The 204,937-nt window shown below is 42.4% G+C and overlaps 3 protein-coding genes across 5 annotated transcripts in view; 2 read left to right on the top strand and 1 right to left on the bottom strand.

The window, feature by feature from the left end:
* Positions 1-4,108: 4,108 nt before the first annotated feature.
* Positions 4,109-126,350, bottom strand: asrgl1 (asparaginase and isoaspartyl peptidase 1). Its single transcript, XM_083988503.1, has 8 exons — positions 126,341-126,350; positions 14,119-14,314; positions 11,995-12,201; positions 10,991-11,133; positions 8,847-9,001; positions 7,309-7,430; positions 5,814-5,924; positions 4,109-5,481 (listed from the first exon to the last, which is right to left on the bottom strand). Exons 3-8 carry the CDS (start codon positions 12,179-12,181, stop codon positions 5,267-5,269), a joined length of 933 nt encoding a protein of 310 aa, XP_083844629.1. The 5' UTR covers positions 12,182-12,201; positions 14,119-14,314; positions 126,341-126,350; the 3' UTR covers positions 4,109-5,266.
* On the top strand, positions 16,944-133,433 carry rims1a (regulating synaptic membrane exocytosis 1a; the record flags this gene model as incomplete). 2 transcript variants are annotated; one of them, XM_083988491.1, is made up of 35 exons in its annotated part: positions 16,944-17,104; positions 21,504-21,578; positions 49,623-49,833; positions 53,079-53,090; positions 74,918-75,189; positions 78,803-79,452; positions 91,267-91,307; positions 92,546-92,659; positions 92,790-92,889; positions 94,300-94,423; positions 95,734-95,751; positions 97,089-97,135; positions 98,670-98,785; positions 98,892-99,022; positions 104,849-105,020; positions 105,900-106,047; positions 108,775-108,940; positions 110,085-110,189; positions 110,764-110,823; positions 113,589-113,666; positions 115,317-115,433; positions 115,818-115,895; positions 117,993-118,076; positions 119,874-119,930; positions 120,229-120,294; positions 122,760-122,869; positions 124,234-124,352; positions 125,159-125,319; positions 126,244-126,458; positions 128,477-128,509; positions 130,269-130,431; positions 131,567-131,679; positions 131,837-131,938; positions 132,150-132,289; positions 133,215-133,433. In XM_083988491.1, the coding sequence occupies 35 exons, from the start codon at positions 16,944-16,946 to the stop codon at positions 133,431-133,433; spliced, it is 4,578 nt and encodes a 1,525-aa protein (XP_083844617.1). The 2 variants fall into 2 exon arrangements, with proteins under 2 accessions (XP_083844617.1, XP_083844618.1); XM_083988492.1 differs by lacking the exons at positions 95,734-95,751; positions 115,317-115,433; positions 119,874-119,930 and adding an exon at positions 106,385-106,441.
* A 57,389-nt stretch (positions 133,434-190,822) lies between these two features.
* Positions 190,823-204,937, top strand: part of bcl11aa (BCL11 transcription factor A a) — a gene marked incomplete at both ends in the record, with an annotated part of 47,485 nt that continues 33,370 nt past the window's right edge. The window contains 2 exons of one of the 2 annotated variants that reach the window (XM_083988805.1): positions 190,823-190,877; positions 194,843-195,304. In XM_083988805.1, coding sequence (XP_083844931.1) covers positions 190,823-190,877; positions 194,843-195,304 — 517 coding nt within the window. Of the gene's footprint in view, positions 190,878-194,839; positions 195,305-204,937 lie in introns of both variants that reach the window. The other variant, XM_083988804.1, reaches the window with a different exon arrangement.

The raw sequence follows: 204,937 nt of genomic DNA, 5'->3' as shown, positions 1-204,937 counted from the left end.
GATGGCAGAGTCAGCACAACCACGGACACAGTGTTAGCACAACTAGCTCCTTATAGCATGGAGATTGTTATAGTGACTGGCTGGACTTCTATTTTTAATCATTTTTAATTGGATGCAAAATCGGGAACACCCTCGAGCACAGCACAGGATGAGTCATTGAACATCTGAAATTGTCTCACAGGAAGAGAAAACATACAGATATTGATGTAAAATACTTAGATATAACCTTTTGACATTGTAAATATCAACGGATAAATTAACAAGTTAAACAGTGATACGTGATTAAATCTGGGAAAATAAATTTTTTATTTCATGTATTATGCCTGTTTTGTTGCCCCTGTTCTTTTTACAATGCTAGTGCCTCCAGGGATGGAATCAGTCAGTAAAACAGTCTGTCAGTCAATTTGAACTCAAACCCAGGGTCTAGACTTGGTCTCAACATTTGAAGGAAGTAGGAACACAACACCCCGTCCAAAAGAACAGGCCTTTTTTTAAATACTGCTGCAACAGTAAAATGTTGATCTGCTGATACATCAGTACAATTTAATAAAGTGAGGTCATTTTAAACCACACACTGATCTGCTCGCACCACCCTCACTGGCAGTAAGCATGATATTTCTACATGACGTGATAATTCCAGCCCTCTAAATCAGTCCAATACCACCCTCTGTGAAACACAGTCTCTGGGATGGCACATTGAAATTATGGAATATATCTTCATACCAAACTCAGTGTTACTACTACTGTAAGCCACTACAAACCACTACCTTTGACATAAGATGTTTGCTCTCAAATGTAGCAGCTGTTAAAGGGATAGCTCAACATTTTGGCAAATTGGCCCATTGCCATAATCCCTATAGTTTTAGCAGTAGGTTTGTTACCTTTAATTGTCGGTACAAGCTATTTTTAGAACGGCAGAGCAGAGCTGCTCAGAGCTACGCTATATAGAGGCTCATGGAATTCCTTGGTTTCCATCATCAAACTCATCAAATACACAATCCAACAACTCCAAAACGCTCTGGTGGACAAGTTGTGACCTGCACATTCACCACGCTATGAGGCACTAATGGAACGTCACGAGACAGAGTTGTTTTCAAAATTCCATTAGCCTCCGTAGCGTAGCTCTGAGCAGCTTGCGGCTCTGCTCCACCGTTCTAAAAATAGCTTGCACCGACAATCAAAGGTAACAAACCTATCTAGACTATAGGGATAACTATAGGGCAAATTTGCCAAAATGTTGAACTATCCCTTTAATGCTGACGTTAGCTTATTCGAGTACCATCTCCATTCAGGAAGAAAATGGTCAACAGTTAGCTTGAGGTAATAGTGGAGAAGAGAACAAGGACCAAGTTGAAAACAGTCCTTCTCTACGATAACCACCCACTCCACAATATATTTAGGGATCTTAAAAGCTGCTTCAGTGAGCGGTTAGTGATGCCTCGGTGTTCTACTGAACGACTCAGACGCTCCTTTGTTCCTGCAGCAGTCAGATATTTTAACCACAAATAGCGGCTGTCTATTGTTGTTGTTGTTGTTGTTGTTGTTGTTGTTGTTGTTTTTTTATCTTCTGGAGGTGTATATTTATTTATTTATCCTTGCCTATATTAATATCAATTTAAATCACTTGCTCTGAGCAGCCTACTCTGTTGTATGAAGTATCCAATCATGTTGATAAGTTTTGTGCAATGGTATGGAAATGTTTGTATTGTTTGTTAAGTGATGTTTGTGTTTTTATTGCGTGGCAAAGCAGTTTCCCCTTGGGGATCAATAAAGTTTTCTAATCTAATCTAATCTAGTGAGAAAATTAAGTGTCAACAAAGTCATGGAACATCTCTATTTCCCCCTTTTCATTGTTCCAGTACAGTCATAGAAAGTGTAAGTATTCTTCCACACACAGATTTCATGAGTAAATCAAGTGGTGTCTAAGTAATACTTACATTACTGAAAGCATCAGTGGGAGCCAAGAGTGGCAGTGCTTGCACTTCTAAGTAAATGTGTGTTGTGTACACATGAAAATGCGAACATGGCAGAGGAGAGACAAAGGAGGGGGAGGAGAGGGTCAGATTTCACTGATGTGTTAGAAGAGGCACAGGAAGCACAGATTTCTATTGATTAGTCTAGAGAAGTGGACGCTGCATGTTCAGTTGTTTCATCCGCCTCCAGAGTGTTTTCTGGATTCCCCAGGTAGATTCAAACACTGAAACTGATGAAATTTCCATTTGAATTGTCTCAGTTCACCCTCTCTCTATACTCACCAGCTGATCATCTGCTTTTGGAAATTAAATTTCCACGATCCAGATACATGTTCTGTCTTTAGACAAGGTGATCAGGGGAGTGGGTTTCACAATGCTTACAGTAGCCTACAGTTATGTTCTAGCAATAGTTCAAAACTCTCAGTGGTGTTGACTGAATCTTCCTCAATGCACATCCTGTATGGTTTGTGTGTGTGTGTCTGTCTGTGTGTGTGTGTGTGTGTGTGTGTGTGTGTGTGTGTGTGTGTGTGTGTGTGTGTGTGTGTGTGTGTGTGTGTGTGTGTGTGTGTGTGTGTGTGTGTGTGTGTGTGTGTGTGTGTGTGTGTGTGTGTGTGTGTGTGTTATCTTTCCCATATGGAAAGATAGAGTCTGGTCCCTGTCTTCTATAAAAACACAGTATCAGCAGCCACAGTAACCGTCATGATATCTCCTCCGATGTCTGTATGTCACACTGCTCCCACCCCCATTGCCAACACAACCACCACTGCATTGCCAGCATCCTGTGACACTAACCATACAGTATGAAACCACTGAAAGCTCTGGAGTTATTAATGTATATTTTATTTAAATTTTTTCTTATCTATATATTTCCATTCACTGTAGGCTATCTGATGATCAAAAGTAAGGAGTCCAAGTATTGTTTACCAGTAGTAAACAGTGTGTAAACAGTGTGCAGAATGATATTTTTTACATCAGAGAATGTGTTAAATGAAAACTTACTCATCCATCTTTAGCTGATATAATCTTAAAGCAGAAGTAAGCGATCCGGTGGTTTTGGCTAACTTCCTGTCAGCAGATGGAGTTAGCAGTCCCCGTCCTCGTCATGGATGTATTGGTCCTCGTCCCTACGTCACCACATTCAGGCGCATCCCTTGGCTGCACACACAGAGAGGACTGCCCCTTTATGCCGTTCTCTCTCCTCATTGGATAAAGGTTGTAGGATACAAGGAAAGTTTTCTCCTCTGCTTACAGCAGAGCAGAGTGACTGACAGACCCGTGTTTCAGACCAAACACTCTATAGAAGTGATTGCTGTCGGAAGATAGAACTATTTAAGACTTATATTAACACAAACATTCCGCTTACTTCTGCTTTAAAGTTTAACGGTCACTGTCTGATGTAACAATAGAAAATACAGTAGACAGTCCTGCTACTTTGACACAGTTCAAGTCAAGTTTACATGTACAGTACTGTCTTGGCTGACAGGTCATTGAACATGTACAAGGCGGAGTGCTGTCAAAACACAGTAGACTGTCACTGTCATCTCCTGCTTCTCCAGCTGAGCATGTGGGTTCAACATACAGGAGCTGGATTTCTACTTTGAAGTCTGAAAAAAAGAAATCAACATCCTAATTTAGCCAAATTTGCATTCTTAACATCATCACAATGTGGCAGGTATCCTTCACACAGAGACAAACAAGCCTGGAGGTGCTGAGACAAGTACATCATTCACTTCAAACCTGAAGTCTCTTGCCAGTCCAGCCCAGCTGTAGGCTCCTCTTCAAGGACAACATCTAAATACAGTAGGAAGGATTCCCTAGCTAGCTCAGCAACAAAAGTGTCTGCATTCAGCAAAGATGAGGACGATCACATCCTATCTGGACACAAGGTTCACAAGTGTAAAATAACAATTAGATTCAGTTGTGTTTCTTTCACCTATTGTAAAGTGTGACTTCAGATATGAAATCAGTGGACATGTGAAATTCATGCAGCGTCTGTTGTTGATTTCTACTGCAACAGCACCATCTAGTGGACATAGCACGCACAGTCAGTGCCTCACACATGAGTGCACCTCCACACAAAGACTTTGTGGGTAAATGAAGCACGAAACACACAATGTTCAAGGATTAAAGGAGTTTATTGCCATCATTGGTGTTTTTCTAAAACAAAGCTTCGGCATTAACAATCATTATCTGATCAGCAGCACTTCACTGACACTGGCTCAGGTTTAAACTGTGTACTTTAACTCTCTAACAACACTACTACTGCAGAAACATCACATGGCTCCTCTGTCACAACACAGAGGATCAGATTGTCCTTCTCTGTGAAATACAAAGCTTATGTGTTTCATTGCACAAATTAAAAAAAAAAAAGGTTATAAAAATGTGTTTATTGATGAGTTAAGTTTGCTGTGCTGTTTAATACTATTTCACAGTAATGTGTGTGTGTTTTTTTTAGAAAGACATAAGTTAAACTGACCGTTCAGTTAAAATACGACAAGCTGAGTGATATACAATGCTGATTTTCTTTTGTGCAAACTGTGAATTCTGTAAGACCAGTGTCTGCCACATATTTAATGATTAGATTTTGATTTCCAGCTTTCAGGAGGCTGGAGCCCATCCCAGCTGTCCTTGGGCGAGGACAGGGCTCAGCTCAGCCTGGACAGGTGTGCATGCCGTGGAACGTGGGAGGAGGCCAGCCAACATGTAAGACCAGGAAGAACATGCAAAGTCTGCCTGGGAATCAAACCCAGAACCTTCTTGCTGAAAGATGATAGTGCGAACCACTGTCCCGCCATGCCATTCTTTCATGTTTTCAATAAAAAAGAAAAATAACATGCAAAATCTCTTTCCAATTATTACATTTGAAAAAAATTATGTTTTAAGACAAAAATGTGAATTTCACTTTCTAACTTTAGATTAGTCAAATGATGGTTTGCATCCATGTCAAGCAGGTTGTTGGATTATGGTGGGACATCCTGCTGCAGGTGTTTAACTTCAGTTGGACGTCTCTTCAGTTTCATCAGCAAGGATCAAATTAAATCATGCTGTGGATAATTTGATAGGACCCAATCGGTAGAGCCCTTCTTCACCAAGTTCTAGCCCCAATCAGTAAAAATTAAGAGTGTTCTCACCTCTCTTCCCTCATGTATCCTATCTGCAGATTGTATTTGTAATCAATAATACTATCAGAGCAACTTAAACTGGATCCCTCCTAATGTCTTTTGATGTTATTTTCATTAGTTTTAATTGGTATTAATGTCCTCAGTTTCCTTCGGTCTCGTGTGTATCCTCCGTCAGTGTGGGGCATCGATCCTCTGTGTGAAGTGTTCCCCGGCATATAGGCCATAGTGCAGGGTGTCTTTCTGGACTGCAGCCCAGGACATCTGGCGGCTGGAGAAGCGGGCTGCCCAGCGGCCCTGAGGGTCCACCGTCACCACCCCACCCAGCCCATCCACTCTAGACTTCATGTAGGCCAAGCCCAAGTCACTGGCTTCCTCTACTGAGTGACCTGAGAACACAAGATGAAATGTTTATCAAGATGTCAGACACTCAGTGTTCTCTTAAAGGGATAGTTCAACATTTTGGCTCCGCTCCGACATTCTAAAAATTGCTTGAACCAACAATTAAAGGTACTCCTAAAACTATAGGGATTATGGCAATGGGAAAATTTGCCAAAATGTTGTACTATCCCTTTAAGTCCGCTGCTCTGTAGAACAGCAGTAGACTGAATTAGTGAAAATCCCAATGGCTGCTACCAAGTCTGGTAGTTGATGCTGAGTTTTTCTTACTGGGACTCTGCATGTTGTAGATACAGACTTGGAACAGATGTGTGTGACTTACCTTGCTCCATGTGGAACAGGATGAGTCTCGCCAGTGTAACTTTCATGATGGCCTCTCCGTGGCCTGTAGTTGATACTGCTCCAACGTTGTTGTCAGCATAACCCCCGCCCCCTAACACACAAAACATCAACACAATCCCACACCCACACAATCAATTAAAACACTCAGTGGCTACAGTAAAACAATTTTTTTAAAAAAGCTCTGCTGAGCTGAGTGGAGCTGCAGAGCCTGGAAATTATTCTCACAACTCTCCACAAGTGACAACATTCACATTCCACACTGGACCCATAGTTAATACAAAAATACTGATTAGTTAGTGCAGCTTTAAGAACTTGCAGCAGCATTTTACTTATGAATACAAATATAATCTGTTACTCTCTGGTTCTTGTTTGCAGGATTCAAGATTCACTAGTGCGGGGATGCGATTACATGTCCATGTAACTAGATGGTAGAGTAATGCTTTGTGTTAATATTCTCTTGACACACAATAAGCATTAACAAAATTAAACAAACGTTTTTTTTTAAATCCCAACCAACACTACCACCCCCTACTGGGTGACCTTTTTTTCCCCTTTCTCATTAATTTTTTACTTACCTTCCTTTTTTTTCATTTTACGAAAAATGACAAATAATCAGGTGTCAGTAACATACAAACCCTCAACACCACAAACATACAGTAAGAGAGGACAGAAAACTAAACAAACAAACACGGACACTTTATTGCACAGATAACAGTTTTATTTCAATGACAGGAAAATAAAAATAAATGTCAATATTAGATCATCTCCAGGCAACTTATGCCTTTAATGAACAGTTTTGGGAAAGACAAATTCACATTATTCTCCAACAAAAAAGTATCTAAAGAGATTCTGTTTAGAAGAGAGGCTGTAAATAAAGATGCAGTTTTGAAGCTCATAGCTGTTCAACCAGCAGCGCCTTAGCAGAAGAGCACATGGAGCTACAACTAACCAGCATGTCAGGCTGTAAACAAGGTTTTGCTGTGACATGTCAACATGACAGTCTTATCAGTCATTACTCCTAGTAACAGATTAGACAAAATCCACTCACTGTTCACTAGACCTGATAGAACTACTAAGACCATTTAGACCCTGTTGAACCAAGACATACTGATCCTCTCAAATTACACGTTGTGCTTCTGGCTATGTTCCTCAGTCACATTAGATTATTAGTAGAAACCAGTCCATGCTGAGGCCCTGACATAATTATGAACTGGTCAGTGTTATACTGCAAGTGTTGAACATTGCAATTTGTGCCAAGACAGTTTGTTGTGAGAAAACTCAGTCAATTATCAACTAAGTGACCTTTGTTTACTGACTAACCACACACATTCCTCCTGGTCACAGGCCAACATACTGGAGGAACTACAAGTCAATCTTTAAGGGACTTTACACTTTTTGGTTGGAGAGGAATTGGTTTTCCCCAAAAACTTTCATGAAAAGGTATAAAATGTCCTGCTGTGTGTGTGAAGACTGACCTATGCAGGGGGTGTCTCCCACCCGTCCCTCCATTTTGTTCAGCATTCCTCCGGTGGAGGTGGCACAGGCGATGTTTCCTTCACCGTCGACCGCCACAGCTCCGACTGTGCCCATCTTCCCCCTACACAACAACACAGCAGAATGAGGTTTGAATTAGAAAAACTGTTTTACACAGAAACCTTGTTATTAAGGTGTATGAAGGAAGAGCAAGAAATCTCTGAAACAGATCTAAAAAAGTTTGTATTTTGCTCTTTTGCTGAGGACACAGCTGTAAACATCTGGGACTCACAGTGGAGACAATGAATTCCAATGATGACCCCAAGACCACAGTAAAAACCTGTCAAAACATTTATACATGCCTCTCAAAATACTCTGTGTGCTTGTTTCCTAAACCTCATCCAAGTTTGTTCTTTTTTAAAAACCAGACAGCAATGCTTCAACGGGAACTGTTCAGTGACTGGTCAGCGATTTCTCTTCTCGATATCTCCTTAAAATGATGCAGGAGAGACTGAGAAGGTGTAAACACATTTCTACCAGCATCATGTTTCTGTGTCACCACTGAGAGAGGCTACAAGGACGTGACTTAGGGGAGTGAGGAGCTGCCTTAGCCAAATGGAAAGCATCCATCCATCCATTAGCTTTTCCAACTTATCCTGAGGGAGGCTAGGAGCTAGGAGGCTAGGAGCTAGGAGCTAGGAGGCTAGGAGGCTGGAGCAGATCCCAGCTGACACTGGGCAGGAGGAGGGGTTCTGGACAGGCTGCCAGTCCATCACAGGGCATGAAAGGAAAACATAATTCCTACCATCTACCATACAGGTCATTTTGGAGCTGCTGGCTGATTTGAAGCCACTCACACAAATGAGTTAAAGTTGTGGCAAAAGTTCTTTCATCTCTGCATTTCCTCCCAACTGGGTCACTCCAGCTGCTGTAGCAGTGTGTTTTATGTGTCTCCCTCAGTGTGCTCCTCTCCTCCCTCTACCTGGGACTGAGACCTCAGCTCTACATTCAGCCCATTGATCCCCTCTGGCCCGTGTGGCCTGAGCCCTCCGGTCCAATGAATGATTCACGTTTCTTCTTTACTGTAGATCAACAAGATGTTTATCAATTTTGCTTCTTTCTATTAATTTAGCGAATTAAAATGTCATTCTGCGTTTGTGGCCATTTAACTCTTCTTCTACACTCTCCATGGCGGATGCGATGACAACGCGCAAAACTGTCATCTGCTGTCATTTAGGCAGTTACTCTACATCACCTGCCACTGAAAGTATAATCAGCCGCAATGAACTACATTTCAGCATTTTAGAATGTCTAGTCATATTTCTGAAGTAATTTTGGTGAAAGTAACTAATAATATGCAGTGTATTATATTTTGGATGTAACTTGCCCAACACTGCTTATCATAGACTATGCATAAACACCAGAGAACTGGATTATGGAGCAGGAGTGGTTTGGGGAGTGTCTAACGGACAGTGTATGTTAGGGTAGGCTTCATTATTGAAACCGATGCTAATAAGCCTGAAATAAATCCATGTCTCACATTTGGGACTCCACAGGGTTGGCATCTGGAGCCAAGTTCTTTTTCCAGCGCATACGAGAGTACTCAGTGATGAGGGACTCCATTGGGACCGTAGGGACACCCATGGCTGAGGCAAACCGATTGGCACCCTCTGCAGTCAGACAGGCATGACTGGTCTGAAACAGAGATGGAAGAGATCACACCTATGACACGGCAAATCTATTACAAGTCTTAAAAGAACAGTATGTAAGAAATCAAAAGCAAATAGTCATAAAATCCTCCTAATATGTCAGGAATAATGTTGTTGATATAACATAATGATCTCACCAACAACAAAGTACAGCCAGAATTTTTTTTGCAGACCGCAAATCATGTTTATGTTTTGAATTTAAGCTACGGCTGGGGGATAAAACGAGATCACAAAAAAAAGAAGAAGATTGTTTTCTATTATCGGTTATTATGATCATATTTCCTTGATATCACATGGTAGAAATAAGCGGCTTGTCGCTCTGCCGTTTGATACACAGCTTGCTGTAGTGAGCATATAGCCTAGTTAGTTTGAGCTGCTGCTAAAGCTAAAGCTAAGGGAAGAATTACAAAGTGAAAGTTAGAAAAAAGGGAGGAAACGTGGCCAAATGAAGCCGATGATAAATGAAGAGATGGTGAACGTGTGGAGCGGTTCATGAGATGAGTCCGGCCCGGTCAGGTCGTCATGGTGAACGTGTGGAGCGGTTCATGAGATGAGTCCGGCCCGGTCAGGTCGCCTGTCTCCGCTCGTCAAGTTTTATGATCCGACGTCAGAAAGTAGAGGAGAACCGGAGCGGCTCGGTCGTTTATTCTGTGGTAAGACGTCTCATATGTTGGCTCATCTACGGCGTGAAGAACACACACTAATGGCACTTTTCCACTAGCGCGGCACGGCACGGCACAGCACGGCCCGCTTTGTTAGCTTTTCCCACTAGCCCTAGTACCTGGTACCAGGTACTACTTTTAGTACCTCCTTGGCCCTGGTTCCAAGCGAGCCGAAGCGATACTAAAACATGACGTCAGCCAACTGCCTTCCACTGATTGGACAGAGCGTCGAACACTGGAAGAGTGTGAGCGCTTCTAACATGATAATCAAACCCGGAAATTTCAAAAACAGAGCGGCAACAGCGCCAGCTGATCTGTATCAAGACTGTTGTTATTCCTTCACCTGAGTTAAATGATGCTGTGTGTAAAACCACTGTGGTCTGTTAACGAGGTGCAGACGAGTGAGTTTGGAGCTGATGAGAGGATTGAAAAAAGAGAGAGAGACAATGCGGCCCCGCGATCGCCCCACTACGACCCCGCCCCCCGAGGAGGAACTAGAAGAACTCAGCTGTAGTGGAAAAGCACCTTTACCGAGCCGAGCCGTGCTGTGCCGTGACTGTGTACTGTAGTGGAAAAGCGCCATAAGGCTCCTATAGATGCTGGGTTACACTGTGTGTGTGTGTCTGTGTGTGTGTGTCAGTGCTGCACACACAGACACACAGCGTCGGAGCGGTGAAATGTAACAATAACTTGCAGATCACCTGAGTGACGTGAACTCCACTCGTAGTTACTGCGAGTCAGAGCAATAACACAGTGAGGTTGTTGATGAATATTCAGCTTTTTACTCTGCTTTGAGACTTTGAGACTGACTGAGTGAAGAGCAGAGGTTAGCGCGTCAGTCTGGTGGGCAGGCGAGGGGAAACAACGCGCTGCTGTGTTTTGAATTTGACTGCAGCAACAATTTTAGCTACATTCTTACATACCGCTCCTTTAAAACCCGCATGTTTCGAGGCCAATGTGCAAACTATAGACTATGCTTCCTCCTCCTTTATTTGTTCAAGATAAATGTTGATGACGATGCATTATTTTTCTTTCTTGGGACAATACAGTATGTCTCATGTTTACTCTGAAACATGCAAACACTGTTGGTATGGGTAAAGTTGTGAAACCACCCTATCGCTTTTGTTACAATCTTTAAATGTTGCAGCTACAGATGGACCGAGTCTAAGTGTGTACTTTTGTCTTGATACTGTCCACACACACACACACACACACACACACACACACACACACACACACACACACACACACACACACACACACACACACACACACACACACACACACACACACACACACACACACAAACACACCTTGTCCATGACCAGTCTTGCTAGCTGAACAGGGTTAGCTATGTTGCGTACAGCAGACACTGCACCACTTCCCAGTGTTTTTCCGTCCATCACAATGGCATCCATCTCCACCTCTCCTTTAACATTCAGCACTGATCCACACCCTGAAGAAAAAAGACAGAATATAACTTGAGTTCTTGACTCTGGAAACAAAAAGAAAAATCTGTGTACAGAAGTGCCGTTTGGTCAAAGTGGTTCTTTTAACATGTGACTTACACTTTTCACAGCAACCTGTGAACTGGTTTTGACAAAAGCTCAATGTTTGGCCTGGCCCAGTCAGTTAACCCTTTAAGGGGCTATTTCTATTCATTAATGGCGCTCTTTTATGTCCCGTTTTGGAGACTGTGAGCTTCTACTTCTTTCCAAGCCACACGTTGCCGTTTGCGTAATTATGTTCTGTGTTAGGATTTGCTTTTGTTTGTGTTTCCCGTTCATCCTCTCTGCTTGTTTGTCAGATTTGTTTTCCTTCCCTGTGGTCCCAGGCTGGGCGGGGCTCCTGCTTCCACCTTCACTCACCTGCAGCTCATTCAGTTCAGTCAGCGCTCCCACCTGCACAGCTCACCCACTCCCCGCCAGCTCATCGTTGACCATCCCGTGGTAACACCTTGGTTCACTATTGCCTCCTGCTCCGCCCAGCCTTGTGTTCCAGCTCCACATCTCCTTGTCAGCCTGTGTCATTAAAATCTTTTACCTGCTATCTGCCTCTGTGTGTGCATTATGGGTCCAGCTTTCTGCCTTTGTGTAACACACTGTGATTTATTCATTGACCCAACCAAACCAAACCAAAAACATAACATGAATCAATGCACATTAAACAAGACTGATGTTTACCAGGTCAAAATGATAACACATTTTCCTCGTGGTCATGTGCACCCCAAACCAAACAGAAATATACCATATACGTAAGATTGGCCCTGTGTATAGATAAAGTAAGGTAATAACATACACCTGTGTTTTCACATTACCTGCATTGAAGGAGGGATTATTCTCCAACTGGGACACAGCCTCTACCACCGCGTCCATGCTGCTGCCCCCTCCCTGGAGGATGGCATACCCTGCTCGGACTGCTGAGCACACCCCTGAAGTGGATTTTTCTGACCGCTCTTTTGGGATGTGCCCTGCCCCCCCATGGACCACCACCACTGGAAACATGTCAATCACCTGAGAAGGAACTGAGGAGAAATACAATGTAAAAACTCATTTTGAATTTGAAGACTTTCAAAAACATTTTTTAGCACCGTGCATTCCTGCTCCATCCTTCATTATGCTTAGGCCTATAGCTGACTTGACTGGTGACGAGCTGCAGGTGGGAACAACAGGTGGATATGATGAGGCGCCCACACAGAAAGAACCTATAGGTTCATGAGGATATATGCGCATATATGAAACCTATATGCAGTTTATCTGTGCATATATGGTGCATATATACGCATATATGCAAGATATATTCAAGATATATACAGTATATATAGCATATACGTATATATGAAAATGGCCAACTTTATGTATGTCACATATTCAAATCTATACTACTATAGGTTCTTTCCGTGTGGGTGTGACCGCAGGGAAATTAGTTCTAGGTTGGATATTCGAATTCCCTCCTGATCAAGAGGATCACCCCCTGCAATCTGATTGGCCACCCTGTGTGACCCCCCCTAATGGTCATTGACTTGTGGCAATCTCAATCACTGTGTAAAGCTCTTCAACACTGCTATGTTCACTGTACAGAGCTACAAGTATTAACTTCTGACTAAGGCTCTTAATCAACTTAGTACAGCAAACATTCCAGTGTTCTGTCTAGTAAATAAAGAAAATTGTGTAAGATTGTTATTGTTCTCAATTTCGCCATTTGAGTAATTCTTGTTCTGGTTATTCTGCATACATTGACTGACTGTTACACAAAACACTGAGATGTTTATTGTACAGAGTTGAGCTCTAACAACTGGCTATTGTAAGAGTAGGAGATATTTCTGTCCACTGTGAGAATTTTTTATGTCACTTATTCTGCTTACGCCGGGTTCACCGGACTCCGTTCCACGGCTATTCGCGGCACTTCGACGTCCAGTGTGAACCAGGCGTTAGACTTCTTATTTACAAGATAGAGTTGATTATTCATTGACTAATTTTAATATGGACAAGTGGAAAATGAAAACAGCAGGCATCTTCCTTACAATGTCAAAGATTCAATGTGGCCAATAAAAGCAATATGAAGACAGGCTACTGTAAACAGTGTGTAACTGTAGAATATAAATATTCAAGACAGTGATCAGTGGCAGCCTTCATTCGTGTTACTTTTGGATGGCCCCCCTCAAATTCACAGTTGTTACCCCCCTGTGCCCTCCACCAGAAAATACTCTAGATCCGCCCCTGCTCCGGATCTAGCGGCGACTTCTGTTCCATCCAGTGCTGGCTGTTAGTTCATGCTCTGCTCAATCTCTCACTCGTCTCACAACTACCGAAATCAAACCATCAACAAATGAACACGTTTAGCCTACTGCAGCCTAACATCCGGCCGGACGCTACAGTATCTAAACATTTGACCTTTAAATTAATGCGTTTCGCTTCACTTGTAGCAAACACCTGATGGTTTAAAAACATTTGCACTTGATAACAAGCCACAAACCATAAACGTCTCGCAGTGGTTTAATGGTGTCTCTATGGTGACGTGATATGATTACTGTCAACTATAGCCAATATCAAGCAGGTTAATGTAGGGTGATGATGTGTATGCTGAAGCTATGTGAGAAAGGACTGAGTTCATGTGAAGTGGAGAATGTAACAGAACGTACCGAGGCGCCCACAGGTTGGTGGTTTAACTCTGATAAAACCCCGAGACCACGTCGTGTTTATTATCTACAAAACCGTTCACTGGTCAGAGTTCTTACTGCACCACCATACTGAATCTGAACGTTGACCTATTTACAAGCAGCTCAGCCGCACGCGCAGACTACATGAGGCTACTCGCTGTAATTGTGTTATAAAGACATCGAGAGCATGAACCAGCAGGTCAGTAAAATTGGAGATGCACAAATGATACTAGTTAGGTATACAGTGAATCAAGCGAGGGGGATATGAGGTGCGTGTCTTACCAAAATATCACCGAGGAGACATGAGGGTCTGAAGGCAATAGCCTACTTCCGGACTTGGACACTGTCAAAATAAATGCAGCCAAACAGCTCGTAATGCGTCTCCTTCATACAATGTCTGAAGATACTGTAAGATATTATAAACCCCGTTCTAAACGCAACAACGCGTTTAATACGCGCGTGACGACGCCTGGTGACGCTCAGAACGGCGCTGGAGAACGTCTGGTGACGTTTAGTCACAGGTCCGCCCTGTGCGAATATAATTGACGTGGGAACAGCCAATCAGAGGACGAGGAGGAAAGACCAGGCTGCTTGATTATGACAAGGAAAAAATAGCCAAAATAAAATCATAATCACAATTATTTTTAATCAATATTGAAGTCACAATTATTTAACACATGTTCTAAAGAGCATTGAGTCTGTGTTACAGCTATTCCCATGATAGTAGGCTACACAATAGGATTAAAGATAGCATGGGATACACTTATGTGTTGAAATAAAAATTATTATAGGATCCCTTTAATTAACTACCAGGGCTATAAACGGCTTAGCCTACTTGAAGTGAGACATACTGTATGTAAAGTTTCCTAAGGAATTGGGGTAAATAGTTAGTTAGATAACTTTATCTCCAGCTGAGTTGGAGTTATACACAAATCAAACACATCTATTTATTTTCTGGTATGGATGGTATGACATGATGATGATCCCATTATAAACTTTCAATATTCTCTGATATGGACTTTTTTTAATTCATACTTTTAACATTCATACACACAAATCAAAACCCCTGACAAATTCTAACAGCAGAGAAAAAGAGAAAAAAAAACACACAACAACAAAACATATAGAGAGGGAGGATATACAGTTCATGCTCTGTATGGATTTCATTGTCAAAAAGGTTCAAAAATGATCCTGTACAAGGCTAGATTAAAATACAAAACAAAAACAAGACCCAAAACATAAAATGTCTGATCTGCTTTAGTCACTCAAAACAATATTTGTGAGCGTTTCTGTTATTCACTCCATACATACGGTAGGAGGTTTATACATTGAATTTGTTTATGACTCAACAAATGATTTTGTCTTATACAGTAGAGTAGGCTATGTTTGTGATTTATAGTTTGCCACTGCCTGTTCAAATGTTGCACATGCTGTAAATGACATCCTACTGTAGCCATACATGTTCATGCATCATGGATGTGTGTAAACATGTGGCTGCCTACAAATTGTGTGTGTGTGTGTGTGTGTGTGCTGGGAACTGTTGGAAGGATGGCTAAAGGACAGGAGGAAGCAATGGAGGGAGAGAGAGGGAGGAAGGACAAAAACGGGGGATGAGCGTCATTCTAACACGCAATGATTGGTGGGAGGGAGGAGAGTATGTACACTCTTACTGTAAAGGGTTTCTTGCAATACTAGAACATGGTCTTTTAGATTTATTTTCTTAATCATCATTTTTTTGGTTCTCTCTAATTCAGTTTTCTTTGTCTTAACACCTTATACTGATGTAGCTCCACTGCTTTTTTAAGAAAATGTAAAGTTACTCCTGCCACACTGCAATAATTGTTGCAGTTGATTCTTTCTGTCTTTTGCTTTGGTCACAAAACACTATGGAGGGAAATACATTAATTCATTAATTCAATATGATTCTATAATTCATTATTCCAATTAAAAACAATGAAGCCATTGTTAATATAGCCTAGTTAATAGCTCATTGCAATTCATAAATGATCATGTAGGCTACCTCTCAATGAGATCTTGATATTATGAGATACATCAATGGCCTTTAATAGACCTTGGGTATATTAAGGGATTTTAATGGTTCAATATATATTTCTTTAGAAGGAAACATATTCTAATTTAAAAGCCATCCCTTAACTTGCACCACCCTTTTCACTTATGAGCAATTTGTTTTTAATTTAGGCTGTTATAGTTGCCTAAATTAATTTGTTTGTAGCCTACCACTGAAACCTTTGAAACCTCGATCTAAACATCCCTGTCACTTGGCTCTGGTCCTACAAGACCCACAATGCATCCCTTGAGAAAACCCATTATTTCCTGTGTGTGCTATAGGCTGGCGTGAGCGCGCATCTTAACGGTGAGTGGAGCCCCCCATTCTCAAATGAGGACTGCGCGCTCCCGCCGCAAGAGAAGTGAGCGCGCTTGAGGGGCTGCGGTCCCATTGACGGTTCCGTCTCCCTGACAGCAGCATCAGCATCAGCATCAGCATCAGCGGCGGCGCTGGAGAAAACAAGAAGTCGCCGCCTCGCCCTGCAGCCACACGGAGCAGCTGACCGGGACGGAGCGGAGACCTGAGCGGAGACCTGGTCCGCCTTCAGGGACCTTCTGTCTGCCCGGCCTCAGGAAAAAAAAGAAGAAAAAAAAGAAAAAAGGAAGCGAGATCCCCCTCCCGCGTAACGGCAACCCGACCGACCGCCGGTGATATGGGCTCCCCGTAAACCGGAGGTGGTGGAGGGGAGAGGTGGGCGGGCGGGCGGTGGGAGGGGGGTGGGGGGAGAAGACAGCGGAGCAGCGAGAGGGACAAGCAGAGGCTGAAAACGGCAACCGGGACCACCATCACCGCTACTTCCAGCACAGCTAGCACCGACACCGCCGCCCTGGCTGCCCCCCCCCGCCGCCATGGGAACTCAGCATCAGTCGCTCCAACCGCCGCTTCGTCCGTGGGCCATGTCGTGATCCGTGGGCTCCGCCAGCGGGTTTTCTATCCGTGATCCCGACCGAGGCGAGGAGGAGGAGGAGGAGGAGGAGGAGGAGGAGGAGGAAGAGGAAGGAGGGAGGAAGGGAAGGTGGTGGTGGTGGTGGTGGGGGAGATGTTCGCCTCGGTGGGCCCTCGGGGCGGCCCGCGCCCACCCGTCGCCCAGGCCATCCCGGAGCCGGACCTCAGCCATCTGACGGAGGACGAGAGGAAGATCATCATGGCTGTGCTGGCTCGGCAGCGGGAGGAGGAGGCGAAGGAGGAGGCCATGTTAAAGTAAGAGAGAGAGAAGTGAAAGATAGTGAGTGAGTGAGTGAGTGTGTGAGTGAGTGTGTTAGGGAGAGAGAGAGAGAGAGAAATAGAGGGAGAGAGGCTGGGCCTGGACTATTTCCGTCCAGAAGACCATCCACCTCCTATGGACGACATGTCTCAGCATCAGGACCGCTCAGCTCCACTGTACCTGACTATGCATGTGTGTGTGTGTGTGTGTGTGTGTGTGTGTGTGTGTGTGTGTGTGTGTACCCATATCCTGCAGGTCCCTCCACACAACTCATTCACTCTCTCACTCACTCATTTGCACATGCAGGAGCCACCAGCTCAGACTGGGTTCATGTCCGGTTTTGCAGATTTCCTCACTGCTCCCAGGAGAGACTCAGGAGAGTGTGTGGTGGTTAGGGTTAACTTTTACTCAGGAAGAGGGAAGAAGAGAATCACGGGAGGGCAAAGGTGTGTCACCGTATACCACCACGTTATCCAGCAGCTCCCATGAAAAACATCAACTACATTTTCTCATCTTGCGCCCCTTTCTTCCTCCTAATATCGTCACAGCCGTTCACACCGATGCCTCAGTCGAGTGCAGAAGAGTGTGTGTGGACTTATACCTGAGATATTTCATTGATAGATGCAGCAGGAAATAGCAGAGGGCTCATTGAAGCCACGGCATCGAGACTAGTAAAAGTAAAACCCTCCCTGTTGGCTTTTATCTGTGCAGCATCCATCTCAACAGCTGCTGTTCTCAGCTCAGGGGTGCGGTTGAGCCTTTTCCCAGCCTTATGCACTGTATGTAGGCCAGTGCTCTTGCAACAGACATCACACAGGCTGTTATAGAACCAGTAGGCCTATAACAGGGGGAGGAAAAGGTGCCTGTGTAGTGTCATTTTCAATCAGGAGTGACCCCTTCACTGTGTGCATCCCATCCACCTCCTCTTCCTCCTCCTCCACATATACATGCATGGAGAAAAGTCTCCTCCAGATTCGTTTGTCACTGCGATCACTGCAGGAATCAACCCACATCCACCCCCTTTCCTCCAGGACCAGAAAATGTATGAAGTGGAAACGATGCCTTTTTTTTTTTCTTCTGCCCGGGTCTGCATGGAGCTGCGTGCATACATTGGCAGCTAGAAAAAGATAGAGAGCGACCCACCTAAGCGAGGCACTCCTCAAGCTTTACGTCCCTGTTCTATTTTAAGCCCTCTGCGCGGACTGATAGCCCAGCACTGGAATGGGAAGATCGATTCATTGCATCTAAAGAAGGAAATGTCCAATATATAACTGGGGCTCTAAGTGGCTATGCATCATTTTCAGTATAGGCTAACGTATTAGGAGCACGGCGGATTCAGTCATGTCATACTGTAGCAGCTGCAAATAAAGCAGGCTGTCAGCACATACATGTCTTAACCTATATTAGCTTCAGCACCGTTTCTCCTCTCATCACCGTTTCAACAGGGAAGCTCTCTCTCTCTATCTATCCCTCTCTATCTCTGTCTTTACGATTGCAATCCTGCACAGAAAAGCTGCACAGGTTGACTAATGCATGCACGGTGAGTGTACTAGCAGTAGGGTCGTGTGGGTTGTAATGCAGAGAGGTAGAAAATACACTCCTCTTCTGAGCCGTTTAAGATATACTCACCATCAGTGTTCTTGCTATTAAAGTGTATAGGATCCGTATGCAGACCTATCTGGAGCTATATAGCCATAGCTGCAATGATTCAATAAATAAATAAAGTAGATAAATAATAACAACCTCTCAGAAATATGTGATAATGAACCTCTACCTCAGTCCTCTGCACCATCTTTAAAAGCTTTAAATCCCACTTACATAACATAAATGTAAAAGTAAAGTATAGGAACATATGTAGTCCCACTCTGCATAACCAGTATAACCAAGTGCCAGTGAGCAGTATGAACCTTGCCTTGCTGGCCAAAGAAGTAACATGTATCTCTGCTAATACCCAAAGCATGTGCATGTAAACAAATTATTATTAGTTTATCCAGCACAATACTCTACTTCATGTACATGTTCATGAAATGCACAGCAGCCGTACTCTCTGAGAGTAGTTTGACCATGTGTATGCTCACATGTGTCACTTGTTTTAATTTCACTGAGACCTGGAGTATGTCACTGCCTTCACCTTAATAAAGACAGGAAACACATAACACATACACACACACACACACACACACACACACACACACACACACACACACACACACACACACACACACACACACACACACACACACACACACACACACACACACACACACACACACACTTCCGCTGTAAAAGATGAAAAATGATCCGTAGGTGTGTGGATGTTTGAACAGTGTGTGTGAGTGTGTGCAGCAATTGTTTTTCAGAGGAGATTTCTTTGCGAGGTGTTGTGTGAGAATTTAAGTGTTTATTTTAGCTGAGCCGATTCTCTGTATGATGATTTCTAGAAAACGGCGAGACATCAGTATGTGAGAAAGCTCCGCAGTGTGACAGTTTTCTTAGAGCTGTGAAATGTCTCGGAAAACGTCAGACTTCTTCTCACATTCAAGAGCGGAATCTCTAAGATAGGGAAAAACAATGTGACCTTAAAGGACCACGAGGGGCCAAACTAAGGTGCTGTATTTTTTGAGTAGAAATTAAAGTTTTTCCACTCAGTAACATGACACAAGCAAACACTACAAATGTAATCATCATCATTATAAACTAACACTAACTAGCACCTTAACTGCAACAGCATGTGATAACAATGTAACACTGCTCACATGATGTTCACTTAAAGTTTAAGTAAGTATTGTAAGTCTGCAGTGTTGACGTTCATATCCACACCCTATACTGTAGAAGTGAATGGAAAGAGGTCTAAAACATGACGACACACATCTGAAAGTTATGCGCAAAAAGTCCAGGTTTTTAGTGGCGGTAAATCTCAAAGGACGTCAGCCATGTGTCTGTCACCACCGCAGAATCACTTATACAGTCAGAACAACAGAAAATTGCTCAGCGTCTTTGAGGAACAAAGAGTTATCGCCATTTATAATGTGCCAAAAGTGTCTTGATAATGAGAGGGGTATCCACAGTATTGACGATAAAAAGATGTGTTCTGTTTTCGACAGCGTGGGTGTTGGCGGGGATTTCTCTCTTCAGAGTTTCCCTCTGTGATCAGACTGATCAGAGCCCGCTGTTCATGTTTATGGATGAGATGGGTTTTGAATCACACTGCGAATGTGTCAGCGGACATATTGAAAGCATGCCATTGTTGTCTGAGGCCTGTCATCGGTGCCAAAAGGTATCCTGAGCGTCTAAATGAGCAGTCTTTATCAGTTTGGTTTGTATTTAAAGCAGTCATTTTTTCTTTTGTTTAGTGTGTAGTGGGTGCAATATTGTTTGAAACAAAATAGCTGCATTCAGACTCAAACAGTCAAGCTTCACTCTGAATACTGGAGTGAATAACCTCAAATCATGAGGTAAATAAGACAAATATCCAGATATGAAAGCTATTATATAGGTATTGGCATGAAATCTGAGCATCACATAATGAAGCCAGGGTAAACCCCAGTCTGGATCCTATGATCCTGACTCACAGAAGAAGAGCTGAAGCTGAAGTGTTGTAGAAGTTAGGCAAGGCAAGGCAAGGCATCTTTATTTATATAGCACATTTCATACCAAGGCAACTTGTGCTTTAAAGACTAAACATTTAAAATGAGAAGCATAAAACAGCATAAAACAAACATTTTTTTAATGAAAAAAAAAAGAGTAAACATTAAACAGAGTTAAAAGCAGGAGCAAAAAAAGAATAAAAAAGTAGAATAAAAGAAAATAGATCAAGTTTAAAGTTCTTAAAGAGAGCTCAGCTATAAGCACTTGAAAAGAGAAATGTTATTAACTTGGATTTAAAAGTTAAAAGTTACGGGAATGACATCAGACCTTTTAAGACTCCTTCGTCCATTATGTTTCACAGGACGATGGGTGAAGTCGCTCCACAAAGACTCTTTAACTTGATGTTTGTTGTTAGCTGTTCATTGTAAAACGGGGATGTTGTTAAACTATATAAATGATGATGCTGACTGGGCCTCTGGCCTGATGACTCCCTCTCTGCTCTGGAGGTGGGAGACAACAGGATGTCTTCTTGTAAACAGTCACACTCGGTGTTTGGTGTGTGGGACTGATCCCTGACCTGCCGGTCACAGGACAGGACTACTCCCTTTGTGTTGTGTGTGTATGTATGTTTGCCGTTGTATGATTGTATTCATGGAATGTACTGTTTATTTTTGTTTTTTTTGGTTTGTTGTTGCTGTTATATTGTATTCGAAAAATAGAAAACAATTATATATACTGTATATATATAAAAAACTATATAAATGAGCCAAATGCATATATATATAATGGTCTACCTTTGTGTCTCAGGGAAGAGAAGCCTATACAAGCAAGAACGGTGAACCTGGTCGGACAGAAGAAACCTCCGCAGCAAAACGACGTCCGGTGAGTGGCCACTTAAAAACCCTCCCCAAAAAAACTAGTGGAGAGTTAGTTGCTAATATTTGCTCTTGCGTCACTTTTACTGTCACTTCTCCCCAGTGGCCCATAACAACCTCACAGAGCTGGCAGTCTGTTGTTTTGCCTCACATTCATGTATTGCTGCGAAGTCTATTTTACACCTTGGATGAGTCACCGGTATAAAAGACAAACTCGTGCACTGGTTACTATGTTTTGCAAGTGTGACTCAAGCCGTCATTATACCATTTGTATGATACTCTAAGTGGGATGGCAGCAGACAGACGCCTCATTTAGAGTTCCAGATTTATATTTTGGAAGTTTGGTGTCACCGAGCCTCACTCCTCTTTACTTCCGGACTGACTTTGAATCCTGTTTAACACACTCTCTCTCTCTGTCTCTCTCTCTCACACACACACACAATTCAATTCAATTGAAAGCTCTTTATTAGCATGACCGTTAAAATACAGTGTTGCCAAAGCAAATAACAGCAATACAGACAAGAACCAAGAAATAAGGCTGCTCCCCTCAACAACAAAAATATACGTAGTATACACACACACACATTCCATTTTCTGTGTCATCTATCAGAGTACATCAGGGTACAGCTTCTGCTGTGAAGATGGACATGATCGGTCTGATAAGTCCAGTCCAGATCCTGTTGAGTCATTAGGGACTAGCTGATGTTGTGGTCCTGTTGGCTTAGGCTGGATTCAGACGCTCAGTGTGTCTCACAGTTCACTCTCCTGCCAAGCTGCTTGTCTGGAGGAATGACTGTGTGTGTGTGTGTGTGTGTGTGTGTGTGTGTGTGTGTGTGTGTGTGTGTGTGTGTGTGTGTGTGTGTGTCTGACATGTTTCACGTAAGCTTCATGATTATACCAGGATGCTCATGAGCCCTGGAAAAATACATGAACTATCTGTAATTCAAGCTAGCGTTATACTGTATACTTTAAGTCAAACATGTGTATCTGTCATTTGAGCCTGTTGTATTTTTGATGTATGTTAAAGGGATACTACACCCAAAATCGACAATTCACCAATTTTCTACTCACCATCATGCTAAGGAAGGGTTTGGAGAACTTTTGGAGTCATCAAAACGCTTTAGGAGTTCCAGGGGGGGTCCGGCTGGTAGCGGGTTTTCATATAATAGCGGTGGATAGAGCTCACTTTGGAATCGTACAAAACACACACTATGAAACATCCAGATACCTCCATACTGCTCGTCTGTACTGACCCAAGTGTCCTGAAGCCGCCACATGAAAAAGTTCGGAATTTATCCTTGTTGTAGCAGCAGCTCCCAGTGGCTCTGTTGATGTTTGTGTGCATGCACGAGATTTGCTGTGAGATGTTCGTTCGTCGTTGTAAACCAATGGATGTATGATGTAAACACGGAAGAACATCTCAGCTACTATGATTCAAAAGTGAACACTATCCGCTGCCATTATATGAAAACTTGTTGCCAGCCCGACCCCCCCTGGAACTCCAAAAGCGTTTTGATGACTCCAAAAGTTCTCCAAACCCTTCCTTGGCATGACGGTGAGTAGAAAATTTGTGAATTATCGATTTTGGGTGAAGTATCCCTTTAAGTTATTTAGCAGTTTATTGAAAGTTCCAGATGATGCACAGTGATACATTAGCAAATGCTGCTTGTGGTGACTCTCAGGGCTTGGTAGCAAACTATTGTGACAGCGCTAACCAGATGATGCTAGACAAGGACATGCTTGTTGCTGTCACACACACAGTGCTGCTTTCCAAGACACATTATTGGAGAGAAGAAGCTATTTGTGCCCACTCCTTGCTTGTGGACAAGTACATACAGAAGGGTCATATAAATGTGAATAGTGCTAATAAACAGTGGGCTAGTAGCTTCCCTTAGCTCGCCCTTCGCTAACAGGTCACCATGGTCACCACAGCTTGCCACAAAGTTCACTAAAGCTTTACTTCACACAAGAAGTTAAGTTGTGAGAGTAAGTCTTCATTCTGGACAGTGCTTTATTTTTGTCTAAGAAGATTGACAAACTGATCCAGACGAAGAACACCTTAAAACTGAGCTAAATATTTTTTTCCCACCTTTTATTCCGCTATTTAATTTTCAGGCCAGTGTTGGTGCAGGGATTGTGCTGGTCACTGTGGGTTGTGAAACTATATGACCCCATATTATGAAAGCTGAAATGATTAGTAGATTGATAGTGGCTGAGGAGATGGAGCAGGTGGTCCACTTCTTGGATGGTCGGTGGTTCGATTCCCATCTCCTTAGGCATTCTTGATGTCCTTGGGCGAAACTGAACTCCAACCTGCCCCTGATGTATCATTACTGTGTGTGTGTGTGTGTGTCTAAAACCCTTTATGAAGCGAAGCAGTGTGTGAACGGGTGAATCTGGTTTCCATTGGAGAGCACTATGATCAATAAGACAAGAAAAGTGCTATATAGCTTTAGGGTATGTACAGTCCATTTACCAATAATTGATTAGTTGATGGACAGAAAAGTAATTTGCTATTTGGGGAAATCTGATTTCAGCCTCTCTAATGTCATACTGCATTTATCAATGAAGTAAAAATATCTTCTGTTTGGATGAGGTTGTAATCAGCTCCATGAAGCTGAGAGAGGAACTTTTTTTGTTTTGACAATGAAAATAATTGCCGGTTGCAGCCCTTGGTACAGTATTCATTCTTTTTTTGATCAGGCAGTGTTCAGGGACAAGCTGTTGGGATTTGTTTTTACAGTTGGACAGGCTCCAGTTGAATCATTAGTTACATTAAAACGGGATTGGTTAAAAGTCAGCGGGACTGTGTGTACAGTCTTTAGTGGAGAGGTCCCAGCAGCAGCAGCAGCAGCAGCAGCAGCACTGCAGGAAGAGCCAGACGTTAGTGTGTGGTGCTTTGTGAGGACGAGGCAGTGTGAATGGATGGGTTTAAGTTGAAGTATTTATTACTATAGATCACCATAAGATATCACTGTCATGATGTCATCAAAGAAATCTCATGTTCCTGCTTTGACTGACACTGAGGTTCCTTTCTTTAAAAAAAAGAAAAAAAGAAAAGGTTTTTAAACTTGTGAATTTACTCCAGACTCAGAGTAATCACTTTCAGCTCTTTATATATTCCCATAAAACCTGCCAGTCATGCAGCACTTCTATCCCTTCTTCACTAACATCGTTCCCATAATGCAGGTGGTTAGAGGTTAGCGTTCACTCAAGTGATGCCTCCCATTTCCAATTAGCAGGGATTGGTAGCTTGATGGGTTGGTCAGGAGCGCTTCTTTATAAAGGCTCAGCTCAGTTGCCGTCTTTTCTTCACTGTGTGTGTGTAAAGTCTAGTTATTTGATTAGCGCTTGTTAATATAGACTCGAATCGCCAACATTACTTGAAACAGACTCTGTCGTTTCCACTCTTTGATGTCATACGAGCATCTCGGTCCCGCTGGCTTATTTGCACGTTGAAATTGTGAATTTTCCGTGCATTTCTGTCGACTCCTCTCGCCCGGAATGTCTTTTTCTCTGCCACACAATGATCAAAGCGTAAGACTTGTTTATGTTCTATCTGCGCTGCCTATATGTGTGTGTTGGAGTGTGTGTAAGTTGGATCAGAGAGCGAGTTGGGATTACAGAGTAAGTCAGCTGGAGCACATCTGATTCTCCAAGGAATCACACAGTATTGGCCCCATTTATAACATACAATCTGTGTGTTTCCAGTCAGTATTCCCCACATTATTCACGAGACATTACAGTCAGCGTTGCCACGGAAGTGGGGCAGAGGTATCTGGAAAAAAAAGCAAAGGCCTGTGTCGGCAGGGGCCTGTGGCTTCAGGTACGATTCAACCATCACAACCCAATGTGTGTTACCATCAGGCAGTGTTTATATGTCTGAACATGGAATAACGACGCTATAAATAAACAATGAATGGCGCTACTTTTTCCAGTAACGAGTAATCAAAAAAGTGACTGTTTCCCCCGTTATAACGCCGTTACAGTTACTGACAATAAATTGGGGCGTTAGTTGACTCAAGAAGCATTTTATAAAAAAGTAACGCAATAGTTACTTTTCCTGGTAATTAGTTACTCTTATAATGTAGTAAGTAAGTAAGTAAGTTTAATTTATATAGCACTTTTCATAGATAAAACCACAAAGTGCTTTACAATAAGGATAAAATGCAATAAAATACAGTACAGAGATCTCAACAAAATATACATAACAGCACAATTACTAACTCAGTAAAAGTAATGTGCCCAACACTGGCCTTAGCACAGTCCCCCAGTATTATCATTCTCCCTCTATAAGTGCATATCACTTTTTGTTATTTACAAGCTTTGGTGCTTTTATTTTGTTGATAACTTAAGCTTGAGTGATTTTTTGGTTTTCAATCGGCTCAGCCGAAAGTAGCCAGGAGATAATTTTAATGTAATACTCACAGGTGGGCTGAAATAACAGCCTTTCAGCACAGAACTAATAGTTTTGTGCCAGTCTGATTTGTTAGTGTCAGTAATACTAATAGCTGGATCAGGGATCATGTTGTTTTTATTTAAATATTGATGAAATGTTGCAAGCTAAGCTACTCGGAAATGGCTAAATTAGTTTACCAGTCTACGTCTTTCTACTTTTTAAATTAATTTAAAAACTGAGGTTATGCCAAGCTATCAGTGATGAATGTAGCTGTCAATCAAACAGAGAAACAGTCAGCTACTTGTTCAATAAAAGAGCTTTGTTCCTACAAAGCCTTTTGATTCAGAAATAAAACAAGAAAGAAAGAAAGAAAGAAAACAGCCTTTTTAGGACCATGATACTGAAAATGTACTGTACTATTACTATTTGTAGTGAGTGATGCTACTGTCCCACACACATGTAGATGAGGGAATCCCTCAATGGCAGACATCAGCTTATCATTGTGTATCAAGGCGTTATGTTTATTTACAGGATGAATATACAACCGTAGCGTTTGCAGGGAATGAAGTGGGCGGGGAAACCTGGCTGCTGATGGTCAGCTGCTGCCAAACGTTCGTCAGGGACAAAACAGACTCCTGGCGAGCGGCTGATTGAGCTGCTGACTGTCTGAACACGCTGGGATGTGAAAATGTTTTAGACTTGACCACACTGTACTTGAGAGTTCATCTCTTGGGGCTTTTGAACTTTTAATAAGCACATTGTGGAAGTTTCTCAGACTGTAAGGGAGCACGTAGTTAATCCTTTCGGCTGTAGTTAATCACCATATGCAAGACTTTCAAATGATAATATCGCAGATTCCTTGTGTTATGAAATGTATTTTAAATTAGCATATTTTTTAAAACTTTTATTTTGTATTTAGGTCTGTTAAAGCCATGTCTGGTTTTCTGGCTGGAAGGTGTAAATATAATTAATTTAAACACACAATAATAATAATAACACAAATAATTCTATGAAACAAAAAATCGCAAATGCTGTCATCACATATCAAAATGCATAATCTTTTGACATATATAGGACATGTCACTCCACCACAGGTCTCTGCAGACAGCGACATGCTTCTGTGCTGCAGCGTAAGATGTTTACACCTTACATCAGTGAATGTGATTGGCCAGGTGTCCCCTGATAGCAGGGTACCATGGCGACGGCCCAGCAGCCCCGTAGTAACCTCAGTGTGCCCTGAGATTGGCGAGGAGTCATTTCCTTCACTTCCTTTAGGGATTGGCTGTTATCCTGGTCTTCCCATGAGTCTCTGCTCCAGCGGGGACAGAGGAGGGACTCGACACACTCTCACTTACATTTCATGTGTTTGAGAGAGTTTCATCCTCACTGGATGAGACACTGGCTTGTTTATGACTGGATGTACCCAATAGAGTAGTCAGTCATTTTATAACTTGATCTAGTGTGACCCACACATGGATTATCACCTTGTCAGTTCAACTTGATGTCATAACATGTCTATTTAAACACTCTAAACAGGTTTATTGGAGCTTGTTTTGTGAAACATAAACATGCGGTTGATCATCAGGATTTAATCAAACCCTCAGATGAAACAGAATTAGGCTGTACACTGAGTCGTCAGTGCTAAAGTGTTCATATCTGAGCTCCACTCAGATCCTGGCTGCGTCCGACTGCTCCCCTGATCTGTCTCTAAGAGCACTCTGTCTTTTGTGTTTCTTTGTAGTCTTGCCGCAATGAATCTCACACTTTTTGGGCAGCCTCTCCTTGAATGCACTTGTGGTGTTGCACTTGGTTGCAGACATGAAAGGTGATGCAACTCGGTTCTGTGGAGAATGAAAAGGGACGGCTGGAGAGAGGAGTTCAAACCCCCTGCTTGGCTTTAACACCTTCACACACCTGGACAGCCACTGTGGGCTGGGCAGGATTCCTGTGTAGTGATGGATTATTAGTAGGGATGCACACGGTTAACCGTTTAACCGTTAACCCATAACAAGAACTTTGACCGATTAATACTATCGGTTATTTATTTATTTTATTAGTTTAATATGTCGTCAACTCGTGCAGACTTCCACGTGCCTTCAGTCGTATTTCACAGCAAAAAAAATACACAGGAGGACTGACAGTATGTGCAGCAGCCCACCTGAAGGAAGGTCAGACAATAAATGTCCCTACACGGACATAGATGCACATCACCTGTAACAACCGCGCTGAAAAAAAAGAAAGAGGATGTGGCTGCTCTCCAGCCTGTTCACCTGCAGCTCTCCTGCTGTCAGAGGAGCTCTGCTGCTCCTTCAGCCTGGTGTTTGGCTGCACTTTGTCTATAAAAATAGTTCTACATTGGATGATCTAACCTCCATATGAGCGCGATCAGCTGCGACAGAGCACAGTGGATGTGGCGTTGATCAGCTGTTGCGGCGCACGTGTGTATTTAACGGCAAAAAAAAAAATTGGAGCGACCTTTTTTTTTGTTTTGCCGTTAAATACACATGTGTGCCATGAGCTATCGGTTAACGGTTAGTAATAATCGGTTAACGGTTAGTAATCGGTTAACGAGCGTGCATCCCTAATTATTAGCTATATTTCAGCTTTGTGGAATAACAGTCTTGTTGTCTGACATGTTTGGCTTGTCCAGTGTGAATACTTAAATATTGCCCTGTACAATGTTTTCATAACCTAAAGCAACAGCGAACAATGTCCAGACAATATGATCCAAGTTATAATAAATTGAAATGGTCTCAATACATTGCAGTGGTTCTGAACCAACCTAGAGGTGTCTCAAGATATGGAGTTCTCTGCATTGTTGTGGACAAGACTGAAACATTTCTACATACTGTACTGCCTAATATCATTTACCAATAGAGCAGATTTATGAGAGTCAAGTATCTGGTGCTTTTGTGCCACAGTTTCCTGCTTAACCAAGCTGGCTCTCACACTCTTAAAAACAATTCCAACTTAAAGGAGAACTATGCAAGTCTGGGCTGCTTTTCCACTGTTTTGCTAACCCTCCTCCCGGCCATGTGCATTTGTTTTTAACAAAGCCGACAAGAAAACAATCAATGGAGCAGCAGTTAATGTTATTTACGATTTGTGTAGTCTTATCTGTCATAAACAACAGATTACGGGTTACAGGGGCGCGTTTTTGTTGCGGTGCCGCCGAAATGAGAGTTGAAACACTGCAAGAGAGAGCCTCCATTCTCCCTGTAACAAGTTACAAGTCATTTATTTAACCATCACAATTACTCTGAAGCTGTTTGATTAATGTAAAAATGTAGCATATAGTTCAGGTTAAAATCTGCATAGTTCCTCTTTAAAAACAAGGTGTCTCATGATGCACCTCAAAGTCCAACAGTGGCCCCACCAAATGAGCCGCAGCCCCCTACACGTTTTGAAAGTGCCGGCCTAATTTTCTGCATTATGAAGCCAAAAATAAAGTGTGAGTGTCCAGTAACTGTATATGACAATGAACGACACAACCGATTCCCAAAGGAGAAGCCAAAATATCTTAACTGCCCCCTGGGAGCTGCAGTAAGCATTGCAAACCCTTGTTAGCTCTTGAAAACAGGGCAAACTAACATGTACACCTCAAATTATTATCACCATTATTCCCAAAGATGGTTTCTGTTATTTTAGCTGGGTTTTTATTATGTGGATGTTTCTTAAAGAGTTTGTTTTCCTGGTTAGTTTGGTTTAAATTAGTTATTTGATGCTGTATAAGACAGGTTGAGTGGGCGAATGGGCCGGACCTACGTACATATCACAGCTGCACAAGTGGAGACATGCCGTCCATCTTTATGTCCAGTCATTGATTCACAGTGTGTTATTTGTTTATGATGTGCAGTTTGCTCATCGACTGTCCCTTCACTTTCCTGTTGATTTCACTGTCTGTGTGATTCCTAAGAGAAAAAAGGAATTAGAGGCCGGATGATTGATTCACAACCATGAACACAAAGAAGACAAAAGAAAAAAAGAACAAACAGTTTCATGTTATGCATTTGTCTTTAGATTCCCTCTGCTCAGCTCTATGGACAGCGCTGCACCTACACATGCTCCCTAATTTAGCCATATACTCATTCCAACTGTTCGGCTGCACAACGCCCACCTGCTCAGCTGTGGGGCTTAGAGTCATTATCTGCCAAAATATTTAGACACCAAAAAGCATTAAAACACTTGCTGGCATACAGTGCACCTACCGGAGTACGTGACAAAGGGGGGGCTTATGACTGGAAAAGGTTAAAGGGATACTTCACCCAAAATTGATAATTCACCAATTCATCGAGTTCATCGAGTCATCAAAATGCTTTTGGAGTTCCTTTTGAATCTTCCAAAAACACACACTATGAAACATCCAGATACCTCCATACTGCTCGTCTGTACTGACCCAAGTGTCCTGAAGACGCCACATGAAAAAGTTGTTCTTCCGTGTTTACATCATACATCCAATAGTTTACAATGCTGAATGAACATCTCACATCAAATCTCGTGGACACTAGTGAACACTATCAGCCGCCATTATATGAAAATCTGTTGCCACTCGGACCCCCCCTGGAACTCCTAAAGTGTTTTGATGACTCTGAAAGTTCTCCAAACCCTTCCTTGGCATGACAGTGAGTAGGAAATTGGTGAATTATCGATTTTGGGTGTAGTATCCCTTTAAGGACCATTGGTGTAATGGATGTGACACACAGTGTGACCCCTCACCCAGCAGAAAGTGTGAGTGATGAAAGTCAAAGCTGAATCAATGGACAACACCTCTCAGAGTTGGATATCTCACCTCCTGTCTTCTTTTAAAGGTCCAGCATTTTACACTTTTTCCAGTGTTTTATTTGAAAAGTTGATCCATAACAGATATATACTGGTAGTTTTACATCTCCTCTGAGGCTGTGGGCAGCTCCTCTGATTTCCTGGCTGTTTTCTGAATGATTGAATAAAACTTCAAGTCCTGCAAAGGGGCGGGGCTTGCGGCATGGCTGAGAGCTGAGACTCAGTGCTTCACCACTTTCACTGTCTGAGAACCAAGCCCTGCTTTATATTCAAATAATACATAGATATCTACCCTACTGCATGGGACTTTAATGATAAAGACAGTTTTTTTTCTTTTTGGGCGCTGTAATGTCCACAGCAGATCTAGGAGAGCTGTGGTCTATGACAGTGTTGTGTTCATGTAGCGCCCCCTGATGGAGAATATAGTTAATCCAGGATGTGGCGAATAGAGGTTACCGTACGTGAACCGGAAGTGTTGGTTGTATACAAATGCTAGCAGTAAAGAGCACAGTCGTAGGCTACATGCAAAAGCAACGTGTCCTTCATTCTTTATTCTAAGACCCAGAGACATTACAGGCGCTTTTGTTTGTAGACAGATACCAAACAAATGTGACCTTGTTTTCTCCACTGATGAGCACTGTTTGGGCGTCTGCAGTATTGGACAAACATGCCAGAGGGAGGCAATCATTCAAAAACATTGAACCGCTTCTTGACACGTCTCCAATTGAAATCGCAAATAGTGCATTAGGACAGATCTGAAAAGAAAAAAAAACAAGCGCTCCTCTTCAGCTACACGTGAACGAGACATTTCTCGTTCACTGGACAGACGAGTGTCACATGTTAAACACCATCGTTTCAGTATGTCAGGATTTGAATGACGTGAATCAGCATCTTCAATTGAAGTCTAAAATCTTGATTTTCTTCTCTCAAAAATTGATTTCCGATTACGATTGCGATTTTTTTGTGTGAACTATTTTGTGTGCTGTTTGTGTCTTTTTAAATGGACCTAGAGTCTAATTAAAAAAAACTCTATCTGTCTATCTGTCTATCTATCTATCTATCTATCTATCTATCTATCTATCTATCTATCTATCTATCTATCTATCTATCTATCTATCTATCTATCTATCTATCTATGTGTGATATGACGGCCGGGCCGAGCCGAGCTGTATGTGTAGTGGAAAAGGGCCGTTGGTCCAAATAATCGCGATTAGGATTTTAAATCGATTAATGGAACAGCCCTATCTTTAATGCAACGACTCTTTGAACCTGTTATGTGTGTTTTTTAAAATAATTTTTTTAAAGGACCACATCCCTTCACTTCCACCTTCAGACTGTATATATGTGTGGGTACACAGCAGTGTGTGAATATGCACAACGTGTGGAGGAGTGTTTGTGCATGTGTATGCATGCTGCGTGTCTGCGTGTATACATGCTGTGTATATGTGTGTTTGTGCGGGCCGGCTGTGTATGGCGTTGCCAGGCCATATGGAGCGCTGTCTGGGGAGCACACTACCCACTTAGCTCTGCTGTTGGCTCTGGTGCTCTCTCCATCTGTCCCTCCTCTCTCTCTCTCTCTCTCTCATCCTATCCTCTCTCGCTCTTCTATCCTTTTTTTCTTTATCTTTCAGTCATTTAGTCTTTATTTCCTGGAACTTGGTGTCTTTGTTTCTTTCCTTTCCTGAATGTGATCCAAAAATAGTCTTCCCTAGGTGTTTGTCTTGTCTTGTCTGTTAGTGTGTGCACTTAAGTAATACAGCGTGAGTGTCTCTTCAAGCACTCTTCTTCTCACACTTTATTTCTATTTTCTACTAAATGCTGTCATCCCACAGCTATTGGCTCTTGAGCTGAGAATGTTGATGAGGTGCAGATCTTGTGAACGCCCCCCTATGGGCCATAGACTGTTGCGAGTCCACGTATCCATAGTCCATGTTGGGATTCCGGATCCAATAATCAATGAAATGACTGCTGAGGGGGGGGGGGGGGGGGGGGGGGGTTGGGCGGTGACGCAGCAGGTGTCCACGGGTCCTGGATAAGTCCTGGAAAAGTTATTCAATTCTACTGAACTGAATGGACTTTTGATTGCATTACCAGAATATAATAACATTATTATAAATATTACACTTCATCTGAGAGAGAGTTTGTAAGGCAACATACATGCAGTAGCACATTGTGTGCTCATTAACATTTACCTGCAGTGCACTGGGATCAATTATAAGGGGATTAGAAGCAGTAAGCCTGTGGTGATGGTGAGCCTCCTACAGTATACTGTACAGCAGATAGAAAGACTGTAGAGCAGGGCTGTCAAATGTGCGGCCCGCGGGTCAGAACTGGCCCGGCAGAGGGTCCAATCCGGCCCTCAGGATGAATTTCCCAAGTGTGAAAAACATTTTAGGTTGTTCATAATATGTTTTGTAAAAGGATAGCTCATTAAAGCAGAAGTAAGCGGAATGTTTGTGTTAATATAAGTCTTAAATAGTTATATCTTCCGACAGCAATCACTTCTATAGAGTGTTTGGTCTGAAACACGGGTCTGTCAGTCACTCTGCTCTGCTGTAAGCCCAGGAGAAAACTTTCCTTGTATCCTACAACCTTTATCCAATGAGGAGAGAGAACGGCATAAAGGGGCGGTCCTCTCTGTGTGTGCAGCCAAGGGATGCACGTGAATGTGGTGACGTAGGGACGAGGGCGGGGACTGCTAACTCCATCGGCTGACAGGAAGTTAGCCAAAACCACCGGATCGCTTACTTCTGCTTTAACTGTAAACATTTTAATGTACAAAAACAAAGGGAAAATTTCAAATGAGTTCAACACCCCTGCTGTAGAGGAAAACACTGCTCTGTGGTCAGTGCATAATGTACGAATGAGACCAACAGAACTTTACTGTTACTGTAGCTCTGTTCCATTTACTAACAAATGGTAAATGGACTTGCACTTACTGTATATAGCACTTTTCTAGTCTCTTGGACCACTCAAAGTGCTTTACACTGTAGGTCACATTCACCCTTTCACACACACATGCAGCGCTAGGCACAGCGCGGGAATCTAACCACATTCGCATGACACTTACAAACAGTGAACTGCTGCTTTGCAAATGACCAAATCTAATTGTGTTTCTAGTATATTCAGACTGAGTGCAAAATAAATGAATGAATGAATGAATAAATAAATAATAATATCTCGAGTCAGTCCAGAAAAAAAAGCATTGTGATGTATTTTTAGCTTTTATTAATCAATAGACCAGTGAGAAAAGGAGATGGGGAGTGATGTGCAGAGTCTGGCCATCAGGAATCAAACAGGAGAGTTCAGGCCCTGACTTCTTGCCTTTGTATTTAGTTTTTTGTGTTATATAAAAAAAAATTGTATGGATGGAAATGTCATGATATTCAGTGTTATAGAATATCAGCGGAAGCATACGTCAATGTGCTAATCAACTACTTTTTTAAATGATTAATTCAAAGTTTGACTGTGGGACAACTTTAAATATTTGATCGGTTCAGATGACCTGTGGCTTTGGACACTGTTTTACATGGAACTTTTATTCTAATCTCTGGTAATGCAGATAGAGAACACAGGGACTCTGTAGTCAAAGGTTGTTTGCAGGCACTGTGCAGTATGGGCCTCAGTTGATATCAGGTCTACAAGGGGGCTGGCTTGATATTTGAAATACATGTAAAACATGAAAGCTTTGACTTCTTCTACTTGCTTTTATTTTTTAAAGTACCAGACATGGTATTAAGAGAATGAAATCAGGTGACGACCCCTGACCATGTGACTGTGAACCAAACCTGTAAACATGGACCGTGGATTAAATCACGATTGGGAACCAGACATGATGTGGTTTCATTTGCCCTTTGGCTGAATGAGGTTGATAGATATGATTATTGATTTGTGCAGATGATTGTAACAGAGAAGTCAACAACCAGTCACTGTATTGTTTTAGTATATGCACATCAATGGGGGGTGTGTGGTGTGTTTTTGTCCACACACTCTTCTGTCAGCTGCTCCTGGCTTCATGTTGCATGTTTCTACTGGAGACAGAGCGGAGGCACTGGTGCTTTTAGCTACAGTATGACAATCATAATAGATTATGTTGAGAGTCTTTTATTGATAGAAGATAAACATCATTTCAAAAGAATATGGAAAACACAAGTGAGTGTTAGAAACAGAAAAACACCAAGGATGAGGAGCGAGTGGGTGGAGAGGCCATCAGGGAAGAATACTGAGAGGAAGAGGATGGGGGGAGAAGAGTCGAGGATGAAATGAGGAGGAAGGAGGAAAATCTGGTTTGATGATTGAAGAAGCTTCACACACACACACACACTCAGCTGTCACTATACTATCAGTTTTGGTGTGAATCATCTTTCTCCTCTGTTGGAATTTCCCAAAACCGTAATATTTTTTTATTATTATTTTACAACCAAATCTTCCAATCCCACATCTGTAAGTGATGATCCAGAGGTTTCCTCCTCTCCATCACAAACAGACCAATCATCTGGCCCGTGTGTTAACGGCACAAATGCTGAATAAAGCAGCTTCACTTTAAAAAATCTGTGATTCACTGATGGTGTTCAGTGACACAGGACGTCACAGAGCAGCTGGGAGCTGAGCTGTCCAACATTTGCTCGGCTTTTTCCTCTGATAATTTAAGATCCAGACGTCTGATGACTAAAATCCTTGATGCAGTTAAAATAAGAACACTGAGCGTTACCATGCTTAAAATAGTATATTTCTCTAGATTACATTTGGATAATGTAACAACACAAGTCAGAAAAAATGCATTACATAGGCTAAGTCATTTTAGACACTTGAATGTTAGTGTAAGGAAAGCAAAAAGCATTAATTATATTATAAATATCATTTATATTATTTTCTGCCCCAAAATGTCTGAATTTGTAGTTTTTCACAGTCTGTCCTGCTCCTGAGGCCAGACCTCTTTTCACTGCTTTAGTTTGTGCGTTGGCATGTGACAAATAAAACTGCTGCTTAGTAGCACCATCACTTACACAGTGATGTAAAATATGATCATGTAATTAATTAAAGATTAACAACTGAAAAATAAAAAAATGCAATATTATTATAGCGTTACCCTGTTCAGTGTACAACATAAAGAGATAAATAAAATTCAGATAAAATATATAAATACGTCTTTGTTGTTCACATCACCTCAAAACTGGAAGTGAGCAAGAGGGAGGGTGTTTTAAGAAAAGGATGGAAGGAGGTGATGGAGGGAGGGAGAAGAGAAGTGAGAGCGAGTGAGCACCAGAGCGGCTCAGCATGGAGAGTTCTCTGACGGAAGTGAGCGAGGGGAAGAGCTGGAGGAGGAACAACAGAGCTTGGCACACACAGAGAAATCTAGAGAGTGAGAGATTCTCCATGTCCCTGCTGCCATATGGTGAGCAGCCAGGCCACAGCACATATAGCTCTGATGGAGGGAGAAACATCACAACAGATCATATTTACTCATCATCATTTAATACTGGTCAATATCATTTGGGCTAAATTAATAAATATATTTTACATACATTAAAATCCATACGTTCCTCTTCTCCTGTGTTTTACATGAAGTGTTGATCCTTAAAAGGACAATGAGGAGTTTTGGAAAGCAAAGTGTTCTCACACTACATTTACCATGAGCCTCCGCGTGAAATTCTTGGACCAGCGCAAGACGGACGTCTTGCCAAGAATGTTTTCATTCATCAAGAATTCAAGTTAGAGGTTGGAAGACGATCAGATACCGTCGTAGTTCCGACCATAAACGGTGATTCGGCGGCGTTATTCTCATGACTCGCTGGACAGCGGCCGCGAAACCAAAAGTAAGGAAACACTGGTCGGCTCGCCCAGCACTTCCACCACCACTAATAATAACAAAATAACGATAGAGACAAAACGATATATTTATCTATATAACGTAGATTCATCCATATTAATATGAGACTTTTTTATTGGTGCAGAATTTTTCGTTCCGCCGATGGAGAAACTCCTCGTTGTCCCTTTAAAGCCCCAGTATGTAACTTATTTGGCTTTTTATTAGCAAAAATAAAATATGTCTTTCATGAATACATATTTCACTGAAGTGGAAACACACCCACATACAAATGAAAGCTTTCTTGTACCTTAGAATGAGTTGTTACAAGTCGTTACAAATATACAAGGGGCGGCACACCGAACCGAGGCGGCCATGTTGCATCGCCATTTTTTAGGTTGAGTGACAGCGTGACCGTAGGTAACCATAGAAACTCAGTGGAGCTGTCGGCTCGGCCTGTTAAAACTGTCACCACTGTGTAGTGTGAGGAAGGACGGAGGCACTGGTGTTGCATTCAGGTGCAGTCAGGCAGACGGCCGTCGGCAAACCAACCGGATGTCATTTTACTCCACCAGAGAAAGGCGGTAAAACAAGACCACATCACCATGACAACATATTGTCAGACCACTTGTTTACATAGACGCTTGTTTATCCTGTTACATGCAGCGTCTGTTGTCTGTCTGATGTCTGCCTGACTTCACCTGAATGCAACATCAAGATACGTTCCGATGTGCAACCGCACAGACCGCTAGATGGGGGGAGTTCCTACATACTGGGGCTTTAAGAAAATTACTTAAGAAGCAAAAACTCATGTAGGTTCACATCTCCTTTCACAGGCTTCTTTAGGTCAAGTAACAACAGATAAGCCTCTCTCCTGATTGGCAGACTGTTTTCTGAGTGATCAAATGAAAACATAGAAAACACAGGAAACAAAATCCTGCAGGGTTGGATTGTGGGACCATATGGGCGGGGCTTGGTGACTGCTTTGTTGTGACATCACAAAGTTACAGGAGGACCTGATGGCCTGGTTTTAAGGCTCAGTTTCTGAACACAGGCTGTGTGCATTTGTCTGTGGACTGAGGCTTTGATACTGTCTAGGGCTGACCCAAAAAAATCGAAGCTTCGGAGCTTTGTTCGTTGCCATGGTAATCGATCATGAAGTCCGTGATCGATTGTTTTTTTGTTTTTCCTTCCAATTGTTACATTAAAATGAGTAGGCTACTTGGCACCTGCCTGATTTTGGAGATATGCAGTGTTTGTTTGCCATTACTTTCATTATTTCCGTAACGACCCCCCCCCCACCCCCGCTACGATCGCGCACCCCCCCGGCCGCCGAAGCTTCGATTTCGATCGAATTTATGTCTGCAAAGCTTCGATTATCAAAATATGATAATGGGGTCAGCCCTAATACTGTTGCAGTATTACTTTACAACTTAGAGCTGCTTTATAATCACATACATCTACCTTTGTATAATATGGGACCTTTAATTTTAGAAAATGTACAAGTTTAGCTTTCAGTGCATTTTACAGTATGAGGTTGTTATTGACTGTAACTGGCTCTGGTACATGTTCATCCTCAGCTTAGCAGAGAAACACTGTCTGAAAAAAAAGAAAGATTGCAACTTAGATAGTTACTGTGGTGATCTTTGCCGACCTGGGCTGCTGAAGCCTCGTATAGAAGCTTTGTTGCACAGACTGAGGAACAAACACAATGTATAGTTTCCAGTTTCATCATCTCCAGATTTCTATCTGCCTATAAATAAATTATTTTCTGCAAATAATAAGGTGTTAAGGTGAGTGTAGGAGGATCTGCTTTGCATGAAGACACACACAAACTCGCACTCTTGCACTTGCACGCACGCACACACACACACACACACACACACCGGAAACCCATTTCTAATTCTGGCATGCATTTTACTTTCCATTCAATTTCACAAATAGCATGAGGAGGAGGAAACTTTTTAATACTCGTCTATTACAGATACTGAATGAGCTCCAATCAATCTTGTAGATGACTCCTGTGCAGAGTGTGTGCATGGGTGTGTGTGTGGACTAGATTAAAGACAGCAGGGAGAGAAAGTTGTGGGGAGGTACAGAGGATGCTGAGAGAGAGAGAGAGAGAGAGAGAGAGAGAGAGAGAGAGAGAGAGAGCTTTAAGAAACAGTTGGACAGAATGAAAACTTTGACTTTGTTGAAGTCAAAGTTTTTGAAGTTGAAGTTGGAGTGAAGTTTTCCACTTGAACGTCTCACAGCAGTGCTGAGTAACAAGGGACTGGAGTTACTTTAAAAATAAGTGTTGGAGCGCAAACGGGAATGAGACAGAGAGAGTTGGAGCTCTTAATTTCTAAATGGCTGCGAGGTGATTTTCTCTGACACTGACTCATTGTTATTTGATTCATGTCTGCCCGCTTTTTGAATATCGATCCAGGAACCGGAGGAGTGACTCATACTGGGCCATAGAGGCCTGAGTCACTACAGGAAGCGCTGGCGCTGGCACCCAATCCCAACCTGATGCCACCCTGCTTTATGAAAGCCCCGGAGTGGAGAGGGCAGTGCCAACGTTTGGCTTCGCAGCAGTAATGACGCTCAAGGACTGAAGGACTCAGCTATTTTATCTGCCTTATTTTTGGACACATACAGTATGTCAAGCGGGGGGAGGGCTTTCACTTCTTTTTTTTTGGACTTGTTTAACTGAAACTTTGAGCTCTTTGATTGAGAATCCTGGCTGCTGCTTCCCAAAAAACATTTTTAGGGAAGCAATTGAGGGAACTGAGAGGAAGCTGTGTCTGCAGAAATAACTGGGAGTTCATTAGCAAGAGTGGGAATGAAGGAACACGCAGTGATAACTTTGGTTATCTTTATCAAATCTGTCATTTCAGAGAATCAGTGAAATGAAAATGTGGACATTTTCAACTGCAGCAACGTATAATTGATGTGACGTTGTGAAGCAGTGTTTTACTTGGAGCCAGAATATCTGCAGATCTTGATTATAAAGTAAAAACACTGAATGAAGAGGTTTCACATTGCAGATACCTCTTTAAATTTGATGGCTGATGAGTTACATATTTAAAACATTCATTTTAAAATAAGTAGGGACGGGCGAGTACTTATACCAGGTATCGGGATGGGACAGATACCAGCCTTAGCGGTATCGAACATCCCTAAAAATAAGCCTTAGATAACTGCAGCTTTACTTTTTTCAGCTGATACAGGTGCAGATTCTCCAGATGAGTCTGAGCTGAAACAAAGTAACCCAAACTCACCAGCACTCAGCACTGCAGGGGCAGATTGTGTTCCAGTTGACCTGGTGGTTACTTAAATGCATGGAGCTCAGGAAGCCCACTTCTTGCCCCGGGGCCTAATAGCGCACTGGTCCGGCCCTGGCTACTGAGCCTTTCAGAGCAGAGTATGTGGAATTAAGACGCAGTAAACTACAAGGTCTGTGCTCATGGAAATAAAGGAACAATGTCATTCAACATGTGCAGCGATGAGATGAGAGTCACCATGTGTTTTTAATCATTCCTGGACAACAGTTTAGCTCTGACACAGAGGAAGAAGACACACAGTCACAGGCTTTGGATTTGTTGAAAGAAAAAAAATCAGATCTTTGAGCATCTTGTCGCATTAATGTGAGGTCAGGTGAGGCTGAGTAAAGCACACACACAGTTATATTGCACTGAGCCCATCTCATGAGCAGGTAAAAAGGTCAGTGACCTACATAAACACCAGGTTTAAACCTCCATCACACTGATCATAAAGGAAGAATTTATGAAAGTTTAATTCTACGTGGGTGCCAACAAGGGGAATTCCTGCTTTAGGTGTGTGTGTGTGCGTGTGGCTGTTTGTCCTTGCCAGATAAACCTCCATGTGTTGTCCAGCTTGTCCGGAGCGGCGGTGCATCGTAGCATCTGTTCCACTGCTGTACAGTCAGTGGTGGAGCTCCTCCACCTTCATGACCTTCTACTGGCCCACCTGCTCCTTCTACTGGCCCACCTGCTCCTTCTACTGGCCCACCTGCTCCTTCTACTGGCCCACCTGCTCATGGCCCACCTGCTCCGCTCACCTCGTCTTTGTGTTGTCTGTGTGTTTACAGTCGGAGGTCTCTTGCTCCTCTGTGCTGTAGAACTCCACAGTTGTCTGAAAAGGATTAAAAACCCAACACCACACGTTTTTGATAGATCATTACGATGATCTTTTCTTCATATGGGCTTACATCATTGTGTTGTGATGATGTCATTGCGTTGACACATTGAGGAGGTGTTGTTATTTTCTTTTACTTATTGTGTGTGGTGGCAGGAGTTTGAATGCAAAGGAACTAGTAGCTCTCATTTTTTGTTGACCATCACCTCACATTTACCGTTATTATCATCATTATTATTCACTGAGACCTACTGTAGTAATATTATTTTTCCTTTTTGCTACTTGTCTTTTTGATTTTTTGATTTTGTTACAATGCACACATTAAACTGATCATGGACCCTTACTGTAGGATTTTTTGGACGCGTCACAGAAGATGAGCTTTAACATTACTTTAGCTTTACGTGGTATTTTTTGGGGAAATTAAATTCATATGTTTAGTTAGAACCAGTGGATTGTATTGTTTTTGGTTTTTATTTTAATTTCATTGACAGAACAGAAAAACACCAGACTTATTCTTTTAACTTTACTTGTTCCATGAAGAGACAATATGATGCTGAGGCCTTGACTCTGATACTGATTCTTAACAAGACCCTTTTGGTACAAGTCTTATTTAATTTGATTTCATTTAATTTCAATGTATTCCATTCATGGTTTACATACTGTACTTCACATGATAGCACATACATGAAAAGGAGCAGGATGAAGAAAAACTTATGGTACCTGCCCTACTGTAACTCTAATCCTTCTATAGTTATAATTGCATTGGCTTAGTATCAACCAATATTATACACTATGGTAACACTTTACAATAAGGGTCCCTTAATTAACGTTAGTTAGTACATTATTAAGCATTAATTAACTGTTTACAGATATATTAACAATCATTTTCATGTATTACTTAGGATTAGTTAACACATTAATTAATGTAGCCTATTAGTAAGCAGTTAATTCATGTTTACTACTCAAAGTTAGTTAATAAATGATTAAATAATTAGTTATCATTATGTATGCATTACTGAGCATTAATTAACACATAGTTTATATATTAATGCTTAATAATGTACTAACTAACGTTAATTAAGGGACCCTTATTGTAAAGTGTTACCTACACTATTTCAAAAAAATGTAAGATGATGAAACATATAATAGTAACAACAAGAAAACAAAAAACCAAAAAAGTAGCAATGGACACAGCTCATCTATCTATCTTTTCTTTTTTGACCCTTCTTTTTCTCTTTCTCCTTATTTTTTCTTTTTTAAACACAAAACACAAAACAGTTATACTGCCATAGTTTTACAACTGCAACCAAAATACACATTTGTTTTAAAGGTCACCTGAACATGTCTGCTGTGTGTTCGGACCATGGCAACACACTCATTCAGTCCACCTTAAACATCAGTCCCCTTTAAACATCAGTCCTCCTTAAACATCAGTCCACCTTAAACATCAGTGCACCTTAAACATCAGTCCACCTTAAACACCAGTCTTCCTTAAACTTACCCTTGCAAATGTCTGTTTAAAATCAAGCTGTAATCTGTTATCCTCTTCCTCCAGCTTGAACATGTTCAAGCTGTTAAATCCATTCATCCAAAAAAACTTGTTTTATCTTTTAATCTGGGTTTGTTCACGCACTCCAGTGTGTTTAGGTGAATAAACAGCCAATCGTCAGGTCTTGGTCCACCCCATGCTAAACACTGCTGAGATTTACTCATTTGAAACTACAGTTCAGTATATCCAGACCTCAACACTGACACATGATACAACTCCTGTTAACAAAACATTAAATTGCTAATTCACCATTGGTTGTATGTTGTAAGACTCCACACTAGAGTGAATCACAAGATTGCATTTAGTTTGCTATTCACGAGTTTCTCTCCACTGCAAACAGTGAAGTACCTAAAGGTCTATACTGTATAAAAGGTCATCTATAAAATCAACACTATTCACATTATTCACATTAATGGGTCAGGTTAACTAACTCAGAAAATAAGTGAAAGAATAACTAATTCATTACTTTAATTACTGCGAGGAAAACATAATGGCTCCATCTCAGTAACAGACTGAATGATGGGCTGTTCTCTCTGCATTATGTATCCAGTGTCATTTACATTCTCATGAACAGAGCTCAGGTTTCTCCGTGTGTAGAGTCAGAGAGCAGAGCCACTTTATATGAATGCTGCTTCCTGCTGTGGGGTCGTGGACCATTTGTTTAAAATATGTATATATGCATCCACACACACACACACACTCACACATACACACAGGCGCGGAGAGAGGGTTTACATTCATGAGTAAAGGCTTTGAATGTTTTGATGGCAAAGTGGTGGAAGTGTGTTTTTATCGCGCTCTTGCAGTGGAAAGTGAAGCTTTTATTCTCACTTTGGTTTAACCTTGTGTCTCACACAACATTTGAACATTTGAATATGGATATTTTGCAGCGTTTTCTTAATGAGCTCGGCTCGCTATCTGTTTCCCACTCTACGTTTCTCTCTGATCTCGTTCGCTCGCTGTCTTTCTGCCTCGTGCCTCTTTCCTGTCTTGTTCTCATAATGATCCCCCCCCCCCCCCCCCCCCACACACACCCTCTCCACATGTTTCCTGACAATGATATTTGATGTGATAAAGATTTTTTTTCCTCACCTGCGAGAGAGAGAGAGAGAGAGAGAAGATGATGACTTGTTGTTGTTGTTGACCGATTGGTGGGGACGTACCTTGATATATTTTCCCGCTGCTGTTCTCATTGTTTACTTCTCCAGTATGTCCTACTTTGCTGGATTCCTTGCAAAACACACACACATAAAACCGCATACAAACAAGGGTGACGCACAACTTTTGTGTGACGCCGTCTGCTGCCTGCGTGGTTGACTTAGGACAGGAGAAAGGACATCAAATGACACACATCTGCAGTCATTGGTACTTATACTCAGTGTTACAAACCATAACTATTTTCACTGGAGAGAAACTAAAGCTGCTTCTGCATGTAGCTACTGACTTACTGTCTTATTGGATTGTAAAGTCTTGAAAGGTGCTGATTTAATGAAGAACTTTGGGCCAGATGTTTGTATGAAAAGTGCTACATCAAACTATTTGAATCTAGTTGTTATAATCCTGCACAATAATTTGCACATTAGTGACATCACAACGTAAGTAGAAAAAGAAGACTCATCAACGTATTATTTCTCAGGATGCTTCAATATGCATCTGAATCTACCTTTACTTTTCCAAGCTTTGATCCAGACTGCTGTCCAGTTAGCATTAGACACAGTCTGGAATATTATGTATACTGTATAGTATACAGAGTCTGTTCTTTGTTTTATCCACTGACATGTGATGCATTGATGGGTTATCATAGGTCCATAAGGATTAAAGGGATAGTTCACCCAAAATTCAAATTTCTCTCATTATCTACTCACCCTCATGTCAACTAAGGGCTGTGAGAATTTTCAGAGTCCTCCGTTCCTTCTCTGAGTTACGGGGGGGTCCGCGCAGCAGTATTTGTCCATATAATGGTTGTCAATGGATACCAACTTTCAAAACATCCAAATACCTCCATACTGCTCGTCTGTAATGTCCCTCTTGTATTGAAGCCCCGACATGAGAAATGGTTCCGAAAAAAATTAAATAAGTCTATATTTTAAGCTTGTTTGTAGCGGAAGCTCCCAGTGTCTCAGTTCACTGCTCTTCCTGTGTCAGTGCAAATCTCGCGTGATTTGCACTGACCGGCGGAACAATTTCTCATGTCGGGGCTTCAATACAAGAGGGACATTACAGATGAGGAGTATGGAGGTATTTGGATGTTTTTTGGTGTGTCTTTTTGGACAAAGAAAGTTGGTATCCATTGACAACCATTATATGGACAAATACTGCTGCGCAGACCCCCCCGTAACTCAGAGAAGGCACGGAGGATTTGAATTTTGGGTGAACTATCCCTTTAAGGTGTTAGCATGCTGCTATGTGGTTTTCAAGACTTAAAACACCAGGACACTGCACACTGGTTTATATTATCACAGTTCTGGACACTTGTGAGGTTAAAGGTGATATGCTGCTCCTCAAGGATGGGTTAAATGCAGAGAAAGAATTTCACTGTACTAGCTGTATATGTGACAAATAAAGTACCTTTAAAAAAAAATATATATATATATTCTGGCGTAAGATTAACCCAGGCCCAGGGATAATGCTCAGAAGCTGCCAGCCGCCAATCAAAAAAAGATGGCGCCCTCCGTGGCAGACGTGTTTGCTCGCTCCGCTCTAGAATTATTCTTTTATTATTATTATTATTGCTGCTCATTGTTGTTGTATTGTACTATTGTTGTTTTGTAATTGCTCTTTTTATTAATTGCTGGCTTCTATGACGAGGACAGCAAAGTAAGAATTTCATTGTCAGGGAAACTCACCTTTCCACTGTGCATATGACAATAAACACTTTGAACTTGAACTTGAAATCCAACAAAAGATGAAGAGTGGGTGACTTCGGTTTTCGTCTCTTTTCATTAGAAACAAGCCATTTGTGGCTATGAGTGGCTTTTTTGATTTGTTTGTGCTGAAGTCGCTACAACTAGAGAAGTTTGCGGGTGGCAAACTTGATCTCTGGAGGAGGTGTTCTACTCGGCCACACAGTGCGCCAGACCATGGGTTCAACTTATGCCCGAATATCCCTTTAACAGTCACGTAGCACAGTGCTAAAGGCTAGATGCTACAAGCAGCTGCCATGCCTGGTTAACGCACCTAATGCACCACTTGTGACTGCTGGATGCAGTGTGTGTGTGGCCTGACAAAGTTGCTTTAAAAGGCAGAAGAGCCACAGAAGGAACAGGAACCAAATCAGGAAGAGGCAGCGGACTCGATGAACCCAGTAAGACAATGACAACAAGGACGGAGGGAATGCACTCAGCCCCTCTGTGCATTTAATACTGAGTCGTTAACATCCAGCCGACATGGATTTATTAAGCCTAATACCAATAGAAGCTATTTTGGATTAAAGCCACCTATCATCAACAATAATGCCTCTGAAATAACACACAGGACACCGATAACCACGGCCTAATAAAAACTAAAAGCAGCTCCCCGCTTTCAAATCCAAAAATCGCCAGATTCAATTCAGCTTCAGAGGCTTCCCATGGACAACCAATGTAGTATTGATCAAGCCCACAATAAACATATAATCAATCACCCTGGCTCCATATATCAAGCTCACACTCCAACTCTATTAGGCTGTGGAGCAGAGCCGGGGGTTTGGGACCAACACAGCCAGAGCCGTGGATCAGGAAGTAAATCCTGCCGTGCTGCAGCAGCAGGTGACCTCTCTGTGACCTTTGGCTATTGCTCTCAGGAAGTGTGTGTGTTTGTGTGCATTTAATGTCATCAACAGTGGATTTGTATGTGTGTGTGTGTGTGTTATTTTGCAAAATGTGTGTATGTTAGCACATTTTTGTGTGTGTAGGGATTACAAGAGAGGAGATAGGGTGAGGTGTGTGTGTGTGTGTGTGTGTGTGTGTGTGTGCATGTGCAGGTGTTAACATTTCCAGGGGCAGGTTGTGTTTCACCCACTGGGTCCTTGGAGGGTTTTCTTCAGCGTGTATTTGCAGGAACAGTTTGTCTTGTTACACTCAGAGGAGCGATGTGGCGTCTATCAGATGACTGGATCTTGGACTTCCTTTCTCTCTGGCCTACACTGCTGGGATTTGTAGTTCTGAGGGGCTGAGCTGATGGGGGAGGAAGCTTTACCGCTGACTCCCAGTCTGTAAGTACTGTACTGCAGCCACAGCAAATTATATTCAGCGCTATAAATATCACAGCAGGTTAAACGCTCTGTACTTTTTTTTTGAGCAGATTGAATGACGGAGTGCGGCTGGATGTGAGAATGTCAGAGCACAGTTCATCTGACTGTGAGGAAAAGTGGTTTATTTGATGTTTAGTGTTTGTCATGTAGCGTTTCTTTGGTTTGTATATTTGTTATTTAGCTTCTCTTATTGTTTCCTATACTTAACTTTACTGAGCTTTGTGATGGAAATATGGCCAAATGCATAACATAGAGAATTTTATCTAACATGAATCAATCTGTTTGCCATATTTTACATTGTGTATTTGTTCTGTTAAACTTGTGGTACACAATTTTTAACTTTGTGACAGATATATAGATTTCCATGTGCCAATCTCCTCTCCTCTCCTCTCCTCTCCTCTCCTCTCCTCTCCTCTCCTCTCCTCTCCTCTCCTCTCCTCTCCTCTCCTCTCCTCTCCTCTCCTCTCCTCTCCTCTCCTCATCCTCTCCTCCTCTCATCCTCCTCTGTACACTAACCGTATACACTAGCACAAAATGATTGAACAAAGTAGAGTGAAGGAGGTGTGGCCAGCAGATACACATTTTAGAGCCAAGAGTTGCTGCTTTCTCCCAAGATGGCAGGAAGTTTAATCTCATTTATGGGAGGATTTCTGGACAGCCTGTCTTCTCTTGGTAGCCAGACTTGTCTGTGTCGACCTGTTTCAGGCTCAGTGTGTACACCATCACTGTTTTCCTCATCTCATCTCAGCTGAGATAGTTAGTGCTGCTTCATTTTGATGGCAGGTAACTTGGTTGGTTGGGTTTTTTGTTCCACTTTGCCGTGATGATTAGTAAAGAGGCCTGATAGTGGATGTAGCTGACTCCTTTACCTATGTTCCTTTTGGATTTTTGGAGTCTAAGGCAGTGATATCATGCAAGTGAGGGTTACTTTTTCTTTACATAATAATAATAATAATAATAATAATAATAATAATTATAATAATAATAATAATAATAATAATAACCACATTTTGTCTCTTTTTACTGTAATAGATGGACAGCAAAGATTTCAATTTGCACACATAATTTATTTATTTATTAGAAATACAGATGAGAAAGACATGAAGCTGGGGGGGAGTGAGGGGATAACATGTAGCTAAAGGACCAAGCCCAAATCAAATGTGTGCTACAAGTTGATCCACCTGGACACATTATATCCTCCATATGTATTGTGCTTTTCTACCCCACACACTCACACACAGATTATACATTAAAGGCAATTTAGAATTCAATATCTCGGCCATACTACAGTATCTGGTCTGGAGGTTCTTATTGAACCACCAACCTCCTGCAGGAGCCTCATAAAGACGACCACAGTGATCTGAACTTGTTTCCTTGATCTGAGGATGGAGGGAAGGGTGGAGAAGGGAGGGCTCTGTGATTTGAACTGATCTTCCTCCTCAAATGAAAGTGAGGATAACTACCCTGACCACACAAGATAAGAAACCCATGTGTCTCCTCTCCTCCTGTGATTCTCAGCCCATCACCTCATTTCCCTCTTTGGTCTGTTTCCCCTCTGTTTGCTCTCTCCTCAATCTCCACTGTGTGAAATCCAGTTAATCAACATACTGTAACGCCTTAGATAAAACCAATACTCTTCCCCTTTATTTCTCATATCGATCCGAAGAGTTTTTATGTCGACAAAGCGGCCTGAAACAACAGCAGACACAACAGAGCTGATTGCACCAAGAAACAGCGCAGGGAACAGTGTTATCGACTGGACGTAATGCAACGATGGTCTCCTTAACTTTCTGGTTTCACTTCACTTCTCCTCCCTTTACTTTATTTATTTATCATTTTCCAATAAAAAAATAATTGGAGCAAAAGAATAGAAAGGAGTTGTGGTTTTGTCTAAGAGATGACCTCATGCAGGAGGAGACATCATTCATTTCAGTTTATCTTTACATTCTTGGACACATAGAAATGGAGTTGGTGGTCAGTCGGTCCTTGTTGGGTCCAGAATGTCTCAACGATGATTAGATGGATGACTGTGACATTTTGGACAAAGTTCATGGTTGGTAGAGCATGAATCCCTATGATGTTGGTGATCACTTCACTTTATGACAGCCAACTTTCTAAGAAAGATTTTGCAGAAGATCCCAAGAGGATGAACTACAATAACTTTCCTGCATCCTGCAGAGTTCTCCTGCTGTCACCGGCTTTATGATTGTTCCACCACTGTGGTCCAGAGTGACCCATAATCTCACCAATATGAACAGACATTCATAGATACTAGCAGGCTCCAGACTTGGGGGCATTTTGCCCCTAGAATTTGAAACAGTGCAAGTAAGATTTTCATTGCGCATTTGCAACCACACTGGTGAAACATGGAAGGGGCGACTCAAAGACTCTGGAATCTGTCATTACAGGTGACAGCTTCTGTGAGGATCACACGCTATGAAATAATAATGTAACATTACCAGACAGAGTTGTTTTCAAAGCAAATGCATAACTACTTTCCAGAAATGGCTCCTGGGTGGAGTGATTTCAAAAGCACAAGTAGTTCTGAGTATTTGCTTCATGTGTGTTTAATGTTACATAATTACAGTATACATGATTATCTCATAGCATGGTGAATGTGCAGATCACAACTTCTCCACAAGAGCGTTTTGGAGTTGTTGGATTGTGTATTTGATGAGTTTGATGAAGGACAGGGGACCTGTACCGTTCACCTCCATTGTTGCTCACGGCTCTGCCCCGCAGATTTAAAAAAAACATGCACCGATAATTAAAGGTAATGAACCTAGTCCTATGATTATAGGGATTATGGCAATAGGAGAATTTGCCAAAATGTTGAACTATTCCTTTAAGTTGAGTCGAGACCGTTTTAAATTGGTTTGTCCTGCTTCATAGTTGTCATGCTGCACTATAAACACATAGAAAGTGACAAGAAATTGATGAAATTCATGAGTGAACAAGTGAGAGCTGGAGAGAGAACTGTAAACCACACTTCTGTTCTCACCTCTGCACTGCTTTGTGCTTGCCAGTTTGCTGATTTCAGAAAACAAAAAAAAAAGTTTAGAAAGTTTGTGAATTTCCACTCTGCATATTTTTAACCAACTTTCCCAAAGTCCTCATGTTTGGACCCTGTTTGATTCTTTCCAGAGGCATCCAGCAGCAGTTGTCCAGCTACAGGGAGACGGTGATCCGGCAGGCCTCGGCGGCGGCGGGTTCTGGCGTTCACCGGGACGACGCGCCAACCTGCGGCATCTGCCACAAGACCAAGTTTGCAGACGGCTGTGGGAACCTGTGCTCGTACTGCCAGACCAAGTTCTGCGCCCGCTGTGGGGGTCGGGTATCTCTACGGTCCAACACGGTAAGACAACTCTCTGGCCTGGCTGCTCTCTCTCATTCATGTTCACACTGTGAAAATCACTGTGGAAAATAAAGGCCATATTTTCTTATCATTCAGAAACAACATACAGTGCTTTACTAACAGCATCCATCATACACATTAATATTTCTGAAATGACTGCCTCTGAAAGTCTCATGTGAACATTATAACCTTCATGAAGATTTATTATAGAGCTGACATAACAGTTAAGGCTTTGTAACAAAATTACTAGAAAATGAGAAAGGCTTTTAACATAAATAATATGTTTTTGTAAATTTGCATGACAGAAAAAAAAATCCAGGAAAAGCTTTATCCGTCCTTTTTAAAAAAAAAATCTATGAATAATCATATTTAATCAATAAAATAATGAATATATTGTAAAAAAAAAAAAAAAAAAAAAACAACAACAAGTGAATCCAAAAATGTACAAAAAAAAAAAAAAAAAAATGTGTTGGTTGGTGGCACTAACGTCCCCAATTAACACAACTTGTTACATTAGTAACCAGAGCTGAATTGATCAAAGTCTGACCAATCAGGTTTTACATTCAGGTTCGTCCCTGAATCGTCCCACCTCATTAACATACAGACACATCATTTATAGAGGCATTTCATACCAAGGCAACTCAATGTGCTTTACATAAAGACAAAACTTTTTTTTTTAAAGAGAAGCATAAAACAGAACAAAAACAAACACTGTTAAAAGCAAGAGCAAATAAAAGTAAAAGAAAAGAAATGAGCTCAGCTATAAGCATGTGAATTCATAGAGATGAATTAATACATGGATGTAGAATTACTGAAATAAATGCAGGATTATGAGGACTATGTACAATAGACTGCAATGTATTGTATGTATTGGATAAACACTGGAATATTTTCTATCAGCATGAATTCATTTAAACACATTTTAAGAGTTGTTTCAAGCAGTGTGAACTGACAGTTGAAATCTCTGTGCACACACGAATGAATTGTTCTTAATGGAAATGACTGACATTGAGTTGTGTTTCCCTCAGCCTTATACCCGTTTACAATGAACATGTTTGTAGGGGCAGATAGTGTTCATTTCTATGGATCAGTCCGAGCTGCAACACACACACATGGCCTTATAGCATGCAGCTGCAGCTGTACAGGACTGCACTGTGTCTCAGGTGTGTAGGTGTGTTTACGTGTCTATATAGTAAGCTGTGGATGTGTACACTGTATATTAGATCTCATGTGTGTTAGTGTGTGTTAATGCGTCCAACCATGTGTGTGAATGTGATCTATGCCCGTGTGTGTGTGTATGTGTGTGTGTGACCCAGGCAGGAGCTGGTAAAGGTTAATTGGGCATTAGACTGAGCTGTGGACTGAGGGGGGGTCTGGGTCTCCCAGGGGTCCGGAGGTGGCCTATACACACGCAGCAGGGTGTAGGTGTAGGTGTGTGTGTGTGTGTGTGTTTGTGTTTGTGTGTATTGGGAGGTGAGTCGTCCTGCCCCCCCCCCTTGTGCTCCCCTACATCACCGGTGTGGCATTTAATGACCTCACAAACGCAACAGCGCATACACACACACAAAAGTACATCCTAATTAGTGAGTGGCTGACATGGGGAGAGTTCAGCTGAGGCTCCGGTGTTGTGTGTGCTGTGTTGTGTGTGTGTTGTGGGCAGCACCTGCAGTCAGTGGGAGAAGGTTGAAAGGTGAATGTACAAATGTGCACACAGGAAAAACATTTTGAAAGGATCATTGGTATGAAACTTTAATTATTGATTAATGGTACCATGTATCTTTGATTATTAGAATATTGGAGATATTCTCATATAGTCTTTAAATGAAGCGGAAGAAAATGGATGGATGGATGGAAAAGTGGCAGCAATGGTTGTGGTGAAAGAAATGAATGTGTGTATTGACTTCCTCTCTGGGATCTTAAATGAAGAGGTTGATGATAGTTTTTTTTACAGTGTTGTGTGATGATGGAGTGATGAGCTGACAAACTATTTCTGTCTAGCTCTTTAGTTTTGTTTAGCCTCCGTTTGAGTCTGAATTGTTAAAGGGATAGTTCAAAATTTTGTCAAATTGGCCCATTGTCATAATCCCTATAGTTTTAGGAGTAGGTTTGTTACCTTTAATTGTCGGTGTAAGCTATTTTTAGAACAGCGGAGCAGAGCCGTGAGCTGCTCAGAGCTACACTACGGAGGCTAATGGGATTTCTTGGTTTCCCTCATCAAACTCATCAAATACACAATCCAACAACTCTGGTGGACAAGTTGTAACCTGCACATTCACCACACTATGAGATAATAACGGAATGTTATAAGACGGAGTTGTTTTCGCGGTAAATTCATGCAAAACCGCCGATGTGCGTCCCGCAGGTTTTTGGCAAGCAGTCTCTGCATTTGCCTCAAAAACAACTCTGTCTCATAACGTTGTGTTATTATCTCATAGCGTGGTGAATGTGCAGGTCACAACTTGTCCACCAGAGCGTTTTTGAGTTGTTGGATTGTGTATTTGATGAGTTTGATGAGGGAAAGCAAGAAATCCCATTAGCCTCCGTAGCGTAGCTCTGAGCAGCTCGCGGCTCTGCTCTGCTGTTCTTAAAATAGTTTTCACCGACAATTAAAGGTGACGAACCTACTCCTAACACTATAGGGATTATGGCAATGGGCCAGTTTGCCAAAATGTTGAACTAACCCTTTAAACAAAACATGTGTTAATCAGCTTTAATGACTGAGGTTAGCATTTTCAATTTTACAGACTGTTATGTGTTTACTCTCACATCTGTGTTTAAAAAGACTAGTCACCACCCAGTTTGAAGTCTGTAAAACACAACATGAGCGCACCATCCATCTCTTCATTCAACTCTCTCACAGCTTTAGTTTTGAAGACAAAGCATTTGTGAATGTGATTTACATTCTGTCTTCTTTCACCATGTTAACATTGCTCTCTGTTAACCATGCATCATTAGTAAGTCATAAACTCACTTCCATTTCATTTTGTCCCTTAAACACACAGACCTGAAGCATTTCACCTTGAATCTGGCATTTCAAAGTTGTACCTTTTTTTTCCTTTTCTGTTCATAACCTGCAATGTTATTCTGAAATATACACATATATACGTCTTCATACAATATATGTGTATTGCAGTGTTTGTTAGTGGTCGGGCTGTGGGATCATTGCCATGCTTTCAGATATCATCTTTGCTCAAATTCTCTCTGTCTCTCTTTTCATTATACATGGATGGCTGACTGGGCTGCAGCAGGACAAAGTGGTGAGTGCTGTGCTTCCTTTTTCTTTTCTGAACCACATAATTCTGCCTGCAACCTTTAAGACAATCCAGCTTAATGGGTTCAGACAGTACGTATGTATGGTTGTATGTGTGAATGTACCTGAACCATATACCATGTGTGAATCAGCCTGTCTGTCTGCCCATGTGTCTGTTACTGTCATATAGGTCTCATATTGTATAAAGGGAGAGGCAGCTGTTGTTACAAGTTTATAAAAGTCTGCAGCAAACGAAGCTGTAGTCTACACACAGTAGGTTGTGCAAGTGCAGTGTGCTTGCTTCAAACAAACAATGGTGGATGGGGAAGTTTAAAATGTAGCTTTCCTCAAATCTGGTTGAACAGGTGTGTGATGATTGCTTTTTTACTCAGAAAGGTTTTAACAGTTGTCTTTTATAGGTTCATTTGGCTCAAGCTCTGCACCTTGAAACCCCTGTGTGACTGCTTGGTGTATGTAAATTAAATATTGTTTCATAAGATGACATACGGGTCAGAACTGGGTCTATGTTCTATATTAACAGTGAAAGTTTGAAAATTCTTAGTCCACAGAGAAATACACACAGGCTGTATTCAGAAACTGAGCCTTCAACCCATCTGTCAGGACTTCTGTAACTTTGTGATGTCACAACAAAGCTGTCATTGCTGTGATCCCAGTAGCCCCGCCCACCTGGAGCCACAATTCAATCAAGCAGGATTTGGTATTTCATATTATATATTTTACATGAAATCTGCTCTATTTTTTATGGGATTACTCAGAAAATATTTAGCCAATCACCAGGGAGAGTCAGAGGCTCATCTCGCCTGATTGGCTGTCTGAACTGTTGTTTCCAGAGCTCCAGAGAGAAGCCTGAGAGAGGAGATTTACAAATTGAAATTGCACAGACATGAACTTCGGTTCTTAAAACCTCAAATATATCTTCTTGTGGATCATCACTTCAAATAAAACACTGGGGGGGGGGGTTAAATATATGCTGCTGATGGGTACAAAATGATCAACCTCACATGACCTCCAATCATTTACTGTAAGGAGATGCAAAAAATAAATATTCTCACAGCTAGATTAAAACAATCTGTGCTGATATTTATGTAGCTTCACACAGGAAACAAGCAGGACCTGAGAGGGAGAGTGTGTAGCCAGACCACAACAGTTTTAGATCTAGCAAGTGAAACCCTACCATGTGGGAAGAGGTGGCAAAAAAAATTCTGCCTTTTTTTTTTTTTTTTTTTTTTTAACACTGATCAATATCTGTGCATTTCTGAAACATTTGTCACAGACACAGCTTTCTCTCACTGACTAAGCTAAGTCCCATAGTATATAGCCAACCTAAAATACAACTCAAATCACTGCATATGATCATACTGTGCAGTAACTGTAGCCAGGCTGTAGAGTGTGTATGTGCAGGTGTAATTGCGCTAACAGAGAATGATCAGAAACTTCAACTCCAGTTTACAAGTCCTGGTTGCTCTAAACTGAGATGAGATTTTCTGAAAACAAGATATGGTTTTTATATTGAGGCATGTTTATACAATGTAATGAACTCTGTTTTGGCTCTAGGATGCAGCTAACAAAACACACCTGACATAACAACAGATGGACAGTGAGCTACTTGGTTGTAAATTGGACAAAGTTACAACTCTGTCTGTATAACTTTATCTAAATATTTCCAGTGATTAAGAGAGAGAGAGAGTGAGAGTGAGAGTGAGAGTGAGAGTGAGAGGGAGAGGGAGAGGTTTGCCCTCGACTGGAAACAGTGAGAGTGTATCATTCACAGAAAACTGTCTCAACCAGAGGTGGTGAGATGAAATGTGTGAGAACTTTTACATCGCAACAAATAGCAAATATATTCTCTTGATTTCTCAATTACTCAGATCTGAACCAATAACACTGAAGCTTAATGATACCATGGTCTTTAACAGTTTTGCTCTGTTCCTATTACAGTTTTTCTCGATTGCTAAGACACATTTTTCGAAAGCTTCTCTCATTTTCTCTAACCTGTGAACACAAACCCCAATTTTCAAGCTACATTCACAAAACCTCAGACTCTTCTTGCAAAACCAAACTTTCACCTCAAAACAGTTCAATCTGTGCCTAAAACTGAACTATGTTGTCAAATCGTGCCCCGAGTCAATCAAAATTAAAAACACTACTGAGCAGTCACTAAACACTACATAGAAAAATAGAAAACACAATGCTCAGCACATGAAGCTGTAGAAATAAATGTTTATTGTTCACTGTAGCTAAATGCATGTTGCAAAACAAAAAACCTGTGCATTTACACTGTAGCACTTCTCTCCTTCCCTTTCTTTCACCCTCCTCCCTCCCTCTCCACATCCATTTCATCCCCTTTTCCTTCCTTCTTCTTTTTTCTTCCCAGTTCATCCCTCCCTCCCTCCCTCATCCTTTCTTCCTTCACCCTGTCGTCTCTCATCTTCTCCTCTTGCAAAACAAAAAACCTGTGCATTTAGCACTTGTACATAGTACAGTAAAAAAAAAAGGGGTGCAGGTGGCGGCTGCCGGCTGGTGCAGAGAGATGGAGCTCCGGTGGATCTGTGGAAACACAGAGAGAGTGCGAGACACCAAGGCCAAACTACAAAGTACAACAGAAATGAACACACATAAGACACACATAATGTAATACAAAACACTTCAAGGTCACAGGTCACGGGTAAACTCAGGTACATTTCCATGTCTCGTCTTGGTTCTATATTGATACTGTTAAAGTATCAAAGGCTCAATCCACAGAGAAATACACACAGACTGTATTTAGAAACTGAGCTTTAAAATCATCTGTCAGGACTTCTGTAACTTTGTGATGTCACAACAAAGCAAGATTTAAAAATATATATTCTTATGGATCAACACTTCAAATAAAACACAAAGAAGTGTAGAATATGGGACATTCAAGAAAGTGAAAGTATAATTTATTTTTTAATTCAATAATGTGTCCTTGCTGCCGCTGCAGCCACAATAAGCATCTCTGCAGAGACGGACAGATGGAGTGGTGTTTGCCTTGGGTTTGTGGCCACTGCTGTGAAGGAGGCTTCCTCATCATCATGTTCCCTGGTTAAACAAAAGTTAAGCACAATCACCTGACATGATGGTGATGCAGAAGCATCCCTGGTGGACATGGATTTAACACCTTCCTCTGCTTGTGTGGTTGTGTCAGGTTTAGAACCCTACTTGGCCTTGGCTGCCTTCCCTCAGGGCAGCTGCCAAACAGCCACTTTGATGATACTTGGCTGGGCCTGAACGCCATGGCCCGTCCAAGAGTGCTTTGGTGTGCTGTACATAGCCGTCTCACTCCCTTGCTGAAGCTTGCTACAACAATCACTGGCTCTAAAGAAGAAAGTTTGGCAGAATGGAGCCCTTATGTAGCACTGACTGTATAGCTGGACAGCAGACCGAGCTTGAATTACTGTTTGACATGGATTCATTTAATTACTTGGGGATTGATTAATCTTGCCTGGCACGGTGGTCCAAAAGTGCAAAGTTACTCCACTCCACTCAAACTAAACACTCAAAGTTAAGTGAAAGTGTTGGCAAAGCTAATTCTGGCCTTCAATGATATGTAGTCTATCAGTGTATTGTATTGTCTACTGCACTTTCTCCTCTGAGGTCACGACCTGCTCATATGTCACACACAGGTCAACTGGAGTTTATCTTCACTTTTATTTCACCTTCAAGAAGTTGGACTTAGATCTTAGACACTTTTCATGCATTCATTGTTAAAATGCTTTACATACGTATACAGAGACATGAAAGACATACTGTACCACCCCCTAACCCCCCAGCCCCTCCCACCCATCCGTCATCCCACAGGGCTTTTGTGACAGGGAGCTGTTAAAACTAGAGCAAACTGAGGAAACGCTATCATCACTTGGTAATGAGGAAACACAGGAGGTTATTTAAAAACAAATAAAAACAAAAATGAAAGCTAAGGAATAAAAGATAATCCATAAAATTAAGTAAAATAAATACAATTATAAAAGGTATAATAAATCTGACAATAAATGAGAGCATAGATATGTCCATAAATATATACAGCTAGTAAAATGGCATACGTTAAACTAATAAAATACAATAGTGAATTAATTAATGAATGCACGCCCCTCACATGAAAATCTGGCAGCAGATACTGTAGTTTGCCTGGTCTTTGGTGAATTGTGGTGATTGCTGTGATGTTTTTGCAGACTTACTTGACAACTTGTCTATAAGTGTAGGTAGCACTGCAGACAGTGTTTAACACAGGGAGAAATTCATTTCAATCTACCTGGTCACCACCTATATTTAAACCACTACAGCTCCTCTCTGACTGGACTGGCTCTTTGATTGTCTTTGTGGCCGTAGTATCAGCAGAGCTGTTAGCAGTTAGCACCGTCACCACCCAGTGTTTAGAAAATGCTGATATTTTGTGCCCGACTCTCAGATGTTGGGGGCTGATTTTAGAGGGATTGATAACACTTTTTGGAAAACTGCTATGCACTTAACCTAACGAGTTGTCAGCCTGTCTCTCCTCTGCTCTACAGTACACGGTGTGTGTGTGTGTGTGTGTGTGTGTGTGTGTGTGTGTGTGGGGGGGGCTAAGACACACACAGAGTGAAACAGGAAGCATAGGATTTCAAAGGAGGTTAAATCGAAAGCAACTGGACTTAGTTATTTGTCTAGGAAGACGTTTCACCTCTCATCCAAGAGGCTTCATCAGTTCATGTACGCAGCTGACCAGGCTGGGACTGGTCCAACTATCTGGTGTGGAGACTCACTATTTAACCTCTTGTGTGGGCGTTTCACAAGGGTGATGATGTCACTGGTTCTCTTTTGTGCTCCAAGTGCCAACGACAGTAGTTGGAGTGACAGTCGTTGGTGGGAAGTTGGTTTCGACTTCGTTAGTGCCCTATTGTGTTCTAACGACAGTCGTTGGAGTCACTTGCCACTTGTGAACAGTAGTTGTTCTTTGAGGCTAGATGGTTGAGTCTCCTGGGAAGGGATGAAAGGGCAGCAACGACGACTAACTCGTAACTGTCGTTAGAACACAATAGGGCAGTAACGAAGTCGAAACCAACTTCCCACCAACGACTGTCACTCCAACTACTGTCGTTGGCACTTGGAGCACAAAAGAGAACCAGTGACATCATCACCCTTGTGAAACGCCCACACAAGAGGTTAAATAGTGAGTCTCCACACCAGATAGTTGGACCAGTCCCAGCCTGGTCAGCTGCGTACATGAACTGATGAAGCCTCTTGGATGAGAGGTGAAACGTCTTCCTAGACAAATAACTAAGTCCAGTTGCTTTCGATTTAACCTCCTTTGAAATACTATGACCTGGACAAATGAGAATATGCACCGGCTCAGGAAGCATAGGAGATAATCAAAAAGGCACCGTGCAAGTTAAATTTTCATACTAACCAGTAAATTTGTCACATTTTATTTAACATGGGTGAAATGTGGAGGGGGTGACTCTTTGCAAGTCAAATTACAGTGTACGCTGCTAAATTTTCAATTTTAGGGCCACTGTGTTCCTATGGATGACCCTGATGAAGGCTATGAGCCGAAACGCGTCGGTCAAATAAAGTTGTCTTCTTTTGTTCCAAGGGTGAATTCCTATTCCTATTTTTCGTAATATTTATATCCCTATTAACAAAGAAAGTACTATTTTGTAGCTCGCTTTCTTTGCAGCTTTCTGCGCCTTCTTTGTTTGGTGAAAATACGCAACGAAAATTCGTCGGAGAATCTCAATATTGAGGATTACAGCCCTTAAAGCCATCCCTCAACTTAACATTCTGAGAATCGGTACAGCACTAGCACTTTGCGGGAGTGCACATTTTTGAGATTGAGGATTAAGATAGGAATTGGAATTCACCCCAAGTGTTGCTGGAGCCTTTTGTTCTTTTCAAGTATCCGGGATTCTCCTTGCACCTTGTTAACTGGTGGAGTTGTACCAGATACCTCTACTCCACTGTGCTACTAGTAAAAAGTTAGTTATTGTACCACAAGGTGGACTGAAAAAGTCTCTGCTACAACAGTATTACAGATCTGATTAGTTTCAAGTGTTGATTCATATTTGTGGTTTAAAGGACCTTAGTGTAGTTTTACATCTCCTCTCTCAGGCCTCTCTGTGCAGCTCTGGTGACCACAGGGTGGTGTCAGCCAATCAGAAGAGAGGAGGCTCTGAGCCTCTCCTCTGATGGCTGACTGCAGAATAAAATGCAGGTGAGAAACAATCTCCTGTATAGTTGGATGGGGTGGGGGCGGGTTTTACAGTACCTGTGTCTTCCAATGTCATCTTTACAGCAGTTGAACTAAACTTTCTATTGTCTTTATTGCATCTTGGATACATTCGCACCATCTGGCACTTCCTGTTCTGATCTAGCTGTGGCTCATTGTTGTAGTTTTCCAAGAACTTAGCACCCTTGAAAACATCCGACACACAGCACTCTTCAAGGTGATGCTCACACACTGGATTTAAATATAAAAGATTCAACAAACACCAACAGTGGAAACTATATGCTGTATGTATTCTCATGTGTCTGGTGTGTTCTTCATGATCTTAATGGATTGTGATGAGTGCGCTGCCATGCTTTTCAAAGAACATTTGTGAAAGTAGATGGTTAGAGATTGATAAATAAAGTTTTAATAGGCTTAGCGATACACAGTGTGTGGTGCTGGTGTGTTGTGCTAATGATATTCAGGGCTCATTATCTGCAGTGATGGCTGAGCTCTAGTGGAGAGATGAGTGTGTGTTGTACCGACGCCAAGTGTTTCTCACAGAAAGGCCATTTTTGAAGTCTTGATTCCTGCTCTCATGGGAGACTAGAGGAGAGTGTTGTGTGTTTCTCTCTCTCTCTCTCACACACACACACATGCTCACGCTCGCTAACACCTCTCTTCTCTCTAATTGTAAAGTCCAGGGCTGTATTTCAGTGTCTTTTATGTGGCTGTAACTCAGACTGCTCGGCACTGGTAGATTGCTGTTTTTAGACCAATTCTGATGCAGAATTACTGGCATGGCTGCCTCTACCGGTGTTTTCAGCCCACTGATGCTGTTAACCACAGATATAATGTTGGTTTTATAAATATACTCTGTTTTAGAGCAGAGCATTTTCCTGTAGAGGATGACGAGAGAGGATTCTGGTCAGGGCTTAATGTAGAGGAGGGAGAGGTTTAGTTCATCATAAGCTTTGAACTAATTATAATTTTCATGATCGATTTCAATGAATTATTTCTGTGTAGTAAAATAACATATTTCATTTTTCTTAGGATCGGGTATAGCCACTTATTTCCTTAATCGACACAATTCCAATGCACAAGGTCTTGATTCAGTTTGATTCCCAATTCAGTGTCATCAATGTTGTGTGGATATGAAGGATATTCTACAATGACTAAATTATTACTATCAATATCTATTATGATATCTATGTTTTGACCTTGATAAGCAGTTTTTATTCAAATTGTATTGTTGCTTTTATAATCGTGAAAATAAACATAAACATAAACTAGTTACTGTAAGGCTTAATACATGAGTAGGATTAAAGGGTAGGCAGGTACAAGCTCAATAGATCCAGCCTACTCATTTTCGCCATATGCCATAATTATGGACTCATAAGTTTGATTGAATATGGTCTGGAAGGAATTGATTGTTGATTTTTCACTATATGTGTATATGACCGAAAAAAAAACTAGCCTCCTACTACCACTAAAGCAGTTACATTCATCCACTTTCAATTTAACATGACCAACAGTTGTGACGCACATCTCAGTGTAGTTTAACAGCTCGGCTTCTCTCTAGCTTTGGTAACGACAAGTTTGGGAGTCAGTCAGGAGAGGCGAGGCTGTGAGCCCTCAAAACCAAATCCTGGACCTGTAGGCTGGACTCTGGGTTGAGGTACGTAGGCAGAACTCAGGGCAGTAACTTTGGGCAGCGGCTGTTTTGTTGAGACTTTACAAAGTTACAGAAGTCCTGATGTCTTGCGTACAGACTGCATTTTGTCAGAGAATTGCACACACTGATACTTTTACTGTCTAGACCTGCCAGCTAGTTTATGATAAGAAAAAAAGCATGGAACTCTCACTTCATATAATATAGGACCTTTAATGTACTTACAGTTTTTCTCAGTCGCTTTGGTGCTTTTCTCAGATCAGAATTAAAATTCTCATAACTATTAGTTCAACCTCCACAACAATTAGTCATGTGTGCACGTCATGGTAGCAACTTCTCATTCCTCTGAACAAATTGCAAATGCTTTTGGACATGTACTGTATCAGTTACTTTTATACAATCCTCTGCTGTTTTATAACATTATCATTTGTTTATGTCATGTCAGTCAAAATAAACTATACTTCTGAACGCTGAATAGTCTTTCCCTATAAAACTAATAGTCCTCATTTCATTGCTTGAGTCATTACATACAAAATTGTTGAACTAGTTGTCAAAATCTGTCAAACTAATTTTAAATGTTGGGAGAATCAATGTAAATTCAATTATTCAAACATTTCGTATGTATAGTATTGGACAGTAATTCAGCGCTAAACAATCTGCATTGCACTACTGTCATTGTGTGGCATTACAGTAAGCTGACAGTGGGACAAGATTTGTGCAGTGGTGATTGCAAACAATGCCACAAGGTTGAAAGAGACATGAAGTGAGGATGACAATATCTCTGAATCTGTTTCCATCGCTACAATTGACAGAGTGATGTAGATACAGTACAATACAGTACTCTATGTTCAGTTACAATGACCAGTAAAAATGTGAAACATACGTACTCAATGTCTTGTACTCAGTTGTCACCACTAAATACAGTAATGTGTAACTTTAGTTTTCAAATGGCTGTACAAGTAGTGTACAGTGTTGTCCTGAGCATTGCAGGTAGTGTCACCACAATGTGTCACCAGTCTCACTTTTTTGCATTGGAAAACACTTACAGAGTAACCTGTCATAATGAAAACATGACAAAGCTATTTGACTATCTTGTTCATAAATGATGGTGTCAGGAGTCAGGACTTCTCATTTTGATGACACTGACAGTTTCATTGACATGAATACTTGCTTTTGAGGGACGAACTATCCATTTTGAGCAAGTGACCCACTTTTGCAGGTTATCCACTAGGTTGTGCAGTTTGTACTGATTGTTTTGAGAAATGCAAATGTAAATAGTGATGTGAGAAATGCACCAAAGCGACTGAGAAAAACTCTAATTACCTGTTCTGTATACTCACCAATCATATACATCCATGTGATACTGTCAGTCATGGAGTACAATCAAAATAGGTGGGGTCCACTTTTGTTGAGAGTTTTACCTGTAGACATGTGATGTTGGGGACTCAGTATGTTCACAGATGATGGAAGCTGTGTTCATATATCTTTCCTCCACGCTCATGTCATAGTTGTGTATGTGAGAGTTTTCCCTGTGGGAGGTGTTAATGAGACACATCTGTGTCATGTTTGTGTAGATTTGCGTCACAGATCCATAGACCTACACTCATTTACTTTTCTGTGGGTCGACATGGCTGACAGAGTTAGCACCTTGAGAGGAATGAACTATCAAATGAAGGCAAAAAATATCTCAGGAATAATCTTACTACGTGCCTGATACTTTTGCAAATGTATGTATCGATCCGAGCCTACAAGGAATTATGGCTTTGTGCCGCTTTGTGTTGGGCGCAGCGCTGTAGAAAAGCCTGAGCGATGTGTCATCTGCCGTTAACGCCACAGCGCCTCATGATTACTATTGATCGCCAGTCTCGCTAGCTGCGTCCCTCTCCACGTCCGTCTCTCATTGACTGGTCTTAAGGGGGCCATCTCTCTCCTGGTTGTTGCTGCGCAATCCGTTATGAAAGCAAGCACGCGCACATACACACACTAACTGCCTTCACGTACAGCTCTGTCACACTCACAAACAAGCAGGGCACATTCACATACAGTACTCCTGCATGTACATACATTGCACAATGTATGTGGTACAACATGAATTTAGTGAGTGAGTGTTCAGCCTGGTTGTAGCCTAAGTGTACAGAAATTTGGTAGTTGGCACCATCAATCAATCATCAATATCACTGCAAAAAATAGAAAACAATACATGTACAGACAGACAGACAGACAGATAGATAGATAGATAGACAGATAGATAGATAGATAGATAGATAGATAGATAGATAGATAGATAGATAGATAGATAGATAGATAGATAGATAGATAGATAGATAGATAGATAGATAGATAGATAGATAGATAGATAGATAGATAGATAGATAGATAGATAGATAGATAGATAGATACTTTATTAATCCCGAAGGAAATTCATCTGTCAGCTGCTCCATACATTCTGAAAAACAATAAACTAAAAAGAAGGGAAGAGAAAAAACAAAACAAACAACACATATTTTTCAGTTTAAGAGGATGTATACAAGCAGAAAGTATAGTATGGAAATTAACATAATGAAAAAGAACAGTTATGGATTTTTGATCTTTTTTTGTTTTAAGAAAGGAGCAGGTATTATAAGTTATCTTCATCATGCTCCAAAGTGTATGGATGAAAAAAAAGGTTGACTGCTAGCGTGTCTATACAGGAGTAGTTTCAGCAGCAGTCATACACAAGTCTGATATAGCAGATATGCTTTTATTTTAGTTAATACACAGTCTGAGCATCAGCTCACGCCTTAATGTAGAAGTGGATTTTTCACTCCAAGTTCATTGTCTTACATTGTCCGTCTGTCACATGGTGCGTCTGTAGCCATTGTAGTGTAGGTTAAGCTCCATCAACGTCCCACACGTCCCATAATGCACCTTTACAGTGTGCTTATACTAAATCCCAACACACCCATTTTTTTCAGTCACAGAATGAGTTATCCTCCACACCATAGTCATGATAAACTGTCAGTTTGAACAGGTTTGGTCTGCACAGCAGGTGTAACAGTGGATGTACCAGGAGCTGCAGCAGGGTTCAAGAGGTCAACTTCAGTTTTTTTTTAAGTATATTCTTTGGGCTTTTCATGCCTTCATTAGATAGTACAGTTGAGAGAGACAGGAATAGGGAGGCAGAGAGAGAGGAATGTGTCTCAATGTAAAGCACTTTGGCTTCCCCTGTGGTTTTTTAAATGTGCTATATAAATAAAGTTGATTGATTGACTGGGGCTGCCCAATGTGGGATTCGAACCGGGGGCCGCCTGCAGCGAGGACTGTAGCCTTTACACATGGGGCGCCTGCTCAACATAACCCTAACTTCAGTTGAAGAATTATGTGGTGATCTCTTTGTTAAAATAATACACCACATAACCCCCCCCCCCTCTCTCACTCAATCACAATCACACACACACACACACACTCTTCAGGTTGTCCCTCGCTCACACTGGACCCTCACGTTAGCAGCTGATGTTTGCTAACAGAGACATGCAGTGGTGAAAAGGGGAATTGCAGCCATGATAACCATGATTCCCCTCCACTACACTACTACCACTCAAAAGACACCATAGAGAGAGAGAGAGAGAGTGTGTGTGTGTGTGTGTGTGTGTGTGTGTGTATGTGTGTGTGCTTGTGTGTGTTTCTGTTGATGATATTGTTTAGATATCTTGTTTCGTTGGCACACACTCCCCATGATCTGTCCTCCCATTGACCTGATGATGATGATGATGCATGTGTGTGTGGGGATGGGAAATTTGTGTAACATCTGGCCTCAGAACAAGAAATTAATGATCATAATATCAAGTTTTTAACACACCCACATGTGTGTGTGTGTGTGCACCCCATAAAGAATAGTGCTCTGTGTGTTTCTGTACAAATACAGTACACCTGGGTTCCTGCAAGTGCACTTATTTGTGTATGCGCCTCCTGTGTGTGTGCATATATGTGTACTGTACATGGATGTGTGCTCGCTAAGTGTGTGAGTGTGTATTCAGCTGTGTGTGCGGGGCTGTGCTGATGTAGTGCCTCATTAGCTGCTGTGGACACAAATCTCCTTTGTGGCAGTGTTTCATCCTTAACACGGGATTTATAGACGCCCTCAGCTTCGGCGCTTGCCTCGCGTGCCGTCGGTGCCATACGTCAAGCTGTCATTGGCTGATGCTACTTCCTGGCCCCGCAACTCCTCCCACCCCCGCCCTCGCCGTCCTGCGGTGAATGTAGGATTTGTCTCAACTGCTAGATGACAGGTGTTTCATGTATGTTTGTGCGTCTCGGCCTGCTCTGTGGTTGGCAGGGTTATCACAGGTTTGCTATATGGAGAAATGACATCCTTGTTGGTAGATAAGGTGGTAAATGCTGATCCATGGTGCTGACTGCTTATTAAGAGGAACTACAGAACATGAAGCAGCGATGAATCTGAGAGCTACAATATAAAATCAGCAGAAGACTGTGCAACATGGGATGTTTTTGTCTGATAATATCACTTTCACTTAAAATAAATACAAATGAAAAAAAACTATTTGCACTTGGAGAAGTTGCATTAGCCTACTGTAGGCTACTTTCAGAAATCGAATGCATCCTTTCTAATCATTACAATAAAACACAGAAATCAAGACACACACACACAAAAAATGTAATTACATAGGTTAAAACATATGGCAACCAATAATAATAAAGAAAATAACAATAATAAAAACATTATTAATTACTGTGGTTAATTGCATGGGAATTGCAGTAATGCAAACTAAACCCTGAATACAGTTAATAAAAGCTTTAATCTGTATTTTAGATATTGTACATAAAGATTTGGAGTGTTGAATTATTGTGTTTTAGATGATACTTCTCCTGAAATGCATTACAGACCTCTCCCTCTGTTTAAAGGGTCAGTTCACCCAAATTACCTTGAAATCACACTGGTGGATACACACACATACACAGTTTTCCTCTTTAAAACCCGTCTCCAGGAATCTGTCTCAACCCCAGTACAGTGGAAGTCAAATTGTGAACGTAAGCACCGGTGAACAACAGTGCGCAATGGGAATTGAACCTCTCTCGGCCTCACACTGCGTTCACACCATTTCACAGTGTGTAGATACACAAGTGGCCCATACTCTCTCCAGGAAACAAACATCTACACAAACGCCAAGATTTCACCACTGGATTATTCATTGTTACACACACTGTAACACACGCACACGCACACACACAAGCGGCCACACACACCATATATACACATGAGCAATGATGCGCATATACAGATACAGACTTGTGCTCCTCGACAGACACAGACGCACACATACACACACACAGATGGACACTCGCAGATGCAGTAGGACGCAAAACAAACACACAGGGGTTTGGTGTCCTAGTTTCCATCTGTGGAGAAGCTATTCTCTCTTTCTGGCTCACTCCTTCACTCACAAACTCATCTCAGGGGGGGTCTTACTGTGGTCATGTGACACTGCTGCTGTTGTTGCAGTTTGTGTGTGTGTATATGGATAAGAGCAGGCGTTTGCATCACCGCTCATTTGATTGTGTGTTTGCAAGTATACAGACTGTTGTATGTACAGTATATATCCATGATGTATTTAGTGTGTGTCAGCTGGCTGTCAGGCTGCTCTCTGCCTGCCTACGGTTCCTCCTCTTCTGCGCCTGTTTCACCATCAGAGTGTGATCTAATACAGGGATTACTATGGGATTAAGTGAGTCAAACACCGGCCGTTTGTTCTGTGGTACCAACAAACTCGAACAACATCTCGCAAAGGTGAAACACAATAACTGTGCTCAGTACAAGGAAACTGACCAGTGAGAAAATCAGGTGTTCAGACCAGTACATTTCTCTCACCAGATTGACTTTTCAGCACATATAGCCTACTAATTGTTTTCTTTACCAGAAGTGATTATTAATATTTGATTTAAACAGAAGACAAACCTTTCACAACTACATCCAGAACAATAAAAGTTTGGTCTTTGATTTGTGTTCATTTTAAGCCGTTGTGCCTTATTTGCAGCAGAACTGGTTCTTTACATCAGTGGTTTTCATTCATAAAACATTTCACATTAAGGCCTCCTGACCTGATATATTAGACAATCAACCCCCATTTAATTGAGTGTTTAAAAAAGAATGACCGAAAATAGCCATATATTTGTCAGTATTACTTGTGGATGGCATAACAGTAGCCTACGTTGCAAATAAATAATTCTCCTTTTTACTTAGTTGGCATCCACAGGAACCCATTCAAAGACCCCAACACCATTGCAATTAATACCTACAATAGAACAACAGCTTTATATAGGAATAGTATATAGAAAGAATGAGGAAAAAACCCTTTTGGCATAATGGCGACTTTCTCTTTCAACAATTAAGTCACATTAAAATTTAAATACTTCAGTTAATAATAGTTAGGACAAGAGACTAACTAGTAGCCTGCAAAACAGAAAACAACTTTAACCTACAGCGGAGTGACCTCACCATTTTTTTTTTTTTTGAGCGATAGATCACCGACACGTTACGCAGCGGCTGAGACCAGACGGACCAGACGCACGTGAGACTTTGCGCGTCGTTTTCACTGGATAGAAAACAAATCTTTAGCTGGACAGAATGTCGCTCAGACGAAGCGGAGGGTCGTTTATTCTGCTGGATAAAATGTGCGAGGCTCCCACCTGGGATGAGTGCTACGCTGTCCGCACCACCGACCTGCTTTTTACACACGACACCGACCATAACAAAGACACCGACGAGCCCGCGGCCAGGCTGCAGCCGGAAGTGGAGCGGTAAGTGTGGTCGCGTTTTACCCATGGGTTTACCGCGTGTTACCGTTAGCTGTGGGCTAGTCACAAGGTTGAAATGACTGACATTACCAGTTACTTCACTGAACAATTAAAATCATAGCGTGTTGCCTGTGGTCACATTTGACCAACAATATATTTTTTTCATGAGCCTCATCAACCCTCTGCTTCAGTTTAATGACAGCATGTCTCTCCGTGGAGAAGCATTGAACTGGTTCACCAGCTGGTTAGCTAGATGTGATGCTGTGTGGGGAAATTGAGCAGAGTGTAGCTGTTCTAGGCTGAAGGCTAATGTTATTTAGCCAACCAATATTAACATAGGCCTATGCTAACAGCATACAAAAGTTATTTGAAATAACATTAAAAACTCAATGCATTGAATATTTAGGCTACTATCTGATATGGGGTAAAGCCAGGACATCACAGACTTGTAATGCTAGGGTTGAAATGGCAGATTTCAAGGAGCATTATTGCAAATACAGCAGTAATAGCATAAAATAAGCTGAAATATGCAAAAGATAGGTCGGGGGGAGCCATAACTAAATTTACAAAGAAAATAGCCAACAGTGTAGTGTTCGTGGGGCAAATGCAGAATTTGTCTTTGTTATGACACAAGCCAGCCCAGCGCCTGCTGTGTTCGATTGCACTCGGAACTCGGAAAGATCCGACCTCCGAATCGGAAAAATGCAATAGTAAATTGTCATGTAGCAGTGTTAGGCTGCTTACAGTCACTGAATCGCTCGGTAGGACACTTTCTCTCCACGTCTCTGTGTCTTTCTTCAGCTGTCCTCTCAGCGTCATTAACGCAAAAATGATTTTAACGGCATTAACGCGTGCCACTCCGTAGCCGCGCCGTCTTATAATGTTACAGAAAACCTGCATGTTTTTTCTCCTCATGTCCTACACTAGAGAACTTGTTCTACTTATCACCAAACGAGGCTGCTCTCTCTGACAGCTGGTTTTTAAATACCATAAACTGCATAACATGTATGGAGGAGAGACGCCCACTTGTTTCTATCTGATATGCTCCACCACTGGCTCCATCTAGTGGCTGCGGATTTGCGTTAATGCTCCTTTCAGAATACCATCATATAGCCTAATATAGTGCAATACAGAAGTTGACTCTTTTAACAAGATACGGTGTCCTAGTCTGCCCCACATAGTTTGAAACCACGTTCAAAACACACACAGCTAGTGTCACAACTAAGCATATAAAGTCTGCTAGCTTAATGCTAACGTATAATGTAAAACCTCATAGACGGGCTAACAGAAATTAGCATCGCTTGTTTGAGTGAAAAGTGAGCAGGACTGCCTCTGGGCTACGTACTGAAATCACCACATTTACGTAAATAAATAAATGTTTTACAATGAACCGATCAGTCTAATAAATGTTATTTTGTTAAGTCAACATGGTTACTGTACATGGCAAAGATTATTACCGCTGTATGACTTAAAATTGGTCTGTATTTCTATGAGAGTCCTATCGCCACTAATCGCTCTGGTCAGCAGTCGTCGGGGCGGTGTGTTTCACTGTTTCCTTTCTCCCGACTGTGGCCGGCGAGAGGCGACAGACCGCCGGCGTCAGGTCGCGTCGGGGCGGTGTGTTCCTGGCTTAAAACAAACTATAGAGATAAAGGTTGATGCCTGATTCACACACTTACAGGTTAATGACAGGTGTGTACTTTCACACGTGGTGGGAAACCTGCACTCATTTCAAAACCCTCTTTAGGCCAGATCTCCAAAATAAATGTCAATACAATAAGATGGTACCTGCTCACTGATATCACATCTGCCTTGACCTTTAATTGGACATGTAGGCTAGATATTCATTTGAGGTGAATGAAAAACACTGACATCATTGAATAGATAAACAGTCACACGCAGGTATTTATTAAGTAACATATTAGAAATCAATCTGTAGTTTAAAGTGCTCACTTTACTTTATTTTCTTCATAGTTTGAGTGGCATAAGCACAAGCTGTTTGTTTTGTCTCATTGTTATAAATAGGGTGAACAGAACAATCAGTCAGTATAATGCAATACAATGAAACACCATCATAAACCATGACATGTCTTTTTAACAGGTTCAACAAAAACTGAACATTAGAGCCTTAATGAAAGCAGAGTTTATCATAATTAATTATTATCATATCAGCTTATATCTATATCATTTGTCAGGTGTGTACACTAACTTTATGAGACTTTTTTAAAATCGCTAGAACAATTAAAGATGTCGGCAGGGATGCAGAAGTGGGCAGACTTTTGATGTAGTACATATTGAGAACTCCTTTTACTCTCCTCCACTGCCAGATACAATGTGATGTGAGCAACATGACTTAAATCTGGCTCTGTGTGTGTGTGTGTGTGTGTGTGTGTGTGTGTGTGTGTGTGTGTGTGTGTGTGTGTGTGTGTGTGTGTGTGTGTGTGTGTGTGTGTGTGTGTGCACAGTTTTAGTCTGGAGGAGAAGGAACGTGTGGATCAAAAGGATGAAGAATGGTGGTGTTCTGCTCCTTCTTCCCCTTTGGCTCGGCTTCCAGCTTCCAATGCGTTGCTCCCGTCCCCTACCGCCTCTCACTCGCCGCATTACAGAGCTCCGAGGTCCAGGACCAGGTCTTTCACTCAACCTCAGTGGAGAGCTGAGAGAGCCGCTGTGTCGCCCCAACGTAGAGCTCAAGGCTCTGATAGATCAAGAGCACCTGATTTCATAGAGCACAGGTCTGGCTGCTGCTCCTGCTGCTGCTGCTATTACAGGCAGAGGAGATGCAGACCAAGATACACGGGAGCTAGATACATGGCAGGGAGGTACATGTCAAGGGGATACATGGCAAGGAGGTACTGGGAGAGAAGATACTACTTACCTAGAGCACCACAATTTGAGCACATTCCTGTGGCTATCCAGACTAGCAGCCATAACCAGGCTGACTGGGGGATGTGGTGCCGCTACTGCAGGGCCAACGGGAGGCACCGCAGGACGTCTTGGATGTGCCGGAGCTGCGAGGTGCCCCTGTGTCTGGTGCCTTACAGAAACTGCTACGATAGATGGCACAGGCTGAGATGCTGAGCTCAGAGAGCGGAAGTGGCCTTTCAGGAGGGAAAGGCAGTTGAGTTCATTCTCCCACGATGGGATGAGTTTCTGTGTCAGTTGCAGCTAAAGTTCTCCTTAAAGCATATCAAGTTTATTTTTCACTTTCAGATGCATAGTTAACATCCACAAAGCTGGATAGTGTAATGCAGAATATTAATTGGTGTGAAAATATATTTTTCCCTTTTATTGAAGAGACCCTTCAACGTTTCATGGTTATATTTTGTGGTGCTTAACTTGTTTGCACCCCACATTTTTCACTTGTATTTTTCCTTTTTTCCATTGTTCTGTACATTTTTACAAACTGTCATGTTTCTGTAAAAGTTCATTCCTAAATAAATTGTAAGTGAAAGATTTGTATGTGGTTGCTTTATTAACATTTTACACTTGAGTCTCTAGTTAAGGATAACTGGACACATTCTCATAGTCCATGTGACATCAAAATACTGCTCTGGTACTTTATATTTGAGCTTTTGTTGTTTAGCATGCAGTAAGTCACGATGAAAATTTAGCTCATCGTCGAATGCAGCGGCTAATTTGACTTGACGCAGGTGTCCACAACATTAACAATGTCTCTGTTCCACTATGCCGATCAAGTCGTGAGTGTGACAGTGAGACAGCAGCAACAACACCAAGACAAGACAAAGAACACAATTCACACATTTTTCAATGATCTTCAAGTGTCACAATCCATTTGAATATTGGGAACTTTGGGAACTTGATGTTTGTGATGGGCAGTTGTCACATTTTAAAGGGGAACCGTGCAACCGTGCTAACCCTCCTCCTGGCCATGTGCATTTGTTTACAATGAAGCTGGCAAGAAAAATCAAATCAATAGAGCGGTACATAATGTTACAACGTGTATATGTGTGTAGTCTTATCTGTCATAAACAGGAGATTACGGTTACGGGGTGCGTTTGTATCGCGGTGCACAGAGACAATAGTTAGGACACCGGGTCGGAGGCTCTGATCTTGCAAAGTCGTTTTTCAGCCAAGAGATGCTCGGTGGAAGGCAGAGAGCCTCCATTCTCTCTCTAACAAGTTATACCTTATTTATTAAACCATCACAATTACTCTGAAGCTGTTTAAGGTAAAAATGTAGCATACCGGTAGTTAAGCCAAAAATCCTGCATAGTTCCTCTTTAATGTACTTAGCAATGAATCAACTATCAAATAAAAAAAACATATAATGTAATGATCAGTAAAGAAATCTATTATAGTTTCATCTCAAGTTATGTTCTGGCATCTGCTCTTTTGTCTTGGAGATTTCTAATAAAATCATAGTGTTTTTAACAGTTTTCCACAAGTGTTAAGATTTGATAAAGAGTATTTTTTGATTATCTTATCATTTTATACAGGACACTCCTTAAAGATGCCCTAATATTTGACTACGTAACAGCAGCCAGACGTCACCGCCTGTCTGTTAACGTATGTACGAGTGGACCAGCTCTGCAGTGTGGATCTGGCAGCCGTCCGCCTTGTTGGTCTGGCTGCAGAAAATCACAGATTGGTGGATGTTCTCACCAAGGCTATAATGTCCCACATGAGGCACTGTGTGTTGCTTTCTTTGCTGTGTGTGTGTGTGTTGTTTGAGCACACACTTTCCCTCTCTCCCTGGTGGTGCTGGGGTGTTTGGCAGGATAAATATAGCTGCGTTGGTGTAAAGCTGTTTTCTCTTCGGCTTTTGTAGCTTTAATCAGAAGCAATCTGGAGGAGGGATAAATGGAAGGGAAGGGGGGAGGAGGAAGAAGAAGAGGGGGGTGGGGGGTATATGGGGAAGAGAGAGATGGCCGATGCCAGAGTGTTTTATTTTAGCCCTCTTTAAAGAGTCATTGGGGAGTGTTCAGGAGTAATGAGAACCCTGGTGGCTGGAGGAGAGGAACCCTCGCTCTCCTCTCCTCCATCCTCTCTGTTTTCTGTTTCCTGCCCAACCTCATTTCCTCCATCATCCCCTCTCTTCCTCATCCTGACTCTCATCACACAACACAGGACTATGACTACGGCTGTGTTCACGCTGCTGCGGACATTCATGCTCCGGTCTGTCTCCGTATCTATTCTCGGATGTGAGCCGCGTCCCTTATCGATATGAACTGACAGCGGTGTTGATGAAGGAAAAAAAACAAAACAATGGAGGCGGTGTAGCTTAGTGACAGTGTCACTGACCACATGAAATAACCCCAAGACAGAAAAACTAAAAAAATGAACCATCGGCAAACTATCTTACCAATAGAAATTAATTTGATCAGCTGTGTCTGCACAGTCCTGCTCAGCCAGTATTGTTTGTGAAGGTGTCAGGGAGAAGAAGGCATACCTGATGAGTAGATTGTGAGATGTGCTAGCTAAAAAGCTAATAAGTCAACCTTGAATGAAAGGTACTGTTACAACAGGTCAACAGGAGGAGGGGTGGTTGATCTGAGGATCTTACTTCGTCATAATGCAGCCTCTATGAGCCTGGTGTGTATGTATGATAAGCACAAGAGTGAATTAATGAATGAGTGAATTTATGAATATTTATTTTTGTGGCACATTTACTGACAAATCAAAAACTAGACAGTCCTTCCTGTTGGTATAACCTGCCACACAAGTGAGTGTGACACATAAATAAACAATTTAAGATTACTTTCATCTGTAGCTCTTCGTCTCATTGCCCAGGCCTTTTCAAGAAATAAAGAAAATGCAAATATTTTCAACTGAAAAAGATGTTTTAGCTTCTCAGCATCAGATGGTGGAGTCAGCTCACAGGACAAGAGACCTGTCTGCAGGTTGGCTGGGTCAAGCTGGTCAGCAGCAACTGAATCTACAAATCAAAAACACTTAGCACTTCAAATAAATAATATCACTATCCAAACGGATACTAAGCTGGAGTCAGTCGCGTGTTTTTAATGTTGAAGTTTATAAAGAAGTGGTTTGGCACAGGTGGTGGAGTGGTGCTGAGAGCAGAATCTCATCCTGGCAGGTTAAATAAGCTTTTAACCTTTTGTTTCGATGTGTGTGTCTCCACACGAGGAAAGGACAAGGGACACGGTTACACCAGGATAGATTATCTAACACCTTGCACACTTCAATACACCATACCATACACTGGTTTAGACCCAGTCCTGCCCATCTGTTTTTGCTCTTTTCTTTATGTATGTTCTAAGTACTCATTTTGTAACTATAAGTAGACCTGTATTGCACTGCTCAGGATGATGGCTTGCTTTCAGAGTTAAATATTATGAAAAGTAATGTATTCATAGTCATACCCAAATGTCTATGGTATCATGTAAATTAAGAAAAGTGTGCAGGTGAGGGAAAAAGGAACTTGTGTGTGACTTTTAAGTAGTCACATAGTAAAATTGGTCAGTCAAATGTAGGCCTACTATCATCTCATAGCTGTGTGATTCATGTGACTCTGCATCTTTTTGATGACAAAAAATGTGAAGAGTGTCATGTGAGAGCAGACACTCCGTCGTAGCGTTTGTGAACGCAGCCAATGTATAGCCGCTGTGCATATGTGTGAGGGGACAAACAAAATGACAGAGGATGAGAGATATTACTTTGGCAGTGAACTGGATATCCTTTTATTATTCATTTGGCTTTGCCTTCTTCATTCGGAGGCCAGAAAAGCAGCCCACGGTAGAAGCCAAGCTGCTCCCTGGTATAACTGCTGTGATGTTGATCTTAAAAGCTTCCATAAAGGCTTTTTTTTTTTTTTTTTTTCTGGACGACTCATTGGCAGCAGTGCGGCTCTTTAGGAAGTGCATTGTTCCATTTCCTGTTTGACAGTCACTAATAGTGAAGCTGGGCCTCAGATTAGTGGCAGGCAAAGTAGTTGGCTGAGATGGTTTTCAGTGACTGCAGTAATGAATAGTTTCTTCCCTTTTAGACACATTATTGTGGTAGGGTGTATGTCAGCTGCATTAAACTCCTCCATAAGGTTATGTGAACGTATCACACAATATCTGATCTGATTATACTGAAATGTTACGATGGTATGCTTTTGATGAAGCTGACTTTTTCACCATCTAGACTGTGAATGTGATCCGTACCTGTTCTCCTTCTCTCCCAGGTGATCTGGGTGTGTAATAACTGCCGGAAGCAGCAGGAGATCCTCACCAAGCCGGGGGAGTGGTTCACCGCTCCGTCTGGAAAGCCCTCTGGCCTGGGATCAGCCATCAGCGAGCCGTCTGTGTGCCAAACGCCCGGGGATAAGAAGCTCCGATCTCGCTCCCAAGCGCCCCCGGGCTCCACCACCGCAATCCAAGACCCCAACCGACCCGGTGCACCAGGGACCACGGCTGGAACCGATGCACGGTCACGTAGCGAACCACCACGAGACACGTAAGATGAAGCAGAGTTTCACACAAACTACAGGCAGCCTAGATCAGAAATATGAGGGAAACCAAGAAATCCCATTAGCCTCCGTAGCGTAGCTTGCGGCTCTGCTCCACTGCTCTAAAAATAGCTTGCACTGACAATTAAAGGTAATGAACCTACTGCTATGACTATAGGGATTATGGTAATGGGCAAATTTGCCAAAATGTTGAGCTATCCCTTTAAGGGGAAACATAGTTCCTCCTCTGTAGCCAAACTCCAATGTCACCCATAATTTGAGTTATGTTTTCATCAGTGACTGGCAGCATTTTCCTTCCATACATACACGTTATTTACGGATTAAAAATAATGTCATGATCAAACTGTAAGAATACCACAAAACAGGTGAGTTGTAATGCAGGTAAGTGGACATGAGATATGTAGGATTACCAAGTGTGCGCTGGTCGTGCTACAGATGTGGGAGGGAAAATGAGATTTGGTGGCAGGATTGATTAACCATGCAAGATGAACAGAGAAAAGTAGAAGCCAGTGTGTGTGTGTTTATGTGTGTGTGTGCTGTGCGCAGTCTGTGACGGAGCCGCTCCATCACAGCCACTTAATGTTCAACTGTCCACAAGCATGGAGAAGATCTTCAGCTACTACCTTTCTTATTTGCTTGTTTACTGTATGAGGAGTTTTGCTGGATATTCATTCATGCAGTTGATCTAAATGAGAGCAGAGGATATTAAAACATTAGGGACAGAGTGCTGCTCTGATCAACTGTTTATAACCTCTGTTGCTGCAGTCTCTGGGGCTCTGGGGTTGACTCAGGGTCGGCACTTCTACCTGGTACATGATAATGATAATACAGACTGATAATAAGAAACATGTGAGGTGCATGCATGTGACCACTCTATCTTTGACCACCGCTTTACTAGTTAGCTGAACTTGCAGGTGGCTGTGAGGTGAAACTGAGTCTTCCTCCACCTCCTCATCTGCATCTGATAGAAAAGCAGAGTGTTGCTGTGAATGGCGATGTGCATTCTATAAATGTTCAGTATTTGTCCCAGTTCCATACTAAATAATAATTCTAGACAGGTTTTGTGTCTGTTGTGTATTCACATTGCACAAGTAACACTAGGTGACCTCAGAAAGTCGGTATTCACACTAAAATCTGCTTGATTTTTCTGTGTGTTTCTCTTCACACTGTTTTCCCACAAGGCTTTGCAGAGAGGAAATTAATGATCTGTTTATAGTTGCAAAAATGAAATTAGGGTTGCCCCAAAGTTAGAGGGCAGAGTGTTGTCATCCACAGTGTATTAGTTGGTCAGGCTCGTGCCTCATGTCTACAGCTTTTTCTTTTCTTTTTTTTAATTATTATTATTTTTTGTAAACTGAATGTTATTACTTAATCAAGAAAAGAAGGAATCTATCATTCACGGCCATATACTTGTGAATGACTGAACAATGTTTTAATGTATTTACTTGAAATTAGATGACCAGGCACAGAAAGTCAACATTGGTGTCTTGGTCGTAGCTCAGTGCCTCTCCTGCCTCGGCTGGACACCATGGCAGGTCAGGAGCTGTGCTGCCCTCTGTTTCCATCAGCTGTCCCTACTTCCATCACAGTTTGTCTTGTGGTTCTGTCATTTTAAGAGAAGACACGGTTCAGTTCATCATCTCTTATTGGATAGTGTCTCCAAACTCTGAGCAAAAAGGAAAAGACTGATGTGATGTCAGAAGTTCCACAATTCAACAACTTAAGTTTGGCTCATTAATATTTTTTCAGGTAATACATGTGATTTTTCACTGCATTAGAGAAGTAATACATTTATATATACATAGAGGTAGACAGAAGAATGAGATGTGCATTCAGTTTAATCACGTCAATTAAAGCAAACAGAATGGACATGACTACAGCTTTGTGTGTGGAAGCAAACAGTCTGAATAGTTTTCTGAATTTTGATCAACTTTTAAAAACTTTTTTACTTTGTCACTATGAGTTTTTGAGTGGTACAGGACATATGAAATTCATCCATTCAACATAAAATGTGTGACAGTGAATGTAGCTGAACATTTTCTGAAATCACTGTATGTTAATCAAGAATCAAGTAATAACCAATGTTCAGGGTTGGAAGTGTAACACATATTCAGTTAAGGTCTTTTTAAAGGACTTTTAAAGGAATAGTATATGATTTAACTTTGTAGACATGTCAAATCAAACAAGCAAAAGTCTGAAAAGTGCTCACGTAAGAACTAACAATCAACTACAATCAACATTTTGGCAAATTCGCCCATTGCCATAATCCATATAGTCATAGGAGTACGTTAATTACCTTGTTGGTTGATGCATGCTGTGTTGAGAGAGAGGCACAGAGACACGGCACACGGAAATTTCGGTTTGACTGAAAGTTCTGTCTGTGTGCCGCGTCTCTGCGCCTCTCTCTCAACACAGCATGCATCTACAAAAAAAGGTAATCTACGCACTCATTATTATGCCAAAATGTTGAACTATCCCTTTAAAGAAGAGAGATAATATAACACTGCTCAAGAAAAAGTGTTTTTTTAGTCCATAACTTTAAACAACAACCAGATCCTACAGATCCCATAATGCAGCGCAATTGTGTCTTTGGCTATCGTTTGCTATCCCTGAAAATGTTTGAATTTCTCAGATGTTTTAAACCCAAATCAGTCTCTGAAGCTGAGACACGATGGCAGTGACATCATCACCGTTATTAGACATAAGAAAAACTCCCTCAGAGCTGCAGACGACATTATTATACAACTGATTGGGAATAACAAAGACCAGTAAAGTGGTTTTGATGTGTGTCGGTTTTAACGTCTCTCAGCCGACAGAGAGAACAGAGCTGGTGTGAAATATGTTAATATTTGTTCTGGTGAGTATTATCTCCCGCGTTCGTCATTTGCTTCTTGTACACAGTGGTGGAGTGTGGCTCTTTAAAAAGCCGTCTGTTGTTGCTTCCTGTGCCACACTGACTCTAATGGAAGAACACAGTCGCTTCCAAAACACTGGACACTAGAATGTGTTTTCACCGGCGACTTTCTATTAGTGGACACTAATGTTAACAGTGAAATGGTAAGAGAGGCAAAATCATAGTGTGTTGTTTGTTATTGGCCTAGTTAATAGGGAAGCAGTAGCTAAAAGCAGTCAAATACAGCGGGGTCTCTCACATAATCGATCACTCAGCTACACCAGCTAAATTATTTAACTCCCATCTGTCTGTCTACCACTAAAGTATTTGTTTGGATGGTCCTTGTTTTTCTCAAGATCATTTTTTTTTTACATTTTATTATTGAAATTGATGCCACATGTGAGATAACAGGGAACAAGAGGAAGAAAGAGCTGAACATTGTGATATGATGATTGTAGGTGTCCATGTGTAGTGTGATTAAAGATCAAGTCTAAGGTCCATGTATATTAATACTGTGAAAGTATCAAAGCCTCAGTCAACAGAGAAATGCACACAGCCTGGATTCACAGCCTGGATTCACAAACTGAGCATTAAAGGCTGGTATAGAGTAATATCCCATTGGTACTTGAAACACAAAACCTTGTTTTTCAACAATTCTCATGCTTTCGTTTCTTTCCTTCTATGTCTCAACATTGATCGTCCTCCAGGAGAAATGGACGGGGAGGCGGAGCCGGTCGGGGAGAGCGGCGGCAGGGCCAGTCCAGGCTGCAGACCCAGGTCTCCATGGACCGGGACCTCCGGGGGGAGTCCAGGGAGCGCAGGGAAAGCCGGCGACTGACAAAGGGACGCTCTCTGGAGCACGACCCTGTGGGAGGAGTACGGCGGACAGAGGAGGGGGGCTACCGCCACATGGACCACAACGGTGCTGTCCCCTGTCCACCAGGGCTGGTCCCCACTGGAGGCCGAGGACACCCTGTGGCCATGCAGGGCGTGGGAGGGGAGCAGAGGACGGTGGGTGGGGTTGGTGGGCCGCATGAGCACACCCTGGCTCAGCAAGTCCCTCCCCCGGAACTCAGAGAGCCTCCTGGTTCGGGACCCGGGACGGTCCCCGGCCAGGGACCCGGAGTGAGGCGGACCAAACGGGAGAAGGCGGAGAGCATGCTGCGCAACGATTCGCTAAGCTCTGACCAATCGGAATCTCTGCGTCCACCGCCGCCGAGGCCCTACAAGTCGAAACGAGGGCTGGGGGCCGGAGGGAAGAGACAGACCAGCGTCAGCAGCTCGGAGGAGGAGGGGGGGACCACGCCCGAGTACAGCAGCTGTGAGGACGCCGAGATTGAAAGTGTCAGCGAGAAAGGTCAGAGACAGGGTCAATCATCACTTCCTGTTGATCATTTCTTCTCACATCCGTCAGTTCATTCGTTTATTGATCCATCTCATGATGTATCTTACCACTGCCCCATGATAATTAGTGATAGTGTTTGGGCCAAGAAGGTACTTTACTACATGTTTGTAGGGCTGCAACTAGCAATTATTTTCATTATCTATTAATCAGTCGATTATGTAAACCATTAATAGATTAGTTGTTTGGTCAATAAAATGTTAAAAAACGTTGAAAAATATCAATCAGTGTTTCCCAAACCACAAGATGAAATGTCTTGTTTTGTCCACAAACCAAAGAAAGACTCAGTTTATTGTCCTTAAGGAACAAAGAAAACTACTCAAACCGATTATTTGATTATCAAAATAGTAGACAATTAATTTATTAATCGATTATTGTTCGATTAATTGTTGCAGCTCTACATGTTTGCACTAAAATATTTTAATAACTTATATCTCTCATGTCACATGTCCAACAACTCAACACTGGGGCATTTGCAAGATGTTTCTAGTTTCCCTCTGCATGGTGCAGGTTACTGATCAGTCTGTAGTCATGTCATTTTAGGCCATACATGTACATCATACACTCTAGAGCTCATTGGTGACCTGAGTAAGCAAAGAAAAAAACTATTCAGTTTATTCAGTTATTGTGCTCATTCATTAAGCTGGATGCCAAATTCATACTAATTACTGACTGTAAACTGGATGTTGTATATGCACTGGATGCTGAACTTGCAGTTAGTTTGCAAAAAATCTACATACTTACATACATACATAAGCAGAGATTTCTTAAGTTGATTTCTTCAGATTCAGTTCAGTTTCACTAAGAGGAAGCTAAATGTTTTTTTTTCCTGAACTACATACTTTCAGCTGTACAAATACTTGATTTTACAAGTTTTACAGAGCGTTTACTTTCTTTCTGCAATGGATTGTGGGACATTAGGGTCCAGCAAAGCACACCCATTAATCAGGCAGCTTTTAGTCTGCATACTGACTGTTTGAGTTCACTTATGTTTTGACTTCTGCAGCGTGAATACACAACAGACACAAAAACTGAAATGTGATTCATATTAGTATGGAAGTGGGACAGATGTACATTTATAGAGCGGACATAGCAACACTCTTCTGACACAGACGAGGAGGGAGATGACCTGGAGAGAGATCTGCCTGCTTCATGTGAAACCTCATCAGTTTCACTATGCATCCAGATGCAAGTATAGGTCACTTGTAGGTGGAGGTGGTGATGGGAGTAATGGTGTTATAAATAAACAACCTTATGAACGGCACTACTTTTTGCAGTAACGAATAACCAAGAAAGGTTACTGTTTCCCCCGTTACAACGCAGTTACTAAAATGTGCTGTTACTTGACTCAGGAAGTCCCTTCACCAAATAATACTCACAAAATAAAACACAAAGTAATACTTAAGTGTTTCAGTCCATCAGCTAGTTGGAAAAAAGACGTTTGTCTGGAACTAACCAACTCACTCAGTATTCCTCCGCACAGGCAGGCTCAGTGAGTTGGTTAGATCCAGATAAATGGGCAGTTATGGTTAGGGGCTTAGAAGTCCAAGTCATTTGACATATTTGTAATATAGTAAATCAGTTACTAACTCAGTTACTTTTTTGGGGAAAATAATGAGTAACTGTAACTAATTACTTTTTTAAAGTAACATGCCCAACACTGGTTATTACTCAGCAGCAGTAGCAATAGTTTCTTATTGGTCTGTTATTTTATAACTATAGTAATGCCTCGGACTGAGAGAAATGAATGAAACTGTTAGTAGTCAGCACACAAAGAATCAAACAACTGCAGGAGCTGTTACTTGAGTTTTAACATGGATAATGGCTCAAACAGTGACCCCTGGGGGTCATTATATGTTAATTGTTGGATTGATTTAATTTTTGATTTAATTTTATTACAATCCCAAAGGCAGCCGGACACACAGTGCAGTGTAGTGACTGTAAATCACCCTGATTAGATTGGAAGGATGAGCTATAATCAGAAACACACCTCACTGATAGAGAATTTACAAACGTACAAATGAGCATGATCATTTAAGGAAATAGTGTTAGAATACTATGCACTTCTGCTTTTTAATGTGTTTAATTATTGCTCTGTGTGTGTGGTATGAGGCATTGGATTTTCAGTATGAGTGTGTGTGTGTGTTTGAACACGCCCACTTGAACACACTGTATCATGGGACGTGAATGTAAGAAGAGGAGAGAGCTCTTAAGTCTCGGTGGGCCGTGTTCATTCACACTTTGTGAATGTGGAGACACGTCTGTGCTCTCACTCTGTGTTCAGTGATCAGAACAGGTAAGGCTGCTCTCACACAACTCACTGCTTCTGGAAAATACTGCATGCTCTTCTCTCTAGATACACTGTTGGATGTTTGTCATGTGCACCTCCTCTCCAACTTGTGTACATGTAGCCGGCAGTGTGACTGTCAACGTGAGCAGCTATATCAGTGTGCATATTAACGAGCGTGTGTGAGCCCGTGTGCGCATCTGAATGTTTTGACTTTGTGTCATATTGTATTGTTTTCAGCTTGACCCCGAGGGGGACAATCTCACTCCGTGCGTACATGTGTGTGTGTGTGTGTGTGTGTGTGTGTGTGTGTGTGTGTGTGTGTGTGTGTGTGTTAGTGAGTCTGTGATGGGGCAGTTTGACCCCAGCTGATCCCAGTGTTGACCTTGTGTGGCCTCACATAGCACATATGTCCCCAAGCCAGCCAACACACTGCTGTTTACACTCTAACCTTGTCATGTCCAAGCTGGGTTAAGTCACTTTACTATTAACAGTTCCAAGGCACGTGGGCTCATTGCCATGTGTTCAAGGAATATTCTGCTGCTGTTATTTCTGGAGTTGGTAGCAGATAATAACCACAAGTTATCTGTAATGCTACACATCAAGAAAAGTTGTAATTCTATCACAGGCCCCATGACTAAAGCTGGGAGATGTCACCGAAGAGATGTCATCTCTGGATTTATTATAATATTGTGATACAGTTTAAATATGAGTGGATACTTTTCCCTTTGTCTCCTGAAAACCTTGCGAAGACCTGCATTGTAAAAGTTACTAAAATGTATTTTTGTCATTGATGGAAAAGGCTCTTTAGTCAGGGACAAGGTCAGTTTGAAACCAAAGACATTGTGTTTTCAGTAATTACTAGTTTGAGGTTTATTACAAATGTGCTGTAAATGACACTGAAATCAGTTGCTGTTGAATCTTGAGACACTGTAACTTTGTCAGCTTTAGAATGAGACTGTCAATTGGACCAGACAGCAATAACTCAATAAACAATGATGTTATGATTGTAATCAGTGTAAAGGAAACAATGTGAAATGTGTTTTAAACACATTCTAAAACGTGCAGAGCAGACCAATTTAAACCAAATGCTGAAATGCAGAAATATATGACATATGGTTATGTCCTAGAGTGACATTGCCTCACATGTGATCATAGTTTATCACATACATCAATTTAAATCTAAGTTTCTGATGTGTCTATTTTTCCAACCTGGGAAGTGTCAGACTTTTGGAACCCACTTTGTATAATATCAACAAAGACCCTAGGATACCTATGATAGAGCATAGGCTTTTGGACGGAAATATATTTTTATAATGTAATATATATTTTTTAATATAATATTAAAGCTAGTTTAGTGCCTTAGAAAAGCATTATATAAATCTTGTGAATTATTGTACCATACAGTACGTCTACAATATAAGCACACAAACATACATTTGTATGGTCTAGATATACAGTAGCTACATACTGTAGTGTGTATGAGTGGAAATATATTTCATTTGTCCATGGGAGTAACTGAAAATGTTATAATGAACTGAAGAAAATTCTAATGAAATGAATTAGCTGTGATGAAGATACTGTATATGAATATGTGAAAATAGTTGCAATAGTTAATTGTCCAGTGACATAAGTCTCTCCCTGTCTCTCTCTCTCAGTCTCTTTTATTACCATTACATGACAGTTCACATTGTTTTACAGTTAGTGCCTGACAATATTGACAGTATGTTAAAAACACATTGCATCTGGATGCAATCCAGTTCATATTACATTATGGTCTGACTGTCGCTGGACATTGACACTGATAACGTGTGACATGTTGGATGTGCAAGAGGCTGCATGCAGCACCAGCCTGGACCCAGACCAGACACTGTGACATCAATCAAGTGCTGGTTTAGTATGAGAGTGTCCTGTCGAGCCAGGTTTAAACACACCATTGTGGCAGAGAAGCACTGCTTCCTTTTTTAGCTTGAGACCGAGGCCAGGTCAGCGCTGAGATGTGGCTGCTGGCAGCAGAGACGCGTCCAGGCATGTAAATCATTGTGCGATCATAGCAGGAAAACACACACACTCACACACACACACACACACACACACACACACACACACACACACACACACACACACACACACACACACACACACACACACACACACACACACACACACACACACACACACACGAACTCTCACTCAAAAATGCACTCAGTCACAGTACAGTAGATCCTATTATGATCTGTATAAGTATCGTCCTACACACAAACACACTACAGACCAGACTCATCCTTTGGTAGGATGGAATAAGTTTAAAAATAACTTGTATACATATTATACAATACAATTCTTGAACAAGGAACAGCCAATAGGAAGCATACACTATTTCCTTTGACTCCCAAATTAAAGAGTTTTTTTTTTATCATATAAACCGAGAAGTGACCCTTAATTAGATTTACCATGCTGTAATTGTTAGTATTTAATGGTATTGTAGTGGTATTTTATCATACAGGCCTAAATAAAAACTGAGAACTCCCGTCTAGACAATAACTGATGGTTTTGCTGGTTAAAACAACAACAGTCTCCAGCAGATTTAACGGGCTTTTACCAGTGTTCTAACTTAAATATAAACTCAGTGAGAAGGCTAAAAACTGCAATCTCAATCTGGTAATGCATTCAGCTAACTTGTTTTTAAACCAGAATTGTGCAGAATAGTATGCGTATTACATCAACGTTAGACAAAGAAGAATACAGCTCTTTTTTTTTAGCAGTGATGAATCAGCTAAACCAGAATAATAAAAAAAAAGGCAGAACAGACGTTTAACTGTACAAGAGAAATGGCTTTTAGGGTGAATATAACCCAACATGGCTGTCAACCAATGTAAACATTCTCAAATCCATGAAAAAACCAGGCTAAAACAAACTTTAATGCTGATAGGTGCAAGCTGAAGATCTAAGCCTATTCCTTGAAATGTTGGTTCTTGTGGACTATTTGGACAATTTACCACTGAAGCTGTTGAGTGTCCTCACAGTTTGAGGGCAGAAGCTTTTGTTCAGCCTGGCAGAGGAGGTCTTGATACTCCACTACCTCCGGGCCAGATGGTAAGGGGGTGTATTGGCTCTGGCTGTGGTGGGTGGAGTTCTTTGCAATGGTGAGGGCTTCATGGGTGCATGCATTGTGTAGAGGGGAGAAGCAGTGATGATGGTGAACCTCTTCACTGTGCTCACTGTAATATCACAGACCTTGTAGTTCCCATACCAGACAGTGATGCAGGGAGTCAGACTGCTGTTAATGGTTGGTTCATGGAAGATGGATGGGGGGAAGCTCGCCCCCTTCATTTGACAACCAAAGTGTAGATGCTGCTGAGCTCCTGTGCTGTGAAGTCCAGGATCTGCACTCTGAGGAGAACTGCTACTGCTGCTTCACTGTCAATTATTTTTAGCAGCATACATTAACTCTGCTGAACACCTTCTTGGTAGTGCATCCACCTCAACTCTGTAAGTTGTTGTTGATGGGACACTGAGGTGTGAGCAAACGTAATCCAGTAAATTTAGAGCTGAAAGATGCAGTGCAGTTTTATGTCAGCAGCACGAACAGGAGTGGGCTGAGAATACAGCCCTGAGGAACTCCGGTACTCAGTTGTAGAGGGAAGCATTTATGCTTAGCTAGCGGGGGTTGAGTGTTGTGCAATGTTCTTCACGCAATAGCAATAGCAATAGCAATAGTGTGCCGAAGCGGAAGCAGGAAGTAACGGCCCCATGGGTCCTCAACTCCGAAAAAGTCTCCATGTAAATGAACGGGAGTCAAAGTATTATTTCGTGATCCAATTGAATTGTGCCATGAGAAACAAATATGTCCTCTACCTGTTTAAAACATCACGTTTCATGCAGAGAAATCAGCAGTTTATCGTAAAATGGCAACAGAAGAATGTATTTTGTGTGAAGACCGCTCTACGGACTACAGATCTGGTGTCCCACAAAAAATACGTCACCAACTGACACGGGAAAGGGCGGCATTTGGTGTGTGACGTCACCTACGCCACCTGTAGTCTTTCTGGTTACGGATTCTTCGGAATTTTATTCTGCAATAGTTTTACAACAAACTGCTGATTTCTCGGCATGAACCGTGATGTTTTAAACAGGTAGAGGACATATTTTTTTCTCATGGCACAATTCAATTGGATCACGAAATAAAACTTTGACTCCCATTCATTTACATGGAGACTTTTTCCAAGTTGAGTTACTTCCTGCTTCTGCTTCGGCACTCTATAGCATCCTGACTTCCTGTTGCTTCTTGTCTTGTTTCTTTGGGACTACCCTGTTGAAGCACCTCTTGATAGGTGCAAGTGCTATGGGGCAGTAAACAAGGGAGACTTCACCAGGATGATGGTGGTTGACTTGAAGCACGTGTTCTTGCCCTTCCACAAGCGTTGCATGTCTCTGTTGTCAGCGAAGTGGCTGCTATTTCTCCGTACATATTTCCCTTTTGCGTCTGATGCGTGCATCCTCCTCACATCTGAATGCAGCATCTTGGAGTCTCAGCATCGTCCGAACCTCCGCTGTCAGACATGGCTTGTGGTTTACCCTTGAGATGATAGTTTAGTGACTGTGACATTTTCTATCAATGTCTCTATGTATTCCTCCAGGTCAATGCAGTCCTCAAAGCAAAAGCTGCCTCTTTGAACATGTTCCAGTCGGTGCTTTTGTCCCTGAGTCCCACAGGGCTGATAGACCCTTCTGGCCATACCTTAATCTGTTTCTGGATTGGTCAGAAAACTTTCAGAAGTGGTCTGTATGCTGGGATTAGCATGGCAGATACACTATGTGGTGGTGTGTGGGGATATTTTGTTTGCATTTTTTTGTGTTTGCTTAAAGCAGATATCAGTGGAATGTTTTTGTTAATATAAGTCCTAAATAGTCCTATTTTCCGTCAGCAATCACTTACATGAAGTATTTCAGCCTAAACACGAGTCTCTCCGTCACTCTGCTCTGCTGTAACCCGAGGAGAAAATTTTCCTTGTGGGATACAAGTGTTATCCAATGAGGAGAGAGAACGGCATGAAGGGCTGTGTGTGCAGCCAAGGGATGCGCGTGAATGTGGTGACGTAGCACGAGGACCAATTGATGCCTGACAAGGGCGGGGGCTGCTAACTCATGGTGCGTTCAAAGAAACTCGTACTTTGTGTTTTTCCTTCCTGTGAAGTCATACCAGTTCGATCTGGTACGAGTTCACGGGTCGGAAGTTACGAGTGGCCGTTATAGGGAACTTTCACAGACAACAGGATGGTAAAAACACGAGCTACGGGTTACCTGGAACGCTACCAAGTCGTAGTTGTGACTTGAAGCTGTAACTTACGGTTTCAAAAGCCTGCCTTGAACGCAGCATTAGCCAAAACGGCCGTGAAGCTGATATCTGCTTTAAACAAGACCAAGCATATATTTTTCCTTTTGGCAAAGTTACCTATTTTACATAAATAGATATATTTAAGTGTTACCAACATTGGTAAAAAAATCTGGTGTGAGAAAAGTTCATTGTGAATCATTCGTGATTTTGAATTGAACTGAATTTGTACTCTAGATTATTTTCCACAATTCCATGACTCAGTCGAAATATACACAGATCGGTCCAATTGGTTTAACAGTACTTGCTTGCAATAGCACTCTCTAAGTAGCCCATCTAAGATGTATGAAGTCTAGCTTTATGTGCAGTTAGCATGCATTAGCCAAACGTTTACACACATTAGCTTCCAGATCCTTTCACACAGTTTTCGGCACTTCCCTGTTTTAGTGCAGTGCTTAGATTGAGCTGGAGCTGTGATTATGATCTAGGCTGGACCATGAGGGATGAAGTTCCACCGATGGTCAGCAATGTTACATTTTTCCCAGTGGCTGTTCCTTGTTCAAAAACATTTGGCACAAACATAGGTGGATGTACAACAGCCTGTACAACTGAGAGGCTACTGCTTCTCCATGGTAACAAAAGGGATGCTTCTGGTAATGGTAGAACATTGTTAGAACTTTTTAGCACAAACTAACTTCACCACCAGTAAGTTGTACTGTAGAGTAATTTCTTTGGACATTTGCTAAAGTTATATAGCTGTTGTTTTTGTAGACAGATGATCGGTAATTGGTTTTGAAAGATTAGAGGGAATAGAATGTAGGCCTACCATACTCTTTACCAGTGCTTCATTTGTAAATCATAAGGTGTCGGAACGCAAAGTACATATGACAGTTCAGGGATGACGAGACAGGCACAGGTCCCGGACGGCGCACGTCGGGGGGGGGGGGGGGGGGGGGGGCGTTGATGACGGCGGACATGCCATGCTGTGGGACAAGCCTTAATTTCAAGTAATAGGCTAAGCTTGTTATGACGATAACTTAAAATTATTTTAGGCTATAGCCTACTCTGCACAGCACAGGCAAATGCCCACATCACCACAGGCGGTGCTTTACAGTCAGGAATCTTCTCAACAGGTCTAACTTGTAAAAACAAACAAACAAACAAAAAAAAAAAACTTATAATAAAAATTACACAAATCTTCCTATTATTCAAAGATTGGCACGGCGGCCAGTATGCTCAGCTCAGTTGTGCAGCAAAACCTGAATTTTCCATACGAAGCCAGGGATAGTAAGTCTGCTTCACCTTGAACTGAGCTGCTGTCCAAACAGTTGTGCATCCCATCCCTGACCTGTCGCTGGACGTCCCACACTACTCTCCACTCACTGCCTCTCCTCTTCTTCTGAATCTCCCTGCTGTCAGCGGGCTGATGCCAGGGTCCCCGCCTGTTGCTCCGGCCAGTGTTCCCACAGTTTCAAATAAATTACGTCCGCCACGAATACATTTTTCGGCAATATCGTTTCGTTCATTCATCTCGCTCACGCACACACACAGGCAGAGAGAGAGAGAGAGAGAGAGAGAGAGAGAGAGAGAGACGAGTGCAGCAGTGCGCGCGCGGTAAAAGCGAAACTATATAGGGTACGGCCCGATCAGTGCGTCAACTTCAACAGATCTCCGACTCTTTCAAATGACGTTAAATCTTAATAAACAACATGGAATTATGGGGATTTGTAAATTAATACATATTATTATTTTATTTTAAACATTTAAAAAAAAAAAAAATTTTATGAGAGGTGCCGAGAGCTGCCCAATTAAGTACCGGAACACAGGGAGGCCAAAATTAAGAGGTGCTGGATCTTGTTCCTGCTCTTTACAAGATGATGGACAGTTGTTGTTGAGAGGAGTTAAGTAGCTAAACAGTCAATGATAGTACTAATATGTTACATGGATCCAAATGAATTCCCATTTGTGATGTGCTTGTCAGGAGCAACAAGATTCCAAGGATTGGAGGGGAATCTCTCAGAAATGACACACTATTCATTCTTCTAGTTAAAAACTTCTCAAAACGACATCAGTGTGAGTTTTCTGAATGTTGTAGCAGCCAGTCAGTAACAGGTGACACCACATGGTGTCCTGGCACAGCGGTGGCTTTCACAGGGTTCTTCCTTGTATGTGTAGCACAAAAAAAAAACCGCACACGCTCACCCATGTGGCCCACCCACTACACAGGATTATGTTCACGCTTGAGTTATGAAACTGAGAGCTCGGTTGTCTGTCGTCAGAGCGTTTGCTTTAAGATTACATAATGTCACTATAAGTTGTCACAACTCATTAACCTCATTGCCTCCTGGCTCCTAGGAACACTTGGCTCTGTTTTACTCTGTGTCATAACAGTGTCGTTGGAGTCCCGCACACATCCCAACGCCACCCCCCCCCCGGCCCTTCTGTACAGAGGAGGCTGTGTTTTTGGACTGACTCAGGAGATGGATTGATATGCATTGATAACATTTGTCTGATTGATGTCTGATTGTCTAAAATATCCTGCAGCAGACAGTTGATACTGAGAGAAATCAATGTGTTTTCATACATGCACCTTTATCATTACAAAACACCTATTGATCTGACAATGAAACTCTGCCCTCTATCAAATAATATGATCTTATTCATTAATATTTAGCAAAACACTTTCTACTCAAAATACACACACAAGCTTTTCTCCAAAGCTGTCGAGTGTATCATGCTGTTGTCACTGAGATGGATCCATAGCATTCATGTACTATTTAATTTAAAGAGCTTTAGCAGGTTCCATCCACTAATGACGGCTGAATATCTGAAAGCTGTGGAAAATGTTAGTTACTGGCAGGGCTGAACAATATCAAAGAAAATCATATTACACTTATTTTGACAGATAGTGTCACTGTGGTGATTTTTATCATCTCATTTCCACTTAAGAAAAATATCACAATGATAATGATGTGATTTTTGCTGTGGTCATGTTCCTTTATATCTAGTTTAATGGGTCAGAGATTCTCTGGAGCACCACAGTGCTTCATTTATTGAACGTGTGACTCATTTTAAAAGTGCAGTTTCTGTTGTTTGGATATTACACTCAGTCATATTGCGATTTTATTAATATTTTGCTCAATTATTCAGACCTATTATATTAAGTGGACAGTGAGTTTGGATTGTTATATAAAAACTATTTCCAAAATCAATAAATATTTTTTATGCTGAATAAGTGACATGTATTATTCAGCAATTTAGATAAATAATTTAGAGAGGCATAACAATTCTAGATTCCTATTGACCTGCTGTAGTGTGTTAGCAGAGGTTTGATGCAAACATAACCGTAATTGTAATAACAAAACTAAGATTTAAAAGCTTTTCATCAAATGTTTAGATATTTCAAATTATTGAAAAATTTAGAATTGATCAAATGTTGAAATAAAAAGCATTTAAATGAAGACATAATATGTAAATATTATTTTAATGACAGATTTAATGAATTTTATGCTATAACACAGGATGTTTTAATAATGACTGTTTCTACAGTTTGATTATTATTTATACATAATCAAATTCTGTCAATATGAGCATAAATAAATACAGAATCATAGACGGGGGAAAAAGAAATAAAGATAAACTATTGTGTTGATTTTCTGCATCTCTATTAGACGTTAACCATCAGCATGAGGTCATCACACATCATCATTTACAGCTTTTTATTTGGCCTTACATCACTGTGAAGCCCTGGAGTGATTCCACAACATCTAATCTGTAAAATATCTGGGAGGGATTTCGAGCATTTCTAAAGGCTTAACTGTCCTTTGGTATCATCGCTGCCTCGGCGGACTACTTTGAGCCCGAGTGCTGCCGCTGCGGTGATAAATTTCTAATTCTAGCCCAGGCCTGAATATTCAATACAGTAAACTTAACCCTCTTCACTGTAAACAAATACCTTCTGAAGAGCCCCCACATTTGGCTGAGCTGTGTATAGGAGGACTCAGGCTGGTATGTGCTGTGTATACAGTTTCTGCTGTATGCATCGGTGTGGGAGTGTGTGTGTGTGTGTGTGTGTCCCTGGACAAAGAGGATGTGAAGGAAGTTTTTTTTTGACATGGTGTCTGAGTTGGTGTCTCTTCTCTTGCAGGTGACTGGGAGTGTTATCCTCATGACCCCACTGTGTGGCATGTAAGTCACTCTTTTGTCTTTTTCTTGCTGTGTTTTAGGTTTTTCAAATGAAAGAAAAGGAAATAGTTGTGATGCATGTAAAGTACATTGCTAGATGCTGTACCTCTTTCTTCTGTTTTTAAAAAAAAATTTTTTTTTTTACAAAGAATCAATTAATGTAAAATAATGTATGACATCTCACGTGCTTTTCCTCAGGAAAAAACCCGTCCAGACCCTGGGTGTTTATAACAGCAGGCTTTTACAAAATTAATATTAAGTGGCTGTTGTGTTAAATCAATCTGTGAGCAAACTTAAGCTAATTTATTCCTCGGAAAATGCTGCAGACTATTGCAGCTTTTAGTGCTGTGTGATCCAGCTGTTCCCAGATGAAGGTAGCAAAACCTTAACGTGGGAAACAGACTAGACTGTAAAACACTTTACTGAAACCAAAACATCATCATCAAAAAAAAAAAAAACATCATTACTGCACTGTTAATATTTCCACTTTCTATTACTTTGCTTCCTTTTGCAAACGTGCAAAAATAAGCAAAGCATGTTGTTTATGTTTGTATATACCGGTATGCAGGGCATGAAATTGGCACCCGCCAACACGCCACATGTGGGTAACTTTTTTTTTTTTTTTTTAAGTATATTTTTTTGGGCTTTTTATTGCATTTAATTGACAGTGCTGTCGGGACTGGAGCGGACATTATACGCGCGCCTGAGCACGCGCGTGGTCTCGGTTCGGCTCCAGTCGAGCTCGCGGCCCGTTTCCAGACCTCCAGCCGCTCCAACTGCTCGGTGTTGCCACGGTCTGAGCTCATAAACATGACGTTCCACGTGTCTTTCTCCCGTCAGTTGTCATGGAAACGTGACGCTCTGACAGTGGTGCCGCTCATATGCCACGTACAGACCATAATACATCCGTGATAGTTTGGACCAGAGAAAAAAAACAAAAAAACGTGTGTAAACGTGAAACGTATGAGCTGAAAAATGAAACAATGTGTCATTTTTGCACCAGTATGTGTGGAAACTGCCTGAAAGTGAATGAATGAGAACAGTTCTCTTGTTGAACTACTTGAAGGATAAAAGCAAAGACGGTTTATAAATATATGTGTATTCTGTAAGTTCAAGAACCATTCTTATGCATTTTCTGAGTTGTTCATCTTTATTTTAGGCACCAAAAATTAGGGCTGGTAAAAAAGTGAAGTTAACTTCAGGCTGCCGGTATGTCTTCTGAGTGTCTTGTTGTGTTGCAGCATCCTGTAACCTGGCAGCCATCCAAAGAAGGAGACCATCAAATTGGACGAATCACACTCAGCAAGAGGAGCGCTGCAATGCCTAAAGAAGCCGGGGCTCTGCTGGGGTTAAAGGTCAGAGCAGGGCCTGAAGAACACAGTCGACAACTAGTACTTATGTCTACCAGTGATATGATGGTCATGACACTAATCTCTCTCTCTCTCTCTCTCTCTCTCTCTCTCTCTCTCTCTCTGTCTTCCTTAGGTGGTGGGAGGCAGAGTAACAGAGTCAGGGAGATTAGGTGCCTTCATCACTAAAGTCAAGAAGGGCAGTCTGGCTGACGTGGTGGGACATCTTAGAGCAGGTAAACCGTCATGTCACAGCAGCCACGCTGTTTACAGCCCCTCAGAAAGCCAAAGTCATTTAAATAAGATGCCTTTCAAAGTGTGTCAGAGGGTGTGGTGTCCTAAAGGTGTAAATGGCCAAAAAAGTCAGTTTTAATGAACACAATGGGATGTCATATATCTATAAATATTTATATTATTAGTTTTGAATTAGTTTTCAAATTTAACACTGTTCTAAGTATAAAAGTATAATACGATTGTTCTCATTGTTAGGGATAGTTCAACATTTTTGCAAATTGGCCCATTGCCATAATCCCTATATATATTTTTTTTTTTTTTCAAAGGAGGTTAAATCGAAAGCAACTGGACTTAGTTATTTGTCTAGGAAGACGTTTCACCTCTCATCCAAGAGGCTTCATCAGTTCATGTACGCAACTGACCAGGCTGGGACTGGTCTAACCTCCTTTGAAATACTATGACCTGGGCAAATGAGAATATGCACCGGCCCATAATCCCTATAGTTTTAGGAGTAGGTTTGTTACCTTTAATTGTCGGTGCAAGCTATTTTTAGAACAGTGGAGCAGAGCAGGGAGCTACTCAGAGCTACGCTACGGAGGCTGATGGGATTTCTTGGTTTCTCATCAAACTCATCAAATACACAATCCAACAACTCCAAAACGCTCTGGTGGACAAGTTGTGACCTGCACATTCACCACGCTATGAGATAACGCAACGTTACGAGACAGAGTTGTTTTCGAGGTAAATTCAAAGGGTTAGGGTTGCGCTGATGCGCGTTCCCATCTGGGGCAGTCTCTGCATCTGTCTCGTAACATTCCATTATTATCTCATAGCGTGGTGAATGTGCAGGTCACAACTTGTCCACCAGAGCGTTTTGGAGTTGTTGGATTGTGGATTTGATGAGTTTGATGAGGGAAACCAAGAAATCCCATTAGCCTCCATAGTGTAGCTCTGAGCAGCTCGCGGCTTTGCTCTGCCATTCTAAAAACAGCTTGCACTGACAAATAAAATTAACAAACCTGCTCCTAAAACTATAGGGATTATGGCAATGGGCCAATTTGCCAAAATGTTGAACTATCCCTTTAACAAACTACATACACAATAATAAGTTGATCGTTGTAGTTTACTTTTAGTATTTTCAGTCCAGCATGCACAAGCTCACCAAAGACCCTACCCTCAGAGGACTGTTTGAATAGCATTTAATACAACTACAATGTCCAGAAGTTTATATTTGAATGTGAAGGGAAGTCAAAAGTCAAAGAAATCAATGAAGAAATTAATCAATTATTAGTTTTATTCTCACAAAATATTATATAATAAGAAATATAGGAATACCCCTGGCCATGTGCTTTGATTTATCTTTTTAAAACCTGATTTTCTGACTCACGGCCAACCGTCCTGTCCGCTTTCAGGAGACGAGGTGTTGCAATGGAACGGGAAGCTGTTACCAGGGGCGACCATGAAGGAGGTTTACAACATCATCCTGGAGTCTCAAGCTGAGCCTCAAGTGGAGCTGGTGGTATCCAGGCCTATTGGGTAAGTCAGGAATAAAACAGATCCCGTACACTATTGGTGCCCCCTTTTCTTTGCTGTTATTGCTGGTAATGTAAACCTTTAGTTTTATGAATCAGTCACCAACCTGCATGCTGCACTGAAGTTAACCTTTGCTGAAGCAGGCAGTGCTGACTGGGGGTCTGAGTCAGAGTTGGCTGACCTCAGGTAAGACAGAAGACAGGGACGTGTATTTGTATTCTGACCGTGTGACTGCATTCACAATATTCCAGACACCCAGCCATTACCTGCTGTTGGGGGCTGCCAGCTTTTGGAACAGGAGCTTTCCATTAAGTCTCACACGTCCCCTTTAAAAAAAAGCACTCACGTTTAATTGTAGGATGGTGTAAGGTGAGTTATTATTGACCCAATAAAATCAGCTGTTAAAGACAGGAAGTGGCTGCAGCAGATATTTTAGGCTGATGCCAAGATGGTGGCGAACACATTAGTCACTGCAGTTACTGTAGGTGTTTGTAGTTTGACTGTGTCAGTTTGAAACTATCTTACATTCATCCTTTACAACTTTACTGTAAAGAAAACATTGCTATTAATATTGATGATGGAGAACTGCCATGGATGTGGTTTTCACCAGATTATTCATTTCCAGACAGCATACAGACATTCAGTTGTTGTAATTGTGTACAAATATTTAAAACAGTGTTCATTCATTATTTCACAGTGCCTTTATGTACTTATTTAGTAAATAGAAATAAAGGGGATTTTAAAGGAAATTTAAGAACATATTCATTTATCATGAAAATCTTAATTATCTCTTTACCTGTAAACACATTTTCACATTTTGCATGTTCAGCTCACCAGCTGTGCACTGACTAATTTTTGCTAGTATTGAAATGTATCAAATGAAAATATGCTAACTTGAGTTTGTCTCAATCTCCCATAAATTACATAGCAGTAATTCAGTACAGGGAATGTGAAAAGACATTTTTCAGTTCTCTGTTACTGGCATTACAGACCTGGAAAATGATTAATTGCAGTTAAATGTCATTTTACACATCTTTTGAGGGATCAAATGGAAAATTCTAATTGACATGCAGTACATTGATCAGATCAAACCAAAAATTATTTTAGATTCGGTGTATGATCAGATAATCCCAAATAAATGATGTTATTGCCGAAGATACTTCAAGTCTCTGTCATGGAGCACCAAATGTGCTTCAGTATTATAGACATGCAGTAATGACTTTAAGGTATTGTAGCCTTTCTTAGGATTGAATCTCATTTGCTCTTTGATGAAAAAGTTGAATGTATTAATTTCTCTCCAAACACTCACGAAGGGTGTGTAGAAAATATCAGTAAGTAATCTGCCCATTTTATTAGGAACCCTTAATCCTCTCACACATATGGAAACAGTTTTGGTTTTCCTGGTGCCATATTGCATCTTGAAATAAAACTGAAGTTTCTTAATCAAGATGCCAATTGATGCAAATATTGGCTTTTTGAAAAGCTAATGAAATTTTTCTTAATTCATCTCCAACTAAATTAAATTGACTTGAACGGATGCAAAATGGCCAGTAGGAAATATCCATCAATGTAGCATTACTTTTTGCAAGCTTCTTAAGCAGTGGCTGGGATCCCTCTCTTTTACCCCAGGAAAAGTTTGAGGATCCCAAAGTAAAATCAAATCAAAATGCTCCTTTCTGCTCTAATCTTAATCCCTTGGTTTGGGGTTGGGACATTGGGATTCATAAAGCAAGCGGAATTTATTTTATTTTACTTACATCTTTTCATTTTTTATTTTTATTTTGGAATGGGCTCCAAGGCAGCCGAGGGTCCATGAAACACTTATCAGTTTAATGTTTGAACCTCAAATCGGAAGCTAAAATACCAACAGTTTAAATAGTTCAACATTTTAGAGAGTGAAATTATAAATTGGATGTCAATCACATGTTTTCATGTTAAGAACAGAGCTGGAGTTGGGATGCAACTAGCCTGGCTACCTCTATGATGTATGCTAATGAATGCTAAGCTAGGCTAACCACATCCTGACACCAGCTTTGTACTTGAGACATTTAACTCATAAATAAAGTGAATGATTGTAAAATGTTGAACTATTGCTTGTGTGATAGTGAATTTCAAACACTCTACATCCTGTTCATGTGTAACCAATCAAACACTCTGCAGATCTCTGTGGTGGGGTCACTAAGTTAAAACACTGAACCTTCCCACTTTTTAAAAAATTAAAACATTTCTATTAACAAAACGCACTGATAAGCGTTACATAGATTACCATGCTTTCTCGATATTACATGAAGCTGGTACAATGGATTCTGGGTGTTTCTCATGGGTGTGGACAGACCTGAGCTACTGTGTGGGCAGAAACCTACTGTATTGGTTCTCCTCTCAGATGATGATTGGCCAGACTAAAACAGCTGACAGAGTGTGGGAAACACTGCAGTCATGAGAAGAGCTTGGCTCTATTCACATCTGCCCTTTTGCTTCTTTTTAATCACATAACATCAGTTCTGAGTCTCAGACAACTTTTATTTACGATGCTACGTTCCTCCGGCGAACTGCTCCTACATTAATATGCATGTGTGCCTGTGCATCAACAACACTACTAACTTGATTAAATCCAGTGTGATGTTGGAAAGAGAATGACTGACATTTGTCTCTGCTGCTTCTTTTTCAGTGATATCCCAAGAATCCCCGACACGTCCCACCCTCCATTAGAATCTAGTAGGTATCTCCCGTGGCATGCCGAGGCATCTCTGTATATGTGTATGTCGATCTGCAGTTCTCTCTGGCTGATTATCTGTCTTACAGTTAATGGGCTAGTTTAGGTCAGGGGTTCTCAACTACCGGGCTGGGAACCAGTACCGGGCCGCAGAGAGAGAATGAAAAGATATATAATTCTTTGTTTTGTCTAATTTACACTTCCTGTTGTTTTATTTTGGGAAATTTTGCCACTTCTGCCCCCACCTCCACTGTGTGTAATAAGTGTGGCGACCGGCTCTCCACCACTTCATCAGTTTGCTGAAAACTTAAAGGGATAGTTCAACATTTTGGCAAATTGGCCCATTGCCATAATCCCTATAGTTTTAGGAGTAGGTTCGTTACCTTTAATTGTTGGTGCAAGCTATTTTTAGAACGGCAGAGCAGAGCTGCAAGCTGCTCAGAGCTACGCTACGGAGGCTAATGGGATTTCTTGGTTTCCCTCATCAAACTCATCAAATATACAATCCAACAACTCCACAACACTCTGGTGGACAAGTTGTGACCTGCACATTCACCACGCTATGAGATAATAACACAACGTTACGAGAGTTGTTTTAGAGGCAAATGCATCGTCAGAACTACATTCCAAAAAACTGCAGCTCATAGCGTGGTGAATGTGCAGGTCACAACTTGTCCACCAGAGCGTCAAGAACGTCACGAGACAGATGCAGAGACTGCTTGCTGAAAAACTGCCCCCAACAGGAATGCGCATCAGCAGTTTTGCATGAATTTACCTCGAAAACCTTCTGCTATGACTAGGGATAATGGCATCCCTGTAACACTTTTTTGTTTACTACATAATTGCACGTGTTCCTTCATAGTTTCGATGAATTCAATATGAATCTACAATGTAGAAAGTAATGAAAATGAAGAAAAAACACTGTCCAAACTTTTGACTGGTAGTGTAGATGAATACCAGTCTCACAGCTGTACGGAAAGGATAGAAATGAAATAAGAAGCACTAGCCTTCACATAAAGAGAAATAGCCAGCCTTTTTTAGGTTTATTTATTTTTATATGTTTTTTTATTTTTTATTATTTATATCAGAGACCATGTACAAAATACATTAACCTGCGAAAGAGATGCCTGTACCAGATTTTGCTCGTAGCTACTTTCCATCTGCAGTCCCTGGGTAGGTGAGGGAGGGAGGGAGGTGTAGTTAAATGCATAACTACTACAAATGTGGTTTACATGGCCTCAGTATTTCTAAACAAGAGCCCATTGGACTCAAAGTAGGACAGAAGCTTGGTAATTTGTCATCCTGACAGGTGAGCTATGGAACAGTCTTAGTGTTCTCTATGCTGGATATTGTAATGTAAATATGAACACAGTCTTCATTTTTAGAGTTGGACTTGATTACCTTTCCACTCTTCTTCCTCTGACTCCTGACGACACATTTTGTCTCTGTTCTTGTGACTTCTTGTCCCCTCTGTGTGACACCCGACATTCTTCTCCTGGGGTTTAAAAAACGGTATGTCTTTGTTTGTCTTCATAGCAGGTTCCAGTTCTTTTGAGTCACAGAAGATGGAGAGACCGTCCTTAAATGTCCTATCTCCCTCCAGTCCCGGGATGCTCCAAGACGCTCCGCAGTTAATGCCAGGGCAGCTCTCGGTGAGTCCCTGTGCTCTCACTGTGGTATGCTGTTCATGTGTTGCTTTGTTTTTGTTGTTGTTTAGCATCAGAATTGTATGTATATGTGTCTCTGTCTCCGGTTCAGGTGAAGCTGTGTTACGACAAAGTGGGTCACCAGCTGATAGTCAACGTGCTACAGGCTGTGGAGCTTCCGCTGCGGCCTGACGGGCGACCCCGGAGCCCCTACGTCAAAATGTACTTCCTCCCCGACCGCAGGTACTCCAACCAGCGCTGCACAGGAAGTCCTGTAGAGAACTATAGCCATGGGTCGGTCCGGGCTAGCTTGTCTGTAACAACATCTATTGCATGTCTGTCCGTCCTGGGTGAGGGATCCCTCCTCTGTTGCTCACCCTGAGGTTTCTCCGATTTTTCCCTGTTAAAAGGGTTTTCCATGGAGTTTTTCCTCAGTGGATGTGAGGGTCTAAGGACAGAGGATGTTGTTGTGATGCCATGTAAAGCCCTTTGAGACAAACTGTTTGTAAAAACAGGCTATACAAATAAAATTGCCTTGCCTTGCCTTTTGCCAAATGTAGGCAAATTCTGAGCAACAAACAGGAGAATAGAAAGACAGGACAGTTGACCATATAATGTTCATTTTGCACCAGTTGAGGATTGAATTCACAACTTCCAGAACCAAAGACCGTTGTCTATCGCACTGAGCTAATTGGCAAGTGGCAGTGCTATGGTGGCTTCACAAATTGAGTAAGCCATTCACTGTCGTGCAGGCAGATTTGAAACCACAGTAAAAAGAAAAGTCAGCTTTTGAGGTAAGATTCTATTCTATTCTGTACATTTGTTTCACAAAGACCATCTGGTATTTTGATGTGTTATCATCAACTCCCTCCTTGGGTCTTGAACCCACATCCTCTGACACCAAGAACCAGCTCCTAACTCACTGAGCTAATTGTCTGGTAGTGAGACCTGCTGTGTAGCTTCATTTATCCACTCAGGGAGTCAGTGTCTGGGCAGCTGTTGTCATGGCAGGTTTAAAAAATGGTCAAAATCTCAGAAATTCTGTTAACTAAACAAAAATCTGATAATACATGAATTCTATCTTGACAGCATGGGAATGTTGGTGAATTGTTTTAATGATGAGTGAAAATATGATGTTTAAAAATACCACTCTAAAGCCCTATTCGCACAGGATTAGTTTTACCTGGGGACGTCTGGTGATTTGTAAATGACCCCCCCACGTCTGTGTTTCCTGCGGTGCATTCGCACGGGATAAGTGAAGTCTGTATTTTTACTCGAATTTACTGACATTAAGGCTCCGATATGACGTCAAAGTTGTGTGTGCACGTCGTAACATCCGCTGCTGTCACATCCATGTGCGAAGCAAATGTAAAGAAAATGTCAAAGCAGCAACGTGACCAAAGATATTCAATATATGGACGTGACTTCGCAACAGTGTAGTTGTCGCAATAACGGGCCGTCATGGCATTTGTATTAAGCCTGTTGCACGTCATCCATCTCAATATCCTCCTAAATTTCGCTCTTTTTATGGATCTGACCTGTTTACGAGCCTGTGTTTGCACCTAAAACTCCTTCGAAAATGCCGCTCATAATTTCCACCGCAGCCTCCATGTTTCAACCCGTACAGTATGGTTTCAACCGGGGAAGAACAAAAAATGCCCCTCAATTACTGAGATGCAGATTCGCACAGGACTAGTTTTACCACAGGACGTCGGAATTTTTACTGTACAAATTACTGACATGGCGCATTCGCACGGGATTAAGATCACAGACGTCCTCCACAATTATTACAAATTTCCAGAGGTCCCCAGGTCCCCAGGTAATACTAATGCCAAACTTCATCAACCATGACTCCAAAATATTCTCATTTTTTTTCAGGAAGATTGAAAATGTATTTAGCAGGAATTGGATGGTATATGTTTACAGTGCTGTTTACAGTCATACTTTTTCATGCACTGTAGGCTCAATTTTTTTTTGATAAATCAAAAATCTGAGAAACAAGTTTTGTGGAGGACGGTCTGAAGATGCTCTCTAGCAAGTTTGGAGACAATTGAGCAAAAATTGTGGGAGGAGATTTACAGTTATTGAAAAAAACAGAGTGATGGACTTTATGATTTGTAATGAGTTTAAGTGGACAAAAGTTTTAGCAGTATCTGGGCTACATTGTGGTGAAGTTTCAAAACTGTAGCATCTACCGTTGGAATTTTTAATGTCTTTAATGTTTTAATGTTTAATGGTATGTCCTTGGAGTTGAGTAAATCTGGCATGGGACTGGACCTTTGTGCAAGGTTTGTTGATTTTTCAGCCATGGGAAGTATGACTTCCGCGGAAGAAGAAGAAGCAGCCCGGACCCTAATTAGAGCCCAGCCTCTTCCAGCCTCTTCCAGCCTCTTCCAGCCTCTTCCAGCTCACGGCCCACTGGAGGCTGAATCATGTTCTCAGAGCACCTTTTGTTTTAATCATAATCAAACACTCAGGACTGCAGTGTAAGCAGGGGGAGGTTTTTCTTTTGCTGTTTGATCAGTTGTCATTTCAACATCTCATCCGTCTCTTCACTCTCTTTGCTTTTAATCCTGCTAGTGGCTAACAGCTGTCAGACTGATATACTGTACTGTAGCAAACAAGTATGTGACCATGATGTGGTCCTAAGATACAAGATGATACAAGAAAAAATACATTTTATTTGTTTTTAAAGAGCATTTCATTTTAAAAACATAAACAAATGTATTTATATTTTCCTTTTATATATATTTCATTTTTTAAAACCTATTTTATCCTAATTTTATTTCAATTATATTTTTTCACCTAAATTGTAGTATTAAAGGGATAGTTCACCCAAAATTCAAATTGCTCACTCATTATCTACTCCCCCTCATGTGGACTAAGGGCTGGGAGAAGTTTCAGAGTCCTCCGTGGCTTCTCTGAGTTACAGGGGGTCTCGGCGTAGCAGTGCATGTCCATATAACGGTTGCAAATGGATACCAACTGTCTTCATAACAAAAAGACACACCAAAAAACATCCAAATACCTCCATGCTGCTCGTATGTAATGTCCGTCTTGTATTGAAGCCCCGAAATGCGAAATTGTTCTGAAAAAAATTGAATAAGTCTATATTTCAAGCTTGTTTGTAGCAGAAGCTCCTCTTCCTGGTCCGTCCAAATCTCGCGCGATTTGCGCCGGTGTCAGTGCGATTACTGACGCCAGGTACTACAATGGAGGTTGGTTTTCAGCCGTGAGACGCCAGGTGAAGACAGAGAGCCTCCATTCTCACTCCTAACAAGTCACAAGTCATAAGTCATGTAGTTAACTATCACAATTACTGCAAAGCTTTTTAATTAAGGTTAAAAAAATCCTGCTTAGTTCCTCTTTAAGCTCAAGAAAAAGCTAATCAGACAGACACATAATAATCATCTTTCTCTGAGCACTGACATTAAGGAGCTGTCAACCTGTTTGTGGGCATTTGTGTGTGTGTGTGTGTGTGTGTGTGTGTGTGTGTGTGTGTGTGTGGTTGTGTTTCACAGAGACGTCATATAAATGTATGGGAGAAAGGGGTCAGACAGTGATTAACTACAGTGATATCAGAGGTGTCCCTTATTAATGAACTGACCTCAGCTGTGGCTCTGGCCTGAGGCTCAGAGGTTGCCACGGCAATTTGAGGGGGTTGCCAGGACGATAGACAAACCCCAGGCTGAGGCAGACAGAATTAGACTTTTTCAAACATATATTGCTACAGCACACTTTCATTCCACTTTACAGTCCATTTAAACTTTTAATTAATCACTGTTCAATAAACATGATCATTTTTTGTAGAAATTCTGAGATTATAATGGTGTGTACACAGAATGTTCAGGCTAGAGTGGGTGACGTGGACAAAGTCTGGATTCAGAACCCAGGCTATGTGTTGAGGTCAGGCCCACCAGATCCAGCACCAGCGCTGGTTCCTTCCTTCCCAGAGAGGCCACGTTCCATGTTCCCAGAGCCGGAACGTTCCAAGTTCCCAGAGCCGGTGTCTCTGCCACCCAGGTCTGGGTGGCCGTGGCCCATTGACCAGCAGTTCCTTCTGTGGGTGGTGGTCTTCCTGAACTACTAGGTCTAATGTCTGGTTACAGACTGGTGCCCTGGACTTCCTCCACGCAGGCTGAACTCGCTTGGGGTCTTCTTGAACCATTCTTTGTCTGGCCCCTTCCCCGGAGAGGCACATTTTTAGTTTTTTTTATATAAAATGTTGACATTATTTGAGATGTTTTTGTTCTGACAACTTGACATAAAGACAATTTAAACTGTCATAGCAGACCTAATTGCCAAACTTTAAAAATGATGTCAAGTTCTCATAACAAGGACATCTCAAATAATGTCAGCTTTGCATCAAAAGTGACATAACTTACTGAATGACACTTAACGACAGCTGTCATAAGTATTCATTGATGTTTATGACAGCTGTTATGTCATGGTTATGACAGCTTTATGTCAATCTTATGAATACCTATTCAAGTAAAGTGTTACCATATATATAATATATATATATGTATATATATATATATATACATATATATACATATATAATATTTGGGGGTAATCGGATGATAATGGGTGGAGGGTGGGGGTTAGAAAGTGGGAGGGGGTTCTTACGCCATTCTCCCTCTTTCTCTTCCTCCTCTCTCTCCTCCCTTTCTTTCCTTTCTTGTCCTGCTTCTTCTGCTCCTTCATCTCCTCTTTGAGCCTCTTTTCTTCCTTCTTCCTTATCTTTGCTTCCTCTCTATCAGTTCTGGAGGCCACTTCCTGAAGCCCATTGTTTTCCATGGTCAGGCGCTGCATGTCTTCCTCCATCCTTCTGGTCTGTAGCAACCACTGTCTCTCCTTGTTGAGCCAGCTCTCCTCCAAGTCTATTCTCTTTTTGTGCAGCTCCTCTTTCTCTTTCTTCTCCTGTGCGAGTGACTTTGGCCTCAGAGTCATGCCTCGCGTTGCTGGGGCTTGGTCTTCATGTCCTGGAGTTCCAGCGTGCACTCCAGGTTCTTTTGTACCAGTGTCATGTTTTTACTTTTTATAACTGGTGATCTGTGCACACAAGTGCACGCAGAGGTCTGCAGTTATTTCATAGCTGTAGAGGTCAGTGCCTCGGTGCATTTGCCCCATGGCACTAAGAACAATAGACTGCTTTTACACAGACTTTTAAATGTCAGTATGGTGAGACAGGTTTGCTTCTTAAACAATGATTTACTTACTAAATAACAGTGAACAACATGAAGATAAATCAAAAAGCTGCAAACAATAAAATACACATGTAGTTAAAGGGATAGTTCAGCATTTTGGCAATTTGGCCCATTGCCATAATCCCTATAGTTTTAGGAGTAGGTTTGTTACCTTTAATTGTCGGTGCAAGCTATTTTTAGAACGGCGGAGCAGAGCCGCAAGCTGCTCAGAGCTACGCTACGAAAGCTAATGGGATTTCTTGGTTTCCCTCATCAAACTCATCAAATACACAATCCAACAACTCCACAACGCTCTGGTGGACAAGTTGTGACCTGCACATTCACCACGCTATGAGATAATAACAGAACGTTACGAGAGTTGTTTAGAGGCAAATGCATCGTCAGAACTACATTCCAAAAAACTGCCGCTCGAAAACAACTCTTAACGTTCCGTTATTACCTCATAGCGTGGTGAATGTGCAGGTCACAACTTGTCCACCAGAGCGTTTTGGAGTTGTTGGATTGTGTATTTGATGAGTTTGATGAGGGAAACCAAGAAATCCCATTAGCCTCCTTAGCGTAGTTCTGAGCAGCTCACGGCTCTGCTCCGCCGTTCTAAAAACATCTTGCACCGAGAATTACAGGTAAAACTATAGGGATTATGGCAATGGGCCAATTTGCCAAAATGTTGAACTATCCCTTTAACAATTACACAAATGAAAGCAAACCTGCATGTCACTACATGGAGCACATTTAGATGACTGAAGGACAGATAGATCTGTGATTGTAGAAAGGTTTGATTCTGTGGTTTATACACAGGATAAACAATATAAGTCAGTCCAGTGACCTGTCTGAGTGTGTGTTGTGTTGTTTTACACAGCGACAAGAGCAAACGAAGGACAAAAGCTGTGAAGAGGACCTGCGAGCCCAAGTGGAACCAGACCTTCGTCTACACTCACGTCCATCGCAGGGATTTCCGCAACCACATGCTGGAGCTGACGGTGTGGGACCAGCCCAGGTCACCGGAGGAAGACAGCATCTTTATGGGAGAGGTAACACACACACACACACACACACACACACTGAACATTCCTGTACTCTCTTTTGTAGCATATATTTGTGACTAGTACCTGTGCCACCTCATGGTGATGGTTGGTCTGTATCACAGTTGTTACCTACTGTACACAGGACTTCAGTATAAAAGTGGTGTGTCCCCGCTGTAATGCAACACAACACAGTGAAAACCAGAAACACAAAAATAGGGGATAGGGATTGGGGAGATACACAACATAAGTGGGAAGCCTATACTTAATCTTAATTTACACTAATACTTATTATTGATGGCCACTCGCAACCAAAATACAAGCTGAGGGGGGTCCCCTCTTTAACAATTATGTTTGACATAATTGATGTTTTAAGTTCACTTATTTTATCCTAACTTCATTCCATGTAACACAGTTATGTGCAGATATCCAAAAGGCATAAAGTTACAGATGACATATTTCCTTCCCATATTCCCTGTTAATAGTAAATATCTTGTCTGATACCTTGGTCAAAGTTATCTGAGAGCAAGTCTCCTGGGTTTCTTTTGCAGGCTGCTGCTTTGTTTCCCTTTTTCACTCTAAAACTGTAGAAAACAAAAATAATACACTGATATTGTTAAAATATTGCAGAAGCGAGTTTTAACATTTTAACGTGACCTAACTTTATGCCTTTTGGAGATCATTTCATCATTACCAGAAATTTTGACTAGGGGTGCCCAAACTTTTGCATGCCACTATATGTTTGTTCTTTGTGCTGTGTTCTAATGTAAAGTGAGCATCTGTTTACCAAATAAAATGCATTATTATTATTAATAATAATAATCCTGGGTAGGGCTTCAGTAGCACAACATTTATATTCATCTACTCTGTGGATTATGCCCTGAACAGATCCTGATAGAGCTGGAGACGGCCTTACTGGACGACAAGCCTCACTGGTATCCGCTCCAAACCCACGATGTCTCATCCATACCGCTGCCCCGGCCCTCCCCGTTCCTGCCCCGACGACAGGCCGAGCCTCCTGGCAAGAAGCTGCAGCGTGAGTCTGAGATTACGTGTGTGCAGCATGTGCATGAATCCGTTTGTCAGTATATTCCTATATATATATATATATATTCTATTTCCTGATCCTCTGTGTGTGTGTGTGAGTGTGCGTGCATGCTTGCATCAACATGTAAGAGAGAAAAAGACTGTGTGGTTTATTATCAGTGAAATCTAACATGTATGAAGATGCAAATGTTTTCATCAGCCTTCCCTAACCCTGCCCTTTGTACCTGGATGTGTGCATGCGTATATGTGTGTGTGTGGTGTGTGGTATACACATCTGTGTCTGTCTGTGTGTGTGTGTGTGTGTGTGTGTGTCTATGGCTGTTTAGGTTCTCAGCGTGTAACAGAGCCTGAGTTTGATGAGGTTACAGCAGTAGTGTCTAAAGGTGGGTGGGGACCGTTTCCAAGTGTTACAATGCAGTGTGTCCCAGAGCCGTGTTTTCATTTGTGGTGGTGTTCTGGTGCATTCATTAACAGCAACATCAGCAGAAAAAATGAAATACTGATATTGTGTTGATTACACATATATGATAATATCTTGTAATAATAATTGTACTTTTGTATATTTTTGTACAATTATGTGTGACACTCATGAGCTAATTAAAAAAAAAAGGACAACTTGACATAATTATTGATGTTGTTTTCCAATAGTCAGCAAAGATGATTATACGAAGATGAGACATTCATTTTGATAAATCACAAATTCTCTCTTGAATCAATGCAGACAGGTCACCACATTCATTCATTATTTATTTCAGACCCAGGGGGATCCATATCACAATAATAATAAAAAAAAAAACACTGTAAAAAAATACAGCAGAATAGAAATAAGAGAGACAAATACAAGTTTAAAAAAAAAGCAAAGCCTTCCACAATGTTCAATGTCTAACATACAGATATGTTTGGGAAACACCGTCAACTTTGTAGACAACATGTTGAAATAGTAGAAAGGTAGAGATCATACAGACTCCATGCTTCTGTCTCAGATGAGTCTCATCTAAAATAAAGTTGAATTTCCAAAATAAGACAAAGCACTGCCATGTTGAAACCCAGCTGGTTGTTTGTGTGTATCTGTGTACCGTAAAAGTCTGAGTCTTTGTCTCCGTACGTGAGGGTTGGACTGGTCTGGGCTTTGGATGAGAGTCAAGTTAAAAAGAGATAAAAGGAGGGATGTAAAAATATATCACTCTCACCAAGTTTTTGTTTTACTTAACATGCACGGCAGGAATACATGAAAAAGCTCACTAGCACTTTGTGAAGTGAAGCTAATGGCCCACACTGAGTTTGGGAAATGAAACCAGTGACCTTGGAATCACAACAAAACCCAGACACAGTCGCTCAGATCTCTTCAAGGCTGATCAGCCTCTTTATTTATATTTTTATCTTCAGAGATTAGTTCTGCCACAAACCAAAAAAAAGAAGATTTTTTTTTACTACACTTTAAAAATACAGCACACAGTCATGAAAAGTGTGTTGCTATTTTTAGAATCATCTTTGAATAGCCTGTATCCTTGAGGCAGATTGTTGTGTTGTGGTTGCTGTGCAGTAACTTCAGTGCTATCAGGCTGCAAGCTAACATGTTAGCATATCTAGCCTATTATTAGTAGTCATCTAGAATAGTGTAGAATGGGTTTACATGTCAGGAGCTAGGAGGCTACTAGCATGATGTCATACAGCAGACTACTAGCTAGTGTTGTAGTAAGACCACCTGACCTGAGGCCAAGTCAAGACCAAGACTTTGAGGGGGTCGAGGCCGAGTCAAGACCAAGACCAAGACCAAGGGGGGACGAGACCCAAGTCCAAGACCGGGACCAAACCAATGCCAGACCACTTTCAAGACTATAACTGTATCCAGTAGCAGTACTGATAATAGTCCTGTGGCTTGATATTTACATTATTGCTCAGCTAAAAAGAAAAGCACATTTTATATCAAATCTAAACCATATTTAATTGAAACAAAGTTTTGACTGAACAGAAGAACACAGCAACACACAACCTGCTGAAGTCTCTTCCTACTGGTGACACTGGTGCAACCAAGTCTTTCAGATGGTTACACAAGCAGATACTTTGTAGAAGTTTGAATGATCTTTAAGTTATTGAACTAGATCACATGAAGCAAAGTGAGCGAGAAAAAAAAATCAACAACTGGATCTAAACCGAGACAAGACAGAGACCTTGAAAATGTGGTCTCAAGAAGACCGGTCTTGAGACCAAGACCGGTCTCGAGGACTACAGCACTACTACTAGCTTCATTCTTCAACTATTGATTATGAGCCTTTACACAAACAGTTAGTTAAATTGTAGATCATTTGTCCTTTGGTAAGGGATGTGGTGATTTATTTATTTTCACAGGAACCTCTCAGCAGTGGTCCTGTGTCATTCAGTCCAGTTGAATTCCAGTGATCCGCGGTGGACATTTGTATTGTTTTGGTGCCATTTAACTCGATAAAGTAACTTTGGAGCTTTGTTATTCAAGCTTAAGGATGTACAGCACACTTCCTCCTCAGCTATTTAGCTTTTTGTGCTCTGATGCTAAAAATAATTCCCTCTCTAATACTATCACATGGAGAGCCACGGTTTGACAAATGCATAAGTATCTCCTCTTTTATTTGTCATGATTAAACACATTGATTCAGTTTTTCCACATAATGTTAACATCTCTCTGCACTCATTCACATGTATTTATAATGTGTGTATGTGCATGGCCTCTTCCACCGAGCAGCAGACGGGCGAAGCAGGGAGAGGCAACGGGAGTCCTCGTCCACTCTGGAGGTGCCAGACCAGCAGAGGACGCCTGCACATCACGTACGATCCCGCTCCGTCTCCCCGCACCGCGAAGAGCAAGGCCGCATCCGGTCCAGACCACCCAATGTCCCCGCCCAGAGGTGAGACCTGGCTGGAGACAACAGGACATGAGACATAATGTGACACTCCTAATCTTTAGAGTGTGAACCATACACTTCATCTTAGGCTGAGAAATGCCTTCAGAACCAAAGTTTGACCCCTCATCATCATATGAACTCAAATATGGGTTCATTGTGCTCACTTCTCTGACGCCACAGCCAGAGAGGGACAGAGTACTCCACCCCAGTACTTGAGTAAGAGTACAAATACTACTGGTAAAAATGTACTCTGTTACAAGTAAAAGTAGCTCAGTCCACATGTTACTGCAGTGAGAGTAAAAAAGTACTTGCTTTTAAAGGTACTTAAGAAGTACATGCTTTTAAATGTACTTTAAGTAAGAGTACGAGTAAATTTCTTATTTTTCACATCAATGAATGACTCTAATTGTTTCTAAATGAATGTAAGGAGCTTTTAACTCTTGTTAGTGAGAATGAACTCTTTGAAAGCAGCTGCACTGATGTGCTGCTTTTAGGGGTTAGGGTTTCCTTCTCTGACAAACACAGCTTGTGTCCAATAGGATTTTAGAAAAAGACCTAAAGTAACCAGTACTTCTCAGCCTTCCTACAAATTAACTCCAGTAAAAGTAAAAATATTTGTCTTGGAAATGTATTCAAGTAAGAGTAATAAGTACCAGAGAAATCTAATACTCAAGTAAAGTACAAATCCTCTGGATATGTACTGAAGTACAGTACTCAAGTAAATGTACTCTGTTACTGTCACCACTGGCCACAATGAGAAAGGACTGAGAGCGTTGACTGTGGTGTGTGGCACCGCCTGAGGTCTGATGATGATTCCTCATATCAGCCTGAAAACACAGGGCTACTTGGAAGAGGTAAAAGCAACACAGGAGACAGAGAGTTTGTTGGAAGGAAGCAAACAGTCCATCTACTAATGAAATGTCTGTCTGATGCAGAACACACCGTCCTGCCAGCGCTGCTTTTACTGGCTCTGCTTTTACTGGCCCAGCCAAATGAGTCCACCAAGAGTCTGCTAACACACCACCTGACCACAAAACCTGACAGAAGTTTCTTTTTTTCTTTCTTTCTTTCTTTCTTTCTTTCTTTCTTTCTTTCTTTCTTTCTTTCTTTCTTTCTTTCTTTCTTTCTTTTTCTTTCATTCTTGCAGGAGTTTGGATGATGAGCTTCCTCACAGTCGTCGTTCTCGTTCTCCAACCCGTTACTATGACGCTGCCAGAGGTCGCCACCAGGAGGAGGAGTACCTGGACGACAGGTGTGTGTCTGATGCCGTCTGTCTGTTCAGAGTTGTTTCATTGTTGGTCAGACAACTTTGTCTCTTTGTATTTTCCGTATGTTACAGCTGCTCACTTGTGCGTGGATGAAACAATAACTCTTTGTGCAGATCACTGTTAAGTATGAATGACTGTCATGGGCAAACCAAACTTTATTTTATCAAGCAGTTTAAATTATTGTCTTTCATTTACCATTTACTTTTTTGTCTTTCATTTTCTGTCTTCTTCACAAAAAAATTCTTTGGGCTTCGACTCAAGTTTGGTGCAGTAGCTTTTCATTGATGGTGAAAATGTTTAGACGTGAACATGAAATGATTGGTTGCAAAAATCTGGCATTTTGTGTGTGTGTGTGTGTGTGTGTGTGTGTGTGTGTGTGTGTGTGTGTGTGTGTGTGTGTGTGTGTGTGTGTGTGTGTGTGTGTGTGTGTGTGTGTGTGTGTGTATAGCAATCAGCAACAACCTCTCTTTCCTATTCACCCTCTTCTTCCTCTGCTCTTCTGGTTTTTTGACTGTTGTTAATTTCCTCATGTGTCATCCATCCCCATGGTAACGACAGTGAGATCATCATGATCCACCAGTCAATGCGAGGCAAAAGTGCTGAGTGCCTCCACACCAGGTAAAACCAGCCAATCATGACGTTTGTTTACATTTTGGTTCTGGATTTGGGATCTGGATCAGTTGTGTGTGTAGTGTTCACAGTAACATGATTGTTGAAATTCAGTCATTGAAGTTATTATATACAAAGAGTGATGAGATTTGTTATTGTATGTTTTAGTATAATAATGCAGTGTAACCTATCTTGTTATTCTTTTTGTGTGATAAACCTGTAAAAGATGATCAGGAGAACATCATTTCAGTTGTCTAAATGTTGTGCGTTTGTTGGGGGTTTGATGATTAAATGATCACACATTTTGTCCTCCTCTAAGGGATAAGACAAACCAGGGCTATGAACACACTCAGACGTATTAGTGGGACAGATTTATTGTTGCTTTGTTGGTTTTGGCTGAGGTCTAAAAACTCAATTAGCTCCAGCTATATAATTGCAGGTAAAATGAAGTGGGCCGTCTCCTCTCTGAAGGATGCAGCTGTCAGCTGTTGTACTGCCTCAGGTCCACTAGAGGGCAGCACAGGACCACGCTTGTACTCAAGCTGTGATGCTTCTGAGCAGATTTCTACACAACAGCCAGGCCAACGGCGGCTTGTTACTGTAGGATGCTGCTCGTCCACTTCCTGTGTCACAGAGACGGTCTTTAATTTCTACTGGACCAGTGATAATCTGCCAAGCTCATCACTGCCACAGTTTGATTTAAATGAATGATAGGTCTTGCCTCTGCACTCTGTTCTCACATCCTGAAACAGCTCCACTAGGGGTGTAACGATACAAAAATCACGGTTCAGTACGTACCTCGGTTTTGAGGTCTCGGTTCAGTTCATTTTCGGTACAGTAAGAGAACCAAATGCAAAACATAAATTTGCTTGTTGTTTATTAGGAATTTTTCTAAACCAAATTTACATGTTTTAGTCAAATGTAAATATTTTACTCACCTACTAATGTTATGTTATAGGTACATTCTGTCCCTGATACAAATAAACTTATTAAAGCAGAAGTAAGCGACCCGGTCATTTTCGCTAATGCTGCGTTCCAGGCAGGCTTTTGAAATCGTAAATTACAGCTTCAAGTCACAACTTACGACTTTGTAGCGTTCCAGGCAACCCACTCGTGTTTTTCCGACCTGTTTTACCTGTGAAAGTCACTATAACGGCCACTCGTAACTTCCGACCCGTGAACTCGTACCAGATCAAACTGATACAACTTCACAGGTCGGAGTTACGAGTTTCCTTGAACGCACCATAACAGTCCTCGTCCCGACGTCACCACATTCACGGCGTCCCTTGGCTGCACACACAGCCCTGCATGCCGTTCTCTCTCCTCATTGGATAAAAACTGTAGGATACGATAAATGTTTTCTCCTCGAATCAGAGCAGAGCAGAGGGACTGAGAGACCCGTGTTTCAGTCCAAACACTCTATGTAAGTGATTGCTGTCGGAAGATATAACTATTTAAGACTTATATTAACACAAATATATCACTTACTTCTGCTTTAAGCTAAACTAAACCATTATACAAAATATGAAAAAAATCTAATACTGTTGTAAAGTGCTGCCTAATAAGTTCAATAAATTATTCTCAAATTAACAAAACATATAAAATAAGCCTTACAATGAATAAAATATTCACAAATAAACAAAACATAAAATATGATTTTAAAAAAACTTCTCAACACAATTTTTTTTTTTTTTTTTTTACATGTAAAGTGCAGCACCAACAGTTCAAGCCAGTGACGGACTGATCATAGGGCAATGTGGGCAAATGCCACAGCGGCTGGCTGACGATGCAACCGTTGGAGAGATAGAGATAGAGAGAGACAGAAAGACGGAGGGACGGACGGACAGAGGGACAGGCAGACAGACAGACAGAGAGGAGATAGGAGCCACAGCCCCCACCTCCACCTCCACTCCTCCTACAAGCAGGAAGGCTCTTCAAGCCTCTGTTTTCTCGCTAGCGGCAGCAATAGCGATAGCAGGACGTAAACGGGCTGCACGTGTAGCTGCAGGCGGACTGTAAACACACACAACTTCTGTACCCAAACTCACCCCTTCTCAGCGCTGTACTGAACCCAACACCCCGTACCCAATCGGTTCAATACAAATACATGTACCGTTACACCCCTAAGCTCCACAACACACTCATCATTGGTTTATCACATGTACTGCAGTCACCTTCACTTGGGTCTGAGGCTGCTGTTGAAGCACACAGCCGGAGAGGTAAATCCTACTCTGGAAAGCACGTCTGTATGTGTCATTTTCCAGGCAGAGAGATAATATTATCTCTATGCAGCTACACCTCTCTAATAGAAACATGAGCTGGATACACCCTCTGTTTGGACTGTATACACACACACACGGATGTGTTTGAAGGAGGACAGTGTTTTGAAGTGTCAGTTGAGATGAGAAGCAGCTTTTGATGCTTGTATATCTGTTGTAGCTACTCACACTGCAAAGCCACAGACGCTTAGCCAGTGATTTTTGCAAGACGTGCTCTCTAACAAGAAACCTGCTTTACTTTGAAAGTATGATAATAGACTTCAATCCACCTGATGGTCCAAACTAAATACAATCTTACCACACAGTATCTTCAATTAGCTAAATGACATATAACTGTAAATATAAAATCACTGGTTAAGTGGGGTTTTCTTTGTTCTTTTGCCCTGTGGAACTTTTTTCTGTTGTCCACATGCTCCCACACACCTGTTTTTCTTCTCCTCTCCCTGTTCCTCCTGTTTTCCCTACTTGTGTTTGCTACATGCATGCTAACATCAGGAGATCTACTAGGCACAGTAACACACTGCCACCTAAGATGCCACTTTTGTTCAACGGCATCCACAAACACACAACCAGGTAAGTTCACAGATTAGAGATCAGTGTACAGTTCTTCCAGAGGTGAGATAACCTCATTCAAAGTCCCATTGAAATATAATTATTATAATGATGCTACTATAGACAATTACAGCCTTGGTATTGAGGCTTTACAGGCCCATGTCTACAAAACACAGAGCTGTGCTTTATGAAGTCACACAAAACTGACTGGCGGACAGCAATTTTGTTTGAGTTTGTGATCAGTTTTTTCTACAGTGCAATATTTAGCCTCTGACACTGTTAGTGACACTTAAAGGGATAGTTCAACATTTTGGCAAATTGGCCCATTGCCATAATCCCTACCTCTAATTGTCGGTGCAAGCTATTTTTAGAAAGGCAGAGCAGAGTTGCAAGCTGCTCAGAGCTACGCTACGGAGGCTAATAGGATTTCTTGGTTTCCCTCATCAAACTCATCAAATACACAATCCAAAAACGTGGTAACGTTCCGTTATTATCTCATAGTGTGGTGAATGTGCAGGTCACAACTTGTCCACCAGAGCGTTTTGGAGTTGTTGGATTGTGTATTTGATGAGTTTTATGAGGGAAACCAAAAAATTCCATGAGCCTCCGTAGCGTAGCTCTGAGCAGCTCACGGCTCTGCTCTACCGTTCTAAAAATAGCTTACACCGACAATTAAAGGTAACAAACCTACTGCTATGACTATAGGGATTATGGCAATGGGCCAATTAGCCAAAATGTTGAACTATCCTTTAAAATCATTTTAATCTCATTACATTTTTTTTTAACCATGACCACTTCATGATCTGCATGATGTCAATACTCCAACAGATTCCTCCAGAGTTGTTTAAGATATAAAAGATATGAAATGAACAGGACTTTGACTTGTGTAGCTCCTTCCTCCTCCTGGCTGCATCACCTGTGTGTCTTTGTCCAGAAGACAACAGTGCAGCAGTGCACATTTTTGACAGGACAATTTGTGTAAATGATGCTTGACAGAAAAGTTCAAATGGACTATTTTCACACCTCTGCTCACCTGGCCAGTATGAAGCAGGTGTGGCTATCAGATTATCCAATGTTAGGCCTTTTTCAGTGTACTGCCTTTATTTATTTATTTATTTATTAGAATCCAAAGTTTGAGATTCCATTACGAAATGAGTAGAATACCTGATTAAAATACATATAATTTCATATCCTATCATACATTCACAATAACATCTGTACATAGTATTGTACAGTATATTCAGTGCACTTTGTACAAGCACTTTTCATTTGTTTCAGACATTTAACCAATAGAGAAGCAATTAATCAATGTTGGGGCTAGTTAAATGGGACTACGGATGGAAATTAGCTCCTAGCTAAATCCGACATATTTACTGCAATTAATTGTTGTTTTTTTGTATGTTCATGAATATGTGAGGTCCCATTTCAAATAAACCTTTAAATAAAAATAAATAAATAAATCTTGTTAATATTACACTACACAGGATATAAGCTGTACATATGTATAGTATAGATGGAGTCACACGGCCGTGCAGAGACCAGTGGGCGTCTCTTCCTGTGAGTATGTTCCACAGCAGCAGCTTCACAGAGTTTCTCAGCTTTTCTCTCCTTTGTTTCCTTTCATTTGCAAATGCATGCCGCTGTTGAAAAACCCTTTCGTCTCGTGACTAGCTCCACGCTGCCTGCATGTCGAAAGACGAGCTCTGTCACGGGATCGCGAGTAGTCATGGCAACGCGCCATTCCATCACACACCGTGTTGTGATGTTCACAGATGAGGTGACAGTTAGGTAAGCACACGCACACACGGATTATCACTGTTAGCGATGAAACCAGCCAGAGTAAAGCTCCCAGGTTGTGAGGAAAGTGCAGAGAGCACACTTTTGCCATGGCAGTCTATCATACTTCATCTCCATGACGACCATAACAACACATAGACTACCCCCCACCCATTCTCACACCAGTCAGTCAGTCATGGTTCAGTTCTCAAAGAAGCATCATGATTTTGGGAATCTAACCAGACTTTCTTTTTTAAAATGTTTTTTTTTTCTTTTTTTTTCTGTTTGTCCATTGTTTTTCTCTTTGTGTTTGTTTCTGTCCTCTCCTCCTGTCTCCTCTTTCTCTTCTCCTCCTCTTCCTCCATTGGATGGCATTTTGTGCTGTGGTGCCTCTAGTGATCTCCAGCCTTCTCTGGACAGGGTTAGGAGTGCTAGCGCCAACTGTCTGACTCCAGACAATCATGAGACTGAAAGGTACCAGCCTCTGACCCCAGCATCCTCTAGTCCTCCTGCAGCTTCTTCCCTGGTCTTTGTAGTTTTCTTTCCCCCCTCCTACACAGGCTGATGATTCAAAACCCTCCCCTCCCCCTCACTCCCTCCCTCCCCTGCTCTACACCACTCTTCTAGTCTGCTGTTCCACCCAGCAGTTCCTGTGCTTTGCCACTTTGCCACTCAGGTTGTGTGTGAAGGTGCAGCGATTTGTAACAATATATTAAGGATTTAATGACATATTCACCATGAAACTAGAATTACAGTTCTTACTATACATCTTGGTGAAACATTTTCATGTCAACAATACAGACTTTACTGTATTACTTGTAATAACCACATGGGAGCAGTGTAGCTGCAGATAATCTGCCATTAGATTGTTTGAACCCAATATAATGGCGCTGCTGTCTATTTGTATCATAATGTACAGTAATAGTCAGTTTCCACAACACTCTTGAAAGTCTTATTCACATGTGCATCAGATCAGAAACTCTTTTTTTGAAAGAAACCAAAAAAAATCCTGTACATTGAAACTGATTTAGTGAATTTTACCTGGAGTTTTACACCAACAGAAGTAATTACTGGTGATCAACAATTCTCTGTTCAGTTGACCAGGTCACCAAATCAACTGTTGGCAGTGTAGTTTCAGTGTGGTTTGATGGCCAGGACCAGGATTAAAGTCATTACTGTTATATTTCTTGTCCAAAATCACATTATCACATGAAAAATGGATGCCAGCAAGACATCATGACACCTTTATTGACCCTTTTATTGAACATTTAGAAGTTGTGAATGTGATTGACCACCTAGTAACAGAATGGGTGCACCTCTTGTTACTGATCCTCAGCGCTCTCCTTTAGTCAACGTCCTTTATCCTAACTCGCTTAACTTCACAGCAGCCAGTCCTCAGCACAGAAAAGTATTAAACCAATAATTTGATTTTACTTCTTAGTAACACCAGTATAACTGTTTACAGTCTCACCAAAATATGCACTAAGACTGAGATATGAGATTAACATTATTGGTCAACCATTACCCACAATGTAGTTAAAATATCTTGAAGGATAGGTTTGGATTCTTGGATACTTGAATTTGAATGCAATACTTACATGACATACAGTGGCAAGAAGAAGTGAGCTCATTGGAATTACCTGCATTTTTATTAAAAAAAAAAAAAAAAGTCAAACTTTCATCTCAAACAATCTATTTTAACTAATAATTTACAAATGATTGCATTGATCTTGTCTTGGTATTGCCATCATTCAGAAATACACAGTGTAGTTGAACCTCCTGCCTAATGCTATCATTTTAAAGTAATTGGCAGGAATTGTCAAACCCTGGTGTCTAATCAAGGAAATCAGATTGGAGGTGTGGGTTAGAGCTACTTTTGCTCATAAATAAACCGAGTCCCGGTCAGAACCCAGACCTTAATCAAACAGAGATGCAGTAGGTTACTGCTGACAAAGGAGATTTTACCAATGTTTTTAAGAGTTACTTATTTCCTGCCAGCAGTAAAGTTCAATGGGTCAGTTTTTCCTACATTTTGATGAGGATCAGATCACATTTTATGACCAATTCTGGCAGAAAAGTCATTGCAAAGAGTTCACTGACTTTTTCTTGCCACTGCATGCTGAAGGAGTTGTGGTTCGGTCTGTACTCGCCATGGAATGACTTGGTCCGTTTGGTGGGTATCTCCATCCTGGACTGTAGGTTTACTGTTGCTGTCACTGTTAGAAAATAAAATAATAAATGGATTTTATGCTTAAAAAATTATAACTATATCTAACTATATATTATAACCTAACCAGTATTTTCCCTGAGGGATTCATGGACACCAAAACAGATTTAAAAGCAAATTGAACATTGGACTTAAAATTAAAATGTATATTTATAAGGGTCGTCTGGAAGTAGACAACTGTAAGTTTTACACTTTGGTCCACTGCCTGAAGTGGTCAAAAAGAGGCTTTGGCAACTTTTCACTGTGCATGCCTGATAATACAGTAGAATAGCATGGCTTTCTGGTTTTGTAATGGCTTACTGATTTGGTCATATGGGTGATATATTCTGTATGTGTACACATAGAAAATCTTTCTCACATTCCCTGCCCCGGAGACGTCCGGCAAGCCCCAGGATTCTAATTCAACATGCTTCCCCTGAAGATGACAGGTATCCTTTCGTGGAACCCCAACCGCTTCCTCCTAGAGCTTGACTTGTGCCTTCAAATCCGACGCCATTACACGAAAACCTAAAGGTTTTTTTTGTAGAACTATGAGAGGAGAGAGATTTTTTTTTCTTTAAGCCAGTGTCTCACCAATTCACAAAGACTATTTCTCTACAATGTAGAGAAACAGATCCTCTGAAAAGTTGACTGACGTCCCCCGGTTCAGTCGGGTCTTATTGGGTTCAGGCAGATGTCAAGCTCTACTTTGTATTTGCAGCTAACAATAATCTTTTTACAGACTTCTGATATCTTTGTGAGTAGCTGGTAGTGAGCTTGCAACCTAATCTTCTCCAGCTTTCTTTTCTGATAAAGTGTAGTGTGTGACTTTATCTTGTATCATATGAAACAAGTATTTAACTTAAGTTCACCAAACAGAGTGGCTGTGGCTTGTTTTCAACATTTCAAGTACCGTACCTTTAAAGAAAAAAGTTGAACATTTTTGGGATATATGCTTAAACATCTGTTATGTCAGTTACTTAAATGCACTTATTTAGAACTTAGTTAGAAAAACCTCTGTCAGCAACTATCCTTTACTCTCAAATACAATGCTTCTCAAACCCTTTCAGACCTAACCAACATTAACTAATGAAATGCTACAGCGTCAGTTATGGTGTTTACATTAGATGTAAAACCTAACAATTCAATTCACTCTTGCCTGTAAAATCCATTGTAGGAGGGTTTGATTGATTTTGCTTTAACTGACCCAGACTAAAGCCACCACTCCACACTCCTGTCCATCACCTTTGTTTGAAAGCTCATGCCTCCAGGGAACTGGCTAACCGTTAGCTTTACCCACACTGATCATTTTTGGCATAAATGGCAAAAGTTGAGTAAAGGTGAAGTAACAATGTTCAAATATTAATGTTTGAACAGATTCAAACACAAGCTAAAAGCTGGCTTGGTTCTGAAGGTATGGATTCACAAATGCAAGGCTATGCTAATATCTCCTGTTTTTTTTCTTCATTTTCAATAATAGGTATGAGTTGTTAGTGTATTTCCCAAAAATGTTCATCTTGCTTATTACTACTATTAAAAGTTTCTTGAAAACAACTGCAGATATTTCCATTGTTAAAAACATAAATACAAGATAGAATCATTTGTGACACTTTTGGCAGTTTAGCTCCATATTGTAAAGTGTGTGTTGATAAATGAGCTGGACACAGTGAGAGTGAATGTAATACACAATGTAGAACCTGTCATAACAAACTTTCCCGGGATACAGACATGTTCTACTTTGTTTCATAATTTGTCACTCGCATTGTGTGACTGGTTGTTTGTGTGGCTTTCAGTGTGTGGTTGGTGTGTTTCTGGAACGCAGCCTGATGTGAAGACTTTCAGGCTTTGGTTGTGGTCGGTGCTGTAGTTTTGTCCTGCTGCTTCTCTTCCTCCTTCCTTCCTGGCTTTTTCAGTGGCCAGTTTGTGTTGTTTCTTGTGAACTCCTGGTACTTTCTCTTGGTTATGGTGTTGATCTCCTGCCTTCACTTTGCTTCCTGCTGTCTTTCCAAGTTTACTTGCGTACAGGGAATTTGCATCCGCAGCTTCTGTGTGCTCACCTTCTCCTCTCAGTCTTTGACAAGTCCCTGCTCAAGGCTTAGTGCTGAGCAGTGACTAAGAATTTCAAATCATAAGTGTGACCATGTGTGTGTGTGTGTGTGTGTGTGTGTGTGCGTTTGTGTCTGTGTCTGTGTCTATGTGTGGTGATGCACATATCATCTTTGTCATCCTCATGTCCGTGAATGGAGAATATGGATGCTCCTTCCCACCCAAGAGACTTTAATTCACCTCAGTACAAAGACGAGGTACACACACACACTTACGTGCACCTACACACAGGCACACTTACAGATGAAGCATGATTATATGACAGCCCTTATTCATATCACCGTCACACCATGCATCACGGCATGCCTCCTATTCCCTGTTTTCCACATCATAGACTTATAAGGCCACTGACAGCCCCCCAGACACAGTCAGATTCCTCTAAATCTAAATGATTTATCCTCCGTCATGCTCTCCTCCATCCTCTCATCCATACATCCATCTTTTTTTTTTCTTTCTGTTCTGTATTACTCACCTCGTGCATCCACCATTCTCCAGAAAGCCTCGGACCCTGGAAACACCTGAGTGTCAGACTCTTGGCAGGAGGCTCTCTGGGAGTGGCAGGTAAGGCATGTACTGTAGGTTCAGCGCATGTCCAATGGTGCAGTGTGGGCTCACTGACAGGAAGAGTGTGAAATTACACAACTTGACAATTAGCCTAATGTTTGAATTATCCATCACTTGAAAGTCGCTAGTTTGAAAGAAGCCCTCTCCTTTTTGAGTTAATGTCAGATTAATGGAGGTTTTCTGGCTCGAGACACACAATAAGCCATGGTCCATGTTTGATTTTAAAGTCAATCATAATTGTTATTAAGTAACAGTCTGTCTAGATTTTCAATAGGTTTATGAACATTTGGTGCTTAGCCAGATGAATTAAGTCAAATCGCGGTCATCAGTTTGATGACATATTTCATTTTAGATCAAACTTTTATTGGATCTCACCTCGGTCTCCATTAATGCACATTAATTTGTGTGGAGGTTTTGCTGACTGTGACTCATCAGCAGAAGTTGCTTCCCTCTCTGAAGCAGGCATCCACTGACCTGCAGTCACATTACAGTGCATTAGCTTTTATAAAAAAAAAACCCAACATCAATAAAATTTACATAATGTTTCAACCTTTTCTCCTTAAAAATGTGTTATACAATGGTTGTGCCAAATATGTTAACATTAACATATACATATTTTGAGGAGAAATGGTTGGATGTTCAGATAATGGTCCTTAAATCGCTCTTTTAATGTAGATCAAACATTTTCATTTCTTTACACTTTGTGAGCTTTAAAGGTTCTACATTATATAAAAGCAGCTGTTCATGCCTTTTATAATACAACAGCTCTAGGTTCTATATTAATACTGTGAAAGTATCAAAGACTCAATCCAAGGAGAAATGCACACAGCCTGTACTCAACAAACTGAGCCTTAACACCGGCTGTCATGACTTCTGTAACTTTGTGATGTCACAGGTCAGTGTCTCTCTTCTTATTGGCTCACAGACTGTTGTTACAACAGCCCCAGAGAAAAGCCTGAGAGAGGAGATGTAAAATAACCTAGAATAGCTATTGGGTCCTCTTATGGATCAACACTTCATATTGACCACAGGAAAGTCTAGACTATGAGGCCTTTAACGTGTGTTTTCTGGTTCATTTTAAACTTTTTTAAAAACCCTTTATTTTTATTTTTATTATTATTATTATTATTTTAAAACAGTTTTTTCTTCTTTCTGTTGCTTTCCCTCCTCAACCATTTTTCTTCAACCTCATCCTTCTACTCTCCCTTGTTTTTGCACGCTGCTGCTCACACATTGTGTTGCTTTGGTGTTGGGTTTGTATGAAACATCATGTGCATTTGTGTGTGTATGTACCAGAATCAAACCTACCTCTATACTGAGGGGCTCTAGAGGAAAGAATGCCCCACATCAGGCCCTGGGTAAGGGTTCCCTTAGAATGTGAGAGGCAGATCCCCCTACCATTCCCTGTAGACGCTGCTCTTTCACTCCCACACACTCTTGTCAGTGTGAGTGTGTTTGTGACTTGTGTGTGCCACAACGCAGCCTCCGACGCTGCAGCTCCACTGTGTTTGTGTGCGTAGTGTACAGTGTGTACTGTGTGTGGTGTGGGTGTTTGTCAGTGTAATATTGTAATTTCTTTGTGGATGTGTGAGTGTTTTTAAGATTTTCTGGGTTAAATTCCTGTTTTGCATATTCTGGTATGTCACAGCCATCCTTCAGAATATGGCCATTTACTACATTACTACAATTACTACATTTGTTACATACATAGACCTTTTGAATGGAAATTGCACAACTGCTCATGTAATTATAAAAAAAATACACCATATTCATACTCAGCAGAATAATGAAAATGCACAGACACAATAGTTTTCTGCCTGTATGGAGAATGCTACTTGAAAACAGCAATGAAACAGTCCTCTCACAGGGTCACTCACAGTGAAATAGAAAAGAGGGTTTTTATGAGTAGCTCCTGTTCCCAGGTGTTTTGTGAGGATGGATCAGAATGAATGAGTGTCTGCAGAGCTGGTTGGAGCGCAGCCTCTCTGTGTCCTCTCTCTAAACCTTTATTTGCTGCTCTTTTTTTGGCAGCAGAGTCCCTGACTTTCAAACAAGCTTTTCTTTGCCGTATACTTTGTGAAATTGTCGCCTCTGATTTTCCACCAAAATATTGTTGCTGTTCCTACAGCCACATCCTGTCTATTCATTTCCTCTGCAGCTTTATCTTTGATGTCACTTATCCTAAATCACGATATATGAAACAACACCAGGTTCTGCTCTTTGTGTGTGAATTTCAAAATGGTGTGAAATCTGACCAGCGAGAGCCCGGTGCAACAGTGACTCATCGTGGACCACAAACATATTGACTTTCATTTTCTCTCCTTTTTTTATTCCTGTTCTTCTCTTTCTTGTTTTGTTTTTTTTGGTTCATTCTTCTTCCCGCTCTTTTCTACAACCTTCTCACCCTCTCTCCTTCCCACTGGTTGTGTTCTTCTGTCTACTTTCATGTTGTTCTGTGTTAGGGGCCCCTTTCAAAGTGGTGCGTCTCTTTCCTCCTCTGTGACGTCCTCCTCAGCCCGCAGAGCCAGGCAGCTCCCACAGCTTCCCCCCAAGAGCAGCACTGTAGAACAAGGTACTGTATGTGTTGATGCAGGTGTAATTACCAAACATGAATATCCACCATGACGAGGCAGTAGGAAATATTTGCTACATCCTGAACTCTCAGGTTAGAGGCAAAGATACATGATGATTGATTGTTTCCCTGTCTCTGCTTAGTACAACTTACTGTTCTGCTGTTTTAGAGCAGTGAAGAAGAATTGCATTTTAGGGAAAGTGCTGTTTTATCCAGGTATGAAAAGGTTTTTATTTTGTTAGAGGGATACTTCACCCAAAATCGATAATTCACCAATTTTCTATTCACCATCATACCAAGGAAGGGTTTGGAGAACTTTTGGAGTTATCAAAACGTTTTTGTTTTTTCATATAATGGCGGCGGATAGAGCTCATTTTTTAATCATCCAAAACACACTCTATGAAACATCCAAATAGTGAGATTTGGTGCGAGATGTTCGTTCGTCGTTGTAAACCATTGGATGATGTAAACATGGAAGAACATCTTGCAGCAAATCATGCGCACCTTGTGCAGCTTCAGGACACTTGCGTCAGTACAGACGAGCAGTATGGAGGTATCTGGATGTTTCATAGAGTGTGTTTTGGATAATTCAAAAGTGAACTCTATCCGCTGCCATTATATGAAAATCCGTTGCCAGCCGGACCCCCCCTGGAACTCCTAAAGCGTTTTGATAACTCTGAAAGTTCTCCAAACCCCTCCTTGGCATGACAGTGAGTAGAAAATTGGTGAATTGTCGATTTTGGGTGAAGTATCCCTTTAATATATTAGACGGTATCATGTCATTGACTTCTAGTATCAGTAGCATAGGAACATCGGATGAAATGTTGATGTGGCCTGTGTTCTGTGTCTAGGCTGGTGCAGGGCCATTTAGTGCAGTCTTTGGTTTCTCTTCATTTTCATCATGTCTTCAGGCTGAACACTACATCTGAACTTCCTCAGGGGGGGTCTAAAGCCTGAACAAGAGTTTGTTTACCTTGTTCTTTGGCAGGTGTGGATGTGTGAGGGATTAGATCCAGCCTTAGGGAATGAACTGGCCATAATTGGTATAAGGCCTGTGTGATAATTCACTATTATTCATTCATCACCTTTGAGCAGAACTGTTCTGTGATCATAATCTTCTCATGTTATCTTTCTACACATTTCTGTCATCTATTGAACAAACTCAGGAACTAAAGGAGTGAATAGTTAAGTTGTGAAAAACCGCTGTACGTCGCTTTGAAAGAAAACTGAAGACCTACCTTTTTAGTCTTGCTTTATATTTAATTTATTTTCTTGTGAATTTATTGACACAGCTTAGGCTTTTTCAGTCATCCGTCCTTTTATTATGTATGTTTGTGTGTTTGTGTGTGTGTTTGTGTTGGTAGCCCTGGTAGCAGAGCAGTGTGTCCGTCAGCTCCAGATGAGGGTTCAGTCCAACCGGATGTCAGCTGCCTCCACCTCCAGCCAACAGGAGCTGGACCGGTCCCTCAAGAACAAACGGGAGGTGTGTCAGTGTTTTCACCGCTCCACTTTAAAACAAACTCATCAGGAAAGTAAAGAGCTGCAGCCAGAAACAATGAGCATCAATCCTACCTAAGTGCGTCACAGAGAACAGCATACACCGTGTAAAGAAGTAATAAATAATGTTATAATAATGCTGAAGACCACTCAGTGAAATAAATGGGTTCCAACTAATGCACCTAACAATGTGACTGTAGAAGTGTATATAATCCACACAGGCCAGATCATCACAATCATTTTCATATATGTTAATACTTTTTACAAAATCTAAATAGTTGATGAAAGCTCAACAGACAGGGTTTATCTTTTGTAAGCTTTGGACGACCTTTCACAGTGAAACAAGACTGTGATTGGATGAAAGGTGTAAAACAAATTTTAAAATGGTTTCATTTCAATCAAATTATAAAGATTTACTCAATTTCAAACTTAAATCAGCCTTATTGAATTGTTTTTCAGTGTGATTAATCTCCACTTTGATCATCAACTACTCTGGAGTTAAGAACAGTGAAACCAAAACAATCCCCTGAGAGAAGCTAAAATATTAATTAGTAATGATTTTCTCTCTTTTTGTTTACCACATTAAAGTCACTGTCACATGAAATGTCATCTATTTTCTATGTTAATGTGTGTAGTTCAGCTTTAAATATTCTGGACATGATATCAACAGTTTTGTCAACAATGTTTTGATCATAAATTGACATGTGTGGTGTGTGTGTGTGTGTGTGTGTGTGTGTGTGTGTGTGTGTGTGTGTGTGTGTGTGTGTGTGTGTGTGTGTGTGTTTCCTGTAGGTCTATAAGGATCAGAGGAGGAGCAGTGAAAATGTTTCCCATAAGTCCTCAGACAGTGATGTCAGTGACGTGTCAGCCATCTCTCGAACCAGCAGTGCCTCTCGCATCAGTAGCACCAGCTACATGTCCATCCAGTCAGAGAGACCCCGAGGACGCTTCAGGTACACACACACACACACACACACACACACACACACACACACACACACACACACTTACACACATACAAAGTTAATGCTCATGTTTTCAGCTCAGTAAAGGTACTTTGAAGTGAGTTTAAAGGGATAGTTCAACATTTTGGCAAATTGGCCCATTGCCATAATCCCTATAGTTTTAGAAGTAGGTTTGTTACCTTTATTTGTCGGTGCAAGCTATGTTTAGAACGGCGGAACAGAGCCGCAAGCTGCTCAGAGCTATGCTACAGAGGCTCATGGGATTTCTTGGTTTCCCTCATCAAACTCATCAAATACACAATCCAACAACTCCACAACGCTCTGGTGGACAAGTTGTGACCTGCACATTCACCACGCTATGAGATAATAACGGAACGTTACGAGATGGAGATGATTTCGAGGCAAATGCAGAGACTGCTTGCCAAAAAACTGTCCCTGAAGGCAACGCACATCAGCGGCTTTCCATGAATTTATCTCGGAAACAACTCTGTCTGGTAATGTTCCGTTATTATCTCATTAGCGTGGTGAATGTGCGGTTTGTATTTGATGAGTTTGATGAGGGAAACCAAGAAATCCCATGAGCCTCCATAGCGTAGCTCTGAGCAGCTCACGGCTCTGCTCCGCCGTGCTAAAAATGGCTTGCACCGACAATTAAAGGTAACGAACCTACTCCCAAAACTATAGACCCTTTCAGAGAGTATAAACAAAGACAGGTGTGGCTCATTAGAAAACGCTCTGGTACACTAAATTGAATGGAGCCTTAATTAGTATCCTTGGTAACACCTGTATTTGTTTATACTCTCTGAAACGGTCTATAGGGATTATGGCAATGGGCCAATTTGACAAAATGTTTAACTATCCCTTTAATTTTGAATAAAATCATGTGATTGATTCTTATTGGTCAATGATCAGCCGGGCCATGCGTGCAACGGGCCGCCAGATGATGAAGAGTACCAGCGTGAGCGGCGAGATCTACGGCATGGAGCACGCCGATGGCAGCCAATCAGACACGGCGCTGGGGAGCCTGGGGAGCGGGATCAAGAAGCGGCGCTCGAGCCTCAGCCAACGTGTTGTTGCCATCCTACCAACCAGAATCAGCCGGAGTACCTCGCAGCTCAGCCAGACAGGTCAGAGAGTCCACCGACTGACTGGCGCTTACGCAACCACGCACCTAGAAACAAAGAAACATGAGTAGAAACAAGCCAGTAGGCATCCTGGGTAAAGTTCTACCTCTGACTGATCTCTGATCTGTTGTTCTCACTATTCACTGTCAACTATCAAAACATTTCAATGGAATGCGTCTTTCTAACACCGTGCATCACAAAAGCAGTTCTCTAAACAGACAACAACCACCACTTATAAACAGTCACACGTACAACATGATGATGTAACACAGTACAATGATGGAGAAAAACAGATCACATGAGAATAATGACATGACATTGTAATAAAATATCTTCTTATCTGCTCTAAACTACATGATATAACCGACCAGAGTCTTTCAGTTAAAGATGAAGAGTCCCTGTCACTATCACTTTAGTTCAGGGGTCTCCAACCTTTTTTCCTCCTTTTACAAAATGAAAATGGCTGAGAGCTACTCATGTTTTGTAACATTAATTCTTTCCGTTCGTAAAACAAAACTGTGTTTCCCACTCTTCATGAAAATAGTAGCCTATGTTTTAAGCCTCTAATGTCAATTATTATTGTCCCTCCTCTGGGTTGTCACAATACTAAAATTTTCATCTCGATACCGACACTCAGGAAAATATTCGATACTCGATACCATATTCGATACCACAGGGATAAAAAAAAAAAAAGAGAGAGAAATCCCTCTCTCTCACCTGCTTCTTTACTTTCTTATCTGCTCAAGGGAGGGAGGGGGTTGTAGGTTCTCTCTCTCTCTCTCTCTCTCTCTCTCTCTCTCTCTCTCTCTCTCTCTCTCTCTCTCTCACACACACACACACACACACACCTTATCACATGAGGCTTGCTGCCTCCCAAAAAGTTGAGATCTTTCCTCTGTGTGCCGCCCGTTACAGCGTCGCTTTGGTTGTGAGCACACATGATGCACATATAGTTTACGTTACATCTGTAGCCTACGGCCCTATATGCACGCACACGCTTGAACCAAGGCGGCGCCATAGGCAGGGAAAATCCTGGATAATAGGTGCAGGTTTGCCGAGTGACCAATCAAGTTTTCAAATGTTGCTATTAATCCTCGCGAGCTACTGGGAAAGGCGCCGCGAGCGACCGGTAGCTCGCGAGCGACGTGTTGGAGACCCCTGCTTTAGTTAGTACATAATACTGCTGCCAAAGAGATGCAGTCTCATCCACTCCGCTTGGCAGATGATGTCACCAGGAAAAGATTCATATAAAATGTTTCTCATATTTAGCAAAGCTGAAGCAGCACGTTTTACAGGAAGGGTGATTTAAACTGTGTAGAATATCTTATGCGATTACGTAAAAACCCTTCAAATGGTACATGGTTGTATTGGAAGATCAGACAATCATTGGGCATATAATATAGTGGTAGCAGCTAACCCCAGTGTCTTTTTAAAAAGGACCACAGTGTAAATAAATCTTTTAACCCAATAGTGTAGTGCCCTGATCTCAGCTTCAGTACCACAAGGTTGTGAGTTCAAATCCAGAAATGGACCTGTGCTGATATGTTTGCAGTTCATTCACCGTCTTTGACTTCAGCGCACCACTACACTAACTATATCAGGTAGTTAGTGTCTTGTCTCACAGTATACTCAACTGGCCGCATACCTTTTCACAGTAGTCACTGTATCAAATCCACCACTGCAGTTTTAGTGACTTTTGTCATGGTGCATCTACTGAAACCTAGGAATCACTTCTCCTAACAAGACATTACTATGGAATTAATGTTGATCAGAACTTCATATCATGTAACCATTTAAACACACACACACACACACACACACACACACACACACACACACACACACACACACACACACACACACACACACACACACACACACACACACACACACACACACCACTAGGTAACATTAACTAACACTGTGACATTTTCATATAGGTCTATGGGTGTATCCAGTGTTGCTGTTGTTTATGATGTTGTTGTTTATGAGCTTTGTTGTTGTTGTGTGTGTTATTTCAGAGGCGGCGGGTAAGGCGGTGGACAGACAGAAAGGTAAAGCAATAGTTAGACATAGAAAGGGACAGATATAGAGAGACAGACAGACTGGGCAGTCAGACACTACAGACAGAAAATAAGACTTCATTTATCAGCTCATCCTCGTAAGGACTTAAAGCTGCATTTCAGGTGCATAATCATAAACAGAGTATCTTAAATATGAGGACAAACATTTACAGGGCTATATACTGTACTTTACATAGCAGCTTTTGGATGTAGCTTTTTATTGTTTTGAGAGACGTTAGAATAAGTTAGTTAATAAACACTTTTATAGGTTTCTAATAGACACAGCTGTAGACAGAGCAGACCAGAGTCAGACAGACTGGAAACCACAGAGAGAATGAGAAGAAGGAGAAAGACGAGCTTTGTCAGACAGACAGAGGTCCCCAGCATCTCCAGCCCTTCCTGAACCCTGTCACTGGCACTCCACCCTCTCCTATCACCTCCTATCATGTTAATGGGATAGTTCAACATTTTGGCAAATTGCCATAATCTCTATAGTCATAGCAGTAGGTTCGTTACCTTTATTTGTCGGTACAAGCTATTTTTAGAACGGCGGAGCAGAGCCGTGAGCTGCTCAGAGCTACGCTACGGAGGCTAATGGGATTTCTTGGTTTCCCTCATCAAACTCATCAAATACGCTCTGGTGGACAAGTTGTGAGCTACACCTTCACCACGCTATGAGATAATAACGAAACGTTAAGAGACAAAACCGCTGATGCGCATTCCCATCAAGGGCAGTTTTTCGACAAGCAGTCTCTGCATTTGCCTCAAAAACAACTCTGTCTGGTAATGTTGTGTTATTATCTCATAGCGTGGTGAATGTGCAGGTCACAACTTGTCCACCAGAACGTTTTGGAGTTGTTGCATTGTGTACATTGTGTAAATTCCATTAGCCTCCGTAGCGTAGCTGTGAGCAGCTTGTGGCTCTGCTCCGCCGTTCTAAAAATAGCTTGCACCGACAATTAAAGGTAGCGAACCTACTCCTAAAACTATAGGGATTGTGGCAATGGGCCAATTTGCCAAAATGTTGAACTATTCCTTTAAAGGCTGGTTCAGTTCTACTAGAAGCCTTGCTGTGTCAAAATTCAGTGATTGATTATTGATTATTATGGTGGAGCGTGCACAGTGTCTGCACCATTTTGTTTTCAGTAACAAAATAAAAGTGAAAGTGGACAGAATGTTGATGACAACAGCAGGCCTTTCACACAGAGCTGAACTGGGCCTTTATGGTTGGATGTACACTGTCGTCAGTCTTCTGCACTTTTAGATTGCATTTAGATTGACTAGGCCATTTCCTTTTAGCCAGACCTTCCTCCAGTGACCTCACCACCTGGAATGACTAAATAAACACCTAAAACAACACTGATTGAAAAAAGATTGTATGCAATCATTTCAACAAAGCTTCACCCTAGCAACCTGAAGATGTGCATGCGTTTGTTTTTTTAATTTCCTTTATTAAACGTTCAGATTTTTAGAAATGTTGGTGAGGTCACCATTGGATGTGAATGTGCATGGGAAGACCTGCTCAGCCTATTAGTTATCAGGCTTTAAGTTGTTGCATTGAGTTAATACAATATACTATATGACTGTGAAAGGGGTCAACTCAACCTCCCCAAACGGATAACCTCGTATTAAACCTATTACAGTTTTGGGTAAGTGTGATATGAGATGCCTGATAACTGATATCAGTCAGGGTTTAGACGTCACCGTAGAAGGCTGCTGGCTCATGGACTCTTGCTTGTGTCTGCCACAGAGACGTCATCAGGCAAGAAGGGGAGTAAAGGCAGCAGCAGCATCCAGAGGAGCGTGGAGACGGGCATGGCGGTGGAGTATCCACGGGGAGGGTCGGCCATGAACCGACAGGCCAGCAGAGAGTCCACAGATGGCAGCATGAACAGCTACAGCTCTGAGGGGAAGTATGTGCACACTCAGGACAAGACTATATGACCTTTCATGTATGAACACAGGATGAGTGTTGCATTGACTGCTTGTCAGGGGTTTTTATGATCACCCCAGCACAAGCTACGTGGTGGAATTCCACGCACAATAAATACTCCTCCATCATTCAATGGATATATGTGACTATGTTTTAAAGGGATATTTCAAAATGTTGGCAAATTCACCCATTGCCATAATCCCTATAGTCTAAGGAGTAGGTTCGTTATCTTCAATTGTCGGTGCAAGGTATTTTTTAGATCGGCGGAGCAGAGCCGTGAGCTGCTCAGAGCTACACTACGGAGGCTCATGGGATTTCTTGCTTTCCCTCATCAAACTCATACACAATCCAACAAAGTTGCACATTCACCATGCTATGAGATAATAACGGAACGTTATGAGACAGAGGTAAATGCAAAGCCACTGTCGTGTCGAAAAGAGACGAAAAACTTCCTCCATCAGGAACATGCATCAGTGGCTTTCCACGAATTTGCAACAACTCGTTTTGGAGTTGTTGGATTGTGTATTTGATGAGTTTAATGAGGGAAACCAAGACATCCCATGAGCCTCCGTAGCGTAGCTCTGAGCAGCTCACGGCTCTGCTCCACCGATCTAAAAAATAGCTTGCACCGACAATTAAAGGTAACGAACCTACTCCTAAAACTTTAGGGATTATGGCAATGGGCGAATTTGCCAAAATTTTGAAATATCCCTTTAACATAGTGTTTTTTCCTTTTAACAGGGTGCTAAAGCAACCAAGATATGATTTGATTTGATTTGTTTGTTTGATTTGGTTTCTCCAAGGTGGCACACAATTCAAAACCTTACATTAAGTTCTGTTATCAGGCACAGCGCACTCACCTGAAGCAGAGAAATTCACATTAAAAATAGTCCTCATTTATAGTCCTCAAAACAGTACACAGCATCTTCCAAGGTCAGGAATGGAGTCACTTTATTAGTCCCTGAGCCCAAGCCAGGACTAGCCTGATGACATCATCAGGAGTAGCCTGATGACGCAGTACTGTTCTGCATTGTGTTGTACAGTATTATGTCAAGTAACATTATAGTGTGGAAAATACAGGGACTCATTTGCTTGTGTGTTTGTGTGTGTGTCAGTCTGATCTTCTCAGGGATGCGTTTGGGTGCTGACAGTCAGTTCAGTGACTTCCTTGATGGTTTAGGTCCTGGTCAGCTGGTGGGCCGGCAAACATTAGCAACACCTGCCATGGGTGAGTGACAGCTCCATCAGATCTGCTTCTATACATGACATTTCTGTGTTAATAATGCAGGCCATGGAAAAGCCCACAAATATGATGGGCTGTTGTTCTCTGTGAATGTGAAAATAGATGAAAAGCACCTTCTTTTGTATTTATGTCTATAATACAGGTGACGTCCAGATTGGCTTGATGGATAAGAAAGGCCAGCTGGAAGTGGAGGTGATCAGGGCACGAGGCCTTACCCCCAAACCAGGCTCCAAATCCCTCCCAGGTGAAACTCCCTCACTCCAATCTGATGAGAAGTTCAAAGTCAAATTCAGTGTGATGCGACCTGAACATCAAACACAAACACTAACAACAAAGTTTCTCCCCCTTTCCTTTCCTCTCGACTCTTTCTGCTCTGCCCATCTGCCTTTTAACCCCCCCCCCCCTCCCTCCCTCTCTGATTTTCCTCAACCCTTACCCCACCCCTCCATCCCCAGCTCCCTACGTCAAGGTGTACCTGCTGGATAATGGAACTTGTAAAGCCAAAAAGAAAACTAAGATTGCACGAAAGACTCTGGAGCCTCTCTACCAGCAGCACCTGCTCTTTGAAGAGAGTCCTCAGGGCAAGGTGCTTCAGGTGAGATACTGTGTCTGTGTGTGTCTGTGGTTGTGCTTGAGGGTAAACCTAGTAACACTTTAAAGTCAAACAGACCAATCATTGCTCAATTTTATAATGTGATGCCATGAAAACTAAAAATAAACTACTACATGGTTCTTTTATTGTCTAGACTTGGACTTGACTTGCACTTAAATTGCCAGTATTAAAGGATAATTACCGTTTTTTTTTACTATCTGGACCTTATTTCTAGCATAAAATACAATCATTTACTCACCCAGATGACTTTGGTGTCATTACAAGTCGTTGTGATGAAATTAGATCCAGCCGAGAGCCGCGTATATCCGTATAATGCGAGAACACGGGGCAGCGCAATGCAGTCTCTAAATAACACATTATCCGCCACAAAACTCGTTCATTCACCAATATTTCGTTATGATACACTAGTGCTATTCCCCTCCGAGCCCGTGGTGGCATGTTATCAACATCCGTGGTCTGTAGGTTGACCTACTAACCTCTGACCTGGATGATGTCATCTCTGAGCACCGCGTGGCTTGTTGCTACCGCTAATACTATGGTTCGTTTCTGCGTGTTTCTGACTTGTCAGAACAAAATGAGCAGCTGGACGAAGTTCAGCTTCCACAGGCTTCCTCTCCTCAACCTGGACTCACTAAAGCTCCGGCTAGTTGAGATAAAAATGGACCCGAATGCCGAAGCAGAATGATTATTATCAGAATGAGCCAATGAGAATGAAAACAGTAATTATCCTTTAATACTTTAGAGATTTGTCTCTTTGGGGAGAGAAGCCTCAGGCGTGTCCCTTCTACAGTACTTAAGTCGTCTTTGAGTCTGAAGTCTTAATGGTGGTAATTCAAGCTAACATATGTTTACATCTGAAAAAAAAAGATTCTCTCCAGCTCACTTGTCTGACCCTTCCCTCCTCTAGGTGATAGTCTGGGGCGACTATGGACGATTGGACCACAAATGTTTCATGGGTGTAGCACAGATCCTACTGGAGGACCTGGACCTCACAAGCACGGTGATTGGCTGGTACAAACTGTTTCCACCGTCCTCTTTGGTGGACCCTACATTAGCTCCACTCACGCGACTGGCATCTCAGACGTCATTGGACAGCTCAGGACCGCCGCCAGGCGTTCGGTCCTAGTGACCGGATGGCGACCGCAAAACCCACCCCCCCAATATCCCTCAAATGACGAAATAATGGACCACAGCTACTGGACCACAGCTGAGCAAAGGGGCCAGAACCCCGCCCCCGGAGATCGACACCAAGAAGCCCTCGGTCAACCAATGAAAAGCCAGATGGAGAAACAGGGAATGAGAGAGAGAGAAAGAGAGAGAGGGAGAGACAGAACTAGCCAATCAAAGCTTAGCTGGAGTCTGACAATCACGTCTCACACCTTCCCTCTTCCTCCTCCTTACAACTTTTTTTGTTTTCAGAGCTTTGCTTTCTTTGTTTTCTCCTCTGACCGGCAGCAGTAGAGCTTTGTCCAACATCCTTCACTTCTCTCTACTGTTTCTTCCCTTTCTTTGTTCTTACTTTCTTGTGCAGCCCCTATTAGAGCACTTGATTCAAGTGGAGTCCTCCACCCAGTACTGCCCCAGCCAATCAGAGAAGAGCTTACTGCAGGGTCACAGGGATGAGTAGTCTAAACAGTGCGCAGAAGTTAGTAGCAAACTGACGCAGCTGTACTGTCACATATAGGTTGGCTGTCGTCTCTACCAGTGTTACCATGGTAACAGTGTCACAGATGAGCACGAGGGGCAGTGGATCAGCACAGTTTGGTAACCTCTTTAGGTGAAGGGAGGCGGCATACGTACGTGCACGTCCTTAGCCTTGTTGTGAGATACGAAAGCAAGCACAAGAAGAGCTTGACTCCTTTATTGGGACAAACAAAAAGTTTTGCTCTTTGTGTAAACAAAGAGGAAAGAAAACAGAGGCCAAATTAACAATTTGCTTTTTTTAATTGTTTTTATTTGGAATCATTTTTTTATGTCTTTGTTTTGCCTAGAGTTCAGAATGGTACCATAAGGTGCAGACTCCCTCTGTGTACGTGTATGTTTGGTTTTCGAGCGACGGTGCGCCAAAGGCCGACGACAAAGGTCAGGTCACATTCGCCCGAACACCTTTCACCCGATCCTCACCCCTTTACCCCTTTACCCCATCTCTCCCCCGTTCCCAAACCCTCAAACTCCCCCTGCAGGAGGGAGCAGCATGACTCGGGGATGCCCCGGCCCCGGCCCCAAGCTGCATGCACGTTTCTTTTGTTCCGTTTGTTTCGTTTGTTTCGTTTTGTTCTCTATACTTTTTTGTAAAATCGAAGACGAGACAAATTAACGAACAATTCTCAAAAAACAAAAACAGAAAAAAAGACTAGACTATGTGTGTTAGTTCCACATACTTTTAGGCCAGCTTGTATGTTGCATGTTCTTGTACAGTTTGCTCGTACTGAATATGAATACAAACCGAGAAAAGCCAAGCCATCCCCGCCCCCTAACGAGGAGCGGACCAGTGGGGGGAGGGGTCAACTCCACCCAGGCCACGCCTACCACTCTGGGTCTAAATATCCATATTAGGAAGTCTCCGGAAAAAAAAAAGAAAAAGTTCCTTTGTTTCAGTTTTTCTTTGAACCCTTTGAACAACAGTGCTGTTCTGTAGTACTGAGCATACTCGAGCCCCCGGTGTATCTGAGGATGTAGGTGTCTAAACTGTAGTTTACGACAGTCGGGGCTAGAGACAGAGATAGAGAATGTGTGTATAACAGCTAAATGTATATGAAGTATAATTATGAGTTTGACAGAAATGATAAAGATATAGATATATGAATATAAAAAGAGTGTATTTGACTGTACACCCGTCACCGACTCACACACATGCACATCTTGTACATACAAATCAGGATGAGCGGCTTAAACTTAAAGATATGAACTAACAAAAAGAAAAAAATATCGCTGACACACAAAAACATTCCTGGTCTTGTTGAGGGGAGTTTGTGTCCTATTGATGCGCTCGGGCTGCTGAGCGGCACCGAGCCACAAGGGGGCGCTATAATAGGCCTTTATTTTTGTCCCAGCTGAAGAAAACTAGCAGAACCAATTAGAGCAAAGTTTACTTTCATCTCCTTGAATCCCCCGCCCCCCCTCCTTTCCCCCCTTTATTATTACCATTGGTTTGGACTGGACTTCTAAAACCAAGGAGAAATCTGGTTTTGCAGACATATTTTGCGGATGTTTCTGTTGAAACCCTTGGCGGTGTGGCCGACTGCCCTTTCCTTTGTCAGTATTACTCCAGGGATACTGATTGTTTACAGCCCATGGCTCCCCACTCCCAAACCACGATTCTAGACAAAAGACGAAGTATTCACTGCAACAGTTCTTGTTTGTATAACAGATGTGGCTCTACTGATGTGTATGTTTTATATTCAAGAGTTCATTTTTATTATTTACAAATAAAAGACTGTGTGGAAGAAGATCATGGCTTTTTCAAACGGAGTGGTCTCAAGTTATTGCGAAGCAGGTGACTCCAGAGCCTCAGTTAACCTGCAGTATTTGACTGGGGCATTTCATCTTCCACTGGTGTTCACGGTAACACATAGAAACCCACCACCATTTTAAGTATATGAAAAAATATGTGTGCCATTTTTCAGCTTTTCCTTGGATCCTCATGTGTTATGACTGAAGTTAAGAAAGATGATTCAGTGGAAAGAGATTTGCAGTCATCCCTGCCAATCAAACTCATGAAAACAAAGTTCCATGAGAGTGTGCACGGTCCTCTGCAACTACTCATTCAGGAGGTATGTATTGCTGTTGGATAAAGGTCCTGTATTTTCCTCTTCTCCTGTGTTTTATTTCAAGTGTTGATCCATTGGAACTTTGAAGGAGATTTATGGTCTTTCCTAAACATGAGGTACATGAAGAGGGACAGAACTGAAGCCTTGGTAAAGAAACTATGCAGAGCAGCAGATGAATACAATAAAATTACACAATAACACAATTCGATGTTGTTTAAAGAACCATTAATCATGTCAGTGTAGTGTTACATCTCTGTCAAGCTTGTCTCTGCTCTAGGAACAGGTCAGTGAGCCAATCAGAAGAGACAGGGGGACAGAGGGTTAGGCTGACTGTTATCAGAACCACACTTAACACACAGATTTCAGGTAAACACAGAAAAGAAACCAAATCCTGCACAGTTGGATGATGGCTTCAGTTACGTGGTGCTTGGAGCACAGTGTGATCATGACTTCATTGTGACATCAGAAAGCTTCACAAGTCTTGATGGCTGGTTTTAATGCTCTGAATAAAGACTGTTTGCATTTCTCTGTTGACTGAGACCTTCACAGTATCACATACTCTGACTCTGGACATGCTTTATAACCAAATATGTAGAAATGTACCAACAATATGGGACCTTTTAGAAAATGAAGCCTATATATTATATTATACATAGGTTAGTAATAGGTTATCGAGTAACCAGAAGGTCAGTGGTTCAATTCCTGGCTTGTGCCCTTGGGCAAGATACTAAACCCACCTGCCCCGATTGATCACCATGTCATGGGGACCATGGGACAAATAGTGTAAAGTTCTTTAAGTGGTCCCAGAGACTAGAAAAGCACTATATAAATTTACCATATTAAATTGTATTATATTATATTGTAGCATAGTAGAATAAAGTAAGCAGGAAGTATAATGAGATTTAGCTATTCAGGTTGAAAACACAATCAGTGACACACCATGTAATACATTGGTTCAAACTGTATGATGAAAAGATGAGACACCTCGGTGAAGATGATGCAATCGCTCAACATACTGTAAGGCCTATTTAGGTTCAAATAGAAGTTGAACTGTCTTCTACTGCCACCTCCTAATAAGTGTGTCACAGCGGATAACTTGTTTTTAGAATACATTTATAAATCATTTCTTTTAAAAAAGTGTGTATGCTTCAGACAGACAGCAATTTCAGTAGTGTCCCACCATGATGTGAAGGTAACAGCTCCACATCCATTTTCACTTTCTATTGATATTGATTGAGCCTATTTGAAAATACAAATTGCAAACACCTAGGTATGACCCTGCTGCACACACAGCTAACAGGATTATAAATGTACATGGATGGTAAAATTATTAGAGCACATCATTTCATGTATGTCATCAGGGACTCCTTATTGCTTTGAGCACTTGAAACACGTTTTATCTAGATTCATTGGTTTAAGTAGCTGCAGATGTGTGGTAGCACACACAAAGCAGTGGCGTGCACAGGGGGGGGCAGGGGGGGCGGTCGCCCCCCCTCGTGGCCCAATTGTTGAAAAACGCGTGCTAAAGTGCCCCCTGGGAGCCAAAACGCGCGTTAAAGTGCCCTCTTGGAAGCCAAAACAGTGCTAAAGTGTCCTCATGGGGGGCAAAACGTGTGTTAAAGTGCCCTCTAGGAGCTGAAACGTGTGCTCAAGTGCCCTCATGGGGGCCAAAACGTGTGCTAAAGTGCCCTCGAGGGGCCAAAACGTGTGCTAAAGTGCCCTCTAGGAGCCAAAACGTGTGCTAAAGAGCCCTCTAGGAGCCACAATGCGTGCTAAAGTGCCCTCTAGGAGCTGAAACGCGTGCTTAAGTGCCCTCTAGGAGCCAAAACGTGTGCTAAAGTGCCCTCATGGTAGCCAAAACGTGTGCTAAAGTGCCCTCTAGGAGCCAAAACACATGTTAAAGTACCCTCTTGGAAGCCAAAACACATGTTAAAGTGCCCTTGGAAGCCAAAACATGTGCTAAAGTGCCCTCTTGGGAGCCAAAACACGTGTTAAAACAGGCCACATCGATGTTTTTTAGTCTTGAGGTATTGATATTATAAAACAGGCCAAATCAACGTTAAAAAAGGCCATGTCGCACCATGTCGCTACAGTCTCACTCTTGTCATTTTCTGAAACTTGGCAGCCCTGAAAGTGCCCTCTAGGAGCCACATCTAGGAACCAAAACGTGTGCTAAAGTGCCCTCTTGGGAGCCAAAACACGTGTTAAAGTGCCCCCTTGGAAGCCAAAATGCGTGCTAAAGTGCTCTCTTGGAGCCAAAACGTGCGCTAAAGTGCCCTCTTGGGGGCCAAAACACGTGTTAAAACAGGCCAAATCAACGTTTTTTTAGTCTTAAGGTATCGATATTAAAACAGGCCAAATCGATGTTAAAAAAGGCCAACATTTTTTCGTCACTACAGTCTCACTCTTGTCATTTTCTGAAACTTGGCAACCCTGAAAGTGCCCTCTAGGAGCCACATCTAGGAGCCAAAACATGTGCTAAAGTGGCCTCTTGGGAGCTAAAACACATGTTAAAGTGCCTTCAGGGAAGCCAAAACGCGTGCTAAAGTGCCCTCTTCAGTGGCGAGGATTAGGTGCCCCTTTTTTTCCTTTTCGCCCCTGCCCTTCAAAAAGTCTGTGCACGCCACTGCACAAACGTGTAGTTTTCCTTCAGCCAAGAGACACATAATTAATTTTGTCAACATGTTGAGAAGTTTATTCATTGCATAATGAGCTCAGAGAGTCAAACTGGTCAGACTTCACCATTAAATCTGAACATTCATTTGAAATCTCCAAGCTGGAAATATGCTGACACACACACATTTAGTTCACAACCACATACAGAAGAAAGGAATTTAAAATGTTGGACAGTCTTCTTTTGTTTCAAACCTCTCAGTGATGTTTGTTATAGATGAGAGAGAAGTGCAGTGTGTGGCACTTTTTCAAAGAACCTTATTGACCTTCAATTACTTTTTGCTGCAAATGGCGGATCGACTTTCCAGTGACAAATGCCACCGATAATGTAATGTGCATTCTGCACTTCAACAGTTTCCACAGTGAGATCATCATTGTGTCCTCAACTGGCAGTGTAGGCTACCAACTACCAGAGTAGGCCTAGCTGCAGATTCAAAGACTGCAAATTAAGGGAACACAGATAAAATCAGACAAACACACTATCTCGATATAACAACACATTGTGCAGCAAAAAACACAACACAGCTGAAGTGGTGGAGAGAGAAAGATAGATAGAGTGAGAGAGGATGATAGAGCTCAAAGGATTGGTCTCGAACCGGGGCCACTGCCGTCAGGATTCCACCTTCATGCCCCACCCACCCCCAAACTCCCATCCACATTTTTAATACATTTGCACTTGTTTGAACATTTTGTATTTATTTATTTATTTCGCAGCGCATGTGTTCTCGTTCTGGACATGTTTTCTGATATTGCAACGTGTTCAACTATTTCCATTTATTTTCCGAAGTTGCTGTGTATTGACCTCTCAGGGCCACCGTAGTAGGATATCTTCATTACCTGTTTCATTCTTCGGTTAGGCTAATTAAGTCCTCATTCCACATGTGAACATGTAACAGCCCGAGACAGACACACAACTACAGAACGTAAAGCTAATATGAGGTAAGGACTTTATTAACTATTTATTACCTTAGTTTTTACTTGGAGTAGCTTAGCCGTTTGTTGTTGTTGTTGTTTTGCAGCCCTGTAGGCCCCTACCTGCTCACTAGTTAGTGTGAATGCCTTCAGCATTCACACTATTGTTATTCACTCAAATCTTATTGTTATTCACTCAAATCTTTATTAGTGTGAATGCTGAAAGCCATTTTCTTTATACTTTTGGCACTTAACTAGTCCTTCATACTTTGTGCTATTTCAACAATTCTCACATCAAAATGTTCAGCCTTTTCGGGACAGGTGTGCTATTACTTTTCTCTTTTCAACTATTCATACTTTTTGCAATATTCAACTATTTCTCTTTCCCCATAGAGAATGCATTGGAACAGTCTTGAAACTCTTCAAATCTTCTTCAACCTCTCTTCTCCACAACTCTGTCTGTAGTCCAGTTGGTAAGGTGGCCGCTTGCCAACCCCAAGGTCACTAGTTCGAATCCAGGCTGAGCAATCTTGTTATGTGATGTTGAATTCTGCTCCCCTCCCCCACCCTCAATTGGTTACAGGTGTTCGTTAAGAGAGGCATTAATTGCTACTGCCACCGTTTGCAGCACATCATCACATTACAATGGCAACATGTTTATGTCTGTGCTCTCTGTGGTGAAGCGGCAGAGTAAAGGTTTAGTGATCATGAGGTTGTGGGTTTGATTCCTGGTTCAAATCTTGCCTCAACAACAATTATAGTGAATTATTTTCCCAGTCGTCCTCTGTTGACTTCTGATAACTTGCTTCATGTTGAAACTGCTGCTCTCAGCCTGAAATTCACAGAAATTTTCATTGTAAGTCATTCAAGCTTGACTCTCAAGCTTTCTTGGTGTTGACACAGTGTGTTTCCAACAGGTGCAGCTTTGGGCTCGTTAACTTCAGAGTGAGACAGAGTGCAGCTCATCAACAGACAACAGTCTCTGTAACTGTGTGTACACTGTGGCCTAGAGGCAGAGTGAAAGTCTACTGACCATGAGGTTGTGGGTTCAATTCCTACCTCGGTCAAACATTTGTATGGTGATCACTGCTTGCACTATTTGCTAATTCTGCAACAGTGTTCAGCTGCTTTCAGCATTCACACCATTTCCATTCTTGGAAATGCTTTTTCTAGTTCTTTTTAGTGTGAATGCTGAAAGCATTCACACTATTGTTCTTCTGTTCGGCCATTTTCTTTGTCACTTAACTAGTCCTTCATACTTTGTGCTATTTCAACAATTCTCACATCAAAATGTTCAGCCTTTTCGGGACAGGTGTGCTATTACTTTTCTCTTTTCAACTATTCATACTTTTTGCAATATTCAACTATTTCTGATTTTTTTTTTCCCCATAGAGAATGCATTGGAACAGTCTTGAAACTCTTCAAATCTTCTTACTTCTTTCAGCCTTTAAAGCGTCCACATACTTTCAGCTAGAGACTTCATTCAAATTCTGAGTTGTAGACAAACTTCTAATGTATTCATCCTGTATTTACAACTTTTTAATAGCTTGTACCGTTTTTGAGATAAATCCTTTAAAAGCACATGAGGATTTCTGACAAATTTCACACTTTTCAATGAGTGTGTATGGGGTTGGGTCAGAGTGGGTGACGTCATCGTAGAGTGCAGCAGATCCAAAAAAGCGACTGGAACTTTTCTTCTGAAATTGCCAGCAAAGCTACAAATGACACTCTACACTCATGATTTTGGAAACAGTTTGTAGCCATGCTTGTCTTAGGTCTCACAATGCCGTCAAAAATGCACAGAGACTCAGAGAATAATTTAAAATATTTTTTAAATGCAGCCATGGAGCTCTCTGCTCCCATTCAGCACAATGCATTTTTTTCACAGCAGCAGGAGAAGGAGCTCAACTTTGTAACTTGCTGTTAAGTGCTTTTTAATTCATTTTAATTCACCCAAAAATAGTCACAGGTCACAAAAAAGTCCTCTACTTACTTGTTGTGGCTCATTTATACTATTTTCTGCTTCTTTTAAGCATCATTGAAAAATCTCACATTCATCAAAGTCTCAACCTCTCTTCTCCACAACTCTGTCTGTAGTCCAGTGGGTAAGGTGGCTGCTTGCCAACCCCAAGGTCACTGGTTCAAATCCAAGGGAAGCACTCTTTTTGTGTTATGTTGAATTCTGCTCCCCTCCCACACCCTCAATTGGTTACAGGTTTTCGTTAAGAGACGCATTAATTGCTTCTGCCACCGTTTGCAGCACATCATCACATTACAATGGCAACATGCTTATGTGTGTGCTCTCTGTGGCGAAGTGGCAGAGTAAAGGTTTAATGATCATGAGGTCATGGGTTCGATTCCTGCCTCATTCATGTCGTACTTTCTGCTAGAGACTTCATTCAAATTCTGATTTGTAGACAAACTTCTAATGGCTCATTTATAATGCTTTTTTAAGCATCATTGAAAAATCTCACATTCATCAAAGTCTCAACCTCTACTTCATCAGAAGTGTTGGAATGGCCTAGTGGATAAGGTTCCTGCCATTCAACCACAATGTCACAGGTTCAAATCCCACCTGAGCAGTCTTGTTAGTGTGTCAGCCACTTCGAACTTTAACCAATACCACTTGGTCTGGTCACATGATCAAACTTGATAATGCATATGCGCCCCCACCTATTCTCTTTACCTCTTTCAATCTTGGTTTGTGTTAACATGTTTCTTGTTTATACCACTGCACTAAGATTGATTTGCACTGGAACTACAGCTTTGGGCTCGTTAACTTCAGAGTGAGACAGAGTGCAGTTCATCAACAGACAACAGTCTCTGCAACTGTGTGTACACTGTGGCCTAGAGGCAGAGTGAAAGTCTGCTGACCATGAGGTTGTGGGTTCGATACCTACCTTGGTCAACCATTTGAATGGTGATCACTGCTTGCACTATTTGCTAATTCTGCAACAGCGTTCAGCTGCTTTCAGCATTCACACGCATGTTCCGTTAGGAAATGCTACTTTATCTAGTTCTTATTATTCTGAGTTCTTCTTCCCTTTTTTGGACTTCTTCTAGTCCTTCATACTTTGTACTATTTCAACAATTCATATATCAAAACGTGCAGCTTTTTCTGGACATTATCGGAATGACTTTTCTCTTTTTAACTATTTATACTTTTTAAAATATTTAACTTTTTCTGCTAATTTTTTCCCATAGGAATGCATTGAAAACATCTTCAAACTTTTAAAATCTTCTTACTACTTTGAACCTCTAAAACTTCAGCATACTTCCTCCCACAGACTCCATTTGACTTTTAAACTGTAGACAAACTTTTAATCTATTCACATATGACTCATCTTATTGATATCTTCAACAGTTTTAGATTGTTGGCTGTTTTAAAATCATTAAAATTTTTGACAAAATCCAACTTTATAATGGTTGTGTGTTGCGTTTAACGAGCAGGGCTTAGAGTGAGTGACATCATCGTTAGAGTGAGAGGGATCGAAAAAACATTCAGGATTTTTTCTGGATAAATTGCCAGCACGGCCACAAATTAAACTCTAGACACATGATTTCCTCACCGGTTTGTAGCCACACTTGTCGTGTCTCATTTGATGTGCTCAAAACAGCAGACATACTTACTGAATTGTCTCAGTGAGCCTAATTGTGCAGCTAGACCCGCTCCAGTGGCTCATCGACTTCAATATAAAAGTAGGAGCTGATTTTTTTTTAGAAAAACAGAAATGCCCCCCTTTTCTACCTTGCGACTCTGAGAAAGGTTTTTGCCCTACAAACATTTAATGCACATTGCCTCGCTCAGGAAGGTCTCCTTGCCCCAGTAGTCATGGCCACATTCTGATAAGAGGTATACGGTTCTCTTTTTATGGGCTGTTTTCGGAAGCTGCTCCCAGCTCAAATCTCTCTGCTCTGCTCTGCTCTGTGTGCAGTTGGTCCAGCTGTTGGGGCCAGCTCGTTATCAAAGTCTATAAATAGAACAGTGCAGGTGCAGCCTGGCCGCTCGTTAAGATGTTTTTAAACACAGCCCCACACACACACATGATAAACCAGACTGACAGAGGATGTCCACGCACAAACACAGGCATCACACTCACACAGACAGACACACACAGACACTCACACACAGTCACACATGCACGCATACACAAACAGACAAACACACAAACACAACACTGTTCCACACAGTAAAATGTAAGCATGGTAGTCGCCATGGTAACTTCTGAGGGCAGGCTGCCACACAGGTGTAATCAATCAGATCATTAGGGAGAGAGGAGTTCTGTGGCGCTTATCAACAGTTTTACTTTCTGCACATGTACACGCAGACAGAGAGACTGTCAGACTCACACACCCAGACACACACTAGGGATGTGCACGGTTACCCGGGTACTCGAGTACTCGAGTAGGCAATCTGCTACTCGGTTATGAATTTATTACTCGGGTACCCGAGGATTAAAAAAAACGGCACGTCAGAGCGCAATCTAGTGTCGGATCAGACTACATTATCATGCCCTGGTTCGGCTTTTTGTAGTGTTAAACCGTTTCGGATCAAGCAACGTGATTTTCTGCTGTGTAAAAGCGTTTTTGGATCGAGCCTCGGACTTTCAAACCTTTTACAATAATTCTCCCTCCCTCCCTCGGCGACGTACGCCGTCGGGAGGGAGACGACAGGTCTCAAGTCTGGTAGAAAATATACTTTCACTTTACAAACACTCTGAAACCTTCCCTGTTATTTCCTGAAACGATGCGAGGCAGAGAGGACCGAAGGCACCAACATGTGTAGTGTGGACTAATAAATAAGCACCGCTAATGATTTAAAAAAGAAAAGAAAAAAAAAGTTTTCTCCTCCGAGGCAGCCGCGGCATAAATGCGCTGCACTCAGCGCTCAGAGCGCATGCAGCGCATTTATTCCCCGGCATAAAGATGCACATCTGCCTCGTATGTGCATCTTAAACTCCAGTCTCTACTCTTATTATCCACCTGACATTGTGTGTGACGACGCTGTGTGTCAGTAATGCGGACTGTCTGACGGACAGAGCGCATTTATGCACCGGCTGCGCTCTGTCCGTCAGACATGACGTCATTTTATTTTTTATTACAGTACTCGATTACCCGATTAGTACCAGCTTCGGTTACACGATTAGTAAATTAGTCGAAATGCCCATCCCTAACACACACACAGGTTTTCAGCTCACATTCATCAGCCTCTCAATGATTTTATACTTTTGATGTAAACATCTCCAACAATTTATATTTTTCTCATGAATTTGAGTTCAGATGTTTAGTCTTTCCAACTCTATTAATAGTAGTACAATTACAGGTGGAGCCAGGACATAGGATGCAGCTTTTAACATGTGTCCTATCTATCTATCTATCTATCTATCTATCTATCTATCTATCTATCTATCTATCTATCTATCTATCTATCTATCCATCCATCCATCCATCCATCCATCCATCCATCCATCCATCCATCCATCCATCCATCCATCCATCCATCCATCCATCCATCCATCCATCCATCCATCCATCCTCAAACCCTTTGTCTCTTTTTTCTTTCTTTCTTTTACTCCTTCATTTGTATTTTACATAACTTCTTTCTATCTTTCCCTCTCTATCCATCCATCCATCTACCTCTTTCTATCTATCATCCCCCTCTCTCTTTTCTTTCTTTCTTTCTTTCTTTCTTTCTTTCTTTCTTTCTTTCTTTCTTTCTTTCTTTCTTCAGCTCATTCAGCATTGTTTCAACAATTTCTTCAGCTCATTCAGCATTGCTTTCAGCATTCACACCATTTCCATTCTTGGTAATGTTTTTTCTAGTTCTTACTACTTCCTCCTTTTTACGGTCTTTAACTAGTCCTTCATACTTTGTGCGATTTCAACAATTCATATATCAAAACGTGCAGCTTTTTTTGAACTTTATCGGAATGACTTTTCTCTTTTAAACTATTTATACTTTTAAAAATATTTAACTTTTTCTGCTAATTTTTTCCCATAGGAATGCATTGAAAACATCTTCAAACTTTTAAAATGTTCTTACTACTTTGAACCTCTAAAACTTCAGCATACTTTCTCCCACAGACTCCATTTGACTTTTAAACTGTAGACAAACTTTTAATCTATTCCCGTATGACTCATCTTATTGATATCTTCAACAGTGTTTAGGTATTTGGCAGTTTTAAAATCATTAAAATTTTTGACAAAATCCAACTTTATAATGGTTGTCTATTGTGTCTAACGAGCAGGGCTTAGAGTGAGTGACATCATCGTTAGAGTGAGAGGGATCGAAAAAACATTCAGGATTTTTTCTGGATAAATTGCCAGCACGGCCACAAATTAAACTCTAGACACATGATTTCCTCACTGTTTGTAGCCACACTTGTCGTGTCTCATATGATGTGCTCAAAACAGCAGACAGACTTACAGAATTTTATCACGGAGCCTCTTTGTGCAGCTAGACCCGCTCCAGTGGCTCATTGACTTCAATATAAAAGTAGGAGCTGATTTTTTTAGAAAAACAGAAATGACCCCCTTTTCTACCCTGCGATTCTGAGAAAAGTTTTTGCCCTACAAACATTTAATGCACATCAATGTGCTCAGGAAGGTCTCCTTGCCCAGAAAACCATGACCACATTCTGATAAGAGGTACGGTTCTCTTTTTATGGGCTGTTTTCGGAAGCTGCTCTGAGCTCAAATCTCTCTGCTCTGCTGTGCAGTTGGCCCAGCTGTAGCGGCCAGCTCACACACACAGTCACACATGCACGCATACACAAACAGACAAACACACAAACACAACACTGGTTGGTGTCTGTCAGCCAGTTTATGTTTCAGTCATGTATAACTTCCTGAGACAAACCATTGGGAATAGGTAATGTGAAATGTGATAATCCCAGCATGGCTCGGAGGAGCAATGGCGTTGATTTGGTTTTACCATTCTCTTTCTATTTTAATTTTTTTTTCAACACGTTGAGCTTAAAGGTCCCGTGTTGGATAAAGTGACATTTTGATGTTTGTTTTTGTTGTTGTTGTTTTTGTTTTTTACAGTGATAATAAAGCAACATAGGTTCTATATTTATACTGTGAAAGTATAAAGGTAGTTTTTCATTCACAAATGTAAAAAAACTAAACAAAAAAAAACTACCTTTATACTGTATGGAGCAATACAAACATCTACCTTTAGACTTTCACAGTATTAATATAGAACCTAAAGCTGCTTTATCATCACTGTAGAAAAAGCAAAAAACATTGAAATGTTACTTTATCCAAATGGGACCTTTAAGCTCAACGTTTTGATGTAGTTTTTAATTTTCAAACATGAAAATCAAAGTTAGACGTATGAAACCTGCAGAGATTTCATTTTAGATCTCCAACAGCTGGTTTCAGTAGTGACCACTTCATTTGGAACTTCATTTGGGTGTTCTGGAGATAACGCTAACCATCAAGTTGGACAAATGATGGCTAAATATGTTAATTAAAAAAAAATCTATGGTAAAATCAAATCAACGCCATTGCTCCTCCGAGCCATGCTGGGATTATCACATTTCACATTACCTATTCCCAATGGTTTGTCTGAGGCAGGAAGTTATACATGACTGAAACATAAACTGGCTGACAGACACCATTCAATACACAAGTTTGGTTATGTTTTGGAGGTTGTTGATAGCCTACAATGCTTACTTCTTCCGTTTGCAAACATATCATTAAGCATGGTAGAAGTGAGAGAGAGAGGTGAAAGATAGTAAAGGTAAAGGTACTTTATTTGTCACATATACAGCTAGTACAGTGAAATTCTTTCTCTGCATTTAACCCATCCCTGAGGAGCAGTGGGCAGCCACGGTGCGGCGCCCGGGGACCAACTCCAGATTATGAGCCAGTGCCTTTGGTCAGTGGTGCTGACTGGAGGATTAACCTAGCCGACATGTTTTTAGTGGTGGGGGAAACCGGAGCACCCGGAGGAAACCCACGCAGACACGGGGAGAACATGCAAACTCCACACAGAAAGGACCTGGGCGGCCGGGGATTTGAACCCAGGACCTTCTTGCTGTGAGGCAACAGTGCTAACCACTGTGCCACCGTGCCCTAACCCAAAATTATTACGTTATTGGCCGTTATTACGTTTTTGGTTGCTACACACCCTCCAGAGTGGAAATCTTAAAAACGCTCCGCTGTTGCGTCCCCATGTAAAGGGTGAAAATGCAAAACCTCTACTCCGATTGCAATGACCTATGGTGGGCATGGAGGGCAGCATAACAATGGCTGGCATACAGCCTGCCGGAAATCAAGAGGAAGAAGAATACACAGGCGTGCAGACTTAGTGGTGATGTGTGTTGTGTGGCACGCTGCCACCTAGGCGCTTGGCGTGCATACAACATCGAATTACACAGACTTTTGCGTCACCGTATGCATGCGGATTTCCACCCCAATAACGCTCGTCTAAACGTAAAAAAAAAAAAAGTGAGGACGCAATGCTACTTTTGCATTTTCTGTTTGGATTGTTTCCATATAAACGTAGCCTGAGTTTTGGGTAGCCAACGTCAGACCCTGACGTTGTTGGGACTCACCCCAGTCCAAAATGGAGGACAAGACTGCATGGCTTCTTTGTCTCCCAGACAAAAGAAAACCATTGAACTCAGCCTCCCAGCGTCCTTCACCTTTTCACACCTAGGTGTGGAACCTCCACTACTGACCCCCCATTGGTCAGGTATGGCCCCAGGACCTGTGAGGTCACAGGCCATATAAAAAGGAGTAGTTCGCTTCTCCTCCCCCTCTTCTCTCTCTCTTCTCAGTGGTTCTCAGAAGGAGCTGCCGCTCCTCTGAGTTCCCTCTCTTCGCTCTCAGCTCTTGCCCGCTCTTCAGAAGGAGCTGCCGCTCCTCTCAGCTCCTCACCTGGAGCTACTGCTACGGCTCTCCAATCTCCATGAGGCCTGCACAAGGCAGACGCCTCCACTGGTAACGCCGCGAGTGCCTACCAACGGATTAAAGAAAAGGAACCAGCTAGCACGACGCAAGCTCTGCTAGTTGAGCTACGGCGCCACAAAACAAAGCAAGCAACCAAGGACTCTCCTCAACGGAACTCAAACCACACAGCCAGGACGGCTGTAGTTCACTGGACAAAGACACAATCACTGGACTTGACAAACCGCAACAGGACCGGCAACCCTGCAACCGCAGGAATCCCCACCAGCACCGGATTTTCTCACCTCTCACCTTCATGTGACTTGGTAACGTAACTGGGCCTAGTTAGGATTACCTTGCACCTTGACTAAGCATAGAGTACTTCAACCATGCCAATGTATGTAGTGATTGAAATCAGTTAAAATACTTGCGCTTTGTTGTTGTTGCTTTGTTGTTGTCAGCTATAGTCTCATATTTAGTTAACCTATGTTTAACATGCAACTTGAGCGTTGAACAAAGGACACACCCTTGTTCACCTCCCCCACATCACATGTAGTTGGTCTTAGAGGCCATCTTGGAGGCCATTTGGTTGTAACTCCCTTTGTCTCAGGACAAAGCAACCATCCTCCATCTTTTCCATTGTCTGAGGTCACACTTCACACCTCACAGACACATGGTCACCCACACATATGGCGCATTTCCACTAGCACGGCTCGGCTCGGTACGGCTCGGCACGGCACGGCTCGGCTCGGTTTGGTTGTGTTTCCATTACAACTGAGTTCCACTAGTACCGCCGTGACGTCATTTACACGGCGCCGAGCAACGCTCTAAACTCTGTAAATATATAACTTTAGCAACATTTGAAACATTTTCAGGCGAGAAAGTAGTCGTTTAGATCCCCAACGTGTTGAAAATCTGACAAAATACCAGCTGTTTACAATTTTGTTTCAACGAAGTCGGCGTTACTAAAGCTAGCCGTAGTGAGCAACGCACTTCCGGTTATTTTCACAAAATAAAATACCCGTTGCCTTTTATCATAAGGAAAGCCATTACGATAGAATTGGTGCTTTTACTTTGAAAACAGGAAGTGAACCTACCCTCGCTGTAGCTAGCTTTAAACCGCCGTTTTGACTGCTCTCGTCCCGTTAACGGCATTTAACCGCTCAATATGCCTTACCGGAGAGTCTTGCCAGCTCTGAGATCGGCCTGGTTCATTGTAAAACATTTATTTATTGATGTAAATGTGGTGTTTTCTGTGCGTACAGACCCCAAGGCAGTGCTGCTCTTCTGTCTAACCACAAACAAACTTCTGCTACAGCCACAATTATAGATTTCATCAATGAGACCAACATTTAAGAGTTTAACCAGCCGGTGGTAAACCTCTAAAAGCCATCGGGGAAGTTAATTAGCGGTCTGTTCTCCTCGGGGTGACGGTGGTAGGCTGGCCGGCGGAGCACGTCAGGAGCCGGGCTGCTGCCTCTGTGATGTCGCGGTCGCTGCTCGGACCTGGAGCTTCACACTCGAAAAACATCGGGGCAAACTTCTAAACAGCCGTCGTTTGGATAAACTAACCGCACATGGGGATCTAAACAGTTACTTTCTCGCATGAAAAAATATTAAAACTTAATAAAGTCACGTAATAACAGAGCCAGTCTCAATATTAGAAATTCTCTGGTAATAACAGGCTTCAGCAGGAACATTTCTGTTGTCGGTCGTCGCTTCCAGTGACGACACTCATCGGCCAATCAGTGGAAGGCAGTCGGCTGACGTCACGTTTTAGTAACGCTTCGGCTCGCTTGGAACCAGGGCTGAGGTGATACCAAAAATGTACCCAGTTGCAGGTACTGCGTGCTAGTGGAAACACGCAATAGCGCGCCGAGCCGTGCCGTACCGAGCCGAACCGTGCTAGTGGAAATGCGCCATTAGTCACACTCTCACCAACACACACACACACACACACGTGTACATAGTGTATGTAGCTTGTCTTAGTTTCATGTTTTGTTATTCCATTTTCTAGATGTGTCCAATAAACTTCCTTGAAACTTTACTCGTCTGTTAATGTTGTACAATAGTGAGTATGCCAACCTCTACGCAGTAGAACTTCTAAATCCTTCAACTTTGCAGCTATTGATAATGTTATTTTGTTAATAATTATTAATTTAATCATTAAACAAGGTTCTATATTAATAGTTAGCACACCCTTATGAGACTGACTTTGGTACATTGGCTGTCTGGTGCCCCGAGGTGGATTTAATAAAATTAAATCCCATTAATAATTTTTATAGTAATTATTAATATTTTGGTATTGATATTTTACTAATTTGATAGCCAATAACCCTCTTAATAATAACTTTACTTATAGTTGGTATAACCCCAACATAAATGGTGCTTCCGTTGTGAGGCATCTAAATATTCTTAATAAATTATCTTATAGTTGGGATAACCCCAACAACGTCTAACCGTAACCAAAGACGGTTTAGAGTAGTGAAGTATCTTTGCATTGTACCGTAACAATTTTATATAACTTAATAAAATTGACTGCAGACTGATCGGTTCATTGTAAAACATTTATTTATTATGTAAATGTGGTGATTTCTGTACATACAGAGCCCCAAGGCAGCGCTGCTCTTCTGTCCAATACACACATGAAGCTTCACTTTTCATTCAAACAAACTAATGCTACTGCCACAATTGTTAGATTTCATCAATGAGACCAACATTTATCTCCTAAAAATAATTTAACCAGCCGGTGGTAATCCTCTAAAAACCTGTGGGTATATGCTCTTGACGGCATATACACGGGTTAGTGTAAACAAAAACTCTTCTGAAAATGGACTGGTGTGCACGCAGTTATTTTTGTAAATGGAGAGGGTGAAATGTCCGTTTATGAAAATAGCCGGACACGTGTAAACGTAGACCAAGTGGACATTTGAGGAAACTTTCCCCAGGCTGTCATGTCAGAGTGAAAAACAGAGCACAGCCTGGCAGCCATCTAAGTACAGGAGAGCCAGGCTACACAGTTAAAGGGATAGTAGCATTTTTTTAAAAGTGGGGTTGTATGATCTACAAATAGCCCCTAAGTACTTTAATTGCAGTAGAAGACTCTCTGCACTCCTCCCGTTAGCAACACCAGCCCATAGCCCTGCCCAGAGATTTACAACATACATTGTTGTGAATGGACCCAAAGAAACGGCCTATTTTCGCGGCCTAAAAGAGGTTTTACGTGAAAAAAAACACAGTTCCATTGTTCGCTATAATATAATTTTTCCAGCCCTTCAAAGTGCAGGAAAAACACAGTTTTTATTTGGACCTAACCAACTCACGTATCCCTCCGGCCCAGGGTTAGCGCCCGCCGATCAGCAGTTGGTTAGGTCCAAATAAAAACTGCGTTTTTCCTACACTTTGAGGGCCTGAAAAAAATTATATTATAGCGAGCAATGGAACTGTGTATTTTTTTTTTCCAGGTAAAACCTCTTTTTGGCCACGAAAATAGGCTGTTTCTTTGGGTCCATTCACAACAATGTATGTTGTAAATCTCTGGGCAGGGCTATGGGCTGGCGTTGCTAACGGGAGGAGTGCAGAGATTCTTCTACTGCAATTAAAGTACTTAAGGGCTATTTGTAGATCATACAACCCCACTTTAAAAAAAATGCTACTATCCCTTTAATGAGCTGAAGTGAAAGAGGTTAAACTGTTCAAATCACACTGAAGGGGAATGTGTTTAAACCTTACCTTAAGATCATCCCTATGACAGGTGTGGCAAATCAAGATGCTGATCACACAATGATTAGTGCACCGGTGTGCTACAGTAACAACAAAAAAACACTTCTGTGTTTGTAGAAAAAGCTTGACAGTTATGTGACAGGGGTCTATATCACCAAAATGTCTTTCAGGTCATTGTTTTGAGTTTTTAGTTCATTGTCTTGAGCTCCAGTTAGTGTCTATTTTTCAATTGTTTTTGGTCAGTGTTCTTTGATCTTCTGATCCCAGTCTTGAATGAGAGCAGAGCTTTGTTTTGGTACGTGATATGAGACACGACCAGTGTGATGATGTGGCGGCACATAACGCTCAGCGTTATCACGTAAATTACAGGGATGCAAACGGGTCAGGACCAAAAAAGAGAGGAATTTCCCGGGGGGGGGGGGGGGGGTGCTCACCATTAACAAATAAGTACATTACAATATCACGGAAAAGTCAATTTCCAGTAGTTCAACCCCAACCAAGTATTGAGGACATAGTTTTCAGAAGGCCAACATTTCTATATTAAAAATGCTTAAAAAAAATGTCCTTTGCAATATTTCCATTTTGGAGATACTGAATTTTAAGTCTTCACTGAATGTTAGTCATAATTATTACTATTAAAATAAACTGAATAAATAAAGACATGGGCTGCATCACCGTCGCACCGAATGCATGCGGCTAGGCGCCGCTTTAATGAGCGCGCATGTCGCGCGTCTACATTGGAGGTCGGCTGTTATCAGTATAATCAACCATGAATGAGTTTGCCTCAGTTTCACGTGATTGTCACTGTCAGCCTGTCGCAAAACATTTTACTGACCCCAGCTGAGACGCTGAGACCCCCCCCCCCTCCCAAAAACAAAAACTCTTCCGATCTGAACGATTCACACAAGTCACCTAATTGGTCATGAAAAAAGCGAGTTTCGCTTTTCGGTGCTCCGTTTTCATCCCTGAACCCAATAATGAAAATGGAAATACATAGGACGCAACTCAACTGTGTCAATACAAAATATCTGATGGTGAGATTTATCATGTTTTTATTCTCTCTGGGTGTTTTTTTTTCTTCTTCTTGAAGAAATATATTTAACAAATCCATACTGGACTTCCTGCTGTTCTGTGAGCACTTGGCACTGCCGTGAAGCGTTGACGTACAGGCTGCAGCCATAATGTGAGGGGGAGGCAGGAGGCTTCAACTGCATTTGATTTTAAGATTATATAGTAAATCGGATTTACTATATAATAATAATATTCGCTAGTCGCTAACTAGTGACTCGTATTCCAATTGATTACTCTGCAAAGCCTGTGCTCACTGGGCCACTGAGTGCTGGCTGTGAGTTGAGCTGAGACTGTGTCACATAGCCTACATGTAATGCAGTGAAATGTTAACAGCCGGCTCTGTATCCTAAGTTCTAGACAGTCTAGTGAGTTCTAGACAGAGTAAGGCAATTGGCAAGGCAATTTTATTTGTATAGCCCGTTTATTACAAACAGTTTGTCTCAAAGGGCTTTACATGGCATCATAACAACATCCTCTGCCCTTAGACCCTCACATCGACTGAGGAAAAACTCCATAGAAAACCCCTTTAACAGGGAAAAAGTGGAGAAACCTCAGGGTGAGCAACAGAGGAGGGATCCCTCACCCAGGACGGACAGACGTGCAATAGATGTTGTTACAGACAAGACAAAAAAGTTTACAGTTTATGACACAGAATGTGGGAAACATGGAAATGTAGCAAGAGTTGAGGAAGGCAGCCTCTGGTGAGGGGGGGGCAGGGAGAGCTGGCCATCTCAATGGGAGGACTGGGTGGCACACTGGTCCATGGGAAGGGGGGCCAGGAAGGTCTAACAGAAGCGGGCGATGTAGGCAGTGGCTTGTGCAGAGAGATGGAGCTCTGGTGGATCTGCGGAAACAGAGAGAGTGCGAGACACCAAGGCCAAACTACAAAGTACAACAGAAATTGACAGTTCAAAAATGTACCGAGGAGAGCTATGAGCTCACAGGGCCACTGAGTGCTGGCTGTGAGTTGAACTGAGACTGTGTCACATACATGTAATGCAGTGAAATGCTAACAGCTAGCTCTGTATCCTAAGCGATCTTAGCGAGTTGTAGACAGAGTAGAGTTTGCTTAGTGCAGGGTTGAGTGCTCTGAACAGTGACCGGGAACAGTGACCAGCAACATCTCCATGTGGAAACTTCCACAGTCCAAAAACACAACCAAACGCACCTAGTGCAAGACACCAAGGCCAAACTACAAAGTACAACAGAAATTGACAGTTCAAAAATGTACCGAGAAGAGAGAGCTATGAGCTCACAGGGCCACTGAGTGCTGGTTATGAGTTGAGCTGAGACTGTGTCACATACATGTAATGCAGTGAAATGCTAACAGCTAGCTCTGTATCCTAAGCGATCTTAGCGAGTTGTAGACAGAATAGAGTTTGCTTAGTGCAGGGTTGAGTACTCTGAACAGTGACCAGGAACAGTGACCAGCAACATCTCTGTGTGGAAACTTCCACAGTCCAAAAACACAACCAAACGCACCTTTTAAACCTGAATCCCAGGCGAAAGCACAAGTACCACGGACGCAAACACAGAGTATACGTACTTGGCCCCGGAAGGGAATGTGGAAGGCGTTTGGAAGTGAATAAGGAACAGTGAGAGACCCACACAAACCCTTTCGCCACTTTGACAGAGATCTCGTAGTGCCCGAAACTGCAGTAGGAAGACCAGCAGGGCTGGACTGGGACAAAAATTCAGCCCGGGCATTTTCTGTCCAGACCGGCCCACTAGGCTACTGATCAGCGGACACAGCGTAGAAGTCCACAAATCTTGCGGCGTCTTCTCTAACGTATACTACAAAGGAGAGTCATATTCCTTGATAGCAGTTAACAAATAAAGCACGTAGCTATGAACTCAAGGACTAAAATTGATCAATCAATAAATCTTTATTCATTAGTGTCAAATCACAACAGAAATTATGTCATGACTAGAGGTGGGCGCTACCTCAATTGGGTGAAGGGGAGGGGGGCAAAGAGAGACGGGGAGATAAGGACAAACAGGGACAATATCAAAATATCCTGACAAATAATCTAAATAGAAACATATTACAGACAGTAGCAGCATTAGAGCTGGAACTCATTTGTATTAAAGGTGACTCAGTCATTATGAAACCATAGAGAATTGAAAAAAAAAGTCTAAGAATTACAGGTCTGAATATATGCATTCTCATATGTGTATGTGCACAAGTATGTATTGCCCTACTTCCTGGTCCGCAGCCAGCCAGCTCCACTCCTCACCAAATTTGTGACCTGCAAGAAACAGCAAACAGAACTTGTACTCAGCATCTGTGTACTGACAAGTATATGTAGCCAAGTATACTTTTTGTGCAAACTGCAAAACCTTTTAACCTGCAAAAGCATGTCACATGCTCAAAACCAAGTATTCGTATCAATGAAAGTGTGTGTATCATTAAAAAAAAAGTCCTGTCACCATCATTTATGAACAAGATAGTCAAATGGCTTTGTCGTGTTTTCATTAGGACACTTTAGTGTTTTCCAATGCAAAAAAGTCAGATCTTTGTGACCTGAACATGCTCAAGACAGCACAGCCATTAGAGAAGTACAGTAAAAGTAACACATTTACACACAAATTATACCTATTACTCAGTAAACTATAAATGAATTGAAAGATTACAATAAACTTAATGGTAAATATTGTTAAACTATTATTTCCTATAGGTTTACTTGTATTTTGTGCTAAAATTCAAGTATCTCAGCTTCCACGTGAATGTTTACTGTTGCTACGGCAACAAGAGACTGCTGACGTTAGCAGCTGTTAGCTAGCTTAGCTAAATCATCTGAACAATAATAACCCGTCCCATAATATCACAATTCGGCATATTTAAACAAAACCAACCACAACTACCAACAGTCACAGCCCTTCCACTCTGGGCTAATATGTTATCACATGTTAATTTATCAAAGTTAGAAAAATAACGGCTTTAATCCCTGAGGAGCTACGTTAGCTGCAGCTGCAGCTGCATTCACCAGCAGCCTATGCAGTTATCACATTCAATGTAAAAACGTTTTTTACTTTGTTTTGGACATGTCTAAGTATAGCCAGCCCCAGGCTAATGTTACTTACCATGTCTGCCTCCACTCGCTCATCATCGTCGGGTCCTCCTCGCTCGTCTCCCGGCGCAGCAGCACCTGTGGCTGCTGGGGGGTGGGGGGGGTGGCAGTGGTGATCCCCAGCACTAAAGATCCGTCAATTTAGCAGCCTCCACCTCCAGAGACTCCGGCTTTTTAATCGCTGTTTCTCAGCGCCACCCGGGCGTTTCTTACACTAAATACATTTTCAAGTTAGGGAACAGTTTCGAAGACGTTCACTACTCTTTAACTGGCTCAGCAGCAGCAGCAGCCCGTCCACCGGCCCATTGAGGTCCCGCCCCACCCTGGTTCGTGTAGTGATTGACAGCACTGTCAGGGCTCTCTGAGCCTGTCAGCCCATGATTGATTGACAATGACAAACAATAGACCAATAATATGTGTCGATGCTGGCACACACGGCTAGCCCTCTGTAGACTGGCCCAATTGAAAAGAATTTAGAAAAAAAAAAAAAAAAAAAAACAGCGGACCGGCCAGGCCGGCCCACATTGGGTCAACGGCCCACCGGGCATTGCCCGGTATGCCCGATGACCAGTCCAGCCCTGAAGACCAGTCCAGCTGTAAGCGCAGTCGCCTCTGTTGTAGCCCCGGGTCCGAACAGAGAGTGACATGCACCACATCACTGCACGTGATCAACGCCCCACGGGATCGGTAGTATAGGGGGACGGGGTGCCTGACGGCCCACGAAGCCCCAGCTGCGGAAAACAAGGGACTTGTATTCCGATTGATTACTCTGCAAAGTCTGTGCACTGCTCACTGGGCCACTGAGTGCTGGCGATGAGTTGAGATGAGACTGTCACATACAAATGCAGTGAAATGTTAACAGCTAGCTCTGTATCCCAAGTGATCTTAGCGAGTTCTAGACAGAGTAGAGTTTGCTTAGTGCAGGGTTGAGTGCTCTGAACAGTGACCGGGAACAGTGACCAGCAACATCTCCATGTGGAAACTTCCACAGTCCAAAAACACAACCAAACGCACCTAGTGCAAGACACCAAGGCCAAACTACAAAGTACAACAGAAATTGACAGTTCAAAAATGTACCGAGAAGAGAGAGCTATGAGCTCACAGGGCCACTGAGTGCTGGTTATGAGTTGAGCTGAGACTGTGTCACATACATGTAATGCAGTGAAATGCTAACAGCTAGCTCTGTATCCTAAGCGATCTTAGCGAGTTGTAGACAGAGTAGAGTTTGCTTAGTGCAGGGTTGAGTACTCTGAACAGTGACCAGGAACAGTGACCAGCAACATCTCCGTGTGGAAACTTTAAACCTGAATCCCAGGCAGGGAGAGCTGGCCAGCTCAATGGGGAGGACTAGGTGGCACACTGGTCCATGGGAAGGGAGGCCAGGCCGTCTAACAGCAGGGGGGGGCGGCTGGTGCAGAGAGATGGAGCTCCAGTGGATCTGTGGAAACACAGAGTGCGAGACACCAAGGTGACCAAAATGAAAATATATTTAAACCAGAGCGAGAGAGAGAATAAATAAATATTTGTGTGTGTGTGTGTGTGTGTGTGTGTGTGTGTGTGTGTGTGTGTGTGTGTTGTGTGTGTAATGTGGTACTGTAACATTCATCTGGTACTTAATAGCTTGGCTGTGTTAAAGAAAATAACATTTAGCAGTAAAACAGATTATTTAATGGATTAATTTGATATACTAATTAGGGATGCAAACAATTAATCGACTATCGATTAATTGTCGATAAGAATTTAATCGATTAAATTAAATTACTTGCAATTAATCGTTCCTTTTCAATGGGAGTTTTACTGTGAAATGTAAACAAGCAAAGCCGACATAATGTAGCGGATCTCTGTGTAAACGTGTGCAGCGCACTGCAGCACTCAAGGGAGAGAGGGAGAGGAGGTGAAAAGAGACAACAACACCAGTTGTAGCTTTACGGGACTCAGGCTGTACCATCGCTAACACACAGACGACCAGTGAGTAACGAGTCAAAAAGCCGCCGACACGGAGCTGCCTGAGGAGTTGTAATGCAGCCTGAACGCAGCTCAAACCCACGGTGCCTCAGCACGGCGACCAAGCTTTGATAAACACACTGGATCCGCGCTGGTTTTCAGTATCCTTCCGTAGTTTAGCCGGTCGCTACCGGAGCTTAATTAAAAAAGAAAAAAAAAGCGCTCGTTGCGGAGCCGCGGAGAACAGCGCGTGTGTCCACGCTGTGTTGGTTTATGTAACTTGAGGGGACAAATGAACCACATATTTATTGTCATGCATTGCTGACCTGGGCATTGTTTCTCATTAAATTAGAAAACCCTTTCCTATCATTCCCCTTTTCCGTGCATGGTTGAAGGAGACTGGCTCGCATCCACACTCCCACTCCCTCCTGCGCCGACATGTCACCTTAAGTCACATAAACCAGTATGGGTGTGTGGACACAACCACCTATATTGTTGTCAGCGCTTCATCACCGCTGGTGTTTAAAAGGCTCCGTTCTTTCTGCAGTCAGGTTAAAGCGCACATCCGCCGTGTTGGTAAACAAATAGTCCCTCTGTATCAACGGAGGAAACCGTGCTTGCAGGCTTGGGTTGGAGGTGGTGTGAGTGCGGGCCAGCGGGGGAGAGAGGGGGCATTAGAGCTTCAGCGCGGTATAGAACAACTGGCCCTAGTGTCAGTGCGCCCTTATCTGTGGCCGCTGCAGCGCCACACGGGCTTTGCCTTTCAGCAATCAAGCGCTGTTTTTGTCAATGTTAAAAACAATAACAGCAACAGCTGTCGGCAGCTGAGATCGCTGTGCCGTCACCATAGAAACGCAAGACGCATTACGGCTCATTAGCAAAATACCTTTCAATGGAAACACCCGCAAATGGCAATTGCACTTTTTCGAAGTTTCAGAAATATCGCTTTTATTTTGCAAAAATCTGTAATGGAAACGCAGCGGTGTCTCCCATCTCATCTCATTATGATAGGACTTCAACCTCAGAGCTCTATGTCCCAATAACGTGCTACTTAAACATTTTCATTGTGCTGTGCTCTTAAAATAAACTAACAAATACTAGTGTAAGTCCATAAGGAATGTTGATCTTAAATTTTCCCCTAATATTTAGGTTCTCAGGAAAATCGCCGCTTATCAATTAATCGATCGATCGATAAGGTCTATCAACTATCGATTAATGAATTACTCGATAATTTGCATCCCTAATACTAATGATATCTGGTGACACTGCAGGCAGCACAGACAGACAGGGAGAGAAATGCTGTAGGGAGAGGCCAGACTGAGACATGCCCTGAATATGCAGAAGATCAGGTAAGACACAGGAATATATAAAAACAGCATCATAACAATATAGGCTAGGTATAAATATATATATTTTTTAAACCTAGTCCAAATAAAACTACTAATAAAAGCAGAATATTCAAATTAAAATGATTCTCAGGGTCAGTCATTTCAACCACCCCCCAATGTCTATTTCAGCTCGGAAAAAAAAAAATCTGAAATTTCTTGTGAAGGTCCTGGTTGTGTAGAAGATGAAGGGGTTTCTAGGGTGAAATGTGCACTCTTTACCATAAATATCTGCTCCAGTTGGAGTCGCACTTCATTTCTGTTGTCTGGTCTTATTTGAATTGGAAAATGTGAGGAGGTCTGGGTGAAATCAAAAAGAGCCAAAAACATCTGTATTTGGATGGAGTGTATAACCATTACGACACAGGCTACTAGTGAAATATAATTAGTTTTCCAGTCCACCTGGACATATCCATGATAGTCAAACACCTGAAAAATTACTCAGGTTCACTTTTTTTAGCATCTACTTTTACACAGTAAAATTCAAAAGTAGTTGAATTCTTAGATTCAACTAGCCCATGATTCAATACTCTAAATTTTCTCTAAATTCTAAATATTGTGTTTTTTCTGGGCCATTGTGAAAGTTCGTGCTTGCGCACTACATTCGCTCACATCCTGTGCATCTACTGGGGGCTAAGCCCCTCCTGTCCTTAAAACCTAGTGACACCCCTGATGTCATACCTAAAATGTCTAAACATTTTTTACATCAAGAAGTGTCACAAAAAACAGACAGTGTATAAACAGTCGCACTGCAGGATATGTTAATTTCCTCGAATCGGAGGCTCGAACTTCAGCGTCGTAGTTTTAAACTTATTTTTGGTCACTGATGTTGCCCGTTTTACTATCTCGGACAGAGCCAGCTGTTTTCGATGGTCTGCTGATTAGAACAGAAATAATATGCTGCACAGTAGTGATGCGCGGGCCGGGTTTTTTTCCAACCCGCGGGTCCCGCATCTATGAAGTATTTTGACCCGCCCCAGCCCGCCCCGCACCACCGCATCTACGTATTTTCACAACCCGCCCCGACCCGCCCCGCTGCTATTAAACGTCAGACAGCGGCCTTTTTTTACTTTGAAAGGGCAGACAGAGGTGCTGTGTTGCCGGTGTCGTGCCAAGGTGCTTATCCCCGACAGGAAGTGTTTCCCCTGCCGCGGGAGCGCGCATGCATGCAGCGAAGGTGAAACTAAGATACTGCGCTTGATTTCATCTAAATAAAAGGAAACTACGTACATTTGAGTTGTTTGATTCATCGTTTTAGTGTTCTAGTTTTATCAGCGAGGTTTTGCAAAGTGGCTCGGCTATCAAAATAAATGATTTAATCGCTAGGATACGTGTTAATCAACGCACTATTCACTACGCTGAATTGAGAACGTAGCCTATAAAACCGAGGCAATATACTATAACGTGACAATGCGCTATGATGCACAATTTGTTGAATAAAATAAACTCCCCTTTTCAAAATCAAGATCGCTGTAATTATTTGCTGGCCTCAATTGGATTTGTTTCCTCTTTTCCTTCACCAAGGTTACTTATTATGGTCTGAGTAATACAGAGAATAAATGATTTGGTGGTCAGACTTCAGCAGTCCAACACAGGGGGGGGATACTTTTCATGGCAGGCAGAAAAGACAGTCTGATATAATATAAATATAACTGCCGTGAAACGTATCCCCCCCCCTGTGTTGGACTGCTGTAGTCTGACCACCAAATAATTTATTCTCTGTATTACTCAGACCATAATAAGTAACCTTGGTGAATATGAACCAGTTTCCTCTTTCACAGCCAAAGTTACAGGGGGAAACAAATTATATCAGACTGTCTTTTCTGCCTGCTATGAAACGTATCCCCCCCCATGTGTTGGACTGCTGTAGTCTGACCACCAAATCATTTATTCTGTGTATTAGTCAGACCATAATAAGTAACCTTGGTGAATATGAACCAGTTTCCTCTTTCACAGCCAGAGTAACAGGGGGAAACAAATTATATCAGACTGTCTTTTCTGCCTGCTATGAAACGTATCCCCCCCCTGTGTTGGACTGCTGTCACAGCATGAAAAGTGGGATTTTCGTCCCCATAAACGTCCGCAGATTTCCCTAATTACCGGCAATTAACGACAATTTATGGACTGCAAACGTCGCGTTTGTCCGTGCCACATACTGACGGAAACGAACCACTGGTGGAGGGGCTAATTAGCATATGAATAGCGGCGAAACAGCGCCTGGTCAGAAGGTGTTAATGGCTCTAATCAGCATATGAACAGCAGCGGCCAGGCGGGGCTTGAATGGCCTCACTCAGTATTGGTTGAAACCACTACTCTTAAACCAGAAAAATGACTCGTGATTGGTTGATATGTATACTTTTAAACTAGAAAAATGACTTGTGATTGGTTGATATATAGGCTACTTTTAAACTAGGAAAATGACTCCTAATTGGTTGAAATATACACATATTGTTATCCTATGGACATGAATTTATTGAGCAAAGAAAAATTGCCAGCAACATGTTTATTCACAGAAAGAGCTTTATTGGCATAAATAATAATAAAAAATGTATGTATACATAGCACAAAACACGACACACAGCAGTCTCCTCCATGATCCTACGGCACAGCTCTGTTTGCTGCGTCTGGGCTGTAGCAGATGACATTCTTTTTAAATTTTGTCCAAGTTGTAAACGTCTGTGGTGTGTTGCCCTGTATTCAGGATTTGCCTCTGAATGTGAGGCTGCAGAGCTCCAGAGACCTTTTCACAGCTTCCGCCTGCGCTGCAAGTATAAGACAGATACACTTAAGCACAGCATTAACATGCATCCCCTTACATTGAACAGTAAGCAGAAAGTAGTAAACGTTACTTACACACAATAGTGTCTTTATCGGCATCAGGCACAGTGGTCACGAGGTCAGTCTGTGAAAACAAAATGTACGGTTAAGATGAGTATCTGTTTTACGTTTTTCCTTATGCAGCAGAATGAACACAGCCTATTCTTTAAATCTTACCCTTGCTCTGGTTTGTAGCTCCTCCAAGTTGCCTCAGAGTTGTGAAGACGGCGTACTGCATCCTGTAAATACACAGAAACACACTTTGATAAAGAAACACACTGGTTCAGGCTACTTTTAGCTTGGGCTACGGAAAGAAAGCTTTACTTTGAGGCTACTTAGCTTAGCAAGCAGGCAACGAACATATTCATCTTACCGCAATTTTGGGATTGCATCCGTCTTTTCCACTTAGAGTTGGCTCCTCTGGCCTGTTTTTCATCTCCAAGGCATGAAGGCAGTCAGTCCGAGTCTGTGTCGGCGGTAACGTTAGTTATCTGACGAGACAGCCCACTAACAGCGTTCAAAAGCACTCTCCTCTCGTCGGTGTGCGGACTTGCTGTGGAAAGGTGTTCGCGTCCATGCAGAGGAGTTGAGGGGGGGGCGAAGTTAAGACGCCGTCCAGCCATTGTAGTCAACGAATCAGCAAAGTTAGAAAAAGTTGTGAAGAAGTCTGTTTACTCCTTGTAGCCTCGCATCACCAGGCTCTTCAGACAAGCGAAGAACTCCTTGCAAGTACTTCCGTGTTAGTCCCGCCCATGACCTCACGTGATTGGATGAGGACCCGGAGTCTCGTCGGGTCCTCCAATCACAGGGGAGTTCATTGTTATATGGAAGAACTCGCGAGATGTGGTTTGCCCATCTCCCAACACTCATTCTAAACTTAGCCTAATATGTTCAAAGTTGTATTCATTTAGACAAACCTGGGAAAAGTCCTGGGAAATAGTGTCCCATTTAAATTGTCTAGTTAAAATGCGGTTGCTTTTCACTGTTGTGGTTGTTGTATTAATCTTTTTTACATAACATTGTAGTAGATAACAAATTTTACATAATTTTTAATTAAAAACCTATTTAGATGATGATTAGGCTAAAGTCAATTTGTTTGTTTTTTCTCTGAATATATTTCTTTTAAAATAGTTGGGTTTTTTTTGTTTGTTTTTTGTTTTTTTACATATGGCCCTAATACACCAGCGTACTTCTCAGTATTGACAAAATGTGTTACAATTCAAATGCATAAAAACTTTTTGTGGATGTTTTAAATTGACAGTGGGTTTTATAAGGATTAAAATGAAGTACCTTTTAGAAAAATCTTACCTGGAATAACACTCCCCCTGCTACCATGCTACACTGATTTGCATTTGTATAGCTCACAGCACGATCATTTACATGTTAAAGCCTTCCCTTGAATTAGGGAGAGGGGGGTGATGGGGGGGAAACTGCCCAGCAAAGCCCACGGCAATTTCTGACCATTCACGACAATTCCCGACAGTTGTGGGTGTTTCCTGCAAATTGTCGTATGCAGTCGCAAACCTGAACTTCCACGACAATCTACAGTGCCGCTAACTGTCGAAAATCCCACTTTTCATGCAGTGTGTAGTCTGACTACCAAATCATTTATTCTGTGTATTAGTCAGACCATAATAAGTAACCTTGGTGAATATGAGGATTTTTCCTCTTACACAGCCAGAGTAACAGGGGGAAACAAATTATATCAGACTGTCTTTTCTGCCTGCCATGAAAAGTATCCCCCCCCTGTGTTGGACTGCTGAAGTCTGACCACCAAATCATTTATTCTGTGTATTAGTCAGACCATAATAAGTAACCTTGGTGAATATGAACCAGTTTCCTCTTTCACAGCCAAAGTTACAGGGGGAAACAAATTATATCAGACTGTCTTTTCTGCCTGCTATGAAACGTATCCCCCCCCCCTGTGTTGGACTGGTAAAGTCTGACCACCAAATCATTTATTCTGTGTGTTACTCAGACCATTTTAAGTAAATCTGTAGCCTATCTGTTATTCAACACATTAGGCCTATTCACTACACTGAATTGAGGAAACTTGCTCATTAAAATGGTCTGAGTAATAGCCTACACAGAATAAATGATTTGATGGTCAGAACCCTGTATCTTTGAATGGAAAAGAGGAAACAAATTTATTCAACAAATTGTGCATCATAGCGCATTGTCACGTTATAGTATATTGCCTCGGTTTTATAGGCTACGTTCTCAATTCAGCGTAGTGAATAGTGCGTTGATTAACACGTATCCTAGCGATTAAATCATTTATTTTGATAGCCGAGCCACTTTGCAAAACCTCGCTGATAAAACTAGAACACTAAAACGATGAATCAAACAACTCAAATGTACGTAGTTTCCTTTTATTTAGATGAAATCAAGCGCAGTATCTTAGTTTCACCTTCGCTGCATGCATGCGCGCTCCCGCGGCAGGGGAAACACTTCCTATCGGGGATAAGCACCTTGGCACGACACCGGTAGCTTGTCAGTGTGGACTGTGGAGCTCATGAGGAGCGGGAGAGTCACAGTGCAGCGTGCAGCAGCCGCGGTGGCCGCCGCCTCTCGTCCTCCCCAGTCCCTGCTCTCAGTGAAACCAACCCCGCTCTGCTGATGCGCCCAGCCGCCGTCTCATCCGGTTCCCTCACACCTCCGCCGGCTTTCCCCTCAACATCAGCGCGGCCCTGATAACACACTCTGGACTTCATCGTCAGTTTTTTTAATGACCCGCCCCGACCCGCACCGCAAATAAAGTAAAGATTTCTTGACCCGCACCGCCCCGCCCCGCGGGCTGACCCGCGGGCTACGGGTCAGCCCGCGCATCACTACTGCACAGTGCTCTGGCACCCTGTTACTTCTGCTGCTCAACTGAATGACCGGTCCAAGATGGCGGCCGCATTTCCCGCGCCCCAGCGTTCGATGCGGCGTCTACTCTTTCTGTGTCTATGTGTTAACAGCAATCTCCGTGTGTCAGTGCTCACACAGAATATAAAACAAGCGCCCCTAGAAGACACAGGAGACGCACACAGTCAGAATTGCAGGCTCCAGGGTGAAACTGCCTTCAGCCGTCGACTTCACTATGCACTATGGGCTGCACAAGCGCCAGCGTCCCAGGCTGCGCAGCCTGGAAGTCGACGGCTGAAGGCAGTTTCACCCTGGAGCGACTTGCAGTGTGCCTGCGCCGTGCTCTACTAACTGTGAATAACGTAGTGTAGGGTGTATTTGAAAGAGGAAAGTCTCCCGGTAGTTGAACCACTTTTCTACAGCATAATATGACCGAAATAAACAAAAGCATGTCAAGACTGTTGCGTCGACAACCAGAAAAGCTCCTAACAAAAAAAAAAGGTTGCACTCTCATTATCTCTCACTGCTGACAGACCGTAGCTAACGTTACCTCTGCTGCAGCCCTGCTATAGACCAGAGCAGCTTTTTTATGCAAATGAGAATGGCCGATGCATTCTGGGTAATTTAGGGGCAGCTACCGGCATTTTTACATTGCACTCAGTGGCTTTTTGTGTTTTGATGGAGCGTAGACTAACTAACAATCAATCTGAATGTTTTATTTTGTGTTTCTTTTGTAGCACTATGTCTCATAATTATTTTGACACCCTCTTTGAAACCCACCGTTCACGCTATCTTGAAAAATTACAATTAATGAATCTACCGGTATGCCCATTTAGCCTCCCACAATGATCAATGACCCCACAAAGTGGCCAGAAATGTCTGAGCCAGACATCTACACGTATTTGGTGGAATCACCGGGTAGGTTTTGGCTAAGTGTTGTCTGTTAATAACCTGTTAATAGCCAACTTTTTTGTTAGTTAGTTTGTCAAGCCAGTTAGGCTGAACTTTTCAATGGAGGGATGCCGGTAGCTGCCCCTAAATTACCCAGAATGCATCGGTCATTCTCATTTGCATAAAAAAGCTGCTCTGGTCTATGCTAGCACAACGTTTCCTTCCGGAGAGTGGCAGAGCACATAAAAAAACACAGACATGCACCCAAAATAAATGTTAGTATGTTAACAATATACTAATATTAACATTCAAAACTTACAGCACAAGTCCGGTGATGCTGGCTGCAGTCCTCCGCTTCCTCCGTGCTGTGTTTGCTGTTGCTGCTGACTGCTCGCCTTGGTTCAAACCTTCTTATGTTGTTTTCCAAAGAGCGGTAAGCAATCAGTGTATTATGCGCATTAGCGCCACCTTCAGCTTCGGAGGGTGAATTGCGCCTCGCGGACAGCCATCTTCTCCCCCTCCAGACAGATGGGGTGTGCTCCCATTGGTCGACACCTCACGCCTCCATTGGCTACCACACATGCGCAGCTCATGCATGGGGGGGGACCATGGGGGGGACAAGTGATAAGCTCACTCATTGGCCCAAACACATGTACCGCGGCTCCGCCCCCCTGCACTGACAGACCCAGGCAGACGAAGAGCGATAGCCGTCATCACTCGACAGCTACACCGCCAACGGAGAATCGGACGAGATACCGAGAAGCAAACGAACGAACGAAGTAAGTACTTTAAAAAATATATTTATATGTGTTTTTCTCCGGTTAACGAGCCACCGTAACAGCGGTCGTGAGGCCGCTTGTTAGCCGGGCGATACAGCTCCGTATGCGGCTGCCCGACGGCTGGCTGCCCGCCGGCCGGCCGGTCGGTCGGTCAGGTCTAAATTCACGGTCATAGTCAAAAAATGTCTGAATCATGTGTGTCGGAAAAATATGCAGATTGTGCTATTTATCATGTTCAACACGGCCAACACTTCGGCGACAGTTTTGACAAAGTTAAAGCAGAAGTGATCCGGTCGTTTTCGCTAATGCTGCGTTCCAGGCAGGCTTTTGAAATCGTAAATTACAGCTTCAAGTCACAACTTACGACTTTGTAGTTCTTATTCTATTACATTATGTACAGTATATGAATTACACTTGCTGATGTTACTGTGTAAGTGATGAGCTGCATTAATTGTCCTCTGTAGAGGTGACGGGCATTTTTAGGGTGTGCTACAACTCTCTGGTCCTGTGCTAAAAAACTGTCAGCCTCTGTAGCACTAGTGCTATGTGCTGAAAAAGTTAACGTACAGCCCTGCTTGTTTGTGTTGGGCCTGGGCCTTCTCCTTCTAATATCATCAGAGGTGATCCCTCCATCGCACGTGACTGGACTGATTACTGATCATCACAATCTGTGTGTGTGTGTGTGTGTTGAACCACCACACCCTGGCCAAGAGATGAGTGACAGCTCCCACAACCTGACACTGACACTTCACATGTCATGTGACGCAGCCACCAAGACCCTCTGACAGATCACATGTCACTGCCAGGTGAGTGCTGAGAAAACTTCATTTGGGAGGGAGGGGTGTACTCACTGTTGACGACACACTCATTACTGTTGATCACCCCTTTTAGAATATGAATAGACCAAGAGCATCCTGCCTGAGGAGGAGCCACCACTCAACGACCCAGGGGGTGGGCTGCTAACCCTGACAACAACCAACCCCACCCACCCAGGATTCAATGCAGGTACGCTGTTTAAGTAATAATAATAAGCACATGACAGTGTCATTCAGTTAAACAATACTTTAATATAAAAATAATTAAAAGACACAGTAAAACTGCAGTGTCCAAAATGTCAGAAGTCACTGACTGCTGCTCTTTTCTTGCAGCCACTGCTGGACAGCTCTTAGGACATGTGACCCACTCACCTGGGAAGACTGTCTGTCTGTCTGAGAGCTAAACACATGTGCTGCTGCTGGAGAGTGTTTGTACAAACATCTGATGGGACTCTCAACTCTGATTGCTTTTCTTCTTCCTCCTTTTCACTTCCACTCATGCCTTCTTTCCTCTCTTTCTTTGCAGGATGTTGGCAAAAAGCAAAGACGGAGAAAAAGAATGAGGACGGTGAGTAAGAAAATGTTGACGTTTCAGACCACTTTACAAGAAATCAGCTTGACACTGACATCTGCTGGCTGTTTATTTTATTTTTTGTGTTATGTAGTACATGTATTAGTTGTTGAAGAGGGTTAGGTAGAAGGAAAAGGACATGTTTTGCCTCCCCAAACTTTAAATTTTACAAATCCTATCTCCCCCCTCATCCAAGTGACAGCTGACAGATCTGATCAGGCCAGGTCATGGGAGGGGCGACCTGCTCCTGATCCACCCCCTACCCCCCACCCCCTTCCTGTGTAAACTGGGTACAAGGACTTCAGAGACACAGAGGGGCTTCACAGAACATCAGAGCCCCTTTGGAGCTAACGACCCTACTCCTGTTCCCGGGAGAGCTGATTGGCCAAAGGCTCTTGGGGCGGTGACACCTAGTCACCTCTAAAGTACCTGTGTAGCCCAGAAGTTTCTCACAACCAGATTCTGCAGCAGCCAACAGGTAACTATTCTTTCATGACTCTTCTCTGCTTTGGAGGACTCAACACTTTGTGGCCTTTTCTTCTTTTTTTTTAATTTTTACTCATATCATTTTCCTCTGTTTGATTGCAGGATGGAGAGCACAACAAGGAGTGAGAAGTTGGCAGAGAAGGAGAAGCCTGGTAGGATTTTTCCATTATTTATTTCACACATTTACAGCACAACAAATAAATGTTTCTTTCTCAGTTACTACTCGTGCTCCAACACTGCCATTTCTGTCTCCTGCAGCAGAGGCACCTCAGAGCCTCTCCTCCACTGTAACCTCCACGGTTTCAACACCGCCGACCTCCTCCTCCACGCCGTCCACCTCTGGAAAGAGGAAACAGAAGAAAAAGCATGGTAAGAAGAAATCTTTAACCTACAACACCTTGACAAGTAAAAGACATGTTTCTTTCTCTGTGACTACTTGTGCTCCAACACTGTCATTTCTGTCTCCTGCAGCTGAGGCACCTCAGAGCCTCTCCACCACGGTTTCCACACCGTTGACCACCACCTCCTCCTCCTCCTCCTCCTCCTCCTCCTCCTCCTCCACGCCGTCCACCTCTGGAAAGAGGAAAGAGAAGAAAAAGCATGGTAAGAAGAAATCTTTAACCCATGACACCTTGAAGAGAAAAAGACACGTTTCTTTCTCTGTCAGTACGTTTACATGACACTTGAAAAAACCGAATTATTGCCTTAATCCGACTATAACTGGACAACTGAAGTGCATGTAAACACCTTAGTCCGACTGAAATCGGAGAACTCCGATTAAGACACCCAGATAATGCGATTGGAATTCGATTTTCTCCGTCATGTATACACCTTAATCAGAGTATAACTGGACAATGCATGTGCGCATGCTCCACAACAGTAGAGACGGCACCAAGTGGAGCAGAGAAGCCACCCAAACCCGGCAAAGTAAAGAAAAAAACCCAACGTCAGCGCCGATTCAATGCATTTCACACAGCGTGACCAGCAAGAGTGTTTTTTTTTAAAAGAAAGAGAGAGAGAGAGAGAGAGAGAGAGACGCGTCTGGTCGGGAACTGCAGTTGAGAATTTATTATTAAGCTTATAAGTTGTTTATATTCAGTTTTTTACGAGGTGACAGAAAAGTCAACAGGACAGGCGGCGTATTAACTCGCTGAAACAACAGGTGACGGCGCATGAGGGGGCGGACCCCGTCAGTTATTCGGTTTTCTCAGTTGCATGTATATTGAGACAAGGACAGAAGTCCGACTTGACGCCAAAATCGAATTTTGAGCATAGCTCGATTAAGCTCTGCATGTAAACGTACTGTGTGACTACTTGTGCTCCAACACTGTCATTTCTGTCTCCTGCAGCTGAGGCACCTCACAACCCCTCCACCCAGGGCTTGACGCTTAGCATTTTCCCAGGTAGCACGTGTGCTTGTAAGTTGAAAAATCTAGTAGCACACAAATAATTTTAGTAGCACACAAATAATTTTAAATAATAACGTGATATGAGGTCAATGAGGAGGCATTTATAAGCAAAACTGTTCAATTAATAGCTTTTTAACAGGGATGCCAACGGGTCAGGACCAAAAAAGATCTTAGAGCGGTGACACTCACCATTAACATAATACATGTGCATTTAAATACATTATAATATCATGGAAAAGTCAATTTCCAGTAGTTAAAGTCAAACAGCCCCAACCAAGTATTGATTGCATATAGGTGGACAACATTTCTATATTAAAAATGCTTTAAAGAAAAGAGAAAAAAAAAGGTCCTTTGTAGTATTTACATTTTTGGGAATACGGAATTTCAGGTCTTCACATAGGCTACAGTATATAATGTGTTAGTTAGTTTCACTTTTTGAATTGAATTAGTGACATAGGCCTTAATAAATTATTCCATGATATTCTAATGCACCTGTACATTGGAAATGAGTGATAGCCTACAGTATATACTGCATACATCTTGACAGCTTCGCTGCTTCGCTTCGCTGGTTCCGCGTGCAGTCTCTTTTTTTCAGCTGATGCTGCATTCAAGTGCACAACCGGCTACAACCTCCTCCAAACGTTCGCAACACATCATAAAACATTTATTGAATGGTAAAATTCGGTAGTCGCACACGTGCTACTAATTGCATTTCACAATTCGCACTGATCTGTTTTTTACTCGCATTTGCGACTAGGGGCTCGCACTGTCGAGCCCTGCCTCCACCACGGTTTCCACACCGTCCACATCCAGGACTCCCACACGCTGCACCGTGTATCGACGGAGGTTGCGGGCAGAGAAGGACAGGGAGGTGCTGGCCCAGGGCAGTGGCCAGCAGTCACAACCTGGGGCTCCCTGCGATATCTGTGGATAGGCCAGGCACATTGACTCTGGCCACGCATTCTACAAGGGCCAGTACTTCTGCAGCGTGGAAGACGGTCCGGACATGAGGATGCCCCAGGAGTGGCTGATGGAGAAGCAGACCGCCGACGGCCCCGCTAAAGAGCCACAGACAACGGCGTGGAGGAAGAGGATGAAGATGCAGGAGGAGGAGAAGAAGGGGCAGGAAAACACTAAAAAAAGAAAACCCTCAAAACTGAGGATATGCCAGCGCTGTGGCCAACCAGCCACTAAAGACTTTGGCCACAGCCAGTTCATCTTGAAAAGGACAAGACATGTTTACTGTGCCCTCTACGAGTGCATCTCTGTTGACCTCTGGCTGGCACCAGCGTGATTAACACGCACTAAGGCTCCTGTAGATGCAGGGTTACGGTGTGTGTGTGTGTCTGTGTGTGCGTGTCTCTGTTTGTGTGTGTCTGTGTGTGTGTGTGTGTGTGTGTGCACACGGGGAACTTACTCCACACACAGGAACCGAACAGGTCGGGAGCATCACTCTACGACCGACTACGACCCGGAATCCAGCGCCTACTCCCAGACCAGCGCCCCTTTTTTAGAGGCCGAGAGCAGAGAAGGCCCCCACCTCAGAGGCGCAAGAGGAAATGCAGGCGGGGGCAGACCACCAACCGTCAGAGACCCATGCTGGACTCGTCAGACACACAGGCACAACAGGTACAAAATGTGATAAATTTATCAAGCAAAACACTGTCTGATACCTGTGTTGTTGCCCTCAGTAAAGGACTGTCGTTTGTTCCCACCTCCCATTGTAGAGACTTTGATACGGTGGTTGATTTTCACAAGTTTTTCCGCACCTTGAGACTCAAAGAGTTTTTTAGCGGCCATGACAGGCCTTTCACCCATCCCTCTCTCTCTACAGTCGGGGGCGCGGTGGCACCGGGTGACACAGGAGAGGGTACTGGACGGGAGGACGGCACGAGCCCAGCTCTAGCAGCCGGACCCAGGACTCCATTCAGAGGTAGAAGCACCTTTATTCATCCTCCAAATAGAAATGCGTCCATAGATACCTACTGTAGGCTAGTGGAAAATGATGTGTCCCTCCTGCTCCAAAGAAAGAAGGAATATAAGACGGTTAATAACTTGACCAAGGAACAAAGACATGAATTGAAAATGTTGCAACAAGATAAGACAGTGATCATTCAGAGCGCTGATAAGGGGGGGGAGCCATCGTCATCCTGGACCGCTCTGCATATGAGGGAGAGATATAGAGACAATTGAACAACACCACTTTCTATAAAAAACTCAATCATAATCCAACATCAGACTTTAAACAGTGCATCAGGGCAAAACTAGATGCCTTTTTGGAGAGTGGCGAAATCACAAAACATGAACATGCATTTATAGTGGTTGATTCTCCCATCACTCCTGTTATTTACACTCTCCCCAAAATCCACAAAAACTACACCACTGTACCCCCGGGCCGTCCCATTGTCGCGGCCATTGGGTCCCTTACTGAAAAGATATCAGCATTTGTGGATTTTTTTCTTCAACCACTTGTTATTGCCTTGCCATCTTACATTAAAGACTCTATGGATTTTATTAAGATGATCCAGTCCATTCAATTAAAAGATGAGCCTTGCTTCTTGGTCACTATGGACATCGAGTCTCTGTATACTAATGTACCCTTTGAGGGAGGTCTTTGAGCAGCAGAATTCTTTGTAAATTTGCAACCTGATCGTACCCCCAGCACTCAATGCATTGTGGCCCTTCTGGAAGTGATCCTCACCTCAAACTTTTTTCTCTTTGGTTCTGATTTCTACCTCCAGGTGTCAGGCACGAGCATGGGTGCCAAGATGGCTCCGAGCTTCGCCTCACTATACTGTGGACTCTTTGAACAGGAAGTTATCTTCAACCAGCACCACAACCTGTACCTGCCCCTCATCTCCCACTGGAAGAGATACATTGACGACATCTTCTTCATCTGGACAGGTTCAGAAGCAGAACTCACTGAGTTCCACACTTTCATCAACACCAACAACCATCATTTGAAATTCACCATTGAATACAATACACACAAGATGAACTTTTTAGATATTTTGGTGTACAGAGACACTGACAGACTGGGCACTGACCTATACCGTAAAAGCACTGACAGGAACTCCATCCTTCATGGACAATCCTTCCATCCTATTCCTCTCAAGAGGAGTCTGCCGATTTCCCAGTTCAATCGGGTACGTCGCATCTGCAGCTCTGACGCAGACTATCATGCTCAAGCCTCTGCTCTGTCTTAGAAAAAAGGTTCCTGGAGAAACAATACAAACAAGACTGGGTTTCACATGCACGTGATTGTTTTGATGCTGTATCCCAATCTCAATGTCTTAACAGCACGTGCTCAAAAGCCACTGAGCGTAGAGTTAATTACATTATTCAATACTCACCTCTGGGCAGAGACTTCCAAAAAAATCATCAATAAACACTGGCATATTATCAACTCTGACCCCTCGCTCACATGCTTCTCTTCACCCCCTCGTGTTGTGTTTAAGAGACCCCTAGAAATATGTTGGTTAGAGCACACCTTCCATCTGTGACTCCACCTCATTTTCTGCAGGCTGTTCCCCCAGGCAATTACAGGTGTGGAAACGGTCCCCAGTGTAACTTCACGCATAAGACATCCACATTCAATCACCCACGGACAGGAAAGCCTTTCAACATCAATGGGGTCATCACATGTAACACTAAAAATGTTATATACCTGCTAAAGTGCCCATGTGGCTTGGCATACGTGGGTAAGACCATCAGGCCACTCAAGACAAGAATCTCTGAACACAGATCTAACATTCCAAACCATGACACCAGAAGCCCAGTGGCACTGCATTTCACACAAGCGTCTCACAATGTTTCTGCACTCAGGTATATAGGCATAGAGCATGTGAGACAGCCCCCACGAGGCGGTGACATCAACACCTTGGTATTGAAAAGAGAAGCTTTTTGGATATATACACTACACACGCTCTCTCCGAAAGGGCTCAATATAGATTTTGATTTGAGGCCTTTTCTGTGAAGCCCTTTCTGCTATTTCTGCTTATAGTCCATGGGCCAGACCAGATTTTGGTACCACTCAGAGTGGCAAAGTCTAGTAACATTTTTTGAAAAGGTACATGTCCATAGATGATATTTTGGTATGATAACCCATCCTAAGTGGTAGCTTTTTGACAGTTATCAGCTCATAAAGTTATCAACCCCCTGCAAAAAATAGGCCTCTAAACGCAGGGAGCATATCTTGTTTTGTGCTCATTTTCAGACCTTTACTCATATGTTATGAGGGCATGTTTGGTAGCATTTTAAAGTGTACAATCCCAGCTTTCATTTAGACCTAGTTTTGGGCCTATCTACAAAATATAAAGGTCACATGGTCAAAGGTCAATCTGTCTCAACAACTATTTTTCCACTATTTTCGCCTAAACTGTAGTCTTTCTTTTAACACTGTGAAATGTAGGAACAGCACTGACACAAATAACAAAAACTGAAATACTCACAGGACTGTAACAATTCAGGAAATGCATAATCTTCCCATAATTTCCTACTATGAGGGATGATTATGGGTCTTAAAGTGGAACATGGGCCCAGGCGAGAATTGTCAATAACTGCTAATTCCTCTGTATTTCTCAAAGAGTTTTTATGTTTTCTATACATTTTTTTCCTAGTTATAATCATCATCATCATTATAGTCCAGAGTGAAGGCAACTTCTTCATCCTCCTCCACCCTCTGATTTGTTCATTTGTTCATTTCTGTACACTCGAGATTGTTGGTGAGGACAGGGGCATGTCCAGAGTATTTTCTGGTGGGGGGCACATGGGGTAGCAACAGTGAATCCGGGGGCGTGGGGGGGGTGGGCAACCAAGTAACACCCAAGTAACACCCAAGTAACAAAAATGAAGGCTACCACTGATCGCTCTCTTCAATATTTATATTGTACAGTTACACACTATTTTATAGTATGTCTTGCAGCATTAATGCCTATGACCTTTTCATTTTCTGTTGGCAGTGTCAACATTAAGATTATAATCAATCAATTACTAATCAACTCTATGTTATTAAAGGTGTACAGAGTAAGGAAAACAAATTTGATTGGTCGTTATGGAGCGGACGGGATATTCAAAGCTTGGGGCGAGACTGAGCTCCGTGTGTGTGTATGTGTCAGACGTTTGACTGATGATGGATCCAATATCAGTGTCTGATGAATCGTGTACACGCTGACGTATAATCCGTGCGCCTGAATTATCCAATGCGGAAAAAAAATATCACACTTACATCCCGGATTTATTCAAAAATAGAATTTTGCACAAAGTTTGGCCTACATCGTCTGATAGATGAGTTCTTACACTAATTTTATGACCCAGAGTGGGCTCAAATTCAATTTTCTTTTCTGTACACCTTTAAGAAAAAGCTGAATAAGCAACATAAATTCTCAGTGAACAATATCTTATACTCTTACCCAGTAGTTAGAGCTCAGCTCTGGAGAATAAACATCTCAGTGTTTTGTGTAACAGTCAACATACAGAATAACCAGAACAAGTATTTCTCAAATATTGAAATTGACAACAATAACAATCTTACACCATTTTCTTTATTTAGTAGACAGAACACTGGGAAGTTTGTTGTATAGCCTACAACGTTTATTAGCGACCTTAGGGCCGAATCTACTAAGATCCCAGATAAGGGGCGCTAAATTGCATGCTCGTAGTACAATTTTGCGTGTTTGGTTAGCGCAAGCAAAATAGGCGATCTACTAAGAGTAACCCGCTAAATGACGACACGCACAAACAGCAGTATTTAAATGGGGGTTTCCATGGAGAGTGTGGACAGAGATCTGGATGGCCACAAACGCAGAATGAAAATTTGATCTGATGGATTAATAGAGGGACAAATAAACATACGAGCTGCAGCAGAAGAAACAAGGGAGATTATATGTGATTGGTAAAACAAGAAGAGAACAGATGAAGTACAGAGAAGATGAAGAGAAAGGCCTATAAGGCAAAGAACAAAAGAAAAATGTGGTTCATCATAAAACCTCTGCAAACGAGGAAGAACTGCTGTGATCAGTGTTGGGCAGCAGGTGTCAACTCGGGTCTAAACGCCCTGACCAGAGGGATGCGTGTGCTAGATAAATCTATTTGCATCTACTCCTCCCAATATTTTGCACATTCTGGCAGAAACGCCCATATTTGCATATTCATTGAGGCAAACACGCTAAATGGATTGCACGTGCAATTTTGACCATTTGAGAGATGCAATCCTCGGTGCGCCCGCTTAGTAGATCAGCTTCAGCATGTGTTTGCGTGTGCAATCAAGTTTGCGGTTTTATACACACAAACCTTTAGTAGATCTGGCCCTATGGTCAGAAATGAGTGGGTCTGTACACTGAACATAGGAGTGGTTAAGAGCGTTTCACAGTGATTGACCACGAGTCATTGACCATTTATGGGCACCTGACCCCCACAAGGGGGGCAGGTGCCCCTCCATGCCACCATGGCAGACCCGCCCCTGGGTCCACCTTTGAGACCCTTATCAAAGTCTTCAAAATAAAATGTATTATTATCATTATTAGCTATTTAGCTGTGATACTCAATCCCAGTCCAACCTTGTCATAAAGGTGACTAATCAGGCTTTCCAACAATAATTGCTTGAATTTATATATCGCTTTTTGGCACTCAAAGCACTTTTACACAGTAATGGTGGTGGTAAGCTACAATTGTAGCCACAGCTGTCCTGGGGCAGACTGACAGATGTGTGGCTGCCAATGTGCACCAACAGCCCCCCTGACCACCACCAAACATGCATACACATCACACGAGGCAAGGTGGATAAGATATCTACGTTACGACAGCGACTGGGATGGGGTGGGATTCGAATCTCTGGTTATTGGACGACCCACTCCACCTCCTTAGCCACTGTCATCCCAATACAAAATACAACACTAACTGTATGTGAAATGATTGACTGAAATAACTTTTCCAGCCAAGAAAGAGTTATAGAGAGTTTATGTTCTATTCTGTTACATTGTAATAAGGCTTTTCTCAAGTTATAATGTCTCTAAATTATTTTGTGGTGCTGAAAAGATGAAGCAGCAGCTGTAGGGTGGACACAGAGCATTCCATGCCAGTAACCACTGGCGGCCATTTTTTTAAATGGCTGCCACAGTCATCAGAATTAAAATTTGCAGTGGCCCAATATCCAGATTCATTCAGCAATCAGTGTACCAAATTTGATGCTTTTATCACAAAATGAACAATTGTCTAGCTATGCCGTCCCACTATAAGGTTAATTGAGCCACCTAGAAAGTATGAACAAAGTTAGCTAAGCAAATAAATTACATCATACTGTATCTGATGGAGGCAATCCCAATATGTATTAAAAACAGATATGTCTAGAAAAGGCTATTTATAACTAATCTATCAATTATTATTTAAAGAGCTAGGACGCTCAAACCTACAAACTTTGGATGATGATGATTAGGGTAAAGATGTAGAGAGTAAAAAGTGCACGAAAATGTGCAAACTGCAAACATGCACAAATCAGAGGGTGGAGGAGGATGAAGAAGTTGCCTTCACTCTGGACTATAATGATGATGATGATTATAACTAGGACAAAGATGTATAGAAAACATAAAAACTCTTTGAGAAATACAGAGGAATTAGCAGTTATTGACAATTCTCGCCTGGGCCCATGTTCCACTTTAAGACCCATAATCATCCCTCATAGTAGGAAATTATGGGAAGATTATGCATTTCCTGAATTGTTACAGTCCTGTGCGTATTTCAGTTTTTGTTATTTGTGTCAGTGCTGTTCCTACATTTCACAGTGTTGAAAGAAAGACTACAGTTTAGGCGAAAATAGTGGAAAAATAGTTGTTGAGAAATGAATGTCTAAATGAAAGCTGGGATTGTACACTTTAAAATGCTACCAAACATGCCCTCATAACATATGAGTAAAGGTCTGAAAATGAGCACAAAACAAGATATGCTCCCTGCGTTTAGAGGCCTATTTTTTGCAGGGGGTTGATAACTTTATGAGCTGATAACTGTCAAAAAGCTACCACTTAGGATGGGTTATCATACCAAAATATCATCTATGGACATGTACCTTTTCAAAAAATGTTACTAGATTTTGCCACTCTGAGTGGTACCAAAAAGTCCAATTTTGGCCTCTGGCCCATGGACTATTGTGTTCCTGTTGTATCCTGTGTGCCTCCCCTGTTTGACTTCATTAGATGCCTCCTGTACAGACATTGCTTAGACAGTAGTTGGTGTGTTGCTATTGTCTTTCTTCTGCTACTACTGTGCTAGCCATGTTTGCAGGCTTTGCTGCAACTTTTTTCTTTTTGTGGTGCTGTGGATTGTTTTCTTTCCTAAGACGCCCTTTTCCCCTTCAATATCACATGAGTTTATGACGGTGTATACCTGATGCTGTCATGTGCTATTCTAGGTGTTAGATTCTTGTTGTGAATTATTCTTTGTGTATTGGATTTTCTACTGTCCATGGTGATAGTGAAAAATGCTTTGTGTATTGGATTTTCTACTGTCAGTATTGTGATAGTTGATAGTGTTGTATTTCTTTGTATACATCAAGATCGTAATCATTCACACCTGTGGCTTACTAGGCCTGATTGTGTCATGTGATCCCTGGGGGAGGATTTAGGACAGTGCGTCCTCACTCAATCCTTGATGTCTGACGAAGGGCTTGCCCCGAAACGTTACACAATAAATTGATGGGAGCCATCTCTGGTGTGCGGACTTCCCTTTCTTTTCATTGTGTGTGTGTGTGTGTGTGTCAGCGCTGCACACACAGACACAGCATCGGAGCGGTGAATGTAACAATAACTTGCAGATCACCTGAGTGTCGTAGTTACTGTGCGTCAGAGCAATAAACAGTGAAGTTGTTGATGAATATTTAGCTTTTCACTATAGCTTTGAGACTGACTGAGTGAGCAGAGCGGAGGTTAGCGCGTCGCTGTCCGGCAACCTGGAGTCTGGTGGGTAGGGGAGGGGGGACAACGCGCTGCTGTCTTTTGAATTTTTGGCCACATTCATTTGTCAGAGTTACTGTTTGAGCTGGAAGGTGGAAGGTAAGCTACAACAACAACAACAACAACAACAACAACAGCAGGTCCAGTTGTTGAAGGTGGTCAACATGTTTATTATGTTTATTAACATGTTTAATTTGTTTATTATGTTTATTAACATGTTCGATTTTGTAAAGTTTTTTTTCAAAAAGGAGCCAAACATGTATGTAAAAAACAAAAACCTCAAAACTGCAATATCAAAATGTTGTCATAATTGAATGTTCCAACAGTTTTACAAGTCTGGGTTACAACTAACCCGGGTTAGAGCGGTGATAATCAACTCTATCTGTAACTAAGTGACTTTAGAGAGCTCCAAGATAAAGACTGAAAACTCTCATCTGCTGCCCTGCAACACTCAGGTAGACTGTGTTTATGACATATTAGGCTACATAATAGTAGGTTATGTAATGAAAAATTAACTTGTACACAAATTGCAATAGAATACAATATAGCCTGCTGTAGCTATAACAAGTGACATTTTAACAGAAATCCTGAGGTAGCCTTTATCATCCATCAGTGGTTGAAACACCATCATCATCATCAGAAAGCTGAGGCAGACATTTGAAGCTCTTTAGTGCCATCTTGTGGTGATTGGTTTGAACTGAATTATTTTGTCAAATCGATGTATATGTTTGTTTATATTCCTCTTGTTTTATTCTGTTTTTTTTTCTCTTTTATCCTGTTGCTACTTGTTGCTGCTGCTGCACAAATGTAAATTTCCCCACTGTGGGACAAATAAAGGAATCTTAACTTAACTTAATGTAGATCATTGTAGGTTTAGTTTTATTTATCAGTATTATTTTATTGCTATATTTGTTTGGTTAGAGATTTAAAAATAATAAATATATTAAATAATAACAGAAAAGTCAAACAAATGAACATTAAGCATTGAGGTTCTGGATAATGCTAAATTGAGAGCTTTGCTCTAACACAGTGTAGTATGTGCGTTGTATTGTATGTGAAAAGCAGGGTGGTTGTGCGCACATCCAATGCCTATTTTAGGCCAGGTGCCGGACAGTCAGGATAATTGCAAAGAAAAAAGGGAATATCCGCACACTGATTTAAGCTCCCATTTAGTGGATAGCCTACTTGCTTACAACGTTTGTACCGATGTGGTCTTCCTCAGGCAAATGGCGTGACAAGTGGCAGGCATATACATATATAGGCTGAAGGCCTGATGACACCACACCTCTGTCATTAGTTGGATGGGCTTCAGGTAAGCCAATTATAGGCCACTAAGTGTGCCCAGAGGTCAAGAAAGTACAACAAATCTTAACAAACACAATACACAATGTGTCCTGTGTGTCTGTGTATATTGTGTATTGTGTTTGTTAAGATTTATTGTACTTTCTTGACCTCTGGGCACACTGGCCTATAATAATGGCATATAATTAATACCAACACATTCATGTTGGTATTAAAAAACAAACAGGAAGCTCAGTCATAAAAAAGCAAAAAACAACACTTTTACTTTTGAACAAAACAGACACTTTTGGAATGAATGCAAGTTGTCATCATGTGAAAATTAATTTTCCTGTGTAGGTGGTTGCAGGATGAATGTAATCATTTATCTCTGTTAAAACCCCTATCTTAATATAATCTCAATCAGATAAAGGTTCATATCTTTGGGTGCACTGAAACCTGATGGCTCTTTTATGCTGTGATTTTAAAAGCCTCATTCATTGGAAATCTTTTTTTGACATGCATTTTCAGAAGCGCAGATAAACAAGAGAGATCATTGTTAATTTTCAGGCAAATTAGAGAGTGACTGAGATGATTTGCATCTTGTACCAGAATTCATTGTTTATTATTTAATCTATTAGGAATGTTGTACTGATTTAAACCGATACCCATAGTGGCTTTTTACTAAATATGAAATAAATCAGTGTTGCCCACCTGGGAAATGATGGAGACTCCTCCTCACCAGTCTGGAAATCCTGACATGAAAATAAATTAGATTCCTCTCAGTTCCAGTGGAGATTTAATGTTCCGCAGAGACGTTTCAAGATGATCGTTGTCTCCAGTGAACAGTCTTGCGGACACTTTGACTTTTTTAACAAGAAAATTCTCACATTTAATAACATTGACATGTCAGAACCAAAATTTATTAACAGAAGAGTAAAGTGTTCATCATTGTCCAACTGTCGTTCCAAAACGCTGAGAGATGTTTGTCCTTGGACTGTGTCTATACGCTAATGTCTCACACCCAAACTTTTCAATATTAGCCTGTATATGAGTGTTTGTGTTAACTGTCATTAATGACTGGTTACATGTTTCCAACATGATCAGAGTTGGTTTGATTTCCTGCCTCTCTCACAGCAGCTTTGGAGTGGGCTCCTCTCCTCAATAATGAGCTTATTGTACTTCATGGTTCTTTTTATTGACAAAATCACAATATACAGTGAAGTGTGTCTTGTTGCTGTTGAGTGGCAGAGCTGAAAGTTACATCTTCAACACCACAGAATGCTGCAGACTGACTTTTAGCAAGGACACACACAGTCACTGGAGGTTCAACATCTTAGCTTTGGCTCACAGCAGTTTTTTTTTTTTTTTTTTTTTTTAATAATCTTTGGTTTTAGTCATTCTCCTTAAAACTGTTCAATCTGGCTCCAGTATTTGAGGCTGATCAGAGTCTGTCGGCTTGGCCTCCAGGATCACACAGCCAGCGCGCGCACACAGCCAGGTTTGAGGCGGCAGCTCGCGGCCTGGTGGTGAAGTCCCCGGTAGGCAGGCGGACTGGCGGACTGGCGGACTGAAACAGAAGGGTGTCATGTCACAATAGATTTGTTATGTTCCCCCCTCGGTGTTAATGGTTTAGAGCCCCCCTGGTTTGCCGGTGCAGCAGCGCTTCAGAGCCCATTAGAAACTCGCTGCAGTCATTACCGCACTACCCCCCCAACGCCGCTTAATCTAATTAGATAGCCGGGCCCCTGGCTTTTGGAAGGGGAGGTGGGGAGTGGGCTGTGGGACGAGGAGGGGGATTCTTCTATTGATATTCATTAAAAATACATAATTTATCACTAAGCTTCCTGAGGTGCGGCGCGCGCCTTCTACCTTCACAGCGCTGAGAAAAGATTTACTCCATCCAACTTCATCTAGAGCCGCGGAATTATTCCTCTGGATTAATAATCCATATAGACTCAGCCTGCAGGCGGACACTGGCTAATATCACACTGACAGTCTAATAGGACTAACGGACTAATGCAACTACTGACTGACAGACCGATATGGCCTAATTGATATCGTCCTTAGTACTAACATTACACGCCAATAATAATAATAATAATAATAATAATGATAATAATGATAATAATAATAATAATAATAATAATAATAATAATAATAATAATAATAATAATAATAATACGACATATCTCTTTTTTTATTCTTTATACAATTATTGGTAAAATGGTGCTACAGGCTGAGTATTGGGCCTACAATATTTGATAATGAGCTCTTTTATTCCCTAAATAAATAGACATCAGAGGTTCACAAGACAGAAAGCATCTCCAATGATCTGTCATCACGACTGAAGGGTTTTTAGATTTATTCAGAACCATAAACACCTAAATACCTAAAACATTCTGCCTCCTCAGCATTCACCATAACAGCTGACTTGAGAGTTTAATATGTTCCAGTTAGATCCATTAGTCATTTTTCTATTGTGTTGAACTCAGATTTTCTCCCCATCTTCATCCTCACCATAAACCAGCTCTTCCTCCTCTGAGCTGATGCTTAGTTGATTGATTGAAAAGGACATTTCTGATATTTGAAATGAATTTATTAGATTTTAAATCCAACAATCAAAAACGTCTATCTCCACCCTGGAGCTCGGTGTGATGCTGCGGGCCCTCTGTCGGGGCCACAGCTTTTTTCTTGTACTTTCCTGCGCTCTTACACTGACTGTATTTGGCCACTAGGTGGAGTTGGAGTCCGCGTTTGGAGCAGCGAGGCCGCGGCAGTCACCTGAACCTCAACCAGTGGAGCTGCAAGTTCTGGCGGTGGGTGTTAAGTATTTCGAGTAGCACAGACCCATTAGGTGAGTTTATCCATTCACTCCAGAGGACAACAGTTTACTCAGGCGTCCTTGTTGGATTCAATCTGCGCTACCGATGTCCCCGCCAGGAAGATAAGAGAAGGTCAGAGAACCTTTGGTGAATTCAGAGGCTGCTTGAAGCGCATAACGCAAGTTTTTTAAATAATTGAAACCATTTCACTCACTACCACCCACAAGAGTTTTAATGTTATCAGTCATCTGAAAGTTGCTGCTTCTCCTCTCAGCAGGGGTTGAATGTTTCTTGATGTTTCTTAAACGTTTCAAACAAGACAATCTGCTCTCCACAACTACCGTTTAAATCGACACTTTCCGGAATTCAACTGCGCCATTAGTCAAACCTTGAAATCCTATCAAGTGTTGAAGTGAGTGTCAGCATCAGCAGCACACACAGGGCCCCACCAGACCATAACACCACCACAGCCCCGTCTTTATAGGTCCTTATAGCTATAGGCTCCTCTCAGAACATGCTCGGCTGTCCCATGAGAACCATTCCCCTCCCGTCATTCATCTTCATAACAACCCGTTTAGTGAAAAATTAACAACGACTTAACTACTGCGGTCATAAACACGTCCGTGCATTAACCTACAGGCGGAGAGTGGATGGATGGATGGATGGATGGATGGATGTGTCTTGCGTCGTGGTGGTGGTGGAGGGCTGGAGAGGAGGATCTGCACGGTGCCATAAAGACACCGGATCTTTGCTTTAGTCTGCAGTAAAGGGGGCTTGTGGTCTGGGGCCCTCCAGTCTGCTCTCAGTTATTTCTACTGCGGGTTCCAGTACAGCAAAACATTTTTACACTTCTGTCAGTCACTTTAAACGTTAGAAATGACTGTGTCGTCGATCCAGGTCTACAAAGTTCCGGACCTCTTTACTGAAGAGCTCGGCTGAATTGAAACCCATCCGTCCCGTCGCAGGAGTTGGCATGGGTGATAGAAGTGTGTGTGTGTGTGTGTGTGTGTGTGTGTGTGTGTGTGTGTGTGTGTGTGTGTGTGTGTGTGTGTGTGTAGGGGGGTGGGTGTGGGGGTCTGATAATTTGCTCTATAGCCGTGTAATCCCGCCTGATTTCATCTAATACCACCGGTCCGACGCATCGGCGTGCGCGCACATCCGCCGATGTGATAATAGCACAATGTGAAATCCAGCAGCTCCAGTTATTCTAAAGCTTTTGGGATGGAAGGATCGTGGTGGTGGTGTTAGACTACAGTGCATGTGTGTGTATGAAGGCTACGTGGAATGCAGGGGCACAATCAGAGCCAGAAATTCTTCCGCAAAAAAAAAAAGAGTCAAGGTCTAGATTTAACTAGGATTTGGGACTAATTTCCATATGAAAGAAACACACGAAAACCATACGCATCGAAAAGTGTATTTCTTTTCAAATGTCTGGTCGAGCGTGGCTCATTTTATTTGTCTGAAATGTCAAAAGAAAATGTTTTTGCAATTTGTCATTTTAAGCACCGAAAATAACAGCGAACAGGTGCAGACCAATTGAGTTTAGAGGCCGAACAATTAACAGTAAATTTATTGGCAACAGTGGGAGCGCGCTGAATCCTTTTGACTGTTAATGAAATGAAGTTTGGTTCAGACAGGTTCCGCTCCAGCGGCGCGCAGCGGCCACCGAAAACAATTCAAAACGTCACTGTTCTGCGTCTGAATCTCACCTGCTGCGACTTCATTCACATATCACAGCTCCAGATCATTTCTGGAACTCAATTTACTCAGTGGTCATTTAATTTACAGAAACACCGGTGTCAGGCCTCATCCACCATCACTCTGACACTGTGTGTGTGTGTGTGTGTGTGTGTGTGTGTGTGTGTGTGTGTGTGTGTGTGTGTGTGTGTGTGTGTGTGTGTGTGTGTGTGTGTGTGTGTGTGTGTGTGTGTGTGTGTGTGTGACGGTAACACTGAGCGTCTTTACGCACGGGGTTTTGGGGAATTATAGGACAAAAGCAGCTAAAGCAGCGGCTGGATAGAAAGGGGGGGGGTTGAAGTACGCAGAGGAGGGAAAGCGGTATGTGTGAAGGGGGTGAGGTTGGGGGTCCGGGGATGGAGGGGGGGGGGGGGGGGGGGGGGGGGGGGGGGGGGGGGGGGGGGGGTTCTGTGTGCGGGCTAGGGGTGTGTGGAGCTGATTTATCTCAGGAGCCCCCCGGTCATTTCCATATATTGAAATGCGCCGCCAGTCACTCAATTTCCCCGGAGCTGTCGTGCGTGCAGGGAAGGCGCGCATGTGACCAGCGCCGCTCTGATGGCCCAGTCCCTCTCCGCTCTTCACACGCTCCTCACAAAGCCCGACTCCTCTCCGTTTTATGAAGCTTTATCAAAGTACACCACTGTCCGTTCGCTCGGTGCGCACAGGTACGGAGCAGCAGCCTATATGAGCTGCTGAAAGTTTTAGCCTAAAAGTGCTGAACAGTCTAAAGTTAAAGACGGCAGCGTGTGGCCTACATATGGTTCAGAGACAGCATATACAGCTGTATTCCACCTGAGCGCGGCCTGTGTGGAGCCCGGATTTATTTCTGACAATTTCTCCTGATCCCTCTGTTTATTATCGTGCTTAAAGAAAAAGATAAAGGGTTGGACTCGATGAGATACAGTATATCCATCCACACACACACACACACACACATGCACACTGGCCCTGCTGGAGCCATGCACGCAGAGTGCTGCTGTACCTCCGCAGCATTAAGCATGCAGCCTGACTGATTTATGATGGAACCGACGACGCGCTGCCATTTACATATAGAGATTCCCCTGCGCGCTCCCCGAGTCCGAGCAGCACTACGGGCTTTGATCAATGTCCTGCCTTGACTGTGTGTGTGTGTGTGTGTGTGTGTGTGTGTGTGTGTGTGTGTGTGTGTGTGTGTGTGTGTGTGTGTGTGTGTGTGTGTGTGTGTGTGTGTGTGCTGAGAGAGGAGGAGGAGAGAGAGGAGGAGATGGGAGGAAGAGAAAAGGGAAAAACATTCTTTGTTGTTAACAGATGGAGCGATGTGTAGGGAGAGGTCAAGGTTAGTGCTCTCGGATGTGTGTGCGTGAAGGGTGTAAATCGAGGGCCCCTTTAAGTGCGGCTACCAGGGGGGTGAGGGCCCTTAAAATCAACCTTCCAAACTTTTATATTCTCTCATATTTTCAGCCGCGTCTCCTAGAAATCACGCTTCGATACAACTTCAAATGTTTGGGGAATGGGGGCAAAGTGGCACAGAACAACGGGAGGTTAGTCCACAGCTCCGCCTGTCCGTCAACAAAGGCGTTTTGATGAAGGTCAGAAAAGGTTGATGTGTCTAAGTCAGTGTGAAGTTTCTCTGTATTAAATCGGGTTCTTCTTTATGACGAAAGTCTGAACAGAACCAGCAGAAGCTGAATAACGCCACAGAAGATGAGGATGTTGTGCGCATCTGACATTTTGGCATCAAACAGTTCACGTCTACTCTTCAATATCAGTTTATTTCCGACTTGCCAGTTGCGTGATTTAACAACACATCTTCCTCTCATACCTGAAAAACGTATTTTATTTAATTAAACGTAATCTATATCGCTATTACCCCTTCCAACGCACCGGGTCCTGTGCGCAAAGGCTTATGGGGGGGCGTAAAAGTTTAAGGAGTTTGGTGCCAAAGGATGTTTTTAGCCCGGGTGCACCTCCGAACACTCCGCCCGTGTCAGCCAGCCTGTAAAAGGCTTCTAGTGTTACTGGATCAGGTTTCACGGAGCGGTGGCCGCCTGTTGCCGCCCAGGACACCCGATGCCCGGGACAGAAAGACAAAAAATCTCCCATTTATTTTCTCTTAACGATGACTCGTCCTTTCAGCCTTCCTCTCCATGCGCATATTTGACACGCGTTTAATGACAGCAGGATGAGAGAGGGGTCTTTTTCGTGTCTCCACAACTGACACACTTTTCAAGCAGTTTTGTGGAATTAGTTTTGTTCCAGCTGTAAATCTTGAAATCAGCTCAGTCACTCCTCTCTACGCGCTCTCAAAAGAGTCTAAATGACACAAATAGAGTTAGAGAGAAACAATCTGGAGTGAACCTCCACATAACGTCCACCATCTGCGCCTTTTGATGCTGAGAGTGAAACATATAATGTGGCACATTTCTTTAAAGCCGTGCTGAAGCCTCCTTTACTGCACTGATTCTGTTTTAAAACATTTATCCCTCTCTGTCTAATTTCCCTTCAAACACTTTGCTTTTCTCTGCTGCGCGCTGAGGAAATAAACGAGCCAGGCCGATAATAATAAAACTGTAGATCCGGCCCTTTTACAGACTCCGGCTACTTAAAATGATTAGGTGGAATAATCCGCATTATCATTTTCAATCAGCTTTATGATTAAAAATACAAGGAATGAATAAAGTGTGACCCCCTTTACCATCAGGTCCCCGCGTTCAGATTACAGCCTTTTTATTATTGTCATTAAATCAAACACATCTTCTGTGCAGCTTTAAACCTGCCTGAACTTTGACACGCGGGCACAAACAGGATAACACCCTGTGCAGGATAATCGCCTCGCACGCGCACGCAGTCACATGCGCACCTGAGCCCACTCACACACACACACACACACACACACACACACACACACACACACACACACACACACACACACACACACACACACACACACACACACACACACACACACACACTGCATTGTACACGGGTCCGTCTAATAAGCCATGCAGCGAGTTGCAACCTGCAAAATATTTCACTCACTGGTCTGGTCATGCATTTTTTCCTCCTTGACGTTGAACCTCCTCCTTCTCCTCCACTCCTCCGGCTCCCTCTCTCTCTCCCTTCTTCTCTTTCTCTCCCCCCCCCCCCCCTCCTCCTACTTTTTTTTTCTGTCTAGCCTCCCTTCAACACCCCCCACCACCCCCACCCCCTCGGTATTAAGTGCGCGTCCTCTTCGGTCAGTGTGAGTAGCTGCAGGTCTTCGAAGCGCTGCCAGAGTCGCCGCTCCTGCTCCTGCTCCTGCTCCTGCTCCTGCTCCTGCTCCTGCTCCTGCTCCTGCTCCTGCTCCTGCTCCGGGCTTCTGCTGACGGAGCCGCCGTCGCAGCTGCCGGTGTCTATTCGGGCGAATCTCTCCGTCTTCTCCTCCTTCATCATCCCTCTCCTTTCCCCTCACTCTGTCCACAGCAGCAGCAGCACCACCAGTGCATCTCGTCCTCTCCATCTCGCGCCTCTCTGCCTCCTCACTCCGGTCTGAAAACCCGGATTCGCGTTCGGGCTGCGCTGCGCCTTCGCCGTTTTAAGCCCCGCGTCTTATATTACCAAACCCCCTTTATTACAAGACTATTTACAATCTCTTCCTCCTCCTCCTCCTCCTCCTCTTCTTCTCCTTCTTCTTCTTCTTCCTCCTCCTTCTCCTCCTCTCCACCCCACCCCAGTACCATCAACACACCCTCCCTCTACTCTACTCTACTGTTCTGTTCTGTTGTGTACTGTTCTGTGTGCAGCTCGAACCTGAGGCACATCTGAAACTTATTACACGGGGCGCTTATGGGCCCGCTCGCACTCCCACGGTCTGCACTTTGGATTTCACGCAGACAGATACACAGACAGACAGAGGGGCTTTGAACCCTATAGTAGCCCATATAAACTGCCCCCCCCCCCCCCCCCTCCAATACACACTCACTTACACTGTACATCTCAACTATAGTAGCCACACACACTTTCACTCTTTTCACGGTCGAAATGTCTGATTGTGATTTATGACTCAGAGCTGGTATACAGGTCAGGATCAGTCTTGTTCCTTTAAATAACAATAAAAACACAACAGCAGAGGAACATTTCCTCTCAGTGTGGATGAATTCATTGATTCTTTCGATGATTTCCTGCCGTGGTAAACACATCCCTAACCCTTTCTGAAGTTCCCATGAATACAAGTCATTATGCATCACTGTAAGGTTTGGTCTCGCGACCAGACATAATAAAACACAATACATATTTATAAATGTTAGAACATGCTCTTAAAAAATTACAATTCCAGGTGTTGCACATAATAATAAGATTGTCTTTGTTTTACGGGGCCAGGTTTTGATTATTATCTGTAAGCGGATACAGACCTCTGTGTGTGTCTGTGTGTGTGTGTGAAACCACCCAGGTTATAGCCTGTGTCTATATTTCTGTTGGTTGTTCAACCTGTCCGTCCTGTTCGCTGCAGCCGGAGAGTTCGCTGCGAGCTCCTTGATCATTTAACACGTGCGTCTTCTTTTCCTTCTTCTCTCTCCTCCTTCTATCTCTCTCTCTCTCTCTCTCTTTAACAACGTAGCCTGTGTAAGCACGCGCTTTAAGGACACAAACATATACATTTACTCACACGCGTGTGCGTGCGTCCAGGTGAGCTTGTGCCCGCAGCTTTGCGCGCTTTCTCATACCGCAAAGAAAAACGGCCACCGCATGCACAGACTTAGTTCACACACACACACACACACACACACACACACACACACACACACACACACACACACACACACACACACACACACACACACACACACACACACACACCGGGTTGTAGTGTATGCAGCGGTATTATCCGCCCCCCTCCAGTCTCGCTCCTGTCCGCGGCTTCCCTTGCCCTGTTTTGCGTCCACCTCTCTCTCTCTCTCGCTCTCTCAGTCGCTCTCTGCATATTGCTTTCATTAGACATCTCTGCCTCTCTCTCTCTCTCTCTCTCTCTCTCTCTCTCCCTCACTCGCACACACACACACACTCCTCCCTCCCTCCCTCCCTCCCTCCAAGTGCCTCTTGTCCGGCCCCCCTGATCTCTGTGTCCATTGGCTTCCACCGTGTCTATTTCTCATGTCCAGCCCCCCCTCCTCCTCCCCCCTCTCTCTCTCTAATGACCGTCCATTGGTGTTGTTACTGCGCGTCCCGTCCGTCCCTCCTCCCACTCCCACTCCCACTCGGGTGCCGCGGCCCTGCCCATGTTTTTGTATGTCGGGTGTCCGTCCATCGCCTGACGTTCAAGTTCGCCCGGAACGTCACGTCCGTGCACTTGAACTTGCACAGCTCAGAGGGGGGGTGGGGGGGTTGAGGGGAGGGGTGGTGGGGGGGAGGGGGGGGGGCTTTTGCCATTTTTTCCATCTCTCTCCCCTTCTCTCTCTCTCTCCATCCACCTCTCTCTCACTCTCTCTCTCTTTTTTCTCAGCTCTCCTTTCTCAAAAAAGCCATGACGGCGATCCCGCGATCCATCTTCGCCTCCGCGCCATCTTTGTATTATTTCTAATTTATTTTATTTTTTTTCCTTGTGGATGTCAAAGGCGTTGGATGAAGATATTTTTTGCCCCACCGGAGTCTCCTCTCTAACCCCGGCTCTCCCCGATGTGATCCGCGCTGAGCGCCGCCGCCGCCAGCCACCATGTCTCGCCGCAAGCAAGGCAAACCCCAGCACTTAAGCAAACGGGATTTTTCGCGTAAGTAGAGATGAAAAAGAAAGAAAAGAAAATGTCATTTCTGGCTCCTTTTCAATTCATTCAGCAAACCGGGGGGAGAGAGAAAAAGCAGCGAAACAGGAGCTTGTGGACACCGGACGCACCGCTCGGACCCGCGGTCAACTGGACTTAATAGCTGAAGAGAAAGTGCGACACCCTCGTGCGTAAAAGCCGCTCGGATACCCCCCCGAAAAGCCCGAAAGAGAGAGAAAAAGTTTTGTGTGTCGGTGTACACCGGCCACTGCCTCTCTGATTCACGGCCAGAATGTGCATTCACAGGCTGTTACTGCACTCTGTGGCTCCGCTGCCCCCCCGGTCGCTCCGGTCAGTGGGAAGCGCGCAGGGCTCCCGGTAGCAGAGCGCGTATTCTCCGCGGAGGTTTCGTGGAGAAATCACCACCCGGAATATCGCTGTGTGATAGTTCTTCAGGCAGGTCTCATCTGCTCTCTCGTTCTATTTTTGGATTATTTTCAGAAAAAAAACTTGGAGGTGGATGTTTGGATCGAGGGGGAAAAATCTCGTGCCCGAGTGTTTACAACTGCCTCCCTCTATCAGCAGCTCAGCGGCACAGACAACACAAATCGATTTATTTTACACACTTTTTCCCAAAAATCCTAATGCCTCTTATGTAAAGGTAGTTTGTTGGTGATTATTTTCGATAAGATGCTTTCTTCCTGAAACAGCCAGCAGAGTCTGTGCAGCTCAGAGTTAGAGACAAGAAACAGCAACAGGACAAGCAGCGCACCGAGTCTCGTGCTTTCTCCTCTGCAGCACAATTTAAACAGAAAAAACCTATATAATTTTAATTCCTTTGGCTTCATGAACATTTAAGGTAGAACAGAATATCAGGTATTAGTCTGTGGGCTGCAGCGGTGTGTGAGGAAGGGAGAGCAGATTCCACCAATGTGGAGTTAAGACTCCGTCTTTACGCACATTGATCACTCTCAGGTTTTGAGTTTTTGAAAAAGTTAACTGGTTTTATTGAGACGCATAGGTCGAGAAGCAGATGAGTGTGTTGGGGAAACTGCGGGGCGAGTGCCAAAGTAGCGTTAGTGCCACACCATGTGCCATACTGTGCGCCACCTCCAGTGTTGGAGCGGCTCTCCAAGTGTCTCCAAAACAGACAAAACAGGAAGATATTCAGGCATGTTTACGCTCCGTTGCCTCACTATGTGTCGATATGTTGACGATAGCTGTCGCCTGTGTTTGATTTGGAGAGAGAGAGAGGGAGAGTGTGTGTGTGTGTGTGTGAGTGTGTGTGAGAGAGAGAGCGGCTGGGTGACAGCGCCAGTCACCATGGCCATTGGCCGTCGCTAGGAGGCAGAGCGCGATCAGAAAACCCAGCGCTGAACTTGAACCTGATCAGTTTCACCGCAACCCCTTCCTACACACGGCTACTATTTGGCGTTCTCTTTAGAATAAAGGGAAAGTATACTAGACGCAAGGCACGGAGAAAGGGAGGGGGAGCAGGGGAGGGGGGGTGGGGAGGGGGGGCATCTACAGTTCCTCTTTATCACCACAAACCGACTTTCTCTCCCTCTATCTCCCCCATTTTTTTTGTTCATCACATTCTACTTCCAGGCTGCAATCAGCATATGCAGCTCGTCAGTAATATGCTGCAGAAAGCAGACTCTCCTTTCACCCCTCCGTCAACCCTCCGTCAACCCTCAACACCACACACACACATTCCATTTTGCATATAGATTCACATTTTGTTTCCAGTGCAGCTCAGACTTCGGCCTGTCGCGCTCAAGAAAAGATCCAACCCGGATTATTTCTTCTTCTTTTTTTTTTTTTTTTAAACACCTGTGCTTTCATTTTCTCCCTTTCTCACAACTCTTTATTTCTAAGATATTATTTCCATTATTAGTGTTTGCTTTCTAACAACATGAGCTGGACGAATTAAAGCAGTAAAATGTAACAGCTCTCCACCTTCTCCTCAGATGAAATTATATCATCTGCACTTTCTATATTTTTTAAAAATATGAATTTATTTTATGTTAGTAGTTTAGTCCAACTGCTACGTTTCCCTGCTATGCTTGTTTAATAGATTCATTACAAAGTTTAACTTTGAGCCTTTAGTTTGCTGAAAGAGGTTTTAATTTAGAGCACATTTATACTTTTGCTCCTAGTGGACATGTGCTTGCTTTAATATGTGAATCTTTTATATCGCCTCTCTGCACTGCTCTGTAAATACACTCAAATGACAGAATTTAATGTGCTCTTATTTTAAAAATGTATCTGTGTGCATGAAGAGCTTTGCTGCACTATATTTCTTTCTTTCTTTCTTTCTTTCTTCCTTTCTTTTTTTTTGATAACCATTTTGGGTCTCTCATCCTCCCACCTCATGTTCCACTAAATCTAAGAAAATGTTTTTCAAACCTCTGCATATCCACTCTGGAGTTGAACTGTAGAAGTGAGGGGCTCATGCAGCTTTCATTAATTTATTTGTTCCTTTTTGTTGTTGTTTTTTTAATTGTGAATGTATTGCCCCATGTGTGGCATAGTGCTGACCTGAAGTTAAATCAAAGAGGAGAAGAGGAGGGAGGGAGGGTGATAGTGTGTGTGTGTGTGTGTGTGTGTGTGTGTGTGTGAGTGAGTGTGTGTGAGATGGTGCAAGCCAGGAATTTATCATGTTATCTCCATGTCCCAGTTCATGCACAGATGTTGCGCAGGATTGCGGTGTTCAAATGATATTTCCTTGAGGGGATGTAGTCCAAATTCAGACCCTGTCTCCCCCCCTCTGCCTTTCTCTCTCCTCCCCCCCCCTCTCCCTGTCACACATACACACACACACTCGTACATTCCCATACACACTTTGTTACTCATGCATGCACAGGAACCCTATCCCTTTTATCAGACAAAATCTGTACCAATCACCCAGACAGTGAAAATTAAAATCTATTTTTTGATTCTCAGTGGTTTTAAGTTCATTAAAATGTGAAATTGGCTGCTGAGTAAAGAAGGTCAACATGCATTAGGCGGCTAGCAAAGAGTCAGACTCTTCACCTTGGACTGGAAGATTTTCTTTAAAAGAGGGACAGTGAATTATGTTCTCCCGTTTCACTTCTCTAATTCGGCGGACCACTCTGTTCACACTCATCTCCCTCCACTGAGCTCCACAAAAGGCTTCTTAAAAAAGTAGTGAGGAGTTAATCCGGCCTCGGAGGGGTGAGGAATCGGGTTGAACGGCTCATTTTGGGGGTGATTTCCCGTTGTACAAGCAGCTGGTATCTAAGAACTGTAAGGCAGGCGCATGTAACAGAGACGGAGGGAAGAGTTTTTCCTTTCCGTGCAGCCTGCCTCTCCCCTCCGTCTCCCCTCCGTCTCCCCGGCACATGCAGCTCAGTGTGTTGGACATGTTTGTGACAGTTTCCCCTGCTGCTGATTACAGGATCCAACCCTGTACAAACAAGGTTAGAGAAGTGAAGCTCCATGTATTTAGTTCCTGGACCATCATTTTCTAACTTTCCCCTGTCATTGGCTGTGAAATTGTTATCTTTGAAAAATCTGATTTGAGATCTGCAGCTATTCAGGATATTATTTCCTCCCATTTGTTCTTATGGTGTGTGATCCACATCAGCTTGCATTCTAATCATTTTTTCTGCATTACATGCATTTCTATCATTACAAGGCACGTTGTCTTACCCCCCTTATTGTGTGCACCACATGGCAGGCTTTTATTTAACTCTGATCCTGGATGTGACAGGAGCAGAGAGAATCCGTGGACTCTCCTCTGTCATCAATTCCCACAAATAGTTGTATCAATCGGTTTAAATTACAAGAGAGAAAAAGGAGAAATATGAACACTTTGTTATTGCTTTTCTGCTGAGTGTCACCTTCTAATTTACTCCGTTCTGCTCACTCTCCCTCTTTCCTCCCACCCTCCCATCTTTTTCTTCTCTCTCTTCCTCTCTGCGTCTTCCCCCCCTCTGCCTCGCCAGCAGCCGAGCCCCTCTCCACGGCCGTGGTCTCGTCGGAGGAGCTGTCGGAGCGCTGCTCGGAGCACTCGGAGGAGAGTGGCAGCTTCAACGGGCAGCACGCGGGCTCGGCCGTGAGCCGGCTGGCCCCCCCCCCTCTGGAGCAGGACCTGCTGACCTGCGGCCAGTGCCAGGCCACCTTCCCCCTGGCCGACATCCTGCTCTTCATCGAGCACAAGAGGAAGAGATGCCACGGGCCGCCGTGCCTGGCGGTGGGCCGGGGGCTGGACAAGCCCCCCTCCCCCTCCCCGGGCCTGGCCCTCACGCCGGCCCCGGCCCCCGCCCTGGGCCTGGGCTCCATGGGCTCCTTGGGCTCCCTGCGCCGCCGCCGGCCCGTGGAGGTGGGCGTCCAGGCCACGCTGGCCGACGACGACGACGACCGGCTCTCCTTACCCCGCGGGATCTGCCCCAAACAGGAGCCCCTCCCAGGTAAACACAACACAACACAACACAACACAACACAACACAACACAACACAACACAACACAACACAACACAACACAACACAACACAGCTCCTGCTGCAGAGCTTTCAACAAAAACAAAAGACACAGCAGCTTTAGTGTGTGTGTCAGATCAGTGTGGGGTAAATTCACATTAGAATCTAACACAACAGACGAAGAGTTGATAGTTTGTGTTGGACACTGTGAAACCTCACTGCTCCACCTAGAAGCTATGGAGGCTTCAGCTTCTACGTTACAAATCAGCACGTTGTGATTTTGCTTGTGCATATTTAAAGTATTATCCTAGAGGGCTGAACAATGGTGTGTGTGTGTGTGTGTGTGTCTGTGCTGTCAGGTCTCGTTTTTGTTTCGTCAGTGCATTGTGTATGTGTCGTGGTACAAAAAGCCAGCGTAGCTCCACATACCTCCAAACCTGATGGGGGGCTGGAGGAGTGTTTTTTTTGAAGGGGGGCACTGAAGCCAGTGGGTTCCAGCAGGAGATGTGATTGGCTGGGTTTAGGGTGGGTGTTGTCAGACAAACAACAACACAGAGACGTCACAGGTGGGGAGGAAACCCAGGAGAATACGCCTCTGTTCTCTCACTGATGACACAAAAGCACGCACACTGGTTTGATTTAGGACGGCTTCTCTCTCTGTGTTGTCTTTTGTTTGTACCGACTAGTGTGGAAGTGGAGTGTGTGTGTGAGTGTGTGTGTATGAGAGAGTGCAGGACAGTGTAACGGATCTTATCATCCCAAGTCTGACCAGCTGTCCTTCCACTGATCCACTGAATTAAATGCAGATATTTTGTGTGAGGGAATGTGTGTGTGTCTGCATGTGTGTGTGTGTGTGTGTGTGTGTGATCTCCCAGTTTGCTCATTTTGCTTACACACAGTGTGACTGAATCCCACAGGCAAAGAGTCTTGTGCGACCTTGACTTTGTGGCACCACTGGTCAGTGTATTAGTGGACTTTTAAGGTGTGTGTGCCAAGGGAGATCATTGGTTGAACTGGTTGTGTTGGTGTATTTGTGTGTGACTTTCAGTCTGGGGAGTAACTGCAGCCTCTTTCTGGGATTGGGTGCGCAGAATGTGTGTGTGTGTGTCTCTCTCATGTGGCCCCAGCAGATGTGTCCTGCTCTCGGTGTGGTTTCTCTCCTTCCACTGCCACATCTTAGTGACTAAATGCAGCCCAGCTCTCCCATCTCTTTCATTCTTTTCCCTCTCTTGAGTTTACCTTCATACCAGACTTCATAGGGAAAATACACCATTTCACCTCCCGTTTTTATTTCCCCGTCTCCGTTCCCAGTGCAGGAATCAAATGAGAGGCGAGAGGCAAGAGGGAGAAGCCAGTTTTAGTTTTGCTCATAGAGGGAAAGTCGTTTATTTAAAGCGTCTTAACACCACTAATTATTTGTTGCAGTGCCATTCTTTTTTCTTCCTTGTGAATTTTAATTAGCAGTAGTTTTTAGTGGCGGGCTGCCTGTACTAAATTAGCTGTTACAGAGAGAGAGAGAGAGAGAGAGAGAGAGAGAGAGAGAGAGAGAGAGAGAGAGAGAGAGAGAGAGAGGCAGAGGAAGAAGGGGGTGAAGATGAAATAGAGCAGCAGAAACACACAAGCAAAATACACTATTTATCACTTCGCCCGTTGAACGCAGCTCAGGAATCCTAAATGTTGTAGTTTGTTTTCCGTTTTGTCATTTCTCTGTGTGTATACATGTGTGTGTGTGTGAGGAAATAAGCGCAATAAGCTGAAGGCGTTGCTGACCGTTTCTGGTAACAGATTTCAGTGTTAGAATTTACTGTCACAGGAAGTTAAGATGAGGAAAATTGCTCTGCAATTAAAGTTGTTTTTGACCTTTGACCTTTGTCTCTAGGATACAAGAGACAGACTCACCTCCTGTATGTCAGCTGGAAGGAGTTAATGCAACATGAGAGTGTGCGTCTGCATCTTTTTTTTTTTTTTTTTTTTTTTTTTTGTCAAACCTTCTTGTGTCTGTGCAGGGACTATATGTTTCAACACACACACACACACCCACTCGTACACACACACACACACACACACACACACACACACACACACACACACACACACACTCACAGACACTCACCAGCTAAACTGGGTTATTAGAGCGATTTACATCATAATACAGCGTCTGGCTGCTTGAATAGCGTTGTGTGTGGGAACGTCTTGGTAGGAACAGCTGTACACTCAGACAGGAGGAGAAAACAGGACAGCAGCGTTACACATCTTGTCTGATGTTGATGTCAAGCTGAACAGCAGACACACTGAGCATTATTAAATGTTCGCTGTTTTGGAAATTTGAAAAGGAAAAAAAAAAGAAAAAGATTTTGTCCAACTGCATAAAGAAGTCACGGTTTTATTTATACCCTGTCCTCTTTAATTGATGATCTCTCAGCCACTGGACACACAACCAGCACAAACAACCACCTCACTGGCTGAATTTTACGCAGCACATTCATCCTGATAGCTGATAATTAAAGCCAGTATTTTCCTCCCCCGACCCCAGCTTTCATCCTAATTGACCCCAAACTGTCACGGTGAAGTAAATATGTGAAAGACAGAGGAAAAAAAAAAGAGAAGAAAAAAAAATAGCTGGAATTTCAGCTGCGATTAAAGCTGTCCAAAAGCATTCCTAATGACAAAAAAAGGAGGTGAGGGAAGAGTGCGTGTGTTTCTTATTTGTAAACGCTGGCTTCGGTTGTGTCTCCTTACAGTGTGAGGCGTCAGTTCAGCCAGTACGACGTCAACGACTCATGTGAGTCTACAGAAAAAAAAACATCCTCTCTGATTTATTTTTGTAACCTCAGAGACATAAGATATGACTTCACTATTTTATGTTAGTGTCCATGCTTAATCCATAGTGATTTTCATAAGTAAAAATATGATCCCAATGCATCATTTTCTATTTATCCTCCTGTAATTTTGAGGGATTTACTCACATAATTCCAGAAATAATAATAATAATTCAATCGGACTTCCAGGGAATATTTTTCATTTTTCATGTCATGTTCCAGGATGTCAGGGCGTCTTTTTCTTTATTTCTACAAATGCAGCCTGTCTTTTTATTATTATTTTTTTATTTTCTATTTTTTTCTGCAGGCGTCTGCCCGTACGGCTGCTTGTTGTTGAAATGTGTATCAGCGTTTCTGGTCAGAGTGGTAGAGAGCTGCTGTGGCTGCTGAGGCTCGGAGGAGAGCACAAAGCAGCCGACTTGTGCCGGAACGCTGCTATTTACATATCAAACAGCTCCGATCAAGGAGAGCCAGACATTACCTGTGTGTGTGAGTGTGTGTGTGTATGTGTGTGTGAGACAGAGAGAGAGAGAGAGAGAGAGGACCGTAGAGGCAAAATGCCGATCAGTCATGCAAAAAGGCAGCATACCCGCCCACCCACGCCCCACACACACACACACACGCACGCACACACACACACACACACACACACACACACACACACACACACACACACACACACACACACACACACACACACACACACACACACACACACACACACACACACACACACACACACACACACACACACACACACACACACACACAGTTAGTACTCTCTCTCTCTTGCCCATTTATTCTATTAATCCCTGACTGAGATGAAAATTCTGATTATAATCCCCGAGGCGCCCCTCATTCAGAAACAGCATCACTAATGTATGTCTCAAAAGAGAGGGGCTTGCATGTGTGTGTGTGTGTGTGTGTGAAATTTAGTGTGTGAATGGCCATGCCCCCCCCCCCCTTTAAACCAAATGTGGTTGTGATTTACAAAAATTCTCTGGCTTGAAAATTGAAATGTAGAATGAATTCTCTTGTGGATTATTTCTGGAGTAAATACAATTTCCTTCTGTCCAGTTATTTGCCAGTCAATTTCTCATAATTAGCATCGAGAATTTAATCCTGTCCTCTATGGAAAATCTGCGATAATATGTGTGTTAATGAGCCGGAATTGATACGTGGCCAGTGCAAACAATTATTCATCCTACTGACCACTGATTTGCGATAAACTCTATTAGCCTATCAATATTAGCTCATTACCAGAGATATTATCGATACTTGTACATGATGATAAATCCAGAAATTTCTTGATGCAATTTCTTTTTTTTCATCAGCCACACGTTCTGCCCCCAAATGTGTGCTGGGCCCGGCCCGGCTCTCAGACCACTCAGGAGTCATCCTGGCTTCAAGCCCTGTAACATGAGAATTGTTAGTCTATGATCCAGTGATTAGCAATTAGCTTATCATCACCGGTTAATGCCATGCACCTCAATACACATTAGTGCATTTTTAACACCCATTCATTGTCTGGCTCGGTGTCAGATCTCGCTCTCTATCTCGTGTCTATTCTCTCCCTCTTCTTTTTTTTTCCATTTTCTCTTTTGGCTCATGCGTCTGTCTCTCCCTCTCTGTCTCTCTATCTCTCTCTCTCTGTCTCCCCACAACATTCGCAGTCAATGCAAATCTGGGACAGCCAATTGATACTGAGTCAATTACAGTATGTTTGGTATGTGTGTGTTTCATGCTGTAGCACATCCCGATGAGCCTACAAAGAGATTTCTCACGCTGGCTGCCATTACTAAATCTATTGGTGCTCCCTCCTCCTCCGTCACTCCTTCTCTCTCCCTGTCTGTCTCTTCTTTCTTTTTCAGAATTAGATTTTATTTAGTGGACTCAAGTGCAGCGTCAGAATGTAAACATGATGCTTTGCACAGAAAACACCAGTAGCAGCAGCAGTTTAATAATCTGCTATAAAGAGCAAGACGCAAAAAAACCAACAACCCAAAAACAAAAAAAGCCTCAAACCTCAAACCTCCATAAACTGTTTATTGGCAAAACTGTTGATTATTATCTGCAATCCAGATGCAGAAAAAAACTTAATCTCTGACACAAATAAAACTGATGGAGAAGAAGCATTTTATGTTGCATATCAATAACTTTTTCTTGCTTTTCTCTTGTCTGAGCTGGGAAAGTCCAGAACCAGTGAACCTGTTGATGGAAACATAATACTCACACACACAGACATGCACTTGTATTTTGTTACATAAGATAGTATTCAGTAGATAGTATTATGTCAGCGCTGAACTGAGTCTGGTCTGGTCCTGGTCCTTTATTAAAAGGTCCTTCAGAAATGCAACACCACACTTTGGTGAAACTGGGCACTGAGAGACGGATTAAAACAGGAATTGTGGTATTCAGAGCAGCAGAAGCTGATGCATCCTGACTTTTACTTCAGAGTACGGGGCTGCGCTCCAGAAATACTGGATCCTACGTTTCCCATAATGCAACTATGATTTTTCAGAAAAGTGAACTGTTACAAGGTGTGAATTTCTTCTTGAAGTGAGTGTGTGAGATGAACCTCGGGGTTGCTGAGCGGGGTCAGGAGTGTTGCTCCACATGTGACCTTTGACCTTTCTGTTAGGAAGTGAGAGTTATCACCACGGTGGACCATCAGATAAGACACATTCCACTGTACCAGCAGTGGCAGGTGTATTGAACAGTCGTTGTCATGGTAACAAGAATATGATGGTTGGTGTACCACACCTTCATTGTCATGGTAATGGCCATAAACAGGTTAGGGGTGATTTAAAGGAAGAACTATGCTAAGTGTTGCTACGACTACCATCACCTGACAAAAAAACAATCATTGGTTGTAATAACTCTACAATCATTGATCTAGACAACAGCATTTTAACAGCAAGTCGTTTTAGTTGCCTTTTTTTTTTTTACAGTGCAAATGAGATTCACCATCGAGTAAATAATTCAAAATGGAGTAAAATGTCTTCTACTGCATCCTGGGAGAAACGGTCCGGTGCAGGAAGTGATGCATTTTACATGTTTGGTGGGTTCGGAATAAATAGACGAAGAGCAGGGCATGAGCAACAATCACCACGGCCACCTCACCGCCGTTAACAGACAACAACAACATCAAAGACGTGACACTGCCCACACACTCTGACTGACAGCTCGTCCCTGGGCAGTGCGGCGTAGACGCACCGCGGCCACGGTGACTAAAGAGGCAGACACATCTCCCAGATCAACGTGGTTCGGCCCCAAAAAAAAAAAACCCGTCCTCAAACAATGACAACAGCAGAGAACAACAAGACATTAAAAAGACCCAGTTTGCACTATTTCCAGCGGTGACGGCATGTCAGCGACGTGTGTGACGTCAAGACGACTACTGTACGCTCGCTGATGGAGGATTGTTTATTGATCTGGCTCTTTGTGTTTATGCGAGTGATTCGACATCCACGCTACATTTACTCCTCGGTGGTGAGAGGGAAAGCTGCTGTTTTTGGCTCACTTGCTGCTCGCAGTGTGTGAGTGTTTATTCCTGTGCACTCACACACAAACACACACACACACACACACACACTGCTCTTGGTGTGCTCAGGGGGTGCACACATGTAACTCAACTCTCTTATTATGTTGAAGGCAGTTGAAGGCCTGTTCATAAAACTGTTTATACACTACAAAGCTTATTTATATAGGCCATTGGATTACAGAGTGGCTCTACACACAAACACACACACACACACACCAGATATGTGTTCATTCAGTCCTTCTCTTTGTATGTACCTGCCACCACACATCCAGCATCCTGACATGTATGTGTGTGTTCATAGCGTGAGTGAGCGTGTGTGTGTGTCTGGCAGTGTGTGTGCAGGACATCCCCTTGGTGAAGTGTGCCAGGCTCTGAGCTGGCAGTGTGTGTGTGTGTGTGTGTGGCCGGTGTGTGTGGAAGGGCCTGGCTCCTCGCTCTGGTTTCATGTTTCCCATTTGGCTGCACTACTACTACTACAACTGCAGCAGAGCAACGCACACACACACACTCACTCACTCACACACACGCCACCGTGCTGTGACTGTATGTGTTGATAAGTAGAGCAGGAACAGTGTATGCACAACTCGACGACTACCAGTGGGTCTAAATCTTTCGTTCTGGCATTGTGAGAGTGAGTCTGTTTCCTCCTCACTCCCACTTTAAGTCTTTCTCCTCAGCAAATTAAAAGCACGTCTGCTGCCAAATAAAGTAGAATTCATTTTCAAAGCAGGATAACATATGTAATCTCAGGCAACTCACTCAAAAAAATTTTTTCCAACATGCAACTCACTGCAAATGCACAAGAGAAGACGACGGTGGACGTGGATGGTATTTAACAGTTGGTTCTTTAAAGGGAGCTTCTCTACCTTCAGACTGACACCAACACTAAACACCTCTAACCACTGTAGTCATGGATCTGCATTAAAAAAGAAATACAACTAGTTTTCTGACTGAAAAGCGAAGGATGAAATGCTCCAGAACAGATCTACAGATGGCAGTCAATAACCATTTACACAACATTAATGGACAAAGATTTCATATTCACATTTGCAACTTCTCAAATGTGAGTATTTACGGTTTTATCTCAATGTCAGTGACTTTGCCGTCTCTGGGCCTCACACTCCTGCTTGGACAGAACACACAGTTTGACACATTGGGCTGAGAAAGGAAATAATGAGATCAAACAAAACTATTTTAGCAGCCGAGTGGAGTGTCTCTATAACGCAAAATCTGAATCATGGATAATTCTCTTCACTGATGAAAGGTGAAATTTCAGATATCTGCACGGCAGCCTTAGAGGAGCGTTTTTAATTGAATCTTGTGTGTGTGTGTGTGTGTGTGTGTGTTGAACATCACGTTAATAATATTATTCCTTCCTTGGTTGTTGTCAGCAGTGCTTCCCAACCTGGGGTCCAGGCACAACTAACGGTTGCAGTAAATGACACTAGAACAAGGCTGACAAATCCATGAAGTCACATAATAATAATTAAGAGAAAAGAAGAGAAGCCATGTTTCTTTCTTCCTCTAATTCAGCTGTTTGTGGTGTGTGGTTCAGATAAAACCAGGGACACAGCCACTCTTTGTTCATCACTACTACAACCTGTCAAAGTGGTGACGGAGGTAAACTGCTCATTTTTGTGTCACAAGCCAAAAAAAGTTGCGCTCCTCTGCTCTGACTGCAACACCCCATCACATTTTATATTATTACTAGCACCATCATGAACGTGTTTTCACATCCCATCATGCACTGTGGTGTCTCCACCTAGAGACGCTTCCTAAATGAAACTATATTTTTAAACAAATATATTTTCGGCTAAAATAAAAATATCTCTCAACTACTGGCTTTTGTCAGATGTCGAGGAATACGCTATTTCATAATTCTCAAAAAAAATAAAAAAGGCATATTCATAAACACACACACAACATGTAGAAGAACCCCCCCCCCCCCCCCCGACCAGCAGCAGTGACTGACTTTTCCCGATAATTTGCGGAGTCTCATTTGAATTTTAAGCGCTACTTTAATCTTCAAAGCTCAAACAGCTTTATGAATATGCATGCAGTGGGCAGACTTTAGTTCATTACCTAGTTGTAAATTCTAATGACCATTAGGCCCTCACAGTAATTGCCAATTGTTTTGCATTTTTGATTGGCCTATTACCATGTGCATTCGCGGCGCACATCAGCTACGCTTGTCAGAGCCGGCATGTCAAGGGGTGTGTGTGTGTGTGTGTGTGTGTGTGTGTTTTCATGCTTGTTTGTGTGTGTGTGTGTGTGTGTGTGTGTGTGTTTTCTCATTTGTGCCTAGGGTGAGCGATATATTTGTGTGTGCGTGCGTGCATGCGTGTGTGTTTTTTAGACTAATATAAATGAAAGTTGCATTTTTTTAATTGTGTGAAGACTGAGAGCTGAGCCAGAGATTGGACATATTTAATTTACATGATGTCTTGTCTGTTCCCTCATTACACTGCTTGTCTCTCACAAACACACAACACACACACACACGCACAGAATATACCAAATGCAAACCATCTGGCTCTCTCCTGTACGTGTCGGTTTTGACATGGTAAAATGATTTCTCAATGCCCATCTCTCTCTCTCTCTCTCTCTGTCAGCCTATTCATTTTTACTGCCCCCCCCCCACCCCCCACCCCCACATACCCACCAACCCCTCCTCGTCTTTTCTCTTTCTCCTTGAACAAACAGATGTCAGATACCTCTCTTTTCCCTCTCCTCATCCCTCCCTAACTCCATCTAAGGCTGCCATTTTGAAGACAGTGATTCGTCTTCCTAAGTGAGTTTGTCTGTAAACATGGATGAAAACTCCCTAAAAAAAAGAGAGAGACAAAATGAATTCCATTGTTCTGTCCTCAGCAGAAAAGCGCCGCTCTCTCTCTCTCTATCTCTGTGTATATGTGTGTGTGTGTGTATCTGTCACGTTACAGTTGTTGCAAGCACACAAGGAAAAATAGGCACCTGTGCATAAACACTCACACACACCTTCCTTTGTGCTGAAAGAGGCTTCTGACACTTTTTGAGAGAGAGAGAGTCAGAAGAACAAGAAGAGAGTCAATAAAAGAAATTAATTTTCCATCTAATAATGAGGCTGGACAATTAAGAAAGTGAGAACAAAGCAGCAATAACAAACAAGAACAACTGGTGCACAGGCACCAATCTTCATGTTTTCTTCTTCACTTCCCTTTGTTGCTTTTTTCTTTTTTCTCATCTCTTCACCCTCCCTCTCTGCCCCCCAAAGACACACAC

Source organism: Trachurus trachurus, assembly GCF_905171665.1.
Source record: "Trachurus trachurus genome assembly, chromosome: 15".
NCBI classification, from domain to species: Eukaryota; Metazoa; Chordata; class Actinopteri; order Carangiformes; family Carangidae; genus Trachurus; species Trachurus trachurus.
Note: the sequence above shows the minus strand (reverse complement) of the source record. Positions and strands in the feature narration are given on the sequence as shown.

Bases quoted from the DNA above. Each gene is read 5' to 3' on its own strand.
- asrgl1 (XM_083988503.1), bottom strand. From the start codon at position 12,181: ATGTTTCCAGTGGTGGTGGTCCATGGGGGGGCAGGGCACATCCCAAAA. The intron at 9,002-10,990 runs GTGTGTTTGTGT...TCTCTGTTTCAG, and splicing joins CAAGACTGGTCATGGACAAG to ACCAGTCATGCCTGTCTGAC. The intron at 5,925-7,308 runs GTCAGTCTTCAC...TTTGTGTGTTAG, and splicing joins GGGAGACACCCCCTGCATAG to GGGGCGGGGGTTATGCTGAC.